The 288,358-nt window shown below is 44.9% G+C and overlaps 1 protein-coding gene, 1 non-coding gene and 1 pseudogene across 2 annotated transcripts; 2 read left to right on the top strand and 1 right to left on the bottom strand.

Moving 5' to 3' along the window:
* Window positions 1–52,091: 52,091 nt before the first annotated feature.
* On the bottom strand, window positions 52,092–252,289 carry CDH20 (cadherin 20). Its single transcript, XM_036244455.1, has 12 exons — window positions 251,896–252,289; window positions 101,927–102,327; window positions 93,014–93,308; window positions 92,378–92,497; window positions 89,593–89,760; window positions 86,542–86,729; window positions 75,927–76,180; window positions 69,612–69,748; window positions 66,081–66,202; window positions 61,829–61,946; window positions 57,500–57,751; window positions 52,092–53,614 (listed from the first exon to the last, which is right to left on the bottom strand). Exons 2-12 carry the CDS (start codon window positions 102,155–102,157, stop codon window positions 53,112–53,114), a joined length of 2,388 nt encoding a protein of 795 aa, XP_036100348.1. The 5' UTR covers window positions 102,158–102,327; window positions 251,896–252,289; the 3' UTR covers window positions 52,092–53,111.
* Window positions 201,826–201,932, top strand: LOC118619519. The gene has a single exon (XR_004957278.1). It is a non-coding gene; the product is annotated as a U6 spliceosomal RNA (small nuclear RNA).
* A 10,964-nt stretch (window positions 252,290–263,253) lies between the features above and the next one.
* Window positions 263,254–264,114, top strand: LOC118619284 (annotated as a pseudogene).
* Window positions 264,115–288,358: the final 24,244 nt, after the last annotated feature.

Genomic DNA, 288,358 nt, shown 5'->3' with positions numbered 1-288,358 from the left:
CACAGAGCTTAAAGTTCAATGAAAGAAAAGGCCTCTAAATTATTTTGATTGGTCATCGTTACCATACATTTTTCGAGGATATGCCCCTGACATTTGTTTATTAATTTATTTATAATTCACATACATACGCTGTATTCCTGCTATATTATATTATAAGATATACATAAAATATTTTAAAAAATTTTTAAGTAGAAAAATAAAAAAATAATTTTTTAAAATATTTTTTTGAGAGAGAGAGGAAGGGAGATAGAAACATCCATGTGTGAGAGAAACATCAATCAGCTGCCCCTGCACTCCCCCCACTGGGGACTGAGCCCCCAACCCAGGCATGTGCCCTGACCAGGAGTCGTACTGGGACCTCTCAATCCACTGAACCATACGGGCTGGGCAAAAAAATAATGTGAAGCCAATTTATATAATTGCTTCCTACACTTTACTCTGGAGACCGCTGCCCAGGGTCAAGTTGTAATAGGAATAAAGCAATGAATTTGGAAGCACTAATTTTAGATCCTGGGGTCTTTCACTTATCCATTGTATTATCTCCTCTGAGTTGCTGAGCTTCAGCAGAATAAAAGACCCACGAATCCCTAGGAAGCTCCAACAGGCTAAGGCTCCTGGCAGATGAATGTACAAAGAATAGTGTGTCTTCCAGTGGAGGGAGGCCGGAAGGGGAAAAGGAAGAGTTGAGAGTTACCAACTATAAGAAGGCGGGGACTTTTATCTTTAAAGGGCCTTACTTAGCATTCAAAGCCAAAGCTGGCCCTTTAGTTATGAGAATTTCACAGTAGCTCCTTGTTGTCACTGGCATTCAGCACTGTGAGAAGAGAAAGTTAAATTTTATTTACTTGCAAATGAATCTAGGCTCCAGTGGATTGAGGATGCAAACCCAGCTTGTGGGCTGGTCACTTAGATGTGAATTAAAACACCTTCCCTGGGGTAAAAGGGTTTCACCCTGAGGACCCCTGGGGGGAGGAAAGGGAAAAAGCCTGCGCCTCCAGAGAGAAGCATCTATTATTATGCTAATGTCCCTGGGCTGGTGTGAGCATCTAGTTCTCCTTGGCGTCATTTTGTCATATTTTGGATGCTTGTGGCTGGATCACAGGGAAGAACCCAGGTAGATTTTTAAGAATAATTTCTCACCCTGGCCAGTTTGGCTCAGAGGTTAGAGTGTCAGCCCACAGACCAAAGAGTCTCAGGTTTGATTCTGGTCAAGGGCACATACCTCGGTTGCAGTTGGGTCCTTGGTCCTGGTCTGGGTCGTGCAGGAGGCAATCAATTGATGTGTCTCTCTCACATCGATGTTTCTCTCTCTCTCTCTCTACTATTCTATCTGAAGATAAATGGAAAAATATCCTCTGGTGAGGATTAAAAAAAAGAGTAATTTCTTTAAAAAAAAAAAAAAAAAGGGTAAAATGGCCCTGGCCAGTGTGCCTCAGTGAGTTGGAGTGTCTTCCTGGACACTGAAAGGTCACGATTCAATGCCTGTCAAGGCACATACCTAGGTTGCGAATTCAGCCCTGGAAGAGAGGCAGCCATCGATGTTTCTCTCTCACCTGTCTCTCTCTCTCTCTTTCACTTCCTCTCTCTTAAAAAAAAAATCAATAAACATATCTTCAGGTGAAGATGAAACAATATTACTCTAAGAAAAGAGATTCCAATCAACAAACTGATTTTCAAGGAAAAAAAGTCATTATTTTCCTCCTCCTTTATTTGAGCATTGCTGTTTTCACTGTAGACTCACTTCATCCCACAAGGGGCAGGACATGCTTTGATTGTGTCTAATGCAAGTCTTGTTAGGAAGAGAAAATAAAACTGGGTACTGAAAAGGTGTCAATACCTTAATGGATGAGAAATGAATAAGTTATTCTGGTGCCGGTACCGGGTCTTATTCATCTAAATGCCCCCTGGAACCACAAGCTCCGTCACTTGTACATGGTAGATGATCCGGAAAGGTTTACTGAGCTGAATTATTGAAGACAGGTGAGTTTGGGGACTAGCTATATGCTCTTAATCTTTTCAGGCAACTGTCAAGGACAACCAGGAGTCTTTCTTGGGAATGTGTATACATTCTTATTTTTAACTGTATTTCTGAAGATTTGTAAATGGTTCTTTATTCAACATGACACAAAATCCAAGAATAGACCTCATTTATCTTCTGCTTTATTTAATTTAGACTTAAGGCAAGCCTACTCAGCTTATTCCATTATTAATCAATAACTTACATAGTCAGAAAAGAGACTTAGATGCTGGGGTGGGAGAGGGCTAGTTCAAACCAGGTAAACTTCGAACATCTTGGCAAGTTCCAGAGTGAATTCTAGAGCCCTGTCTTGAAGCGGTGAAATGACCAGATCAGTGACTGGTTGTTTCTATGTCTCATACCTAGGGTTTCCCCCCATTAAAGTCAGGGCCAGGAAACAACTGTGTTTGCTACAAACCTGGAGACATTGTTGCGATGGCCACACAGAGGTGAAGTATGGAGCGACTGTAAAGTAGGGGGATGAGGATTTAAAGGTAGTGGCTGCTTCTCCACTCAGGATTGATTTTCATTGTTTTTAAAGCAGAAAATAGATGTAAAGATTTCTCAGACAAATATGGTTTCCTGGAAATACGAGTAATTGCTCCCCTCGGCGTTGTCTAGAAATGCAGCGATAGTTGCCTGGGATACATCAGGTGCTGACATTACATTTTCAGCCTGGAGTGCTGGCCTTTATCAGAGCCTCCAAGGATCAGGCGGCTGGGATTGAATAAGGCTGGGAAAGAGCTGACTGCCGAGACCCTCACCTTTGCATAGAAATTCTAGGTCCTCTAATAACGCGGGATGGCCTGCGTGCATTAACATTCCACATGAGACATTTGCTGGCTGGGAGAGACCCAGGCGAGGAAGGGCGGAGGATGACAAGCACAACTTAATTTATTTCTTTGCCGCTTATAAGTTCGTTTGAGCCGTAGAGGATGATGCAGTTTACTTTGAAGATCATTGTTTGTGACGCTATTCCCTACCTTAGACTGTATTCACGCAAATGCATACACAGTTATCAGAAATGAATCCCACGTGTACAGCTAGCTCTGTTTTCCTTGTTGGGCAAGGCACAGAGAAGTCGATTGTGGAGGCAGAAGTGGGGAGTCAGGGCTCCTGTGCAAGGAGGGGTGCGGAGAAAGGGACGGTCCTGAAATACTGAGGGCCAGCAGGAGCTGGGGGCGGACTGCCAAGGGGTGTGGCAGCATGATCAGGTGTGAGGTCAAGCCCAGGTGAGGCCAGCTACTTGGATTTTCATCCCAATGATTTTTGAGCCTGGATGCAGCAAGGGGAGCACAGGCTTCTTTAAGCTTCCCCTTTGGGATTTGGGGTCAGATTTCCAAAACCTCCGTCATATTTATCTCTACACTTGGAATCTATCCTTTGGATTTGCCTGTAGACAAGGTGGGTACCTTGAAAGAGTCTGGAATAATCCATGGCCAAGGTCAGTTTATGTATTTCTGGTAGGGCAACGGATTTATTCTGTTTGTTCTTAGGTAGAGGAGAGAAGGGAAGAAAAGTCCATTTATTGCAGGGCATGTGTGTCAAAAATTGTACTTGGAGCAGGGAGCACTTCCCAAGAGAAGCAAAGCCCAGTGAGAACTTTGTGCATCTCTGGATATCCTGACATTCCTGAAGCCTGTTTTGGAAAGAAGGAGGCAATTACTGAGCTAATGCAGAATCATTAGAGAAAATAATAATAATAATAATAACTAAATTTAACCTGTGCTAATCTGGGCCAGGCACTGATCTAAGATGTTAACTCTTAGGACCGCAGGCCGATGCTCTAACCACTGAACCAAACCGGCCAGGGCTAAGATGTTAACTCTTGACTCTTCTACACAAACGTATAAATTCAGAAGGTGTGACTAGAAACCAAAAGGTCAGATAGTTATTTTTTTTTAATTAGTTTTATCTGGAAATGTGGGAGAATCCTTTTCCAAAAATCTAAAAACTTACAGCTTTCTTAGAAGAGGTCCTGGCAAGGTCCAAATGGCACTCCTCTTTATGAACATCGTAGGACACGGCACTTACTTTATTCACTGATGTAGTGCACCTGCCAAGGTTTCACTGACGTTCCAGAACAGTCACCAGCAAGCCCTTAATCACCACTCACATCCCCTCCAGGTCACGGCGTCCTGCAGGTGGCTGGCTCTGCCTCCTCCTTGTCCTTAACCTACTCTCCTCGCTCTCTACCAAGTGGGACACAGGTTGTCTTTCCTTTTCCACAGGAAAGAATGAAGGGTAAGGGGGTGGAGCAGAAAGGGACAAGACGGAAAAGAAGACTCCAGGTGGGCAAGAGTGGGAGAACCAGAAATCTTCGGCACTGAGCTGAAATCGGCGTGGCCCAGTGCTCACATGTAAGGACAGCCCGCGCCGCGCGCAGGGTGCTTCTGGGGCCTCTGGGAACGAGGTCGATCTGTGTATGTTTCTTATCGCTACTGTAAAAAGTTAGTGCAAACTTAGTGGCTTAAAACAACACGTATTTAATGAAAAAAAATAAAATAAAGGGGGAAAATAAATGAGACTTGGCGGGAGTGTGATACGCTGAGCATTCAGAGCTTGAAGAATCATCTCACTGAATTCTCGCTCGAGTTAGTGGTGACAGAGGCAAGGAAATGAGGCAGGTTTTCAGCAAATGTTAACGGGTCTGCACGGCCTTCGTTGTCCCTGTTCATCGTCTAACTGTAAGGACTGCTAATGGAATATTGTGTCAGAATATCTGAAGGTGTTACTTTCCTGAAAACTGCATTTTGCACCTACAGATGGATCGTTTTCTGAATGAGCAGAGTGGAATGACAGAATATCGATGATTCGAATCTGCAGGTTGACTGTGAGTTTGAAAACTTAACACTCATTGGGGTCATTTGCATGGTCATTATAACATCGAGGCTGGAGACTTTTAGAAGGATACTTTACTCCAATATCAAACCTACCTGAATTATAATTTTCAAAATGAAAATGAGTGGAGAAAAGAAAACTGGTTTTGATTCAAGACATAAGAGAATAACACTATTGTGAATAACAGTTTCTCTATGTGTAGAACAGTTAAGACAGTCCCATGGGGGAAAAAAAAACACAACACAACTTTATTTTTTTACACGTAAGTTCAGAAGTCTGAACTGAGTCCTGTGGAACTAAAGTCAAGGTGTTGGCAGGCTGTTTACTTCTAGAAGCTCCGGGAGAGAACTAGCTCCTGGCCTTTTTCTTCCAGATGCTGCGGTCACTTTAGTCTCTGCGGCCATCCTCACCTGGTCTTCTTCTTCTTCTGTGGTCCAATCTCCCTCTGCCTCCTGCTTATAAGGACACATTATTTTTATTTTATTTTGTTGTTGTTGATCCTCACCAGAGGATATTTTTCCATTGACTTTTAGACAGAGTAAAGGGTGGGGGGAGGCAGAGAAGAGAGAGAAACATCAATGTGAGAGAGGCACATCGATTGGTTGTCTCCTGCATGACTCCAACTGGGGTCTGGGAGAGAACCTGCATTATATTCAGTGCCATGTGTATAATCCAGATAATCTCCCTATCTCAACATCCTTAACTTAATCACATCGGCAAAGACTCTTTTGCCATATGAGGTTACATTGCGAGTGTCTAGGGATTAGGACCTGGACATCTTTGGAGGTCATGGTTCAGCCTGGCATGTTTGGTTAACCCAGACAGCTGATGCGTCATCATGTACAGCTGCTTTAAAATGGGAGGGTCTAGAGTTCTTGGAAGATAGCGGTAGTAATATGCCCTTTCTTTCTAGGGGAAGTGTGATCAATGCTGAGGTCAGCTCCTGAGCTTTCTCCTGCATTGATTTAACTCTGTCTCTGGAGCTACCTGGGCCAAGGGCAACCTTCTTTTATTATGGTCTGAGATGAAAATATGTTTCCAAAGTACTGTTGGGGAGGGAAAACTTTTCCTCTACCATCTTAGGTTTAGTGCTCAAGGGCCTGCGAATTAATCTGACGAAAGAGATTAGCAAGAGAAAAAATAGATTTAATTACCTATGTATGCATGGGAGTTTCCAGAGAAAGGGGACTCAAGGAGACTGAGAATTTGGGACTTATATACCATCTTTTAGGGAATTGGGAAAGGTGGGGGGGCACTTTGGGAGAACAGATGACTTATTGGTGGTGGTGGGGAATAAAGAGCACTTATGGAAAAAACAAATGACTCAGCGCAAAGATAAATGAGCCCTTAGGAGAATATAAGGGAGACGGGATAGTTTTGGGACAAAGGCTTTTTGGGTGTGGTGCCAACTTCTTTCCAAGAAGAGAAGATCGCACTTGCTCCAGGGAGGGGATTTATGACAATCTGTTCTTTTGGGAGGCTCTGCTTTTCGGCAGATAAGAGACTCCAGAAACTTAAATGCCTTCAGCTCAAAATAATTCTTATGCCACAACCGCTCATTCTTGAGCCTTCAGTACCTAGTGATCTGCAGGGTTTGATGCAGCTCAGAGCTGTGCACGTTTGAGTCTTCTGCATGTACCATACATGTGTTCCACAAAGAGAATACACATACTTTGGGGCTGTCCTTGTAGAATAAGAAATTAGGTCACAGAGGAGGAAAACCAGGGCAGAGGACAGACTTTCCAGGGACTGAATGTGTAACCCACTCTGCAATGTTCGAGGAAGACCCGTTGTGGAGAGAATCTGTACCACGCGCATGCGCCGTGGCCCAGGATTCCTTACCTGGATTCCCTTGTGTCTAAATACTCAGGCTGAGTGAGCCCACCAGGGTGCCCTCCGTTTCTTCTCCCTGGTCTGGCGCTTGGGTCTCTGCTAAGCCTCCCTGCTTCGGCTTACACATCTGATCAGCTCTTCTTGTACATCCTACAGGAATTTCGGGGTTAAATTGCCCTCCTCTTTAAAAGTGCATACCCTTGCCCTGGCCAGTTTGCTCAGTGGTTAGAGCATTGGCTCTCTGACCAATGAGTCTTGGGCTTGATTCCGGTCAAGGGCACAGTTAAGGGCACGTACCTCGGTTGCAGTTCATCCCGGCCTTGGTCAAGATCATGCGGGAGGCAACCAATCGATGTGTCTCTCTCTCACGTCGATGTTTCTTGCTCCCTCTCTCTGTCTCTTCCACTCTCTCTGAAGATAAATGGAAAAATATCCTCGAGTGAAGATAAAAAAACTAAACTAAACTGAAAAGGTAAAATTGCATACCCTTAGTTACATAGTTCCCATGTGTAAACCTTATCAATGTAATTTAATAATCTTAGAAAAAGCAACCCAGTTTCTTTGGGAATACCAGAGCAGTGAGTCACCAGAAAGCCTCCCAGGCCCCGGCTCATCATTCACTGGCGTGGCCTTTATCTCTCCCCTGCAGAGGAGCCAGGGTGGCCTTCTGGCAGGACATAAAATGTTGGTGGGTGGCCCCCAAGAGTGCCCAGACTTTGAAGCAGGAAAATGACAGAGCAATGTGGGAGGGGTCCAGGCAAGGGGGCTGCGATGGTCAGGGCCACAGCGACATCAGACGTGAGGACGAGCTCATGCTGCCGACCTCTCCTGCACTTGCACCAGCCACATTCCGCCAGGCAGGCTATTCTCGCTGCCTTTCGCTTTCTGTTCGTCTCTTGAAAGCTCACTCTCGTCACCACCAACGTTTATTGAAACATTCACTCATCAGCTCTTAAAAACCACCCTCTCTCAGTCCCAGACTTCTCAAAAGTATATAATGCCAATCACTTTCTCCTTTTTTGAAACTGCTGATTGTTATGGGTTGGATTGTGTTCCCCCAAAAAGATAAGTGAATCCTAACCCCCAGTACCAGTGAATGTGACCTTATTTAGAAATCAGGTCATTATAGAAGTAATCAAATTAAGGTGAGTTTATTAGGTTGGGTCTTAATCCAATATCACTGGTGTCGTTGTAAGAAAAGAGAGAGAAAAAGGGGGTGAGGGAGGTAGAAGGGGATAAAGGGGGATGATTGGTGATGGAAGGAGACTTGACTTGGAGTGGTGAACACACAATACAATATACAGATGATGTACTATAGAATTGTACACCTGAAACCTATGTAATTTTATTAACCAATGGGACCCCAATAAATATAATAAATTAAAAGGAAAAAGAAAAGAGAGAGCCTGGCTGGTGTGGCTCAGTGGTTGAGCATCAGCCCATGCACCAAGAGGTTACTGGTTTGATTCCCGGTCAGGGCACGTGCTCAGGTTGTGGGCCCAGTCCCCAGTGGGGGGCAGGTAGGAGGCAGTCAATTGATGTTCTCTCTCATCGGTGTTTTTATCTCTCTCTCCCTCTCCCTTCCTCTCTCTCTAAAATCAATAAAGAAAAGAAAAGAAAAGGGAGATACACAGGGAGAAGATGGCCACGTGACAATGGAGGCTGAAGTTGGTGTGATGTAGCTACAAGTCAAGGATTGCAGGCAACCGCCAGACAAGGAAGGATTCTCTCTTAGGCCTTAGAGGAAGCATGTCCCTGCTGACACCTTGATTTTGGACTTATGGCCCCTAGAAGTCTGAAACAATACATCTCTGTTGTTTCAAGTCATCTAGTTCATGACATTTTGTGATGGCAGCCCTAGGACATGAATACACTAATCTTACACATCCTATAACCCTGCAGGGTCCTGGTTCTCTGTCCGCCTCTCTAACAATTTCTCTCTAACTCCTTTTCTGACTCCTCTTCCTCCCCCCGGTCTCTAATGCTAAGTGTTCACTAGGAGTTCGTTCTTCAGTTTGGGGTCTCTATTTATATAGCTGGTCCTCTCACTCATTTCAACACCCGCTGAGAGAATTTCAAATAACCTCTCCTGAGCATGTCTAACAATTTTACTTTCTGTAGCCTATATTCAGCCTGGATTCCTACCACCATCTCGAATTAATTACATCCAACTAAACTAATTTCCGATGACCTCTTCGCTAGTCGCAGGCCACTGGAGTCATTCACCTGGCGTGCTCACCTGCCCATAGCTGTAGCCCTGCTGGTCTAGGCATGTGCATCTGAAGTCTCGTATAGTCTTGTTTGGAGTTTTGTTTTCTTCCCCCTCATCCTTAACTGGTTGCCAGGTCCTATCGATTCTACTTCTTGTCTCACGTCCCTTCTAATTTCTGTCACCAGTCTGACTACTCACCTGGTCCACAGCCCATATCTTCTGTCCTGTCTTATCACTCGCTCCTCTTTCTTGTGCACCGAATGCTATTGCCTTGTCCTAAGGGCACCAAGAGAACAGGAGAGTTTCCAGCCTCTTGGTCAGGGAGCCAGCTGTCTCCAGAGACCAGGGACAAGATAGAGGCTGCAGCCTGCAAAGCATCAAAGAACACGAGGACTCAATGGACGAAAATGACAGCCAAGGATGGAAGGGCACAGGTCGCTCTGGTAACTATTTCCAGCTAAGCCTGGGACCTTGGGTTTGGTCTAATCCATGGACTTGAACCCTCATTTTATCCTTTGCTTCTATGGTATCCCTATCACCCCCCTATCTTGACCTGTGTCTCCTGTCCTGAGCACTGGGGAAATTTTTAAAAACCCTGCCAACAAAAGGCCCGTTTATACTAATATAGAATATACAGACAGAACACAGTTTATGTTTTAGTATGTTTATCAGATTATGTGCACGCAAGGAATCTGTGAGAGACAACCAAGTCTGCACAGAATTTCACACCAATTTATAAAGTAAAGTAGAAGAGGAAGCATCTAAAACTTCTCTTCTCAGCTCCCGACACAAACGAATGGACCTGTGCTAGCCTCCTGTACTCCTCCGGAGAGACTCCTCAGTTCATTTCAGAGGTATGTGTTTGCAGTTCCAAGGGTCAGAAGGCTCGTGACCTTGCACTGTAACGTCGAAAGGTCAGGCCTATTATTGGAACTATTATGTTTTCAAGGAGACACCCCAAGGAGAGGGTTGGGAAGGCAGCTGCCTACCCTCCACTTTCCTAAACCAAAAAAAGTCATCATTTACCCTGACAGCATGAATTCCGGTCTCTTCCGTACACTCTGTTCAACAGAGCGGCAACATTTTCTAACAGCATACCTACAGCTCCACCCCGTCCACGTGAGGGCAACGGCTTACAGCGCAGGGAGGGCCCCCCACCTTCCTGGAGCTGCCCTCGAGCTGGCTGCAAATTAGAAACATGTTGGGAGAAGAAAGAGAGAGAGAGAGAGAGAAGGAAAGAAAGAAGAAAGAAAGAAAGAAAGAAAGAAAGAAAGAAAGAAAGAAAGAAAGAAAGAAAGAAAGAAAGAAAGAAAGAAAGAAAGAAAGAAAGAAATGTTCGGACACCTCCCCCAGATACTCAGATTAATTTGTTTTGTAAAGTCCCCAGAGGACCCTAATGGCAGCCAGGTTGAGACCTGGGCTCTAGCTGAAGGGTTGGTGCCAGGGACTGAGAAGTGCTTCCCGGTCTCCCTGTTGAATAAATCTCTTCTTGTTCAAATCAAAATTCTTCCTCTGGCCACGTCCATCGAGGCCTCTGTTAAAATTCAGACCTGTGGCTGCTTTGAGGCTCACACAGTGGACTCCAGACTGGTAGTCTCTGGCCGGTTCTTAGGGGCCCCTCAGGGCGCTAATAGGAAGTTACTACCAGGAACTAGGAGTCTTTCATTCCGTGAATCCATTTCACGGGAATTTCCTACCTCCGGAAAGCTCAGACATTTCTTTTATTTCCTTTGGTTTCGTGGGGAAGGAAACAGTTTATTTTCCTTCTATCTGTTGAGATAAATCTCTAGGCCCACGATGAAGCCCCTCCGGCCTGCGATGCCACGTCAGCGCAGCGAGACCTAGATAAATGCTCCGCTGGCCCCGAAGCGCAGTATATTCACTGCGCCCGTTCAGCCGGACCTCCTGTTCACCTGACTCAGCTGCCCCATCCCAGTAAGGAGACCGTTAGCAACCAATCAGCTGAAAAGAAACAAATACCTTCCACATTTACCCCATAAAAACCCCGAAGTCTGCCAGCAACTCAGAGCTCACTCCTCCGGTAGCCTTGAGTGTCCTGGCTCGCAGGTCGGAAACCTGGCAATAAACTCAGCTCTTTGCTCTGTTTTACTCAGTGTGCAGAGGTTTGTGTTTCTCTTTTCTTTTTTTAAATTTTTAATGAATTTATTGTAGTTCTATAGCACATCATCTGTATATTGCATTATGTGTTCACCACTCAAGTCAAGTCTCCTTCCATCACCATTTATTCTCCTTTTATATTCTTCTACCTGCTCCCAACGCCCTTTCCCTTTGGTAATCATCCGACTGCTGTCTTGTTATTTTGTTTGTTTGTTTTTGTCTTCTGTTTTGCTTAATCCCTTCACCTTTTTACCCAGCCCCCCAGCCCTCCTTCCCTCTCACAGCTGGGGTTGGGTTTTGACATACCCCTGTCGGTTCTCAACTGGGGCTTTATAGCAGAAGACGGATTAACAAGAGGAAAACAAGCAGAAGTTTATCAACATGTGCTTTATGCAAGTATCCCCTGGGACTACCACAGCCGGGTGACTCAAAGGGGTGGTGAGAACGTGTCCTTTTCAACGTGAGAATGTCCAAACTTGTAGAGAATTTTTATGAGTTTATTTGAGCCAAACAGAGGATACACCTGGAAACAAGATCTCAGCAGTCTGAGAAAACTGCCTTTCAGAATGACAGTTTGCAGTTTCTCCGGAAGATTAAATGAAAGTGAGAGAAAACAAGGTGGGGATTGGATCACAGTATAGTTAACAAGATTATGTGCACTTTTGAGGGTGGTTACACCTCAGAGGGGTCTGAAAAGGAGGATTACTCTGGCATTTCAAAGGTGTGCTAACCCAGATGCACAAGAACATGGACAGGGCTTGCTTATGGCAAAGACAGACAGTTAAGCCGTGACTACCCACCATGACCTGCCCAAGTTAGGAATTTATGATCAGATCACCCTGTGAGGTTACTTTCCCTCACTGGACTTGTCAGTTTTCTCTTTTTTTAAAAAAATCCCCACCTGAGGATATTTTTCTATTTATCTTCAGATAGAGTCAGAGGAAGGAAGAGATGGGGAGAGATAGAGAGAGAAACATCAACGTGAGACACATTGACTGGTTGCCTCTTGCACTACCCCGACCAGGACGGGGGATGAACCGCAACAGAGGTACGTGCCCTTGACTGGAATCGAACCTGGGACTCATTGGTCCATAGGCTGATGCTCTAACCTCTCAGCCAAACTGGCCAGGGCTTGTCAGTTTTATTATAGAGCCACTTTTTTGTCTACAGGTTAAAGTACCAGAAAAGGAAAAGGGGTTTGGGGGCTGCTGGCTGGGGAAAGCAAGGTATAGAAAATGGCCAGGGAAGGATGGTGAACAGGTCAGTTTTGTTATACAGGTTCACGTCAGTGCCTTCTCCTGATGCGTCTTTTGTGCTCAAGGGTCATCCTTCTCTTCCTGATACAAAGATGGAGACGCTCTTACAAATGGAATTTAAAAAAATGTAAATTTCTTTTGCAAAAGTGAAACTTATGTTCTGTCTTCAGAGCTTCTCTTGTGACTGCTGAGTCTTAAATAGTTGACTCCAAATAACCCTTGTACCAGAGGGGCATATTTTAGAGGGGCACCTCTTACAGTTAGCTCTCTGTGTGTATCGAAACAAATTGAGAGAAACATCAACGTGAGACACATTGACTCATTGCCTCTTGCACGACCCCGACCAGGGCGGGGGATGAACCGCAACAGAGGTACGTGCCCTTGACTGGAATTGAACCCGGAACTCATTGGTCCATGGGCTGATGCTCTAACCTCTCAGCCAAACTGGCCAGGGCTTGTCAGTTTTATTATAGAGCCACTTTTTTGTCTACAGGTTAAAGTACCAGAAAAGGAAAAGGGGTTTGGGGGCTGCTGGCTGGGGAAAGCAAGGTATAGAAAATGGCCAGGGAAGGATGGTGAACAGGTCAGTTTTGTTATACAGGTTCACGTCAGTGCCTTCTCCACTGATGCGTCTTTTGTGCTCAAGGGTCATCCTTCTCTTCCTGATACAAAGATGGAGACGCTCTTACAAATGGAATTTTAAAAAAATGTAAATTTCTTTTGCAAAAGTGAAACTTATGTTCTGTCTTCAGAGCTTCTCTTGTGACTGCTGAGTCTTAAATAGTTGACTCCAAATAACCCTTGTACCAGAGGGGCATATTTTGGAGGGGCACCTCTTACAGTTAGCTCTCTGTGTGCATCGAAACAAATTGACTGGTTCCACCAGATACCACCATGTTCTCAGGTATTTAGATCAGAAGGACATCAACAGGACTTGAAGCACAAAGGGAACTGAATTTTTGAAGTGAGCTTGAGTAACACTTGGGGAAAATTTGCCACAATTTGCTGATTTCCCCCCTCTTTTATATAGGCTTAGGTGTGGAATGTCTGCTCAGAAGGTTTGGGGATGTGCCTACCCTTCATCCCCCACAGTACCTCTGCCACTTCAATTTTTTCTTATAATCCTCACCTGAGGACACATTTTTATTGATTTTAGAGAGAGGAAGGGAGACAGAGAAAGAGAGAGAAACATCGATATGAGGGAGAAACACTGATCAGTTGCCTCCCGTACATGCCTGGGCCAGGGATTGAACCTGCAACCTGGGTATGTGTCCTGACTGGGAATCGACCCGCCACCTTTTGGTACACAGGATGACGCTCCAACCAACTGAGCCACACTGGCCAGAGGGACCCCCCCCCCTCGCTTTTTTTTTTTTACCTTTTAAATTGAGATATGTGTGGAGGAAGAAACTTTTCTCTACTGCCAAGCTTCTGTCAGCTGGTCTAATAATCAAATAGACAAATTTACAAGAGAAAAATAACTAAATTTAATGACATACATGCATATGGGAACTCCACATACACGAGACATGCAGAGACCCCAGATACATGGGAGGTTCAGAGACAGAAAAGGAAAATGAGGTCTATATAACATTCTGAACTAAGGATAAAATAAGATGCCTTGAAGCCTTCAAAGGGTCTTTACTGGATGATAAGAAGAACACAGATGTTTAGTAATTTAGAAGTTGGTTCTTCCCTATAGAAAGGTGAAAATAGATTATTTGTGATAATCTCTCTCTTATCTAAAAAAAAATTTTTTTTCTTTATTGATTTTAGAGAGAGAGGAAGGGAGAGGGAGAGAGAGATAGAATCATCAATGAGAGAGAACATTGATTGGCCACCTCCCACATGCCCCCTACTGGGGATCGGGCCCACAACTGGGAATCGAACTGGCGACCTCTCGGTGCATAGGTTGATAACCAACTACTGGGCCACACCAGCCAGGCTGTTATCACATCTCTTATTATGAGCAAGGCCCCTAATTCAAATTCTTCTAGGTAGTTTGGGGGAGGGGAAGAAGTTTCTCTTGGGCCTGTGGTTAAAGTTGTCCTTAGCTCAAAACAATCGGCGAACCCCAGAGGCACATTTTGGGGTGACTCGTTCTGAACCACGACTGACACATAATTTCTTCTTTTGTGGAAACTAATTGCTTAATGCCCAGTCCTTCAGGCTTTAAAACATTTTTTTCTCCTTCAAATATTTGTTTTCAGGCCAAAGCAAGTTGAAGGATATCAGAATATGCCATCCCCCAAATCTCTCTCTTTGGCATTAAGAACCAGTAGTTGCGACAGGGACATCTCTAAAAACAAGGCACAAGTTATTCTTTTGTAAAGAAAAGGTACATTTGTGAAGATGTTTTCATTTGTAAAGGTGTCTCCTCCTGTAATACAGGAGGATTCTTAACAACTCTCATCCAGGGAGAAGGGGCCTACTTAAATCTACACAAGAGACTTAACTACACAACCCTGCTGCCTCACACTTGTACTTGTCATCTTCCCATAACCCACCTTCCCACCCAGAAGCCCAAAGCCCCCTTTCCTTTGTTTAGCCTGAATGGTGTAGAAGGTACAATCCTCTGGCTGCCTGTTGGAGTTTCCTTACTTGGCGAAACTTCCATGGATACACACATAATTAAATCTTTTTTTTTCTCTTGTTAACCTGTCTTTTATTATTTGATTCTGCCATCCTCATATTAATATTAATAATAGAAAGAGAGCAAAGGGGAGGCTAGACATTATAAGCGTGGTCATCTGGGCAGCTTCACCTGGAAGCTACAGCTTCATGCTCCCCAGGGAACCACTGGTCCATGCCCTGCAGATCACTGGGGGAAGGGATCAAACAAGGGGGAGATGGGCACATGGTCTATGGCTGCGCAGACCCCACATGCAAGGGACACAAGCTAAGCTAGCCAGATGCTGCACTGGCCTGGACTTGAATATGGAGCAGAAACTATGGTCAGTGGCCTTTATTCTTGCCCTGCTGAAGACAAGATTGGACTTATTCCATGGTGAGACAGAGATGGGACCTTGGAGGGGATCCCCCTTAATTTCACATCAATAATGCTTTCCATGAAACCCCATCTTCCCATGGGGGCCTCAGAAAATCTTTTCCTCACAGCTCCCCAAGAACTCCACTTCCACTGATAATAATTTGAGGGCCCCAGCCAATGAACTGAGGTAGGTAGAGAGAAAAATAATTTTTGTCTCCCCCGCAAAGCCTCCAAAAGCCTCTTGGTCCGCCAACCTCTCCATCTCTCCCCTTCTGTCTTGCGCACCAGACTGCCAGCAAGTGAACCGAAGGGGAAGAGCAGCTGTGATTTTCCAGTTAAAAAGTTGCTCAGCGTGAGAAGAGGATATGAGGAGGCAGGGAGGGAATCTCTGCCATCAGGAGGCATGAGCGCTCACCTGGCCTTCCGGGGAAATGAAGGGGAAATAATAGGCTGCGCACATTTGCAGCCCCCCAGCCTGGGTGGCACGCCATGGAGTGAGGCGCTCATAAGCCCCTCCAGGGGCCAGCTCAGGTCTGAGAAGCTGGAGGGACTGGCTGGCCTGCCTGATCTTTGGGGGCAGCCTGGGGAAGCCGAAGACGTCAAATCAGGGCCTCAGGCCTTTTGCAGAGTTGCTTTTTCATGACTCTGGAATACACACTCGGTTGCCGATTTAAAAATCTGATTATGTGACATTAAAAACGTCACAGTTATCTCCCCTTGATGGTTTCATTTAGGGTGACTCATATCAGCCTGTGGCATAGATGACAGGAAGCTTTTTTATTCTGGTTTTTGAAATAAAAATAAATACTCTAAACGTACCACCTGCTTATTTCTCACGGGAGTCTAACGGGTTATTTTTTAAATGTAAACTGGATATGTTGCTAATAAGAAGCACCCGTTTTGCCATGTCCCTTGCTAAGGCAAATGGATGCCATATTGTCATTGCTTTCTTTGTTTTTGTCAGAAGGTTTCAGCTTCGGGGTTCTCACCTGAGGGAAAAGGGATGTGTGCACAGGTGCATTTGACACAATTGTTTTGCGAATTCAGATGGGGTGCCTCTGAACCCAGGAAGCTTTCCTGTGTTTTCATTTTGTTGCGGACTGGGAAGACTGTTTTCTAGCCTGGGCATAACCCTGCACTTCCCAATCAAAACCCAAACAGGCAAACACACACATCTTTTCAAAAGTTAAAAACAATAGGAAGGCCAGAAGCAATCTAATTTCAGTAATTTTTTCCATAAATTAATGACCTGTGTTTGTGGCAGCAGACACTTGGACAAGATTGAGCTAACAGATGGGCACAAATAAAAGCCACAGGAAAACTGGGGAGGATGAGAAATGTTACCTGCAGGCCATTTTTATGCCCCTTGTTAATTAACCACCCTGCTCTTTTTACAACAGATAAGCTGATTTTTCGTTTGACTCTGAAGTTCTTTTCATGTCATATTGTTTCCTTCCAGACTTCCTCCCAAATCCCTCCTGTGCTTTTTCCTCTCCCAAATCAGCTTCGATTTTCCATCCTGCGTTCTCTCCCACCTTTCCCGCAGTGAAGGTTTTGCAAGCAAGGGCATTTCCTTCACCTCTGTCAGCTTCCTAACAATTTTCTCCCCGTTAATGTCTAACAACCTTCTAGCCCCAGGGAACACAAATTCCTTTCCTTTTCTATAAATTGTTGTGTCTGTTCCTGATGCCTATCACTGAAAATATAACACGGAGCTATTGATCTCCCACCCCACCTCTTTGCTTCCCCTTGGAAGAGTTTGTACAAATGAATCAGTTGTGCCCTGTATCTTTTAATGGTTTATATTTTCTGAAGTCCAGCTGGCAGGGTCATTTAGTTGAAAGAACATGGGCTTTGGAAACAGCCAGTCCCTGGTTCATATTCTGATTTTGTCTTTTATTAACTAGATGGCCTTGGGTGAGTGTTTAGTCCTCTGAGCCAGCGCCAGTCAGTCCAGGAATGCTTCCTGCCATCGTCGTTTGCTGATGGGTCTCAGGGAAATGTGGTCCATCCATCACTTGCACCTCCTGTCACCTCTCTTGTAGCAGAATGCTTGAGGGGTATGGCCAATCAAGGTGGCTTTGGGTCAGTTACGACTTTACCTTCTGCAGCGTTTATTACCTTCTTTTCTTGCCACAGAGGAAGCATAGTTGCTGAAACCTTTCTGTTTTCAACACGCATTAACTGGGCTCTGTAAAAGGGCTCTTGTCTGGCTAGAGTAGACTGGGTTTGTGGTCACATGGTCCAGCAGGCATCTCGTATACCTCCCCTAGTAGTCATTAAAAAAATTTTTTTTTAAATTATTGATTTGAGGGTGGGGGGAGAGAGAGAGAGAGAGAGATTTGCTCTTCCACTTATTTATGCATTCATTGATTCTTGTATGTGCCCTGCTTGGGAATTGAAGCTGCAACCTTGGGGTATCGGGACGATGCTCTAACCCACTAAGCTACCCAGCCAGGGCTCCCCTGGTATTCTCTCTTTTTTTTTTTTTTTTGGTACGTGCCCCTAGCAGGAACCAAACCCGGGACTCTCTGGTCCACAGGCCGACACTCCAACTGCTGAGCCAAACCGGCCGGGCTCCCCTGGCATCCTCACTCCCTCCTTTTATTGACAGTTCTCAGGGGGCTGTGGGAAAGGCAACAGGCGAAGCAGAGGAGGATGCTGGAGTTCCTTTTTCTGTGCAGCAGGCCAGGAGTGGAGGAAGGTCAAAGAGCTATAATGAAACTCACTGAGAATTTGTGTAATTCCAATCTCAGCCATCTATCACCTCCTCAGAGAAGCCTTCCCTGACTGTGTGATCAAAAGTAATTTCTCCAGTCACTCTCTAATCATTGAAGGGGGTTAGAATGAGCCTCCTCAAAATGTGCCATTTGGGCATGCAGACTATTGATCTGAAGGCAGTTAAGACCCAGCAGACTAAATAAACAAACCAACAAAACACCCAAACTTTTATCCCTCCTTTAATTACCTAAAGACGTCAGATAGGGGACCTGAACTAGAAGAGAACTTTTTACCTGAATGATCTATCTGTCTGGCAGGATAATGATCTAACTACTAAATATCTGCTTTTCTTATCCTCCTATGAATTACTCACCTTCCTTTGAAGCCCCAGGCCCTTAGCCAGTTCCTTAGCTCAGAATCGCATATAAACCTCAACTTGTCCTTGGGTCTCGTTGTCTTTATGGAACCCCAATACCTACATAATTAAATTGGTTTTTCTCCTGTTAATCTGTTTTATGTTAATTTAATTATTAGACCAGCCAGAAGCACCTAGAAGGGTACAGGAAAAATGTTTCCTCCCCAACATCATCCTTCTGCTATATCATCATCACAACACTATCTGAAATTACTTGCTAATTTATGAAGACTCCTTTATGTTTTTGTTTGGGTCTACCACTGAAATAGAAACTGTATGACAGCTGGAAACTTACTTATTTTCTGTTACAGCCCCACTGCTTAGAGCAGTGTTAGACAAAACTAGGCCCTCACTAAATGCCGGTTACATAAATCATTAGGCTGTAGACCTTGCTAACGCTGGAAATCACCCTGGCATCTAGAAATGAATGAATGCAGCAAAATATCTGGTTTCAGCTGGGCTCGGCTCATCTACACTGGTTCATTAACGTGTCTGCAGGTGAAATGGGCCTGGCAGGGCAGGTTTCTTTATTAGATTCCAGCTGCTTCCTAGCTTAGCACAGCGATATACCCAACGGTGACCTGACTCTCCAGGAAGAACCAACCACACAGCAGTGAGAAACAGTGTTAGTCCGTGGAGCGGTAATTGACACAACTGATCATTCCTGCCTTTTCAAATGTGTTTTTAAGCTTGTCTTCTAGAATATTATTCTTTTTTTTTTTTTTTTTTTTTTTTCATCCTCACCCGAGGATATTTTTCCATTTTTTGTACAGATAGAGTGGGAGGGAGAGAGAGAAAGGGAGAGAGAGAGAAACATCGACGTGAAGAGACACATCGAGTGGCTGCCACCCGCACGACCAACCAGGGCCGGGGACAAACTGCAACCGAAGTACGCGCCCTTAGCGGGAACCGAACCCGGGTCTCTCCGGACCGCAGGCCGACGCTCTAACCGCTGAGCCAAACTGGCCAGGGCGTAGAATATTATTCTTTGTTGACTCTTCGCCTACCTTATCATCACTCCATTTCAGTATCCACCGTTCCAAGGTCCTTCCACCTTCATTTTCTAGGTGATTCATCTAGTCACATGGCCTCACATACATTTCTATTTTGACAACCCTCAAATTTATATCTTCAGCCCAGACCTTTGAATCCTACACATGGATTTCTAATGGCCCCTGTGCTATCTCCACCTGGACGTAGAGGTGGATTGATTGACATTCACACCGTTGGCCATGGGACTTCACATTTTGTCTTCCTGCAGAGGCAAGGTCAGCTTTCCTGCCTCCCTGTTGAATCTGAGCTGAGCCATGTCACCTGCTTTACCAATGGAATGAGGCGGAATTCATGATGTGCAAGTCTCAAGCCTACTTCTCAAGAGTGTTTGTTTCCACTTATTATCTCTTGTAATTCTGCCATTTCATGAGAAGTACAAGGCCAGGCTAGCCCTCTGGTCTCAGGAGGAGGCTGAGAGACTTAGATCAGCTTTTCTGCTAAGGGGCCTCAGGAAAGCCAGACTAGAGCAGGTTATTTGTAAACTAGGCCTGTTTACCTGTAGACAGGTAACTTGTAGACAGGTAATGAGATTAGTTGAGTGCAGCCTAAAGCAGTTGACCTTCATTAACCCCCAGCACTATAATAAATAATTACGGCTTTATAAAAGACAATTTTATATTTAATTTGTGTAGTATAAATTTCATATATTTAACGGGTGTAATTCAATGAGTTTTGACTGTGTATACACGAGATCTAAAATACACTTGGCATTGTCAATCTTTTTAATTTTAGCTATTCTGATAGGCAGGTAGGGGTATGTCCTTGTGCTTTTAATTTCATTTCTCTGATGACTAACGATGTTGAATATCTTTTCATGTGCTTATTGGCCTTTTGTTTATCTTCTCTTGTAACTATTCAAATTGTTTGCCTTTTACAAAACTGGGTGATTTGTCTTCACATCTCTGCGTTGTAGGAGTTCCTTATATATTCTACATATGTTATGTGTTAGATATATGTGTAAATATTTTTCTCAGCCCTGGCTGGTTTGGCTAAGCGGTTTGAGTGTCGGCCCATGGACCAGAGAGACCTGGGTTCAGTTCCCGTTAAGGGCATGTACCTTGGCTGCGGTTTGTCCTTCCTGCCCCAGTTGGGGTCATGTGGGTGGCAACCACTTGATGTGTCTCTCTCACATCGATGTTTCTCTCTCTCCTTCTTGCTCTATCTGAAGATAAATGCGAAAATGTTCTCAGGTGAGGAAAAAATAAATTTAAATAAATAAATAAATAAATAAATATTTTTCTCCTATGACCCAGTTTGGTTTCAGAATAGCAAATATTTTTAATTTTGATAAAGTCCAATTTATCAGTTTGCTTTTTTTTTTTTTTTTAATATGGGTCATGCTTTTTGTGTCCTATGAGCTACACGAGTTCTGAGGTGGGTTGAGATTTAGCACTACCTAGCTACAACAGAAGTCTAACAGGTTTCTCAAAACTAGTGTGTCCAAAATTGGACTCCTGATTCTTACCTTTTCATTCTGTCTCAAACCTGTTCCTCCAATAGTTGTCCTCATCTCAAAAAATGCAATCTATTATTCCAGTTTTCAGGCAAAAAATCCCCACAAAAACCCTCTATTTTCCTCTTACTATCCCACTCCATGTACAATCATCAGCAAATAATATTGGAATCCCCTTCCAAATATACCCAGAATCTGACCATCTCTCCCCATCTCCACCACCGTTACACTGGTCTGAGATGTCATCATTTGTGCCCTGGTTTTTCGTAATAGTCTTCTAATTGGCATTGCTGCCCCTGCCCTTGTCCCATCCTGATCTATTCTCAACACAGAAGCCAGAGGGATATTTTTAAAATTTAAGTCCGATCATGTCTGTCATCTGCTCCAAGTCTTTACAAGGATTTCCTAGTAATCAGAGTAAAACTCAAAATCATTATAATAATGCAAAACACCCTATCCAATCTTAACCCCTACCTTTACTCTTTCTGATACCATCCATGACCACTCTCTCTAGCTGTAATACTGCTCCTGCAATTCCTGGCCTTCCTATTCTTCTTTCAATATTGTAGGCAACCACCTGCCTCAGGACCTTTGCATCTGCTTCTATCTATATCTATAATATTTTCCTTCAGTGTATTTGTGCCCACAAATTCCTTCATTTCCTCAAGTCTCTACTCAAATGTCTTGTTGACACCTAGCATTATGTGCCTTATTACTATTTTGGGTTTTTTTTTTGCATAGCACTTCTCACCACATGATTTTTATACATTTGTTTCATATTTGTTTCTCTTCACCTCTTTTCCCTCTACCTTGCCAAACCTTTAGAAGGTATGTTTCATAAAGGCAGGGATGTTACTTTATTATCGTTGGACCTTCAGGGTCTGAAAACTGTAGGCAATTCAAGAGTATAGTGATACTATTCACCTGAAACTAATATAATATTGTATGTCATCTGTAATTGAAAAAATGTATACATATAAAACTGAGTATAGTGATAGACTAGTAACCTGTATAGAGCAAACTACTTAATTTTAAAAATTAAAAATTAATATTGTAATTTTTGGTAAATAGAAACATTCTAAATGTTCTCTATACTTGTAGACTAATATCTTTACAATGTTGATTTTCTGGAACAGTCTAACGTTCAGCATTAGAGTTCGAAAGCACCCATTACAGCTGCTTTTTAGAATGATGTGATAGAACGCTCCAGAATAGGTGTTTGTAACGTAGAATAAAAAATGGCATATGTCATATTAGTAATGAGAAAAATAAAGGCGCAGGTAAAAGAAGAGGGGAAAGTACATCATCATTTTAGAAAGCTGATTTCATAGTAATGGAATAATGAATAATTTGCCATTTTCTTCATGCTCTTTAGAATTTTTCACATTTTCTGTTTATTTGAAAACAAGCTAGTACTTTTCCAGTTCTGGTGGTAACTCTGTCTCTGCTCTTCCATTTAAGAAAGAATTTAATGTTTCCTTTTCAAACCACACGAGTCTCCTATCACCTCGATGGTATGCTTCCCTCTGTTGAGAACGGCTGTAATTAGTCCATTTGAATTCATACGCACCCGAGGAGCGAAGCCGGTGGAAGTTAGCAGCATCCCTCGCAGATACTAACGCTTGGGCTCAGAGGGAGGGACTACACCCCCTTCCGCCGGGCCGCAGTCACTGAGAGCAGGCTAAAACACACACCCGTTTCCCCACCCTACATCCATACCCCTTCTCAGAGGTGTGGGAGGACAAAGGGGCCAGACTGAATATGGATTTTGAGTCATCTTTATTTTCTGGAGAATGTGAGCCCTGCCATTCCTGCCTGGTAGACATGACATGAGATGAAATCTTCCTAGATGATGGTGGGTCTCTTCCATCTTCTGAATCTGTCTGTCCACTGGCCACCATGGCTTTAGTCTGTAAACATGCAAACATCAATGTAAAAATACCAATAAAATTTTAATTCAAAGGTAAAAATATGTTAATCCCTCCAAATTTTAAAAAGATTGTCAAGAATCATGTATGTTCATAGTAGTGTTATTTACAATAGCTCAGATCTGGAAACAGCCCAAGTGTCCATCAGTAGATGAGTGGATGAAAGAGCTGTGGTACATGTACACAAGGGAATACTATGCAGCTGTAAAAATGAAGAATCTTTTACCCTTTGCAACAGCATAGATGAACCTGGAAGCACAAGAGTAATGATGCTGGCAATGTGGATATGCCAACGAGAAGCCTTAAAGTATATGCATGCAGAGGACAAAACATAGTGTATATATGTATGGGGTTTGGTACTACCTGTGGTTTCAAACATCCATGGGGGCCTTAGAACATAAACCCCCACAGATAAGTGAGGACTACCATATTCATAAAATAGCAATGCACGTGCTCATGCTGAACAAATGTGTCCCCAAATCGATAGCTTTTGACAGGAAGTGATATGTGATAAGATGCCAAGAAGAAGGGCGCACAGCCATGATGAGACACGGAGCAGTTATCATGGGAGATGCCACTGTGAAATATTAGCTATAACACCAGGGACAGGAAAAGCAGCTTTAAAGCAAAAATGCATTACAAGTTGTAAATGTGCTCTGAGAATACATCTGTCTTATTTTATATTTATTCCCTTGAAATAATCATTCTTGAATTATGCAAGTTCCACTTATGCAAGGTCTTGTGGGCTGCATCCTTTGTATAAAATGAGACCTCCCCACATTTTTATCATCAGAAATAATCCATCTTAAAAAAAAAAAAGTCAATTTCAGGTTGTCTTTTTAATAGGAAAACTGCATTTTTAGATTATATAACCCATCAGTTTGAATTGCTTAGAAAGTGCTTAGCAAAGCCCCACGTGCAAATAGGTGTAAAGAAAATGTTGTGTGTGTGTGATAAGAATCGGGTAGTTAATGTTTCCAAAGCAGTTTGCTCAGACATGTGAAGAGCTAAATTAATTTCCTTGAAATGTGTATGAAAACACAGTTATTAATCTAATTCAGCTTCTCATTAGTGCAAAACTCACTGGAATGTTACAGTGGAATGGTCAGCTGTCGAGATGATTTATGCCATTTATTATTTTTAAAAGCAGGGATGTTTTGCTTTTTTTTATTTTATTTTTTTTTATTTCCATGTGATAACCTCGGCATAATGAAATCCCATTTCTAGTTTCCACAGTGCAATAAAAACAGGTTTGGCTTTCAAGTTCAGCCGTGTGATTTGTGTGTGTAGTTTCAATTTGTGATGTGTCAGCCAATGAACAGCTGATTTAATAACAGTTAAGAACCTCTGCGTCACAGCAATGACTGAAGTGATATTTCTATAGATCAAAAGTATCGCCTGCTTTTACCAAGGCTATAAATTATTTTGCCACATGGTTGCCAAAATGTGGGGGTTTTTGGATCAATGGCACACACCTCTATAGTCTTCGGAGAGACTGACTTATGCGATCTTAGTCCATCAATCAAATCAGTTTTAATTAAATCTAATGTAACAGACTATTGCCTGATAAAAAGAACACTTAAAAGAAAGTCATAGTAGCCCTGGTCGGTTTGGCCCAGCGGTTAGAGTGTCAGCCTGCGGTCCAGAGAGACCCGGGTTCAGTTCCCGCTAAGGGCACGTACCTTGGTTGCAGTTTGTCCCCTGCCCTGGTTGGGTCGTGCGGGTGGCAACCACTCAATGTGTCCTTTTCACGTGGATGTTTTTCTCTCTCTTCCTCTCTCTCCCTCCCACTCTATCTGAACAAAAAATGGATAAATGTCCTCAAGTGAGGATAAAAAAAATGATAGTAATAATAAAAAGAAAGTCATAGTGCCCTGGCTGGTGTGGCTTAGTTGGTGGGTGTCATGCTATGCACCTGAAGGTTGCCGGTTAGATTCCTGGCCAGGGTACAAGCCTGAGCTGCAGACGTGATGCCCAGTAGGGGGAGTGCGGGAGGCAGCCGATTGATGTTTCTCTCTCACATCAATGCTTCTCTCTCTCTCTCCCCCTTCCTCTCTTTCTAAAAGTTAATAAAATATAATTTTTGAAGACGAAAGTCGCAGTTGAAAGCATGCAGAGCTCGTCTTCCCCACGGGCAGCTGATCCACTGAAGAGAAAGCGCCCCAGCAGCGATCACTGCAGCTGCATTTCTGAGAGCAGCTTCCTCTCTGACCTCCTGCTCGGTTCTTCCCTGTTTAACGTAAGAAGAGAAAGCTGCAGGCTACCACCAGGCACCTGCTCGATCTTTAGTTAGATTTTCGGTGTTTAAAAATCGAGATCACCCCTGGCCGGTTTGGCTCAGCGGTTAGACGGTCGGCCTGCGGTCCAGAGAGACCCGGGTTCGGTTCCCGCTAAGGGCTCGTACCTCGGTTGCAGTTTGTCCCCGGCCCTGGTTGGTCGTGCGGGTGGCAGCCATTCGATGTGTCCCTTTCACGTCGATGTTTCTTTCTCTTTCTCTTCCTCTCTTCCTCTCTCTCTCTCTCTCTCTCTCTCTTCCTCCCACTCCGTCTGAACAAAAAATGGAAAAATGTCTTTGGGTGAGGATTAAAAAAAAAAAAATTGAGATTACTGAGAAACTTCTTCTCTTGCCCTATATTCTTTCATACAACCATGTCTTTTTAGAAATTGCGGTAGAATATATCAAGAACATAGAACTTGGCATTGTAGACATTTTAAAGTGCACAATGTAATGGTGCTAATTGCACTCAGCGTTCATGCAACCATGAACACTAGCTATTTTCAAAACTTGTCATTATCCCAAGCAGAAGCTCTGTGCCATTAAATAATAACTCCTCACTCTCTCCCCTCTACTGTCTGTCTCCATGAATTCGCCTATTCTAGATATTTCATGTCAGTGAAATTGCACAATACAGGGGTGGGCAAAAGTAGGTTTATAGTTGTAATACAAATAAATAACATACTAATTAATAAATAATAACACAAAAATAAACTTTCATGTTTCGTGTACTTATAACTGTAAACCTACTTTTGCCCACCCCTGTATTTGTCCTCCGGGTCTGGCTAATTTTACCTAGCATCACCTTTTCTCTGGACCACAGGCCGACGCTCTAACCGCTGAGCCAAACTGGCCAGGGCTAGCATCACCTTTTCAAGGTCCATCGGTGTCATAGCACGTGTCAGAATGTCCTCCCTTTTTAGGCTCAGTGAGAGTCCATCGTATGTATAGACCACGTGTTGTTTATCCATTCATCTGTGATGGACACCTGGGCTCTTTGCAGCTGCTGGCTGTGCACACACTCATATCTTGACTGCGATGTGCCCTTGGTCTGGAATGCACATCCTTCCCGTGTCCTCTGTGCGTCTTCTGCTTCAGTGTTGCCGCCTAGCAGAAGCCTCGCACTACCCTTGGCAAAGTTAGACCCTGCCTCCACTCTGTCTTTGCTGCCTTTGTACACCTCCCTCTTGGTATGTTTTACACTGCCTTGTCTTTGTGTTTAAAGTCCGTCTCCCTCATTAGAGGACAAGCTCATCAGGGCACTGGTGTCCTCTCTGTGGCCTCACTACCAGCCCTACAGAGAGTGGATGCTAATCAAGGGGTGTGAGTCCAGCCCGTCCGGAGCCGTGTGTTCCTCCTGAGGAAAGACCCCCCTACCCCTGTGAATGACAAATATAGACCAGTGGCCTGTTCTGCACCTCATCCCCATCATTCCCAGGGCTGGCCACACCATGAGGTCTGTGGGGGACTCACTGTGACCGACTCCTGGGTTTTCAGAATTCAGAAGTAGAATTTATAAGGTTAATTTGCAAGAAAGGAAGGAAGAAGAAGAGAAGACATTGATAACATCCTCAAGAATGGCGGTGGGAGGGTGAATGCCGAACATTCGAAGATCCTAGAAGGGCTAGTGTCAGAACAGGACTCGCCCACGGCCTGGGCAGAGTTGGGTCGGTGAAGTGGGGAAGTCGGGGGAACAGAACAGGCTAAGCTGCTGGTGACAGTCTGGTCAGGTATAGAAGGAATGTGGCAGAGGCAGCCGGTTGTCCAGCAGAGTGGTGTGCCCTCCACACAGCAGAGTTGGCGGGAGGTGGCTGCCCAGCCAGGGTCTGCGTTGCCCCGCTCTCTGTGTACCCAAGTAGGACCCCAGGACTAGCTCTCACCGATGGAAGGAGGGTGAGCGTGAGGTGTGCCTTCCCCACCCACTCTCTTTCCCTGTTTACTTGATCAAACAAGAACTTCAGGGTCCAGAGGATGACAGGCTCCTAAGAGAGAAAGAACCCGGTGTCTGGGTCATTCTATGTGGGAGATTTGGGGAGTATAGGCTCAAAGGGGTCAGTCCACTTCTGGAGTCAGGGAAGATGAAGGGCTTGGTCAAGTTCAAGTGTGGGTGCACAGGGAGAGTGGAGGGAGAACTGGAGGGCCACTCAGACTGGAAGGGTCCTGTACCCAGTGCTAATGACAAGTATCAATTTACTCAAGTTTACCCAAGTATATTAGTTATGTAGGGTTGCTGCACAAAGGAACATAGATTGGGTGGCTTAAACAATAGGAATGTTTTTTTGTTGTTGTTTGACAGTTCTGAAGGCTAGAAGTCTAAGATCTAAGTGTCAGCAGTGTTTCTTCTGAGGCCTCTCTTCTCGGCTTTTAGACGCTTGTCTTCTTCCCATGTCTTCACAGGGTCTTCGCTCTGACACGTCTGGGTCCTGATTTGTTCGTTTTATAAGGACTCCTGTCATATTGGATTAGGGTCCGTCCAAATAAGCTTATTTTAATTTAATTTCCACTTTAAAGACTATCTCCAAACATCACTTTCTGGGGTCCTGGGGGGTTAATTCTTTAATATATGAATTTGGGGGTACATAATTCAGCCCACAACACCAGGATGTAGACCTTTAGATTGTTGCAATCATGAAAGTGCAAATCATGTTTTTCTTCAATGAATTTGATATATACTTCAGAGTAATTTATATGCTCAACTGACACATATCATCAACTCACGCCAAAGGCTGAGCAGAGCATCAAACTGGTAGAGAACCGTCGAGAGGCAGGCATTAGGGGGCAGCAGAAGGGGCAAGTGATGCTGGGGAAAAGCCAATGACAAACTTCTACATTTCCATCAGCTTTGCGCTCAGCTGTTAACCCAGGTGAGCGGTGCAGCACCAGGTGTTCTCTGCTCGCCTTCTCTCTCTGTACTCACAATGCAGACTTTCCCTATATTGACCAGTAGAAATACCCATCACAGCCCCCAGCGTTAATAGAACATGTTATTTTGGAAAATGCAGACTTTGGAAGACATCCAAAGATGTGTATAATTTTGTAAAGTTATAGGTTCAAGGGAAACCCAGCCCCCAAACTTGCATATTTTGTTATGATCATAAAAACAAGTTTTATACAAAAGTGCAGCAAATGGCCAGGCCTTGTTTTAGCTCTGACTGTGTCTCTGGAAATGATGCTCTAAAGCAGATTACTGCAGAAGGCAGGGTCGATCTTAAACGACTCGAAGGTGACATTCGTGTTTCAGATGAATTTTGGACCAGACTAAGAACATGTGATTCATGTAAAACTACTACATCTACAAACCTTTATAATCACATAAATGGTAAAATTATGTTCAAGGCCATAAAATACACTTGATTTTAGCCAAAAGGCTGAGAAGTGATAAGGTCATAAAATCGACATGAATGTACAGTGTATGTTGACTATAAAATAGGCACTAATGCATTACAGAACATGACTGTTATGTTAAAAATATAACTTCACTATATCATAAATTTAACTCATTTCTAATATGCTAGCTCTGCTAAATGGATAATTAGCACTAAATTTGTTTGACTTAGAATTCAGAGGTGCCTGTGTGATGTGTTTTGGATAACCTGCTTCTCCAAATCTCTCACTAACACCACTCAGGGCAGGAGGAGCTGACATTCTGTGTCTTTCCAGGGAGGTATCTCAAGCAGTTAACCAAGGAGATATTATTCCTCACAGTTACTCTGAAAGTTGGGTCATTGTTTCCACCACAGCATCTTTACATATTTAAAGACAGACTGTATGGATTGTGTGGATTCTGAGATGAGCTCTCTGTTGAGTCTATTACGCATGTTCCTCTTTGTTGCCTGTCTGTCTGACTTCCAACATCAACTGTCATCCGAGGGTCATTGTGGTCTGCCCCAAACCACACTCACTTTCTACTTCCAGAGCCTCCTCCCCACACTGCGTCTTGCAGACACAGGGGGTGGGGGCGGTGAGAGGAGGGTCCTCCCCTCACCACAGAGCCTGAGGCTGGGAGAGCCACCTCCCTGCCCCTTGACAGCCAGCCCGAGGGACAGGACCAGGCTCTGCAGCTGACCCTCCAAGCCTGGGACTGAATCTGCAGGGGGTCATGCAAAGATGTCGGGTCAGCTGATAAGCAGTGTCCCCCGGTGTTCACCATGTATGTCCCCTCGCCCTGGAGTGTTCAGTACTGGCTGTGCCAGCAGCCCTGTCCTGCTGCCAGCCTTCCTGGGTTCCTGACCTTTGTCCGAGCCCAGTTGCTCAGACATCCTGTGGCGCCTGTATGCTGCCCGGCGTCCTCTCGCGCAGGTTGTGTGGCTGGTTTCTGCGGCTTGGCGCGGTCTGCTGTGCAGGGAGCGTGAGCCTGGTGCAGGCAGTGGCACGTTTGCACGGAGAGCGGTGCAGCTGAGTGGTGTTCAGAGGCTGACATGATTCTCCCGTGTTTCCGTCTCATACAGGGCTGCCGTTCGTGCAGCGGGAACTTTGGGCATGCTTTTCTGGGAGCATCCTTATGTTCTGCTTTATCAGGGGACCTGAGATCCGAGTGAGGAGTGATGACTCTTTCAGGCCAATCTCTCTCTCTCTCTCTCTCTCTCTCTCTCTTTCTTGCTCCCTCCCCCCCTCACTCTCTACTCACTCATTAGGTACTAACTCATTTCCAGGATGCTCTGTCTGCTGGTTCAACTTGGGCATTGGCGCCGACAGATACATGGGTCCCCCTTCTTGCAGGAACATCGAGGCCTGGATGTTGGGATCCCGGGTGCATATCGAGAAGTCTCTCCTTCCCTTTGTTTGCTGAGCTCCTCATCCTGAACCCCTTTTCTCCCTCTGGCATCTGGCCTTAGCTGGGGGACCCCGACTGCAGAACACCGGTTCGAACCTTAGCAAGAGGGGCGGAGGTCTCCGTGTCCTTCCTTCCTGGAGCTCTGTGCTCCGTGTGAACCTCCACCCTCAGCCTGACTGCAGACGGAGAACAGACTGACACTGAAGTCACCAAGGGCCACTCCAGGGACTAATTTTGAACAAAGAGGTCAGCTCCAAAGCTCAAGCTCTGCCAGTGACACCAAGTAGCAGTTTTTTTGGGACAGCGAGGTAAGTGAGGACCTTGACGTGAGCAGTAACTCAGCTTGGGGGTCTTGGTCGCACCTGCCTCACTGCTGGTCATGGGTGGCCCAGGTGGAAAGTGGCAGGTTTTATTTGTCCTTAGAAGTCCTGCACTGAGCACAAAGCATCTGCTAACTCAAGTCTTTTTAGGGGTGTGAATGGTCTATCACCAGGAAATGAGTTCCCTTGGTCATCAAATCTGGAAAGGTCTAGAATCGTGAGGGGTAACCAGGGGCTTCACAGAGCTGAATTCCAGGAACACTCCCATCTATTCCGGAGGTGGTTTCAGATTTGGGTCTACGGTTCTGTCACACTTGGAAATTCCCTAGAGTCGGAACTCTAGAAAACAGAATGCGTCCACGTAGGAACGTATGCTGTGTCATTTCCCAGCGTGGCTGTCAGCTTTTCCTGGGCATTCCCAGCTAACTAAATGCAGATGAGAACATCAGGGCGAATATATAACTAGACTCCAAAGGGAGCTGCATATCCCTGAGGGACATTTCTAACAAGCTGTGGCAGCTTAACAGAAATGCTTTTTTTCTCTCTAGGGAGAAAGAATAATTCTGTTTGGCGACTGAGTGTAGGCACAGCCGCTGAAGCTTGATTTGGGGGCTCCCGGCCTTTACGCTCTGCTTACTTTCTCCAGTGCCCCGTCCTCCCTGAATTCAGAAAACCTGCACTGCTCACAGCAGCATCAGATGATGGTTATGTTTACCTTGGTCCAAATTCCGATCTACGTGTTACCTTTCCAAGGCATTTAAAAACGTGAAACTTACCTCAAGATGTGGACCCCAAAGTGCTGCTTCCTGTAGAAGGAAACCCACAGATCGGTGAGCATGGGAGGAAGGATTTTTTGGTCAGAGGGCAATTCATAGGTGTCACGGACACCATCCCACGTGAGCAGACCCTTGGCCTGAGTCTGAACAAGATTCTGTTTCTGCTTTTAAAGACCCACAGCTGTGTGTGGGTTCCATCCCTGTCGGGTGCATTTTCTGCAAGAAACACTGACCTTGTTCCTCTGCCCGGTTTTTCTCAACTCTGTGAGGACATCCGCTCATCTTTGCCTCTTGATTCTTCAACGTTCTAAGTACGTTTCCACGCAGGGCCCCTTCCTCTGCCTAGAAAGCTCTCCTCCCAGGTACCCATGTGGCTCCCTCACGTCTTCAGATCTCTGCCTCTGCCAGATAGCATCTCCTCACCGGGGCCGGGAATCCAACCTGCAACCCAGGTACGTGCCCTTGCCTGGGAACCAGAGACCCTTCGGTCTGTGGTGCTCTCACCGCTGAGCCAAACCAGCCAGGGCCTCCCTGCTTACCTTTATTTGTGGCCCTTTATTTGCACCTGCCAGTACATTGTACACGTAGTTCTTTAGCACCCATCCGTCTTGCAAGTTAGCTCACCGGGGCAGGGCCTTCTGTTCCTCTCTGACTCTTACGTCAGTGCCTGGACTATACTAAGCGCTCAGTAAACATTTGTTAAAAAGTGGAGGAATTAATGAGTTCAGGTTATTTTTATCAGTTGGACCCATTCTGTTTTTTGTTTTTAATCCTCACCTGAGAATATGTTTTCACTGATTTTTAGAGAGAGAGGAAGGGAGAGAGAGAGAGAGAGAGAGAGAGAGAGAGAGAGAGAGAGAGAGAGAGATCGGTTGCTTCATGCATCCACCCTACTGGGGATTGAACTCACAACCTAGGTATGTGTCCTGACTGGGAATTGAACCCACAGCCTTTTGGTGTACAGGGTGACGCTCCAAACAATTGAGCCACCTGGCCAAGGCCCATTCTTTTCTTTATTTTTCCCCTTCCTCCCTTCCTTGTTTTTCTTCCTAAAATAAGCATTTATTGGGACATTGAAACCCCAGAGAGGAAAAGGTTTGTTCTGGAATGGTTTTCTGTGCACCCACAGTGCTATCTATGAATTCTCACCACCTTCATTCCCAGATGGTGGTCTTTTGTTGCTGGTTCTTTGTATTTTCTTTTCATTGATTTTAGAGAAAGAGGAAGGGAGAGGGAGAGAGAGATAGAAACATTAATGAGAGAAAACATCACCTCCTGCATGCCCCCCACTGGGGATTTGGTCCACCACCTGGGCATGTGCCCTGACCGGTAATCAAACCAGTGACCTCCTGGTGCCGTGGGTCGACGTTCAACCACTGAGCCACACTGGCTGGGTGGGGTCTTTGCATTTTAGAACCTGCTGCTGTCAGTTTATTGATTATGCCACTGCTGTCTCCACCCAGCCTGAAGGACAATAGAGAAGACACTGAGCCCACGAAGAGAGGGGTGGCCTGCGTCTGACTCGCGTTGGTGGCCCGTGTCTGACCCGCCAAAGGTATTTAGTAACTGTCCGTTGAGTGAGTGGATGTGAATGAATAATGGGATGCTGGATAGAAGGCAGCTAGGAAAGGCACCTTCGACTTGGGATGCGTGGAAAAGACAGATGCCTACCAACCCCCTTTGTAAAATGTTATAGGCAAATTTCATTTCTTCTTGCTAATTCAAGATCCTGTTGCTACTGCCCTTATTTAGACAGGAAAGGAAATAAGAACAAATGTACCAAATCACTGTTTTATATCTGATCATTAATTATAATTTATCTAAAACAGAAAGACTTTAATTTAGCTTCAGAATTGCTGTCATTATAGCAAATCAGGAGATGCATTTTAATAATAACTTTACTCCCCCCTCCAAATTTACTACTTTTATAATAAATGATATACATTTATACATTAAAATAAAAAACACACACATATATCCAGTGAAAAGTTAACCCCTCTCCAGCCTTGTGTTCTAGTTTCTGTGTTTCAATTCGTAGAAATAAGTGCATATAACCAGGTTTCTGTTTGGTCCCCTAGTTCATTTCTGTATAAACGCATATTTAGCTATTCTTTTATGCAAGTACAGATGGCAGCGCCTTAGCCGGCGTGGCTCCATTGGTTGAGCTTTGTCCAGTGCACCAGGGGGTTGTCAGTTCAAGGTCAGACACATGCCAGGGTTGTGAGCTCAGTCCCTAGTGAGGGGTTGCAGGGGTGGGGAGGGGATGGCTGATCAATGCTTCTCTCTGATAGAGTCTTCCAGTAGCTCCCCGGGATTTTGTAGACTTTATTGTCTTTATAGTGTACCTTGTTGATGGGAGAGTAATTGTTTTAGAACATCTATCCTGGTCCGTTTAAGAAAGATGGAATGTTGGAAGCTGGGCGTGGCTGTGACCCCATCTTCCAGAGGCCTTGCTTCCAGGCGGCAGGTGCTGCTGGCCCAGGGCCCCCCGCAGGTGCAGCTGGGAGGCGGGGCGGCGCGGGCTGCGTGGGGAGACCAGCGGAGGAGGACAAGCGCCCTCCTGTGGTGGAAAGTGAGAGTGCCCGCAGAGAGAGACGCATCGATCGGATGCTGGAGCAAATGTTTTCGCCCCAAATATCCTTGCCCACAGAGGTAAACAAAGCAAACCCAGCCTCAGCCTCTGCTGCTCTATCACCTTGACTGCACTGTTGTCCGAGGGGACAATGGGGGATGCTGGGAAGGAAAGGAAGAGCTAAGGATTTTTCCTGTTTCAGCTTTGGTACTCTGCCCGCCACCCAATCCCAGTCCCCACTGACACCCCCCCAGTGGCTGACCCAAACCTCCTCTGGGCGCCCTCCCCGCCCCCTTTCTCGCCCGTTTGGCCTCCTTTTCTGTTACAAGTCTGATTTCATTTTGCCTGCGGGTGAAATAGTGGTTCATTTGTCTGCCTTCTCCGCCAGGCTGTATTTCCTAGAGGACGCGGGTCACATCCTAGTTATTGTCTGCATCCTGCGTGGCTTATTCCACACACTGTGTGCTGGAAACAGGCGCGTAGCACACTGAATACCGGAAAGGAACTTCGTGGGCCTCTGGGAAGAGTCTTCTGTAATTGTCTAGTTGCATTTAGGATTGTCCTGACGAGCCCATAGCAGCAGCCTGATTTTAAATGTTGGTGCCACCAATTCCCTCAGTTGTAGATTTTACAAAATGTGCTAGTTCACATGGTTTGAAACATTCCTTTTGTCTTTGAATCAGCTGCGTGAAACAGATGGGGTAGATATTATCGTCTTTTTAAAAAAATTTCAAAGCATACACATATTAATTACAGGTGCTTTGGAGATTGATATCGGATCAATTCATTCATTCAACACACTTCTGTTTTCTGCGAACTATGCAGCAGGTAATTTTTGGAGGCTGGAACTCCAAGATCAAGGTCCCAGCAGACTCAGTGTCTGGTGAGGACCCCCTTCCAGGCTTACAAAAGCATCTTCTTGCTATGACCTCACATAGGAGGAACGTAGATATTACCATTTTTATTTTTAAATCAGGAAACTGTTCAGAAATGTCAAGTGACTTGCCCCAGGTGCCCGGATAGGGAATTGCTCTCACTCTGCTCCTCTTGCCTCTTTGCTCAGAGCTCGGACATCCTTCCATGAAGTCACCTTTCGGGGCTCCTGCCATCTGGGTAAGTAAATGACCTCCACGCACTTGGCCAGGGTCTTCAGTGAGTTGAGATAGTTATTTTCACCCATCAATTTTGGTCCCATCCCCAGCTGGCTGATGACTCACTGAGCAAATCACACCGAGCAAGTCATTAACCTGTACCCCCATCTCAGTGCCTTCATCCTGAAAATGAAGATGACAATAGATGTCGGCCGCCTCGAATGGGGTTGTGAAGATTAATGACACGGTGCAAGGAAGTGCCCTGAGCTCCTGTGATGAAAGACTGAGCAGAAGCAGAGTCTAATTATATTTCTGAACAGTTCCAAAGGAGCCTCTGGGAAGGATGGTTCTTGTTTCTAAATTTAGAGAGGGTGCCTGTGTGGGATGGAGGCTTTCTCTCTGCTGGTACCCCAGCTGCCGCATGCTTCTGCCGGCCTTGCCGGCTCTGCTCTGACCCAGAGCGCTTGGTCTGCCCTCGCCTCCCATCAGCCACGCAGGTGGAGCGCTCCAGGAGCACTGCCTCATCTTCCCCGCTCATGGGAAGGAGCGAGGGTAACCCATTCTGGACAGTCATCAGCTGGGGATCAATTAATTTTAGGGAATTTGGGTCCAGTCCCTAGTCTAAGGGCAGGACTGTGGTATAGATCAACAGGAATGTAAGAAGTCTGCAGGGACCTTCTCGGGAAAGTTTCTCCTCCTGGGTAAGAGGAAGGTCCGGGAGAGCACCCGTCCCATGTCCTCCGCTTCCTGCCTTTGAACGCAGTGTGAGATCTGGTCCTGGAGCCAAAGTTGCCATCTTGCAACTTTGAGAATCGCAGCAACATTGGCCCCGACACCACTGAGCCACTGAGGCAACCCAGGGGCTCTTGTCTGTGAGGAAAAGAAATCTTTGCTTAGGCCACTGTTAGTACACTTTCGTGTAACTCAGGCACTCCTGGCTGGTACGTGGCCTTGTCCACCCCGGTGTGGGTCAGGGGCAGCTGGCAGCCGGGCTCTCTGACCTGGGATGATACTGTCTAGGTTTTGGAACACTGGATCACACACACAACATCTGAGGCTTTGCTTATTTTCTGCCCTATTTGACTTCCTCCTGGTCGCTGCCCCAGCTATTTGTCAGACCCTCCCTCCTGAACACAGCCATATCAGTGCCAGCGCCAGCTCCCGACAGGAGGGAGGTGAGCCTGGCCTCTCTGTTCCCCATTTCTCAGCTTCCTCATCCAGCTTTTCCGAGCCCTCGGTGTCCCTGACTCTCACCCCATCAGTGCCTTCTGTTCCCTTGGGCAAACCCCTGTCTCTCGTGTCCTCCTTCTGCAGAACCCTGGTAGGTGGTGGCTGAGTGTGGTGTCCTCACAGGAGGCACCGGCGTCTCACATAGTGGAGACAATTCTGGGCACAACTCTGGAGGTGCCAGCTGGGTTACTGGTGCCCTCTTACTGCTCTTCCCTGTTCACTCTGTTCTCGACTTACGCACATGTTCCGGTGTCTAGCGCCTTCTTGCTGTTTAACAAGGTCCCATTCTTAATTCTAAGGGACTCAGGTTTCTTTTTATTTTTTTTATTTTTTATCCTCACCTGAGGACATTTTTCCATTTTTTGTTCAGATAGAGCGGGAGGGAGAGAGAAAGAGAAACATCGATGTGAAAGGGACACATTGAGTGGCTGCCACCCGCACAACCAACCAGGGCCGGGACTAACTGCAACTGAGGTACGTGCCCTTAGCGGGAACCGAACCCGGGTCTCTCTGGATCGCAGACCGATGCTCTAACCGCTGAGCCAAACCAGCCAGGGCAAGACTCAGCTCTCTTGTTTCTGAAATGTGGGTGACATTGTTTGTCCCAACAGAAACAAAGGATTGCGTCCTCTGCTGTCTTTGGATCTCTCTGGATCTACATCCTGGGCTCCCCGGGCAATGTCAAAGCGCTCTGGCCCTGTCTCCACAACATTGCTGGACTCTGGTGCTCTGGTCAACGCAGCATGGATACCCGTGCCCTGATGGAGAGAATCCAGCTCCTTTGGGCTATTCGCATCTTTGCAGTTGATCTGTGAGGGAAATGCCAAGAAGTTTGGGACCTTTTCTGGGTCCCAAGGTGGATAGTCAGCTACTTTACCTTTGTGACCAGTCCATCCCTGGAATGAGCACAGACACGTTCATGGTCTAGCTTTCAGTTGACTTTCTCTTGTTCCAGATTTACTGTGATTTGGTGCCCAGAATTTGCCAAGGACTTCAAATTTAACAATTAGTGGTGGAAAGGAAATAAGAAGATGAACTGCTTGTCTTGGAAAATCACAGAACCTTGAAAGCAAATGAGATTGCCTAGCCACTCTCGCAGAAGGGGGCCGCCTTCGTGAGACCTGCAAGAAGCCAGCAGATACTGTGAGGTACTTAAAAGAATGATGAAGCAGCTGAGCTAATTAAAACATCCCCCAAAGCCCTGGCCGGTTTGGCTCAGTGGTTAGATCATCGGCCTGCGGTCCAGAGAGGCCCGGGTTCGGTTCCCGCTAAGGGCATATACCTCGGTTACAGTTTGTCCCCGGCCCTGGTTGGTCATGCGGGTGGCAGCCACTCGATGTGTCCCTTTCACATTGATGTTTCTCTCTCTCCCTCCCACTCTATCTGAATAAAAAATGGAAAAATGTCCTCGGGTGAGGATGAAAAAAAAAAATCCCCAAATATCACAGATTGGGAAGATTAAAGGTGGAAGAGATGTTTCAAGGGCCATTTGTTTGTCTGTAAGGGATATGATTTCAAATGATAAAGTTGACTGTAGAATCTCATAGTTTGAGAGAAGACCTTAAGTTGGCTTTCTCTGAGTATGAGACCGAAATCTGTGTGTTGGCTACATTTCAATACAGTGAATCTTAGTACTGATGAGATTGAAATGTGTTGGTTCTCAGGTCATTAGGACTCCGTTCCAGCCAAAATGAGAAATTGGCTTTGCCTGAAGCTTGGAAAGAAAGTCAAGTGTGCATGGAAGCCAACAGAGAGCGTATCTGTGAGCCAACTCATTAAGATGAATAACAAATGAATAAACATAAATTCTGTTGAGGGATGTGGTACGTGTACACAATCATGGATGACATGGTTATGTGCACATGACATCTCACTTCTTCAGATTAACTTTTGCTTTTGCCTCTGAAGTCTTAGGTTTCTTGCTCTGCCCTCAGTGATTAATGATGCTCTGTTATTTCAAACACTGCAAGCCTGGCTCTGGTGATTGGCTCCTTTGCTTGCCCTGATGTAATCATGGACGGGAATGGCATTAACAAACCATGGAAGAGTTGGCACCCGTCTATGGATGGACTGAATTAGATTGTTGCCAGAGGGACCCAGTTTATTGTTTGGTAATTGGCCATGAAGGGAGCCAACACCAACAGACTTAGTCATTCACTTGTCCTAAATCACTGTTTAGTATGCGACGAGAGGCACAGAAAGAATAGGAGTAATAGCCACTGTTTGTTCTATAGTTTTCTTGGCAAATATTTTAGAGGCCCCGCTGTGGGCCACGCATCATGCTAGGCCTGAGAAGGTGTTGAAAGGTTGAAATAAAAGACAAACAAGACATTGCTTCTTATCTTGATGGTTTTTAAAAATTGATTTCGAGAGAGACATTAATTTGTTGCTCCACTCATTTATGCATTCACTAGTTGACTCTTGTATGTGCCCTGACTGGGGATCAAACTTGCAACCTTGGCATGTCGGATTGATACTCCAACCAAGTGAGCTATGTGGCCGGGGCCTGATGGGGTTTATTTGGCGAAAGAAGAGGTTAAGCCCATATAGCCTGGTTTACTCAACTCAGGAAGAGTCCTGGAAATCACTGAGGTTAAAATGCAGGGATGTGCAGGATCACAAGACTCATCGTGTAAGGGCTCCCAGTGAAGGTGCCACAGGCAGAGGAATGGGGGGAAATGTAGTTCGAAGTCACTGTATGCATTTCCTGGTGCTGCTGCAACAAGGTGCCAAAAACTGGGTGGCGCCCCGGCCAGTTTGGCTCAGCGGTTAGAACATCGGCCTGCGGTCCGGAGAGACCCAGGTTCGGTTCCCGCTAAGGGCACGTACCTCGGTTGCAGTTTGTCCCCGGCCCTGGTTGGGTCGTGTGGGTGGCGACCACTTGATGTGTCCCTTTCACGTCGATGTTTCTCTCTCTCTCTCTCTCCCTCCCAGTCTATCTGAACAAAATATCAAAAAATGTCCTCTGGTGAGGATAAAAGAAAAACAAAAACCGGGTGGCAAGAAACCATCAGGAGTTTATCTTACAGAGTTCTGGAGGCCAGGGGTCCACAGCCGAGGTGTCAGCAGGTGCCTCCACCTTGCGGTTCAGAGGGAATGTCTGTCTCTGCCTCCGCCCCAGCTTCTGGTGTTGCCAGCTTCCTCGGTGTCCCTTGGCTTGCAGCCTCCAGTCTGTCCACTGTCACCACGCGGCCGTAGTGCTGTGTGCCTGTCCATCTCTGGGCGCATTGCTTGTTTATGTCTCTAATCTCGGAATTGTGTGCTGGTAGTTTCTTTTTTAAAAATTTTATTCTCACCCAAGGACATTTTTGCATTTATCTTCAGATAGAGTGGGAGGGAGAGAGGGGGGAAGAGAGAAAGAGAGAAACATCGACACGAGAGAGACACATCGACTGGTTGCCACCGGCAGCACCCCCACTGGGGCCGGGGACAAACTGCAACTGAAGTACACACCCTTAGCGGGAACCAAACCCGGGACTCTCTGGTCTGCAGGCCGACACTCTAACCTGAGCCAGACTGGCCAGGGCATGTGCTGTTAGTTTTGAGGAGAAATGGAAGCAAGTGAATTGATATGTTCAATGAAATCCATTCTTGCTCATGGAAACAACTGGGAACATGCATTTTTGAGGCGGTATCAGTAGTCATGATTCTATTCATGCCAGTTGGTTAGTTTCTCTTCATAAGAGAAGTTAATTTTAGTTGTTGGATTAATCAGGTTCAATTATACTGCGGTAATAAGTAACTCCGAAATCTCACTGGCGTTGGCACTGCAAAGGTTGATGTCTCTGTGGTGTGTCAGCTCTTCTCTCCGTCAGGCTATGAGCCAGCAGAAGGACCCTACTTAACAGTCACTCAGAGACCTAAGCAGACAGGGCTCCATCTTGGCACCCACTTTAAAGATCACTGGAGCGGGGCACAGGGGATGTGGCCGATTCTGCGTTGGCTCCAGGCTGTCACTGGCCAGGTCTCACACAGCAGGGTGGAGAAGAGCAGTCCTACTGTGCGCCTGGGGTGGGGGCCGGCACATTTGCCATCAGCCCTGATGTCTACCACGTTGAGATGCAGATTTCTTCAGCTCCAGGGTTACTCCCCAAGGACCTCACCATTCCTTTTGGAGAGGGAGAATTCCGCCCTGCAGAACGCCACTTGGGCCAAGCCACTGAGTGCAATGCCGAGCCACCTCGCCGAGCACGGCCATGTGTAATCGAGCCGTTTATGAGCAAAGACTTAGAAAGGAAAAGGATATGTGGTCATCCCTTGAATAGTCTTATAATAGCAGTCAATAATTTAGGCTCCCAAGTGTGCTAGTTAATGTAAAGAACATGACAATAATCTATCTACTTCAGCTTGCTGTTTATCTAGTCTATTCATTCAGGCCTTATTGGAAAACGGTGCCAAGGATGATTAAGCAACACAACTGATGTGACTGACCCTCATTTCAATGGTCACTTTTCTCCCATATTGGCAGTTTGGAGTCTAGTGTATCTTTGGCTAAAAGGAGCCTGTAGAGACTTCTGTGCTGTGAGTTCCTATTTCTGCAACCTCAAGTGTCTTTTTTATTCCTTCTTTGAGATAAAATAGGAGGGTCCCCTCATTTCTTTTGCCTCATAGGAGAGTATTTAGTTGGGAGGGAAACAAACCAACTATGAGCCTGGCCAGTGTGGCTCAGTGGTTGAGCATCCACCCATGTACCAAGTGGTTGCCAGTTTGATTCCCAGTCAGGGCACATGCCCAGGTTGTGGGCCGAATCCCCAGTGGGGGGGAATGCAGGAGGCGGCCAATCAATGTTCTCTCTCATCGATGTTTCTCTCTCTCCCTCTCCCTTCCTCTCTCTCTAAAATCAATAAAGAAAAAAAACCAGCCCTGGCCGGTTTGGCTCAGCGGTTAGAGCGTCAGCCTGTGGTCCACAGAGACCCGGGTTGGGTTCCCGCTAAGGGCATGTACCTTGGCTGCAGTTTGTCCCCGGCCTTGGTTGGGTCGTGTGGGTGGCGGCCACTCGATGTGTCCCTTTCACATCGATGTTTCTCTCTCTTCCTCTCTCTCCTTCCCGCTCTATCTGAGTGAAAAATGGAAAAATGTCCTCGGGTGAGGATAAAAAGAAAAAAAAAAAAGAAACAAAACAAAACAAACCACCAAACCAACTACAGTGATGCTAAGGGATGATCCTTATCATTTTATGTTTTAATGGGACCTCAGGATTTACCAATGAACTTAACAATGAGGGTAGCATTGAGATGGAAAGGGAGAAATAGGCATTAGCCTTCCATTTCAAGAACCTCAAACCTCATCTTTTTTTTCCTTCAAAATTAGGGGTTCGCACTAGAGTGATCTCTACTTGCAACATTCATACATCTGTAACAAGAGGACAACTTTGAACCCTGAACAGTCTGCCTTCACAGTAGGAGACAGTGTCACAGAGAGGCCCTCAGAAATGGTGGACTTAATAATTAGAAGGAAGAGCAGGAATCGACCTTCCAAGTTGGATATGTGATTACTCACTTTCCTGCTCTCTGTCACAGTAGGCGCTGTCAGTGTGACTGTGACTGAACACCCTGACGAAGACTTCCCTGCCAAGTCCCATAAATAATCCGCTTGCCCGTGTGCCTGTGGCGTGCAGAGCATATGCTTGGGTCCGTGTGGGAGTCTGGATGTGGTAAGTGGCCTTGAGTTGCCTGAGAATTCGTACCCAGCACGGAAGCATGCCATTGCCCTCCGGAAAGAGCCTCTTGACCGTTTCCTAGGAGACTAAGCTGGGTTAGGAAGGCCCCTGATAATGAGGCCCTGTGCAGTGATTTCGACAAAATCCTTGCATGTGTAGTGAAACGACCATTTCCCGAAAGAATGTTCGACTGGAACTTTGAACATGTGATCACTCGCTCTTTCTCCGACGACTCATGTCCTCACCTGGCCTCGCTCCTCCAGGGCACACGGTGTAGGAGGGACAGAAACAATCGGCGGTTCAGAGGTGTGCAGGGCTCATTGCACGCTCTGATGTCCAGAGAACCAATGGTGTCAACATCACACACGGCTCCGCGTCCTTGTCTGGGTCTGTGCTCGGCTTACGTCTCAGTGTGAAATGGTTTGTGTGCGAGCACCCAGCACAGCGTCTGCATGTAGTAGGCGTGAATAGTCAGCAGTTTCCTCTCCCCTCCCTGCTCGGTCACGCAGCAGCCGTGATGTCAGCCTGGCGCATGCTGATGAGGCCCGTGTCCCCTCTTGGGTGTAATTCATATTCATCCTCAGGTAGTGCCCCTCATTTGAGAATCTCGTCTTGCACCATCATATGGTCCAATAGTCAAAGTCCCAAGCAGTCACTGGCACATATGAAGATGTGAAGTTGATAAAGCTAATCCTGGAGGTGAATGCCAGGTCAGGCAGTGAGCGCCCCTCAGTCGGCCAGTGACGAACAGCAATGAGGGTGAGTGAATTTCACCGCCCCGGGCCTGGCAGGGAAACACAGAGGACTGCACCGGTTCCGGGGCAGCTGGGGAATGCCACGTACAAGGAACAGAAGGAAGCCATGCAGCCTGCTCTTTGAAGGTTAATCCTTCCACGTGGCAGCGCAGCACTGCACCTACGGAAGGGGGGAACCGCGGGCGCCTGCATCGGACGCTGTCCTTTGCTGGGCTGCCTGAGGTCGACCGGCACTCGCTGCTTTTTCAGCAGGCACACACCTTTCTCCGTTCCCTGTACCCTCTGTGCACCGCCCACAGCCCACTGATACGAATGGATGTGTCTCCGCGCAGCCATCTGGTGATTCATTTCTCCCTACCCCCCGCCTGGAGCTGGAGAGCTGCTCACAGGCTGCCAAGTCAGCTGGAGAAGACTGTTGCTGCCTGCGACCTGCCAGACAACGGGGCATCTTCCGAGGCCTGCGTACACTCGAGACACGTGGAATGGCTGAGTCGAAATTAAAAAAAAATAATAATAATAATCATGCATATACACACATGATCGCACAAAATGAACACACTAATTCGTTAGTTAATTAATGAAAACATGTGCTGGATGTGCTGTAGATCCAGGCAAATTGACAGGCACAAAGGATTCATACCTATTTTTTTAATGTGAAATACGTCTTTTAACAGGTGCTATATAAGGCTTGTTTCCAAGGGCTGCCATAGCAAACTATCGCACGCTGGGTGGTTGAAAACACAGACATACATTCTCCCACAGTTCTGGAGGTCTGAAAGCAAGGTGTGGGCAGGGTTCCTTCTGGAGGCTGTGAGGGAGGATTCATCCCATGCTTCTCTCCCAGCTTCTGGTGGGTGCTGGCCACCCTGATGCTCCTTGGCTTACTGATGCCTCCCTCTCGTCTCTGCCTCATTTTCGCGGGATATGCTCCTCTGTGTCTCTGTTTTTGTGTCCAAATTTCTTTTTTTAAAAATCTTTATTGTTGAATGTATTACAGATGTTCCTCATTTTCTCCCCCCATTGACCCCCTCCTCCCCACTTCCACCCCCCTCCTGCCTTTTCCCACACTGTTGTCTGTGTCCATTGGTTATGCATATAAGTTCTTTGGTTTATTTCTTCCCACCCCCCATCCCCCTTCTCTTTGAGGTTTGTCAGTCTAGCAACCAATTTGTGCTTCTTAATCCCTTCACTTTTTTCACCCATTCCCCCAACCCCCCTCCCATCTGGCAACAACAAAATGTTCTCTGTATCTATGAGAATGTTTCTGTTCTGCCTGTTCCTTTTGTTTGTAGATTCCATTGTCGATACATATGTATTCATTGCCATTTTGTTTGTTCATATATCTTATCTTTTTCTTCCAAAAGACCCTTCAACATTTTATATAATAACAGTTTGGTGGTGATGAACTCCTTTAACTTTTTCTTGTCTGGGAAACTCTTTATATGGCCATCGCTTCTAAATGACAGCTTTGCAGGATAGAGTAATCTTGGTTGTAGGTTCTTGCTTTTCATCACTCTGAATATTTCTTGCCATTCCCTTCTGGCCTGCAAAGTTTCTTTTGAGAAATCAGCTGACAGTCTGGCCTGCAAAGTTTCTTTTGAGAAATCAGCTGACAGTCTTATGGGAACTCCCTTGTAGGTAGCTAACTGCTTTTCTCTTGCTGCTTTTAAGATTCTCTCTTTGTCTTGAACCTTTTGCATTTGGATGATGATGTGTCTTGGTGTGGGCCTCTTGGGGTTCATCTTGTTTGGGACTCTCTGTGCTTTCTGGACTTGTAGGTCTGTTTCCTTCACCAACTTAGGGAAGTTTTCTGCCATTATTGTTTCAAATAGGTTTTTGATGTCTTGTTCTCTCTCTTCTCCTTCTGGCACCGCCAGGATGTGAATTTTGGCACACTTGAAGTTGTCCCAGAGGCTCCTTACACTATCCTTATTTTTTTTGGATTCTTTTTTCTTTTTGCTGTTCTGATTGGGTGTTTTTTGCTTCCTTATATTCCAAATTGATGGTTTGCTTCTTGGCTTTACCTACTGTACTATTGAATCTGTGTAAATTCTTCTTCTTTTTTTTAAATCCACACCCGAGGACACTTTTCCATATTTTGTTCAGATAGAGTGGGAGGGAGAGAGAGAGAGAGAGAAACATCAACGTGAAAGGGACACACGACCCAATCAGGGCTGGGGACAAACTGCAACCGAGGTATGTGACCTCAGCGGGAACCAAACTTGGGTCTCTCTGGACTGAAGGCTGACGCTCTAACCGCTGAGCCAAACCGGCCAGGGATGAGTAAATTATTCTTTACTTTAGTTAGTGCCTCCTTCATTTCTGACTGTGCATCCTTCATTTCTGACTGGTCCTTTTTTATGCTCTTGAGGCCCTCACTAAGTTCACTGAGGTTCTCACTAAGTTTATTGAGTATCCTTATAAGCAGTATTTTGGACTCAGCATCTGTTAGGTTGCTTATCTTCATTTCGCTTAGTTCTTTTCCTGGAGATTTTCTCTGTACTTTCATTTGGGACCTGTTTCTTTGTTTCCTCATTTTGTCTGCCTCCCTGTGTTTGTTTCAGTGTATTACTTAACGAGAGGTATGGGGCTAGCTGAGACCAGATGCTGCTTGTTTGAAAGAATTTAGGAAAACCTGAAGCGGGATCCAAAACAGGTCAATCCTATGGTAAAGCAACTGGCAACAGCTTGGGTGGGCCTGAAAGTTGGGTGGGGCGGGGCCTCAGGGAGTCAGCAGGGCGGGGCTACCAGTGTGAGCCAGGTTGCTGGAGTCCCAGATATGGGGGCTGTCTGCAGCCCCAGGGAAGGGCTCACCAAAGGAACAAAGGCCTCTGACAGCAGTTTGTCTCGGAGAAAGCCCCCTCTCCAGCCCTCGCTCCAGTGCCAAACAGCTCAGTTCTTCCCTGTATGTCTCTGGCGCCCCTCGAGCTGCCTCCCCTCCAAGCTTAGAGGGAGAGAGTCCGATAAGTCCGTGCGCGGGCCCTTTAAGGAGCTGCCTGGGGCTCCAGCCGCCTCAGCCTCCCTGAGCCTCAGTTCCCGCTGGTTTTTCCAGCCAGAAGTTATTGGGATTCTCTTCCTGGCACTGGGACCCTGAGTGGGGCGCCTGGTGTGGGACGGGGACCCCTCAGTCCTCAGGGAGGACCTTCCCAGCCGAGGTGTCCTCCTGATTTTTATCCGCCACACGTGGGTGTGGGACCAACCCATCCCCTCCGCCCTCCTACCAGTCTCCTGTGGCTGCTGCTTTAATTTCGTAGTTGTAGGACTTTCATTCAGCTCAATTTCAGGCGGTTTTGAATGATGGCTGTTCCGTAGTGTAGTTGTAACTTTGATGTGGTTGTGGGAGGACGCGATACCGCGTTTACCTACCCGCCATCTGGACCGGAAGTTCCAGGAAGCCCAACCTTCTTATGAAGGCACCAGGCATTGTGTTGGTCATCCTAATCCAGTATGACCTCCTCTCAACTTGATTACATCTGCAAAGACTCTATAGCCAAGTAAGGTCAAAGTCACAGATACTGGGGTTTAGGACTTAATATATATTTTTGGTAGACACAGTTTAACTCTCAACAAGGCTCAAAGGTGATGCAGTTTTAAAAAAATAACCTTTTTCAATAAATGGTACTAGAACAATTGGCTAGCCATATGCCAATAAAATAAAAAAAGGAAAAGATCCTCAATTTATACCTCACAAGCTACAAAAATAAACCCAAAATGGATTATACATCTAAATATAAAACCTAAAACTATAAATGTTTTAGAAGAAAGCATGGAAGAAAATCTTTGTGACCTTGAGTCAGCAAAGATTTCTTAGAAGTGACACAATCGCTGAGAGAACAAATTGATGAATTGTATTTCATCAAAATAAAAAAAATCCTGTCCTCCAAAAGACATTGGTAAAAGAATGAAAAGATAAGCTACAGACTGGGGAAAAATCTTTGCAAAGCATATACCTGATAAAGACCTTGTATCTAGAAATAAAAAGAAAACTCAAACAACTCAATTAAAAATGGGCAAATACATTTGGATCCACCACCAAATAAAATATCTGGATAGCAAATAGTACATGAAAAGATGCTCACCATTATTCGTCATTAGGGTATTACAAACTGAAACCACAGTGAGATATTGTACCATTCCTATTGTAATGACTAAAATGAGAAAACTGAGCATAGCAAGGGTCAGTGAGGAAATGGAACTCTCACACACTGCTAGTGGAAATGTAAAATGGTAAAAAGACTTTGGGGAACAGTTTAGACATTTAGAAAAAACAAGTAAGCACATATACCTACCATATAATTCCAGCTTTTCTACTCATAGGCATTTATCCAAGAGGAGAGAAAATATATGCCCATACAAAGACTCATACACAAATGTTACTAGCAGCTTAACTTGTCTTTTTAAAAAATGTTTTTATTGATTTTAGAGAGAGAGGAAAAAAAGAGGGAGAGAGAGACAGACATCGATGTGAGAGAGAAACATCGAACGGTTACCTCCTGTACACACCCCAACCAGGGACCAGAACCTGTAGGCTGGGTATGTGCCTTGACAGGGAATCAAACTGGTGACTTTTTGGTGCACGGGACAACTCTCCACCCACTGAGCCACACTGGCCAGGGCAGCAGCTTAATTTGTAATAGACAAAAGCTGCAAACAACCCAAATGTCCATCAACATATGAAGTGCTATGGACTGAATTGTGTCTCCTCCAAATTCATATGTTGAAGCTCTAACCCTTAATATGTAGAGTAAGGAAGTAATTAAGCTGAAATGAGGCCATAAGGTTGGGTCTAATCGGATAGGATAGGTGTCAGATTAGAAGAGGTAGCAGAGAACTCACTCGTGCTCTCCACCATGTGCGGACACAACGAGAAGGAGCCATCTGCAAGCCAGCAAGAGTCTCAGCAGACCTGACCCTGCTGGCTCTCTGATCTTGAACTTCTAGCCTCTAGAACTGTGAGCAAATACATTTCTGTTATTCAAAATACCAGTCTATGGTATTTTGTTATGGCTGCCTGAGCAGACTAATAGGTAAATGAATAAACAAATAGCATTATATCAATACAATAGAATACTACTGTTCAACAAAAAGCAACAAACTATTGATACACACAATGACGTGAATAAATCTCAAAATAATGCCTAGCAAAACAAGCCAGGTCTTCCCTACCTCCACAAAACAGTACATGCTGTCTGATTTCATTTATATAGAACTCTAGAAAATGCACACTAATCTATAGAAAGCATATCAGTAGTTGTTTGGAGTTGGGGAGGGGCAGACATGGTTGGGAGGGAGGTATTAAAACGGGGTGCAAGAGCCCTGGCCAGTTTGGCTCAGCGGTTAGAGCGTCGGCCTGTGGTCCAGAGAGACCCTGGTTCGGTTCCCGCTAAGGGCGCGTACCTCGGTTGCAGTTTGTCCCCAGCCCTGGTTGATCATGTGGGTGGCAGCCACTCAGTGTGTCCCTTTCATGTCCATGTTTCTCTCTCTTCTTCTCTCTCCCTCCCACTCTATCTGAACAAAAAATGGAAAAAATGTCCTTGGGTGAGGATAAAATAAATAAATAAAAAGGGGTGCAAGAAAACTTCTGGGGGTGACATACTATCTTGATTGTGGTGATGGTTTCATAGGTGTATACATAAATCAAAACATTAAATTGTATACTTTAAATATGTGAAGTTTATTTATGTTGATTGTACCTCAATAAAAATATTATATGCCTGTTATATGTCAGATATTTTGCTATGTGTTTTCATGAAATAGTCATTTACTTCTGAAAGTAGGGATAAAACTGAATTTCAGAGAAGAATAATATACCTATAAAACTAGAATATATTCCATAGAGAGGAGGAGAGATGGGAGAGAGAAAGAAAATGGTAAGTGGAACCAAAAGTGATTCCTGGAATAGAGGGAGGAGGCATGGTAGAAAAAAGGGAAAGATGATGTGGCTGATTATATTTTCCAGCAATGGGCACACTATTTCTCCTTACAATGTAGCTCTGACACTTTTCCCCTTAAAAGGTGGAGTCTGTATTTCTTCATCTTTATTATGGGGAGGCTTGTGATCACTGTGGAAGTAGTGTCATGTGACTTCAGAAGTCAAAACAGATGATTCAACTTCTGCCTGGTTTCCTTCTGATGTTCACTCTTGGAACTTAGCCCCAGGATGCGAGGAAGCTCAAGCAGCATGAAGGGGTCTTACTGACAGCTCCGTCTGATCTCTTACTTGACAGCCAGTAGCAACCAGTCTGTGGATGAGTCACCTCTAGCCTTTGAGTCACCCCAGCTAAGGTCCTGACTTTAGGGAGCAGAGAGGAGGTGTCACTGATGTATCCTTCCTGAATTCCTGACCCACAGAATCTGTGAGCACAATCCAATGGTTGTCCTTTTACACCAGTAAGTTTGAAATGTCTTTTTATGTAGTAATGATAACAAAACAGGTGATGGGGAGAAAGGGTAAGAAATTAAAACAATAAAACAAAAGCTAGGATCCAGACCTCCAGAAAAATTAGAAGATTTATAGGTAGTTCTAGTGGCTTTTGAGAGAGAGTATTCCCAGAGAAGTGGCCTACGGCTTTTTGGGCAGTAGCTCTTGTCATCATGGGTACTAGGAAGGTGACCACAGTAGCTAAAATATTGAAGTGGAAGAAACTCCCTCATCATCAGCCATCTGATAGTCCTTACAGAACCAAGAGTGTGGCCAATATATGGGGCAGGATTTGCCAGCTTCCTGTCCCAGGAAAAAAAGATTTAAGAAAAATTGTGGCCCAGCTGGTGTGGCTCAGTGGTTGAGAATTGATCTATGCACCAGGAGGTCGCTGGTTCAATTCCTGGTCAGGGCACATGCCCATGTTGTGGGCCAAATTCCCAGTGGGGGGGCATATAGGAGGCAGCCAATCGATGTTCTCTCTCGTCGATGTTTCTATGTCTTTCTCCCTCTCCTTTCCTCTCTCTCTAAAATCAATTTAAAAAAAAGAAAAATGGTGTTTTATGTTACTATAATTAATTACACACATTATAAATTAGTACTTATGACTTTGGCACAACATTAATCCCAAGAGACAGAAATGTCTTATTATTAGACACTTTATTTATTTATTTTTTATCCTCACTTGAGGACTTTTTTTTTTTTTTTTTCATTTATCTTCAGATAGAGAGGGAGGTAGAGAGAGAGAGAAACATTGATGTGAGAGAGACACATCGATTGGTTCCCACCCACAAGACCCCAACAAGGGCAGGGGACAAACTTTAACTGAGGTGCGTGCCCTCAGCGGGAACTGAACCTGGGACTCTCTGGTTCATGGGCCGATGCTCTAACTCCTGAGCCAAAGTGGCTAGGGCTTAGATCACTTTAAAAAGAGTATTCTTTGATCTAATTTTGTCCACTTCTTCTACCAGAACCTTAGAATCACGTAGAAGCTTCCCAAATCCAGATATTTATACATAAAAATATCTTGAAAGCTCTTTAACTCTATTATGGAGATGACAAACAGATCTGAGAATGAGTCCATATGCAAAAATAACTACTTCTAAAGTATATACTATGTTCATGTAGTCCCAGCATCATAAAGAACATACTGTGAATTCTGACATCAAGGTCTGGTTCTGGGTCACTAGAGAACCATTAACAATCCTTAAGCAATGTGCCTGCACTGATTTTGGCTTGTTTGAATTTTGTTTTCAGGATTTATAGATTCTTTCTTATGTGATCCACTCCCATTTGCCTTTGCTAGCTGCCATGTTGGGATAATCTACTTTTTGATTCAGAAAATTTGTTGCTAATTTTTAACTTTGCTGGTGTTTAGTTCAGAATACAGTTTTGGACAGTCTTTTTTTTTTTTTTTCCTGTTAATCCTCACCCAAGGATGTTTTTTCCATTGTTTTTTAGAGAGAGTGGAAGGGAAGGAGAGAGAGGGGGGGAGAAAGAGAGAGGGAAAGACATCTGTGTGAGAGAGACACATTGATTGGTTGCCTCCCACACACGCCCTGACCGGGGCCAAGGATTGAACCTGCAACCCAGGTTCGTGTCCTTCACTGGGAATTGAACCTGTGACCCTTTGGTCCTCGGGATGACGCTCTAACCACTGGGAAAACTGGCCAGGGCTAGACAGAGTCTTAATTGATTTCTACAGATGCTTCTGTTTCCCTCCAACATGTATATTGTAGACTAGCTGCTTTATCTGTTAACAGAGGAATAGCTGAGTAATCTCACAGCTCTCTTGCCCAACCTGATCACACTCCCTGCATCCTGTCTGGTGTGGATGGTGTTTGCTTTTCAGAGAGACAGCGTCTTTAGTAAACTGTGACAGTGGAAAGGGAATTTAAAAACTCATTTGGAGGGAAGAGTCTTTTTCAGCTGAATGGGAACTGAAATGTATCTCCTATTCTCTTTCTCTCACACTTCCTGTATCACGCCATTAAACATCCTCCAGGGGACCGGCAGCTCCAGGAGGTTCTGTTTAATCACTTCATGACCCGTATGATGGGTACCACATTTGCAGGATGTGGGGCATGATAACCTCCTGTGGTTAGGATTACAGCTGTTCCCAGTTTTTAACACATGCAACACAAAGTGAAAGTCACAAAATTATCCCCAGGCTAGAGAAAGAAAGGAAGAATGTTATAGGGGTTAATTTGTCCACATTCAAATAACTTATTTATTTAGACCCTAGTTTGGACTCCAGTTCATGCTTTTGCTTTGCTAAGTTTATTTTTACATCACATCTTACCCTTAAAGATTGAATGTGTGAGAACTGCCTTTCATGAGAGGAAAGGCTTAGTATGCTAAAGTTGAAGATGAGAATTGGCCTGGCTGTTAGTATACAATGTAGAATTGGCCTGGCTGTTAGTATGCTATGTTAAAAGCATAAAGCATGTCCTTCTGGCTCCCAGACCCACATCAACCTTCTTACACATTTCTGCCAAATGGTCCTTTATACTGGAAAAGAGATTTACAACACCACTCTGTGGGCGGGGTGGGCCCAGGTGCAAGTGGGCTGATAATTTAATCTTAATATGTTTGAGAGAGAGGAGAGACTACACACCTGTGTTCTCAAAGGGTGGTCCCTGGATCAGTAGCATCAGCATCACTCATAAACTTGTTAGGAATGCAAATGGCCTCAGATCAGCTGAATTAGAAATTACAGGGTAAGGCCCAGCAAGCTCTTGTCTAACACATGTCCCAGGTGATTCTGACACACATGAAGATTCGAGAACCACTCCTATCACCACGATATGCAGAAAACTGTTTTGTTCACAGTTTGTTCTCAGTTGTAAGGACAATTGTGTAAAATACCTTTCAGTAACAGGATGTCAAAGAAAGAGATCCCTTTTATCATGTATCCATAATGCACTTACTAAGCACTTAGTGTATGTAAAGGACTAGGTTAGCTACTGTGGGGAAAGGGACGATGAATAATACATGGTCCCAGTCTTCTGTGAACTCATCCAGTGTTGATGAGCTGTATATATTTGGTATACATTTGTACATATTTGTTTGTACATATTTGATTTGACAGAACAGAAATATAAGCACAATGACCGGCATCCTAAATGTGGGTGAAATTCACCATTGTATTGTGGATATTCTCAAACCAGCTTTTGCTCTTTTCAGAGATGGGGGAATAGCGTTCATGAAAAGCGTTAATAGTTTGAACCACAGCTGTTCATCTGTCCAGTGGCTGAAACAGAATAGACAGCCTCATACTTCTTTGCCTCAAGAATCAGCCCAGCCCCAAAAACCCGAGGCCAGGACAGGATCACCAAGGCATTTTTCACATTCTCAGCAATTAAACAAATTAGCGATAGACTTTCCCTTCTATTTAACTTTTATTAAAAGAAGCGCTAAGGTACTGAGATGCAGTACATCATATTTATTACCAAAATTATTAACAAATATACAAAACTTATACATGTAATTTTCTTACATCCATTTATTCTCTATAATACCGATTTTTGTTCAAGTAGGTTATCTACAGTATGTAAACATCCCTTGGATTGACTTCACACAGATTAGGAAAGCCCTCTAACCCATGCTTTTATCAGATACTTCTTTTTATTTGGCTTTCATTTGTAGCATCTAATCTTCACATTTGGCACATGGAAGAGACATCTACAGTGCAAACGAGGCAGATTTTCTGGTTTCGTTTTGGACAATTTTGCAGGGGCACAGTGAAAGTGCTGCGAGAACAAGAGCACTCTAACTGGAGTTCGATTAGTTGTTATGCCAACAAGTCCTGGTTCAGCCATTAAACTGGAGCGCCAAGTCAATGCCTCTTCCTTCCCCCACCCCGCCCACCCCCATGCAAGGCCCATTTGCCTTCCCCTTTGTCTCAAAAGGGTTAAAAGAAATTCCATCCATCGCAGGACAAGTAGGTGAATTCCACCGAGTAACATTCTTTGCAGTGTTCTCTTGTGTGTGGGTTGGTTTGTGCGGTTTGATGAGCCAACAGAACTCTTAATTGGAGAATCAAATCGAATAAAAAAAGAATGTGCGAGGAGGACGGTCTGCTCTCCACCGCCACTCTAAGATCGGAGCCTCTTCGCGGTGGAGAAGAGACAGAGGCTCGGCGAAGGACCAAGCCAAGCCTGCCGTGCTCAACCGAGGCCCCCGTGCCTTGACGACAGGGTCCCAGAGGTGATAAGGGAAAAGGATAATTGGAGATTCTGCCCCCTTCTTGTGTTTCTTTCCTCTAGCCAAGTAGTAAAGCTGATCCAGGGAGAACCCTGTTCTCCTGCTCATCCCGCTCCCTCTCCAGCACAGTATTGCTCGCGTGCTTGGCGCGCTGGGTCCACGACACGTGCGCCTCGTACGTCAGGACGCACGTCCGTCACCACAAGGGCGTCCCCTCCGACGCCCCGTAGAGCTCGGCCAACTTCCGGAAGCGGGGCCCCCAGTCTGTCAGGAAGTCAAAGCTCTGCTCCGAGTCCGAGGTGGCCGACTGCAGCGAGCTCAGCGACCCGGCCACCGAGCCGTCCCCCTCGAACATGTAGGTCTGCAGGGAGTCGAAGGGCGGGGCCCACAGGTCCATGTCGGCCTCGTAGAGCTTGGCCAGCACGTAGCTGTGCACGGTGCTGCTCACGGCGCATGTCTGAGGCACGTAGCGCGACAGGCTCTCGATTTCCGGCAGCATGTCCTGCCGCGTCTTGGCGGCGCCGCCCACCTGCGCCTCCCGCGGGTTCCACATGGCGGCGATGTCGAAGGCCTCGGTGTCCTCCTCGCCGCCGCCCTCGTCGTCGTAGCGGACGATGTTCTCGTGGATGTTCTCGTCGTCGTCGATGATGTACGGCTGCTTCCGGTGCCTCCGCATGGACAGGATGAGCAGCACCAGCACTGCGGGGAAACAGGACAGTGAGCGGGAGGCCGCTGCGTGCGCCACGATTCCCCGCGTTCCCGAGCGGTGAGCCCAGGGACAGCCGCGGAACGTTTGCGACCAGGTCTGCGGTGTTAGAGTGGGAGTGCGGGCAGGTGGCGCCCTGCGTTTTCTCCCAGGGGTTCAATCAGAGTTTGCACGTGAAGTCTGTCTGCATCAGCCTGGCGCCTTGCAGTTGCGTGTGGGTGCGTGCACCCAGCCACCCAGTGCATGATCCCGTTAACCAGGCATGGAGCACTGTGCACTCCGTGGAGTATATGCTAAGGATCTGAATCTTCTGATTCTATAAGGATGGATGTCTGTTTCTCTTATTATAGAGAAACATATAGGGAAGTCTTATGTAAGTGGTATCCCACTTTTTAAAAAAAAGTTTTTATTGATTTCAGAGATAGAGGAAGGGAGAGGTAGAGAGAGAGAGAGAAACATCAATGAGAGCGAAACATCAATCAGCTGCTTCCTGTACGCTCCCCACTGGGGATGGAGCTGGAAAACCAGGCATTGTGCCCTGACCAGGCATGGAACAGATGATGTCTTGGTCCATGGGGTGATGCTCAACCAACTGAGCCACACCGACTGGGCCTCCGCTCTCTTGTATTATTAGCAACTTAATGGAATCCTCTGTAAATATCACATATTAATGTATTTGCATATAGACTCATATGCTAAGTGTCAGCCAAAGCCTTGGTCTTTTTATACCTCCTCCAGACAAGAGAGCATAAATGACTGTTGTTGTCTACTAACTCAATTCCTCAGAAAAGCCTTTTATTAGTTGGAGAGGTGGTTGTGATTTTGTGGATCCAGTGATGTTGGTGGAAGTGAGGGAATGAGCAGTGACATTTTATATAATTCATCATGTTATCAAAGAAGCACCACACTGTTAGATGTACACTTGCAGGTTTGGATAAAATTTTATCCCAACAAATATAAATATATATATATATTATATATACATATATAATATATATATTTATTTATTTTCAGGATGTGTTCCCTAAGGTTTAAAGGAGGGAGAGAGAGAATCCCATTGAACTGTTTATCTCTGTGACTGAAAATGTTTTCCAGGAAGTGTTAGCTGTAGAATTGCTATTGATTATTTTTCTCGTGTGCATTGTTACAGCTGGTGGACAGGGACAGCATGCCAACACTGAAAAATAAGGCCCCAGTTTCCCAAGGGGGAAAAAAAGAGTACAGTCATGTGCCCAGTAAGATAATGGATGGGCTTAAAAAAAAACTAATACTAATCCTTTGTGAAATTTGTATGTAGGATGTGCTTTTTGTAAATTGCAATTAATGATGTTAATACCTAATGTTTTCCCAAAGAGCTTGCGTGACAAAAGCACACATCGGAAACAGTTATATACTCATGTATATTTTGTATATATGCAAAAATATGACATGACTACAGGACTGGGGGATTTCAGAGCAGAGGACTAACAGGGCATTTGAGTTTGGGGTGTGATTTGGATGGATGCAGATTGAAGAAATGGGATTCTAAGTGAACATGCTCTTTGTGGGATTCAGTAAATAAACTAAACCTAAAGATTTTTTAGGCACTGTGCTGATTTGTGGGGAAACTGTGTCGAATATGATTACTGCTCTTACAACGTGTGCTTGAAGGAGATTGTGAACACCCATGATTACTGCAAGTCTGGCCGTGATAAGGTTACAGGTGTTGCGAAGAGCATGCAGAGGCAAGGCTGGGTAATTCTTCCTGAAGGTCTGGGAAAACCCTTCGCACAGGTGCCACTGGGATGGTGTTTTGGAAAATGCTAGGAAGCAAAATTAGAAAAGTCTTTGAGTATCTGCTGGAAAGACTTCTGATGGTGGTGAAGAATTAGGCAGTTCATGGAACTGGTCCATCTCTTGAAAAATAAAGATTGCTACATATTTATTTTTTAGGTAATGTGATTTAAACAACAAGCATTGCAAAATCAGATTTTGGGGAAAATGGTCCTAGTTAGCCAACAGGCTTCCCTGACAAGAGGATCAGGGGTCTAGGGATGTTTACTCCTAGCATATAGGGCCTATGAGGTTTTTCTAGGAACTAGATACATACTTGAGATTTGAAATAAAAAAAATTCTGCAAATTAAAATTATGTTTATTCAGTTGTCTATAAAATGAAGTATTACAAATTAATTGCAGTTTAATCTGTTATGAATTACATTTAAGGTGGGACGTGCATTCTTAGAAATAAGACTGCCTGAAACTATGAGGATTTTATGACAGCTCTGCTCAGGTTAGCTCCTAACAAAATATTTATTCTGTACAATTAAAAACACAAGGCATAATGGGTTTGGGAGGCACTATAAATTGCCCCGCACACACCACTTCTAACTTGAGAGCCTCTCCACACCAGATTCTTTAAATCCGTCTTTCTTTAATCATGGCACTTCTACCCTTGGTAGGCCAGGGTGAGCTTAAAATGTAAATATTTTCCTAAGATAGAACTAGGGAGAGCCTGGAAATTTCTCCTCTAAGAGCCAGTTTCATCAAAGGCCTCTTGTAGGTTATCATGTTATGCACTCAAGGACTCCTGATGCCACCTTATGGACTCTTGGGGAATTGCAGGGAAGTTTTATTTGTCATTACTGAAGGACTTAGAAAGGTTACTTATTTATGTACTTCTCCCTTCATGTGGCACTGAACTGAAACAACAGAATTAAACCACATGTTGTATGAAAAACTGTTTTTAGAAGCATATTCCACAGACCTACCTAAAATTCAATGAACTGTTAATGAACATTTTGCAGTTAGACCCTTCTTTTTTTGGTCTGGCTGAGTCTCTTGTTGTCGAGGTAAACCTGGGATCAAGGGGATATGTGGGTGTCTGCACGTCTATTCAAATTTAAATCTGCAGCTTTACTATCTACTGCTCTGCTCTTCTCTAAGCAAAATGTGTATGCTGTGAACTCAGAAAAGTTGGGATATATGTACAGATACTTTCTTGGTTTCAATAACTGGTTTATGTGTTTCATGGCTTGTTTGAATGTGGAGTTAAAAAACAATGGCATGAATGGCCAGGGGAGCTGCGTGGCTGCCTTGCAGTACGGCTTGAGAAGAGGAAGGAAGGATCCTGTGCCCCAATAGTGCTCTCTCACCAGCCTGTCAACACATCTTTTTATGTCACCAGCAGCTATGCTCCTTGTTAGATGGCCACAGTGCCTAGGACGGGAGCCAAAGCACCAAACGGCTTATTTTCCCAGGTAGCCATGTGATTGCACTCAGTTACTTCTTTGAGCTCTCTGTTCAAAGGTCTCTTTATTGGTAGGCCTTCCCTCACCACCCTATGAAATATGGCACCTACCCCATCTCCCGTCCCTCTTCCCTTCTCTGTATGATGCTTACCACTTCCAGGATTGGGGGTGAACATTTAGGAGAGCCGTACCCCTCAGATACAGGAATGCACAGGGTGGGGCCTGGCAGTGTTTCAGGCTTGGCCCTGTCTGTGGCCTTAGGCTATGTGTGATTTAGCTGATACTTATCGGAAATTAAAGGGTTAGAAGAGGTGATCATCATATTCTGTCCAAAGTTGTCATTTTGGTTCTGTGATGTCAGAATGAACTGCTCAGTTCTGAAGTAAGCTCAGTGAGGGCTGCAACATGTCTCTGTTATGAATCCCAGCCCTTAAAATAGTGTCCTGGCCTATAGTAGGTGCTTGGTACATAAATTCCTGGCCCCTAGGAAAGGACTGTCTTCAATTTCCGTATTTTTTTCTCAGCCTTACTCTCCCATGTTTTCAGTAAGCATGGTTTGGAAAGCCAGTTCTGTGCTAGGGCAGTAATTGAGTGTTATCTAAGGAAGCATTTGCCGGACTCCACAGAACGGAAGGGAGCTGCTTACTCACCTAAGAGGACAAAGATGCAGGCCAGGATGGCGATGAGGGCGCCCCGGCTCAGAGTGACTGGGAGCATGTAGGCCTCGGGGCTGCAAGACAGGACATGGCCATTGTCATCGCAGCTGCACACCTGGATAGTCAGCGTGCCCGTGCTGCTGAGCGCCGGCTGCCCGTTGTCCGATATCAGGATGGGCAGGTAGAAGACGCTCTGCTCCTGCTGCCGGAAGCCAGACCTCCGGGTTAGGATGCGGGCAGTGTTATCTGAAGAAGACAGGGATTCCAGGGTTGAAAAGGGGAGATAAATGAGGGAAGAAGAAAGTGGAAGAACCAGCAACTGGGTTGTTCTCTTGGGTTGCGGGAAGGCAGCGTGGGAAGGCGAGAAGGATGTCAAACGCTCCCCGCAGGCCTTCAGCTACCGTGTCGTCTGGGTCAGCATTTGGATGCAGAAACCAAGACTTTCGCTGGCTTCTAGGCAAAACCCTGAGGCCTAGGAGAGAAACTCTTTTTGAGATTATGTCTTACCCTTTGTGACATAAAACGCCCAGGGCGAACTGTCAGACTTCAGCCCTAACTGAAATGTCCCTGGGTAAGCTCCAGAGAAATGAACAATCTCTGGGGACTTGTGGTCCTCAGCAGCTTTTCCCAGGGCGCTGCCTCGTGCCCCCAGGAAGAGTGCTGAGGAGCCCTTGCACGTGGCTGTGGCTTATTTCTGCCACTTTGGCTGGAATCTATGTCTTCTGTTATTTTCTTTTATGCCTCTGAAACTCAGTCACCAACTCCTGTGTTTTCTGAAGAACCTACTCACTTAGCAGAAGCTTATTTGAAATCCCCTAATCGTATGATACACCCTGTTATTTCCCCCTCCGTGATGGTCTAAGTTTAAACAGTTAATGTGAACTTGGTAAAAATTCATTCCTGAACAGCAGTACTCGTTTTTTCCTCCAGTTTGAAAAGGAATTAGCAAACTTATTTGTTGTGTTTCCACAAAGCTAGTGTGTGTATTTTTATTATATTTGCCAAAAGTGATATGTGGGGTTTTTTTTGTTTTCCTTTTAATCTGTGTTTTCAGGTTTCCTTGAGTGGGTTTGAATTGTAAATCAGATATATTTTTGCAGAGCTTAGATTGTTTTCAGCTGAGGGAAAGTGTGAGCGATGTGGTAGGACATACAAGCAGCGACTCTCAAAGCTAATGTCAACGTGGAAGGTCCTCTGGGGTGTTTTATACCTCACAGGGAAGAGGCTAGAACTTCACAAAAAGTCCTGAGAACCTAACCGAAGTAAACATTGTTAATATCAATATCAATATTTCTGGTTCTCATTCCCTTGGACATAATAAAGGATTATAGTTTTCTGCCTTTTGAATTTGGGTGTTTAGATGATGCAAAATGAGCAAAAAGTCATGCATGCCACTTCTAGGCAGAATCATGTAACAGCTGGCATGTGATTCTCTGTGTTTTGCCTTGATGTGGCATTATGAAAGGATGTTGGAGATGGAGATCCAGGTGACTTGGGACTCTGAGCTGCTATCCTTGGTCACCCAGACCCTCAGTTGGCTCCATGTAAGCAAGAAATGAACTCTGGTTGTATTAAGTCATTGAGGTTTTGGTACTGCTTGTTCCTGCAGCATAACCTAACCTATACTGACTAATGTGTTCCCTCCTGATGAACTTTGCCACCTTCTCCCCCTGCTTTTTCATGGTAGCAGCTATTGTTCATTGAGTGCTTGTGTACTTCAGTTTTACAGTGCAACATCTCATTTAACCTTGACAGCAAGTTGATGATAATCTCACCCTTTTACAGTGAGAGAATTTAGAGAGATGATATAATTTGATTAAAGTCACTAACTTAGCAGCAGAGCAGGGATTTGAACTCTGATCTCTCTGACTCCAAATTCACACTCTTTCCATTGTGCTTTGTAAAAGCTTATTCAGTTTATTGACATTAGCTGAAAATTATTCAGTTAATTGAAATCTCTTCCTCCTTTGGCACTGGCTGCCCCTCTGTTTTCTAGCTAAAGATAGTAACTGGTTGCCAACCTGAGGATTATATTGTTGTTTCCACCTGCCACACAACCCGCCCACTTTTCTGTTTTCCAGATTTAATTGCTAAATACTGTTAATTCTGTTTCACAGTTTTATTTTATTTTTTAAAGAAACCAAGTTATTCTGAAACAGAAGTCTGTTTATTTGTCAGTTTAATTGAGTCGGGGTGGTGGGAAAGCCTGCCCTGAGCTGGATGTTGCCGAAGAGTTGTAGCGCGCCTGCTACTCGTCGTATGTTCCTTGCTCTCAGATGGGTTGAGATTTCAAAAAAGATCAGAGCATCACATTACTGTCTGGTTCTGGAAGGGTCTGGGATATAACACCCACTCAGAATATTTGTTGAATATGTCAACTAGGGCTTTGGTAACCCATTTGTAAAAAGGTTTGTTTCCAAGGTGACTATATATATATATATATATATATATATATATTTTTTTTTGTGTGGCTAAAACAGGTCCCAACTTCCAGTCCCAATCTTAATATTTACTCACTGGTTTTGGGACATTTGCTTTCTTTCCTTATATTCCAAATGAGACAGTGAGAATCAGAGGGATTAGTAACTTCCCTTACTAATGATGAAGATCAAATAAAGCAAAGTATGGGAAATGCATTTGAAATTGTAAAGTGCTGTGTACACACAATACTTTTCATAATATTTTGGGGATAAAAAAAAAAGTAAGGCTTTATTTGAGGTAGTGTTCTGTTGTGTTCATGGGAGTTGGGGGCTTGACAGCAGATCTATCATGTCAGATGTTGGTCAGTTTTTAATGAGCCTCAGAAAAGGGTACTGGTGCTGTAAATTGTCACGAGGAGGTTAAGAGTATTCTTTCTATTCTTTCTATCTAACTTCCATCCTGGAAAATCTTTCAAGAGATGAGTCATTTCTTTTAATAGTTATCATGTTTCAGTGGCCCATCTTTTTAAAGGTATTGGCTTAATGAATTGGTGTCCAAAGTTTTCTTTAAGAAATCTGTTGCATTTTGCTGCATGTTGTTTCTGTATTGATTCTGACAAATACCAGAGTGAAGGAATAGAGTGACACAGTTGAAAATTTGAAGAAACAGTGTAATATTATTTTTTTGCCCTAGGGTTTCCACTGTGAAACCAGTCCTGAGGGGGCTGAACCACTTTTTGCAGGAAGGATTCAAGATTTTATCCAATAAATATATCAGGATATCTAATTGTAGTAGCTCTGTTATTAAAATTTATATGATCTTTCCTTCTAGAGTTATAGGGATTTTGTGATGAGATATAGAAAAGGAATAACTTGGAAGAGTGCTTTCCATTTGGAAGAACTCAGGTTTGATATCCTCAACTTTTAATAACAATATCACGTGGAGTGGAATTAGTACTTTAAGTCTCAAATAATTGATGTTTGAGACTAAGACCAGGCGTGCCTGATCATGACTTTCTGTTACCCTTTGTTTAGATTGTTACCAAGTGCCAGTTTATATTTTAGAATTGGAATGAACAGGAGGTGACTGCAGACCTCCATCCTCAAGGTCAGACAGCTAGCTGGTGGCAGAGTTAGTACCAGAAGGGGTTCACTTGACAGACCTAAATTATTTTTTTCACTTGCTTTGACCTTTCTTTGAAAATTATCTGGCTGGCGAACAAAAGTCCCTTATTTTCCCATCTGTGCCCACTGGAGAGGGTGCTGGGTCTGTAAGCCCCGGAGCTGGTCTGATGCTTATTGCAGAAGGTCAGGAACTTCATTCCCACAAAGCTGTAGCGGGCAGCACTTTCTGGAATAGGGAAGCCCCGGATGTGTCTTTCTAAAGTTACAGAGTTGTTTTAGTGCCAAAACTACTCTCTGTGACCCCATGTTTGCCCTCTGCTATCTCTGTTACTTAGCCTTGGCCTCCCTTTTGTTCTGGGAGCTTTTCGCTGTTTCCTTCTTTGATCCTTGCCTAGAAATGTTTCCTCAGGCTTTTCTCTTCACCTAGTTCAGTTTCTGTCACCTTTCACAGATACTTCCCACAGTTACAGAACATATAAACACGGCTGCTATCTGTGGGGACGAAGGAAGGTTTTGCCTGTGTGCCTTGCACGGTGTGTGGGGCAGAGCCAGCGCTCAAATGTATGAGCTGACTGAGTGACAGTTTCAGAATCAGCAGAGGATATTCTTGGTCTTTGATGTTCTGAAAAATAGAGTTTGAAAGACACTGTAAATGAGCATAAACGCCTTCCCTGCTATGCAAGAGCAGATGGATTTTGACACCGTTCGCGTGGTCTAACCCAAAGTATCCAGCCCGAGCTGTAGAAAAGCATCGCTCGCCAGCTCTCCACCTGATTACCTTGGTTGTCCCTTACGGTGAAGTTGGGATTGTTAGCAGCCTCGGGAGCCAAGCTGTAGTGGAAGTGCTGGCCATTGCGTGGGTCATCGTGGTCCACTGCGCTCACTGTCTGGATCAGCTGAGGGAGGGACATGAACTCAGGTGAGTTGGAGAGTTGGGGCCAAAAAAAAAAGCTTCAGGGCCCAGTGACATCCCAAACCCTGAAATCCAATAGCAGATTATTTTACTGAATGAGAAGGATGTCCTGAAACTCACCTGGAAAATCTCCATGCTGTCGCACAACTCAGGATTTCATTTGGGTTTATTGTTGGGCCTGAGTACATCACCACCACAGGGTGAATGTTACCTACATACTTCAGAGGTTTGCACACCAAGGCTAGCCGTTTTTAGGTAGTCTAAGTAGATGTTGAGTAAATAAACTCTGGGGTGCTACAAGGTTCTGCTGGTCTCCCAGGGTTTCACCCTCTCACTCCACTGACTTAACCCCACTTTGGGGTTAGTATTTCAGGGTCAAGTTCTCATCTTTGAGAGGTCCCTATTTAAAAATGACCAACACCTAGAAGGGAAGTAAGTGGACATGTACCGTTGGCTGTGTCAGGTTAACGGGTCACAGGGCAGTCACCCTTTGTTGGTAGGAAGGGGAGCTAGACAGGTGCAGAGCACAAGAACCCCAGGGTGGGATGTATAGAACAGACTAGAGTCAGCAGCAAAGCTCGGGCTGAGGAGAGAGGAGGTGGGTGGCTTCTGCTGGAGGTCTTTGGCCAAAACTTTGCCTTTTCCATGTTGCTTTTCAAAGTAGTAAGTTGCTTCATGGTTACAAAGATCATAGTAGAAAAGCTACTAAGAAAGTGTGAAATACACAACTGAATCATTGGCAGGTGGACTGAGGGGTTTAGAAAAGGTGTTAATGGTGGTCTCCTTCCTGTGTTTGCTTCTCTATCAGCCGGTTACACAGACCCTCCCACCTCTCCGGCCGGCCCTGTAGATGCGATGTCCTGCTGTCTGCGCAGTGCTTCTGCCCGGGTGGAGACCAGGCCAGCCGGGGCCAGCCGGGGCCAGGTGGGCTTGCTTAGTCTTCATTTCTCATCTGTAAATGAAGGGAGGGTTGCTCCCGCGCAGTGTGCTCAGGGTTAAGGACCGGAAGCCCCCGCAAGGAGACTTCTGTGCTGCGCGATCCCCTGTCAGTGAGGGACTCTGCCCCAGCCTTCACCTGTCTGTCTCTCGGGGACTGTCTGTTGCGGAGGCCACCTGCCCCCAGTCACCACAGTCTTCAGGGCACCCCACTTCCAGTGACTGATGCAGGGGTGGAAAGGCCTGGCCATCCCACTTCCACTCGGGGAGACTGGCCCTAGAGCAGCGTGACGTCACTCAAGGCTGTCTGTGGGTCTGCATTGCAGCTGGACCTCTCCTTTTGCCGTCCTGCAAAACTCTTCCCTTCACAGCCATTAGCCCGGGGGCACTCCTTAGTAAGCATCTTATACTAGAACGCCTGTGGCCTCCTGGCGAACCCAACTGGCCTCTGTTGATAAAGAGAGAATGGGGAATGGGGCTGCGATACAGGAGAGGAGTCGGGAGAGCGCGTGGTGACTCCGCTGCTCACACACGAGGGTCACCTACTGCCCCATCCCTGCCAAGACGAAATTTGTGTATTCCCTCTTGCCTGCAGCGCCAAACATGTGAAGATACATGCATGTGTTGGGGCTTGTTAGAAATGGGTGGCATGTAGAATTTGGTAAATGTAGTTGGAAAGTCATTTCAGAACATCTGACCTGTGGGACAGTATGTATATTATGTATTGTGAGGTGGGGGCCTGAGGCACAGGACTGCTTGGTTACAGGGCTTTGAAGAAGGAGCGAGCAAAGACGCTGCCTTGCTGAGTGAGTCAGGAGCATCCTGGCCTGCGCTCCTGCCTCGCTGTCTGGCAGGTCAGACTTCAGACTCGCCCCTCCCCTGGCCATGCGTGTTCTGCGCAGCAGGTTCCATCCTGCCCTCGGACCTCACCAAGCATGTCCTCTGGTTTCTCCACGGGCCTCCTTCATGGCTGCTCGCTAAGGGGAAAACACACATTCCAACTTGGCAGGTGTAGAGCTGACGACAGCGGCCAATAACCCTAACCCAAGGAGGCCGATTCTTTATAAGCCAGGCACACTTGCTGCCTGTGGGCTTTCAAGATCTTTAAAACATGGCCCAGAGCCAAACTCAAAGGGTAAAGATGACAAATAGGACCGTCTTGTGGCTCATGACTTGAATTTTAAGTCGCAGATAAACTGTGCTTCAAAGGACTTTACAGTAGGCCATGCAAAGATGTGTTCAGGGATGTAGGAACGGGAGGCGTGTTTGTGTGCTTGGAAGACGAGAGCAGTTCAGGGGCTGTCGCCCTGCCAGGTGCAGTTTCTCCTCTTCCGAATCTCTTTCCGAAAGGCACTGTTTCGTTTTCGGAGGGAGAGGGGTTTTAATTTCCTGTGTGACTTATCACTCTCTTTATATCATAGATTAAAAATTAGCCTCTTGTCATAATATAAAGTATTACATACTGGTCATATTTATAATATAATCTTATATAATATAAAACAAAACTTTGTACACTTTATTTCTTATAATAAGTAGTCATAATATAAAACAAAGCTTATTAAAATAAAGGTCCAAATCCCCTCATTCAAAACCCATTGACACATAGTAACTATTGCTATTTTTGTATCTTCTCTCTTAATCTTTGTTCACACACAAACAATAATTTTCCATAACTTCAAGCATGTGCATGTCCTTTTTATATCTCCTTTCTTTACTGATAATAACATGGACCATTTCTTATGCCATAAAGTCTTCATTGTAACTTTTATAAGCTGTGTAACATTTCAGGTCTTTCTAGACTAGAAATTCAATAGATGTGGAAATAGAATTATCCTAGACTGTTGAAAAAATTTTAGGGGTGCTATAGGCCATTGACACAGAGTTTCCAGTATCAGTAGATGAGATAACTTAGATCAAAATCACTGCAGGACTCATTTCCCCCTGGGGGTGGGTCACTGTTTGCTCTCAGTTGAATGGTACAGATGTGCTGAGTCTGTCTTTGGTGAGTTCAGGAAGCTCTTGTAAGTTGGGTTGCACAGACATAGTCTCTCTGTGCAGCAAGGTGCTGGAGGTGATGATGCAGGTGAGTGAGAGAAGCGAAAACAAAACTGCATTCCAATTGGAAGGCCCGAGTTGCCAAAGTATGAGTCCTCACCTTACAGACAGGCATGCCACAATCGCCTAACTTTTATCTGAAACTGTCCTGACCCCTTTGCACCCCATCACCAGAATCCACAGGGCCAGAGAATACACTCCAGGGGAACTAGGACTGCTAGGGAACCTGTTGTGTCATAGGTGAAGGAGGAAAGCATATTATAAAGAAGCAGAAGGCAGGAGATGGCCTGTGATCTGAGGTATGGAAGGGCAGGTGGAGGGTGGGCAGCTGCCCTGCACGTACATCAGTGCATGGCCACTCCAGGCAGAGTTTCAGATGTTTCTCAGCTACACCACTTGGAGTCTGATCAACCAAATGTTCTTTTAGGTTTAAAAGCAGACTTATAATAAATACAACTTTTTCCTGAAGGTAACCAAAATAAAGTTATTTCAAATAAGCAGAAATTTGTTCCTTCAGATTAACTTTCTCTCCAAACTTACCTGACACGAGCCTCACTAACCAAATGGGTGTGTTAAGTGAGGGAGGAGAGGGAAGGGTAGTCTAGGTACAAAGCGTTCTGAGAATCTGGCAGGCAGTCCCTACACAAGGGCGCCTATTGCCAGAAGTTAAGAAGGGGCTGTGGGAAGATACACACACACACACACATACACACACATACATACATACATACATACATACATACATACAGTCAGTAACTTTCCCTACAATAAATACCTTTAGGGATTTGTGCTAGACTGAGGAAGAGAGAAGACTTCTTTCTTTGATCTTCATAGCCTCTCATTTCCAGGACCCAGAGCACATGTTCTGTACCGTTCAGTTACAAGGTGGGTAGATAGCTTATTACAGGCTAGCCATGAATCAAACCATCGCCAATGCATTCTTTAGATCATAAAATGTAATGGAGACTCCAAGTAGTCGTCTTAAGAATTAAACTGTAGCCACATGATACACAAAAGTCGGGGACTCTGGAGTCTAAATTTCTTTGATCGCGAGTTTGAGTATCTGTAGCAGTCACCTCCACATTTGGGGAGTTAACCATGGTGCGTGTCTCCCAGGCCATCTTACCTGCCCCGATTTGGCGTTCTCACAGACAAAAGCCTCATAGAACCTGGGGAACTCTGGAGCATTGTCATTCACATCCAAGACTTTCACTGCGACAGAAACACTTCCGACCTGGGAGGGATTGTCTAAAGAGAGCACAAAACAAACCAAAGAGGAGGGTCAGCAGTGCAGGAGGGCGCTCTCTGCTGGGCGGGTATTTCCCTGGCAGCCTGGTGTTTACAGGCGTGGATGTGGTGCGTGGAAACAGCAGCCACAAGCATGGGGTGCATGTGTTCCCAGGACGAGTGTGGCCAGAGCGTGGACAGAAGGAGGTGTGTGTCTGAGACTGTGGTGTCAGGGTGAGAGGAAGGGCCAGACATCAGGGGGAGCAGGTATCACAAAATGAGTCTTAAAAAGAGGTTTGGAACCTCTCACATGGCTCGTACTTCAGGTTCTGGAATTAAAGGAGGCCGGGTCTGTATTCTGAGTTTGGAAATAACCCATTTCTTTCTTTCTTTTCTTTAATCCTTACCTGAGGATATTTTTACATTTATTTTCAGACAGAGCAGGAGGGAGGGATGGGGGCGGGGGGAGAGAGAGTAACATCGATGTGAGAGACACACATTGACTGGCTGCCTTCCGCACGGCCCTGACCAGGGCTGTGGACCGAACCACAACCAAGGTATGTGCTCTTGACTGGAATCGAACTCGCGACTCTTTGCTCCATGGGCCGACGCTCTAACCGCTGAGCCAGACAAGCCAGGTGGAACTAACCCATTTCTGATTGGAGGCATACTACCTGCTTGGCTTTATTCCCGTGAAACAATCTGTTCTTTGAGTTATATTTCAGAAGGTTTCAGTTATTCTCAGGAATGCAAATAAGACTGCACCTTTATTTCTGCTTAGAGGCTAAGGGGATATTACAGGGTCAGACACACATCAAATCCATATCTTTGGGTGGGGCAGGGGAAGTCACTCATCACCACGTGTGGGAAATGCCTTGTGGTCTATCGTTTGCGGGCGTTGCCACGCAGACACACGGCCCCAGCAGTCCCCTCCGGTCTATCTCTGTTTGCGTCACCGTCCCAAGGAGACAAGATAGAAATCGTAAGACACAGAAATTATTCTCAGCAAATAATTTTATTAAATCTCAGAAATAACTTACTCTTCTGGTTCATTTTTTTCTTTCTCAAAAAAACTTGTGTGTTATTGTGTTTCCTCCCTAAATATTTTGATTACTTGGCCAAAAATGCTGACATATTTAAATGTTTTACATTATAACAGTGGAACTTGTTTATAATGAAAATTTCAGAAAAACATGAGGATAAATGTGATCCACAGTCCTATTAGACATGTTCACTGTATGATATATGTACTATTGCATATGTGTCCAGTAATGTGGATACACACACACAGCAGTTAAATGAAATAAAAATGTTAGATTAAACCCTGGCCAGGTTGGCTCAGCGGTTAGAGTGTCAGCCTGTGGGCCAGAGAGGCCGGGTTCGGTTCCCGCTAGCAGCGGTTGGGGGTTGAACGACCCTTTCACAGGGGTCACCTAAGACATAACAGTAGCAAAATCACAGTTATGAAGTTGCAGTGAAAATAATTTTATGGTTGGGGGTCACCACAACATGAGGAACTGTATTAAAGGGTCGCGGCATTAGGAAGGTTGAGAACCACTGCGCTAGGGGCACAGTTTGTCCCTGGCCCTGGTTGGGGTCGTGTGGGTGGCAACCACTCCATGTGTCTCTCTCACATCGATGTTTCTCTCTCTCTCTCTCTCTCTCTTCCTCCCTCTCTCCCTGCCACTTTAGCTGAAGATAAATGCAAAAATGTCCTTGGGTGAGGATTAAAAAAAAAAGTTGGATTCAGAACTTTAATATTTTAGGTCAAGATTATCTTGTGTCATTGAAATATGCTTTGAAAGCATGGGTATTAACATCTACATGGTAGTGTCATTTTATTTTTATTTTTTAATCCTCACCTGAGGATATGTTTTTATTGATTTTAGAGAGAAAGGAAGAAGAGAGTGAGAGAGAGAGAAAGATAAACATTAGTGTGAGAGAAACATCAATTGGTTGCTTCCTGTACACACTCTGACCGGGGATCAAACTCAAAAGCTAGGTATGTGCCCTGACTGGGGATTGAACCTGAAACCTTGTGGTGTATGAGATGGTTTCAAACAACTGAGCCACCAGGCCAGGGCTAGTTTCATTTTACTATATGATTGTACCATTATTTATTTAATCAAACTCCTATTATGAGACATTTAAATAATTTCAATTTAAAAAATACCAGAGTAGACATTTTGGTATATAAATCTTTGTTGATATCTATGATCATTTCTTTAAGATATTTATTAGAAGTAGAATTCTTGAGAAAAAGAGTACAACATGGAGAATCTTAATATGAAAGATTAATTGCCAAACTGCCCTCCTGAATGACTGTACATCTGCCAGTGCATTAGGGTCTGCTGTTTCTCCAAACCTTTACCATCACTAGGTGCTATGAAAAAAAGTGAATGTAGTAGTAAATAATCTAATTTTGTTAAGTTTATGATAAACATGCTATATTAATTTTGTTACTTTTCCATTCCATATTTTAAAAAAATATTTTAATTGAGCCCTGGCCGGTTTGGCTCAGCGGTTAGAGCGTCGGTCTGCGGTCCTGAGAGACTCGGGTTCGGTTCCCGCTAAGGGCACGTACCTCGGTTGCAGTTTGTCCCTGGCCCTGGTTGGTCGTGCGGGTGGCAGCCACTTGATGTGTTCCTTTCACGTCGATGTTTCTCTCTATCTCTCTCTCTGTTCCTCTCTCTCCCTCCCACTCTACCTGAACAAAAAAATGGAAAAATGTCCTCCGGTGAGGATAAAAAAAAAAAAAAAAAAGTTATTGATTTTTTAGAGAGAGAGGAAGGGAGAGAGAGAGAGAGAGAACCATCGATAGGAGAGAGAAACATTGATTGGCTGCCTCCTGCACATCCCCTACCAGGGATAGAGCTCACAACCCGGGCATGTGCCCTGACTGGGAATCAAACCGGGACCTCTCAGTCCATGGGATGACGCTCAATCCACTGAGCCACACAGGCTGGGCTCCATTCCATTTTTAAGTTTATGTTAATAAATCTTCATTTTATTTTAACATGTCTGAAATTCTTATATGCATGTATATATGTAGTAAGAGTCTGTTATAAATGCTTCCTTTCATCCAATAGTATTTTCTACTGTTTGCGTATTCCCGATCTTGTCAGAGATTGAAAGCTTCTTAGATTTATCAGGGACTGTCCCTTTTCCTCATATGAAGTCTAGCTCCTTGGTTTAAGGATGCGGTTTTTTTAACTGCTTTTGCATACTTTTATCTCTAGCACAGGACTAGCTATACAGCAGATGCTTAATGAATATTTGAACTAAGTACATTTACTTGTTTGCATGAACTATGATTTTTGTTTTTTTCTGTAAAGGGTACAAGTCTTATTCCAACAAGCTCTAGAAACTTCTGCTTTCTACAGTGCTTATATTTGTCACTACATAGAGACCAGTTTGTTGTGTTACTTACTCATTTCCATAGCAAGGATAGTGATATTATGCCAAGAAAACTCTTCCCGGTCAAGGGGTCTTGCGGTCATTAGGGCACCTGTTGTAATGTCAATATAGAAGAATCTTCCAGGGTCACTGCTTCTGTCAATGGAATATCTGCAAAAATCACCACAGATTCAACACATCATTTCATTTGGATAAACATACTGCAGCATGTCACATGAGAGAACTGAGTGAGTACCATGTGACACGTGGCTCCACTAGTCCTGAGTTATGGACACTTAGAATACTGAATTTTCTGTTTTATTATGTCCACCCCTCCCTCCCCCAAACCCGTAGAAACCAATAACAAACTGTTACCGCTTTAATTTCCTGATTCATAAAGTGAAGAACATGGTGCTAAACCTTAGGGCAGTTCTAAGCCATTTAAAGATCAATTTTAGCTATTTAAAGCTTAAAACTGCCCAAGGTTTTTTTGGGACACTCTGAATAACAACCCCTATATATCTTTGTTCAAAATGAATTTCATTCAAATAAGTTCTGAAATGCTGAATTCGAACTGGGAAATGTATAGTTTAGTGAGTCTACTCCATAATTAATATCAGCTGTTGAGAAGAAAGTCCTTTGTAAACGTGCTGATGACTGACCTGTGGACAAACACAATAATGTATTTACTCAGGGAAGAGTCTTTATCTATGAAATGTTTTTAACGGGAAGGACCAGGTCTGTCTTGGTTGCTTATTGTAAATAAGCCTGGAATTTATGCATGTATGGGGCACAGCTTGTTGGAAAATGTCATGTGAGCTATGTAATTAATGCGGTATTAAAAAACACACAGATGTTTCATAACCAAAAGGGCTCCTCCTGTTCAGACAGTACACTGAAGAGCAGCATCCATTGCTTACGCCTTTCATGTTCAGTGTGGACCAACATGCATCCTTACGCAGGGAAAGAAGGATATTTACGAGCACTGTGCCTGATGGTTTCAGACCTTTCCAAGGAAAGAGTGCTTGGCTTGTGTTTTGCTGTTGTCTGTATCCTTTGAGTCATCATTTACCTTGATACTGGGAAAGAACTGTAATTCCTGTTGAAAATGATTTGGCAGTCCAACCCTTTGTGTTTGTTATCTCACCTGCGTCATCTTACTTGGTTCCCATCTTGGGAGATTCATTCAGTAAGTGTGGAGGGACTTCTAGGCATCTGTTATGTTTAAAACCCTCCATAAGAGATTGTGATACGTAGCCGTGATTGAGAGCCATCGTTGAGAACCTCATGTGGTCCTTGGGAATGGCCAGTAGTTATAATAGCTGCCATTATTGAATAACAGGCATTTTATAGCTACTTTTTAAATTCTTACAACATCTTTAGGAGGTAGGTATTATCTCAATTATCAGAGGAAACTAAGACTTAGTGAAGTTAAGTCACTTTCAAATAGTTACACAGTTAATGTGCACAAGTAAGATTTGAAAAGTCTCTCTCTCTCTCTCTCTCTCTCTCTCTAATGTATTGGGTTCAAAATTCTATTTAAAGTTGCCAGCAGTAGGGAAGCTGGGAAACTGCAACTTGATAGGAGTAAGCACTTTCTTTAGTGTATTGCTTTTCAGACTACAGGTTAGTTAAATCACTATGGTGGGTTATGACTGATGTTGAAAGAAAATGAAATGAAACCGCATGTATGTATGCCCGACTCTCACATACAGTGAGGGTAAATGTTGATGGTGAAATTTTTGTCTCAATTTTATGTAAACACATACATCTAGTATATGCATGTGTATGTATTGTTTGGTAAAAATCTTTTAGTTCAAATATGTATTTTTTCCTGCAGAGATTCGGGATGGTTGTTCAGAGAATTACAAATTATTATTATTTTTTAATCCTCACCTGAGGATAATTTTCTATTTATCTTCCGATAGGGAGGGAGAGAAAGGGAGAGAGAGAAACATCCACGTGAGAGGGACACATCGACTGATTGTTTCCTGCACGACCCTGACCAGGGCTGTACAGGGACCGCAACTGAGGTACATGCCCTTGGCTGGAATCGAACCTGCGACTCATTGGTCCATGGGCCAATGCTCTGCTGCTGAGCCAAACTGGCCAGGGCCAGAGAATTACAAATTAAAGGGAAAGGTGACCACTAAGGGCTAGAGAAGTTGTAGTCATTTCAGTTGTAACTCTCCAAGAATTGGGAAATTTAAGGAAGCAAATTAGTGTCTCTTTCTGCTTGTGCCTCTATTTAATGAATGTCACTGTAGTCGGGCATTCAGTCTGTACACCTTACTTATATTACTCATTTAACCCTCACAATAACCCTGTAAGATATGTACTCTTATCATCTCCATTTCACAGGTGAGAAGACTGAGGCATGGAGAGGTTAGGTCATTTGTCCAGGGTCTTACAGCTGCGAATCAAGAGTAGGCAATTGGCTTTCAGGTTCCTGCTCCTAACTCCCAGGCCACGCTGCCTTACTGCACATGGAGCGAATGAGATTGTTTACTTTAAGGAGACAAACTTGATCTCTTCTTGAAGATAGATAAGCCATGATAGGAAACAGTTAACTTTTTTTTTTTTTTTGTAATCCTCACCCGAGAACACTTTTGCATTTATCCTCAGATAGAGCAGAAGGGAGAGAGGGAGGAAGAGAGCAAGAGAGAAACATTGAAGTGATAGAGACAGTCAACTGGTTGCCACCCACACGACCTCAACTGGGGCCGGGGATGAACCACAACCGAGGTACGTGCTCTTAGTGGGAACCGAACCCGGGACTCTCTGGTTTGTGGGCCGACGCTCTAACTGCTGAACCAAACTGGCCAGGGCAGAAATAGTTGACTTTTTAATAAGGAACGAACACATGCCTACAAAGTTTATAGCATTTTTTTTTCTAGGTGTAATTAATGATTTAGTTTGAAAGTCTACTGGCTATTTTAAAAGTTGACTTTGTCTTAGAAAAAAAATACTGGCTGGCTCATGACAGACTTTCCTTCCAGCTCCCCATGTGAGTGAAGCCAGCACTCGGCACACAGAGCCGCTCCCCGGGCTGCAGGCAGGCTGCCGAGGGAGAGGGCCTGTGATGACCCGCTTTCTGCACTCAGACTTGCGACGCCATAGCAAAAGTCACAGATGGTGTGGGGGATGGTGACGGCGGTAACCATGTGAAAGAACCATGGCAGTACTGCCGTGACACTCTGAGAGGAAGAAACGCCGTCCCTTTCCAACTCTCCAACCGGCCTGAGTCTAGGTGGGATGGCACCTGTGACTCTGAATGGGACACCGGGCCGGATTTCAGGAGGGGGAGCAAATGAAAGGTGTAGGTCCAGATGGAAAATGAGGAAATTGGGACACACGGGTGAATTATGTATGTGGTTTTTCTTTCTCTAACCATAATATTCTCACCTACTGCGGGCAGAATAGGCACCACAAGCACACACACAACTCCCTTGAGCGGCCAGTAGCTGGCGCTCTTTGGGCTCCCTGCGTTTGTGCTTGGCTCAGGACATCCTGTGAGTTTGGAAGCAGGCTGGAGTCAGGGCATTCCGGGCGGGCTGGCTAATCCACACACACTCTCCAGGATGGCACGGGAGGGCAGGCTGTTGCCACACAGCAGAAGCCGATTTCAGTTGCCAAATGGTTCAGTTTTCCACTTGCCAGAAATTCCTTGAGCATTTACTAAAATGTTAAGAGATCCAAATACTGTGTTTTTTGTGTACATATAACTAGTTTGGGGATTAACTTGTAAATAGTGACTAGTTTATATGCCTGAATGCACCATAAATTTCTTAGAGATTGTAAAAGTCCTAATAGTCTTTAAAAAAGTTAAATGGCTATTTGTTCACAATCTTTAAACTTTAGATAATATGTTGGTTTTTGGGTAATTTAATATGTATTTTCTTTTTAGAACTATAAATCTCATTTATTTGTAATAAAAATGCAGAAGAAAATAACTTTTATAGGAAAAATAAGGATAAGTGAACAATTTGGGGAAAGATAACACAGGAAAGTAATTCCCAAATGGGATAATTAAATGATAGCCAGAAACTTGACTCTGAGGTGCATTTTCCTCCGAGAGTTCAGGACCCTCAATTTTCTGCCAGGGTCCAGGGACCATGCTTTGTTCCTGGAGGACAATACAGAGAGTCAGGGGCCCTATGTCTAGTGACATGAATTCTGCTCCTTCTTCGCCGTCAGTTCTGATAAGTGGAATCTGCTCTGCCCCTGGGCCGGAAGCCTTGTCTCTTGGCTCCAGGCTTGTGGCTAGTGCCTTGTTTGTGCCAGTTTCTCTCTCAGGGCCTTGAGTCCTGCCCCAGAATAAGTCCACTGGACCCGGCTCTGTGCCCGGAGCCTGTTCACTCTTGGCTTTCTTCTGATTGGGGTCTATTGGCATAGACAGGCATTTCGTTGTGGACTTCCATGATGCCAGCCGGGTCGTGCTGGCGGCTGGTGGCTTTCACGGCCCCTGCTGTGAAGCAGCACTTTGTCGCCAGGCGGGTTCCTTCGTTCCATAGGCCTCGTTTAGCTCCCGCAGTACACCTAGGCCTGCTGTTCTCTCTCCTTCCTGAAAGGTCTTCGGATAACAGCTTGAGAGCTGAAAACTCCCATTCTCTCTGGGGTGTGTGCGTGTGTGGATTTCCTGACTGCATTCAGCCTCTCTTGTGTGTCATTTAATAATGTGACTCCTAACAAAACCATACTCCAGTGCCTACCACGTAGGAGTCCAGAGTGAGTCTGGAAAGAACATGTGGAAGTGTCCAGTGAGTGGCCCTTTTAGAAATGAGATCTGAGCTTTTCAAGCTTGTGTTATTTCAAACATTTTTCTCCCACAACATTTTCCTTAAAGTTTTCCCCATGGTATCTTCTTTGATATGACTAGATTAATGAACTGACCAGAAGAGATATATATATATGTGTGTGTGTGTGTGTATGTATATGTATTTGGCTTCTGAAAATAAAAATTTAGAATCAGTTTCATTTATTTTGTGATTGTTTTGGGGATGATATGATTTTACTATCTTCTCCCCATCCTCTTATACATTTAAAAAGCTTAAGGTAGAAGTATCACTCCTATACAGTTGTTATAACTCATAATATAAAGATTAGTTCACGTCTAGAAATCTAATACCAGAATTCAAGCACAATTGTTTTAGCCATTTTAATGTCTGAAAATGTAAACGGTTTACTAATTGGTTAGAGGAAGCAGATTCCTCCGTGTAGTTGTTCTCAGGGGAGAACCATCTTAGTTAAACTGCGAAAGCAGATTTCCGTTACATGCAAAGTAGCACCGGATGAGGGAAGTAGCTGACAGAAAAGGCATTCGATACATTGAGGTGTGTTTAAGATTGTTATCCGCACTAAAGCCTCAGGTCCATTTGTGTGACTTCCAACATTTAACGTGACAGATGGCCTCAAACAGCTTTGGGATCCTGATCGTTGTGCACACTTCAGAGGCTTGGCAGTGCTCTGGGAGGTGGAGGTGTCAGCCCGTCACCAGCTGTTCGCACTTTGGTCCCAGAGTTGATGGTAACTGGCCATAACCGTAAGAGCAGCTCTCCTGCCCCCCCCTGAGGGAGAAGCTTCTTGGCTGGAATTTTTAAGTTCAGACCATGTTTGGAGAGACGGATATGTGGGTTTGCAGGAGAAAGCCCTTCCTGACCAGTCCACATGGCATTGAAGCCGCTGACAGCATGGGTATTTTCTGTCTGTCTTTTCTGTAGTGTATGGAAATACATATCATATATGTGATATTTTTCCCATTTTTAAAAGTAAAAAAGTCAAAGGTTCCTACAAATAAAAGAATGTGCAATGATCACCTTTATATTCATCACTAAGATTCAACAGTTTTTAATGTTTTGACTTCTCTGTATCTGTCTCTGCTTTATCTCAATTAGTGGTTCAACTGGGGGTAATTTTTGCACTTCACTCTGCTCAGGCACATTTGACAGTATCTGGGGACATTTTAAGTTGTTAGAATTCAGGGAGTGCTACTGGCACTTAATAGTTAGAGACCAGAGATGCTGCTAAATATCGTACAATGCACAGGACAGCCCCACAACAAAGAATAATCCATCCCAAAATGTCAATAGGGCTGTGATTGAGAACTAAGAGGTGTGTGTGTGTGTGTGTGTGTGTGTGTGTGTGTTGCTGAACCAGTTGACAATAAGTTGTAGACATAATGATACTTCTAAATAACATGAAAAGGCCATGTTATTTAAACAGAAAAAATTTAAAGAAATAGGAGATTCTCCAGAGATAGAAGAAGCAGAAGGAAAAAGGGCTAGAAAATTTGATGCAGGAGAAGGGAAGATTCCATGCTATAAGGAAAAGGTGAAATCTGGGGAAAAACCTGATTGAGTTGTTGGTCACATCTGGGTCCTTGGCAGAAATGAGCTGTATGGTTGTTCCAATGGCCACATCTTCAGGTACCTCCACAGAGTAAAAGCCAGGTTCAAACACAGGGGGCTCATCCACATCTTCCACACTGATATGCACTGTGGTTGTGTCCTGAAAGGGGCCCAGGTTCAGAAACCGCATCTCTAGGTGAGGATTGGCCCCCTCGACTTTTAAGGTGTAGCTTTTCTTGCTTTCAAAACTCAGGGGCTGAAAAGTAATGGCAGGAAAATTGATTAGCCTGCAGCATGGATGTCAAGGTTCCAGAGGATGACCGACATTGATGGCTGGTGGGTGGATTTCCCAGTTCATTACAATGGTGATAAGGACGTAAGGGGGAAAATCAGTTGCTTAGTTTTTGGCCTCAGTGTCAGTTTCAACAACTTGGATAAAGAAGGTAAGAAGATTCTAGATGCTTCAGAGATAGTGAGGGAAGCCAGTTTGCGGAGTATAAAGCCTTTGTGCTCTGGGCAAGGCTGGTGTGTCTACTGTTTAATCAGCATGGCCACCTTGGCTTTAGAGATGTTTATTCATTTGAAAAGGTGTCATGATAATTAAGAGGGTTCAAGTTGTCTTTCAGAATATCTATACAATTGAGGTCTAGGCTTTTTTGTTTTCTTCCTTAAAAAGAATATTCTTGAGTACAAAGGCAATAGTGATTTTTTTTCCAAGAAACTATCATAAGCACCCTTAACAAGAGTTCTCAGGGCACTGTGTCAGATCAGTGTTTGTGTATTTAGTCTATATCACAGACTGTCTTTTAAAAACATCTCTTAAAAATGGAATCCAATGCCTCATTTCGCAGTTGAAGAAACACACTCAGAGCTCAAAGACTGGACTAAAGTAACTTGGTTACATAGTGTCAGAGTAAAATGTTGGTCTTGATTTTTAAATACCTCATGCAGGGCTCACCACAAAATAAAACTCCATGTCATAAAATCTAATTCTTTTGGTGGCTCCCTTGTTCAATCTAGCCCTACCTTCAGAATGGCAGAATGTGAACTTGAGTGCTCTCTCTTAAGAATAATCCATGTATGTTTCTTTCTTTTCTTTTCTTTTCTTTTTACTGACAGTGTTTAAATGTTTAAGCAACAATCACTTCGAAATATTATCTATAAAAGAAATCATAGAAAGTCAGTGCTATAAAATAATTATAGAGGATAGCAAAGCAGTTATTAAAGCTTAAAAGTCACATGTGAAGTTGGTGATGACTTAAATTTTTGTAGCTAAATATTCACTTATGCTCCCCCCCTCCGAAATATGATGAATTGAGCACATTTCATGTTAGAAGGAGGCATGTGTCCATTTAAGCAACTGCTTTGCTTTTGAGAAACAAACAGTAGTAGTTTTTGTTATTTTCAAATTCTAACAAAAAATTATTGGTTTATTTTATTGCTGATGTTGGGTTACTACTTGTTCTGCATTTACTTAGCATCATATATTGCACGCCTTCTTTCGTAAGTGCACATTCCCATTTGAGCCAAGCAACCTGCCTCCCTAGTTCTTGGTAAAAAAAAAAAAAAAAAGTAAGGTTTTCATTAACAGGGAAGTCTGCCACTCAGATTATGATATATTTGAAGGAATAGCTTTATCCATTTGTTTCCATTATACTTGCTTTCTAAATCTAGGTATTTATCTTCCTGGTAAATTACATTATATTCTCTTAAAATTCTTTCTTTAAATATGGGTAACTCAAAGGGGGCACTGTTGTTTATGTTAGGTTTGAGCTAAGTAAAGTTGTTTTAGCTCTTAATTTTAAGTCATTTTTTCTAACTTGATGTGAATTTTGTATTTGTTTTATAAATTAAGGTGTAATTTACATAAATTAAAATTCATCTTCTTTCTTGTAAAGTTTTGTAGATTTTGACAAAATACATACAGTCATGTTTCCACCACGATAATCAAGATATAGGGGCAGATGGGATGAAAGAAGGTGAAGAGATTAGTCAAAGAACATACATGCATAGCCCATGTTCACAGACAACAATGTGGTGAGGGCCGGGGGTGGGGGGGTCTGGGTGGAGTGAGGTAAAGGGTGGTAAAATGGGGGACATCTGTAATAATGTCAACAATAAAAAAAGATATAGAACAGTTCAGTCACCCACGTCCTCCCCTGCCCTGTGCTCCTTTGTGGTAAACTCCTCCTCACTGACAACCACTGATCTACGCTCTGTCCCTATTGCAAGAATGTCACATGAGTGGAATCATTTGGTATATACTTTTTTGAGTCTGGTTTCTTAGATTTACCATGATGCATTTGAGATTTATCCATGTTGTGTAAATGAGTTGTTTGTTCCTTTTTATTGCCAAGTAGTATTCCATTGTATGGATGTACCACTATTATTTATCCATTCTCCACTAGAAGTACATTTGGGTTGTTTCCAATTTCTGATGGATTTGAATAAAGCCATTGTGAACATTTACATTTACAGACGGGTGTGTGTGTGTGTGTGTGTGTGTGTACATAGGTTTTCATTTCATTTGGGTAAATACCTAAAAGTGGGATTGTAGGATTGTATGGTTAAGTATATTTTTAATTTTATAAGAAACATCCAAACTTTCAAAGTGGCTGTACCATTAGGCATTCCCACCTTGCTCCATCCTTGTCATTATTTGGTTTTATCTGTGCTTTTGATTTTAGCATCTTTTGTGAAGTGGTATCTTGTGGTTTTGATTTGCATTTCACTAATGCCTAATGATGTTGAACATTTTTATAGCTCTTCTGGAAGAGTTCTTTATATAGTCCTTATTCAAGTCCCTTATCAGACATGTGATTTGCAAATATTTTCTTGCAATCTCTGATTTGTCTTTTTAATCTCCTAACAGCATCCTTTAGAGAGCAGAAACTCTTAATTTTGATGAAGTCTTATTTATCACTTTTTCTTTTGTAAATTGGGATTTTGGTATCACATCTAAGAAATATTTGCCTAATCAGGGTCACAAAGATCTTCTCCTATGTTTACTTCTAGAAATTTTATAGTTTTTGATTTTTACACTTAGGTATATGACCCATTTTGAGTTTATTTTTGTGAGGTATAAATCGAAGTTATTTTTTCTTTTTAAAAATATGGATATACAATTGTTCTAGCACCATTTGTTGAATAAATTAAAGTGAGTTTTTAATTATTGGTAAAATTGCTTTTAAAGTAAGTTACCTGATGATCATTACATTATTAAAGATTATTGTCTCCCTCACTTAAATAACTTTATTATTTAAAAGTGAAAGGAAACATTGACCTAAATTCCTAAGCTTTAAATTGCACACAAAAAAATGAGTTTGACTTTTCTCTCTCTCTCACAAAGTTTTTGTACTTGTTCTTTAACATCAAAGAATTGTTTATTTTTATATTCGTAATAGTAAATTAAAGAGTAGTAATGTATGAGAACCCAGGTACCAAATCCAAGAAATATCTTAGAGTTGGAACACACAAAAATGAAGTGACATTATATTCTTGAAAATTGAGTCATGAAAATTATGGCTCAAAATAGTAATGCATGTCCCCCAAGCAGAATTAATTATTTCCTCCTCTGTTACCATGGCACTTCCTCTAATTTCCTTATGGCTCTTCTTATTTTGTATTACAAGTATTTCTTTCTGTGTTGGTTCCTCAAGGGCAAAGGCTATGCCTTAGATTTTTTAAAAACTTATGTTTATTGTTGAATGTATTACAGATGTTCCCCCCTTTTTCCCCATCAACCTCCCTCCTTTCCAATCCAGCCCTGTTCCTGCCTTCCTCACACTATTGTCTGTGTCCATTAGTTATGAATATATCATAGAAGTTCTTTGGTTTATCTCATCCTGCCCTTCCTCCCCCCTTTCCTTTGAGGTTCATCAGTCTAACACCCAATTTGTACTTCTTAATTCCTTCATCTTTTTCACCCCCCCCCCCCCAGCCCTCTCCCATCTGGCAAGCAACAAAAAGTTCTCTGTATTATGAATCTGTTTCTGTTCTGCTTGCTCATATTGTTTGTAGATTTAATTGTTGATAGATAAGTATTAATTGCCATTTTATTGTTCATATCTTTGTTCTTCTCTTTCAGGAAGACCCTTCAACATTTCATATAATACTGGTTTGGTGGTGATGAACTCCTTTAGCTTTATCTTGTCTGGGAATCTCTTGATATGTCCATAGATTCTAAATGATAGCTTTGCAAGATAGAGTAATCTTGGTTGTAGGTCACTGCTTTTCATCACTTTGAATATCTCTTGCCACTCCTTTCTGGCCTGCAAAGTTTCTTTTGAGAAATCAGCTGACAGCCTTATGGGAGCTCCATTGTAGGTAATGAACTGCTTTTCTCTCGCTGCTTTTAAGATTCTCTCTTTGTCTTTAACCTTTGCATTTTGATGATGATGTGTCTTTGTGTGGACCTCTTGGGTTCATCTTGTTTGGGACTTTCTGTGCTTCCTGGACTTATATGTCTGTTTTCTTCACCAAATTAGGGAGTTTTTCTGTCATTATTTTTTCAGATAGGTTTTCAATTTTTTGCTCTCTTCTCCTTCTGGCACCCCTATGATGCAAATATGGGCATGCTTGAAGTTGTCCCAGAGGCTCCTTACACTATCATCATTTTTTGGATTCTTTTTTCTTTTTGCTGTTCTGGTTGGGTGTTTTTGCTTCCTTAAATTCTAAATTGATGGTTTGCTTCTTTGCTTTACCTACTCTACTATTGATTCTCTGTAAATTATTCTTTTTTTTTTATCCTCACCCGAGGACATTTTTCGATATTTTGTTCAGATAGAGTGGGAGGGAGAGAGAGAGAGAGAGACATCGATGTGAAAGGGACACATTGAGTGGTTGCCACCCACACAACCCAACCAGGGCCAAGGACAAACTGCAACTGAGGTACGTGCCCTTAGCAGGAACCGAACCCGGGTCTCTCCAGACCACAGGCCAACGCTCTAACCGTTGAGCCAAACCGGCCAGGGCTGTAAATTATTCTTTATTTCAGTTAGTGCATCCTTCGTTTCTTACTGGTCCTTTTTATGTTGTTAATGTTCTCACTAAGTTCCTTGAAGTTCTTAATTTCCTTGAATTTTTTACTAAGTTCCTTGAGCATCCTTATGACCAGTGATTTGAACTCTGCATCTCATTGATTGTTTATCTCCATTTTGTTTAGTTCTTTTCCTGGAGTTTTGTTCTTTTCTTTCATTTAGGACATGTTTCTTTGTCTCCTCATTTTGGCTACTTCCCTGTGATTGTTTCTATGTGTTAGGTAGAGTTGCTATGTCTCCTAGGCTTCGTGGGGTGGCCTATTTTTGTAGGTGTCCTGTAGGATCCAGTGGCACAGCCTCCCTGATCACCCTAGCTGGGCCCTCGAGGTGCACCCCTCGTGTGGACTGTACACCCTTCTGTTGCAATTGAGTCTTGATTGCTCTCAGCACGTATGATTTAGATTTTTACTCCCCAGTGCCTAGGGAGTGCTTAAAACCCAAAAGGTAGCAAAAAATGTTGTTAGATTGAATAGTGCAAGAAAGTTTTTCTTTTTATTATTATTTTTATCCTCACCCGAGGACATTTTTGAATTTATCTTCAAATACAGGGGGAGGGAGAGAAGGAGGAAGAGAATGAGAAACATTGATGTGAGTGAGACACACCAACTGGGGCCAGGGACAAACTGCAACTGAGGTACATGCTCTTAGTGGGAACCAAACCCAGGACTCTCTGGTCCACGGGCCGACGCTTTAACCACTGAGCCAAATTAGCCAGTGCGCAAACAAGTTTTTCAATGGGAGTATTAAAGACTGGTTGAGTGATAATATGTATTTTTTATGTTACCAAATTTCATTGATTCTAAGGTGTACATTTCTTCCTGTTTTGACATTTTGTAAACAGGGTTGCTTGTCCAGTTGAGGGTACCTTTAGGCCCAGTGGGGCATAGGATGCACTTGTCTGTTTGTGTAAATCAAAATCAAACCTGGTGGAAGCTGTTCACGTTGCATGTACTTCAGTTGAGTTCTGCACAATGTTGGTATACATGTGTTGAACTTTTTTGCGTTCTAAAATGTCTTCAGAAAGATTGCAGTATGATTCAAAATTGAAACAAAAGTTGTATAGACAGAATGTCACAGAAACAAGAGCAGGGAGTAATTATGATTAGTGAAGCAAATATGTATGTGTCTGCAAGAGCTTGTTCAGAAACTAGAAGGACTGAGAGAGCATTGTATCATTGAAATTGGCAAGAGGTTTTTAAAAAGTAGTACATCAACAGTGATGGGTCATGGACATCTTAGGTTTGATGAACTGTAGGAGTTTTGTTCTTTGTGGCCTACTTAAGAGGACAATGGACCCAAAACTATTGTTTATTGTATGCTGGCAGATGGGAGACGTGCCAGCGACTGGACAATGGCATAACAGCATGCTCACAGAATAAAGGATATTCTGAAAAATATATATTTCAAGTATTGAAGAGACTGAAAATCATTTGATTGATTACTTAAAAGCCAAAAGACCCAAGGTACTGGGTAATAATCAGCATGCTTTTATGAAGACCCAATTCTATCAATTCAGCTTAATTTCATTTTTGAAAAAGTATGTGCTTTTTAGATGAATAATAGGCCTTAGGGAAATACATCAAAAGCAGAACTTTGTTTCTATTTTATACAACATTAGCAATGACAGAGGAGGAAGATGGGTGTGGATCAGGCATCTGAGTGGATGTTGCTCCAGACGTATGGCCTGAGCAGTCAGTAGCCTATAAAGCATTTGTGGTGTTTGACTTCTCCGTCTACCCTCTTAGTGACCCCTTTCTTAATTCCGTTTCCTGTCATATCATAAGTCGAGAAGAGAAATACAAAGGACGTTGGCAGAACTAATACCTGTTTTGATTAAACATGGCTATAGTTTTAGTAATGATGATGAAAGCCAGGGTTCTGTTTTGTGAAGTTTCATCTTTTCTCCAGGTAAGGGAGCTGGAGGTTCCTTTCAGATACAAAATTAAAATAGTTAATATTTTTAAATGAATGTCTTGTAATAAGGTAGGCTATATTCTAATAATTTGACATCAGTTAATACTAGTACATTATTTAGAATTATCTTTTATATTATTTTAAGCTACAAATTTGAAATGTATTGGGAATTCCAAAGCCCTTTTCTTTTTTTTTGTTAATCCTCACCCGAAGATATTTTTCCACTAATTTTTAGAGAAAATGGAAGGAAGGGAGGGGGAGAGAGAGAGAAACACTGATGTGAGAGAGGCACATTGATTGGTTGCTTCCCGAATGACCCCAACTGGGGCAAGGCATCGAACCTGCAACCTAGGTTCATGCCCCTGACTGGAAATTGAGTCTGTGACCCTTCGGTCCACAGGCTCTAATGGCTGAGCCAAACTGGCCAGGGCCCAAAGCCCTTTTTCTGATTGCTTAATTTTTAAAGGGAATTTTTGCTTGTAAGAATCCACAATTATTAAAAACTTTGAGCATTTACTTTGTTTACAGTTATGAGTCACGATAAGTGATGTATTATTAACTGTTAACTTGAGTCATACTATGTATTGTTCTTAATCTTATGTCATATGGTAAATTGGTGTTATTTCTACTCATCTTTTATAATTCTAGCATATGTTATTAATTCTCAAAGAATAAGAATAAAATAAGAAACTGCAATACAGGTTTATTTGGTGATTCTGAAGTTAATCTCAGCATTTTGCACTGTTTTGAAGTCATTGTGTGCTGGTTGTAAAGACTTCCGATTGATGGATGCTGGATGTACTTGTTCTTTTGCTGTGTTTGAGTGCACCTTGTATAAAACAGGACAAACATGAACTCATTCCCTCTAAAGAAGCATTAATTCAACTCTATGGAACAACATAGAATAAAATTATTAAACACATTCACTGGTGCCATATTGTAAGTTATGACTTTGTTGCTTTTGTCAAGGTCCTCCCTGTCCCTAATGTCTGTGGTTAACGTTTAGTGTTTTTACAGACACGGAGGCACTGGTCACAGGCGGTCATTGCCCTCTCTGGGAGCAGTTTCTTCATGCCTTCCAGGGCAGCACACTCCCTTAATTGTCCTCCTTCCCCCCTGGTCTCTCCTTCTCAGTCTCCTTGCTTGTCTTTGCTCTTCTCCCTCGCCTCACCATGTGGGGGTGCTGCAGGCTGCATTTCACTGTCTTCTCCCTCTGTGCTCAGTCCCTTGGAATAGCATCCTGTTTTGTTTTCTTTAAGTACCATCTCTCTGCATATAACTCTCAAATTTATATTTCCAGCCCGGGACTCTTCTCCAAAATCCAGACTCCTATAACCAACAGCTACTACACATCTCCCCCCGGGCGTCTAATAGACACTGCAAGTGTAACGTGGTTATAACTGAACCCCCAAATTTGCCACCCAGTACCTCCTTCTCCACTTGTAGACTTCCCATTTCAGTTAATGGCAGCTTTATTCCTCTTGTTACTCAGTTGACTGCTCTCTTTCTTTCAAATGCGAATCCAGGCTGTTAGGAAATCGTCTTGGCTCTACCTTCAAATTATATTCAGATTGTCACTGCTTCTCACCACCTCCAGTCCTGCCGTCCTAGGCCAGGCCACCATCACCTCCCATGTAAGTGGCCTTTCAGTTGGTCTCTCTGTTCCCATCCTTGCCCCTGTGGTTTTTTCTCAACAGAACCTACAGAATAATTTGTTTCTAAAAGAAGTCCAGTCACATCACACATTTGTTCAAGTCCTCCATCTGTTCCCACTTTTCTCAGAGTAAGACCTAGTTTCTTCACATCGGCCTATAAAGTCTTACACAGTCTGGCCCTCTGGTTACTTTTCTGAATATTTTCATTTTCTACTAGTCTTCCCCTCCACTCAGTCTTCTCAACTCCTTGTTCTTGGACCAAACCAGGAAAAATCCTACCTCAAGGCCTTGGCACTGGCTGTCCCCTTTCCATGCCCATTTCCTCATCTCCTGGGCTGCCATGTACAGTTCTCACCAAAAGTCATATTAGGATACCTCCCAGGGTTGTGTTTTGTCAACCAGCCCAACTTGATGCTGTGACTCTGCCCCCTTACATAAGACTTCGCATAAACATCACTCTCTGCGAGGCCAATCCCACCACCCAACTTAAATCCGAAGTCATTTTGGTTCTTCTGATACCACTGTTGTGCTCTTTACCACTCCCCCAGGCACTTACCACTTTCTAATATATTACTTTTTTATTTTATTTTTTTTATCCTCACCCGAGGACATTTTTCCATTTTTTTGTTCAGGTAGAGTGGGAGGGAGAGAGAGGAACAGAGAGAGAGAGAGAAACATTGATGTGAAAGGGACACATCGAGTGGCTGCCACCCGCACAACCGACCAGGGCCGGGGACATACTGCAACAGAGGTACACGCTCTTAGCGGGAACTGAACCCGGGTCTCTCAGGACCGCAGGCCGATGCTCTAACCGCTGAGCCAAACCGGCCAGGGCTCTAATATATTACTTTATCGACTTACTTGCTATTTTATCATCGTCTTCCTCTTTCTAGAATGTAAGCTCCATGAGGGCAGAGATTTTTGGCTATTTTATTTGCTCTACATTAAATGCCTAGAGTAGTAACTGGCCCACAGGTAGACACTCAACAAATATTTGTTGATTAAATAACTTGAGATATCATGGGTTTTTAAATGTATTTAAAGTAGAAGAGAAGGAAGATTAAATCAATGAGTTTTTGCATTAATGTATTTGCTCACATATATATTATTGATGTGTTTCCTCATATATATATTTACTAAGATAATTGAAACTTTGTTTTTTAAAGAAGTTTTATTTTTCACCTTAAGGTACCCATCCATATGTGAGTTATACCACACACCCAAAATATCAGTAGCTTATATTCAGAAAACTTGGTGACTTAACATGTAGCAAAGGAGTTTCAAATGCTAATCTCACTTTGCAGCTATGTTTGATAAAGCTTTTCCAGGTCTAATGAGCATCTGTGGATCTTTAAGTAGCAATTGAAAAATCCCTACATGTTATTTATTTATTTTTTATCCTCACCCAAGGACATTTTTTTTGTTCAGATAGAGTGGGAGGGAGAGAGAGAGAAACATTGATGTGAAAGGGACACATTAAGTGGCTGCCTCCCACATGACCCAACCAGGGCCGGGGACAGACTGCAACCGAGGTATGTGCCCTTAGCGGGAACCGAGCCCAGGTCTCTCTGGACCACAGGCCGATGCTCTAACCACTGAACCAAACTGGCCAGGGCCCTACATGTTATTTATTGATTCATAAATACTGTCACAGTATTTCTATATTGTTATTTATGGCATACTATGGTAAAAAATGAGTTATTCAAGTGCAAATATTGATTAAGTCATTAACATCATTAGGGAATTAAGCTATAACAGTTTTTTAAGTGGCTAAATAGTGAGCTAGGAGAAATGATATATTTGTGATTCACTTTTATCATGACCTTATACCCTCTCTGTAAAATGAGGACACAGCCAGTGTTTACACATAAGAAAAAGGAGCAAGAGTTTTTCAAATGGTAGAAAAGGGTGCTTTTTGTAGGATTTGAAGCACTACATATTAATGGTACAGCAGCCCTTACTAACACGTCATGTACATTCAAAGACTCCATTTAAATGGCTTGAGTTACCTTCTTCACAGTTATGGTGCCGACTTGGAAATTGGGATCTGTGTTAATGTCAAAGGCATCTGCACCATCTCCATCCACGATAGTGTACTTCATCTCTGCGTTGATTCCTTCGTCCAAGTCCTTGGCAAACACTCTCCCCACGGTGGAGCTGATGGGAGCCGATTCCAGCACACTCATCTGATAATGTTCTGTGAAGAAAGGTCAGAACATACAGTCTTGTAAGCTGCCACTATAAAAAATCCCTCCTCAGTATCACGTCATATAAGGCATGCTGTGCTAAACATCTCTGTCCTGGTTCAGCAATTCAAACTTGAGTTTTAAAGACGAAAACCGAGATCCGAAGAGGCTGAGCAAATGGTATGTCATAGACTGTACTGGACGTGTGTAAGGAGGGGCCAAAGCAGCTTGATCGTAATCCTAAGAGTGGCTAGGACAAAAACAAAAATATTTCTTCTCTCAGTGAATCTACCTTCAGAGTGGCAGGAAGTACCTTGCTTTCCAATCTTTCAGTCCTTCCTAATGAACTACTTCCTCAAGTGTTAATTCCTTCTGAGAAAGACAGAAAAACATTGTGGTCATGAAGTGCATATCTGTTCTGTTCACATTTCAAATGCCTGCATTTTCTTTCATGGCCTGGCCAGTGTCCTGAGGATCCATCTCTGACCAGCTGTTCAAGTTTCCTGGTGACCAGTGATCTGTAAAGGAGGAACTGCAGCGGAGAGCAAGCTCCGCCAGCTCCATGTGTTACTGTCCATGTGTCCTTGCATCTGGGACTGCCACCTGAAGGCCTCCTCACGGACAGGCCTCTGATTCCCCCTGTCCTCTTGTTTGAGCATGGAACACCCCCAGAGTCCTCACCTCCGTGAGATACTCAGAGCTTGTAATGTTCTTCTTTTCAGCCTGATACCCTGAATCCACAGTGCAGTTTAGTTTATTTTCATCTCCATGGAGTTGTATCCTTACTAGCTTACCTTCTCGGGGCTCAACTTTTTCATTATTTTGTCAATCATAATGTGACTGACTAACAAAGAAAATCACACAATCACATTGTCAAAAATGGTCTCTTTTATTCTAATATGCATTACAAGCTACAGGAAGCCTGGGATGTGAGGGCTTGATTGATTTCACAAAGATCTGGGGAGGCTGACAGCACCCAGCCAGCTCAGAGCACCCTCCCTGCACAGGAGAAGAAAGGATGCTTGTCTGTTGCCAATATAAGCCAGGATGTTGCTAATGCCTGTACCACGCTGGCAGGCACTTGGATTGCTGATCTCTTCCCAGTCCCTTCCAAAGTTGTTGATGGATTTGACTTTGCTGTTGCAGAACTTTTGGGAAAAACAAGCAAGAATCTGCCTACAATGTTCTCCACACCAGGAAAGCCATGTGTCCTATGTTTAAACAAACATACATACAACCTCTTATCTGGTATTCTGCTTTTTTTTGTTTCATGAAATCTCATGGGGACTTTGTGGATACCAGTTGTAGCTAAATATTTGAGCTCCCTGGCTGTGTTCACATCGATGAACGAGATGGTACACTTGGGCTGGCTGACTCAGGGTAGCCATTCCCCTGGGAGCCAGGCTTGAGTCTGGTTTTACTTCAGCTGTCTTTTCAGCTGGGGTTGTGTCTGCTGCTCTTCCCTTTCCAGCTGCTCCCGTTAGGCACCTGCTGCTCAGCGTCCTGTCTCCATCCCGGGCTCCGTCCCACATCACAGCTTCATGTGTCCACTCCTCTTGAGGACATTTCATCTGATTGTCCTGCTGCCGCTTCATATTCAAATCTGAATTTGTCTTCCTCACTCCCTGACTCTAGTTCCATTGTTATGCGTCCTCTGTTTTTATCAGTAGTACAGTTCTTCTCCCTGTCACCCAGTCACTGTCCCCTTTGACCCTACCCTCCACCTGGTTCCCTTAGCCAAGAAATCAAGAAGCAAAAATCCATGTTTTCTTCTCTGCCTCAGTCCACTCCCGCCATTTCCTTACGTCCTGATTAGTTCAGGGCTGGACCACTGTTGGGGCTCCTCGCTCCCTGCTTCCCGGTACAGCCCCGCCAGCCCCACACGTGGCTCGCTAACTAGACTTTCTTTCATGTGTGTCCCTTGCTCAGAGACTGTTCAGTGACTTCCATTAGACATAATGACACATCTGAAACACTAAAGACAGGTCTGTATTTCATTAAACGTAAAATTATACTTGCCACTTTATTTCCAGGTCTTTATGTATACACTTTTTTCTTACATTAAGGTTTCTACTCGAATGAGCTCTAGGAGAGCAGATTTCATTTGTTTTGTGTTCTGTTCTATATCCCGTACCTAAAATGGTGCCTACAACAAATAGTTTCAAATGAATGAGTGGCTTCCCTCTTCTGGAATATTCTTTCTGCCCATGTAAATGCTTTATATTCTTCAGTCCCCTGTTGAAGTCTCATCCTTTCATGAAGCCTTCATTCATTATGTTTATTGTGAAGGCTTCATTCTGTTCTAACCAAGTGGTTCAGCAAATCCTGCTTCTTGGTTAACTTCTGATGAACATGGAGTACAATATACACTTTCCCAGGGTCCGGGCTTTGGTTTCAAGCATCTTGTGCCCCTCATCCAGTGCCTGCACAGAGCAGGTGCTTCATACCTGCTTGTGAATCGATTGGTAAGGTGGTGAGGTGGGTCACTGCTTTGGTTTAGTTGCCCTGTGTGCATTCTCTGCAGGGGCAGTATCGCCCCCTAGGGGGCAAAAATTGGTTCTTGTTGGGGGAGAGGTGAAAAGAAGCTTAGATATTACAATGGTTTGTGGCTCTCTAAAGTGCAACATTACCCAACAAAATCTTAGTACTTAATGTTTAATGTTATGAAGGGGGGCAGGGCATGGCGATCAGGGAGAGAAGTCTCAAGGAACTCCGAGGGAGGTGCTGCTTAGGGCTGTGGGACCCGGGGAAATGGTTCTGGAGCATTGCGTGGTAGGTGTAGGACAGCAGTCAGGAAAACCGAACTTAAGGAGGAACATCTCTCTAACGGGGACCCCTGGCCGGAGAACCTGCAATCACTGGGTAGATACTCACTCTGGGGAAAGCGGGGCGGGTTATCGTTGACATCCGAGAGGGTGATGTTGACTGTCGTGGTCCCAGACAATCCTCCAAGCTGCCCTCCCATGTCCTTGGCCTGGATAAGCACCTCGTAGTATTCTTTGGCCTCTCGGTCCATGTTCGTGAGTGCCGTCCTAATTACACCTGCAGGATAGGAACGGCTTGGCTTTAAAAACAAAACGTCAAACCCCATTTTTAAGATTGGGTTCTAGGTTTCTCCCTTGTGCATTGTTAATACCTAGAGTTGAACGCAAGTCACCTGTATTTTATTAAACTTGAGGTCAGAATCCCAGCTTCAAAAACGTGCTGTGCTTACGTAAATGGTGAGTAAATGCAGTTTCAGTGCGAAGAGCAGAGGGCTGATTTCCTCAGGCCGCATTACTCAGAGAGAACAGGAGGTGGCAGCAACGGTTCTCTAGCAGGCCTGGGGCTAGCAGGCCTCGGATGTCCTGCTGCCCTGTCTCACTAAGCAGTGGTTCTCAATCTTCCTAATGCCGGGACCCTTTAATACCGTTTCTCATGTGTGGTGACCTCCAACGATAACATTATTTTCGTTGCTACTTCATAACTGTAATTTTGCTACTGTTATGTCTTAGGCGATCCCCGTGAAAGGGTTGTTTGCCCCTCAAAGGGGTCGCGAGCCACAGGTTGAGAACCGTTGCAAGGAAACTGCATGGAGGGCCCAGAAAGCAGAGCTTCCTGTGTTGCAAATCCGTGATTTTAGATCAAGTCTTCTTCAGCCCCTTAGAGCCCTTGTAGAGTGACTGATTCTCCTTAGGGCCCTCACTGCTTTGTCCTGCCTCCGAGATACCTGTAAGCAGGATTGGAATTCTGATTTGATTTTTCTTTTGTTGTATATTCATTCTGTTTTGTTAGGCACTGCTAATGTCTATGCTTCACTGAATCCCATGAGCTAGGCCATGGGCGCTGCCGTGAGTGGTTTGTCTGGGACGTGCACGAGGAGCGAACTCCCCCAGACAGCAGGCAGCAGCGGGCTCATTCCGTTTCGGGAAGCGGGGTCCAAATCAAAATCCAGTGAAATGCGTTTTGATCCTGCCAGGGGTGTGTGGTAATGTTTTATCTGTCTATTTTATTTTTCTATTTTTTAACCCTTCCACTTAGAAAGTTGACCTTTATACACTCTAGGCAAAGATTCAAGACTTGTTTACTGCAAGTTTAGAAGGTGACCCTTGGCTAAATAGATCTTTTCATGCCAAGGCGAGGGCCTGGGACCACAGACCCTCCCCCGTCTGATTCTCATACTGTAAATGCTGCACTTGAGCAACAACATTCTAAAGTAAAATGTGCAGCTCTTTCTTTTTTAAAATGCCCTATGGGCACAGCAATAACTATCTTTTGATGTATTTTTGACCTTAACACTAAAGATACCCTCTGGGAGCTGTCAAAATAATGTAAGGTTCCTCTTAGGACATAAAGGACACGTTCCCCTCGTCCCGCCTGTGCTTTCCTCCCTGTGGGCACCGCATCCCTCCCCCATGTTCGGAGTTGCTCCGGCGACTGTCTTACGGAGTCCCTAACTGCAGTCTGTACGCCTTCCTCCTCCCGATTTACACTCCTTCACTTTCTACTTTTACGATACGACTTTCTGAATGCCTGCTTCCCCTGAGGGCTTCTGGGGGGAAATTCTGTCAGGTTGTTAATAGAAATGCATTTTTTCTCTTTCAAGTACAGAGATGACTTCGAGCAGGCACCATCGGCTTTACCTCTGTGGCTGGAAGTTTCTTTACCCAAGTTCCTTGTTATTACTCTTAGGTCTTCAATTCTCCCGTGTGCAGAGGGGGATACCAATACTCCCCTACATCGCACGCGTTCACAAGCATGTCTGAAGGCTCAAATATGAAAGTATTTTAAGAGGGAAAAAGCCTGACACAAGTGCAAGATAACAAGGACGTAGTCATCGCTCTGCCCAACGCAGAAGTATTAAAGGGATTCCCCACAGATGGAACAGATCCTTGAATCCAAGCTCCAAAGTAAAACTGAAAACAACAATGGAGCCAAGCTTCCATGGATTGTCGTTTTCTGCACCTTGCTCCTTACCCACCCAGTTCTCTCTGCTATGGGCCCTGATAGAGCTTCCCACTCAGCATCTGCCTGTGGGGATGTGGGGGTGTGGGGGCACATCCCCTGCTCTGTGCTCTCTTCCCTGATGGAAACCCGTCTGTGCCAGCATCCATCCATTCCGCCCCTTTGCTCAGTGCAGGCTGGGTCAGAAGAAAGAGTCAGACCACATGTTGGCACATGTCTACAATAGAAGCACCTTTTTAGGTCTCACTTCCCAGTTTCCTTATCTAGTATGTGAAAGGTGACGGACTAGATGATTCCTCTAAGGCTCTTTCCAGTTTCTAATCAGTGATTCTGGTTCTGCGTCGAGCCCGGTTAACCCGTCAGTCCTCCCAGGTCTCTAAGCCTAGAGTTCTCAAGACCAGAACCCCGGGAGTCAGCGAAACCACAGGGTTTCTTGAAGGCCAACGAGGAGGTACTTTTGTGCAGACAGGCCGTTTGCGTGGGCAGGCTGTTTGGCCTCTGCAGTCCTACCCTGTGCACTGTCTGTACATAGCACCACACTGCTCTACCCACAGGGCAGTGCTGGTTTGCTTTCTTCATCTCAGAGCTTGTAATCTTCCCTGGTTAATACAATCCCCGGAGAGCCCCTGGACAGGAGAGTTGGGCCTGTCATAGGAGCAGTTATAAGTTACTAGGGGTAAAGCAAACGCTCCCGACTCGACCGCTGCATCTGTACCTGTTTTGGAGTCCACAGAAAAGTATGGCTGGCCCTGGAGAATGCTGTACACTACCCGGGCACTGCTGCCGTAGGTCGGGTCATCAGCGTCTGTGGCTGTCACCTGGATCACAGAGGTCCCTGAGGAAGAGAGATGGTGGAAAGCTATTCAGGTTGAGTTGATAAGAGCTGGACACAATCCTGAATGGGCAGTCTTAAAGCATTTGCTGGTGTTATATTTGCTTCCTTGGAAGGGTCCCTTTCTAGATCAAGCTTTCATAACTGCTGTCTAGAAAGTAGGGATGGGAATTATGTTTTAAATTCTTAATAACCAGTAAGGACAACATTGCTCTTTTGATTATACCAAAATGCTTCCCCATTGTAAGTCAGACATTATCCATCCATCCATCTATCCATCCATCTTTTGTTTCTTAAGAACTAGAACAGAATAACAACACTGGGATTATTATTACTTTTATTTTTTATTATGGCCAATTTCCGTGTTTAAGCAGTTTCCTGCCTAAGGACTTGGTGGTCACTTTTGGTTCAGTTTTATAATCTGTGAGCTGTTCTGCACTTTCTCTCCTTTTCTGTGTTTAGACAGGAGGACCCTTATAGAGGAATTACTCTACGAGAATCAGTGACTCTCCACCTTACCCACTGGTGACATTTCTGGCACAGTGGCAACATAAGGCCCATCCAGGAACTTGGGCTCATTGTCGTTGATGTCCTGGATTTTGATGATGAACTCTGACTCCGGCTCCATCGGCCTGCCTGTCCGCCGGTCCAGGGCTTGAGCCCTTAGCGTGTACTGAGCCCTCTCCTCTCGGTCGAGCCTCTGAATGGCGTGGATGTCCCCCGTGGTGTCGTCGATGGTGAACACAACGCCTGCGCCTTCTCCCGAGAGGATGTATTTGATGGATCCATCCCCCCTGTCCATGTCTGAATGAAGCTGGGGAAAAGCACCAAAATCTCATTATGGATAATGAATAGGTGTCAGAAATAGATTTTCAGTTTTGGGTCCTCCTTTCAAAAAGAATAATTTTTTTTTTCATTCAAATGTTTTAATTGTCTGTCTACAAAGAACTAATATTCATTGAACATGATTGTATCAAAGAGAAAATACAGGTTGATGAATAAAAGTTTTTCCATATATCATTTAGTATCCTGAACTAACTATTTTCTTAAGTTTCTTTCCCTGGGAAACGTAGAAAATAGGAATGAACTCTGGAAAGCATAGGTCCCAGCATGAGAATAGGAACAAGTCGAACAAGGAGGAACTCATCCTCTCTATTACAAAATGGAGAAGCCCAGACCTTTTTTAAAAATTTTTATCCTCACCTGAGGACATTTTTGCATGTATTTTCAGATTGGGGGGTGGGGGAGAAGAGAGAGAGAGAGAAACATTGATGTGAGAGAGACACGTTGACTGGTTGCCACCCACACGACCCCAACCGGGACCAGGGACGAACTGCAGCTGAGGTTCGTGCCCTTAGCGGGAACTGAACTTGGGCCCCTCTGGTCCGCGGGCTCTAACTGCTGAGCCAAACTAGACCTTTTAAAATAAGTGTTGAAGTTTTGGAGTTTCAAAAATTTTATGACAATTTTAAGTTGGCTGAAAAGCTGATGCAGTGATTGATAGGTAGGCCATGGCGACTGCACTGGACATTGTGTGACGGGGGCGCTTGTGGTGCTCTCGTCCTGTGGCCCCAGCTCTGGAGTCACTCGGTGGGACTGTGAGGTGTGCAGCTGGACGGCGCCTGAGGGTCACTGTTCTGTGCAGCAGTGCGTCTCTCTTCCCAGTGGACCAGACCAGTTCTTGGTCTCATAACTGGATCGCTCAGGTCTTTCAGTGGATGATTGCATGAGGGACATGCTCTTATATGCTCATCCAACTGTATTTCCTCCCAAGTTACTTTGTGATGATTCTTTCTTTTCTTATTCCTTACCCAAGGATTTTTATTTATTTATCATTAGATAGAGTGTGAGGGAGGGAGAGAGACAGAGACAGAGAGAAATATCAACGTGACAGAGACACATCCACTGGTTGCTTCCCCCACGACCCTAGCAGGGCCGGGAACAAACCTCAGCTGAGGTACGTGCCCTTGACCAGAATCGAACCCGAGACTCATTGGTCCGCGGGCCGATGCTCTAACCACTGAGAAAACAGGCCAGGGCTGTGATGATTCTTGAAAGGAGTCCAGGGGCACTATTTTCATATTAATCCTAGAAGTAAATTTCTGCATCTCTAATTACAGACAACGTATGTAGGTGGCAAGAACCCTGGAATTTTATCTTACATAGAATTAATAGTCTCCCTCTAAAGGGGGCAGCAAAAAATTACTTGCAGTTAGTCAGCCACCACTCGCTTTGTTGTTGCTGGAGTCATTAGGACTTTGCATAGTGAGGTGACGAAGTTCATGAGGTTTAGTCTGTAAACCAGACAACCAGTGCTAGGCTTGGGCCAGAGAGGCAAATACCTGCGGCCCGAACGCAGTGCAGTTATAGATTGAGTGTCCTTGACAAATCGTTGTTTGTGACTCTCAGATTTCTCGTATTATACATAAATGTGGAGAACAGTCTGAATGCTTTCTTTGAAGGATCGTTGGGATCATTAGAAATTGATGTATGTAAAGCACCTAACACGATGTTTCCCATAATAAGAACGCTATAAATGGCCCTGATGAACACGATGACATCCGTGCATAGAGAAAGGATGTAATCTGCCCCGCTCTTCCCTGCTCCCTTCCAACCTTGAGGACTGTAGCAGAGGCAGCAGAAACAACCTGTTGGCTTTTTAAAAGGCACAGTCCAGCGGTAAAAGCTGCAGAAGGCCCTCTGACGCATGGCTGGGACAGTGTCACTCTGAGGAGTAAAGGGCGCAGACACCAGGAAGACACCTGAACGTGTCTGCACAGCATCCTCAGACGAGGGTGGGTTTGGAGGGCGTGGCTGGCTTTGGGCTGCTCTCGGGTTGACTCGAGGCAGATCCGGTGGTAATTTTGCTGCCTAGAGGAATTCAGCTGTGTCTTATCTAGGGAAGGGAAATAAGCAGACAAAATTGACCAAATAAATTGCCACGGACATTTTTCTACTGAAAAACTTCTATTTAGAATTTGAAGTGCTCACATTTCCTCATTCCATATCCAGTATTATTGTTTTTCTCAATCCAAATCTTCTGTTTGTGCAGTTAAAAAAGCAGAGTTGTCCTGGCCGGTTTGGCTCCGTGGTTTGAGTGTCGGCCCACAGACCAGAGAGTCGTGGGTTTGATTCTGGTCAAGGGCACGTGCCTTGGTTACAGTTGATCCCTGGTCCTGTTGGGGTCGTGCGGGAGGTGACCAGTTGATGTGTCTCTCTCACATTGATGTTTCTCTCTCTCTCTGTCTCTCTCCCCCCTCCCTCCCACTCTATTTGAAGATGGATGGAAAAATATCCTCAAGTTAGGATTGAAAAAAAAAGCAGAGGTGCCCAGCTTTTATTGTGTAGACTAGAAAGCCGTTTTATTCTGACCTGGCCACAAAGAAAGGAAAATCCTTCCATGTGGAACTGTGTCCCAGGCAGAGGAATGGAGCAGGGAGGAGGAGGACAAGGATCTCGGGAATATTTAAATTAAAAAATATAGACATATGCATGTGCTTACATATATATAAATATACATATCAGTATCAATGTCCATACATATCATTTTCAGGTGTGTGGAATAGGACTTTCATTAGGGTTTACCAGCCATAGAGTACACATTTGGTTGTGAAAATTGCAAAGAGACATTAACAGCTTTTCTAGGTCACTCAGCAAATTGGCACTGTAATAAAAGTGTTTTATATTTATCCCTATTTAATTCAGCTAACACTGACTGAGCACCGGCTCCCTGGAGGAAGGCAGGGAGCTTCCAGAGTGAATCGGCAGCACACTGTTATGTATATCTTGGGAAAACACCCCCCTCCCATCCCCGCAGAGTAAGATGGGTGGATGTTCTACGTAGCCCAGTCATTCCTCGGTCTATAGGGTCTTCAGCCAAAGGAGTGGTGGATGATGGGAAGTACACAGATTAAGAAATATCTTCGCTGACGTAACATTGTAGAAACTAGCGTGAGTTTCAGCCCTTCGCCGTCCCGCATGGCCTCGTGTACACAGTTCCAGGAACGCAGCGTGCTCTGGGTCTGTGCGCAGACAGCCTGCGCAGTACCCCCAGCGGGCTGGGAACCACGGTTTGCGCGCAGACGCGAGCTCTCTGCATATGTCAGTACATCCAGCTTTACCCCGACCCTGCCTGTCCCTGGAACGCCCAGCGGCCATGCCAACTACAGCTGGCAACTGCTGCCAAGCTCCTTCTAAACTAAGCAATGCGCAGGCAGGCTCTCTAAACAGACATCTTCCAGAGCCCAAGGTGACAAGCTAATTCGGGAACAAAAGGTAGGAAAGGTAGGTGAATTCTCGTTAAACAGAAGATGGAGGGGTAAAGGGCCTGGGAGAGTGAGTAGATCGTTCTCTTCTGTGGAGGCAGCTCACCCAGTCCAGGGTACAGGCTTGCCCTGGCTGCTGGGGTGCTGGCCGGACAAGGTGACGGTAGGGATGCACGAGTGTCCTGTGTCCCGGGTCGGGTAATTAGGAGCGGGTGGGCGTGATCCTGAGCACTGGAAGCTGCTGCTCAGCTAAGTAGTCCCAGCGTCAGGAGGCAGGCGGTCTTGGTGGGATTCCTGGTCCCACCATAACCCCATGGCCCTTCTGTGCATCTGTCAGGGCCGAGTCTGACGTCGGGCACATGTGCAGGCAGCCAGAGGAGAGCCTGTTGCTTCGTTGTCAGACTTCGGTGAACCTTTTATCTGGGCTTTTACTGTTACCATTTGTGTAATTTTGGGCAATGACCATGACCTCTGAGCCAAGTTCTGTGGACTAATTATAGAAACGTGGTGAATTATACTTCCCTCCCAGATTGCTATGATTAGATGATCTCTATATGAGTGGACGGACTGACCTGTAGGGCTGTAGTGGCCCAGTACCATGGCAGGTCCCCTTGTCTTTCTGCATTTGGGTGTGTTCAGTTCTGTGCTGGGTTTTCAGTTTGGGGGAGGCATAGGGAAGGCTAGGGGTAGCATCTCAGTTTCTCCCCTTCTCGAAAGTGTCCATGCATGGGTATTTTCTTAAAGTTATTATAGCAGTGGCCATGTATGTGTAGTTGGAAGAAACATAAATTTTATGACTGTGGAGTAGCTGGAAGTCTTGGAATTCTGAGTAGGTGGAAGATGTGTTCATGATGGAAGAGGCTGGTAAGCTGGGCCCTGAGGAATCTGACTGAGTGAACGGAGAGGAGGTGACTGCATGTCTTAGGCAGGGCCGTGGCCTAGACATACATCTGGGGTGGAGACAAATGTATGCGTGTCAGGGCCAGGAAGGACACCAGCTCAGGGGGATCAGGACTAGGTTAGAGAAATCGTAAGGGAGGAGGAGTCATTTTCCGAAAGTCCTTGAACTATGTGCTAAGAGCTCTCCAGTGCTTTTTAATCAGAGGAGCAGGAAGACGGAATGGTGCTTTGAGATAAATGTCCCGAGTCCTGGGGCGAGGATGGGCGGAGCCTCTCTGCAGGGAGGCAGGCCGCGCCTGCTTGGTTAATGTGACCAGGAAGAACAGGACCAGAGCGATGGCAGAGCCGGAGAGGGTGAGGCGAGCCTGGGAGGATGGGCAGGATGTGGTACTGGGCTGGAGAAAGGAGGGAGGCAGAGGGGGAAGTCAAGGAAACACTGCCCCTGTTAGCACCAGTACCGTTCCTGCTACTCCCACTGCTACTGTGTGGGGAGAACTGAGGACACTGGTTTGATCTGGGCGTTTGCCGGGAGAGACGCTGGTAGAAGTGGAGGTGAGAAGCATTGGGACTGATTTGGCACAGGACTGACAGAATTTGGGGGTGGAGAGAATGGGGGGCACGACAAAGTGAAGAATGGTCACAGTCTCTGGTGTAGGAACTAGATGGTGGTGGTGCTAGTATAGAGAAGACTAGGGGAAGAGTTGGTTTTGGGGAAATGAGAAGTTTTTGCTGGACCCACGGGGGACAGTCATGAACGTGGGGCTGTCCGAGATGTAGTCGGTTTGTGAGCCTGAAGCTCAGATGAGTGGCCTGAGCCAAAGACGGAGGTTTGGGATTCATTCGTTCAGGGGTGGAGTTGAAAACCGCAGGGTGGGGTGAACCCCGCGGGAATGAGTGTGGGAAGAGGAGAGTCCAGGGCAGAGCTGATGGGACCGTCAGTGATGGGCAGGTGGAGGGAGAGGACCAGCAGAGGCGAGGGGACTGTGAACGCCGCGAAGCCCTGAGAACACAGTGAGTCCAGAGCTGATGGACCGTCAGTGATGGGGCAGGTGGAGGGAGAGGACCAGCAGAGGCTGAGGGGACTGTGAACGCCGCGAAGCCCTGAGAACACAGTGAGCCCAGAGCTGATGGGACCGTCAGTGATGGGCAGGTGGAGGGAGAGGACCAGCAGAGGCGAGGGGACTGTGAACACCGCGAAGCCCTGAGAACACAGTGAGCCCAGAGCTGATGGACCGTCAGTGATGGGCCGGTGGAGGGAGAGGACCAGCAGAGGCGAGGGGACTGTGAACGCCACGAAGCCCTGAAAACACAGTGAGCCCAGAGCTGATGGACCGTCAGTGATGGGCCGGTGGAGGGAGAGGACCAGCAGAGGCGAGGGGACTGTGAACGCCGCGAAGCCCTGAGAACACAGTGAGCCCAGAGCTGATGGGACCGTCAGTGATGGGCAGGTGGAGGGAGAGGACCAGCAGAGGCTGAGGGGACTGTGAACGCCGCGAAGCCCTGAGAACACAGTGAGCCCAGAGCTGATGGGACCGTCAGTGATGGGCAGGTGGAGGGAGAGGACCAGCAGAGGCGAGGGGACTGTGAACGCCGCGAAGCCCTGAGAACACAGTGAGCCCAGAGCTGATGGGACCGTCAGTGATGGGCAGGTGGAGGGAGAGGACCAGCAGAGGCTGAGGGGACTGTGAACGCCGCGAAGCCCTGAGAACACAGTGAGCCCAGAGCTGATGGGACCGTCAGTGATGGGCAGGTGGAGGGAGAGGACCAGCAGAGGCGAGGGGACTGTGAACACCGCGAAGCCCTGAGAACACAGTGAGCCCAGAGCTGATGGACCGTCAGTGATGGGCCGGTGGAGGGAGAGGACCAGCAGAGGCGAGGGGACTGTGAACGCCGCGAAGCCCTGAAAACACAGTGAGCCCAGAGCTGATGGACCGTCAGTGATGGGCCGGTGGAGGGAGAGGACCAGCAGAGGCGAGGGGACTGTGAACGCCACGAAGCCCTGAGAACACAGTGAGCCCAGAGCTGATGGGACCGTCAGTGATGGGGCAGGTGGAGGGAGAGGACCAGCAGAGGCTGAGGGGACTGTGAATGCTGCAAAGTCCTGAAAACACAGTGAGCCCAGAGCTGATGGGACCGTCAGTGATGGGGCAGGTGGAGGGAGAGGACCAGCAGAGGCGAGGGGACTGTGAACGCCGCGAAGCCCTGAGAACACAGTGAGCCCAGAGCTGATGGGACCGTCAGTGATGGGGCAGGTGGAGGGAGAGGACCAGCAGAGGCTGAGGGGACTGTGAACGCCACGAAGTCCTGAAAACACAGTGAGCCCAGAGCTGATGGACCGTCAGTGATGGGCCGGTGGAGGGAGAGGACCAGCAGAGGCGAGGGGACTGTGAACGCCGCGAAGCCCTGAGAACACAGTGAGCCCAGAGCTGATGGACCGTCAGTGATGGGGCAGGTGGAGGGAGAGGATCAGCAGAGGTGAGGGGACTGTGAACACCGCGAAGCCCTGAGAACACAGTGAGCCCAGAGCTGATGGACCGTCAGTGATGGGGCAGGTGGAGGGAGAGGACCAGCAGAGGCCGAGGGGACTGTGAACGCCACGAAGTCCTGAGAACACAGTGAGCCCAGAGCTGATGGACCGTCAGTGATGGGGCAGGTGGAGGGAGAGGACCAGCAGAGGCGAGGGGACTGTGAACGCCGCGAAGTCCTGAAAGCGTAGTGAGCCCAGAGCTGATGGACCGTCAGTGATGGGGCAGGTGGAGGGGGAGGACCAGCAGAGGCGAGGGGACTGTGAACGCCGCGAAGTCCTGAGAACACAGTGAGCCCAGAGCTGATGGACCGTCAGTGATGGGGCAGGTGGAGGGAGAGGACCAGCAGAGGCGAGGGGACTGTGAACGCCGCGAAGTCCTGAGAACACAGTGAGCCCAGAGCTGATGGACCGTCAGTGATGGGCAGGTGGAGGGAGAGGACCAGCAGAGGCGAGGGGACTGTGAACGCCGCGAAGCCCTGAAAACACAGTGAGCCCAGAGGGAGGCAAAGAAGTGGCAAAGGCGGCTGCTTTGCGGTTCCGTAAATGAAACCACTGGCTTGGTAGTGGGAGGTCCTTAGGAGCATGGGGAACACAGCCTCAGTGCAGTGGTGGGCACAGAAAACAGACAACTGGGTTAAGAAGTGGGTGGGCCCAGCCGGTGTGGCTCAGTGGTTGAGCGTTGACCCAGGCACCAAGAGGTCGCCGGTTCGATTCCCAGTCAGGGCACGTGCCCAGGTTGTGGGCCAAATCCCCAGGAGGTAGCCAGTCGATGTTCTCACTCAGCGATGTTTCTCTCTCTCTCTCCCTCTCTTTAAAATCAATAAAGAAGAAAAAAAGAAGTGGGTGGGAGTTGAGGAAAGAGTTTATATAGACAACTCTTGCAAAGTGGTAGTTCTTTCATGTCCCCCACCGGACACTTGGAGACAGAGGGGCTAATGGTGCTCAGTGATCTGTCCAAAGTGACCCTGGAAGTGTCGGCAGAGCAGGGTTTTGAACCCACATATGTTAGACTCTGAAACCCATATTCTTAGCTTTTGTGCTAAACAAGGGTTTAAGTTATCATTCGAATGAATTATTTATTTTCTAATTAGTTTCTTGTTTCCCATTTTCTCTCACTTGGTTGCTTTTATAATATGGTCTCTGATTAACAATCAAATAATATAAACATAGGATAAAGCCTGGATTAAAAATAAAAAGATAGCTATATCAAGGGAGTTCAAGTATAAAGTGTGTAAATATATTCATTGATTGACTCCAGCTCTCCTCGAGGGTAGAGCACATGCTGCGGTCTTCTGAAATGAAGAATGCATTACCCCCCACCCCATTAAACTTAGGCCTCAGGCAACACTTGTGCAAATACTTTGGAGAAAAAAAGAAAAAGGCAAAAGCCTCTGTTTCTCCTTTGCATTCCGTTTCTTTATCCCATCCTGCCATCCCGAGACTGCAGCTTCCTCTTGGGACTTGAAGGGCTCTTGCAGGGGCCCGGGCTTGCCGTCTAAAACCTAACTCCTCATTCTTCTCCCTGCACCCCTGCTCAGAACAGAAGCATGAACAAGGAGGGAGATCTTTCCTTTCTCACTGGTTATCTGACAAAGCAAAAATGAGACTCAGCTAGCTGCCAAGACCCACACCACTGGTTAGACTTTCTCTCAGGCCTCAGACACAGGCTAGGGGAGCTCCTGTATCCAGGTCATGTCAGTTTCAGGATCCTGGTCATTTACAGTCTCTGGCAGTTCTTACCTTGCCGACATACAAAGGGTCGCTTCCAGTGTACTCTTCCAGAACAAAAAACTGGTTCCAAACCCAGCTCCTCTTTGTGCGGGAGTGGGGCTGTGGCTTGTCCGACAGGAGTGCTTCTGATTTGCCTGGCGGTGGCGGTGGTGTGCTCGAGAGAACGCTGGTGGGAAGGTCCAGCAGCCCCCAGAAGCACAAGGACAGGCTGAGTCCCAGCCAGCTCTTTGCACTGCTCATCCTACCGGAAGTCCAGGTGGGATCGCGGTTCAGAAAGTAGGTACAGGGCGGAAGCCACAGGAACGAGAGTGTTTCCAAAAAATAAAAATAAAAAAATAATACAGTTTATTGGATACTTATACTTCCCAAATGAGATCCCAATTCAGGTCAATCTGCTTGAAGTTGACTTCCTGTCAAGTTAAGGAAAACACAGTGTAATGATGTCAGATTCTTTTCTGTGGGCTTGTAGCAAGTTTTCAAGTAATGTCAGTACTGTTTTCTGCTCAACAAATGAAAGAGTCATAACATGTTATTGCTGTAGAAATATTTGAGTAATAAATAATATTTTGATAAAAAGAACAGTTTTTCTTGTTATAATCAATCCCAAACCTTTGGATATGGATTTTAGTGGGAATAAAACTAGTGAATAAATTTCTTCTCTCTGGTAGTTTAGCTGGAGGTTTGTGCTATATTATTGATTGGCTTGAATTAATAGTGTGTACTTTGAAATATTTATAATCAGCCTTGTAAACCTTTAGAAATGGCATCCATTTCCAAAATATACAGCTGATAACTAATATTTTTATTAATCCAACTTCTTTTCTTAGCTCATTAAAAACTAAAATCAAAATCATGCCTGGCCGGTGTGGTTCACTGGTTGAGCGTCGACTCATGCATCGAGAGGTTGCCTGTTCGATTCCCTGTCAGGGCACATGCCCAGGTTGTGGGCCCAATGCCCAGTGGGGGGCATGCAGGAGGCGGCCAGTTGATGTTCTCTCTCATCGATGTCTCTATTTCTCTCGCCTCCCTTCCTCTCTCTCTAAAGTCAATAAAGAAAAAATATTTTAAAAGACACTTAAAAGTAAAATCTTTTTTTTGCCACTTACATTTATCTTGTGCGCACCCCATGTTATTGATAATATTAGGAATTTTGGGCTTCATTTATAAGCTGCCGTGGGTCACTTCGGGCTTGAGTCATTCTCTGAGCTCAAGTGGAATCCGAGTTCACACCCGACTGCTTGGGCTCTGAGCTCTGAGAGGAGCTGCTGATGTGACCTTCCTGGGCTCTGAATGGTCAGTTAACCATTGTGTCTTTCCCAGGAGACTCCAGGGGCTGTTGGTCACTCTCGTAGCTGCGGCAGCTGAGTCTAGCCTAGAGAATGTCCCCCTCCGATCTGAAGGACTCATTTAGGCAAAAGGATGTTGACTGCTGCCCTGGGACACCTCTGTATCAGTCAAACTTCTTTTGAACTGTGAAGTCAGGTTACTGGCGACCTCAGGCCTGTGCTGTGACCTCATCAGCCTTTTCTTCAACTGGGCTGAATGAGGTGGCATCACACTTCAGCCAGTCTGTCAAAACAACCACAAGGTCGTCTGTGGGCTCAATGTTTTCAGTGTCGTGAGGATCTGCAGGGGTATCTGGGGATTTCAGACCCTTGCAACTACATGACGCTCCGTTTCTACAGGGGGTTTTAAAAGGAGGCAGTCACCGCTTGCCACCTGTCAGCACCAGGACTCGCTTTAGCTTTCCTTCCAGTGGTTCACTGTGAGCACGGACGGAGGGCTGAAGGAGACCTTATAGTCGCTCCATACGACACGCCGTTCGTTTCCGGGCAGGAAACCCCTTCACCGAGAGCTGACAGAGGAAACGTTTCTGCAGCGAGTGGGAGGCTGTGCCACTCATAGCGCAAGCTCTGGAGGCGATTGATTGTTCAGCGGAAGCAAGCCGCGTGGGCCTTACGTCGGGTGCTGGGTTTGGTGATAAAGGACAGTGGCATGCCAGAGGTGGGTTGCCAGGTATAAGTGGTCCTCTCTCTTCGGGCCAGTAGACAGAAACCCAGCTCATGTAGGGGACACATTCTGGAAAAAGGAACCTTAACCCAGGAGATGAATTAATGACAACGATCAGTGGCAAGCAGCTATGCTGTTTTAGGGACCTAAAAGATAGACTAAAGGACATTGCAAAAAAAAAAATAAAAAAGCTGTTGCCAGAATACTGTGATTGGTGACCATGAAGGGAATATTCCATTTGTTGTGAGACGGAAACCTATCTGTCATTTCCCTGAAGAGAAGAGCACTAGACTGAGAGTCAGTCACTTTAGCTCCTGGTTCTGGCTTCATTACGTCTGACTCGTTTACCTTGATGAACCTCTGGTACTCATCTGTTCTCCTCCGACGTGCCTCCCAGGACCACCGCAAGGATCTTTTGGGACAATGCAGGCGAAAGTGCACTGGAAATGACTAAGGTGCCCACTGGCATTTGAACAGTTACATAACGACCTAGGTCCTGTGTAAAAATGATGAAGCTAAACCTAAAACATATTTCTTGGACCAGAGTTCTGGAAGGGCTTCATGTATATACATTATTTCACAGACTTCTCCACCCGTGATACGTTCTACTGGGTAGTGGCTTCTGGCCCAGCCTCATTCTGTTTACAGACCTTGATTTTTCATATGAGGAAACTTAGTGAAGGACTGGCTGTTAGAAGACTATAGAATAGAGAGAATCCTTTTTTTGGGGGGATTGCATTCATTAGTGATAGAACTCAGAGTATATACTCTAATATATTTTCTATAATGTCTGTGTTTCAGATGTGCACGTTTTGTGTAAGAATTATTTTCGACTATTTTTCGGCCTAGTCTTAGCATCTTGCTTTGGATTTGAAATGCACAGGTGTATATGTGTGGGAGGGGTGTGCAGATGTCCCGATCTTGCTTCCACTGGCTAAATTTTATGGATGGAATAAGATTTGAAGAAATTTTGAGGGGTTTTAAGTACTGTCCCTTTTATTTTCCCGTCGCTTACAAAGGGACATGCCTTCTTGCCAATTAAAACCACCATCTTTACGTACAGGTGTCATCTGAAGAGCTCAAGGGAAAAAAATGCGATCTTTTGAATCTTTATGATGAGTATTTTGTAGGTGGGTTGGGCCCCTCAGCTTTCATCTTTCTCCTGACCGCCCCATCCTCCCACCCGCCCGCGCATAACCCTCGTGGGCTGCCCTGCACTGGGCACTGTCCGCGCCATCCTCCCACACGCCGGCCCACAGCCCTCGTGGGCTGCCCTGCACTGGGCACTGTCCGCCCCATCCTCCTACCCGCCGGCGCATAACCCTCGTGGGCTGCCCTGCACTGGGCACTGTCCGCCCCATCCTCCTACCCGCCGGCGCACAGCCCTCGTGGGCTGCCCTGCACTGGGACTGTCCGCTCCATCCTCCTACACGCCGGCCCACAGCCCTCGTGGGCTGCCCTGCACTGGGACTGTCCGCCCCATCCTCCTACACGCCCGCGCATACCCCCCGTGGGCTGCCCTGCACTGGGCACTGCCCGCCCCATCCTCCCACACGCCGGCCCACAGCCCTCGTGGGCTGCCCTGCACTGGGCACTGCCCGCCCCATCCTCCCACACGCCGGCCCACAGCCCTCGTGGGCTGCCCTGCACTGGGCACTGCCCGCCCCATCCTCCCACACGCCGGCGCACAGCCCTCGTGGGCTGCCCTGCACTGCGCACTACCCGCCCCATCCTCCCACACACGCCGGCCCACAGCCCTCCTGGGCCGCCCTGCACTGGGACTGTCCGCCCCATCCTCCCACACGCCAGCGCACAACCCTCGTGGGCTGCCCTGCACTGGGCACTGTCCGCCCCATCCTCCTACACGCCGGCCCACAGCCCTCGTGGCTGCCCTGCACTGGGCACTGCCCGCCCCATCCTCCCACACGCCGGCGCATAACCCTCGTGGGCTGCCCTGCACTGGGCACTGCCCGCCCCATCCTCCCACATGCCCGCGCATAACCCTCGTGGGCTGCCCTGCACTGGGCACTGCCCGCCCCATCCTCCCACACGCCCGCGCACAGCCCTCGTGGGCTGCCCTGCACTGGGCACTGTCCGCCCCATCCTCCTACACGCCAGCTCACAGCCCTCGTGGGCTGCCCTGCACTGGGCACTGTCCGCCCCATCCTCCCACACGCCCGCGCACAGCCCTCGTGGGCTGCCCTGCACTGGGCACTGCCCGTCCCATCCTCCCACACGCCCGCGCACAGCCCTCATGGACTGCCCTGCACTGGGCACTGTCCGCCCCATCCTCCTACACGCCAGCTCACAGCCCTCGTGGGCTGCCCTGCACTGGGCACTGTCCGCCCCATCCTCCCACACGCCAGCTCACAGCCCTCGTGGGCTGCCCTGCACTGGGCACTGTCCGCCCCATCCTCCTACACGCCAGCTCACAGCCCTCGTGGGCTGCCCTGCACTGGGCACTGTCCGCTCCATCCTCCCACACGCCGGCCCACAGCCCTCGTGGGCTGCCCTGCACTGGGCACTGCCCGCCCCATCCTCCCACACGCCGGCCCACAGCCCTCGTGGGCTGCCCTGCACTGCGCACTGTCCGCCCCATCCTCCCACACGCCGGCCCACAGCCCTCGTGGGCTGCCCTGCACTGGGCACTGTCCGCCCCATCCTCCCACACGCCGGCCCACAGCCCTCCTGGGCTGCCCTGCACTGGGACTGTCCGCTCCATCCTCCTACCCGCCGGCCCACAGCCCTCGTGGGCTGCCCTGCACTGCGCACTGTCTGCCCCATCCTCCCACACGCCGGCCCACAGCCCTCGTGGGCTGCCCTGCACTGCGCACTGTCCGCCCCATCCTCCCACACGCCGGCCCACAGCCCTCGTGGGCTGCCCTGCACTGGGCACTGCCCGCCCCATCCTCCCACACGCCGGCCCACAGCCCTCGTGGGCTGCCCTGCACTGCGCACTGTCCGCCCCATCCTCCCACACGCCGGCCCACAGCCCTCGTGGGCTGCCCTGCACTGGGCACTGTCCGCCCCATCCTCCCACCCGCCGGCCCACAGCCCTCCTGGGCTGCCCTGCACTGGGACTGTCCGCCCCATCCTCCCACACGCCCGCGCATACCCCTCGTGGGCTGCCCTGCACTGGGCACTGCCCGCCCCATCCTCCCACACGCCGGCCCACAGCCCTCGTGGGCTGCCCTGCACTGCGCACTGTCCGCCCCATCCTCCCACACGCCGGCCCACAGCCCTCGTGGGCTGCCCTGCACTGGGCACTGCCCGCCCCATCCTCCCACACGCCGGCGCACAGCCCTCGTGGGCTGCCCTGCACTGCGCACTGTCCGCCCCATCCTCCCACACGCCGGCCCACAGCCCTCCTGGGCTGCCCTGCACTGGGCACTGTCCGCCCCATCCTCCCACACGCCGGCGCATAACCCTCGTGGGCTGCTCTGCACTGGGCACTGCCCGCCCCATCCTCCCACACGCCCGCGCACAACCCTCGTGGGCTGCCCTGCACTGGGCACTGCCCGCCCCATCCTCCCACACGCCCGCGCACAACCCTCGTGGGCTGCCCTGCATTGGGCACTGTCCGCCCCATCCTCCCACACGCCGGCCCACAGCCCTCGTGGGCTGCCCTGCACTGCGCACTGTCCGCCCCATCCTCCCACACGCCGGCGCATAACCCTCGTGGGCTGCCCTGCACTGGGCACTGCCCGCCCCATCCTCCCACACGCCCGCGCACAACCCTCGTGGGCTGCCCTGCACTGGGCACTGTCCGCCCCATCCTCCCACACGCCCGCGCACAACCCTCGTGGGCTGCCCTGCACTGGGCACTGCCCGCCCCATCCTCCCACACGCCCGCGCACAACCCTCGTGGGCTGCCCTGCACTGGGCACTGTCCGCCCCATCCTCCCACACGCCGGCCCACAGCCCTCGTGGGCTGCCCTGCACTGCGCACTGTCCGCCCCATCCTCCCACACGCCGGCGCATAACCCTCGTGGGCTGCCCTGCACTGGGCACTGCCCGCCCCATCCTCCCACACGCCCGCGCACAACCCTCGTGGGCTGCCCTGCACTGGGCACTGTCCGCCCCATCCTCCCACACGCCGGCCCACAGCCCTCGTGGGCTGCCCTGCACTGCGCACTGTCCGCCCCATCCTCCCACACGCCGGCCCACAGCCCTCGTGGGCTGCCCTGCACTGCGCACTGTCCGCCCCATCCTCCCACACGCCGGCGCATAACCCTCGTGGGCTGCCCTGCACTGGGCACTGTCCGCCCCATCCTCCCACACGCCGGCCCACAACCCTCGTGGGCTGCCCTGCACTGGGCACTGTCCGCCCCATCCTCCCACACGCCGGCCCACAACCCTCGTGGGCTGCCCTGCACTGGGCACTGTCCGCCCCATCCTCCCACACGCCGGCCCACAGCCCTCGTGGGCTGCCCTGCACTGGGCACTGTCCGCCCCACCCTCCCACACGCCGGCCCACAGCCCTGTGCTCTTCCTTCTAAGTGGCCTCTGGATGTTCGGGGCTGGAGCTCTTGGGTTCCTGTGGAAGCTCTGGTGGCCCATGTGCCCCTCTCCTGTCCCCTTTCACAAACCTGAAGCAGCAGAGCCCGCGCGCCTGTAAACTCTGAGCTAGAGAACTCGATAGCTCCAGCGGACGGGGCACACTTCATTCCCGCTTTCTCATGGTGGAGGGCAATGGAAAACACTTTCTCCCTAACTGTCAGAAAGTAGTCCGGGTTACACAGTAGGTACATCACCCTTTTCACAATTAGAGCTGTTTTTTTTTTTTTTTAATTAATTAATTTGTTTTTGTTACAGATGTTTCTCCTTTTCCCCCCACTGATTCCCCCCTTCCCCTCCCTCCCTGCCCTGTCCCCAGCTTTGTTGTCCATGTCCACTGTTCATGCATACATGCATATAAGTTCTGTGGTTTATCTCTCTCCCCCACCCCCTCTTCAGGGGATTGTCAGTCTGTACCCCACTTCCACGTCTCTGGGACTACCCCCTTCCTCAGACTGTTATGTTCATTATATTCCACAAATAAGTGAGATCGTGTGATATTTGCCACTAATCATCAGAGAGATGCAAATGAAAACAACAATGAGGTATCACCTCACACCTGTCAGAATGGCCGCCATCAACAAATCATCAAACAACAAATGGATAAAAAAGCAGTGGTACATATACACAATGGAGTACTATGCAGCTGTAAGAAAGAAAGATTTTTTTCCTTTGAGATTACATGGAGGGACCTGGAAAGTATTATCCTAAGCGAAACAAGCCAAGCAGAGAAAGACAAATATCACAAGAGCTGTTTTTATACAAGTGAAGGGAAAATCATTTCTATCCGAAATACTAACCAGTTGGCAGTTATTATAAATAATGTGGTTGACATATTCGTGTTTTCCCCTGCAGGATAAGAATAGCGATGATGTTTGAACTAATTTCTGTTGTTCTTATAAAAGAAGAGGCTGATACATGTATGTTTGCGCACATAGATCTGCTTTTGAGAACCACACAAGCCGCACGAAGAGCGCATTAGTGGAAATTGACTTCTGTGTTAAATGAGTCTTTTACAAGTTTCCCCCCATCCTGCCTGAAGAAAGCAAATAGCTTGGTAATGAACACAGTAGGAAGAAATTAAAGTTGTACATAAAGCGTGCTCTCAGTGAATTGTTTATTTTGTTACTTGAATTCATTGTGATATTTAAAGTTGGGGGAAGGGATGGTAACTGCTTTCTTATTGAAATGCACTGGGCTTTTATTGTCTCCCTCTGATTTCTTTCTGCACTATTCCAGTTTTCCTGAGCTTCTCATGGTTAATGGAAGTGCTACTCAGTAAACTCGAATGACATCTGTACAGAAGCAGAAAACCAGTTGCCTCTGCTCGTGACTCCCTATGCAGGGGTGGGTGTTAATTTACTGAGATGGCCTCCTGCCTTTTTACAAGTGAAGACAGACAGTGGTGTCATGGTTTTAGGCAGCTAAACTTCTTAAGCTATCATTTTTACTTATAGAAAGAGCTTCAAAAATGCACTTAAAAAGAAAACTTTGTGGAGATTCTAGATATACAATGGAATGTGACAGTGCACCATGAGGTGCATCAGCATTAAATCCGAACACAACTCAATGTCCCAACGGTACCCTACCTCGCCATCAAGGGTCTCTCTTGAGATATACAAACGAACACATCTACTTAGGAGCCAAAATTCTTCAATCTAGAGTATAGAACCCACAGAGAACAAAACAGGTGGAGTGAAAAAATGTGTATGGTGATGGTATCTTTGAACGCGGACAGTTCACAGACAGTACGATTTCCGTTACGGAGATCCTTAAAGAAAGCCTTTTCAGTGCTTTTGTAAACAAACTCCCAGCATCCCTGGATCTGGATGTGTATGTCTGTGCTCCTGACCGATGTTTCCACTGGGGATCTGTTTTGGAAAGGGTTGCAGTATAGTTTTGTATACTGAAAGACGAGACAGTTCTCTTATGTACAGTCTGTTTCATTTACTGCAGAGTTCCCATGATCATGAGGAAATGCTTCATCCCTCCTTTGTGGCGGTCAACTCAACAGTCTACTCAAAGCCAACTATCTACGGAGGTGACCAACGCTCAACAGAGCCAGAAGAGGTTGTCCAGGTACTAGATTTCCTATATTTGAGTTATGCTCTCTTTTCCTCCACATCTTACCTGCCTTGTGACTTTGCCCCTGTTCCCAAAGTTAACATTTCTGAGAAGGGATAGATCTTAAAATCAGTGTTCACATTTAATGTGGTCATATTTCTTTCCCCCACCCCTCAAAGAAGCTGTAAATAAATTGATGGTGTGACTGGAATTGAGGAATTATGGTATTACCTTCTTTTTTAATTGAACAGGAAGACAAAGAATACTTCATTTCCCTGGAGGTTTTTTTTTTGATAAGTTGGCCATCACTCTTGCTCATTCTAACTTTGACTATTTGCATTTCTGTGAATTCTCAGTTTCTCGAAAATGGTGGAAATCCTGAGCCTGAAGGCTCAGCTCTTCAGTGTTCCTTGAAACTTGTATCAGTCTCTGAAATCTTTCCTTTCTCACCACTCATTCTTTCGCTCTCCGATTGCTCTCCACAACCAAACTGGTGTAGGAGAGGGAGTGCTGTTTCTGAGGTTCAGAAATGGACTGTGGGGTTGATGTGGTTAGAGGGAGGTATAGAGGTGTTCAGTTAAAGAGTTTAGGAAACATCTGGTTTTGTATGTGCATGTCCATGTGTGGGGAGAGGAGTAGAACAGAAAACATGGAAGAAGCTTGAATTATGTAATTATAAAAGCTGGCTTTGAAAAACTTGATCAGTCCCATATAAAACCTGCTTTGTGTGTCCTGTATGTATGCTGACCCTCTAGCTATAAATTCTGTAACTCAGGTCACAAATAAAGGAATTTCCACTTTAGAAATCCCTTCTCTAGAGTTCATGCCCAATTCCTCTATTCCTCTCTGTTCTTCATTCTCATTGTAACCAGTTCTTCCAATTGGGGGCGCCCTGTCTTTCTTTCCATACCCTCCCAGGATGGGAGATAGGTTCTCGCTGGTTCTTTCACACACACTTAGCATCTAGTAAATGTTTTAATCCTACAGGAGTCAGGAAATCTTTGACTTACTATACCCTTCCTTCTGTTTTACTTCTCATCAAAGCTAATGAAGCTGCAGCTCAGTCCATGGGCGATTTCTATGACCACAGTTACACAGCAGTGTTCACCTTTGATTTTGCAGAGTTGTCTCACACGCTCACTCATTTTCAGTCTCAAAGTGACATTTACATGACATTTGTAATTGCATTAAATTTTGTTTCATTTACAAAAAGCATTTCTTTTTAATGTGAATTTTTTGGCTAAATATTTTCTTTGATAAGAACTTGCAAATGATTGCTACTCAGTGTTTTCTCTGACACCTTTGCCTTTGTACAGAACTTTAGGAGGGCAGGACAATTCTGTTTCCTTCCCTGGACAATAAAGATTAATCCATAGGAAGAAGAGTTTGGGGTAAACATTTGCTATCTAAAATTAAGACTTAATTTATTAATTTGATAAATATTTGAGTATCAACTGTGTTTAATTAAAGAATGGTTTATGAAGCCAAACAAAACTGAGTTTTCGTTTTAGACCTACCGCTTCTTATCTGTGCAGTCTTGAGCAAGAGACTTAAACTGTTTCAGTCTCAGTTTGTCATCTAGGTAATTATAAACTCTCACTGGTGATTGTCAGAAATAAATGAGAAAATATCTGTGAGGCTCTTAGCACACTGTTTGGCAGCTGGTGAAGGCCCTGTGTTAGAAAAATTAGTAGGTGCTTAATAAATGTTAGTTCCCTTTCTCTCCTTCAAGTTTACAGTTTAGGTGGGGAGATGCTACCAGGAATACTAGTAGTAGCAATAGGAGTAGGCATAGGCGCAATGCCATTACTTAGCAGTGGTGATAGTGTAGCAGCAGTAGGAGGCATAGAAGTAATCATAGCAGAAGCGATAGCATGGAGTGCTTACTCTGTGCCAGGCAGTGTTAACTAATTTACATTTACTTTGTCATTTAATCTTTATAAGAATTCCATGAAAAGATACCCATTTCCCATTTTACAAAGAAACAAACTAAGTTTCTTTGTATGCTGGCATGGCTCCTCCTAGCTCTCATGAGAGCTGATTTGTACATCTCTTCCCAACTCTTTGAAATCAGTGGTGGTGTGAGTATTTACACCACAGCTATTGGCAAAGGCTACATAACAAGGAAATGGATGGACTGTTACTCTTTTTCAATGACTCTGCAATGTGTGCTTTGTACATGACTGACTGTAACATGGATCTGTGTATGATAACGGCCATAAGACCCCTAAAAACAAATTCTAGATCAGGTCAGAAGAGAGACAAATGATTTATATCAGGGAGGAAAAGGTTCAAGGTAGCATCTGAACTAGACTTTGATGGATAGTAAGGAAGGGATTTCAAGTGAAAAAAAAAAAGCAAGTACAAAGGTGCAGATATAGGATGCAAGGGGCCTGTCTGGGAGACGGAGGTTCATTCAGGAGAGGAAGGAGAGATGCAGGCCAGAACCACCAGGAGCTTTGAATATTGTTTTGAACATATTTTAGTTGCTCATAGTGAGCAAGTTAAGGTTTTTGAGCTTGCAAACACACGTGAGTAAATCTCTTTTCAGTCCTGTTGCTGGAGGGAAGGAGAGGGGGTGGGAGAATCAGCTGAGAGCCAGAGGAAACTGGTCAGGAGAAGGTCCCCTCGGGTCCCAGGGGTGGGAGAGATTGGCGAGGTGTCTGCACTCTGGTGGGGGCAGAGCCTCCAACGTTGCAAACAGAATAGGTTTGAAGGGAAGTGGGTGTGGGCCAGTGAGGGGTGAAACAGTGATGAAAACATTTCTGTGCTTGGGTTATGGCAGGAAGCTGGGAGGAGGCATTTGTTAGAGGCAAGGTAATAAATTTGGTTTTAGACTTGGGAATAAAAAATTATTTCTTCTAACAAAAATAATTACTAAAAAAAATTCTTTCTGCTCTGGCTGATTATTAGAAGAGATGAGGCAAGAACTTTCCTTCTCTTTTTAGTCCAAAACTTCAAAGGAGCTTCGGGTACCAGGAATGTGAGTTCCCGCCTCGCCCTAGAGCCATTCTTCCTGCTCCTGAGCGCACACCTGGGTGCTGGCCCGGTGGTGCTGGCCGCTGGGCTGGCCGCTGGGCTGGCGTGGCCGAACTGATGTAGAACCCGCTGGCTGGGAGCTTTTTGACCCAGAAGTTGTTCCTTCCACCCCAATCTCACATGGGAGTCATGGGCATTCATTAACTTTTAAAAAACATTCTATAAAAGTGTTGAATATTATAGATAGAAAAACTGAAAAGAGAATGTTACATGCTCAAGGTCACATAACTCTTTGTGCCTGTCAAGATGAGTGCCCCTTTTTTAAAATCATTGCCACCCACCCTTCAGTTGGAGAAACAGAGAATTTAGGTACTTCACAGTTATCAGAAAGTGGAAAATCTACTCTAGAACTACCTCAGAATGAACTAACACAGTGAGCTATGTTATGTTAGAGTTTGCTGATCCTAGACCGATACCATGTATCTGCAGATCCCAGTTATCTTTGTAGAAGGTAATTATAGAAGACATTGTCTATAAGCCAGAGACTCAGTATTCTCTTCTCGATACCATTGTCTGTTGATCTCCCCAACAGAGCATGCGCAGCCGTATGCTTATGACAGGAGTGGTTTTAGCTCTGTGGACTGCAGCAGCGACTCCCTCCAGTTACATCATAGTAATACAGCCACGGGCAGAGATTGGGTACACGTCTGCATTTTTCTGGACTAATTTTATTCCCTGATGGCTCTTCAGTAGTGTTCTCTAGCTCAGGAAGTGGAGGCACCTTTCAAACCAGTGTGTGAGGTGATCTTAATTTGGTCCCTTAACAGAACCCTCCTGCCCCTCCGCTGAGGTTTAGACCAGTTAGCCTCTGGTAGAAATATTGAAGGATCATAGGGGACATCACTTCCAGTGTGACCCCTGATTGTGTTCTCTGCGGGGTCTCTTGCTCTGCTTCCTCTAGCCGGGGAGTGAATGGCACCTCAGGCCATCAGCGCTGAAAACAGACATCAGTGCACGCTGCCTCCTTCTGCTCCCCAAGCCCCACTCATGTCTGGCTACTTAAACCTCAGATTCTACCAATTATACCTTCTAAGCCTTCCTCAAATCTCTCTTTTCCTCTTATTCCTCCTGCCATTACCGCGGTTCCAATCTTAATTTCTAAGTTCACGGCTGCAGCAGTTCCTCACTTGTGTCCCTCTTCCAGCCTGTTCTGTCAGCCAGAGGGGTCTTATCAGGCCATTCACCTGCTAGAAGGTCTTTAAGGGCTCCTCCTTTCTTTACTGATAAAATCTAAACTCCTTGACAAGACACTTAAGGCCCTATGGGATCTGGCTCCTACTTACCCTTCTGTCCTATCTGCTCCCCTCACATTTTTGGCCCATCGGAATAAACCACAGAAGCTGTGTTTTAACACCTTTGTGCTTCCTTTCAAACTTGAACGCTTTCCCAGGCTCTTCTTTGCATCTTTCCCAGGAAGCACTTGTTAGTTACCAGGCTGGCTTCTGTGCCTCAGGCCACTCTGTCCTTTAGGCCAGCATAGCCCATATGGTCTGCTTTCCCCACCGGCCTGTGGATTCTCTCAGGCAGTGACTGTCGCCTCTGTGTCTTCAGAATTAGCACCGTCTCGGCACCAAGCAAGAATTTAATAAAGGTTGGAATAGAATCAAATGAAGTAAAAAGTGAACAGTGACTCAGCGGTATAATTTCTCATGCTGAGAGAATTGTGGCACTTGTGTGGCAATGTTAACAGAGTAGGAGTCTGAGGAACCCCCATGGGACTGGGATCCTCACCAGAGCTTTGTCAGTGCTGGGGAGTGAGTCTGGAAGTTGGGAGCAGGTACAGAGGAGTTTATAGAGCCCTAGAGAAGAAACCTACAGTGGCCAAGGAAAGGAATCTTTAAGGCTACTGGAAAAAAGTCAAGCGGCAGCTTAATAATGACACCTGCATTTAAAAAAATTTCCTCCTCACTGAAGATGGGCATGTCCTAGGAATTAGGAGCAGAGGCATGGCCTCACTCAGTAGCAGAAGAGATTCAAACAAGGACGGATTTCCAACAGTGAGTTGATAAACGGGGACAGGTTGCTTATGGAGATTAAGAAGCCTCCTGTCCTTTTGTGGGCAAGGGATGAAGTTCCAGCAGGAGACGGACTGGGGGGAAGGAAGTTTCCCTGCTGACTGCAGGGTAAGTCTGCCAAAGGTGGGGGATGGAACCAGAGGGGCTTTCGGGCTTTTAAAAATCCTGCAAATCAACGGTATTTTCAAATGCCGCCTGTACATCACAGTACGCATTTGCAACATCTCACTCATTTTTGCCTGGGAAAAATGTTGAATTTACCAGCATACAGTGAAAAGACTTAGTGGTCTCACTCTGCAGTGCAATCAGTTGATGATGATGCTTGGTTCTAGCTATTTCTGCTTTTACTTGCTGTAAAGTATTGGGGGGAAAAAAAGAAAAAATTCTAAATGACCGGCTGATTGATCTCAGGTAACACTTGTGGCAAGACAGGATCGTTAGCTCTGCTGTGTGGGAGATGTGCGTCTCCCTTGCCTCCCGCTTCCTGGTATTTAAATGCCATCTAGCAGTGCCACGGAGCTGCTCAAATGTTACCAGTGGAAATGCATTAGCAGTTAGACTTCCTCTGGATTTCTTTTCTCTGTCAGTGAAGGAATTGGGCTTCTTTGGAATGGAAAATGCTCTTATGTACTGTTTGCAAAATTTAATCTATTATTTCTTTCTCCTATAATCCCTTTCATCTTTCCTGTACAGTAAAGATTCATGAAAAGAAACCCATATAAATTCTACAAGTTTTTGTTCTTATACTGTAGAGCTATGAAGAGTTTAACAGGAACCAGACTACCTACTTTAATCCATATTCAGGAAAAAAGATTTTGCAAGTGTTTCTCTTCAAAGTACTAAAAGTAAATGAAGGTTAAAGAAGGAGACTAAAAAGCCTTATTAATGGGAAATACATTCTGATAACTCAAACTGATTCTTATCTTAATAGTCAATTTAAATAATGGAATTGGTTAATAGCATCAAATTAGGATTAAAGAAAGGGATAAAATCTATTTCCACAAGTTGTTTCAAAACAAGACGTTCACTGGCTGATGCCATATTATATCATTCTGATTAGACTGTACCTAATAAAGCATGCCCTACAATAAAATCCTGCTGGGAGATGTGTTTAATCAGATGCCTTTGATATTATTTGAACGAAAACTACTTTGGATTCAAAAGAATCAAAAAGAAGAATCTTGAGCTCCTGCGATCAATCTTATTCACTGTGGCTGTGAGGGCCCTGCGCACCCCATCCCCATCTACTCCCCAATGTGAGCACACCCCAGTACTTGGGACTTCAGATGTGTCTGTTCAGAAGCCATGGACAGTAATTTGTTTTGTTGAGTAACCATGTACCACACCGACTGTTCATGTCTAACCTTATTATAAATCAAGTCAAGGTGAAGATTTTCTGTTGGCAGGAGTTTTAAGGGAAACTGGTGACTACAATTAACAGCCACCCAATAACAAATTAAAATCACTATCTTAGCTGACTTTGTTCGGCTCCCACAGGAACTAAGCCAATGCAGTCATTTCCCAAGACAGTCTGTCACTGACCAATAGTAAACCAAATTTTGTGAATATATGTCATAGAATAACAGTTGGCATGAAAAGTTTGGTAACTTACTGTTCTCCTCCTTCCACAGAGTGCACTGTTTGCATTTTCCTGAGCGTGTCACTTTAGTCGTGGAGTTCACCGCACGCTGCCAGCTCCCCCTGTATGTCAGAACAACTTAACGTGGTCCTCCCGCTGCCAGTCAGACTGGTCTTTGAATGACAGTCAGCTCCAAAAGAGGCCGTTGGATGTGGGGCATTTAGTCCAGTAACTTTGGGTGGGGAAGTCTGCACCTGCCTAAGGCTCTGCCCATGCCACAGGGTCAGAGTGCCTCTCTGGGGGAGGAGACCAGCCCGCCACCAAGTCGCTGATGCAGCCTAAAGCTACTTGGGAAGGAGTGAGAACAAAAGACATCACTATGTTAGGTGATTGGCGGCAAATGATGTCTGGGAGTGGGAGGGAGCCTGGTACACAAGAAGGGGGGCTGGCAGTTGCCCTTGTCTAGAAGGGAAAAGGACAAAGAATGCTGTCCCTGGACATCTGAGGCCCTGGGGGATTTCTTAACAGAATCAAACAGCAAAGGACTATTAGCATTGATGTACAGTAAGATCTCAAGTTCTTTGGACATGTTGGCGGTACAGGCAGTTGAAAATATCTAGCGGCAAATACATAACAGCTACTTATGTATTTCAGAAACAAAAGTAGTGGGGAGGCTAACACATTGCACGCCTTTTTCACTTACCATTGCTTAGTGTTTCCAGTAAGTAAATGCTGTATCTCAGCTGAGCTGCTCTTTCACATTATTGTTAATTAAATAATACTCCCTAAGAAATCTGTCATTACCGGCAGCCAGGAATGGGTTTGTTGAGTTTGCCTGAGGCTGTTAATGCTCCAACAAATGGGATCTTAATTGCCATAAGAAGTAATTTCATTGGGGGTTGTAGTTCACTTTTCCCAATAATTTTATAGTATATGTCTTAAAGTTCCTTTTGTTTTTATGTCTGGAGTTCCATAAGTCTAGAGGGATCATTGTCTAATGATTCACCTATTGAATTAGCCATTCTCTGTAATGGGGAAAAAATTCATGTTGTTTTCAAATCTGTACTCCCCACCCCCATGTCCATTATGACTAAAAGGAAGCAACTAATAACAGATTTAAAAATTAACTTAATATTCCCGTTTATTTCATTCCTTATCTTTTGAAATAAGCAAATTTTGCTGGGAGAAAGGATTTCTGGTATGTCTTGGACGTGACTCTGACATTACTTTCTAGTTAACTATTTTCCTGGTAGACAGGAGTGCTGGACAGGTAGAACGGTTATCATTAGGTACAGTTGAAAGGGGGGAGATGAAGGCGTTCAGCCTCAGAGAGGAACATATGCCATGACCTAGAATTCAAAATGACCTTTTCTTCAAACATTTTCCTTCTGTTCATGAGCAGAGAATAAGGACAAATATTAAGAAAAAGTCACCTTTTTTCAGGCTATAAAAGCTCCATATGCCATTTCAAAAAGAAGTGTTATTTCAGCCTTTTCTTAAATGACCTCTTTTTCATCATAATGTAATTTATTTTTTCAGCTTTTGACTAGTACTTTGATTTTTTAATAAAGTTACATACTTATTTCAGAGGAATTACACTTTAGAATGCATCTTGGTGGTATTTTTATCCTTACAGTTTCCTTCGGTTGAATTAATGTGTAGCTCTATGTTAGTGAAGAGGGGGGTTAGCGGAGGGGAGGAGAGAGAGAGAGAGAGAGAGAGACTGACTGGCTCATATTATCCAATCTTCTAGCTTAACTTTCTTCAGTTTCACATTTCAGTGCCATTATAGTAACCTTTTAACCTTTATCTGTAATAAAGGCATAATTTAGCTGGATACTAGTAAAATGTGTATATCTACATTTTTACCAGCGATTTACTGTTCTGTGGTCAAAATACTTTCCTTTCTTCTTCTTCACCAAGTTCACATCTTGTTGTCTGCTGTCAATTGATAATCTTTCATGCTCCCCCCCAGTTCTTGTCTCTCTCGTTTCCCCATTAAGCTGTGAATGGGCAGGCATCACGGCCAGTATGTCTACACATGGCTGAATACACTTGGAGAAAGGCTGGGTCTCCTTTTGTCTGAACCCTGGATGGCTGCTTGTCATTCCGCACCAGTGGGCAGGGCCTCCCTCACACTAGGAACTTTGCAATAATTGCCAGAACAAATTGAGCTCAGGCTTATCGGTTCCTTTCCTTTTTCAGTTGGAAAATGGAGGGAATGGGAGAACAAGGCCATTTTTGACCAGTGACAATACAGCGTAGAAATAGATTGGCTATAGCCAGTGCCCACTCGCGTTGCAGACAACAGTCACGGGGCATGTTGTGTACAGGGAGGATGAGATGTGATCCCACAGTCCCAGGGTAACCCAGCCTTGTTTTCCCCACGCCTCCCGCGTGCCTCAGTGTTCATGATCAACCTGCACACACAGCCGTCAGCAGGGGGTTCGCGGGGCTTGTGCACTGCCGGCTGCAGGGGCGAGCACTCTGGCACTGGTGGTTTTTATGTCTAGTGAAGACCAGCAGAGGCAGCATTCAAACTGTTTTCACCAGGGAGCAGTGAGAAAAATGGACTTTGACAAGAAAGCCGAATACTAGGGAAAGAAACTCATTTAAAAATTGATTACGTGTTTTCCTTTCCTAATTTTTCATATCAGAATCTCTGTGAATCATTGACACACTTTATATATGATATCAGCAGTGTATCTAGATCTCTTTCTGTGTTTGGTGTTTATTTGTGTGTGTGTGTGTGTGTATGTGTGTGTGACTACGTGTTTTTATTTATGAATTCCACATGTGTGTAGATAGCTGGAAACGAACGTATACACATGTAAATATAAAAGCAGAGGTGATTTTCTCTTTTCCGTATATATTTTCATACTCCATAGGTTGATTTTATTTTATTTTTTTTTGTCCTCACCTGAGGATATTTTTCCATTTTTTGTACAGATAGAGTGGGAGGGAGAGAGAGAAAGGGAGAGAGAGAGAAACATCGATGTGAAGGGACACATCGAGTGGCTGCCACCCGCACAACCAACCAGGGCTGGGGACAAACTGCAACCGAAGTACGTGCCCTTAGCGGGAACCGAACCCGGGTCTCTCTGGACTTCAGGCCGACGCTCCAACCGCTGAGCCAAACCGGCCAGGGAAAGCCTATATATTTTTAATAATGCCACTTAAAGAAACATTTGTGTGTGTGTTTGTGTGTGAATTCTCATTCAATGTGTTCAGCTTTGCTCAGCTGCTTCCAAGTCACTAGCGTAGACAAGGCCCCATAGCCAACTGAATGGTTTCCATCTGCCCTCTGCTGTGCTTCGAAGTAACTGGCCAGACCAACGGTTTTTTGCTTTTGTTCGGCTTTCCCCCCCCCCACCCCCTGATCTGAAGCAGAGGCTGATGTGACACACACATGGCATTTCCTTCTGAAAACTGGATTCTGAAACTGGCTTCTCTTTCCGGAGCCCAGTGCCGTGGCAGCTCCTTCCCGGTTCGGTGACATTGTGAAGGTTTACACGCAAAGCTCCCGATGTGGAGCAGTCGCCACATTAGACTTGCGATTTCAGGGGTGTTTGGTTTTTGGTGGTCATGAAGACCTGTATTGTAGTGCGATGGCTGGAAATGGTTTCTCTTGACCAGAAAGGGCTGACGAAAAGGGGGGAACAAATGAATAATAAAGAACACATTTGCCAGTCTTTTATTAGCAGCTTTAAAGGAGACACGGCAAAATGTGAAGTCATGCAAATATGGCTTCTTGAAGAACTTAATTAGCGTCACCCACAAGCTATAGTTTACAATGAATGGCCACTAGGGCCCCCAGAGGTCATGGCCACGGCCAGCTCACTGCTGCTGAAGTGCTGCTTTACGGTAAGGCCAGTCCCTTGACACAATGTATGAGGTCTGGATTACAGCACCTTATCTAAGCCAGTTGCACTGTAGTGACTGGAAGACTTAATGTAGCCAGCAGAGAGAAAAACAATGCACCAGAGCAGTGGTCCTCAACCTTCCTGATGCCGCGGCCCTTTAATACAGTTCCTCAGGTTGTGGTGACCTCCAGCCATAAAGTTATTTTTGTTGCTACTTCATAACTGTAATTTTGCTACTGTTATGTCTTAGGCGACCCCTGTGAAAGGGTCATTCGACCCCCAGAGGGGTTGCGACCCACAGGTTGAGAACCGCTGCCCTAGAGGAATAGTCTAGCAGAGAGAGACCACATTCGCTTGTGCTCAAAATGAGAGGTAAGGAAAAGAACATTCTTAGAAGAGAGTTACCAGTGCTCTTTAATACTCTGCCCTCTCCCTCCCCAAACGTGTGAGCACACTCAGGTGCACACACACACGCGCACGCACACACACACACACTCCTACACCTGCACACAGAAATGAAAAGAGATTTTCCTCATTCATGGCCTCCTGAGCCGAGCTGGATGTCTTGAATCTTTAGGGGGGTGTAAGGAAAAAGAGCTGTTTTAGGGTGAAATAAACATTTGTGAGTCCCGGCTACCAAGATTGTCATGACTGTTCCGATGCAGTAAAAGGCGAGTGGTGGAATTGCGGCTGCTGTCGCAGACATGGTTGAGGCACACTGACTCAGCAGTGCCGACCACCACCGAGGAGGGCTGCACACCTCCTACAGAGCAGATTGTCCAGCAGAGGCAGCCTTGTGCGCCGTACGGCTGCATTACTTGGGTCCAAATCGCTGCTCCACCATCTCCAGGCTGTGTGCACTGGGCAAGCACTTAGCCTCGCTGTGCCCCCTTCCACGTCTGCAGGATGGAGCTGGTAGCAGCTTGTCCATAAATCTCTGCCTCCATCAGTGTGTGTGAAGTCTGGTGACTGGGCCTTGGCGCGCTCAGGGCCTGTCAATACTGGCTGTTGGTGCTGGTGAGAGAACACCAGGGCCATGGGACCAGGCAGAATCAGGTTTAGATTCTACTTCTGTGGGGTTTTGTTTTGTGCAAATTATTTCATTTTTTTAAAGCCTTCACCCAGGGTTATGTTTTTGTTGATTTGAGAGAGAGAGAGAAGAGGAGAGAGAAACATTGATGTAAGAGCAAAACATCGGTCGGTTGCCTTCTGAACTCACCCTGACCGGGGATCGAACCCCTAGCCTTTTGGTGTACAGGACAGTGCTCCAGCTAGCTGAGTCACCCTGCCAGGGCAAATTATTTAGTCTCTTTGAGGCTCAGAGGGTTTTTCCAATCCTCAGAGTTGCAGGGTTGCTCTAAGGATGAACTCATCTCATGTATGCAACATGCAAAGCATAGTGTGTGGAAGGAACATAATAGGTTCCCAGGAAAAAGTGAACACCTTCTGAAAGTAGGGAGACCGGTGTCCTATGGTACAAACTTTAATGTTTACCTTTTCTCATCATTGTTTGGATCTCTTCCTTTCTTTTTGTGGGGGCAATAGTTCTTTTCAACCTGGGATCTCACATCAGTTATTGGTCAGCTGTGGTGATTTGCCTAAAGCTATTCAAGTTGCAAACCTATATTTGGTGGAGAGTAGGAAGTGGGAAGGAAAATTCTACCTGGATACTATTTTTGACATACTTTAGGAAGAAAACAGATCGAGACATGCTTCTTAATTCTGATTGTGTGGAAATTGTCAGATTCTCAAGAGGAGGGAAAGGAAAATAATGCCGCAAGGGTCTCTCCAAATATAGAAGGGATATGAAATGTTTTCCTAATAAAATAATTTGCACATGATTCTGATGATAGACTCTGACTGAGGATATCTTAGCAATATGTCTCCCTGGTGTCCAACTCACCATTATGTATGATCCTCTTACTAGAAACTGTCCCACATGCAGCATATTCTGCCTGTGTGTGAGCTGTCCCCTCGCCCCAAAGGATGGGTCCCTCCAGCCTTGTTTGTAACAAAGGACTCTGCCCCTTGCCAAGGCCAAAGCTTTTTGGAACAGGGTTGACACTTGAGTGAAGCTGCGTGGGCCAGGCAGATTTTGCTTCCTGGGAATGTGGGCTTGGAGCGCCGCCCTGCAGGGCACCCAGAGGAAGTCAGGCAGAGAAGAGAGACACAGGAGGCCAGGGGAAGAGAGAAGGCTCTTCTCCCAGTTCCTGTCCTTTGGGAAGCTGGGCTGAACCTTCCACCCTCGGATTCTGTGTGCTACCTCCCTAACTGTGCGCCGTCTCCCCCTTTTCCTTAAAAGCAGCTGGAGAGAAGTTTGGTTCCCTCAGACCAAAACGTTCCTGGCCGGAGTTCTCTCTGTTTCCTGGAAAACTGGCCTCAAGTTGTGGATCCAGAGAAAAAGGTTCAAGATTTTCATCGAGTTATCCTCTCTCCTGACCGCCACATGGTTTCAAACACTTTTATCAAGCAAGTGAACTGCCGAAGGTAGAGTCATAACAAGAACAGCCCTGGAAGAGATGGTGATGCCATCCTGGGTTGCACGCTCTGCAGCTTTGCATGACAGGGACATCACGCACGCAGAGAGTTATGCCTGCTCACGCTTAAGGGATGAGCTGTGACTCAGCATTTACGTGAAGTAGTAGCTTTCTGTGGTCAATGTTAGAAAATAAGTTTGAACACTTATGAGGTAACCAAGATAGAATTCTGTATTTTTTGTAAAAAGGTGGGTAGAGAATCACTCTCAGAATTATTATCTATTGTAAATCTTATATTTGTATTTGGGTGGTTGGGGAGAGATAAACCACAGAACTTATATGCATGTATGCATGAGCATTGGACATGGACAACAAAGCTGAGGACAGGGCAGGGAGGGTGGGGGAGGGGAGAATCAGTGGGGGGAAAAAGGAGAAACATCTGTAACAAAAATAAATTAATTAATAATAAAAAAAAAGAATAATGGGTTATTTCAAAAAGTGGAAAGTTGTTTTCTTCTCCTAAGGACTATGCCTTCATTTAGCTCTATGTTGTTTAGGTGATGAGTATACTTGCTTCCCAGGGCAGATGCCCATATCTGGGTGGCTTAGGGGTTAGGGTAGGGGTGATGTAGAGGTAGAGTTAGAATGAGGATAGTTTTATTGACTGTGCTCACAAATATCCCCTTCCTTCTGTTTTCTGGATGCTTTGATGCATTATTCTGTTCAACCTTCATGTTTCATTTCAATGCTAATTTGTAAAATGAGCTATTAAAATTCACCTGATTTGATAACAAAATTCTAAACCATTTCTGTTTTCTGAAAGTTAAGAATACTTTTATTTCTAAAATATGAAAGTTTAAAAATATTCTTTAGATTTAGAAATATCAACCCATTCTTGCAAACCGGGTAACTCTAGCCAACTCCAGGATTCTTATTGCTATTTCAGCTATTTCTTTAGTGTGATGGGAAATATGTATGTTACTAGTGAAGGGTTCATACAGGTAGCAGATGGGAACGGCGCCATTCTCTGTAAGAAATGGCAGCTGTAACAAGAGACGCAGAGCTGTGGTTGACGGACAGGGACTGGAGGGTGGCTAGAGGGACTGGGTCCGTGCCGTTGTCGCCTTTTAGACCTGCTTTTAGGCAGTTGGGGGAGTGCTCACGGGTGCCAGTGCCTGCTGGCAGGAACCCTACTTTTGCATTAAAAAACTTAAAAAAATATGGGGGGATGTTCTTGGGCAACCAGGCCAAGTAGTTTATTCCCGGCGAGCTCTGTGATGAGCATGTTTAAAATGCTCTGTAGGGTTTACGTGGGAGTTGACGTTATTTGTTGTCACGAGGCATTTTGAAGCCATTGATTCTACTTACAGATATTGTCATTTCCCACAGTTAGTTATGAGTCAAGATTAGTGTTACATCATGATAGACACTTCTGAGGATTTAAAAAAATATGTTCAGTAGCTCTGTAGAGTTTTTTGGTAAGAATACTTCCTATCTAGACCATAACGGAGGGTTCTAACTGGTTTCACCACAGCCTCAACTTCAACTTGAGCTCTGTGGTGGTCCATTGCTGTCTGCTTTCAGCTGTGAGAGGTCTGGCTGTTTTCCACTCTGATGCTGAAGTTCCGTCCTCGTCCCCCGTATTGACAAGTGGGCGTGGTTGCTTTCCTGCGGCATCAGGTCCCAGCTTGCCCCAGCCAGTGTGCAGGGCAGGGACCCTGTGCGAAGACGGGCTGGACAACACTGCCAGCTCCCAGAGCAGGCTCTGCCTGGCTGGAGTTCCCAGACCGCCAGGTTCAGCAGCATACTCATCAGAGCTTCCAGAAACGATGGAGGGGTATTCCTGGGGGTGGCCGGCCTTCTAGCAGTGGAAGAAGAGGGTGGGAGGGAGTGTCGTGTGCAGGAGAGAGGGAGGGGGGTGGGGGGTGGGGAGCACCAGGGTTGAGGGGTGTGGCTCGGTTGGACAGCAGGCACAGTGAGGAAAGGGAGATTCCACAGCTGCAGGGAGAGGCTGAACTTTTCTTTTTTACCGTTAGAACACTAACCTGTTCTTCCCTTAGATGTTCCCTGGCATTTTTTCCAGAAGTTAGGAACAGATGACCATGCTGCATAAGCAGAACTCTGAGCTTACATCAAGCATACAGTGCTGTTATCAATAAAATTTAAAACAAAATTACCATAGTGGTGCATCTTTAATGACGCACACACTGCTCACTGTGCTCTATGGCAATGACGGCCAGCGAATCGCATAAACAGCGGAGCTGGCTTACTTTAATGGGGAAGGCAAGTGATATTGATTGAATCCCTAATATCTGCTGGGCTCGTGCTGCGTGCTTAACATATGTTACTCATTTAATTCGTAGCCAGACAAGGCATTTCCAGGGGCCCGTGTGGGTGGAGGGAGAAGTTCACCGCCAGGCCCTCCAGCAGACCCAGGGCTGCTGACTCTTTGGCAGGGGCTCACAGTTCCCCGCGGAGCGGGGCCTCTGCCCTCGGCCCGCTTTGGAGTTTGGGCGTCCTGGGCCCCGGAATCTTAGCCTCAGACGGAACAAGGAGGACACAGCTCTTTCCTCCACGTCTGCTCCTGCCTTCACGTTGCTCTGAGGGCTGGGAGCCCCCCATCCTGACTGCGGCCTTCAGCTGGGTTCTGAGGACCAGGAGTAGGAGTCCAGGCAGCTTCTCCTGGGAGTCTGAGCAGTGTGGGTGGGGAGCTGCTGTGGCCCCGCCCGGCAGAGGGAGAGGAGGAAGGCCAAGTGGGGTGCCCCGCGGGAGGCCCCTCCACGCCCACAACCTCTCACCCCTTCCAACAGGGTCGTTCACAGGGCCTGGCATTTTGCTGTTTGGAGTATGACTTTTTCATCTTTTGGGATTAGGGAATTCTTTGAAACTCATAACAGTCTACTCCGCTCCCCAGAAAAATGTACCAGTATTTACACTTCAAGTGAAGATTACTTGAATTAGAGGTTCACACAACCTGCCATTGAAAACCTCTGGGAGAAAGGGGAGGGTAGGCGAGGAGAGGAGGACTCGTTTCTGTAGTGGGTTCTTTATTCATTCGCTCCCCCGAGACCTCACAGCGGCAGGAGCTGGGGGGGGAGGCAGTCTGGTGGTAAGGGGTGTTTTGCAATAGGAGATCCTGGGGGGGAAGGGAGGTGCGACTGGGGAAGACAGTAGGGCATTCAGGTTGCAGGTGGTCCATGGACAGTGGCATGGTATCACCCAGGGCCAGATCCCCCTCCGCCAGACACGCGGAATCAGAATCTGCACTTTCACAAGGTCCCACATTCAAGTTTGAGAGGCACGGGTGTGTACGGAGGCTGCTGGGGTAGGAGCGGGGAGCTGGGGTTGGGATGAGAGGCAGTCAGCCACCGAGGGGACGCTGCTGAGAGGGTCCTGTGAAGGTGCCCACGAGGGCCTCCAAGGGGGAGAGAAGGGGCCCGGCAGGAGGAGGGCAGAGACAGGGGCCCTTGAAGTGCGCTCGGGGGAAGCTGGGAATATTGTAAGTCTGGGAAGAAAGTGATGTATTGGAACACAGGCACAGAAGTGTAACAACAAAAAGAAGTTGTTTATTACAATGTTAAATTATGAATGGTACATAACTTACTAGTGTGAATTATGTTTCAACTGGTATCAAAGAATTGTCTTTTCAAATTATTTATGATATTTATGGAGTACATGACTTTAGACAGACTTCTATCTCTGCCCCTTGATGAATCTCTTGAAATTATAACTTTGTTTCCTTAAATCCTCTGCCACCCTGTCAGACGACTTACTTGAACATCTGGAGGATCTTAAGTTACTAGCTCCTGTTACTGCAGCCGTTACTGACACACCCTAGATTTCTTCTTTTCTGAGAGAACCTGTATCAGGTACTGGTTGCACATGTTACATTAGCAACATTGCTTGCCTTTTAACGATTTGTTTGTTTTGTTAAGGCAACTGAAAAGAAACGATCATTTTTGGAGCAGAGAGAAGAAAATAATACTCTTATTTTGGTAAGGTTATAGGCTGTACTGCGTCGCTGAGAAAATGCGAGGCCCACGTGATGGGTTGAGTTGTGCCCTCTCTAAAAGATGTGTCGAAGTCCTGATCCCTGGTACATGTGAATGTGGCCTTATTTGGAAATAGAGTCTTTATAGATATTATCAACTTAAGATCAGGCTATTATGGTGGGCCCTTAATTCAGTAAGACAGATGTTCTTATAAGAAGAGCAGACAGAGACACAGAGGGATAGTGGTCACGAGAAGATAGAGGTTGGAGCAATGCTGCTGCCAAGCCTAGGAACTCCTGGGACAACCAGAAGCTGGAAGAGACAACGAAGGACCCCCTCTAGTGGCTTGGAGGGAGCATGGCCCTGCCAAAGCCTTGATTTTGAACTTAACAGCTTCCAGAACTGAGAGACAATACATTTTTGTTGTTTTAAGCCACCCAGTTTATGGTACTTTGTTATGTCAGCCCAGGAAATGAATATACCATGCTTAACTCCTTTTCTGTATTAGTAATCATTTTGATCCAATTTTGAATGAGTTCATTAGTTTTGTATACTCCTATTTGAGATGGGATAGTCATTAAAGAAACTGAAGCATTTTCTCAAAACTAAATTTAAATCCCTTATTGTATAGACCACTTGTATAATTTTTATGTAATCTATATATGCTATGGTTCAAATTTACCTTTTTATAAAATGCCAAAGTTTCTATTTTTCTTTTAAAATTAAAACACTCATTTGTATTATCTTAATGAAAAAATATAACAATGTCATACAGTTGTTTAATACTTACCACCTGAGATATTATAAATAAGATTTTGACTAAAAAATATTGAAAGATGTACTTCTGAATCAATAAGTTATTTGAAAACAAATGAAAAAGTTGTTACATATTGTCTGATGTGAGCATTGCTGGTGTCTAGTCTACTTATGGAAAAAATGGCAAACACACGAGGAAAGTACAAATGGCGAAGGAAAACGGAAACAGCAAAATAGCTTATGCAACAAATACACCATATGGTGAAGGGATGTCAAAAATCTCAAATTTATTTTGAGACCAGAGTCGGTCTGACTGCAAGTGACCTTCAGGAAAGGATGACGGAGCTGTCCACATCACGCTCATGGGTGTCTGTCTGGAGTGTGAGGCCCAGCACTGTGCTGAACTCCCAGAGAGCAGCTGATTCTGAGACTCCGTTAGCTGCTCAGTTAGCTGGGTAAGCGCATCCTTTGCAGTGGTGGCTGCCTGTTTATGTTATGACCTCCTGTACTGCATGCAGTTTCTGTGACTGGCTCATCCCCTTAAATTAGATGTGTTTTGGATCCTACTATACCTCCCACTTTTTGTCATTTGCCTGCGTGAAATTTAGCATGTTTTGCACAGCAAAGGAGACCATCAACAAAATGAAAGATGGCCCACTGAATGAGAGAACGTATTTGCCAATGATCCATCTGAGAAGGAGTTAATATCCAAAATTTATAAAGAACTCATGCAACTCAACACCAAAAAACAAACAGTCCAATTAAAAAATAGACAAAGGACCTGAATAGACAGTTCTCCAAAGAGGACATACAGATGGCCAGTAGACATATGAAAAGATGCTCAATGTCACTAATCATCAGAGAGATGCAAATTAAAACCACAATAAAATATCATCTCACACTTGTCAGAATGGCTATCATCAACAAATCAACAAACAAATGTTGGCGAGGATGTGGAGAAAAGGGAACCCTCGTGTACTGTTGGTGGGAATGTGGCTTGGTACAGTCACTGTGGAAAACAGTGTAAATGTTTCTCAGAAAATTAAAAATGGAACTGCCAGTAATTCCACTTCCGGTTATATATCCGAAGAAACCCAAAACACAAATTTGAAAGACTATATATACCCCTATGTTCATCACAGCAGCATTTACAATAACCAAGCAATAGAAGTAACCCAAGTGCCTATCAATAGATGAGTGGATAAAAAAATCATGGTATGTATATACAATGCAATATTACTCGGCCATAAAAAGAATGAAATCTTACTATTTGTGACTGTGTGGATGGACCTAGAGGGTATTATGCTAAGTGAAAAAAGTCAGAGAAAGACAAATACCATATGATTTCACTTATATGTAGACTCTAATGAACAATATAAACGAACAAATAAAACAGAAAGAGACTCATAGATACAGAGAACAGACTGATGGTTGCCAGAAGGGAGGGCATTGGGTGGGACTGGGTGAAACAGGTGAAGGGATTGAGAAGTACAGCTTGGTAGTTACAGAATAGCCATGGGATGTAAATACATCCTAGGGAATATAGTCAGTAGTATTGTAATAACTGTATGGTGCCAGATGGGCACTGGAAATATCAGGGAGAAGACTCTGTCAAGTACACAATTGTCTGACTAGTATGCTATACACTTGAAACGTATACAAAATAATATTGAACGTAAACTTGAATCGAAATATTAAACATAGAAATTTAGCACGAAGTATGTTGTTTTGAATGCATCTCCAGGAAGACGAGCCACAGTGGGCCCAGAGGAGCTGATTCCGAGACGGCTCTGAGAGGTGGATGTCACTGCAGAATTATAGCAAGTTCACTTGTGTTTATTTTCTTCTAAACTTGTTGACTTTAAAATGCCTTTGTACTTTCCAGCTCAAAATTCTAATCGCTTTCAGTGAGCTCGGTCCCTATGCAAAACTTGCTTCCCGCCTGCCAAATTGAAAACATCTGGATGGAATACTGAATTTAGGTCATTTTTTTTTATGTGTCCTTCTCTAGAAGAAAATAAATCAATTCCCATAACATCATGCAGAAAGAAAGGTAAAATAATTCCAACAAGAGCTTTTCATTTCAACAGTTGGTTGGAATTAAGTGTGTGATACTTCCCTCTTCCCTATCTCTGTCTCCCAGCCACCAGATCTCAATGGTTGACTTGAATTTTTAAGGAGTTACAGCTTTTATCTTTATGTCTATTGCACCATTCTTTGCCAAGAGGAATGACTAGTATTTCTAGTTAGTTCTGAGGTTGGTCAAGGTGGACTTTCCCATCTTCCCAGTGGAGGCTCTGGGCCAGGTATAGACAGAGCTTCTCAGATTTGGAAGTGCATGGGAATCCTCTGAGGGTCTTTTTAAAAAAAATTTTTAATTTCCATTATTAATTTTAGAGAGAGAGGAAGGGAGAGGGGGAGAGAGATAGAAACATTGATGAGAGAGAACATCAGTTGGCTGCCTCCTACATGCCCCGCACTGGGAATCGGGCCCACAACCTGGGCATGTGTCCCGACAGGGAACCGAACCAGAGACTTCATGGTGCATGGGTCAGTGCTCAACCATTGAGCCACACCAGCTGGACTGAGGGTCTTTTTGCGTGCAGATTTTATCAGGTCAGCCCTGGGGTGGGGCCTGAGCCTTTGCTGTTTGTGTAAACACCTGCTGTTTGGTGAAGCACATCTAGAGTAGAAGTGTTGTCCCCCTTGGGGTGTATCTAGCTTTAGGCTCATTTTCTTGGGCCAGTCTCTCCTGACACCTGACCATTTCTGGGCTTGGTATGTTGAGCGCATTTAGGATTTAGCTGTGAGCAGCGTCTCCCGCACATGGCTTGGCCCCACGGCTAAGCCCACTCAGGGCACTAACCAGAGTTTAGAAGTCGGCGCACTCAGAAACTTGCCTTACAGAGAAAACACTTTTAATTGAGTAGTGAGGGAAAACAAAGAAGGATGTGTATCTACATTGAATTTATATTTTATCATCATAGAATTCAGAGGGTAGTTTTACCAGAGGTAATAGAGTTTCATTAGTTCTTACTTAGCACTAAGGTAAGCAATAGTTAGAATGATAGCAGATTAAGGCATATTTAATTTTCAGCGTTCCAGGTGCTCTAAATAAAATAAATTATAATAATATGACCAAAGCTATTATATCCACTGCAGCTCTTAAGACAGATAGATATAATGTTCCACTTAGGAGCTATCATGGTACAATTAACTAGATGGTATTAAAAAAAGTTTCTTAAAACACTTAAAGTTGTAAAGCTATTCAGAAATAGATCTGTGCGTCTCAAGTAAATACAAACAAGGAAGGACTGGAGTCATTTAGTGGATAATAAAAGAAATCAACAAGCCCCATTCTAGCTCCCTGTGGATGAGATTTAAAGCAACAAATCTATGCTACTTTGTGCAGTTAACATAAAATATACTTAAATTTAGAAGATTTACTCCGCCATCACCATGCCACACAACAAACACAAATCCTGGGTTAATGTGCTTTTATCAATTCACAAACCATTGCAGGGTGATGGCTGTTCTCAGATGCTTATGCACAATCTCCTTTCAAGTTAAGTTTCTGCATATGAGCCCTTTAGCTTCTGTTCAGACCCTGATGGAATCATAGGTTCCACATATCATGAGCCTTTCAGCTCGACTCCAGCCCAGCAGGATGCTCTGCTGATGGATGTGGAGTCAAAGAGGTTTGCGGAGAACAATCTCTTGCCTATGGCCTGGCAGAGCTCAGCCCGGCTGCTTTGCTGTGGTGGCCTCATGTGGGAAGAGATGCTCTCCAAGATGTCTCTTTGACGGGCGACTTCCCTGGCTCCCTCCTCCTTAAATATTGCAGGAATGAGACTAATACATTAGGATTGAGGGCTAGCTAAATCATTACCAACTTTGGGTGTTTTTGGAAATGGATATTTAGAATATTCCACTGTTCCCTTAACTAGGCAAAACCCTATTCTGAGAGAGAGTAAATAGGTGACCTATTGGTCCAATATTATGATCACAGTAAGCTAAGAGAGGACGGAGGGGCAATAGAGAAGGAGAAGGCAACCAGATTGAGGGTCACATACCAGCCGAAAGGCCGACAAGAGGAAAGAGACAGCCGTGCCCAGCCAGTGTGGCTCAGTGGTTGAGCGACGACCCCTTGCACCAAGAGGCGGTGGGTTCGATTCCTGGTCAGGGCACATGCCCAGGTTGTGGGCCTGATCCCCAGTGGGGGGCATGCAGGAGGCTACCAGGTGATGTTCTATCTTTTCAATGTTTCTATCTCTTTCTCTCGCTCTCCTGCCTCTCTCTCTAAAATTCAATAAAAAAAAATATTTGAAAAAGAGAGAGAGACAGACGTGGAGAGGGGTGCAGGGAGGCTGAGGGAAGAACAACCGAAGGACATGCTGTTGTGCTTGTTTCAACACTGGGCTGTGCTCTCTGTGTGTTTTCCTTAAAACAAGGTAGAAGGAAAGTCTGATTTCTTTGCACATAAAGAGTCAGCTAAGGACCCAAGTTGTTCATTAGAGATTCTGCGTTTTAAAAACAGATGCAAACTACAGAGGAGGTTTTGGCAGGGGCAGTGGAGGCCCCAGGCCTGACTGAATGGGACGGGGGAGGGGCAGAGGCCGCCTCAGCTTCCCCTGGTTTCAGTGTTTGTTTGACTCTGGAGAGCACTAAGATCTCGCCACATGTGCTATGTGTTCTATATTCTGTGTCTTAGTGACAGCTCCAGGACAGGAAAAACCCAGACCATGCCCCTCCCAGCGTATCTGATCTCTGCAGCAGTTCTGTGACGTAGGCGGGACAGGCATTAGTGCTGATGTCCTCTAGTGTCATGGCAGATGCAGAAACTAAGACTGGGCACTGGATTGCTTGGGGACGATCACCCAGCTAGGAAGGACAAGTATAACTAGTATGCACAGCGACTGAACATGGAGTGCTCTGCCACTATGATACTTTGGGCAAACGTTTTAACCTTTCTTTGCCTCACTTTCCTCATCTGTAAAATGGGGAGGATTATAAGAGGACCTGACTTTCAAAGTTATCAGCATTAAATAAGATAGTACAACAGGCACTGAGAATTTTGTTTGTCAAAATTCTTAAGTGCTGAATAAAGGCTAGGTATTTTTCTTTTAATCTTCACCCAAGGATATATTTTTTAAAATTGATTTTAGTAAAGAAGGGGGGGGGAGAGAGAGAGAGAGAGAGAGAGAGAGAGAGAGAGAGAGAGAGAGAGAGAGAGAGAGAGAAACATTGTTTGGCTGCCTCTCATATGTACCCTGACTGGGAATGGAACCTGCAGCCTTTTTTTTTTTTTTTTTGGTGTACAGAACGATGCTCCAGCCAACTGAGCCACCAGCCAGGGCAAGGCTAGTTATTTTTATTGTAATTATTAATGAAGACTCAGACATTCAGACCTGGCATTCTGGATTCATAGCCACAGCTCCTATCAACAAACGGCGGTGCAGCAGCCGCTGAGGCATCAGTGTTAATGAGAGGTCGCAGACTCAGGGAATGCTTCAAAGCCCAGACTGCCGCTCTGCACTGGAAGAAAGACTAGGGTTCCAGGCAGAGCAAGGGTCCGTTTAGAATTTCGGATTGGAAGTAGCTCTTCTGGAAATGACTTCATTAATCAAGGGGTCTTTTTTTTGGTAAAGATAATCTGTTTCTGGAGGAGGACAGAAGAAACCCAAATGAATTTCATTAAAAGGAAAAAAAAGACGAAATGGAACCAGCATTCTCTGGAGCTCAGAGGGGTCTGCATTATTCAGGGCGAACCTTTTCTTTCTGTGTTCTCCTTCACGTTGACCCCAAACCAGCCCGCTGATGGAGTTGGGTGTTCTGAAAGGAGACGGATCTGGGTGGCCTGTGGGTGACACTGAGGAGAATTATGAAAAAGGATCTGCGCCTTACTAAGTTTCTCCACTAATCTAGACTCACCAGCTGAGAGGTCATGATGGTTCTTTTCCTTCTAGAGAGAAAAGAAGGAAGTAATTAGCCACTAGAAGATAACAGCTTTCCTGAAAGATTATCAGGGAACTCAGAGTCACAGAGATCAAACAAAGAATGTTTATCACGTGTCCTCTTTCTCAGACTCACTCCAAAACCTGTCCTACCCCCCTAGCAACCAAAACAACGAAAATCAAATACACTTCTAAATTGTAAAAATAAAATAAAGATAGTCTGTTTCCATTGCAAAGTGTTTCCCTGCAAACCTAGGTTCTTGTAGCTAAAACTGTCTTTTTCTCAAGACCTCTTATTCCAAACTTTTTATTTATTTTTTTGTTAATCCTCACCTGAGGATATTTTTCCATTGATTTTTTTTTTTAAAGTAGAGTGAGGGAGATAATGAGAAACACTGATGTGAAAGAGACCCGTGGATTGGTTGCCTCCCGACTGGGGCCAAGGATCAAACCTGCAACCCAAGTACATGCCCTTGAGTGGAATCGAACCTGCAACCTTTGGTCTGCAGGCTGATGCTCTAACTGCTAAGCCAAACCTGCCAGGGCTCATTCCAAACTTTAAAAAATAGTTATGTAATTATATAGTTCTGTGTAACCATGAATAGCTTTTATTTTTTCAACATCAAAGCAGCTCTATTACAATAGATTAGAAATCTTTAAGCATTGGAAGAGATTTGGTTCGCAGATCTTAACTACCAAAGACCAGAAGTGCGCCGCCTAGTGGTATTACCCTCAAACAACAAATAAAGACAAGTATAAGTCTTGCAGAATTTCAGAGAGGTATGTACCAAATCCTCTGCAGAGCATAGAATACCAGGTCACCTTTTATATTTGATAACCTGAAAGAAGAAAAGAAAAAATTTGAGCCAAATACCATCAGGTGTACTAAAGTTTATTATCTGACAGCCAACTGGATTCCACGCCCACTTGGAGCAAATAAAAGGAATGGGGCCACCCAAATTATAGGCTAGAAGATTGAGGTTAGTAATTTACAGTGGAATGGGGCCACTATAAGCTGCAGGCGTATTCAGCGACAGGGTTGTAGGAGTTCAATTTTTAGAATTCTGGAGGGTAAATTCTGTAGTGAAGAAGGGTGCAGAATTTAAACTTCTATGCCTCTGTTAAAACAGACTTTGGAGCCCTGGCCGGTTTGGTTCAGCGGTTAGAGCGTTGGCCTGCGGTCTGGAGAGACCCGGGTTCGGTTCCCACTTAGGGCATGTACCTCGGTTGCAGTTTGTCCCCGGCCCTGGTCGGTTGTGCGGGTGGCAGCCACTCGATGTGTTCCTTTCACATCGATGTTTCTCTCTCTCTCTGTTCCTCTCTCTCCCTCCCACTCTACCTGAACAAAAAATGGAAAAATGTCCTCAGGTGAGGATAAAACAAAACAAAACAAAACAGACTTTGGTGATTTATTAAAACCCTTTCTAAAAGAAATGTCCATCATGGAGATGATGTTAACTGTACAACTTATGTAACAATATTAATTTCAGATAAAATTAAAGGGTCATCTTTTATATGCCATGTAGCACAGAATATATGGTTTTTCTTTGTGGTACATTATATTATTTTGCTTCCTTGTTTAAGTCAAGTTCTCATAATCTCTTTACAGTCTCACATTTAGCAAATAATTGTATGCTTGTACAGTTTCTTAGAAGATGATAATGTGGCCAAAAGAATATTATTAAAAGAATAATATGACCTCATATTATTCTGGTTTCAGAATTAGCCATATTAAAGAAACCCATTTTGAGCATACATTACTCAAAAACTCTGTCATCTTAAGATTATTTGAGTATACAGTCGGCCCTCGTTTATCGCGATTAATCAGTTCCAGACTCTACCGCGACAAATGAATTTCCGCAAAGTAGGTTCTTTATTTATACACAGTCGTCCCTCCCACTTCACACCTCCACTTTTGAGGCTTCACTCTGTCGTGGTTTTTAAAAACTGTGTGCACATGTTCACATCGAAAAAGAAGAGCTGACCTCTTCCCCCCCAAGCAATTTCATGAATGATTTCATAACCTTTATCTTGTCCTATTAAAACGTTTACCCATCAGTCGTACTTTTTAATTAACTTAAACTACAGACCTTATTTAGATTTCCTGAGTTTTCCCACTGATGTGTGGTGTCTATTCCAGGATTCAGTTCAGGATTCCCTCGTTGCATTTAATTATCCTGTTCTCTAGTCTGCTTTCATCTGTGACCCTTTCCCGAGCCTCCCTTGCTTTGCATGATATTGACACTTGGAAGAGTACTGGTGAGGTCTTTTGTAGAAGGCCTATCTGTTTGGGTGATTTTTTTTTCAAGATTATTTGAGGCGGTGTGTAATAAAAGCACAGATAACATATGAGATCCGGCAGTGATGGTTATTTGGATATAACGTGATTGGCAAATGGCCCTGATGTCAAGGGGGTAGCTGAAGGGCAGGCATTTTTTTCTTTTGAGGAGATGAGGTAGGAAGTGACTCTTCCTTTTTCATAAAACTTTCTCACTTCAGTGTATAGTGCCTGTTTTCTTTGCAATAATTATTCTCTTTACTACGTGTTGAATAAGTGTAAACATGTTTTTCTTTCTCTCCATTACACATACAGGTACTGGAAGGCTGACAGGAAGTACTGTTTTGCATTAAATTTGCAATTCACAACTCCACATTTTATGTATGTAACAGAACTTTTAGGTTTTCCACTTATTCTGTTAAGATGGGGTTTTATTATAGTCACCAAAATAAAAGACATAAGCCAACAGAGTGGGAGAAAGATTTTGCAATGCACATATCTAGACAAAGGACTAGTATCTAGAAGACATAAATACCTCTCAAAACAGAAGACTACAAAAAGACTACAGTTGAATTAGAACATGGGAAAAAGACATGAAGACATTTCACCAAAGAAGTACAGAGATGGCAAATAAGCACGTAACAAATGTTCAACATCATTAGCTGTTAGAGAAATGCAAATTAAAACTAAAACCGGCCCTGGCCGGTTTGGCTCAGGGTTAGAGCGTCGGCCTGCGGTCCGGAGAGACCCGGGTTCGGTTCCCGCTAAGGGCATGTACCTTGGTTGCAGTTTGTCCCCGGCCCTGGTTGGTCGTGTGGGTGGCAACCACTCGATGTGTCCCTTCACGTCGATGTTTCTCACTCTCTCTCCCTTCCTCTCTCTCCCTCCCATTCTATCTGTACAAAAAATGGAAAAAATATCCTCGGGTGAGGATAAAAAAAAACAACAAAAAAAACTAAAACCGCCAGTTTGGCTCAGCGGTTAGAGCGTTGGCACTCAGACCAAAGGGTCGTGGGTTTAATTCTGGTCAAGGGTATGTACCTTGTTTACGGTTTGGTCCCTGGCCCTGGTTGGGGTCGTGCAGGAGACAACCAGTTGATGTGTCCCTCTCACATGGATGTTTCTTTCTCTTTCTCCCTCCCACTCTATCTGAAGATAAATACAATATTCTCAGGCAAGGATAAAATAAATAATAAAAGAATGAAGCTGTCAGTCAATGTTTATTCTTATGGAAATATATCCATAGTACATTTAAAGAACAAAATCAGCAGGTTTTTGGAGTGTGTATAGTATTTTGAAAAAACAATTATGTTGCCTGGCCGGTGTGGCTCAGTGGTTGAGCATTGACCCATGCAAGGGGGTTGGGGGGTAGGAAGAAATAAACCAAAGAATCTATATGTATATATGCACAACCAATGGACATAGACAACAGTGTGGGGAAAGGCAGGAGGGGGCGGGCGTGGACATGCATCAAGAGGTTGCTGGTTTGATTCCTGGTCAGGGCACATGTCCAGGTTGTGGGCCTGATCCCCAGTGAGGGGCGTGCAGGAGGCAGCCAGTTGCTGTTCTCTCTTATCGATGTTTTTATTTCTCCCTCTCCCTTCCTCTCTCTCTAAAATTAATGAAGAAAAAATATTTTTTGAAGAAAGAAAAAAATTATTATACATGCTCATATATATGTGGAGAAAGTCAGAAAAATATGCACAAGTTATTAACAGAAGCAAACCTATTGTGAGTAAATGGTTTTGTAACGAACATATATTTCCTCTAAAATTAGAAATAACAATAAAGCTCTTTCAATTAAAAATGGCTGTGGCAAATTTTTTTTATCTTATAGATGAAACATGTTCTAGAAAAAGGGCTTTAGACTGGGAACTGAAAGTCTTGTTTTGAGTTCATACCATTCTCTCTACTTGAGTGTCTATTTTGAAAACTTCTAAAATAAAATGTAAACATTAAAAAAAAGGGGAGGTGTTGAATTTTATCCTGATTTCTCTCTATAACCTAGATTGAGATAATTTTCTACTCTGAGCCTTATTTTCCTTACCTGAGAGGCAGGATAGACTGTTTTAATCTATGCTTTGCACTTACTGTGACTTTAAACCAATTACTTAAATGTTCTGTTCAGTTTCCTGTGCGGGAGACGATGGTAATAAAGACATTGATGGTGATAGTAACTACCTGATAGAATTGTTGTACTACACGAATGAAAATAAATCACTGGTATTTAACAGGTTTTGATTATAATTCTTATGTGCAAAATGGGATGCTGGTGATGATGTTGATGATGAAGAAGAGTAGGAGGTGGAGGAGGATGCTGAAATAAGCCTTGAAGGTTTGTAGTGGGGTTTAAATACTTGACACCTAGTGAGTATTTACCAAATGATAGTTGTTACACTGGAAGTAATAAACACCATCCCCACCCCCAGAAGTTATTTTCAAGAGAATAGCCAACATTATTTATCTTAGGTCACATCTAGAAAATAGGTAACAGAAGATTGAATGCAAGACTCTTGATTTTGATTCGTTGAAGAAAATAATCCTTCTCTGTTCAGTTATCCAATATATTTTCCCATTTCAAAATCAGACTGTCATATTAAGCAACAGAAATATCTCTATATTTTATTTCCAGAAATCTCTGTTGGATCATTATAATTTTTTATTATTCTGTGACCGCAAAACAATTTGCACCGCCTTACTTGGTAATCTCTGTAAATGGAGGCGATACAGTTATACTGTTTTAATCATTTAAAGTGCCATGTTCCCTACCACCTGTGCATTTGTACAGTGTATTATTCCATGTGCTCAGCCATCGGATGTCAGTGCACTGCCTGGTCTCTTAATACAGAGCCATTGAACATGTGCACATCAGAAAATGACGTATATGTTGATGGTATATTTTAATTTAACACATACCAGCAGGGGAAGTCTGAATGATAGATCATATTTAGTGACAAATAAGGGAAGAACTCACTGCTTAGGAGTGTTCAAGTCACAGGCGAGTAGCGAAAGGTTTTCCTTCCCTGACAGAATAAATTTATCTCCTTAAAAGTCACCTTTCTGCTTTCTGCTTGTCATCAGGAGGGCTGCATTCTGTATTTCAGTTTTATGTGGACAAGACATTAATTTCAAGTGAAAGACATTGTTCTGTGCTGGAATTAAATGAGGTCGTTCTTGGTTTGAGTGGTAAAGGGGGTGCAGGCTCGTGTGGCTTTAATGAGAAAAGTGCTGTGTGAACATGGTCCTCTTGGATCTTTGGCACCGAAAGCGAAATATAAATGGGGCAGTGGACTTGACAGCCATCGCTAGGTCTCCAAGGACCTGGAATCGGGGTGCACAACTGGTATCATCAGAAAGGGCATGTGGCATAAGAATACATCAGTCCTTTCTCAGAGAGGAGATTGATATGACCACCTAGAATCGATCGTAGGTAGAGGGACCCAGAGAGCATTAACTTCTGCCGAGAAGGAGACCGCAGAGGTCACCTCGTTTAAACAAAGTTTAATCCTCAGCAGTAATGTCTATCCATTTCTTAAATATCCCCAGAAAGAGAGATTTAGCCACTCCTCTTGATACATAAATGTCATCAAATTGGCAGGAAAGAGGGAAAGCCGGTCATTAGAACAGGATGAATATTTCAGGCAACCTTAACTCGTTCCAAATCTGAGAGAAAATAAATGAAGTTTTGCTCAAACAAGACCAAGAAGACCCATTCTGCTCTATTCAGGGAAAGTTCAGGGGATTGGAGAGGAGCAGCAGCTAATTATAATCAAACAGGCCTCGTTCTCACTCCGGCAGCAGCCGCTTCCTGAAAGGGAGGTTCACGTTCACCCTCACTTTCTGTCCACTCTGCGACCTGGTGACCGCTGGCTTTGCCTTTCCCAAGGAATTGAAGTGGCTTTGAAAGGTGCCCAGGTGTTCTTGCCCGGTCCATGGACACTTTTCAGGCTTATGTTATTTGAGCCTCCTGTTGTATTTGCGAGAGGAGGAAGGTTCTGACAAGTGTACTGGAATGCACGGTCTCCTGTTGTCCCTGTTGGTAGGGTGAGGGCTGGGCTTTATAGCTGCCCCTCTAAACCAAGGGAAGTTGAATTGGCCTAAACACATCCCTACTTTTCTTTTCCGTTTTTGTTGTTGTTGTTTGCTATTTAGTAACTATCAGGCCAAACATTGTAGTCTCTGCTTTACATATATGACCTGGTTTAATGCCCCACAATGTCGGCAGGAGGGAGGTAGCTTCACCTCCCTTTTACGGATGGGAAAACTGAAGTTCACAGTGGTCGGTGCTTGCGCAGGGTGTGTAGCTGGTGAGCAGCAGAGCCCGGAATTAAACCAGCACTGAGCCCTCCTCGGGCAGAGGAGCGGAGGCCGGCTGAGTGCTCCGGGCTGCTCCGGGCGCGGGTCCGGTGGCCGGGAGGGAGGGCAGGTTGGGGGACAGGGTGTTCTTGGGGCGAGCCGAATGGCAGTGAAAGAGCAGCCTGTGTGTGTGAGATGTGTAAAATGCCTGTGAGACGGGCCGTGGCGGGAACACTAACTAAAATCATGATGTGAACTTAGAACGAAACTTCTCTTCCCGAAGGGAAATTGTGGGTTTAGCTCATTACATTTATAATGACTAATTAAATGGCTGTTCACCCCGTAGGTCATGGTCTTTGCTCACTTTTTTTTTTTTTTTTGCTGTATACTCAACCCGCAATACAAAGGCAATTAATGAATATTTATGGATGCTCCAAACCCCTTTCGTCTTGAAATTCTCTGACATCGGTGAAACTGCCCTCTCCGCTCTCTCCTTCCGAGTCCCTGGCCGCCCCCCCCGCAGTCCGTGTGCGCCGCTTTCTCCGACCTCCAGGACTTTCCCAGGAGCGTGCCCTGGACATGCGGGTCAGTCTCCCTCCCGGTGCTTTAGGGGCTATAAACTCCGCCCAGGGGCACTAGCTATCATGTATCTGTTGCCTTTAAAATCTCTAGTTCAGTTTGAATTTCTCTGCCGAGCACCGTAACTGTGTCCAGCTGTTCCCTAGTCAAGTCCACTTCGGAGTCCACAGGCACCTCAAGTTCAGTGAATCTAAGGGGGAACACACTAAGCCCCATTTTCAAATACTTGTGTCTCTCTGTCTGCCTCTATTCTTATTCCAAAGGGAAGGTCTGGAGCTTCCACCGGATAATTTAGAAATACCATGGCCAGGACAAGTTTAGGACTACTGTGGACGCTTCCTGAGATAAGACTCTTCCCCCTAAGGCATGATGCCGGTCGGCTGGGGAGGTGACTCTGCCGGCTCCCAGACACTGGCCTTTGCAGGGGTTCTCAGCTCACTCTCGTGCCCCGTGCTGAGGGCGGTCCCCGTGCACACACGTGGCAGCCGCGTGGCCTGCTCTACTTCACCGGACGCTGCCCCCAGTTCTGCCTGGGGACTGGCTTTCCTGTCTGTGGGCTCCTGTTAAGCTGGAGTGAGCTGAGGCAAGGACAGACATTTCCCGGGTACAAAAGAGGGAAAAGCTTGAAGAAAGACGAGGCAATCATACTGAGTAGTGCAGAAACCAGAGGAAAACGCCTTGGGGTCATTGGTAACTGCTTAGTAAACGACTTGGGAGGCCTTGGGGAAGGCAGGCTGCAGGGCATGAGCACAGTAGATAAGGAAGGGGCTGTGGAGGAGGCCGCCAGGCAGGGCCGGGACCTGAAAACAAGGTCTACCGAACAGCTCCTGGCCGAGCTGTGCCCAGGTCGCAGACCAATGGGGCTGCCAGAGGGCAGCAGTGAGTTCCTGACTGTTGTTTTCATGAGCAGAGCAGAGCATGGAGGTGAAGTGAGTGAGTGGTTGTGGGACAGTGTGTGTGTGATTTTAAAACGTGTACACATTCTTTGATATTTTCCCCGTAAGAGGTGTGATCTAATACACCTCCCCTCAAATAAAGGCAGGCCTTAGTGATTGGCTTCTAACACACAGAATGCCGTGGAAAGGATGCTGTTGGGCTTCTGATACCAGGTCCTGCGAGGTGATACAACCTCTGGCGGGCTCTTGTGGGATGCTTGCTTGGGAACCCAGCTACTCTGTTTTGAGGAAGAACAGACCATGTGGAGAGACCCACTTGGAGAGGCACTGAGGTAGGTCCATGACCTTCAGTCTGTGCTGAGCTCCCGGCCATATCCAGCACTGATTTGTTAGTCCAGGCTGTGAACCACATGGGGGCAGATCCCAAGCCTCTGATTGGACCAGCCCTGCTGATGCCACATGGATGGGAAGGAGCCTTCCCTGCCAAGCCCTGCTCAGATTGCAGATTTGAGAGAAAAATACATGATTACTATTGTTTTAAGCCATTAAATCTGGGTGGTTTGTGTGCAGCAATAGAAAACTGGAATGGAGTTCCAGCAAAGTAATCAACAGAGATGTTTCTGTCTGTTGCTGTGGTCTCTCCAAAGAGCAATAATATTGGACTTTGTGTAATCTGTGTTCAAATCTTTGACCACCCATGTGACTTGGAACAGGTTACTTAACATTTCTGAGCTTCATTTTTTAAAATATGTTTTTATTGATTTTTTAGGGGAGGTGGGAGAGAGAGAGAGAGAGAGAGAAACATTTTGCACACCCCCTACTGGGGATCAAGCCCACAACCCAGGCATGTGCCCTGTCAGGGAATCAAACTGGGACCTCTCTGTCCATGGGATGACACTCAATCCACTGAGCCACACTGGCTGGGCTCATTTTTTTTTGTCTTTGAAGGGGAACTGATATGGATTAGTGTGTGATTTAGAAATGCTCGGTATAAAGCCAGTGGTTGTTATGTAGCAGTCATTTAAAGAATGCTAGCTATTCTTTTTATTGGTAGGGAAGCTCAGGTTTTGGCATCAGGCTCCATTGCGAACTAGCTGTGGCTTTGGGCAGGTTCTGCAACTTCTCTGAATCATGCATTCTGCTTGTGTAAATGGAGGATGAAACCTACCTTGCAGGGACGTCACAAATTAGAAACAGTGTCTGCCAAGCAGATTAGTAACAGCACAGAGACTGGCACGTGGTAGGCACACAACAAATAGTAGGTACAAATATGATAATTAGTACGATGGCCCTGAATGTATTGTGGCCGTTGGCGGGAGGAGAGCAGACTGGGAAACTCTGAGATGAGCACCGAAGCCTTTGAAGCGAGCGGAAGAGAGTCCTGGCGGAAGGTGGCAGTGAAGTTTTCGGGAGGATGATGTCAGCAATTGATGTAAGTTTCAAAAGAGGAAACTTTTGAATGATGAGTAAAATAAAGACTCAGAAGAAGGATTTTGAGCAAACTTCTTCTGCTAACACGGAGACTGGAAGAAATACTGAGACTTTCTTCTGCTAACACTGAGATTGGAGGAAATAGGCTAAGGAGATTAGAAAAAGAATGAGTTTCTAAATATTAGAAAAGGCCACAAAACTCCAACATAATGGATGTGAAATTATGAGCGAACAAGGAAGGTCAAGAGACTGAAAGTAAAGTAATATGACTAGTGAGCAGGATGAGTTTTAGGCATTTTAGTAAAGAAGAGGGAGAACCTGCCCATCATCCCACAGACAACTCACGGTCATAGCTCTGCTCCCCGCTCTAACATTAGCTATACACGAGGCTTGCGTAGGACTTGACGTCATCCACTGGTCCTCTACCTTTGGGCTGAGTCTCTCTTGAACTTCCTCAGACAGGAAATCTGTTCTTTCCTTAAAAGACTATCAGTCAGTAATTTATTAATTCAGTGTCCGGGAACCCTCATCCCAGACTCTTTCCATATCTACCATCTTCAGTCTCTTTTATAAGCACCTTGGCCTTCATCGTTTCCCATACTATATTTAATAGTCATTGAATATATATATTTTTTGTCCTGGAAATAAAAACAAGGTATATTCAACAGTTCCCCAGAAAGATATATGTCAGCCTCTGAAAACATTTAAGAAATTGTTTTATCTATCTAATTAGTATGATGCCTGCACCTTGTTGCATATAGCTTTGCTATAATACCATTCATTCTCCTCATATTTACATAGTATCTGATATATACTAAATGCTGGTATAGACCCTTTATCCTCTTGGAGCTTGTAAAATAGATGACGGGGGCTGGGAGGAGGTGGCAGTGATGAGGAGGTACACAATAAACAAGTACACAAGTCCTACTGGAAAGACCATCTATGACATGCAATATATCTTGATCAGCTACAAGCCCAAACTCCTATGTGCCTGAGAGAGTGCAGGTAGATGTTGGGCATGTTAAGAAAGGGGAAAGCAATTGGCCTGGATGGCTGACCTACCGCTCACATTGTACTCTCAGATCCACTGGAGTTCAGGCAGGTCCCGCTCCCCTGGCTTGGTCTTGAGCTATCCACAGGCAACTTCCCAGACCCTGCTGGAGTTCTGCTCTCTTCTTTCCCCTTTCCATCCTTCACAGGGTACTGCTCTTCAAGGGGTCAAGGTGGTGGTCCATTCACATCTCTGAGAGAGGACCATGAAGAAGGTCCCTGAAAGTTTTGAGAGTAGTGCTACCCCAAATGCCAACCACAGTGAGGTGAGGAGCCTGTGCCCTGCTCCTCATATGTGCTATAAATAAAAGATCACCATGAAAAGATGTCAGCTGAACTAAATGCTGCTCTTAGTGATACACCGATTTACATTCTAGTTGGCTCCCTATCTTGTTGCAGATTGGGGGCAAATAGTTTGTGCACAGGTGCTGATCTGTGGGCCACACTGAGTAGCACTGTTCTGCAGGGTTGATTGCTAACTGGGTCTCCATGTTGCTGCGTCCAGACCGCAGATATGTTTTCATTGGCCTGCACACTGTTGTCAACATATTAAAATGGAAAGGTTTCACATGAAATTTCACTTTTCCAACAACTCTTTTTTGTTGTTGTTGATTCTCACCTGAGGGTATTTTTTCATTGATTTTTAGAGAGAGTGTAAGGAAGGGAGGGAGAGAGAGAGAAACATTGATGTGAGAGAGACACATCGATCAGCTGCCTCCTGCAGGGGCTGGGGATTGAACTTGCAACCCAGGTAAGTGCCCTTGACTGGGAATCAAACCCACGACCCTTCGGTCTGGGGCCAACACTGAGCCAAACCAGTCAGAGCTCCAACAACTCTTAATCATGCATTTGTTTTGTGTCCCTTCAACATCTGATGTCTTGTGGTTCCTCATTCCTACATGGCAACATCAGATGGGATTGAGAAGTGACTCTACTTTTTATATAGGGCATGCACCTTCAAGGATCCCAAGGGACCCTTTTGGCCCAGTTTATTTATGTTGCCTGCTGGCCCCTAGAGGTATTTGATTCCATAGCCTCTAAGAATCATGGGGGTCACTGAGAGCAAGCGTGATTGGATCACAGCCGCAGTAGGGAAAAGGACTGGGTTGGGGTATGATTAAGAATGCTCCTCTTCTGCCCTGGCCAGTTTGGCTCAGCGGTTAGAGCGTTGGCCTGCGGTCTGGAGAGACCTGGGTTTGGTTCCCGCTAAGGGCGCGTACCTCGATTGCAGATTGTCCCCGGCCCTGGTTGGGTCGTGGGGGTGGAAGCCACTTGATGTGTCTCTTTCACGTCGATGTTTCTTTCTCTCTCTCTCCCTCCCACTCTATCTGAACAAATTATCAAAAATGTCCTCAGGTGAGGATAAAAATAAAATAAAATAAATAATGCTCCTCTTCTTCCTTTATTCTTCCATCCATATCCATTCCTGGAGTCTTCTCTCATACTGTCTTATCATAAAAGCATTCAAAACTCATTGCGCTGAAGCTACTGGGGATGAGACTGGAGAGGAGGGCGCAGGGAAGGGTAATGTGAGTGTGCTCTCAGGCACAGCAAAGGCACAGTTCCAGTCTGTCAGGCACCGTTTTCCCAGGAAGCTGGGGAGCCATTAGATCTATAGACCTGAGGGCAAATCAGTGAGGGGTACGAGGGGGTCTCAGAGGGCCAGCCCTGCCTACCACCGCTAACTGCTTAGGATGAATGACTATTAACCTTCCCCAGAGAGGAGGTTATATCAAAGTACTGCTTTAGCAAGTGCCTTTTGGTTTTCTAATGGCTCAACGATCTTCTTGTTACAAAGATTCTCATTTCACTGCTCCCGCTAATCCTTACAAATTCCACAAAGTGGTGTCTGTTCTGACTTCTCTGAGAGCACACGAGAGTCTCTAGTTTTCGTCTGATTTCTTCACGCCACTTTTCCATTGGTTTAAAGCCTTGAGTATATTTTCCGGTGCCGTATGAAGTATGTAATTGAAGTTGAACATTATAAGTGAGTATTTTTGCTGCCTAAGACTTGATTTTGGGAAACCCTCATTTAGCCAGATTTTGGAAGAGTTCTGGAAAACCAACAGGTGCGCTGCCTGGCACCTCCCCATGATCAGCACCCTGATTAGCACTGTGCTTGGAGTTCTCTGAGTTTAGTTTATATTTTCTTTGTTTTTATTTATTTATTTACTTGCTATAAAATATGGTAAGATTTTATGGCTCCTGACTGAGAGGAATGGGAGAGGAAGTGGGTGCTGAGATCATCCTTTCTTCAGTCTAAAGGCGACTGAATTTAGAGTTTCAAGCAGGGCAGGTGGGTGGGAGGACGTGGAAACAGGGCAGCATGTACGCTCTGCACAGACAGGAACCCTGACAGGAGGGCGCTTGGCAGAGAATGTGGAATCCTGTGCAAGACAGACTTTAAAAATCACATTAGAATCAATCTGGTTCTTACACTTTGGGGAACGTAAGGATATAAATGAAAAATAAAGCACTTCCATTAAATGTAAAACACTGTACAGTATCAACAGAATAAAGGAATGTGGAAAGGACACACTTTGGATGAAGGAGTAATCCGAGTTGAGTCCTATCAGATACTTAAAGGAAGAAGGCTTTGAGAAACGGATGAGGTCTCATTGCTAGCAGCATGACTGGATGTTATGGGCACAAAACCACTCAGTGTTTCTTTGCCTCACCATCTTCAGTGTAATTTTACTGAACACCTTCTGTGTGCAAAGGTTATGTTTATCGTGTATTTGGTTCTCCTAATAAAAACAGACAGTGTCTAGATCAGCTCCAGCCCTAATCGTCCCCTAGGTTCTGCCTTTCCCTGTATCCGCACTCTCTGCAATGTGACTGTGGCTCCACCCACCGAGCGGCGCTTCCTCCACTCTGGATCTGGGTGGTCCCTGTGACCTGAGTTGGTCAGTGGAGTGCAGCAAAAGTGACTGCCCTAAGCAGAACTTGAAAGCCTAGCCCTCATGATGCCTTGCATGCTCCAGGGCACTGCTGAGTACGCCCATCTGTCCCAACAGTGCTGGGCTAGTTGAAGAGTCTAGCTAAGATCAGATGTTCCCAGCTGGCTTGAAGCTGACCACAGATGCAGGAGTAAGTTTCATGGGACCGAGCTGAGCCCAGAACTGTCTAGCTGATTTTAGTCGGTGGTGTTTTAAGCCATAAGTTTGTGTTGTGTGTTACACAGCACGACTGTGGTCATAGAGAACTGACGCAGAGAGAGCATATGAGTCAGATTTGGCTGCCATAAAGCTGTATAACAAACAACTCCCAACTCTGAGTGGTTTATAATGTTTATTTTTCTTTTTTCTTTCCCTCATCTATTTGCTTGGCTGCTTCAGGCTGAGGGGAGGGTTTAGGACTGTCCCATGTGTCTCTCATTCTGGGATCCGGGGCTCCCCATGGCATGGTTTTCTCACGACAGAAGACAGAACAACATAAGAATCAAGCTAAATTCTGTAAGCAGATTTAGTCTTTGTTCACATCATGCCCCGGACGTTCTGTTGGGTGAAGGAAGTCACAGGGGCTAGCCTGAAGTCCGTGTAGCAACGCACAGTTTACCGACGGTACCGGAGGCCCTGCAGAGCCGTAGCCAAGGGCGTGATGCTCCCATTACAGGGAGGAAGTGAGGAACTGGGAGCAATCATTGACCACAGGCAAAGCTATTCAGAAGGCGAAATAGAGAAACTATTTTCTGAAATACTTGATGCAACTCATTAATGCAATAAAGAATTTGCCCCAGGAAAAGCCGTAACAGACTATTAAAGACCTGTAGCAATTAATATGCTGGTATGACTGTGGAGTGTTTTTTTTCTTGAAACATGTTACTCGGAATAGGAATATGCTGAAAATGTTGTCACTTTTTTTCCTCTTTGTGTTCCACCACATTGGGGTATTATGCAATATTTCTCTCTCTCTTGGTTTTACAGTTCTCTTTCTCTTGATTTTATAACTTTACCCGCTTTTACTGAGGTTTTCTTTGGCTTATAGTATTGTTAAAACAGGGAACTATCTTCTACTAAGAAATGGTGGAGTAAGCAAAAAGTCATCAATGCAAGTGTAGGCTAACATGCAGTCTAATTATAAAGTGTTATTAAATTTGAAGTGTAAAATGAGTGGAAACAATTAAGCAAGAGAATAAATTCATTTTATTATAGAAATATAGGACTCTACTTTCACATGACAGGCTGCACGGAAAAGTTTTCTGAACACCTTATTGTAGCTGGTAGGACACACTCTTCTGTGGTTGACCGTTAACATTGCTTCTTTCAGTGATTGAACACTGTCACTTTATTAGTGAGGTAGTATCATCTTCTTTGTTAAAAATGAATATATCCCAGCATCTCAATATATACAGTTATTTGTCAGAAAAACTGATTGGAAGTAACATTGGAAAAAAAAAAAGAAGTTCTCTACCTGTTTGTGGTGGTTTTGCCCTATGGACTTGTCCTTCAAAGGTGACCTCTGTCTGCCTGTCCGCCTGTCTTCCTATGTGGAATGTGTTGGGCCATGTGCTTGGGAGCGAGTCAGAGCTCCCTCCAGAATTCCTTTCCACCTTCTCTGTATTCTTGGAATCCACCCCTCTCTTGTTCCTGCCACCAGCCACACACCTGAACACGGATAATGCCAGGGAAGGCCTTTGTGAGGCCCATGTCAGAGAGGTCGAGGGGAAAGAGCGCAAGAGATACAGACAAAAACCACAGCAAAGCACAGGGAGCTCATGTGGGGACCAGCACCAAGGGAGGGTGGAAACAGAGACATAAGCAGGTGTCTTCCAACAGAGAGGAAAGTCCCCAGATGCCACTGCTCTCACTTCCTGGCTTCAGAATATTTGTTCTTGGTCATCTACACACTTCACGCTGCTGCCCAAGCCCTCTGTGCTTGGTCGGCACATCTGTGCCAAGTAAAAGCGATTTGGGCAATTCTACCTTGAGATTCTCTGTTCATCCAACCCAACCTGAAAACACAGTGCGGATAAAATGAATAGAGACTTCACTGAGGGGGAAAAAGAGCTGTAGACATAAATTCTACAGTGAACGTTTTTGTGGAGTCAAAGAATGCCAGAGCTCGAAAGGAACCTCGGCACTATGCTGCCCAGAGTCTCATTTTGTAGATGAAACTAATGTCCAGAGAAGGAATGTGACTTGCTCAAGGTCATGTGAATCCCAGTGCCAATATCTGAACCAGGCTCCTGGTCCCTGGGCTAGTGCTGTGGATCCAGAACTTTCTTTCTGTGTGCCCCTTTGAACCATTTAACCGTGATTTCTAAAGAAGAAATCGGGGAAATGTCACAGTCACTTTTGGCGGCATCTGCAAGGTTAACGGATCTTTTCAGCATGCAGTGTGCCTGTTCAGCCCCTCATGTAACAGTATCTAATAATGTCTGTTGTAAGTTCTGTGTATTGCACAGTAAGCACACAGGGCCAATGACACTTTGTGCATCCTCATGAGGAGTGAAGTTGCAAGGGCCGTGAGTGGCCTGATGGCAGAGGGTGACGAGCTGCTCCACTGCGGGAGCTGCGGGCGGCGCACAGGGGTTCCTCCTGAGGGGCCCAGGGAGCCACCGGCCGACGGGGCTGAACGTGTTTTTTTCTGGTCAGAGGACGGTGGTAGCAATGGATGTTTACTGCTTGCTTCCGCAAACTGAGTGTTCATAGTAACCGGCGAACACTAAGTACAGGACACCGTGCTAAGTACTTTTAATTCATGGCTTATTTATTCTTTCCTATTTGTTCATTTTTCATTCATTTAGCCATTATCTATTGAGTGCTTATTATGTGCCAGGCCCTGCTCTGTTTCTTTTTTATTCCTCACAGTAACCTTAGGGTGTAGGTACATACCTTTTTCTTCACTTACAGTAAAGGAAGGCAGACTTAGAGGTGAAGTAAAATGTCTCTAAGTCATGCAGTTTTGTAGTGTGTAAGTCAGGATTTAAACCCACAGGCTGAGCTTTGAACTCCTAGGTATACAGCCTTCCCTGCCGTTAGACAGTCTCTAGATGTGCCACAGAACAGGAAAAGCCTGATTGTAATCTGCTTAGCCAAGGCTGGTCATGGGTGTGAATAGAGTTAGTAGGTATCTGTGTGGTACCATCTGTAACTCTGGAGAGAATCACACGTCCCACGGAGTTCCCACTCATTGCCATAGTGCCTGCACCCACAGATAGACACGCTTTCTTCTAGGTTATGACAGTCTGACTTCCGAGTGTAAATACAACATCTGTCCCCAGATCCCCGGTTCAGACTTTCTACTGAACGTAGAGCTGCATGTTCAGAACCTTTCTGGATGTTTCCTGGGCATCTCAAATTAAAGGTGTCTGAAACTGAACTTAGTCACTGGGGAATGCAAATCGAACCACAGTGAGACGGAGAGCGGCCCTTCATACCCACGAGGATGGCTAGAATAGAAAGAGAGTAAGTGTCGGTGAGAGTAGGGCGAAGGTGGACCCTTCAGGCAGCATTGGTGGGAATGGACAATGGTGCAGCCACTTTGGAAAACAGCAGGGCATTTCCTCAAAAGGTCACACGTAGAGTTGTCATGTCACCCAGGAATCCCACCTGAAGGTGGTTGTGCACCTGCGTTCAGCACCGTGCCGCCCTTCCCCCATGTGAATTGTCTTGGGGGGGACAGTGGCATTTTCCTCTCTGCCAAGGAGAACCCAGGCAGGACGAACCATGTGGGGACCCGGGAGAAATGGGCACACTGAAAGGAGGGAAGGGTGTGGGGTAATGGGAGGGACTGAGGGCCTCCTGCCTGTGCCTGTGGCTTTGTGCGCGGTGGGCCTGTGAGTACTGGAAGTATAAGTAGTGCAGTTGCCCCTCGCCACTTCGCCAGCCTGCGACTTTCGTGGCTTCACTCTATCACGGTTTTTTCAAATTTACTCATTAAAAAGTTGATCGAGACAGTGAAAATGATACAGTGCACGCTTGGTTGCCTGAGTCAATTATACACTCCTGTATTACAATTAAAATTAAAATTACTGTGTGTGTGGACTCTAGGCGTACGTGTTCGAGCACCCCAGGAATCCCTCAACGCCAGGTGCAACCGCTCGACCACTCCTTGTGTGCGGGCAATAACTATTTTCCAAAAAATCAGGTGTGGTGAAACCAAGCCAATCAGAGCGTGCTGGTCACTGATTGGCTATCCTGCCTTCTTCCTTTCCTGGCCACTGATTGGCTCAGCCTCATGCAAGTTCATTTCTCTCACACACGCTTCTACATCACTACACATCGGAAGCATCTTTGCTCTTGTAAGTGTTTGTGATTTCTGATAACTTTGATCTAAGCCCCACGATGGCTCCTAAACATGCTGCTTCTTCTAAGCCTTCTGACGATGAAACTAAGCACCAGAGGAAGATGCTTACCACCCAGGAGAAGGTGAAACTCTTGGATGTGATCAAGGATGGCAAGAAAATCGTGGAGGTTGCCCATTACGACTTGAATGAGTCTACCGTTCGCTCCATCCGTAAAGATGAAAAGAACATCCGTGCAACGGCTACTGTCTCTTTCACAAGGAGGCAAAGCGCGTCGTGACAAGTCGTGATAAGTTCATAGTGAAAACGGAGCCTGCCCTAGCCGTTTGGATCAGCGACAGCTGCAAGGAAAACACTCCGTTGGATTCGCTGGTCATCTGGGAGAAGTCGAGGCAGCTCTATCAGCGCTTTACGGAGGACGAACCTCAACCAGGACCCTCTTCTGCCACGTTCATGGATTTCACGGTGAGCAAGGGTTGGTTCGAGAAGTTCCAGAAGAGGTATCATCTGAAGAGTGTTGTTCTCCCCGGAGAAGCTGCCTCTGCTGACCAGCCTGCAGCAGAGGACTCCGTGAATAACACGTTCCAGAAGATTCTTGAGGAGGGCGAGTATCATCCAGAACCGGTGTCCTTAACTGACGAGGATCTGGTGGAGATGACTAAGTCTGCGAGTGAGGAGCAGGAAGAGCAGCCGGGGTCCTGGGGGTCAGGAGGGGGAAGTTGGCCTCACACTTGAGCGTCTCTCTCGCAAGTCGTGAGAACCATTAAGGTGGTACAGGACATGAGTGGCGAATGGGACCCACAAATGATGTGTGCATCGCGGTTCCGGAGTGCACTTGATGGAGCCATAGGACCCTGCAAAGCCTCCTCACGCATATGCAAAGACAGCGCCAGCAACGCCTATCACGATGTCCTTCAGCCGCGCACCAGACACCCACCGCCTGCTCCCAGTGCTCCTTCAGCGGAAGAGGACGACGCACCTGCTGAGATACTGCACCACCTGCAGACTCTCCTGCTGAGGCCGTGCCCGCAGAGGAGCAGTAACCTTGCTCTTCTTTGCTGTGCAGGACATCTCTCCATCTTCACCGCTTCATCATCGACCAAGTTGCACTATTTTCATAAGTTAGTGGTTGTGTGTGAGAACCCTGTGTGTGTGTAATTAAATGTACAGTAATAATAATATGATATTTGTAGCATCTAATATGTCTTATTTTCTCTTATTTTGTCTAATATATTGGGTAATAGGAGTGTTGTGGTGATTAAAGGGTGTTATTTCATGTCTAGAGGGCTCTAATGTTAAAAAACGTATTTAGAAGGTCGTAAACAGGTTTCTATGCTCTAACTGCAAAAATACTCGATTTATAAATAAAGAATCCTACTTCGTGGAAATTCATTTCTCGTGGTAGAGTCTGGAACCGATTAACCACGATAAATGAGGGCCGACTGTATAACGTAGCAGGCAGAATGTCAGCGTAGTTCTAGGTCACGGAAGTAGTAAATGAAGCCAGCCATGAACCCAGCTAGGTGATTCGAATAGTTACCTTTCCTCTGCCAGTCCCTCCGTTTCCTGATCTGTAATACTTCTAGGGATTGTGAAGATATAATGAGACTGTATATAAATTTGTAATATGGTGAAAATGCTTTGTTATTTTAACTTTTATTATTATTATTTATTTTTCTTTCTTTTTTTTTTTTATCCTCACCTGAGGACATTTTTCCGTTTTTTGTTCAGATGGAGTGGGAAAGAGAGAGAAACATCGACTTGAAAGGGACACATCGAGTGGCTGCCACCCTCACAACCCAACCAGGGCTGGGGACAAACTGCAACCGAGGTACATGCCCTTAGCGGGAACTGAACCCGGGTCTCTCCGGACCACAGGCTGACGCTCTAACCGCTGAGCCAAACCGGCCAGGGCAGCTTTTATTATTTCTAACTGTTTATTATTTCACCTTTTAGACCTATCCCCAGACACTATCCCAGTAGAGCGGTAAACATGGGAATCCTGTGTGTGCCCCTCAGTGCTTGTCTTGGATACCTGGCAGAAGGTACAGTGATACCTCGGTTCTCGAACGCCTCGGATTTCGACCAAATCGGTATTCGACCAGGAGATTCGAGAAACTTTTGTCCTGGAATCCGAACAAATATTTGGAACTCGAACTTCCGAGATGAGCCGAGTTGAGCCGAATGGCGTTCATTCGGCCCAGCGCGCCTTGCTTGCGGCATCAGTGTGAGTGCAGAGAGAGTCACGCTTTGTGGAGAGAGTCACGCTTTACACTGAATTTAACCCTTAGACATACTGTACACTTTTATTTCTTGTTGAGACTTATGTTTTTCTACATATTATATACAAATTAGGCCAGTAAATAGGCATTTTCTGGGGCTTGGAACGAATTAATCCAGTTTCCATTATTTCCTATTGGGTTTCATTGCTTCGGTTCTCGAACAATTTGGTTCTCGACCGTCCTCCTGGAACGAATTATGTTCGAGAACCGAGGTATCACTGTATTCTGAAAGGACTGTGAGACTGGAATACATTTAATTCCTATTCCCCTTGTCGGTCAAAGTGACCACCTACACCCTGATTCTAATTTGTGTTATATTAAAGCTTTTCATCAGTCTTAGCTCAGTAGTTAATGAGCTGCAGGAGGGGAATTTGGGGACAAATGAAGACTTAGAAGGAGGGTCTGAATCGGGGCGCCTTGGCTGGGCCCTGTGACCGCTCACAGAAGGCTGCAGGACAGGTACCGTGGTGGGGGGAGGTGGTGACGGCGGGGCTTTTGTGCCAGTCTCTCTCTGCCAGCTGTTAGCTGTGTGGCCTCTCGCTAGGTGATGTAACCTCTCCAGTGCTCTGTTCCCCGGTCTGTAAGAGTCAGGTCATCATCACAGGGTCAGGTCCCGCACAGGTGTCTGAGGTCAACATGTAAAACACTTATCACGGTGGCAGGGGCTTAGTAAGCCCTTAATTAATGTGCTTTATGCTTAAGGATACTTTGAAGACACTCTCACATACCCGGTAAACCAAACAGAGTTTCACACCACATTTACAGCAGTGTGCCTTCAGGTCAGCGCAACAGGTATTTCTTGTTGCCCGGCCTGCCAGGAACGGTGCTGGCTGTCCCTGCTGGGGGCTTCCACTAGATGAAAAAGACCAGTTAACTGACCAGAAGATTTATATCATCAAGGCTCCTTTACTTGATTCCTACACATCACCTTTTTTTTTTTTAAATATAGAATGCTGCATGAAAATAGATTCAGAAGCATACAGGTCACTTATGAGAAATACGCTCTCTCATAGTGGGAAGGGCTGTTAATGCTACTCTGCTGGAGCCCTAGAAGAATATGCATGCATGTGTGTGGCCACAGATAATGAGCCCTCCTGGACTTCTGTCCAGGGAAGATCTCGCTCAGTACCAAGGAACTCAGTACTTTCTCTTTGTGTTGCATTGATCCTAACCCTGAATTTGTTTCCAAGGTTCTGTTTTCCAAAAGTACACAGAAATTACACTTTCTGTGCTGTTCTCTGGTTTCTTATTTCTCGATTATGAAAGCCCGTACAAGCCGGACTCTTGCTCTTGAACAACACAAACAACAGCAGCAATGATAGCAAACAAAACGGAGTCCCCCAGATAACAGCAAACCCCCAAGAGGCAGTTGCTCAAATAAAATTGCGAAAACACCACCTTTAATTCATACTTTGGTGATCAATACTCTATTTAGCTAAAGTTGTTCCCTGGAGCTCATTAGGCCTCCTGCTCAGCCCCAGCCTCCGAGGGTGCATCTGGTTTGAGGAGTGGCTGCTCCCCAGAACAGGGGGCTGCCAAAGACATCATTGGCCCCGCCTTCTACTAGGAGTGGCCCTATTTTCACGTGTGAGGCTGAAATAAGAGTAGTGATGATTTGTAGGGAAATAAATGACAATCCCCAGGAGTTTCTAAAGTAGGGGTAATATATGATACTCATTAATTATTTTTAAGCATATGTTCCTTTTTCTCATTATATTTTAAAATAATACAGTACAATGGAATAAATATAAAAAATGATAGTGCAGCTCTATATTTAATTACAAAGAGTTCTACATTTTGTTGAGGAAGACATGAGGCACCAACCTGGGAATGCCGGTGTGATCCCAGGTTTGACAAAAGATGTATTATTAATAATACCTACCATCTGTTGAGCACCTGTTCCGTTCTGGCACTGTGCCACAATACACCATAATAAAATGATGTATTATTGTAATAACGCATATATAGTTTCTCCCTATTTTACAGATGTGAAACTGAGGCTTATAGAGGTCAAGCAACTTCTTCAAGGTCACACAGCCATATGTGTGGGATCCAGGAAGCTCTTGACTCCAAGAGTGTTCCACACCCTGGGACACTGCCCCTGTCAGATTCAGGGGCAGGTGCAGAAACACGCCAACTACTGTTATCCTTGGATAGTGAAACCTTTTTTTTCTAGTTTGTCTCTATTGTCTATTTTTCTTTAGTAAATTATTTGCATAATAAGTGAAGGGGGGAAATAGATTGAACCATTAAATAACTTCCCCTTACCAAAGCAGAAGAAGGAGGTGGAGAGGGAAATAAGAGAAGAAGGACAGGAAGCTAAGAGGAGGAAGGGAGAAAAAGGAGAGGGAAGGGAAAGAGGAAAGGAAAGGAAGAAGCAAGGAAGGAAGGGAGGAAGAAGGGGGAGGAAGTAGGCTGTCTGCCTGTGCGGGCTGTAAGGTCGTGTCTCTGCACAGCTCTGTGCCATCAAGCCTCCTTGGTGGTGGCACTGAACGCAGTGCAGCCCAGAGGACAGGAGCAGGGGAAAGTGTCCTTCAGACCACAGGGCTTGGGAAAGGCACCGCCACACTGTCAGAACACTGCGTTCTTCCCAACCACGGCAACTTGAGTATTGCGTACTGGACTGAGTTGTCATTTATATTGAAGTCCTTTATCCTCTACAAAGTGTAGTCATTTGGCAAAATGTTTTGAGGTTTTTGGCAGAGGACTGTTAGGTATAAAAAAGCTTTCCCTGTTTGGTTGCCAGGGCAGGGGAAAGGGACAGAGCAGGACAAGCGGCCGGAGTGGAGGTGCGGTCTGTGGGAGAAACAGCGTGAGGCCGCGATGGGCCGCCCACGCACTTGAGCTGTCTCAAGGACAGCAGACGTAAACTGGGGCGTCCTTGCAAACTGGGCAGTGTGATCGCCCGCAGAAGCCAATGAAGTCAGAAGAATAAAGAAGCTACAAAAACCACAGAAAGGACACACATATGAAATACAGACTTTTAAACAGTCCAGCCTGATAAGTTATCACATAAATTTAAATGAAAACAACTAACATGTTTCCTTTCATTTCTCAAAATTGCAAAACCATTTAAAAAAATAATAGAGTTGCCAGGTATTGAATTCTTATATATGTCAGGAATTTTCTAGGGCTTAAAACCTTCCATGATGATTTTATTTTAGAGTAGTTTTAGATGTACAGAAAAGTTGCAGAAATATTACAGAGTGTTGCCATGTATGCTCAGTTGTCTCTCATATTTACTATGATGAATTTGTCAAGACTAGTGAACCAATGTTGATACGTTTCTGTTAACTGAAGTCCATATTTCATTGGGGTTTCCTTCATTCTTACTAATTTTTTTTTTCTGTTTTAGGATTGCATGGAGGCTATCATTACATTTAGTCATCATGTCTCTTTAGTTTCTAAGGCTTCATTGTTTTTGATGACCCTGGCAATTTTGTCAAGCTATTTTGTAGAAAGTCCTTTACTTCCTGTTTGTCTGATGTCTCCCTCGTGGTTAGACAGGGGTTGTGGGTCTTGTGGGAAGACCACAGAGGTAAAGTACCATTCTCATCACATCATGCCCAGGAGACGTACTATCAACATGGCTTCTTATCCGTGTTGCTGTAACCATGGTCACCTGGTAGTGCCGTCAGGTTTCTCCCGTCTCCATGCTGTGCTCTTTGGAAGGAAGTTACTCTGCAGCCCCATGTACGGAATGGGGAGTTAGGTGCCACCTCCTTGAGGGTGGAGCAGCTATGGAAATTATTTGGAATTCTTCTGCACAGAGAGTTGTCTTTCCTAGCTCATTTTTTTCTTTCTTTAATCCATCTAGATCAGTGTGGACTTACGGATGTTTATTTTACACTTTGGGCTAGAATCCTATATTATGTTATTCATTTTGTTGTTCAAATTGTTCCAGCTTTGGCCATTGGGGACTCTTTCTTTCTTTTTTTTTTTTTTTTATCCTCACCCGAGGACATTTTTCCATTTTTTGTACAGATAGAGTGGGAGGGAGAGAGAGGAAGGGAGAAAGAGGGAAACATCGATGTGAAAGGGACACATCGAGTGGCTGCCACCCGCACGACCAACCAGGGCCGGGGACAAACTGCAACCGAGGTACATGCCCCTAGCGGGAACCGAACCCGGGTCTCTCCGGACCGCAGGCGGACGCTCTAACCGCTGAGCCAAACTGGCCAGGGCTGGGGACTCTTTCTGGTTGGTTTCTGTGACCCTCTGATGTGCCCGCATCATTTGTTTTTGAGTACTTGCTTACTTTCTGGCACTATAAGATGCTCCAGGCTCATCTTGCTTATTTAATGCCCAAATCCCCAAATTAGCCTTTTTTTTTTTTTTTTTTAAGGAACCCAGGGTTCTTTCACTGGAGGATGGTATTAGATCCGGGCCCTAGGTATGCTCATTGCTCCTGGGTTGTTGTTACTTCTAGGCCCTCCTAGGGGACAGAGTTAGAAATACCTGTGTATATGCTAACTCATGTACACCTATGGGTCCAGAATTATTTCTCTGTCTGTACCGCTCTGTATCCATATTAATCTAAACGTGAGTTCATATTATTTCTCTGATTCTTATCCAGTACCGCATGGTTCATTCTAGCATCTCACCTTGCTCAGCTGTAACTTCTCATTACAGCAGTGAGACTCTTCCACCACCCGCCACCCATTTTCTTAGGCTCAGTTTTGGTGAGATTGCTGGAAAATCGGCGCTATTGCATGACTGGTACAACCTCTGTGGAAGGAAATTAGGTCAAATGTGTCAAGAGCCGTCAAAGCATTAGCTAGACTGGTCAAAGAGTATCCTCTCCAATCAAGAGGGCCGAGGGCATGGACAGTTAGGAGCAGGTCCCCACGTGGGAGGAGGGTGACGGACCTGGGAGGCAGGGCCTGGACTCAGACTAAACCTGGGCATTTTCATTCTCCCCTGTACTTAGTGAGAGCTAACGTTCCGATCAAATCTTGCCTCGGGACCTGTTACTGATGGTAATGGGGAAACAAAACATTTGATGATGGGTGAATACAGCAAATTCAGCTAATGAGACATATTTTCTTGACATTTTCCAAAGAGATTTGTTCATGGTTTACCACTGAAATCAACTGACTGGTTGTTGTTGAGAACCCCTTTTATTACCACCACTATTCAAAAGAGAAAAGGAAAAGAAAGGAAAAAGAGATACGATCCTATTCCCAGAGAGTTTACAATCTAGATATTGTGAGATTTATCCTGTAAGCATGACTGATCTGCAAAACAACTTAGGCATTTTCCTAAAAAAAAAAAGAAGGAAGGAAGGGGGGGAGGGGGGGAAGGGGAGGGAGGGGAGGGGAGGGGAGGGGAGGGGAGGGGAGGGGAGGGGAGGGGAGAGGATACCTAAAGGTAAGGGGGCAATAACTGGGCGCCGAATATTCTGCTGTCCTTACTGAGCCCTTCTAGGAGCCCTGTGCTGTTAGGACGCCTGTGTCACCTCTGAAGTTACAGCTTCCTCCCAGTTACAATAGGATATGTGACTCCAGATATAGGGTCTGCAGTGTAAGGATTCTGCAGGTTTTCATTAAAAGTCACCTCAAGTACAACATCTGTTGACATTAAGAGTGAGCAGGGTGACCGTAATTCCAAACAGGCAGTGAGGAGGGTGCACCATCATTGTCCACCTGAGAAGGAAGTAATGAAGAATTACTCCTCTAAGAATTACTCTTCAAGCTCCTCTCTGCTCTTGAGTTGACAGGCATGCAGCTAAGTCGGAAAGACTTGCCAGGCGACTCAAGCGGTGGAACTCCTTCTTGCTAGAGATGACAATGGGGGACCCAGGTGTGCCGTAGGCAGGAGGGAAGAGTGCTCTGCTCTGCAAGGTGGTTTGGGGAAGATTAGTCAAATTTGTAGGAAAAGTTAAAACATTTCAATGAAGTTGTGGCTGCACTTGAAAAACAGGGTTTCCCTTCGGGGCAGAAGTCACAGGAGATGTTGAGTTGGCTTGCTATTTATTCAAACAACAAACATAATAACTGTGACTATCTGGAGATTATAAACAGAAAGGGCAGAAGACACAAAAAATATCTTATTCAAAAGCCAAGTTTTAGGTAGGTTAGAACAATTGAGAGGAAATACAAATCTAAGAAACTGTGGACGGTATCCTGCAAAATTCCCAAATGTAGTCACAGAATCAATACCCAGTGCAGTGCTCTGTGTTTGGGAGGCAAACAATGGAGAACCAAGTCAAAAGATGTGTTTATTAGCATTACAAAAATTCAACACATTATGATTTTCCAAAAGATGTTACTTCTTTGTGCCTGCACATGGCAACAGACCACAGATTTGTGATTCTCTGCCTCCCAGAGCCTTGGCTGAAACTCCCGTCACCATGAGGAAGTTCCCCCTGAACAGTCTCTACTGCTGCCTGAGCTACCGGGTGTGGTGTTGTGGAGGCTGATTGAAGCTGGGAGTCACTGTGGTGCAGACAATTGGTGGTCATCAAAAATGCAGGGAAGGGGAGGGATCAATTTGTTGAGCCATAGGCATATTCTTGAACAGGTGTTCTAGTCTAAGCCTGGATCAGGTGTGTCTGCAGGACTGGTGCGTGTGCCCATTATGGGTCCGTTTTACTGGAAAGAACTAAGGGAAATGGGATGATTGTACCTCAGGGAGAGGTGAGATGCATGTCTCAGAGAGCCATGGGCTAGTGTCTGAGAGGTGCGGTGGTTCTATGTAGAGTTCATCAGTGCGCCCAACCCCAGGCTGTGAATCGAGACCTGAGTTCTGTACGAGGGAAATGACGAGCACAATAGAAGAGCAGATAGAACATAGGAGATGAGATACTGAGATGAAAGGCATCAGCATTGATGGGGCTCTTCAACCGGTGGGAAAGGGAGCCCTTGGCCCTGTAGCAAGACCCTGATTATCAGGGGCAGGAGACTAGTGACGTCAGTGGCTGGGCTGTCATTACCTATATGCAGTGCAGGGGATGTCACCACAGCGAACCAGATGGAAATAGGAAGAAAATAGGCATCAAGAGGATTGGTTATGGAGTACACATGAGACATCTTCTGGACCACCCTGACCTCTTTGGTAGTTACGTTAAGGCGAGAGGGCGGAGTCCGATGAATGCCCTTTCACTGTACCGGACACTCCATTCTCAGGAGTGTCCAGGAAAGTGAAACCTTTCACCTGACACCTCCCCACCCTGAATCCAGATGGTAAAAGGATGGCTTGGGAAACAGGCTTATTCCTTTTGTTCCTTGAAAGGAGCTGCAGGAGAGAGGGAAGAACATCTCTCTGCTTGCTCGTAGAGCCTTACATGCCATCACCTGCGGCAGTCCTGCAGCATCTCCGGCATGTTTTTGTCCTTCCTCCTAGAGTCTGAGTTTGTGCAGGAGACTGTCTCTTGATCCTTCTGTCCTTGACACCAGGTACAACACCAGAAATAAAGCCGGTGCTCAGCAGCGCTTGCAGAGTAGAAGACAGCTACCTAAAGTGGGCACTAGGGTGAGTGCTCTATTTAGCTCTAATTTTAACGTCTATTGGAATCAAGTTTCCATAGGGAATGGGGAGACCTGGGCAGCTTTTCAAAATTTGCCCTTCTGAACCACAGAGCTGGAGTTTGGAGCTCATTAGTTCAGTACTGCACACAGCGTGGTCGATGGAGCAGGTGCTGGTCTGTGAATTGGTGATTATTGGTCTGTGATAAGCAGACAGAAAGAGAGAGCATTGAGCAACCTTTCTAGTGATTTGACATTGCAGGAACATCCAATCCTGTGCTCATTTTTCTAGCACTTCCTACTTGTGACAGTCTTCCCACTGCATTGGCTTATGAAGGGCTGAAAATGAAAGAAACAAAAAAGTGTGTCTGTCCATGTCAACAACAGTACATGACACACATGAAGTTCAGTTCTCTGCCTTTTTAGACAGGAGGTGTGGCATCACGGTGGAGTACACGGGTCCTGGAGCTAGGCTGCCCAATGGGAATCCTGGCTCCTCCACTTTGTCGGTGCGTGACTGTGCAAATCACTTAGTCTCGGTTCCTCAGTTTTCTCTTCTGTGCAGTGGGTTATGAGGAAGCCATAGTGCTTAGCACCTGCCTCAGGACAGACTGCGTGGACACACATAGAGCAGTTAGCATCGGGCCTGCCACACAGTGAATGTGATGCAGTTGTTGACCATTATTATTTTTCCAGATGAAAAATAGACTCAGAGAAGTGACGAGCATTGCTTGAGGTTAGATAATTACTCAAAGGAGAATCTGGATCCCCACACGTCTCAACAGATTATTCTATTTCCTGTCTCCATCCCAAATCACCTTCTACCGACAAGAAGAATATTCCCTGAATTCTGGCGTGCTCTCTTCTCACTGGGCTCTGACTGCTAATTTGCTCTGTGCCCCCTTCACACTGTTTATTCTTAAAACATGTTTCAGTTATTCAGGTCCCTGCCTACCTGACCAGAGAGCAAACCATTACCCTTCCAAGTACAGGGGCTCTAATTTCCCTGCTGGAGTCATCACAGAGATGACCAGGGCCAGGAGGTGTCCCGATGGAGCGCGCAGAGGATGCGCCCCAGGAACACGGCAGCAGAGGGAGCAGCGAGTGCAGGTGCTTGAGAAATGTCGACGGCTCTCCTGCAAAGCGGGCGCATCCCAGGCCGGCTGTCCTGCAAAGCGGGCGCATCCCAGGCCGGCTGTCCTGCAAAGCGGGCGCGTCCCAGGCCGGCTCTCCTGCAAAGCGGGCGCGTCCCAGGCCGGCTCTCCTGCAAAGCGGGCGCGTCCCAGGCCGGCTCTCCTGCAAAGCGGGCGCGTCCCAGGCCGGCTCTCCTGCAAAGCGGGCGCGTCCCAGGCCGGCTGTCCTGCAAAGCGGGCACATCCCAGGCCGGCTCTCCTGCAAAGCGGGCGCATCCCAGGCCGGCTCTCCTGCAAAGCGGGCGCGTCCCAGGCCGGCTCTCCTGCAAAGCGGGCGCGTCCCAGGCCGGCTCTCCTGCAAAGCGGGCGCGTCCCAGGCCGGCTCTCCTGCAAAGCAGGTGCATCCCAGGCCGGCTCTCCTGCAAAGCGGGCGCGTCCCAGGCCGGCTCTCCTGCAAAGCGGGCGCGTCCCAGACTGTGTGCAGGCCAGGCCATTAAGCCAGGCCCTGTGGGACAAGGATATCGACGCGTCAGGGAAAGGACGGGGAGACAGGGGCAAGATGCTTTCATTCCACTCGGCTTGTGCCCATGAGAAGGAGCCCATTTATCTATGAGACAGGAGTTCAAGTCTTACTTCTGTTTGGTCAACAAACAAACCAAGAAAATAAATGCAGAAAACTGCTCCCTTCCCTGTGTGCTAGGCCTGTTACATTTCTCCAGATTTTGAGAAGATAAAGAACACCATTTTCTTCATGCAATTGTTCTCCTACCCCAAAACTTGGAAAAAATCATTTTCAAACCTTTTGTGAATTTTATGTCCTAGGACATCTTGTACACCATATTGTATTTCTTACAAAACGTGATTTAGTGAGGGCTTAAATCTGTGTGCTGGGCCCTTTGCTAAGAGCTGATTATGTCAACTTGTTTCATCCTCAAGTCACCCTGGGAAGTAGGTCCCTTTGTCCCCATTTTACATTGAGCACAGACGATGTGGTGAGGGCGGAGTGAGTGCGCTCCAGGCAGGTGTTTGCTGGGGTCACCTGCTCACCACCACCTGCGGGCAGCAAGGGAGGTGCAGGGTGCCACTGAGCCTCGGCCCTCAGCTGTCCCCCACGCCTTCTTCCTTGTCCTGTCTCCCTTCACGCTTCTCACCTGGTTGTGTAGGACCATGCTTTCTGTTTGATGGGGTAATGAGTGGGTGGGCACTGGAGTTCCCGCCACTGTCTGTCCTCTGCTGGAGAACACACCTGAATACTGAAGTTGGGGAGGGGTTGCAAATACGACCCTACAGTCTGACGTAAGCCCCTCCAGGACTTTGGCTTTCCCCTCAGAAATACAACTGTCGTTCTGTCTTGCATTTTCAGTAAGGTGTTTTCAAGAGGGAGGGAGAGAGAGGAAGAGGGAAAGAGAAAGGGGCTGTTGAGTAATGGGAGATATTTCAGAAGTTCTGGAATAAAATTATTAACCCTACCATGGAGTCACCTTTTCATTGTTTGTTAAAAAATTGGGGTGAGAATATTGAGGAATTACCCGAAATGGTTTGCAGTCAAGGGACAGATTCTTGTATCACTTCTTTTACTGTTGGAAAGCAAAAGTTTTGAAGGAAGAAGAGTAAGTATAGGCAGACCTCATTTTGGTGTGTGTTGCTTTATTGTGCTTCAACATGTTGCATTTTTTCTTTTACAAAGTGAAGGCAAGACCCTTCACCAGCAAAAAGATTATGACTCGCTTTATTGCAATATTCATTTTATTGCGGTGGTCTGGGATTGAACCTGTAATATCCCTGAGGTATGCCTATATGGGATTTAAAATTATATAAGCAAAACGTAGCTTCTTGTATCAGGTTGGATTCCAGCATATTTCCAGAAGCTACCTCAAAGCAAATGTCAAAAAACATGCATTCTGGGAAGTGTTTTTTTTTTTTCCCCCCACAGACTATATTGACTAATCTTATTACTATTTTTTATTTTTTTATTTTTTTATCCTCACCCGAGGACATTTTTCCATTTTTTGTTCAGGTAGAGTGGGAGGGAGAGAGAGGAACAGAGAGAGAGAGAGAAACATCGATGTGAAAGGGACACATCGAGTGGCTGCCACCCGCATGACTGACCAGAGCCGGGGACAAACTGCAACCGAGGTACATGCCCTTAGCGGGAACCGAACCCGGGTCTCTCAGGACCGCAGGCCAACGCTTTAACCGCTGAGCCAAACCGGCCAGGGCATATTGACTAATCTTAAATCAATACTATTTGACATTAAAAAAATTAGTACGTCCAAAAGTATAGATGAACGAGATCTCAGAAGAGTAAAGGTAATCACTGTGTATTTGCTTCCATACTGTGACAAGTATTGTATTGATTGGGAAGGGCATCTTCTCCATCCTAGACCATATTCAGTCTAATTTAGACATGAACAGTAATCATTTGTAATACTGCCATGTTGTTCAGTGCCCAGAGAGAGATTTTTAAATTTAGTAAATGCTGCACGAGCCGGCAGACGAGTCTTGTCTGGCCCACCCCTTGTGCCCATGGCAGACCCTGCATTTCCTCAAGCTTGCTTTGGAGGCAGTGCTGGAGATGGTGGTGTCCACCGACTCTGGCCATAGGGTATAGGAAGACGAGGCTAAAGAGGGATGCCCGCCAGGGAACAGGAGGAAGACAAAGTCGGAAAAAATCACAGACTTTTAAATGATTAGAATATCTGAGAATGAGATCATTACTTCTGTACGTATGTTACACCCTTTAATTTGGACACTTTTAGGAAGCAAAAGACACTTCAGATGGAAAGAATTGACTCTTGCATTTGGAAGTGAAACATAGGCAACCCATTTTCTGGCATTTGGAAGTGAAATATAGACAATGTATATTAAGAAAAAGAATTTGTAGAACTTGAGATTTATAGAATTAGATGACAAAGCCTTGAATCTAGGGATTTTTTTGGAGAGACGGACAGGTAGGAGCAGGGACTGGGGAGTCTTAAGCGCATAATAATTAGACAGCAGCTCTTACTGGCTAGATGCTATAATCAAGCATAGACCTATTAAGTTAAAAAAGTTTCTAGAGAGAATCGGTGTGGACTCAGGAGATCCTCAAACCTGTGATGCATCATCTTCGGTGGAGTCAGGGTAGCGGGAAGACAGGGCCTTGGCCCTGGTGGATGAAGCAGAGATCACTGACATAGGTCATGGGTGTAAGCCGCAGAGTCCTGGACTCTCCACACCACGGGCGAGTCCTCAGTCATACTCAGAGAAGAGCGCGATGAAAGGAGAGCCAGGCGGTGCCCCTGCCACGCTACGTGCCCCGATGGAGTCTGCCCGGGCAGAACGGACAGGGACTCCTTCCAAGACTGTCCCCCATGAGCTCCGAATACCTCCTACCTCTGCTCCACTGATGCTGATCTGAGCCTGTCGACACTCCTTAGGTCTGCTCTTGTCCCTATTTCTCCCGGTGGACGAAGCCATTGATGCCCTCCATGCTTGGAGTTTTAGTTTGAACTAAAACTGCCTGGTTACTAAGCTTTTTCTTACTTGCATGTTTTCCAAAGTAAAAACATGATTGTCAGTTTCATAATTTTGCTGAAGATGGACCCGGTGACCATTGTGTGTAGTGGTTGATGTTGACTGTGGTGTTGCATAAAAGGAAATAATAGGAAGCAGTGTAACTAAAGGAGAATCAGCAAGTTAACCCTGAGTTACCAAATTAACGACTGTATTTTTCCCTTTCTTTTTTTCCTGTTACTTCAGGGAAGGTTAACTTGTCTAGAAAAAGGGAAAGAAGAATTGGATGTTTTAAATTTACAGGAACTATTTCCTCCTTTGCTAAAGACTCAGGACAATAAATAAGAAAAAATAATAGAAAAACACATTACTCTCTGTGCAAAAGAGAATTCCCATCTGAATGTAGTCAAAAGCAAAATATTATAATCGTTGGAACATATTTTCCCTACTGTTTCATAGAGTAAGTTTATGTTAGATAGATGGGTCATGGGCAGTTTTACTTATAAATTACAGACCCTTTCACATTTATTAGTTCTATTTATAAAATATGACCATTTATATAAACATATCTTTAGAATATACTCATATATTTGATATATAGAAATACAAATGTGTATATATTTGATGTATTTATATAAATGGAACATTTAACAAATACATATTATTATTCTTTATGATGTGTGCTATGAATAATTTCAATTAAATCTCATGTAATCAAAAGCTCACAGTGTGATGATCTTTTTCAGAATCCTGGCTCGCTGCTGAGTAATAATATTTCTCTGAGATGTAAAAATAGTTTGAGTTTCTTTAAAATGTAATTTGCAGTTATAACTATGTAGTTTTCTCCTAATAACAGCTTCTCTAAAAAACGCAGAGCAAGAGTCAACAGAAATGCTTGGCTAACTAGAAAGCAACAGAAATATTCTCATTAATTTGGCTATTTATTTTTTTTTTACTGTAGAAACATTTTTTTTTCCAGTAAAATACTAAATTCCGATTGAACAGATAATATCAAGACAGAGGAGGATGAGATGGAGAGACAGAAAGAGAATTTGAAAAGCCATAAAGTAGCTTATGAAGAACTAGGAGTTTTCGTTCGGACTGGTAGCTGTCACTTGCTTTTCCTGCAGCTGTATCAGACGTGCTCAAAGAATATTCTTGAAAGAGAAATGAAATATATGTTTAATTATGTCTTTAAGCTTATGTAGGAAATCACTTTTCTGTCCCATGGAGCTGAAGAACTACTCATGTTAATTTAACATTGCACTTCACAAATTTTATTATATTACCATCCTGATTAAGGCCATGAATGCGTGGACTTAAAACCATATTAATCTCAAATCAATATGCTTCTTTTGATATTTTAGATATTAAGCACAGTAAGCGTTGCAGTGTGAAGATTTTTAAAAAGCGGCTGGAGAATGAGATCACTTTATGATATGGACTCTACTGAAATCAGAATTTATGACTGTTCAAATGAAAACTATTTTTTTCTCATCGACACTAAACAAACCAAACTCAGTTTTCCCAGGGGAACTGTTAATTCTGTGTTCCCATGTGCCTCTTTGAAGAAGCAGCACTCTGATCGTTTGCATTTGTGAGAGACCCGTAAATCCAGGAACGGAGGATGGCTATGGACAGCATGATGAAACAGTGAAGCATTTCAGCTCGGTTGCTACAGACTCGGAGATTGAGCTCCTGGACTTCCCTTTTGAGATGTGCAAGTAGGATTTAAGCCAAACTGGCCAGGGCTCAGTAGAGGTTTGTGAACACTCCGCAGGGATCGGGGGATGACTTAGAGCCAGGCTGAGCACGGCTGTTCCTCCTCAGACCGCACGCTGCGCCAGGGGGTGCCATTCTGTCCCGTGCACCCGCGGTCCCAGCGCTAGGACAGCACCTCACACCTGGATCACACGCACTAATCTTTTGAAAGAAGAAACAAACACATCAGGGCAATGAAAACTATTTTGATGTTTTGGTTTCTCATTGGTAGACTGTGGGATACTATGCATCAAGTATCTCTGGGTTTCAGTAAGATATCGATCAGTTGGTACAAGACATCTTTCTGGGGAAGACAGTGCGTGTTAGGTCTCAGCTTAGTTACTTCAGAGCCTGTCCCACAGTGGTCGCTCAAAAAATATTTGTTGAAAAAAATAAAAGCCTCTGGAAAGAAGCTGTATGGCATATTGTTACCCTCTACTTAATACTTTTCCGTTGAGGAGAACAAAGACGTTCATAAATTAGATGACGTTACACTTAGAGTTCACAGAGAGCTCAGTGGGCTGATGGAACAGACAGAGAGTAAACAGGTGCAGTGTTAAAGAAGAATGCAGATGCTCAGTACCTTGGTTCAAAAGCATAAAAAGTATAGGCTGACGAAGATGTGATTTCCCAGTAGTTAAAAATACAATGTATATCAGAGTAGTGATACAGTTCATTGCAAACTCGATGTGAATTAACAACAATGTGATGTGGCTACGAAGACCTATCTGATTTGGGGCTGTATCAGTAAATGATTAACCTTGGTTCTGTGGCTCACGGAACCTCTGACATCGTATGCATTGTGTGTATGTGTACTTTTATTCTTTTTAGGGGAAAGCGTTTATACTTTTTATTAGATTCTTAATGAGAACAGTGATTCACAAAATATTAAGACCTACCAGTTCAAAAGAAGATGATAGATAACACTCCTATTTTGTACACAGGCCAGGTCAAAGTACAGTTGTACCACTATAATCAGTTCTTGGAAATACATTTCGAGAGTGACAGTGACAAATTGAAGCATCTCCAGGAGGCAAGCTGGAGTAGTGACAGGTCTGCAGACCACGACCTGTAAAAGCAGGATTGAAGAAACTGCAGGGCCAGGCTGGGAATCAAACATTTTAGAGATATTGCATATGACTTCAAAAAAATAAATGTTTCGGATTGGGAAAAGATACAAATACTGATGGTATCTAGTACTGGTGAGAATGTGAGGAAATGGAAATTATAATCTGTTAGTGGGTGTGAAATGTTACGTAGCAATTTGGGATGATTGATTTTTTTTTGAAATGTACATTTGTAGGTAATTTAGAGAAATCTTACACATAAATTCAAATGCACAAAGGTACATATACTAAGATATATACAAGGGTATGTAATCTGGCAGATTTATTAATTGCCCCAAATTGGGAATATCCTAAGGGTTTATCATAGTTAGGTTATATCTTTGCTACCATTATAAAATGCCATGCAGCAGTTACAACAAAAGAGGCAGATCTATAGGTTTGACATGCAAAATACCATCAAAACTTATTAAGTGATAAAAAATCTTGTTGCATGTAGTATGTGTGTATCATAATTTATGGAAAAATCCCACAAAATAATATAGCTCGTTCCCTATGTGCACCAAGAAATAAAGATCCGGAATAATTCATAGCGAGCTGATAGCAATGGTTCCCTCTGTAGGATTTAGGGAAGGTCAAGGGGATCTTTTTTGTGTAAATTGCAATTTTTACATAAAAATTGATTCAAGTTGTTTTTGAATAAGTGAAAGTTATAAGTAAATAAAAGTGAGTAAATAAAATGTTGACGTTTTCTACATGGAAAAAATTGTTAAATTCCTTTTTCTATATAGTTCCAGAAAGGAAACAGGCTAAATTGTATTAGAATGTTTATCTTATTTCTATTTAAGGAAGAACGTCCAAGTATTAAAAATGTTTTAAAAAGGAATTGGTGGCCAATTATTGGCTCCCTCCTCTTTGAAAGGGTTACTTAAATACTAGCTTCCAAAGATATTTTTAAAAAAATCATCATATTCAATGGGAAATACTATTTCTAAAAGAATTTTCAGTTTTGTGAGTTTATGACTCTATGGCTAGCAGTGTCTAACTGCACTTTTATTTTTTTATTTTTTATCCTCACCCGAGGACATTTTTCCATTTTTTGTTCAGGTAGAGCGGGAGGGAGAGAGATGAACAGAGAGAGAGAGAGAAACATCGATGTGAAAGGGACACATCGAGTGGCTTCCACCCACACAACCGACCAGGGCCGGGGACAAACTGCAACCGAGGTACGCGCCCCTAGCGGGAACCGAACCCGGGTCTCTCAGGACCACAGGCCGACGCTCTAACCGCTGAGCCAAACCGGCCAGGGCTCTAAGTGCACTTTTAGGTATAAGTTTTACAATTCTAAGTTAGAATGTCTTGACTTAGCCAGCCTGTCGTCTCTCTCCATCATCAGTTTACCTCTATAATCTTAAATTCTTTCATGGTTCTCCACTCTAGTCCAAACATTCCCAAATAGCAAACACATTTCTTTGGTAAGAAAGAAGGAAGTAATGGATATTGGGTAGGTAACTGATACTTTATGCCACAACTACCCAAAACAGATGGTAGCCACAACACATATGAGAAAAACAAAACGATATAATTGCACTATAGATACATGTTGATAATTGAGGTTTGAAGCCCAAGAGCTTCTCTTGCTTGGTTAAAAAGGGAAACTAGCAAGAAAAAAAAGTTAATTATTTTCTCTTTGACCCCAATTAAAAGCATTGAAAAAGGAAAGAGTTATTCCCCCATGATCTGATCATTCAGTGATTCAGTATTATTAAATGTCATATTTATGTAGCACTTAAAATCACCTCCTAAATGACCAGTGGTGTGCCTCCCACACTCTGGGAAAGGTTTATAAATAATTTACAGAAGAAAAAAGACAAAATAAAAATTTTAAATAAATTTAAAAAATTAAAAATAATCCTCACATCCCTTCTCTGGCAATCATGTATGTTAATCAAATTGAAACTCAAATTGCCCTCAATAGCATGTTTTCATTAATGATTGGTCTCATTCTTACTCATGCCTTTATTTTGGATGTTCTACATGTTATTGGACAGAATTGTTATTCTGTAAATATAGTCCTATATGAATATGCTCATATAAGAATAGATATATCAGGACATAGAATCATAGAGATACAACACATAGAACCCTAAATCACTCATTTTGACACTTGTATACGGTGATCCCATATCGATTTGAGCATACTATATTATATTTTAAATTAGTCTCTCATGTATCTATGTATAAATAATATATAATTAAGCTGGCAAATGATTAAGTGTTGGAATTCCTGTAATTCTTTTGGAGTTACTGTTTTGTACAATGTGAGCTCACAGGAGGCCCCTATGTATGTGGCTGAGATGAAGTGATCATTCCAAGTAGCTTCCTTTGTGCTTCTCCAGTTTCTGAGTCAGGCTGCATGTAGCAAGATTCTGAGCTCTTCTTGCATTTGGATACTCAGTATCCAAGGCCCACTGGAGTCCAAGCTTTGCATCTGTTCCTTACTTGTCTGGTTTCCCACTGATTTAATTTCATCCCGCACTATCCATATTACCATCCATGCCTACATCTAATAGTATTTTAGTTTCAGGAATGTGATGGAGGGGCCATCAAGTCCACAAATAACACATTTATAAGAATTCAAATAGAGGTAATTTTGATTAAGACCAGGAGGCAAGAGAACACAGAGCAGAATGAGAGATAAAACCATGTCCCCATCAAAATTAAGTTTCTCTTGATCTGCTGAGGTTTATTATGAGCAAATTTCCTGATAAACTAATTTTCTTAAGCATACTGCATTCTACTAAGATGTGTGGAGTTTCCATAATGAACTCTGACACAGGAAAAGTATTCTATGTGATCCCTTTGAAATTTCTTTCTATTTGTATGCTTGATGTTACTGTCACATTTCTAAGTAGACTGGTTTTTCCTAGGAAACCGAAATGCTTTTGTACTCTGTTCATTGCACAAATTTTTCTGAAATTAAGAAAAAGCGTTTCCACCACCAGGGGCCTTTCAGAACACCTACCAGGGGTATAAAAATTTATTGTGGTGCATTGTATTGGAGTCCACAGAACTGTGTGTTTTCACCCTGGTGTGATGTCAGAACAATACAAGGCATCTTTCACTGTGCCAAGTCACTGGAATAAAAGACCCATTCACAGAGAAGCCCTGGGATGGTCCCAGTGTTTAGGAGTTTCTATGCGGCCACGCAAGCTTATAACTTTAATTTTTCCTACAATGCATTATATTCTCTTCCCATGGCAGCCGAGCTTTCATATTGAAAAGTGAATATTTTTATATGCAGCAGCTGAAATACACATTCATTCTTTAGTTAAAAAAATAAAATGATAGATGTGCTTTGTAGAATGATGGTGTCCCAAGGCCGGGCTGCACATGTCATTCGCACTGCTTTCTGAAGGCCCCGCTGTTGGATCCACAGCAGTGTGAGGTCTTCGTAGGCCCCACCACACAAATCTCCCCACCCCCAATAAGGGAGTAAAAGAAGTATGGATGGTATTATGGATGCTTTGGAGGGGAAATTAAAGCATTTTTTATTTAGATGTATAAAATAAACTTCAAGCATTCACTTTAGGTGTTGGGGTTTGGGAAGAAAGAAGATGAAGCATTCTGCCTTAGTCCAGGAATTCTCCTCCCTCTCCCAACTCTTCGTTTTGTTGTTCTTGTTAGATTTGTATTTCCCTAACTATCAAAACTGGTTGTTGTCACTGAAGAAACTGGAAAATACAAATCAAAAGACTAAATTAAATTACGTTGGAACACCCTTTCATACCCCACCCAGAGATGATTTTAAGGAGAAAGGAAGGGAGAGGGAGAGAGAGATAGAAACATGGATAAGAGAGAACATCAATTGGCTGCCTCCTGCACGCCCCCCACTGGGGATCCGGCCCACAACCTGGGCATGTGTCCTGATCGGGAATCGAACCGGCGAGCTCTTAGTGCCTGGGTCGATGCTCAACCACTGAGCCACACTGGCCGGGCTAACCCTTTGTTTTTTATATACCTGGCAAATGTGTTTTTTCAGTCCATCCTTTATCTTTTAGTTTTACTTATGTGTTTTGCCATACAAATATTTTTAATTGTAGTCCAGATTTTAGCCATTCCCTTTTAGAGTCCTAGGCTTTATGGCTCAGCCAAGAAAGGCCTTCTACTCTCAAAGGTCATAATATAATTTTCTACCTTCTCTCCCAGGGCTTTTCTGTTCAGATGTTTAATCTATTTGAAATTAGTTTTCTCTTAATGGAATGGGAAAGGGGTCTAACTTGATTCTTTTCCCAAACAACATCCAGTTGTCTCCAACCATTTCTTTCAAATACCATCTTCTGCCACACATTTCAAATAGCAAATTAATATACCACATGGTCATATCTCTTTCAGTCTCTTCCTATATTCCATTTCTTATTTGGATACTAGACTGTTTTAATTATTATAGCGGTATAATTTGTCTTGCATCTGGATCGAAGAAAAAGACACCACTCCCTTCCTAAATGCAGTTCTGGGTCTAGTTTTGTGCCTGGTTGGAAGGTTCCAGGAAGGTTCTACCAGTCGACACCGTCACTGGTGTACACGCAGACGCCTACTGTGCGTTACCTTACGGATACTTGTACAAATGTATTTCATAGACTTGATATATATTTAAGTTTCCTACTCATAAGTGAAAAATAGTCTCTGGTAAACTTTATTGCACATATTTTTGATTACTGGCAAAGTGGGACTCTTTCAGACATTCACTTTTGCAATTATTTTAAAATATTTTCAGTTTCATGTGCGCCTGTTAGGAGATATGTATGTTTCGGAAACAGCTCATGCCTTCGCTAAGGAGAACACAGTGCTCCAGGGGCAGGACGGTTCTAAACCAGGAACTAAGGGATTCCTACCACCAGGAGCCCAGGATAGTAGTAACCAACCTTTATTCAGCTCTGTTCTAGGAGCTTCATTTTCCTTAGCCTATGAAGTGCCCTCAGCACCACTGTGAGGGAGGCATTAGTCAACCTCTACTCTCTAATGAAAAACAGGGGCTTGAGATACACGCCTCGCCCAAGTCCACAAAGGTGGCTGGACCGGGCTGTGAATCCACACAGTGTGCCTTCTGAGTCCAAATGCTTCCACCAGGGGTCTCCTGAGTCTGCCGTGCTTCCCCCAGGACAGCCGTGGACAGACGCTGGAGGGTCATCACTAGGGTCGGGGCAGCAGACAGAAACAGTTGCCTGCTCCTTTAAAAGTCAGGCTCTTAGCCACAGCAGTCTCGAGAAGGAACAAAGTTGGAGGTGTCTGTCATGATACCTGATATTAAACTATACCACAAGGCCATAGTAATCAAAACACCCTGGCACTGGCATAAAAACAGACACATAGATCAGTGTTATAGAACCGAGAGCCCAGAAGTAAACCCACACTGTGTGGTCAGTTACTATGTGACAGAGGAGGCGAGAACATGCAATGGGGTAAAGACAGTCTATGAAGTAAATGGTGTTGGGAAAATTGGACAGATATGTGCAAAAAAAGAAACTGGGCAACCTTCTTACACCATACACAAGAATAAACTCAAAATGGGTTAGAGGCCAATGTATGACATAAAACTAGAAGAAAACATAGGCGATAAAATCTCTGACATTTCTCTTAGAAGTATTTTTTTCTGATACATCTTGAGTGAGGGAAGCAAAAGAAAATAAACAAATGGGACCAAATGTTGTACCCTTCAAGCCTGGAAAGGTGGAGGGGAGGAGGGTGTCCCAGAAGCACTGGGGGCCCCACTTCTCCACTGGGAGAAGCGTGAGGGACACTTGCATTGTTTTTGACAACAAAATCACGTATCAGTGAAAACATTTCTAAGCAACCATTTCAAAATGCGTTGAAGCCATTTCCAGTCTCCCCAAAATGGCATCCTTACCTGGAAATGGGCAGGTCGTAGTCCCCCCCCCCCCCAAGAAATGCGGAGTACTATTCGACTGCCTTACGTGATTTAATTGTGCTCACGTTTCAGCTGTAATGTGGCAGATGAGCTGACGCTAGAAATACAAAGGTCAGTTCTGTCATTTTTCTTATTGGTGTCATCTTTTATCTGCACTTGTCAATTTTGTGAAGTTTATTTAAAACTAGATACGTTCTTCTGGAGCAATATGGCTACTTAAATAAAAAACAGATGATGGTTTTATTTTCTTCTACAACTGGCTCAGTTAGAAGGACCAACAGGTTCAGCTAGGGTTCTAGTTATCCCTTTATTCTTACTGGTTTGCTAGCCAAGGTTTAGGAGTAATTTAGGGGGCATGTGGTGGGAATGAAAATGAATCCAAAACCAAACCATAATGAGAAACAAGTCTTACATGTGCAGGCTGTACTCAGTAAACAGGTGTAGACTTGGACTGAAAATGTCTGTAGCTGCTTTTATGAGGAATTGTATTAGAGTCATGTATTGATCATTGTAACATTGATCCATGCCCTCTGCTCATTTGCAGGGAGCTGGATTTATAAGATGACATTTTAGAGGAGGTTAGAACTACAGGTCATCTTGCCTGGACCCCTTAGTCTCCCTGAGTTCTATCTGAACAAATGGCATACCCAACAGTTACATAAGTTAAAGTCCTCTGCCCTTCACGTCTTACATGCAGATCTCAAATCCTGTCAATTCCATCTCAAAAATACACCATAACTCCCACTATTTTTCCCCATCTTTGCCGTCACTGTCTTCAGTCTCTTATCTCTCATCTGACTTTTTCATTAGTCTCTTAACTGACCTCATCACTTCTATCCTTCCCCCACCCCATCAGTTTATTCACTCAGTAGCTTAAATGATGTTTTTAAAATATTACAATTTTTAAATTTTGAAATAATTTTACACCTATAGAGAAGTTGCAAAAATAGTGCAGAGTTCTCATGCGTCCTTCACTCAGCTTCCCCTACTGTTAACATCTTACATAACCAGTTATGGAAGCCAGGAAACTAGCATCGATGTAATATTATTAATAAGGTAACAGACCTTATTCAGTTTTCACCAGTTTTCCCTCTCATCCTTCTGGTCTAGTATCCAACCCAGGATCCAGTCTCTCTCTCTCTCTTTTTTAGAATCTTCACCCAAGGACATTTTTGTATTTTTCTTCAGATAGAGAGGGAGGAAGAGAAAGAGACACACATCGACTGGCTGCCACCCACATGACCCAACTGGGGCTGGGGACAAACTGCAACTGAAGTACGTGCCCTTAGCGGGAACCAAACCCGGGTCTCTCTGGTCCGCGGGCTCACGCTCTAACCGCTGAGCCAAACTGGCCAGGGCCCAGGATCCAATCTCTTTTAGTCTCCTGTAATTTATGGTGGGTCCTCAGTCTTTGTTTTTTTTTTTTTTTATGACCTTGAAAAACACTGGTCAGTTCTTTCGTAGAATGCCCCTCAGCGTAGGTTTGCCATTTTTTACAGGTAGATTGAGGTTGTGCGTTTTTGGCAAGAGTGATCACAAAGCGATGCCGTGTCTGTCTCAATGCACCATGTCAGGCTCTTACGAGAGATGTACATCGCATCATGCCACCAACCTTCAGTGGGCTTCTGTTTCCCAGAGCAGAGTACAATCTCCTCTGAGACCCTGCGGAGTCTAGTTTTCTGTGTGCTTCATTCGTGCCTCTTGTAAGGGCAAATGTGAAGGAAGGCAGGGTTAATTTCCCTGTTAAAAAGTAGGGAAGAGACTTCCTCCCGCTTCCTGTTCTTAGAGCATTTACTGTAAAAAACTTGAAAGTTATCTCTGTCTCTTTGAAATGTCTGTAAATCTTGCTAAAGCCAAATAGACTCTTGTTAGCTTTAGGACCCAGGGACGCCTTTCTCAAGGACCAGGAACCATCCCTTGGAGGAAGAGAGGGCCCCTGTCTCCTGCTCTGTGGGGTGGCGGGGGTGGGGTGGCTCACTGTGGGGGGCGCTCTAAGTTACAAAACTACTTCTGTCGTAAAGAGAAGTTTATTTTTCTTTTGGATAAAGCCAATTAGCTACCACAGATGGTCACCCCGACTACTAAGTACATTTAGGCGAAACTGTGTGTGACAAATGGTTCTGTCACGTCGTCTTAGTTGACTTGTTTTCCTTGAGAGCAGGGTTGAATCTGCTTGGCTGTGTAAAGGGCAAGATGTCTTGGGTCAGGCTCCCTAATCTCTCAGCGGGTGGCCTGCAATGAGCACCGGCTGGCTTAATGCTTATTCAATAATACAATTGTTTTCCTTCTCTCCTGTGTTTGTGGACAGGTTTTCTGGATTGGGATAAGATTTTGTTCTTAATTTTATTTCCCCAAAGTTCTACTCCATAGATTCACTACAGCTTTCTTTCAAGTCTTGAAAAACACCAAACTGTGACTTGCAGTAACTAACCTCAGCCCGAAATCCTCCAACTCCCTTCACTTCTTGGCAGAAGAGGTTCCCTCCATTCTTTAAGACTGAGCTAGGTAGTCTCCCCGAAGAGGCCTTCTCGACGGTCTCGCCTAAGGAAGCCGCCCTTTCCAGAGACTCTACCACATCAGCCTGTTTGTATCGTGCAGAGTGCTTAACACAGTCTGTGATTATTGTATTTATTGGTCTGTTAACTTTTTAATAGTGTGTTTCCTCCATCAGAGTGCAGATGCCAGGAGGGAGAGACTCCTCCAGCCCCCAACTCCTGTTTGGTTCTCAGCTGAAGCCCCCGAGCCTAGAGCAGTGGCTGGAACCTCACAGGTGCTCAGCAAGTGTTTATGGGATGAGGGATGAATACGCCAGACACCATCAGCCAGTTCAGGTAGTTACATAAAAAATACACACACACACACACACAAGTATATATACATACACACATACATACATACACACACACACCTGCTCTTATCACATTTTTTTCAACTCGTCAAAGCCTTAAACTAGTTTTAGTAGTGTTTATATTTAATGAACATATAAGATAATTATATGGAGGAAGCAGTACATGAATGCAGTACACGAGTATACCTTTATACTTGAATCAAAATAGGTCCAAATACTTGATTTTCCAAATAGGAAAATCTGCAGTGTTTTTTTTTTTTTTTTTAAACACTCAGATATTTGAGGAAACCTTTCAGGTTAATTCTGGATACAGTGGGGGCCATTTGAATTGTGATCATTTAGCCAGTCTAGGAGTCTACATATCCTCACCCAGGAGGCCTCAAGGGTTATGCGGATATTCAAAGGAAGGCCGAAAACTGTTTCTCAAACTTGAGAACGAGTTGGAGGGCTTATTAGCCTAGGTTGCTGGGTCCTACCCTCCAGGTTTCTGATTTGGTAGGTCTGGGGAGGGGCCCAAGAACTTGCAGGTCCAGCAGCTTTCCAGGTGCTGCTGTTGCTGCTGGCTCAGCCTCTGCACTTTGAGACTCTGCTCTAAAGTGTCTCAGGACTGGAAGAAGCTGATGGAGTAGTTTATAGCAATGTTTTGGGAGTGGACGATGCCTTCTTTCTAAAATTAAACAAACCTTACAATTTTTTTTCTAAATTGCCAAGAAAAGGGTCTCTCTTTTGCATGCTCCCGTCTCAGACCCCCATGTCTATATTTGGCTCTTATTTATTGACATGTATCAGTTACACACATCATTCATTTCATCTGCATAATCATGTGCATAGATAAATGATTGCCCAGCTGGTTTGGCTCACTGATTAGAGCATCTACCTGAGGATCAAAGAGTTGCGGGTTTGATTCCTGCTCAAGGGCATGTACCTTGGTTGTGGGTTCGATCCCGGCCTTGTCGGGGTCCTGCAGAGGCAAACAATTGACGTGTCTCTCTCATATCAATATTTCTCTCTCTCTCTCCCACAATATCTTAAAAAAAAAAAAAATCAATGGAACAATATCCTCCGGTAAGGATTAAAATAAATAAATAAATAAATAAATAAATAAATAAATAAATAAATATGATTATCTCCATTTTATTCAGGAAGAATTTAGGTATTCAGGTGGTTTGATTACTGCCCGGGGTGACCCTTGGTCAGCGATGAAGCTGCAGTTTCAGTAGGGCTGTCTGGCTCCAGGACTGGGCGTCTTGTCAGCTCTACTGCTTCTTAGCCTGAGAAAATTCAAACCAATTTTAAGGCTAATTGGTTGACACCTGGGGTGTTTTAAGGCTAAGGTGGAAATTACTCATTAGCTTGAGGTGAGCCTGATCGGACATGGAAGGTTGGTTAAGATGCAAAGTCTCTACGTGAATTAGCGCAACTAGGTGCGTCCTTACCCAGGGAAGATGGTGCACCTGCTCAGTAGGGGTGGGAGCATTGTAGTTCACTCTGGCAGGCACTCATTTTTATTTATTTATTTTTATCCTCACCTGAGGTCATTTTTGTTCAGATAGAGCGGGAGGGAGGGAGAGGAAGAGACAGAGAGAGAAACATCGATGTGAAGGGACACATCGAGTGGCTGCCACCCTCACGACCAACCAGGGCCGGGGACAAACTGCAACTGAGGTACGCGCCCTTAGCGGGAACTGAACCCGGGTCTCTCTGTACCGCAGGCCAACGCTCCAACCGCTGAGCCAAACCGGCCAGGGCGGCACTCATTTTTAATATCATTTTCTATATGCATCTGAGTGATTTTTCTAAGTTGTAAAAACAAATTGATTTTTTTTTTGACTGATGGTCTACATGATTCAATGAATTCTCTGTCAAGAGACACTGGGACCAAGGAGGTTCTTCTTAACATCCCAGGAATGCGTGGATCACCATGAAAACCTCTGAAAAACTAATAACAAGAAGCAAGTGACTGAGTTCATAATTGTTTTCCTTTCTCTAAGCCAAAATTGATGGCCCGCAGAAAGGCAATGCTATGCACCACACAAGGACACTGTATATAAGGTCTCGATATTTCACACTTGTATTGCACCATTCATCCTGGGGTCATAAAACTGGTCGTTAAAATTTATACCATATTAGTCTGATTAACACCAAGATTGGTAAAAACAAAGGACTGGGGAGAAATATTTATTTCACAAGGGTAGGGACTTGAACACACAGAAAGCTGCGTAAATCTGCAGATGTTCCAATTAGATTCAGCTCAGCTGCTTCAGGATGCAGGATAACATGGATTTACTCTGCCAACAACTAAGAACAACTTTTCTGATGCAAAACATGTTCCACTTTCAATATTGAAACATAAAATACCCCAGCCCCAGGGATAGATTCTTTCCACATCAATTTCTTCATTGGCTCAGATTCCTCCATCACATACGTTACTTCTTTATTGTAAGACATAAACAGGATTTGCTAAATGGTGCACTGATGGTACTCTTCCCAGGCCATAGTACCTGGAATCCTATTTTCTGTTAATAGATCACTAGACTGCTGTCAAGCAAGTTACTCATATGGTGCTTAATTCACAGTCAGGGAGCAGTTTAGGCCATGAGAAAATCTGGCTCATAAATAGGATAACATTAAGGAATCAAGGGATGTAGTTCATGGGTATTTTTGTCAGTTGATTTCCGTTTTTTTTTCTTTTTTTTCTTGAATATATGTCGTTTTTTAGTCTCAGAAAGTTAGTTATTCCTGTGTGCCGGCACATAAACCTATGTCTTCCTGCGTTTAGCAGTACTTCAGCAAATCCTATCAGAGCATTTGTTGAGGCCGATAGCCAAGGTGAGGCCTGACCCGTCCTCCAGCGTGAGGATCCTGCTCCATCCCCAGAGGCGTGGGGATCCCATTGGTGTCTGCTTTCCAAAGTTCCTGCAACACCGGAAGCTTTGTACTTCCTAGAACTGGGCTGTCAGATCCAGCCAGATGTTTCGATATCACTGGTTCAGCTCTTGGAAGGCAAGGTGAGGGAGAATGTTCCTTTTCAAAGGATATCAAGTGGAAATGTGGGAGAGGCCATGTCTAGAACCTCATGTTCCATCGACTGCCCCGTAGACAAAGCAACCTTGGGTCACTATTCTCTCACTTACATTTGATAAGCCAACCTCTTCTCCTTAATTAAAATACTGGCAGGCATTCTTCCTGTGAATATATGCCAAGGGTCTGTTATAATCTTCTTGCTTTAAGATTTCCCATTTTGAATAAGGAAAGAATAATTTTATAAGCCCTTCTGAAGGAGAGGCTCTGTAAATGACAATTTTATCTCCTTCATAATCTTTTTGGATCCCTGCAGATTTGTGTGAAACAAAAAAAAAATACATTGCCCAAGCATGCTGTTTTAATTTATTAATTAAAAAATACAATAGCATGTAAGGCATATGTAAGAAATTGATTTGAAATAGATGTTATTGTGGCATAAGCATTAGTTTGCAACACTAGGAAAAATGAACATAGAAAATCAACGTTATTTATAAACTTAAAAGCTCCCTATTACTGTGGACTCTGAGTCAGGAATATTATGTAGACCCATGTCCCTGCATTTACATTTAACCCTTGGTTGTCCAGTATCTCAGTGACATTACCTTATTTCCCTGTGATCCTAAACATAAACTGATAATAATAATAAACAAACTGATGACTGATGTTAAAAATTAAAACCAAAACTGAAATAGAACTTGTCACTGATGTAAAAAACCAAACAATGCTTATAACATAAAAGGAACCCAATAAATGTCAATTTCCTTGGCCCATCCTAAGGGCCCCCTTCTCATTTCTTGGGCATTTTCTTTTCTCCTTTCTCTTCTGTCAAAGGGTAGGTTGGCAATAAAAAGGAGATGGAGTTGGAATGAACGTATTAGAATGCCTGGCAGCACAACATAAATGGAAATATTGGTAGATGAGTTTCAACGTGGGTAAAACGAGCACAAGAATAATGGCCTCTTCTGGTTCCAGGGCGGCTTTCTCTGCATGGACAGCTGCGTGGGAGGCGGAGTCTGCTCTGCGGAGCTGGGAGTACTCCAGGAGAGCCAGCTTCTCAGGGGTGATCCGACGTTCTCAGCCACGGCCATGTCCAAATGGCAGCCACTTCCTCTGGTCAGCAGGGCTTCCAAATTGTGCTAATAACCTTTAGTCTTCATCTACCCAGTTCATAGTGAATGTCACTGGGACATCAAAGACCGAGCCCAGGTCATCCCTTGAGTCTCAGTTCCCAGATTTCTTCACCCTGCTAGGTTTCTGTTGGGACACTGTCCTAGCTGAAAACACGATTTTTCTTATACTGTGTGCTCCGAAGTAAATAACTTGCTCTTTACCCACTATCATTTGATACCTCTAGACAAGAAATCTTGGAAAACAGCCTTGTAGGAGGAGAGAAGTAGCGGATGTGTTCCCGTTGCTTGTTTTGAGTGAAAGGAAATACATTGTGGAAGCAAGATTTCCTTCAAATCCAGGTTTCCACAGTCCTCTGTGTCCCTTCGGTCACTTCACTTGCATATAATCTGGGTTATGTGGCACATATCAGAGAGGAGAATCTGGCTTTTGCTTTTAACTCTCTCACAAGTTAAATGACGAAAAGCAGGAATTTTTAGATTATTAGCTCACTGGCCATACTCCCCGCCCCCATGTTAAACAGCATCTACTTCACTTTGTACTGTCTAGATGTGACACTGTCGACAGAGTCCATGCTTATTAGCAGGCTGGAGCGGTCCCTGGACCTTCTCTGCTGGGTAGTGTGATGTCACGCTTGCCCTCTGCTGATAGAATCTGGAGAGGCTGCGACCACAGGTCAGGAGAGGGACTTACAACAGGAAGCAGCCCTGTTGTCCCCTCACTTGGTAACAGCCTCACAGTACAGCAACACATGCAGCTCCCAGGATAAAAGCAGGTGTTTTGCTTTAATTAAGACCAACAAAGACTTTTCTGTTCTCAATAGGCTTATATTTTTAGACTCTAAGGTAAGGAGGCAGAGCACATTATCCCATTCTGTGCATAAAAATAAAGATTCAGCATGAACTGCGTAATTAAGAACTGAAAGGGGGAAAATGCAATTCAATTAAAACTGACAGAATAATGCACGGAATCAATGGCTTTATTTGGTGTTTAATGATGATACTGTTTTCATTTCATTATACATGAGTCATAACCAGCTTTGCCTTAGTTTAATTGTATTCCTCACAGAGTAAACCAAAGTATGCAATTTGCAGGAGACTCAATTTAAACAAGGCTTATTTAAGATTATCATAAATTGATCTTTGAGACTGAAACCAAATTCTTTCCATTCCAATATATCAGTTTATTGGACTGAAGAACAATTTTAGGCAGGGATCGAGAGGCATCGGTGGGGAGATGAAGAGCAGTGTGCAAGGGAGAAAGCCTGATTTCCATCAAAATAAATAATGATAGTAAGCATGTTTTCCAGTGGAGAAAATGATATGGCAATATATTTTTGATCCAGTGAGCTGAACAAAACACGATGAAATTCTAGGCGGGAGAGAAAATGCGAGATTGAGCTGCCTGTGCGAAATGAATCAAGGTATTGGCCCCGAATCAAGTGTAACAGGGAGATAGCATTTCTATATGTGGCCCTATATCCATAGAGATTTTAAAATTGGGACAGGGACCCAAGAAGGCAGAAAAGAAGTGAGTGTTAAAAGTTAGGCTACTTGAGTATGTCCCGGAGTTTAGTGGGCAACGGAGACATTTTGCTCTTTGGCACATCAGGCACGGAAGGCTTCTCGGCTGTGCTGCTCAGTAGGGCTCCTCCCATTGCCAGGGCTCCGTGAAGCCAGCTGAGGACCTCACCCGAAGTAACAGTGAACACTGAAAGACGACAGGGTCAGGATCTGACAGGTTGGTCATAGCAAAACGTGTCTATCCGATGTCTGTATTCCATCAGTTGTGTGGATAAAAGTTTCACATTTCCCATGCTTGACTAAATTCTAAGTGTACTGTCTAAACACCCAAATTAATGGATTCTCTCTGACCCGTGGCAGCCCTGCCCCCCTCAGGAGTTGTGAATGGGTCAGGTCTGGGGAAACAGTACTTTCTTCCCCCTCATCAGGGAGTCTCGGGGACCATCCTGTCCCTGATGAGCATAGGCCACCCAGATTATCCTTATTATGTAGGCTGGATCTTCCCATACTAAGCACAGGCTTCTAACTCACTTCCGTTTTCTAGTATCAGAATGACCTTCGTTCGGATCGGGTAGTGCTTGGCAAGCTCCCCGTGCCAGGGCTTCTTAGTGATCTGGACGAGATAGGGGGGAGCAGACAAGAGTGTGCATGCAGGAGCCTTAGGCCCACGAAGCAAGTGATAGGACAGTGCCCGCACTTTGTAGACACGGCAGATAATCTTAAATGCATACGAATGACTTATCTGTGAGGCTCACTTTGGTATCATCTTACATACTTCTGCTTTTTCTTTCCTTTTTTTGGGGGGGGGGTTGTTTTTGAACATTGAAAAAAATGTCAACATGCAGACTGGCCAAAAGGTTTACAAATACTTTCATGGACTAACTGTTGAGTCAAATACTTGACTGAAATTTTGATCTACATAACCAGGTGTATAGGTAAAGGGTACCTATAGATACATTAATGTTATACATATAAAACTAATTTTAAGGAGATCAGAATTAAATTTCTATTGCTCTCTTTAAGTCCTAGGTTCATTGGCAAAATTACACAGTTTTCACAGGATGAATAAAAACCAGAGCTATCATTTGTAAAGTAGGTGAAACTGGGAAACTACAATAAATAAGACATGTCCCATGTTTCTTTTGTATACTGGGACAAACATTGACCCATTTAGACTTTCTCATTCCTTACAGCTAAAAACAGCACTATTCAGTTGCTAGACAGCTACACAGGCTTAGTGATGAAGTTAGTTGCTATGGAACAATAAACTATGCTGCCCTTTGTAGGAGTCAAGCAAATGACCTTGAATCTTAGTGGACTGTGGTTCAGCTGGCACAGCAAGTGAGTCACAGATGTAAGACTGTATATATGTTTGAACTTGAAGTATATATATTCATCTTTTTATTATTTTATTAATATCCACATTCAGTAAATTCGTTTTGAGCACCTCAGATGATTTAGGCATTGTTACGAGTCCTGGGTACTTTGTCTAATAAGCACTTGACAGCACTTATTATATGGTCACACCACTAGTAAGTTGGCAAAGCTGAGATTAGAACCCAGCCAGGCTAGCTCTAAAATCCATGCTCTTATCCCCAAGGCAGATACAGTCTCTGCTTTCCTGGAATTTACCCGCCATGGGGGATATGGACAACCACCAGGTAAGCAAAGGAGAAACAAGAACTGGTGAGCTGTGGTAGGACTACGAAGGAAACGAAGGGGGATGGGAGGTAATGTGTGGAAGCATAGGGTGGTCAGGGAAGGCTTCGTGGAGGAGGTGACATGTAAACTGAGGCAGGAAGGGTAAGAAGGAGCCAGCCCAGTGGAGGACTGAGAGAGTTCCAGGCCAGAGGAAGGCAGGTCAGGTGCTTAAGGAGCTCAGCAGGGACCAGGGGGCTAGAGCAGAAATTACGTGCTGTTGCTTCAGGAGGGGGGTGAGCTAGAACAGGACTCCAGACAATACCCAGAAGACACTGTAAGAGACAGAGAAAACTACTCCCAGATGAGAACAATGTTTCTTGGGTGATGGGGAGCTTGGATGGGGATGGGAAAGTGAATGGAAGGGAAGAAGGTGGGCAGGGATGTCCGTGGATCCCAGAGATAGTCTTAGGGAAGTGACCTAGAAACTCAAAGATGCTGAATTCAGGGGCAATCTGCTCCCTATGTTCTGGGCCGACATAAAGAGCGTTCTGGTGGGGTCTCAGGAAAGAACCCGAGAGTGGAGGTCGGGCTTGGATGGTGCCTGTTTATCTCTTGAAACAGACATCCACTGTCGGGATCAATGACTATAACCAGGGGCTGGATTGGGAACAGCAGACAGAGTCAGCCGCTCATGCCGGTTATGTGGGAGTTAACTGTCAGGCCTGTTACCACATTTAAAGGGAACAGCCTTGCCGTCAGATGGATAACTAACAGAAGGGAGGGAAGATTTAAAAGGTGAAGCCTATTGTACCGATTTAAGTGGTCTTATAACCTTCTCTAGCATGTTCCCCTGGTTGAGGACCTGCACGGAGGGAAAGAACGCAGAGGCAAATGCAGACAGGAGGGGTTGATGGATACGGAGAATGGCATCCGTGGACCGGAAGTCGTGGGCAGTGGCAGGGTTTTTCGATGAGAGCACTAATACAAGTAAACAGAACAGACTGGAGGATGTGGTGGGAGGGTGGGTCTGTTTGATTTCAGAGTTTGGAGGTGGTTCATGTTTCAAAGTTGATGAGGCTGGAATGTGATCGGGGCATGCAGGTGACGTAAATGAGGTACTCGTCGGCGGTAAGGAGATAAGGAACTACAAGTCCAGAGTTGGGATGTGTCATCCACGGGAATGTAGAAGGCACCGAGAAAGAAGACAGTCATTAGGTGGGGACAAGATGGCAACTCAGACCTGAAACGGGTATAACTAGCTAATATTTATTCGGTGCTTACCAAGTGCCTGGCGCTGTTCTAAGAGCTTCTGTATGTGGTCCATGCTCCCATCCTATAGGTGAAGAAAATGGGGCCCACCAAGACCGATCAACTTGCCGCAGCAGCGTTGCCAGTGTGTCAGAGCTGGTGCTGACCAGGCAGTCGGGCCCCGGCACCCCACTTCTAACCAGTATTCTTTGCTGTATCAGTGCATGGCGCAGTGACGGCAGGGACCAGGAGGCCGTGGGTGTAGTGTGGCCCTTGGAGAAGCAGGAGGGTTTGTAGGGGGAAAGGGAGAAATAGTCATGGACAACTCGCTTTCCTGGCCTTGATGCGCGGGGGCTACGAATCACAGACTGCTTCCGTGTAAGGCCATTGCAGGTCCCAGACAGCGTGTCCTCCTGGGGAGCACAGGCTTCCCGTAAGTCAAGGAGGTGGAAGGAGCATTCTAAGGAAAGGTAAAGCATCTTGGAGCCTCCAGGCCCGTGGGAAGGTGGATGGACAGGTAAGGTGAAGGGGTGGTGAGATGCACACAGTATGCAGGTGAGGGTGTTGGTGACAATGACCAGGTGATCTTGGGCTTCTGGGAGCAGCTGGTGTAAACACCGGTGGAGGCCCCGAGAGGTTTGTTTCCCTAACAGCCAGTGAGGGTACTGGTTTGCTAGGCGGCCCTAACAAAGAACCATAAACTGAATGGCTCAACCAACAGAAATGTGTTGTCTCGTCGTTCTGGAGCCGAGAAATTTAGGATCAGGGTGTTGGCAAAATTGGTTCCTTCGAGGGCTGTCAGGGAGAATCTGTTCCAGTCCCCCCCCCCCCCCCAAGCTTCTGGTGTTTTGTTAGCAATCGTTGCTGTTTCTTGGTGCATAGAAGCATCACCTTGATATCTGTCTTCATCTTCACATAGTGTTCTGGGTGTGTGTGTGTGTACAAATTTCCCTCGTTTTATAAGTATACCAGTCATATTGGATTAGAGCCCAACTTATTCCAAAAGGACCTCAGCAACCCTATTTTCAAGTAAGTTCATGTTCTGAGGTACTTGGACTTAGAACTTCAACATGTGAATTTTGGGGTACAGGATTCAACCCATAGAAGTGGGTGTCAGGAGCACTGCTCACTCCTGACCACTCCCACTCAATTTAACATCTGTCCTGAACATCTGGGCATTTAAGATACTTTACTCTGTCTAGTGGGGAATATACAGATGGATGAAACAGAATCCCTACTTGAAGGACCTGGAGTTGGAGGAGAAGAGAGAGTGTGAAAAACTCAGGTAACTAAAACACAGTTTGGATCTGATAAATGCTGAGAGATACAAGCAGACTGTTATGTACATTTAAAGAATATTTGAAAAGGGGAGTGGGACCTTGGAGCTAATTTGGCTTTTTAAAAATTATACAGGTAAGGAATCTCATTTCCAGAGATGTCAAATGATCTGCTGTAAGTCTACCAACTGTGAGTCTGCTCCTTCAATTACACTGTATGGAAACACACTTGCAGACCTATTTTCTGCTGTGTCAAATGTTTGAAATGTATTCTTTTAAAAATTACTTTTATATAAATGGTCAGGAAAAAGATTACATGAGTGGAAAATAATGTTTAAGCGAAGTTATAGACATTTATATCTAGAACAAAGTGACTGAACTGTTGACTAAATATTGACTTTAAATCTTCAAACACCCACTATCCGCAGGGGCCAATCTGCCTATAGTTGCATACGATTTAATTCTGATGCCAGAATACACAGTATTTCTTGACTCCTGTACTTAAGCCTCCTTGAACCACTAATGTGCCTTGCCCTTAACGCCTTTCGTGTTCCCACGTGGATGGGATAACCTCACTGGACAGATGGCTGGCTCTCCACACTGGCCCGGGTTCCTGAGCACACTGACAGATTAACAGTGCTCACTGCCACTGCAGGTCCAAGTTTTAGAAATCCAGTGTTGAACTGGGATTCATGGAACAAAACTTGATAACCGTGGGGGGCAAAATGTGTGTCTTGAGTTTCAGAGGTCATGAGGGGCGGATTTGGTGGGCACTTCAGTGTGCGGTGTGGAAAGCCTGGAAAAAGAGAGAGGAGATGAAGAGGAAATTAGTCTCCCTATTTTGGGTTTATAGTGACATTTCCCCAAGAAAGTGAAACTATCTTAGGGCCATAGAGAGAGCGAGAAGTAGAAGTCGTGAATCATCGATTTAACGTAGACTTTTTGATTTACTGTATGCAAATGGAAAGCAGAGCTGGCTTTGTTACTGACGACGTTTATGAAATCAGGGCTCTGGCTCAGAGATGGTCTGATCCCTGGCATCAGAATGTGACCCTGCCCTGGAAGTGAATCTGCCACCGTGTCTGCCGCAGTGAGGAACAATAACCCGACAATGCACCGCTGGTCCTCTGATTGGAAAGGATGAATAGCAGAAAGAGTACCTTACTACTTCCTTTTAAGAGACTGTTTTTTTAGAGCCGTTTTAAGTTCACAGCGATATTGATCAGAAGGGTCAGTGATTTCTATATAGCCCTGCCCCCACCCATGCACAGCCTCCCCCACTATCCCTAACAAGAGTGGTGTATTTGTTGTAATTGATGAATCTACTTTGACACATAATTATCAACCAAAGTTCATAGTTTAAGTTAACCTTCACTCTTAGTTTTGTCCATGTAGGGACAGATATATAATGGCAAATGGCTATTGTTATGGTACCATACAGAGTGCTTTCGCTGCTGTAAAAAGCCCCTGGACCTCCCTGTCTATCCCTCCCTCCTCCTGACTCTTGACAACCTCTGGTCTCTTTACTGTCTCCATAATTTTGCCTTTTTCAAAATGTCACGTAGGTAGTTAGAATCAGATAGTATGTAGCCTTTTCAGACGGGCTTCTTTTCACTTAGTAATATGCATTTAAGTTTCATTAATGTCTTTTTATGTCTTGACAGCACATTTCTTTCTAGCGCCGAATAATATTGCATTATCCGGATGTACTACAGTTTGTTTATCCATTCACCCGCTGAAGGGCATCATGGTTGCTTCCAAGTTTTGGCGATTCTGAGTAAATCTATTGTAAACATCTGTGTGCAGGTTTCTGTGTGGACCAAAGTTTTCAACTCTTTTGGTAAATACCAAGGAAGGCAAATGATAGGAGTATATTTAGTATGTAAGAAACCACCAAACTGTCTTCCAAAGTGGCTGAACCATTTTGCATTCTTACAAGCAGTGAAAGAGTTCTGTTGCTCCATAGCCTTGTGAGCATTTGGTGGTGTCAGTGTTTTGGATTTTGGCCATTCTAATAGGTGTGTAGTGATCTCGTTGTTGTTTTAATTTGTGTTTCCCTAATGACATATGCGATGAGATGAAAACATTTTTTTATATGCTTATTTGCTTTCTGTGAATCATTCTTGGTGGGGTGTCTGTGCTGAGCGCTGAAGGGTGCAGAGGCACCAACAGGCATAGTGTGCAGATGGAGGTGAGGGTGTGCAAGAAGGTTCCAGACAGGGAGCAAGTGCAAGGGACCAGGGTTGGAATGGTCGGGGGGCACTAAGAACTGAGAGGAGGCTCCTGTGGTTGGGGTACCTACAACATGCAGGAGAGCACTGGAGGACTAGCAGGGACCGGGCCAGGTAGTAAACTTCCAGTGAGGAGTAAGGTAAGCAGACCTAGCACACTCACACTATCACGCAGGTGGAAATTCCACAGGAGGAAGGGCCCATGGGAACCGGGGGGCCAAGAAGGAGAGGATGTTAGCTTGTGCCGGAATAATGATGAAGGTGAAAGATATGATTGATTTAAGAAATATTTAGGAGGTAGAATAATTTTGTAATCTGCTTTTCCCATTTGACATATAGTGGATACCCTCCTATAATTCAAAAATGTAGGTCTATATAATTAGGTCTCCATAGTTCCTTGTAGAGATCGATTATGACATATTCAATAATCTCCTATTGATGGACTTTTTTTTTTTTCAATTATAAATGACTCTGCAAAGAATACCCTCTATCTATTAATTGTTTGGCTATTCCCTTAATGGATATTTTACATTCGATGCCAAACTGACTCCCAGGAACTTGGTATCAGTTTATTTTCTCATAATAGAGCATAAGAATTCTGTTCCCCGTCCCTTGCCAATTCAGTATATTGCCAGTACTTTTAATTTTAGCTGGCTAAAGTAATATGTAAAATAAATTTAATATTTTAACTTGTATTATTTTGATTACTAATGAGATTGGCTATCTTTTCATATGTTTACTGATCATTTATATCCATTCTTATGGGAATTATCTATTTTCTTTTCCCATTTATATATTGGGATGTTCTCTGTTGATTTAACATCACTCTTTTGTAACCCTTTATAATATGTATGATACAGAAAGTTCAGTATCTTGTCTTTTGTTTGCCTTTTAATCTCATTACAGGGTTTGCTGGTTTCTTTTGTTTGTTCTCACCATGTATATCTGTTTCACTTTTAAGTAGTTGAGTCTGTCATTAGTCATTGTTTTTCTTTTTGATTCCAGCTTTGTTGATATACTTAAAAGGCCTTTCTCATCCCCAAGGCTATAAAATCTTTTCCAGTACTTTATTTTATATAATGAATTTATGTGGAATTTGGTATGAAGAGTGAGGGTTACTTATTGATTTAGCAAGAACCTAGGAAGTTGTCCCAAGACCTTTGATTGATTAACTACTCGTTCCCTCCCTGACTTGAAATTCTATTTTTTCTAGTTACAAAATCCTCAAATATATTTGAGCTCAATTCTGGGCTTGGTATCCTGTTTCTGATCTCTTACCCTATGCCAGATTGACGCTGTTTTAATTGCTGTTATTTTGCAACACAGTTTTTATATCTGGTAGTGCAATTTTGCCTACATTCTACTTCTTTGTCAAATTTTCTAGTTATTTAAAAATATTTATTCTCCAAAATAGATTTTATAATTATTTTGCCAAGTTATACAAAAATATCCTATTGAGATTTTGATAGGGATTAAATTACAGTGATAGAGGAACTTCACTCTAGCATTATGGGTCATTATGATTTTTTTTCCTAAATAGTGGTTGAAATAATTTAATTTGGGATTCAATAAAATTTAGCATTTATTGTGATCCATCCTTCAAAAATATATGAGAAACTGGCAAGCTATATGTTACTCACTAAACCATTCTATGGTTCTGGATGATTTATTCATATAGCAAATATTAAATGAGTTAGCCATATGGTAGGTGCTGTTCCGGGTGCTGGGGTACAGCAGTGGATGGACAGAACCCCTTGCTCACATGCTAGAGGGGAGAGACAATGGAACTGGCCTTCTACCACACATGTGGCTTGGGTCAAGGGCGGGAAGGCCACAGTGGCTGTAGACATCTCTTTCCAAAAATACTTGCTTTGAGATGAAGAGAGTAGATGGCAGTTGGTCATGGGGCAAAGAAGGTTTCAGCTTTTTTTTCAATATGGGAGACGCTAGAGCATGGTTCTGTGTTGCAGAATGACTGCCAGAAAGGCAGACAGTAAATATACAGAGGAGGAAGGAGGTGCCTGCAGGTTCAGTTCCGTGAAGGTGAGAGTAGGTGGCATGTGTCTCACAAGTGGAGCGTTAGCTTTCGATAGAAGGAACAAATGAGCAAGAGGAAATCCAGTGAGAGTGGGCCCAGATTAGTGTTTATTTCCCTACTGACATTAAAGAGGTGCTTTTGGGTGGGCAGTGATTAATTACATTTACAGTACTCTGCCTATTATTCATGGATTCCAGCAAAAAGTGCAATCTTGGATTCTATTGTTAAGCTTGGATGTCTTAACTTCTTTGTTTGAAACTGACTTTTATACAACATTGAAACCAGTGCTTAGGACATTGTCTGGCCACAGATCTGACCCTTAATATTTACTGAATAAATACACAAATTAGTGAATGAACCACAATTGTATATCGCTGAGCAGAATTGTCATACTGTGCAGGGGATGACATACCTGTATGAACTGGTCTTTAGCATGTCAGTACGTAACATTTATTTAAGTCTCCATGTGGTGTAACAGAAGGGGCACTGGGCTTAGAATCAGAGGGCTTGCATTTAACTGTCTGCCTACCCACTTTATAGCTACTTTACGCTGGGAAAGTTATTTAGCTTATTTTTTTTTTATTGTAAAATGAGGCAGTTGGACCCAATCAGTGGTTTTCAATTCTTTTAAACCATTAGGCATTTTCTTTTAATGGAAGCTTTTCTGGAGCCCATGTGTAAAGCAGATCATCTGGGACTCCTCAGGTGAAAGTGGGGGTGGAGCCAGGGCACCCTGCCCCTCGGCAGCAGTACCCCTCAGCCTGTTTCCCCCTCATCTTGTTAGGGGCCCCCAAGTGGGGCTACTGGGAGTGAAGTTTAGAAACCAGTAAGATTAGTTCTAAAGTCTTTACAGTTGCATAACTGATGCCATGCAGCTTCTGCTGTGATTTTAATAACCCTGTGAAGTAAGGAACATATAGTACTGCTGGGTCTGCTTCACGGATGGGGATCTGAGGCTCAGAATTCCTCGTCTGCTGTAGTCTCATGGCTAGCAAATGGAGTAACTGGGATTGAAGCTCAGGCTTCTGTCCCTTGTCGGGCAGGCCCTTTGTCGCTATCAGTTGACTTCCCCCAGCTGGCTTTATGCTGATTCACTGGAGTCTGTGGGTCAGTCATCTGAACTGACTTCTGCTAGAAACTGCCACTGTGTACTTACTAGAGTGCACATTTTCACGTGTCATAGAACCACTAAAACAGATTTTCCCGAATACGGCTCCACACCGGAATTTGCTGAAGTACAGAACCTTTCATCAAATTGCTAAGAAATAAAGAGCTGCGAGGAACCATTGTAATTTCTCAACAGAAATCCCTAAAATTCAAATCAAATGAGTTGACCAAACACTGAACTCTGTTTAATTTTGAAATCACTTTCATGTTTTAGACAATCTCCACACGGAGAGAGAAAGCATATTGCCTGTTTACTGCAGAGCACACTGAAATAAGGTTGCACATCGAACCCCAATGCATACTGAGGAATTACAAGTTCATCCGGATTAAATACTGGGTTAGAAGATGGGGCAGCTGGTAAGGCCACAGGAGATAAAGGCTATTCAACAAAAATAAAAAGAAGAAAAACCACACACACACACACACACAAATAAGGGCTGTTACCTCAGATTAACTGCCCTTCCTCTGTCTAGCATGTTCTACGAGTTCTCCTGCTGACTCCTTTCTCTTCTTGATCAGGTAAAAGCATACTCATCCTCCAGAGCCCCTTTCATAAACTGTTTCTCCGGGAGGCTCACTCAGCCTCATGGCTTCTCTTCCTTCCTGGAGAAAATCAATCTCCATCCTCCCCCAGGGGCTCCCCAAGAACTTTGCACCATGACTGTAGCAGCTTTATGTGGTCACATAGCTAGTTGTTAACTCTGTCCTCCTTGCCCGGTTTTAATTTCTGCAACAGCAGAGAATATTACACATTATAAAGTAATATACGCAGTAAATGAAAACTTAGGGAAATGCAGAGAAGTTAAAATGAGATTATCATTCATTGATCCATTGTCCTAATACAGTCAAAGTTTAGAGTCTGAAATAATTCATTCTAATGTCTCCTAGTGGACGAATCAATGTTGAGTTTAGTTAGGAAGACATTGCTGATGCTAGAAGGCATGTGACAGTTTTATCTTGACGCTGAAGAATGTGTTGCTTACACTTTGAGCACAAACCTTGGCAGTTATTTACATGGGGTTCCCTGCGTCTTTGGCAGGACTCGCAGTCTGTGCTGAGCCAGACTCCAGAACAGCGGGAGAGGCGTGCCTGCCGTGGGGACCACTCTGATGGCCCCTGGCACCCTTGACTCCAGCGAACACCAGCAAGGTGACGGGGGTAGTTTCCTTTGTAGAAGTTGAGCAGAAGTGTGGATGAAACAGATCACTCATACTGGAGCTTCTTGATGACAAAAATTGAGATAGTCTGACGTGTTTCACCTACAGGAGACCATTAGTTGAGACCCTCTTGTTTTCCTTACATCCTTAAAAGAATGTAAAGGTTACGCAGGTTTCCTGTAGAGGCTTTGGAAAATGCAACAGTGTATGAAGGTGTACGTCAAAATCAGCTGTATACCTGCGACACATGAATAATTACTGTCAGCCTTGGATGTATTGAACTTTCACTCTTTTTCTATTAGTACATAGATATGTAATAGGGATCATTAAATATATAGTCTATCCTTTTTTTCATTTAGCTTTAGATATCTATATCTTGATAGAGATAATTTTTAAGTTAAGTGAATTTTGTAACACTTCAGAAGTTAGCTTAATAGTCTGTCATAAGGATGAGCTAAATTAATATAACCATTCCTCTATTGTTAGTAGTTAGGCTGGTTCCAATTTTTTCAAATTTAGATATAACGTTTCAAAGGATATCTTTTTATATAAATTGTTGTCCAAATTTCTGATTATTCCCTTAGGATAAATATATAATATAGACAGCATTTGAACAAAGGTATGAAATATCTAAGAACTTTATACAGTATTTAGCGATACATTTCTGTCCAGAGAAGTTAGAGATGTTGCCATTTTACAAGTAATTATTCCAGTACGTTATGTTTAAAAAATATTGAGTATCACTTTAAAAAAAAATGGCGGCGGAGTGAATGGAGCTACACAGACCGTCTCCCAGGACCAAACTGGATTCACAACGAAAATAAAGGCAAATCTTCAGGAAGGGGCAACCGAAAGACACCTTGGAGGACCACATAACCAGGGACACCGACTCAATCCTGGTAGGCTTGCGAGGACGCGAGAGGGAGCCGGAGCCCACGGGCCGCAGCGGCCTGGGCGGGGACCGGGGGACTCGGCGGGAAGTTGCTGCTGCCGCCTCGGCTGCGACCCGGCCTGAGTCCTGAGAACTCGGCGTGCTAAGCCCTCGGCTGGTGCCGCATGAACAGGCTGGGACCAGGGGTCTCGGCGGGACGCTGCTACCGAGGCTGAGTCCCACGAACTCTGCGTGCTAAGCCCTCGGCTGGTGCCGCATGGACTCGCGGGGACCAGGGGACTCTGCTGGAAGGTGCTGCCACCCCGGCAGTGTCCCGCTACTGTGGCTCAGTCCTGGGGCTTCTGCTGAGTGCAAAACCCTCAGCTGGTGGCACAGCTGCGGCTGCCCTTGGCTGGGAGCAGCGCCCTCGGGTTAAAAGTCCCAGGCGGCTCCACGACGCAGAGTCTAGACAGAGGCTAAACTGGCAGCAGCCACTCACCTTGGGCTCCGGCTCGGGGAAGGCAGGCTGGACTGGAACTGTGTGGGGACACTCGGGTTTTGGAGGATGCTAAGAACTTTCGCTGAGTGCAGCCACACAGGACTGTGGTCATTTTACTCCTTCCCAGGGCCCTGGGGAGAGGCGGCAGCCACTCCCTCAGAGATTCAACCCCACCTGGTGACCATTGAAATGCTAATTGAGGCCCATTAACAACCAGCAGCTGCCCCAACCTTGGGAAATCCTCTTACACTGAGCACCTGAGGGAGTTTTTCAGGCAACTCAGAAACCAAGGTTTTTCAGGTGACCTCTACTAATAGCCTCTAGGCACAAAAAAGCTAGAGGATAACTACCATTCCCTGGGCTAGCAACTCTAACCAGAAAAGCTAAGACTTGACGGTGGTGTTTAAAGTGGGTCCTCCCTGGCTCATCCAAACCCAGGAGAGGGAACCACAAACAGCAGAACACCAACACCCACAGGGAAAATTTGGCAGACTCCAAAGCCCACTGTGATAGCCAGAATGGTGAAAAAGAGAAACAAAAGCCAAATGAAAGAACAAGAGAGCTCTACGGAAGATGAGATAAATGAGGTGCAGTTAAGCAAGTTAACAGAACTAGGATTCAGAGCCATGATGTTGAGGAAGCTCATGTGTAAGGATATGAGCACCATGAGTAAAGACATAGAACTGTTGAAAATCAACCAGTTGGAAATTAAAAACCAACAGGAAGAAATGAAGAATGACATATCAGAAATGAAAAGGTCTAAAAAGCAGAGTAGGGGAAGCTGAGGATTGGATCAGTGAATTAGAAGACAGGCTAGAAAAAATCAACCAATCAGAAAACCAAAAGGAAAAAACGATTAAAAAACAGGAAGACAGCTTAAGAGAACTGTGGGACAACTGGAAACGGAATATTATTCGCATCATAGGAGTCCCTGAAGAAGAAGAAAATGAGCAAGGGTTAGAGAATATATTCAAAGAAATAGTGACAGAAAACTTCCTTAATTTGGTGAAGGAAGAAGGCATTCAAGTTCAAAAAGCACAGAGAGCCCCAAGTAAGAAGAACCCAAACAGGCCCACACCAAGACACATAATAATCAAACTGCCAAAAATTAAAGACAAAGTAAGAATCCTAAAAGCAGCAAGAGATAAGCAACAGGTTACCTACAAAGGAAACCCCATAAGCCTCTCAGCTGACTTCTCACAAGAAACACTACAGGCCAGAAGGGAATGACATGAAGTAATCAAGGTCATGAAAAACAAGGATCTGAATCCAAGACTACTCTACCCAGCAAGGCTATCATTCAAAATAGAAGGTCAAATAAAGAGTTTCCCAGACAAAAAAAGGCTAAGGGAATACATTAGCACCAAACCAGCACTGCAAGAAATGTTAAAAGGACTGCTGTAATTACCAGGAGAAATGGGAAGAAAAATAGAACCATACTAAACAAAAATGACAATAAATAAGTACATATCAATAATCACCTTAAATGTAAATGGACTGAATGCTCCCATAAAAAGACACAGAGTAGCTGATTGGATAAGAAAGCATGACTCATCTATATGTTGTTTACAAGAGACCCACCTCACAACAAAAGACTCACATAGATCGAAAGTGAAGGGATGGAAAAAAATCTTCCAAGCAAACAGAAAAAACAAAATCTGGGGTAGCAATACTCATATCTGATAAAATAGATTTCAGAATGAAGGCCATAATTAGAGACAAAGAAGGCCACTACATAATATTGAAAGGATCTATCCAACAGGAAGATATAACCTTGATAAAAATATTTGCACCCAATATAGGAGCACCAAAATATATTTAAAAACTTCTGGAGGACTTCAAAGGAGAAATCGATAGCAATACAATCATAGCAGGGGACTTTAACACCCCGCTGACATCACTGGATAGATCCCCTAGACAAAAAATTAGCAAGGAAACAGAGACTCTAAATGAAGCACTAGACCAAATGGATTTAATAGATATCTACAGAGAACTACTCCCTAAAACTACAGAATTCACATTCTTCTCAAGTGCACATGGGACATTCTCAAAGATAGACCACATGTTAGGGCACAAACTAAGTCTCTACAAGTTCAATTAGATTGAAATCATATCAAGTATCTTCTCAGATCACAATGGCATGAAACTAGAAATCAATTGCAAAAGAACATACAAAGATATTTGAACACATGGAAGCTAAATAGCATGTTATTAAACAATGAATGGGTCACCGAGGAGATCAAGGAAGAAATCAAAAACTTCCTGGAAACCAATGAAAATGAAGACACAACAACACAAAATCTATGGGATGCAGCGAAAGCAGTTCTGAGAGGGAAGTCCATAGCACTACAGGCCTACCTCAAAAAAGAAGAAAAATCTCTAATAGACTATGTAACCTCACAACTTAAAGAACTAGAGAGCAAACAAAAAGAAAACCCCAGAGCAAGTAGAAGGAAGGAAATAGTAAAGATTAGAGCAGAAATAAATGACATAGAGACAAAAAAACAAAACAAAACAAAACAAAACACAAACCAATTCAAAGGATCAATAAAACAAAGAGCTGGTTTTTCAAAAAGATAAACAAGATTGATGGACCCTTAGCTAGACTCACCAAAAAACAAAGAGAGAGAACTCAAATACACAAAATCAGAAATGAAAGAGGAGAGATAACAACTGACACCACAGAAATACAAAAGACCGTTAACAACTACTATGAACAATTATATGGCAACAAATTCGACAATCTAAGGGAAATGGGCAAATTTCTAGAAACACATAGTCTCCCAAAACTGGATCACGAAGAGATAGAAAACTTGAACAGACCAATAACAACAGAAGAAATTGAAGATGTAATCAAGACTCTCCCAGCAAACAAAAGCCCAGGTCCAGATGGCTTCACGGGGGAGTTTTACCAAACATTCAAAGAAGAACTAATGCCCATTCTCCTCAAACTATTTCAAAAAATTCAAGAAGAAAGAACACTTCCAAACTCGTTTTATGAAGCCAGCATAATTCTAATTCCAAAACCAGAGAAAAACACAACAAAGAAAGAAAACTACAGGCCAATATCCCTGATGAACATAGATACCAAAATCCTAAACAAAATACTAGCAAATCGGATCCAGCAATACACCAAAAAAATTATCCACCATGACCAAGTGGGATTCGTCCCAGGGATGCAAGGCTGGTACAATATTTGCAAATCCATAAATGTGATACACCACATAAATAAAATGAAGAATAAAAACCACATGATAATATTAATAGATGCTGAAAAAGCTTTCGACAAAATCCAGCATCCATTTCTGATAAAAACGCTCAGCAGTGTGGGAATAGAGGGATCATATCTAGACATAATAAAGGCCATATATGAAAGACCTACAGCCAACATCATACTCAATGGGCAAAAACTAAAAGCATTTCCCTTAAGAACAGGAACAAGGCAAGGATGCCCACTTTCACCACTCCTATTTAACATAGTACTGGAAGTCTTAGCCACAGCAATCAGACAGGAAGAAAAAATGGATCCAAATTGGAAAGGAGGAAGTGAAATTGTCATTATTTGCAGATGACATGATACTATACATAGAAAACCCCAAAGACTCCATCAAAAGTTTACTAGACTTAATAAATGAATTTGGCAAAGTAACAGGATACAAAATTAAAGTCAAGAAATCGATGGCATTCTTATACACCAATGATGAACTCACAGAAAGAGGAACTAAGAAAACAATCCCATTTACCATTGCGGCAAAAAAATTAAGATACCTAGGAATAAACTTAACCAAAGAAATAAAGGACCTATTTGCAGAAAACTACAGGTCATTGAAAAAAGAAATAGAGGAAGAAATAAAAAAGTGGAAGCACATACACTGTTCATGGATTGGGAGAATTAACATCATTAAAATGTCTATATAACCCAAACCAATCTATAGATTCAAGCTATCCCCATCAAAATACCAACGGCATACTTCACAGAATTACAACAATTACTTCAAAAGTTTATATGGAACCAAAAAAGGCCTTGAATAGCCACAGCAATCTTGAAAAGGAAGAACAAAGTTGGAGGGATCACATTACCAGATGTCAGGTTATACTGTACTACAAAGCCACTGTAATCAAAACAGTCTGGTACTGGCATAAGAACAAGCATATAGACCAGTGGAACAGAACAGAGAACCCAGAAATGGACCCAAGGCAATATGCTCAATTAATATTTGACAAAGGTGGCAAGAGCATACAGTGGAGTAAGGACAGCCTCTTTAATAAATGGTGTTGGGAAAATTGGACAGCTACTTGCAGAAAAATGAAACTAGACAATCAACTTACACCCTATATGAGAATAAACTCAAAATGGATAAAAGACTTAAATGTAACTCATGAATCCATAAAAATCCTAGAAGAGACTGTAGGCAACAAAATTTCAGACATCATATGCAGCAGAATTTTTACTGACACATCACCTAAGGCAATAGAAACAAAGGAGAAAATGAACACATGGGACTACATCAAACTCAAAAGGTTCTGCACAGCGAAAGATACAATCATCAAAATGGAAAGGCTACCCACTGTATGGGAGATTATAATTGCCAATGATATATCAGATAAGGGGTTAATTTCCAATACATATAGATAGGGTGCTCATACAACTCCACAAAAGGAAGACAAATAATCCAATTAAAAATGGGCAGAGGAACTAAATAGACACCTCTCCAAACAGGACATACAAATGGCTAAGAAATATATGAAGAAATCCTCATCATCACTAATCATCAGAGAGATGCAAATTAAAACAACAATGAGGTATCACCTCACACCTGTCAGAATGGCCGCCATCAACAAATCATCAAACAACAAGTGTTGGTGAGGGTGTGGAGAAAAGGGGACTGTAGTGCACTGCTGGTGGGAATGCAGACTGGTGCAGCCACTATGGAAGACACTATGGTGTTACCTCAAAAAATTAAAAATTGAACTTCCATTTGACCCAGTGATCCCACTTCTAGGAATATACCCTAAGAAGCCTAAAACACCAATCAGAAAGAACATATGTATCCCCATGTTTGTAGCAGCACTATTTACAATAGCTAAGATCTGGAAACAGCCCAAGTGTCCATCAGTAGACGAATGGATGAAAACGCTGTGGTACATATACACAATGGAGTACTACGCAGCTGTAAGAAAGAAAGATCTCTTATCCTTTGTGACTACATGGAGGGATCTGGAAAGTATCATCCTAAGTGAAACAAGCCAAACAGAGAAAGACAAGTTTCATATGATCTCACTTATTTGTGGAATATAATGAACATAACAGTCTGAGGAATGGGGTAGTCCCAGAGACGTGGAAGTGGGGTACAGACTGACAATTCCCTAAAGAGGGAGGTGGTGGGGGAGAGATAAACCACAGAACTTATATGCATGTGTGCATGAACAGTGGACATGGACAACAAACTGGGGAAAGGGCACGGAGGGAGGGGGAGGGGGGAATCAGTGGGGGAAAAAGGAGAAACATCTGTAACAAAAATTAATAATAAAAAAATATTGAGTATTATATTTAAAATATTTGCTATTCTAAGAAATTAAAAAATTATACTAGTAAAGTTGATATTTGTTTTTGCATACATAGCTACTTGTGTTTCCTCTTTTTAATGTCTTTTATGTGGGGTCTTAATGTTCTTAAGTATCGCTTTTTTGTTTGCCCATAATATGATATTGCCTGTTGGATTAAGGTAAATATAATCCATCAGATTAGGACTATTGCCTTATAGTCTGTTTTTACTAGGAGTGTAAGTAGTATACTAGGAGAAATTAAAGTCCAAATTTAGATATAAGGTCTTTGGCAAATCCTTCAGTGTCCCTAAGCCTTAAGTTTTAAGTGGAGTTGTATGATGCCATTTTCTGGAATTGGCTGATGAGATAAATGGTTAAAGAGATGCTGTATCTAAACCATGACACAGGGGCTGGCACATAGTAGACGAATCAGCGTTAGCTTTTATCTTTACTATTCTTAGGGAAAGGTAGGAATTTTAAGAAACCTCTTTTTAGTGCTCACTTTGGCAGCCCATATACTAAAATTGAAACGATACAGAGAAGATTAGCATGGCCCCTGCGCAAGGATGACACGCAGATTCGTGAAGCATTTCATATTTTTTCGATTCCTGGTCAGGACACATGCCCAGTTTGTGGGCCCTATCCCCAATGGGGGGTGTGCAGCAGGCGGCCAATCAATGTTCTCTCATCAATGTTTCTCTCTCTCTCTCTCTTCCTCTCTCTCTAAAAAGCAATAAAAATATTTAAAAAAAAAAAAAGAAAGAAACCTCTTTTTAGTATCTGCTGGGCAAATTATATCCAATGTATTGTTTGTCTAGTAATAGATGCTTATACCGGTGGGAAAAGGTACTTGGCTGCTGTGGCATGTTCTCATATGTGCTCTCAATGCCATTTACTTCTAGCTATTTTTTAAAGGGTAAATATTCATGTGGATCTTTCAATAATCCTTCAGCTAGAACTCCTGATTTAAGCAATAGATTATTTGGAGTTAAGCCATAAATGCTGGGAGAACCCTAAGGATTCTGGAAGAAAATAAAATCAGTGTCTTAGTGTGCTTTATTTATCATATATTCATTTAGCGCTCACAACTGCAGTTTGAGGACACTGTCAGGCAGTCTTCCTGGCCAAGGCCTAGCCACCCTTTTGTTTAGATTTTCTGAGAGATTTGGGGAGCCAGTCCATGAGAAAAGATGGTATGCATGAGAGGACACACTGACTCTTGGCAAAGGGCTAGAGTTTCTTCCCACCTTCGGGAAATCTATTGCAAAGACTTATTGTCACAATTAGACTGAATTAGGACCATTAATCAGGACAACTCTTATTTTCTTTCTCCCAATGAGATACGACGACAAAATTGTGAATGATAACGATAAATGATTTTAACCTGCCTTTGAACGGGAAATTGAGTGAAGCATTTTCTAAATGATTTACTATTTTAAACAGTCTCTAAGGTAAAGATACCTACTGGCCCGAGACAGTGTGCTGACAGAGATGTAGTGGGCAGTTTTGACCCATTCTTGATAAAAATGCAAGGACCCCTGGCCCTGCCTCTCTCAGCTAAGGGACTAGAACAAGAGACTCGTCCTGTGGTTTCTTTCCAGAAGCGAGAAGAGGTCCGTCGGCGACAGATTAGTGTGTGAAGGAGGGAAATCTGGTTCCGAGACCTGGCGGTCTCTCAACGGCAAGGCTGGATCTTTCCATCACTTAGAATCACCTGCATCGAGTCCAGGTCTTTCTTACTGGGAACTGCCTCCTGGGCTGAGCCCTCCCATGGCCCGTGGTCCTACTCAGAGACTCCTTTCAACAGAGCCGGCCTTTCTCCCTGTCTTTCTCTTCAATTTCGAAGGCACAGGGGGAAAAGGCTTCTTTTAACGTACTGGAAACAGCATCTACTTAAACATTCTGCACCTGGACGCGGCCTCTCATGTTCCCGTCCTCTCTGTGGCTTTCCAGATACGGACTTCGAATGCCAGACTTTCCGCCATGAGCACCAGACCTTTAAAAGAATGTCACGTTTTGGATCGAATGAATTCTCAAAAGTATTGCTACTTCTCTTTAAAAGCAGAGGGCACAGGGTTAAATATTCAACGACCCAGACGCTCCCTCAGCACTTTGAGGCGCTGTGCTGTGCTCTGTGGTCACTCGAGCTGTTTACTGCTACACTGTGACACACGCAGTGACTGTCCTCGTTTTACAGAGAGGACACTGAGCACCGAGAGGTCGAGGAACTTGTCCGAGACCGAAACCAGCTGGCCGGAGAGCTGGGTTCAGGCCCATGTGGCAGGGTTCAGGGGGTGTGCCCTCACCCGCCACCTGATGCTCCCTGGACCCTCATGGTGGGTCTCTCCGGGCTTGTCAAGACTCTCTGCCCTGCCTGTGTGCATTTTGAGTTCTTACATCTGTATATCAAGGTGTCTCCTCAAGCTTCCCTGCTGTTATCTCCTATTTTTCTTCGATTTTATTCTTCCTGCCTTTTCACTTGCTGCTGTTCATGGGGTTTGGCCTTGGGACATCAGAATAAGACAGTTTATTAGAGTTGTGCCCTGTCTCCGAGTATGAACCTAGGGTGCTCTCTGATGGGAAAAGTGGATGATCATTAGGATGTGAATCTGTGGAGTTTTTAAAAATTCAATGTATGATATTGGTTAATAAAATTATAAAGATTTCAAGTGTAAATATCTATGATACATCATCTGCATGTTGCATTGTGCTTACCACCCAATGTCACATCTCCTTCCTTCACCATAAACTTGACCCCCTTTACCCTTTATGAACTACCTCCACCCCCATTCCTCTCTGGTAACCACCAGACTGTTGTCTATGGCTGTTAGTTTTTGTTTGTTTGTTCAATTGTTGTTTTCAATTTAATGGTTTTGGATAAGGAAGAAAATCCAGGATTTTGTAAGTGCCTCGTAGTAAGGGCAACAATAACAGCAATTATTTGCTGAGACACTATGGTCATTGTATACCAGATGCTTAACCTCGGTTACCTCATTAAAGCCTGTCAGCTCTCGAAGTGGGGACTGTCCTCCCCATGTCAATAGGGGGAGGGAGCAGGGCGCTGAGAGGTTGAGAGGTTTGAGCAGTTTTCACTGAGCTGGTGAGCTGAGCTCGGGGCCGGGAATTCCTGGCTCCAAGGCCCTTTTCTCATTCTGCTCCTTGGCCCGAGGCATTACTCTAGATTCTTCAGCAAACATTATTTCTTTTTAAATAATCTTCTTACTGTTAGCGCTAGTACTGTGGTGTACTTAGAAGTGTTTGATGTGTGGACTTAGGGAACAAAATGGTCTGAGGCTTTATATGAGGAACAGCTTAAGACATTCGTAAAGGGTCGTTTTAAACGTTATTCAGTGATATTTATAATTTTAATAGCAGTGAAATGATGGGTTGAAGAGAGATGTGTCTGGAGTCCCGAAGTCCAACGAGACATCGCTGCGGTGGGGCGTTAGGCCTTGCTGAGGGCAAGGGAAGGCAGTGGTGAGCACAGCCCGACGCAGAGGGACATGTGGCACACGGAGTGAACAGAAGTTACGACCGGAGTGGGAGATGGTGAGGAAAGAAGGGTCGAGAATGATTCTGGCCCTGGCCGTTTTGGCTCAGCGGTTAGAACGTCGGCCTGCGGTCCGGAGAGACCCGGGTTCGGTTCCCGCTAAGGGCATGTACTTCGGTTGCAGTTTGTCCCTGGCCCTGGTTGGTCGTGCGGGTGGCAGCCACTCAATGTGTCCCTTCACGTCGATGTTTCTGTCTCTCTCTCCCTTCCTCTCTCTCCCTCCCACTCTATCTGTACAAAAAATGGAAAAATATCCTCGGGTGAGGATTAAAAAAAAAAAAAAAAAAGAATGATTCTGAAGTTTCTAGTTTATTTGAATTGGTGAAAGATATTATGCTCTGAGATGTGGAATATAAAAGATGGAATGACTTTTGAGGGGGACGATGAGTTTTGTTTTAAACATTTGGGTGTGATGAACTTGAGGGACAGCGGGAAGAAATGCTCAGCAGACACCTGGAAATGCAGAGGGTATGTGATCAGATTATACTGAAGCTAATGGAGAGTCCACAGGTTCCCGAGGAGCAGCTTGAACGGTATTTTTGGTGGAGGTGGACTGTCATGTGTATCAAATGATTTTTGGGTTGTCTCTCCAACATGCAGTCTTCCCTTTGCCATTCTTGAAATCGTTCAGATTTTCCTCTAGAGAACTCTTTTCTCAGCTGAGCAGTTCTAAGGGGATTAACCCACCCCCCTCAATAAGTAAGCACGGAGGACTTAAGATCATTATCACATCCATCTTCTGACTCCTCAGAAGTGATTTTATTAGCCAGGATGCTTTGGGCTGCAAGTAATAAAGGTGTCATAAAAAACGGGAGGTTATTCGCCCCTCCCCCAACAAGATTTCGGGAGGAAGGCAGCTCCGAGGTTTTCCCCATGGCTCAACAAGTCCTTCTGTGGAGCAGCCTGTCTACAGGTCTCTTGTCTCCAAGATGATTGCCACAGCTCCAGACATCACTTTCTTATGTAACAACACAAGAGAAGGGTAGAGGGAGTAGAGATGTCCACCGAAATTTCCCTATTATTAAAGAGGAAAATCTTTCCCACAGGCCTCCGGGAGACTTCTCTAAATGTTCTGTTGAACAGAATTGCCCATATCCTAAGCCAGTCACTAGAAAAAGTTGTAGCATTACCATGATTGACTTGGTTCAATTACGGTTCGTTATTTATACTGAGGAACTGGCTCACTGCCCTGAGCCCACTGCTGCTTCATACTTAACAAAATCAAGATCCTGTTATCAAGGAGGAAGGGGTCACAGTTACTGGCTGGACGACAGAGAGTCTGTTGCATGGGGCATGCGGCTCAGTGAGACATGAGCAGATCTTTGCAGGGACATCCTGCCACCTCCTTGCTCGTCTAAGACACCTACAAACACCGTCTTTCTGCAGACCGCGTGATGTGTGGCTCTGATTCTAGAACTCTGCAGCGCGTGCTGCGGCCCTGGGGAGCGTGCCCCGGGACAGCGACAGCGCAAGAGCAGGGCGCAGGCGTGTTAGTCACCGTGAAATGGCAGGAGCCTTGATGAAACGGGGTGCTTCTAGATCGAACCCCACTAAAGCTGGCATAGCCCAGCGTGTCCAGTCATAAAAGAAAAGCCATTCTCTGTTTCTCCTGGACCCACATTAGACTGGATTGTCTATTTTATGTCATATAAATAGTTTTCATAGTAAGAGGGTTGGGAATTTGGACAGCGCCTCCCTACTCCTGTCTTCAGGAGGAGTCCTAACCTTATTTTCAGTTAAATGACATGGATCACGATGGGCGAATTTCGAATATGCTTTTCATCTTTGTAGCAGGTAACTGTATTCACTCCAGACAACTAGAGTGACATCTCTCCACTTGAACAAGGCAATGAGGACGAGACAGAAGTATGGCTGTAGGGACATCACTTTGACGTTCTGTAACAAGTAGAAATAAGCAGACCCCCTCCAAAATCCTCTACATTTATGAATAGAGCAACACTATTTTTCACTTTCTTCTCTGCCCAAATGGCTCCTGCAGACAGTACTTAAAGTAAGATTGCCCTGTCAGAGATTAAATGAGGCATTCCCAGCACCTACTTTTAAATCGTTCCGCCTAAAATATAACGCCTTACCCGTGAACAAATGTCAGTGTGTCTCTTAACCTCCTGTTTCAGCTCCAGGTAATTGTGAATGGCTGGTAACTTGGTGGTATTTTACTTTCTTCATTTAAAGAGTAATTTAGCTTACAATAAACAAATAGGTAAGCAAAAAGTGCTTTAAGCCTGCTTCTTCAAAATGAGCAATGCCCCTGTCCTCTGGGGCTGTCAGATTTATGTCCTTAGATGAACAATAATCACATTAATAACTTTAAGGGCTAATTAGCATTTTATCGTAAACACATTGTTCATCACACTAAGGGGAGGGATGGCTGTGTCCTTCCTGCAGAGTAATTGCTTTTCACAATCAGAACCCATTTATCTTACTTTAGCAATACGTGCTGCTAACTGACCAAGAATATACTTCCGCTGCTCCCCCCGAGCCCGAGTCTTGTTCACTCACAGCAACAATGGCAGAAATTCACACAGTGAAATATGAAATCACTTCAGTTTTTACTTGTGTGAACAAAAACAAAAAAAAAAGCAACCAATTCCTGGCCATTTATCCCTCAGCCACTTCCCTTTTCCCTCTGCTTTTCCTTCTTAATTTTGCTGAAGTACCTCTAACATACGTTTAGTTTGAGACCCACTCCCCAGTCTCCTCCATCCCAGGGCAGGGCCGGAAATGGCCATGGTTACTCCTCTTGCGAACCAAGGCCTGGAAATACACTTTGATTTCACTTCAGATTTTGCAAGTTCAAAGCTAACTGTGGATAAATCCAAGAAGAGTTTTTATCAGGATATTGACCTTCTCCCCAGAAGCCCCCTTGAGGGGTTTTCTCCACCTGCAGCCATGTCCAGTACTTCCCTTAACAGCAACTCCAAATCGACAGTCTTGTCAGAAGAAATGATCTAAAATAAGCATCCACTTGTATGCCTGCCTCCTAATCCTGACGAGGATGCTTAGCCTGTGTGAACCCAGAGCCCGCAGTCCTGGGAGGCACTTTGCTCACCGCCTCAGCCCAACAGATGGAGAGCAGATACGAGGCTTAGCGTCTGACTGGGATGGTCACGACATTAAAATCCGAATGAAATCATCGAAGGCCTGCCCGCCTGCCTTCTCCCCGTTGGCAGCCCCTCTCAGTGACCATAGTTATCTCATTTAAGCAAAAACCTGCTCTCTGTGCAGATCACATCAGAATGCTCGCCACAATCATCAATGTACATACAAAGACACTGGCAGAGGGAGACCAATCTCAAGTTCAGTTTTACAGGCTAGGTTTCCCCTCGGATATTTTCTTAGCTACTTAATTCACACCAAAACCTGGATATCTTTGGAAGTCACACTGGGAATTATCTTACAGTAGTGAAACTATCAGTTAATGACAGACAGTCTATCTTTTTGATCCTAAAGAATATTTTGGAGGTCTTTCCTTACTCTTATTAAGTTGTACTGTGAGCTTGAGTTCTATAAAGAGAAAAGTTGCCAAGTTTGTATCTTAAAACCCGAAAACCAATGCAATACCATGAACAAGTTTTTATATTAATGCTTTAAGGTTTAGTATCTTTCATGAAGCCATTAAAATTTCCACATTACAGTTTCCCAAAGAGCCTTGACAAAAATTTTAAGGGAGCATAATGATGCTTCAAGTCTGCTAAAATTATATATTCCCAGCACAAATTAAGTAGAAATTGCTTGTAGGCTTATCTGATCAGTTAAAATAGCCAGTTGGAATAAAAGAAACCCACTCTAGTGCTGTAATTATCTGAATTGATTGTGTTACGCTATTTGAGTCATTATCATTTTTATACATCATTTCAAGAGACACAGATAGCCTAAAAGCCTGCAAATTATTTTATAAAGAAAAAAACCAATTGTGGATGTTATTCTTAAATTTTTATTCTGTCATATTTATATAGCTATCTCAGAAAGTCTTTAATGCTATGAGAAAACTACTGAGAGGAAGAAAAAAGGCCACCATCCAAATCATCACAAGATCTTCTTAAACTGCTATGTTCTCTCTCTATTTGCAGTACATATTCTATTCCTGGTAAGTAGCCCCAAGTGTGGTGGTTCTCTTAAAATATATCCCCAGTCACACCTAAGGTGAAGCGCCAAATGCCAGTTCTTTAGAAGGAAAAAAAAAAGCATAACTATCTTCCCTCTTATTTTATTTTTTATTTTTATTTTTGGGCCATACTTGATCTAATTCAGAACTTTTACTAAAGAGAATAAGGACAGTCATCAGCCATGATGTTAATTTTATGTGTAAAGTTGACTGGACTACAAGGTGCCTTATTTTTGGTTCAGCATTATTCCAGGTGTGTCTCGAGGTGTTTCTGGATGAGATTAACATTTGAATCAGTAGGTTGAATAAAGCCAATGGCTACCGCAGTGTGGGGTGGCATCCAGTCCAGTGAGGGCTGAACAGAAGAAAAAGACTGAGTTAGGGGAGTTCACACTCTCTGCCAAGATTGCCTTTGAGCTGGGATATTGGTCTTCTGCTTTCAGACTGGAACTTAGACTGGAACTCTCACCATTGATTCTTCCAGATTTCCATTTGCCAACTAAGAGTTTTAGGACCTTTCAGTCTCCACGATCACGTTAGGTAATTCATTCTCTCTCTCTCTCTCTCTCTCTCTCTCTCTCTCTCTCTCTCTCTCTCCTTTCTCTGGAGAACCCTGACTAACACATCAGCTAACCAAAGTCAATGTAATTTTGAAAATGAAGCTATTTCATAATCCTAATGTGTAAGATTTAATTTTGAATGCTCATAAAAGTATTTAATCTGATCCTGATAGAATAAACCAATGACGAGTAATCTACTTAGCTTTATAGTCTTTACTTTTTAAAATTTTATTTTTATTGTTGACAGTACTACAGATTTTCTTCCTTTATCCCCCATCGTCCTCCTCCACCCCACGTTCTAGTAGCCCTTGGAGACCTGTAAATAAGGTGGGGGCATCAAAGGAATAGATGCCTAGATTCCTACATAGACATCCTCAATTGGTCCAAATTGGCAGAAAGTACAAATTTGTCTTGTTAGGGCAGACCCTTCCTTAAAGTAAGACCTCACATTTCCAAAATGTGAAGGTAAGTAACCCATTATTTGTTGGGACTTGGACTCAATCTAATTAAAACATACTAGCCTAATAATTTGCGCAGATCTCTGGGGTGAAGAGTAACATAGATCCAACACATAATTTCTTCCCTCAAGATATAGACCCACAATGTAAAAACAAGTGAACGGCAGTACTGGGGAACCATAATAAAGTGCTCAGATAAGCACCTACCAGTTCTCTCTTAGTGTTGTTCTCTTGGTCCACTGGAAAGGTTTTTATCTGGGCACATGACTGCCCTGTTGGAGACCACATTTCCCACACTCCTTTGCAGCTAGATGAGCAGTGAGGCTCGGTCCTCTCCAGTGAAAGGTAAAGGGTACTCCAAACACCACTTCTGGAAATAGTTGTTGAGAAGGAAATTACTTGCTTCAGAAGAAAATCCTACACCTCCAAGGGGCTATTGGAGATATGTATGTATGCCTAACTTCCTTTACTCATAGGAAAGCTATCTACAGAATAACTGTTACCAGTCAAGTTCAAGGCTAAGGCTTTTAGCACGTTTATTTTCTCTTCTTATTCTCATTCTCTCTGTCTCTCACACATGCAGTGTAGGTGTTTTAATAATAATGAGTTTGAATAGTAATAACAAATCCAATAAGGGGCCCTTTTTTTTTTTTTTTTAAATGAAAGATTAGGTTGGAAAACTTCTGTTTTCAAGAGTATCAACACCTAAGTCTTTGCATTTGTGTTTCATAATTAGTGCTAGAAATCGGTGTCCTGGACAATACGAAGAATACTACTGGTAGTTTGAGGAAAAGTGACTTTCTGATGGAAAAATAATAGATGAAGATATTTTATATCCAGATGTAAACCTAAAGCCAGAAAAATGTTATGTAAAAATTCAACATAGCTAGATAGCCACAGTTCTTTTTCTTTAGAATGGAATTGGTTGGTTTATTAAAATGCTATCTTAAGAGAGCTGAGTTGTACTGCCTTGACTCTTTTATACATTTAATAGGGAAATCGGGATAAATAACAAATTGCTATGTATAGATCTATGCATTTCTTTGATGTGTGAACGGGCTCTGCTGAAACAGTCTTGGAGGTGAGCTGATTTCACACCTTATGACTGGCCCACAGAGAATGGTGGTGGCCCTACTCTGTTTTAAGGAAGGAGGGCACATGTCGCTGTGCTGCTGTGAGCTTTCTTTTAAAAATTTTGCAAGCTAGAAATGCATTTCAGAAGTTCATTAAATGAAAAAAAATCCCATCAATGTATGATCTTTGGCATTCAGGTCAATAGCTGAATATATATTTATGTGCATCTTATGGCTCCTGTACAGCGAAGTGAGTCATATCCAGTAGATGCATCTCTTAAGTCCACAGGTAATTAACCCCTTCTTACTCTGGGTCTGCTTTGAGGCAAGATTGCTTTTCCCGTTGAGCAAAGAGAGTTTACAGAGTTAAAGGAGATATTTATTAGTTTGACCAATTTATTACTTCACTTATATGTATTTATAAATATTTGTTAATAAATTATACACTATCTTCTCTGGCCAGTTTTCTCAGTGGTTAGAGCACTGGCCTGCAGACCAATGGGTTGCGGGTTCAATTCTGGTCAAGGGCACGTACCTCAGTTGTGGTTCAGTCCCCGGCCCTGGTCCCAGTCATGCAGGAGGAAATCAGTTGATGTATTTCTCACATCCACATTTCTCTCTCTTTCTCTCCCTCCTCCCTCCCACTCTATCTGAAGATAAATGGAAAAATATCCTCGAGTGAGAATTAAAAAAAAAAATTATACACTATCCTATACTATGGGTTTAGTCATTCTCATCTAATATTTTTGTTGTCTTTAAAAGTCCACATTAAAATAACCTCGCTAAGTAATGCTAAAGACACCTAAATTGAGTGGAAAAAAAACAATAATATAATAAGATGTACCGAGAATGGCTAGACCAGGAGAGTATACCCTCTATAGGATGCATATGGCCACGTCCTCAGTTGTGTTTGCTCTGTGTCGACAGGTCCCTAGTGACTGCAGGCTGAACCTGGAGGACATATTAGCCTTTAACAGGTAACTAGAAGCCCAGGTATTAAGTCCACAGGAATCTCAAAGCCCTGAAAATATTCAGAAATAGTTTAAACTGAATTTTTTTGTGTGGGTTTACAAAAGTGTGAGTAGATAAATTTGTGTAAAATGCTAATTGATCCCTTCTTAGTATTTTGAAAAAACAAAACAAAACATAAGCAGAATATAAAAATGCTTCTCACCAACAAGGTGTTCAATTTTGTGAAATACTAGTATACACGAATGTGCTTCTATATACTGTGTTTTTTGTTTGTTTGTTTGTTTTCTTTTGGTAAATAGTAATACTTGTAGTTACAGTTTCTGTTCCAAGGACTAGACCTGAAGTTTTTTTTGTGTTTGTTTTAGATTGAAAAATTTCCTTTTAAAGAGTCACAGGAATTTCCCCACATTTGGAACAGACCTTCCTTTTATTCTTGGAGGACCCACTCTGGTGGATATCACTAGTTGTGCAGATATAAAGCAAATACCTAACCTTTACTCTCAGGGTATGTTGACAAGATAATTCAGTAAAGGTGCTTCACACTGAAGTGTTAAATAATGGAGATGAGCTGTATGACCCGGGAAAAATTTACCCCTCTGGACACTCCATCTCTAACTTTAAATACAGATGCCCTGCGCTTGAAAATTATGATCTGATCTAGGTATGATTATAAGTTAAGACAGGACTCAGAGAGAAGAGCACACCTGATTTTCTTGTCCCTTCTGTTAGAGAAAAGCTTGTGGCAGAGAGGAGAGACAGGTGAGATGTTTGGGACATTGCACTGACAGACTGGGCCTTTTGTGGTTGGGGCCGTGCTGCCACATCAGTCCCTGGTCTTTGAGGACACGGTTTCCCGTGAGGAGAATGGATGTCTGGAGAGCAGGCGAATCTCCCCAGACATGGAGTAAACCGTGAAGTGGGTCTTGGATTGAGAAGGGCGACTTTCTGCACTTCTGATGGGGCCTCAGCTGGTCCCAGATACCAAGGCAAGGAGGTGGGTGGTGATTTCCTAGAAATGGGTGGCTCTGGTTTCAGCAGTTGGGGTGATGGGCTTTAAAAGTAGCCATTCTAGTAGCAGTTGTCAATTATGTTTTGTGTTGCATTTTTGTCTGTCTTAATATATCTATTAAGGCTTGGGCTCATACTCTCGAATGCTTTGGAAAGAGCAGTCAGGAGAGTAGGCAATAACTTCGTCACGGTGGGAGCAATCTCCATGGGGAAGGCACATCTGCTCAGCAGAAGTCCCCACAGAACTGACCAGGGAGCTCTCGAGGGCAGTGACCTGAGGAATCAGCAAAATCTGATGTGAACTAATTTCTGGCAGTTAGGTGAAGGCCTCTCATGAAATACTACATATAAAATTAATCTTCTTGAGTCAGGAATATATGGGTTTTATGTACGATAAAAGCCATTTCTGTTGCAGAGAATTAAAACATAAAACAACAAAACCAAATAGAAAATACTAAAACCCCAAAGCAGAGTTCAGCTGAGTTGGGGCAAGATGAAAAAGAAAAGACCAATCAAAATCCTGCCTTAGAATGTCCTGTCAGTGACGAGGCACCGAAATGTGGATTCGGTTGTGCGTTCACGGCAGAGCTGAGGACACAGAGCTCGATGTATTTGGGGGATGCTGCAGCTTAGGTAAGGCGTCAGCAGACTTTCTCTGCAAAGGGTCAGGTAGTAGGTACCTTAGGCTTCGTGGGCCTGTCACTCTGTCACAATAGCTCACTCACTCACTCTGTGGTTGTAGCACAAAAGCTGTCAGAGACAAGCCATAAATGAAGGAGTGTAGCTGAGTTACAATAAAATGTTATTTATGAACACGGAATTTCAATTTCATATAATTTTAATGTCACAGAATATTCTTCTTCTTTTATTTTCTCCCAACCCCTTAAAAATGCAAGAATCTTTCTTAAGCCCATGGCCGGATAAAAACAAGAAGCCAGTCCTGCATTAGAGCTTCTTCTTGGGCTAAATATTGTCCATTAGGGGACATGTGAGAAATTTTAGGAGACTTTTTTTTTTTGTTTTCTAGTGAAGTCTTTTTTGAGCATGTATGTATTAAAATATATGCTATTTTATTACAAAATAGTTTACTAATGAGGCATTATCAAATAAGAAATGAATTGAACATTTGAATGGATCAATGGACAGAAAATGTTTTAGTGTGGGTATTCTGCGCAACAAGGCAAAGCCAAGTCTAGGGCACTGGAGATTGGGGGAAAAGAGAACTTGAAAATTTCTAGAGAGCTAGGAAACACAGAGGGAAATTAATAGTGCAATACCCGTTATTTCAGATTTTAAAATCAGCAATACATCTTTGTTATTATCTGTATGTAGTGTGGACTACTCATACACACACGACACACGCACAAATATTTAGTGAGTGAAAAGTATGCAGGCTTTTATAGATTCTTTCCAGCTTATTTTTCTACAGTCATATTTTCTCAACTTGTAATTTTACTCCCACGGGGATTTTTTTAAGAATATGACCTTCCTGTTCGAAGAGGCAGTGACTGCAATTGAAATATTGTTCTTGAAGTCAGTGTACTTCTGAATAATCAAGCTAGTCACAGGTAGCATTCTGCTACTGGGACCATCTGTGAGACATGCCGACTCGCAGTGATGCGTATTCCTGTTTGGTAATGAAAGAAGGGATACCGCTTGGAAAACGTAGGACAGTCATCATATTTGTCACCAATTTAGCTGTAGGATATAAAAAGTCATTGCTTTCTAGCTCTTAATGAGCTGTTTGCTGTTGGCCATTTATTAGCCTTTCCTGAGATTAAGCCCTGTGGGCAGCTGTCAGTCATTAGTGTGCAATGACACATAGGGCATGGGTATTTTTGGAAATAAAATACCTAATTTTTCTCTTTAGTTCTATTAAAAAGAGTTTTTTTTCTTATATCCAAGGAAAGGTGTATTTTATATCCGTACATATAGATGGATTACAAAATACGTGTGACCTCATTTCCCTGAGTCTAGCATTCTCGATCAGTAAATGCCATGTTCCCTCACTATGGAGAGCAGCCCAAAGAGGTTACAGTGATCACTATACAACACCTGTAACAAGGCGGGCATCGTTGCATTATTACCAGTTACTTTTTTTTCAGTAGGAAACAAAAACCCAAAACAAGCCAAGCAGCACTAATGAAGAAATAGTGCTCCGTGGCCCCGGTCACAGTGGAAGGGCCTTGATTAATGAAACGTGCGCAAATACAGCACGTTAATTGCAGGCTACTAATTCCTTTTTTTTTTTCTTTTTTTTTTAATCTAGAAAACATAAATGCAATAAAAGACAATCTCTCTTTTTTAATGACTATTTCTTGTTCTTAAAATGCATTCTTAATCCAGAAGATCTGATCTGAGATCATAGCCCTGTCAGGGGTGGAGGGAGGTAGAAGAGGGTGAAGAGGTGACGAAGGAGACCTGACTTTGGGTGGTGAACACACAGAACAACATACAGATGGTGTATTATACAACGGTATACTCAAAACCTGCATAATCTTGTTAACCAATGTCACCCAATAAATTCAATGAAAAATTTAAAAAAGAGTTGTATTAAAAGAGTGTTTTTGTCATTTAATAGATTTTATTACCCATCAATACCTATTGCTGGAGCTACCTGCTTTGTCTAATTTTTTTTCTAGTTGGAGAAAATTCTACTGTTACTTTAAAAGAATGTTCTGATTATGGTTTTCAAAAATTGATCTGTCATTGAATGATCATACTTTTCAAAAAAGATACTTTTGATGTTGATTTACTATTAGAGCAGCCAATATTGCAAAGAAAAAGTTGATACTGGAAAAGTAGTATGGTGATCATATAACATCAATTATGAAAATTATCCAACATTCAGTAGGGATTAAATTTACCTGGACCTAAAGCATAGTTGTACCCACTTTTAAATAATCTGAATCAATAACTAAATCAAGAACACCTGAAATCTATTTTGGAAAAGGACACGCCAGGAAGCAAGGAACCTATGAACTTTGGAACATCTTGTAAACAAGAGACACTCTGCTCAAGATGAGAGACTTTGTGGTGTTTTATTTCCTTAACACAAAGGATTTACTAAGAAAACTGAGTGGGAAAAACAACAGATCACATACCCCATGGAGTTTTAACTGTCTTGTTGAGAGCAAAAGTCCTGTGTAATAAAAATTCACAAATAAGATAACTCTTGGAAATGAGAATTTAAACATGGGCTACAAATCCCTTTTAAAATATATCCCCTAAAACTACTAGGCCCAGCATATAATCATTAACACATAAGCTGAATATTTTCAAGCAAATACTTAAATTGAATGTATATTATGCATAGAGTTATATACACCCATTAAAAGTATGTCCTGTAAGTGAAGAGATCGGAAATCTGTGTATTTTCTTCTAATTCGGGGAGGCAGCATGGAGTAGAACGTGAGCTTTGCAGCCTGAGTTCACATTCCAGGGCTGCCCCGCAAGGTGTTTGAACTTGGGTGAGTCATATGGATTCTCTGAGCCTCAGTTTCCACAGTTGAAAATACCATCTACCTACCGTGTAGCATTGTCGTTGGACATACCTGTCTCTCTGTCACGCACAGTAGACCCCATAACAGGTGGTGCTGCTTTGCTTTTTTCCTCACGCTCTTCTGTTTGAACCCTAACCCCAAATTACAGTTTCTATAGAACATTTTTTATATTCTATTTGTGTTTTATAACTTATTTTCAGTACAATTATTATTTATTAGAAATTAGGTTTTTAAGTTATTAATTGTGAGGCACAGCTATTCTATGAGATGAATAGAATAGAAAAAATGGGACTTACAGAATTTCCAACTGGTTTGGAATTTATTTTTTTCTGAAAAACAACTAGTTCCTATTTTATTTTTTCCAGATGGCTTTCTGTAAATTCCGCATCTTCATTATAAATTTTACCTCCTTTTTGTCATTTGAGAAAATGTTTTTCTTCTTCCCTGGAAGAAGGATCTTGGAAGTAATACTTATTAAATAGTGCACTTATACATTAAAAGCAATTTATTATTAAGAGATATATGTGATATAAATTTAACAATTTTTTAATGTATAGTATCAACATAAAACATAGTCTTCTAGGACTTTTGGCTATGTCCACACATTTAAATTTTTAATTGTTTTAAAAAATATTATATATATTACAGTGATCTTTATAATTGCTAGAATTTTTTATTTAACCCTAAAATGTATTTTCCCCTTATTTACATTTACCAGTTGCTTTACCCCTCACTGCAATAGAAGTTCTTTTTAATAGTCACCATTTATCAATTATTTAAAATAAAATCAACATATAGCAAGTAGTTCAGATTTCCTAATAAACACTTGATATTAAATAAAAGAGAAAGTGAGTATGATCTGCCGAATAACGGCCCCCTCCCCCGAAGACATCCACAGCCTTCTCCCCAGAACTTGTGAACTTGTGAATGTTACAATGCAAAGTGGGAATTAAGGAGGCAGATGGGGTTCCGGTTGTTAATCAGCTGACCTTAAGCAGGGTGTCCTGGATTATTCAGGCAGGCCCAGGGCTGAATTGTTTGAACTGTGCCCCCCCCCCTCCATTCATTCATTGAAATCCTAACCTCCATTACTTCAGTATGCAACCTTATTTGGAAATAAGGCCTTTGCAGAAGTAACCAAGTCAAAATAAGGTTATTAAAATGGGCCCTAGTCGAATTTGACGAGTATCTTCATACAAGAGGAGAACTGGACACACACAGGTACAGAGGGAGGACGATGTGGACACAGGAAGAAGTTGGGCAGCCCCAGGCTGAGGACACAGGTACAGAGGGAGGACCATGTGGACACAGGGAGAAGGTGGGCAGCCCCAGGCTGAGGACACAGGTACAGAGGGAGGACCATGTGGACACAGGGAGAAGTTGGGCAGCCCCAGGCTGAGGACACAGGTACAGAGGGAGGACGATGTGGACACAGGGAGAAGGCCGGCAGCCCCAGGCTGAGGACACAGGTACAGAGGGAGGACCATGTGGACACAGGGAGAAGGCCAGCAGCCCCAGGCTGAGGACACAGGTACAGAGGGAGGACCATGTGGACACAGGGAGAAGGCCGGCAGCCCCAGGCTGAGGACACAGGTACAGAGGGAGGACGATGTGGACACAGGGAGAAGGCCGGCAGCCCCAGGCTGAGGACACAGGTACAGAGGGAGGACCATGTGGACACAGGGAGAAGGTGGGCAGCCCCAGGCTGAGAACACAGGTACAGAGGGAGGACCATGTGGACACAGGGAGAAGGCTGGCAGCCCCAGGCTGAGGACACAGAGGTACAGAGGGAGGATGATGTGGACACAGGGAGAAGGTGGGCAGCCCCAGGCTGAGAACACAGGTACAGAGGGAGGACCATGTGGACACACGGAGAAGGCCAGCAGCCCCAGGCTGAGCAGAGAGGCCTGGACAGACCCCCCCCAGCCCTCAGAAGGAGTGGGCTCTGCCAATGCCCTGATCTGGGACCCTTGGCCTGCAGAGCCGAGACCATACATTTCTGTTGTTTAGCCCCCGGGCTGTTACGGTAGCCCCAGGACACTCACACAGGCTCTGTTCGTGTGACCCAGGGAGGCAGAAGAGTCACCAAGTGATTCAGTGTGAGAAGGACTAGTCCTGCCCTTGCTGACTTTGAAGGTGGAGGGGCCATGAGGCCAAGGACTCAGGCAGCCTCCGGCAACGGGAAAAGGCCGGGAAAGATTCTCCCCCAGAGCTTCCGAAAGGCGCGGGTGCAGCTCTGCTGACACCTTGATTTGGGGCCAGCGAGACCCATTCTGGGCTTCTGGAAGTTAGTCGATGCGGGTTGTTTCAAGCCGCTAAGTAGTGATTTGTTACAGCAGCAGTAGAAAGCGCAGACAGCAAGCGAGTTTAATTTCTCTCAGGTATGAAATCTGATTTCCTGGGGGCTCTGCTTCGCCTCCTTTTGTTCTGGTTTTATCTCTTGAGGGCTCGAAGCTTTTGGGCTAATTTTTCCCTGTCTGCTACTTCAGAGAACATGTAAAACATTTTTAAAAGGAACTTGTCATGCTGCCTCTCTCCTCACTTTCTTAGGAATTGCAAACTCTTTTAGGATCTTTCTTGCTTACATCACAGGAGATGTTGAAAAAATGTGCCCTTTCTGAAAAGGCTAGAGAAGCCCTTGCTACTAGGGCTCACAACAGACCCATTTCCTTTCCTCTGTTCTTCTCTGAAACTGCAATCCTGGATATTACTCTTAAATCACACACGGAGGGCCCCTAGTATACTAAGAATTGGGGATTGACTTTGCCTTCTTGACTCCTGAAATATTCATTCTGTATTCCCACAAGGCTCCTCTGGAGTTGCAGGTTTTTTCATAGTAATTTAACATTGCGTAAAGTAACAGTTCATAGATAAGTTTTAGGTAAAATACAATCGTGCCAGAAGCGATTCTGTGATACTCTCTCTGCTTTCTCACTGTCAGAAATGAAATTAGAAACAGGAATTATGAAAAGTTGTGTGTGTGCAACAATTTACAAATCTCCAAGTAGCATTCACATTTTTCTAAAATAAGCTGTGTAACAAATGTTTTAAAATTATAATTAAGGCATGCCTAAATAGATGCTGTTTACTTGTTATAGACTATTTTCACATTTAAAATTAGGAAATACAAATTCCGTTGTTTTTGTACTTATACCAGCTGCTAGTCTTTAAAAATATCAAGTACCACCCTGGCCGGTTTGGCTCAGTGGTTAGAGCGTCGGCCTGCGGTCCAGAGGGACCCGGGTTCGGTTCCTGCTAAGGGCACGTACCTCGGTTGAGTTTGTCCCCGGCCCTGGTTGGCTTGTGCGGGTGGCAGCCACTCGATGTGTCCCTTTCACATTGATGTTTCTCTCTCTCTCTCTCCCTCCCACTCTATCTGAACAAAAAATGGAAAAATGTCCTCGGGTGAGGATGAAAAGAATAAAATAAATAAAAATAAAAAATACAATCAACAGCCTCGTCTCTCTGATTCATTTTGAGAACCAAAAGTACATTTAAAAAGGGGTGGTTGTGGTTCTGAGCTGCAGGAGAGGGTTCACAAATTCTTTCATTAAAGTTTGTTTTTACTCACTGGACCTTTCTGCCCCTGGGGATGTCACTGGAAATCCGTTACGATGCCAGGGTATCTGGGGGAAAAAGCGTGGTGGTCCAGTTCCAAGCAGATTAGAAATAGCTAACACTGGGAATAGGAACTGAAAAACCCGTAACACACGGGACCAGGTAATCCAGAGGCAAACAGTCCTGCAGTCCTGAGCAGGACCTGAGGAATCTCGGTGTTCCTGTCCAGCCCAGAGGCAGGTGTCAGCGGTGGCGCCTGCCCCTCCATGGACGGGGCCTCCTTGAAGGCACTGCAGTGGTCATGGACGGCCACTGCCCATTCATCCCACAGAGGTCATCGATCACCTACCCCATGCGAGCAAAGGCGACCGACACACCTGCCACTCCTGAGCAGTTAAGTTCGATCTACTAGGGCAGAGTGCAAGGAAGTAATTTCTAGACAGGAAGTTACGTGCCCTAAAAGTGGAGACAGAATGCTCTGGAAGCACAGGCTTTTCCTAGTTAAGAAAATACAATTTCTGCCCAAATTGAAATAATAAATATAGTGTGGATGCTTCAAGTTAAAGATACAAAACCTCAGCTCTCGCTTAGCTATGTAGAATGGCTCATTCCTCAGACATCCCTGTAGCCACAGATTTAGATGTTTTGTTTTTATTTGATTTGGTTTTGCTAGTAGTTAACATGTCCCAAAGTAAGATTAAAGAAGTTTAAATTCATTTAAATGAATCACGGAAATGCTCCTTGTTCAGTTGGACTGAGGCTCGGTTCTAAGCCGCTCCCACGCCGTCCCCCGCAGTAGGGCTGTGCTGCAGGCCACTGGCTTTACCAGCATGTGCTCTCCTGCTGCCTCTTAAAACCCAACAATACGAAGCATCACTCGGGGGAGCACTGTCCATCTCATTTCATTTAGGTCATGAAGTCACACACCATCACAGGCCGAATCCTCCTCTGTAAGCTGTCATCAACTTGGACGTAGTAAAAGGCCGTTACTACCATCCGGCGGGATGAATTCCCTGACTCTTGTTTTAAGTAAAATAAAATAAAATTTTATAGACCGTCTTCATAAAGCCACAGTAAGTCATTCTCTCTGTGACGTGCAGCACAAGCCCAGAAAATAAGCATCACTTGAAGCCACACGAATATTCAAAATGTACACTCTTTCATCCAAAGAACACAATGAGTTCAAATGTGCTAAAGCCTTTTCATTTCCTAATTAAAGCCATACCAAATGCATTCAAGGGATGCTGTGTTCTCATTTTCCCCGATGTCTCATATTCAACTTAGACTTAGTTCTTATTCTTGAGAAATTCTCTCCTTCCCTCACCCCATAAATGAGCTAGAATGGAAAGGATGATATGAAGGCACGCTGTTACATTATTATTTGATGGAGGGGACAGTTCCTCAGTAGAGAATTTTGGGGCCCCATAAAAAGTACTCTGCCCGATAAATTCACACTCAGCCTTCTCTACGCGTCCTGCACCGGGCGCCATCCTACAGCTATTTCTGCTGACTTTCATCCCGAATGACTCTTGGGATGACTTTAGTATGTTGTTGTTGTTTTTATCACCCAAGCTAGACTGCAAACTCCCTAAAGACAGGGCCAAATATCTTCTTTATGTTTTCTCCGCAATTCAAGCTCAGATCCCGGCATGTTCGGGGAACAGGATAAACACTCACTCGTTAATTCATCATAAAACGGTGCATCTGCTGTTCTTCATTTCTGCCCTTGGATCATGGAGATAGCAAGAACAGGACATAGAACTTCTCCAGGGCATTTAAATCGTCACCGTCTCTTGTCTTAAAGGCTTTGTCTTCTGTGAAGTTTACGGAACTGTGATTTTGCTCCTAAAGCACTTTCATCATTGGCCAAAAGTGATAACATGTTTGAGAAGTGGAATAAATGAATTATAATGCACGTGTAGCATACATAGGTCTACTGGAGCAGAACTACTCTGTAATGTGACCACATGACTCTACTGGAAGTCGCTGCCTCCCTGGCACTCATGCCCTCCTCCTCTGCTGATCTGCACAGCACAGGTTTCATTTACTTACTTTTTTATTTATTATCTGCCTGTCCATCCCCACTAAAATGTAAGCTGAAAGATGCTGGCATTTTGGTTTGTATCATCAACACTGAGGATAGCCCTCTGTGCCCAGTAGGCACACAGTAAGTGTGTGTTGAATAAATTAATAAAAGAGGCAGTGTTTACAAATGGAAAGTTCACTGGGCCCTGAGACGTAACGCCTATTTAGTCTTGGCCCTGTCGATAAATAGCACTTAGATTTTTAGGTCTCTGTTTTTCCCTTCTGTGTAATAGGAGAAGAGATGTGTATGTTCTGGGTCCTTAATGTCTCTGCTGACATTAATGTGATCCATAAACAGAACAGAATTTTTTAACACCAGATTGAACCATGCCCTAAAAATTTTTTTAAACATTTCTTTCTAATATTGGTAGATTTTCTGAAACTTCATTTTTAAGTGATGATTTTGAGTTGTGGTGGGAGAAAAGAAACCTTTCTTGGAGTAAGGGGCTATGAGTCCTGGTCCTTGGTCTGCCTCCAACTTTCTGTGTGACTTTGGGGTAATTCATTACCCTCTCTGGAGACGAATTTCTTCTTCTATAATATAGAGATTAATAATCAGCATGGTTGCTGTCAAGAGAATGCTACCAAGGGAATGTTAGGAAAACATAGTCTGTGTAACTGTAAATTAATATTGTAATTCTTCTTATTATAGTTCTGAGGATTATCTTAGATCAGGACATTGAACCACTTATGCTGACAGATTGGCTGGTTTCATTTTCTAATATATTGTGCTCTGATGCTTACATAAAATACAGGAAACAAAATGAAAAATATTAAACACAGAAGCCCAAATTTAAAATTTGTCTTTAGATTTAATAGACAAAATATGTCTCTGTCAACTTGCTCTAAATGTTTATGGACATTTACAATTTCTGTACCTCGCTGGTCATGGACTGGCACTAGCTGGCACTAAAGGGACCTCTGATGTTTGATTACTGTGGCCAGTGAGTGACTGATCAGACAGATATATATTTAAAAATTATTATTCTCTGTTATTAGCTCAACAATTGTTAGCTTTTCCCTGTGTACTTAGATCAGTGATTTTCAACCTTCTTTATTTCATAGCACATATAAACTAGTTTAAAAAATCTGCCACACACCAAAATATGTACTATATTTTTTTGCTGATCTGACAAAAAAAATAGGTATGCGTTTGATTCAGTCACACTGGATGGCTATTGTGGTGTTGGCTGTTGTCATTTTTTAATTTGACAATCTAAGGAAAAGAGGTCAGGCCCCTGACTAAGTAGTCAGGTGTTATGTGTTTTGAAAATTCTGTGGCAAACTGGTTGAAAATTACTGACTTGGATGATAAAATTCATACATAAAAATCAGATAAAGTGAACTTATAGGAAAAAATAGAAAAAAAACTGTTGGAAAAAAAAAGGCACTGTAAAATATTCTAGAAAGACATTTTTCTCTCTTGTTTTAAAATTTCATTCAAGTGCACAGCACTGCCAACGCTGGATCTGTTAAATGTGGTGTGAGGGTGTCTGTGAATGCTCCTGGTCACCTCCTCCCCCAGCTCCTTCTTCTAGACCCTCTCCTAGCTCCTCTCCCAGCTCCTCTCCCAGCTCCTCTCCCAGCTCCTTCTCCCAGCTCCTCTCCCAGCTCCTCTCCCAGCTCCTCTCCCAGCTCCTTACCCAGCTCCTTACCCAGCTTCTTCTCCCAGACCCTCTCCCAGCTCCTCTCCCAGCTCCTCCCCCAGCTCCTTCTTCTAGACCCTCTCCCAGCTCCTCTCCCAGCTCCTCTCCCAGCTCCTTCCCCAGCTCCTTCTCCCAGACCCTCTCCCAGACCCTCTCCCAGACCCTCTCCCAGCTCCTCTCCCAGCTCCTTCCCCAGCTCCTTCTCCCAGCTCCTCTCCCAGCTCCTCCCCCAGCTCCTCCCCCAGCTCCTCCCCCAGCTCCTTCTCCTAGACCCTCTCCCAGCTCCGCCCCCAGCTCCGCCCCCAGCTCCTCTCCCAGCTCCTCCCCCAGCTCCTCTCCCAGCTCCTCCCCCAGCTCCTCTCCCAGCTCCTCCCCCAGCTCCTCCCCCAGCTCCTCTCCCAGCTCCTCCCCCAGCTCCTCCCCCAGCTCCTCCCCCAGCTCCTCCCCCAGCTCCTCTCCAGCTGCTTCTCCTTCTCCTTCTCCTACACCCTCCCAGCTCTTTCTCCTTCTCCTAGACCCTCTCCCAGCTCCTTCTCCTTCTCCTAGACCCTCTCCCAGCTCCTTCTCCTTCTCCTAGACCCTCTCCCAGCTCCTTCTCCTTCTCCTACACCCTCCCAGCTCCTTCTCCTTCTCCTAGACCCTCTCCCAGCTCTTTCTCCTTCTCCTAGACCCTCTTCCAGCTCCTTCTCCTTCTCCTAGACCCTCTCCCAGCTCCTCTCCCAGCTGCTTCTCCTTCTCCTAGACCCTCTCCCAGCTCCTTCTCCTTCTCCTAGACCCTCTCCCAGCTGCTTCTCCTTCTCCCAGCTCCTCTCCCAGCTCCTCCTCCCAGCTCCTCCTCCCAGCTCCTCTCTCAGCTCAGTCTCCCAGCTTTTGCTACTATCATGCTTCTAGCTGAGGGGAAAGGTAACTACGAAGCCATGGGGAAAACTGAGAGGACATTTCTTTTGCAGACTAATTGAATCACATGTAGTCACCATACGGAGCTTGTTATTGACATTCAGAGAAACAGCCTGTCTGAATGATAATCAAATTAATCGTCCATCTTAATGATATAGTGCCAAGGACGCAGGCTGAGATTTATGTGCTTGGAAGTTCTGAGGCAGAAATCATGGTAGTTTCTACATTGCCAACACGAGTGTGGAAAATATAGTATGATTTCTGCAAACTGCAGCAGACACATACGAGAACGTTTTGAGTGCAGAAAAACATTCATGGTTTTGATGGCAACTCGTCTCTCCCTGCGCCCATCCCCGGGACAGGCAGGACGGGGAAAGTGTTGGACCCTTTGCCTGCTGTGCTGTGGCCTCTCTGCTCCTTCTCCCGCAGTTCCCACCTTCCTCACCAGGTACCTTCTTCATTGTCCCACGGTCGCCTCCCTTCGGAGGCCTGACTCTGTGCCACCAGGCGGAGCATGTAGGGCACCTGTCTCCACGGCACGTGGCACAGCCTAGCTGCTCAGTAAACCTCAGCCCAGCCCTCCGCAGCCCCCTGCCCTGCGGGGCTCCATCCTACCCTGGGCACTGGGGCCGGGGCCCTGGTGCATCGTTCTGGAGGCCGAGCGCTTCCAACAGGCTTTGTTTCTTTTAGGTCCCTTTCCCTCTGATAACGCTAGTGACTGACACGCTTCATTTATGCATGCATACATGTGTGCCTTTTCTTCCTTTTTTCCATTCAGCAATCTAAGATCTATCATCACCAATTTTGGAGAATGGCTTAATTTTTAAAGCATAAGCCACACCCCTCCCTTTTGCCCATTTAAATAGTCTGGGACACTTTCACTTTCTCAAAGTGTAGCCCACAGATCTCCTATGTCGAAGTCACCCGAGGAGCTTGCTAAATGACGGTCCCCAGTTCCACAGCCCACCTACCGAGTACCCAGTCTGGGTTTAGCCCTCCTTTACCTTCATGTCACCGTGATTTACTGTGCTGCCACCTTTATTCGGGGAAAGTAGAGTGAAAAGAAAAAAATGTTGCATTTTCTACAAGCTCTCCGTGATTCTTGGACACCCTAAAATTTGACAGCCACTCTTTCTTTGGGATGTTGCTAACAATTATTCTGTAATGGACTGGAAGAGGTCATCTTGCTCAAGGGACAGTTGCCTGTGTTTGTTGCCTGGCTGCGCACAGGGATGGAGCCAGGGCACGACGCTAAACCCAGGGCATTGACCGGGCAGCCTCGCACCCCCTCTGCAGTCAGGGCTGTCCGAGCAATAGCTACAGTGATGGATGATGCATGACTACCAGTGACTAGAACTTGGCCAGAAAGATCAATGCTGGTTCACCTATGGGCAGCGGTCTTTGTTTTCACACACGTTTAACTCTCCTTTCTCAATGTATCTAAATGCTCTTTCTCTGTAGAAAGAAACCCCAGCAATGGGACAACTTGATCATTTTTTAAAATATACCCTGCCTCCGGCCTCTCAAGAAGGACATATCCTGGTTTAGCACCGTGTTTACTTCTCTCTACCCAGATACTGCATGCTCCCCACCCGTGTTCAGTGAAGTTAGAAAAGAAAAGGAATTCTTAGAAGATTGGTCATGAGAAGGTTCTCATTTATGTCCACGGGGGAAAGGGAAAAGGGTTTCTAAACTTGGTACATTTTTTTTTCTTCCCTTCCTCCCTCCCCCACCCTCCCCGGTCTCTGAGCTTTGTGTCCTTGTAGCGGGACACATGAATATAAAAGAAAAAAATCTATGCCCTCCCCCCCCCCAAATGTCAGTGGAAGCTTTGAGCATAATGAGTGTTACATCTTCGGGACAAGGAAAATCCAGTCCCTCTCTTCTGCTTCGCAGACCGTGTCATGGGGGAAGCAAAAGGAGGAGAGTAGGAAGGTTTGAATCAGAAACTCAGATGGTCAAATGTATGTGTATCCAGAGGCTTAGTATGTGTCGAACAGTAGAATGTAAACATTTAATGTTTTAATTGTTTATTTACTTCACAAGGGATCTAGAGATGTTTGTCAGGAATTATTTAATGTATGTTCTTGGACTTTAGGAGAGAAAAGGGAGCAAGACAAATTTTGAATAGCAGGCCCTAGAATACAGAAAATGTGAAAAAATTGTTCATGGCACAAATATTTACAATAACGAAAGGCACAGGGCTTATAAATGAGGGGGAGTGAAAAGTCCAATGCATTTGCCAAACAATTGGAAATAATTTCCTCAAATACAGTTGATGCCCAAGGAAATCATGCTTACAAAAGTCAACTAAGCAATATGGGCTTTTAAGAAGGCATGAAATGTAATGAAAACTTCAAATAGAACCAAGCAATATTGTGCTATTACTCATTCAGAGTCAAAGACGAACAAGAATGCAGTGAAGAGAAGGGTTAAACATTCAGGCTAGGTCAGGAAAACCACTGATCCATTCATTAAGCCAGAATCGAACTGTTAACTCAGCACCTACCCTGTGCTCGGCGCTGTTAGGGCAGTGGACATAGTGGAGAGAAGAAAGGGAAACCTCATTATTGTGAGGTTATATTCTAATGCAGGTAATGTACATAAGCAAACACACGAAACTATTTCAAATATGAAGAAAATAAAGTAATAACAACAAAAATGAAACCAAAGAAAAGCTAGAGAGAGACTGGAGACAGGACGGGGACTCTCTCTGCGGTGGATCAGATACAGCTGTCTGTAGGAGCTGACAGTCCAATGATGTGAAGGCATGATCCATGCAGCTCTCTGAAGTTCAGGCAGAGGGAACCATACGAGTTGAGATCAAGAGAGAGGATGAGGACGGGGTGTTTGGGGAACAGAGGGGCTAGGATGGCTGGAGCGTGGAGCATGGAGTGAAGAGGTTAGGAAATGAAGTAACAAAAAGAAGCACAACATTTGACTTGCTACCATAGCCTGCTGCATCTTCTTCAACAATAAGATGACGACTACTGAGTGGAGATTCCGGGGAAACAACTGTTTTCCTGATTAAAGTCATAGACAGCGGACATGCAGTACTTGCATCCTTGGCTGTTTCTCTTCCTGTTGCCTGGAATATAGACGCAGTGCCTGGAGCTAGAGCAGCCATTTTATAACTAGGAGACAAAAGCCAGATGCTGAGGATGGCGGAGCAGGAGGCCAGAAAGCATTTGGTTCCTTAGTGACTGTGTTGAGCAGCTGTACCAGCCCTCAACCTCTCCAGCGGTTCTCAACCTGTGGGTCACAACCCCTTTGGGGGTTGAACGACCCTTTCACAGGGGTCTCCTAAGACATAACTACCAAATTACAGTTATGAAGTAGCAACGAAAATAATTTTATGGTTGGTGGTCACCACAACATGAGGAACTATATTAAACGGTCGCGGCATTAGGAAGGTTGAGAACCACTGCTAGACTATAACATGGGGGAAAAAAATTAAACCTTTTACTTACTTAAGGGTAAAGTGCTAAATCTCTTGGGTATTCATAGCATCACTATTTATAATTGTCCATCAACAGAGAGTAGACAAAAAAGCAATGGTACATATACACAATGGAATACTATGCAGCTGTAAGAAAGAAAGATCTCTTATCCTTTGAGACGACATGGAGGGACCTGGAGAGTCATACGCTAAGTGAAATAAGCCCGTCAGAGAAAGACAAGTATCACATTGATCTCGCTTATTTGTGGAATCTAATGAACAAAATAAGGTGATGAACAAAATAGACCCAGAGACATAGAAGTAGGGTTCAGACTGACAAACCTCAGAGGAAGGGGCAGGGAGAGGGAAGATATAAACCAAAGAACTTACGCATGTAAGTATAACCAATGGACACAGACAACAATACTGGGGGTGTGGGGCGGGAATGGGAGGAGGGTGTCAATGGGGGGAAAAGGAGAAACATCTGTAACAAAAATAAACTAATTAAATTAAAAATATTAAAATAAATAAATAAATCTCTTGGGTGTTCAAGTGTTACATTTAAGCTATTTTTAGCTGGGTTTCTAATGCATGCAGCTGAAAGTGTTGTGGTCAGGGACCAGATCATGTAGAGTTTATTTGCCACAGTAAAGATTTTGCATTTCATTCTAATTGTAACAGGAAGTCTTTAGAGGGTTTTAAGCTAAAGAGTGATATAATCTAGTTTATTCTTGGCGAGTGGTCTGTCTGCTGTATTTAAAATAGACAGCAGAGAGGCAAGATGGAAGCAGAGAGCACAGTTAAAGGCCATTGCAAGAGATGATGTTCTTGCCGTTCATTTTACTACAAGTATTTTGGTCTAGTTCTGCCTTCACAAATTAGATGTTGCAACAGTATTAATAGCTGGGCTGTTTGACAAGTTCCTGTGTGTCTGGGGGTGTAGGCTGAGGAGCTACTCTTTGTAGTAAGTACTTCAAGGACTCGCCCCCAGTGCAGGGATACTTGTGTGTTGCCTTTTCGCTTGCAGATGTTTAAATGATGAGAGTTAATTAGTGGTTATGTACTCTGTCTCCCTGCCTGATCTGCCTTAGCCTCACCATTGTAAATCTCCCTCTACCTTGTTTTTCTCTCTGTTTTGTTTCTCTTGCTAGGGATCATTAAAACATTAGCCAGAGCTGTCACCAAACTAATTGAAGGCCACCTGCCTTAAGGATCATCCTAATGAAAAACAAGGGACTTGGAAAATTGATCAGATTGGGTTTCTTAACTGCCTGTGATTTGCTATTAGCTTGGGAATTAAAATAAGGACCAGAATCAAATAACATATATTCAACCCACAAATTTCAGATTAGAAAGTTGTTCCCTAGGCTGCAGAGGAAAATAAATACTTTTCTTAGGAGACAATATAATCTTCATTTTAGTGTCATTAATACAAGTCAACAGAAGTTATATGTTGTTGAAGAGATAATATTTCACTTATAAATACCTAATTACAAACATCTGATATCAAGTATAAGGAAAAAGAATCTATATGAGAAAAACATAAAAAAATAAGAAGACATAATGGAATAACGTTATATAATGTCCTAAAAATGTCTTATAAGTAGAAAAGATGCATTGTATGCAATTACTATACATTATAGAGATCCAAAAGATAAATGACAAATCCTAAAATAGTTTAATTATAAATGAGAAGTACATTTTCAATGGATAAAAGAAGGCTTAAGTATCTCCTCCTAAACTTATCTGTAGCAGTACAGAACTTTAAAGCTAGAGAACTCTTGGGTTCCCGTCTGTCCATGTAGGTTTTCAGGAGTGGGGCCACTGCTTACCCTGCCAAGGTCGTTCTGGGGCCAAGAATTGTTTCTTGAATGAATGAAGAAACAAGTACAGAGATTAAGAAGGATTTGACCAAGCTCCAGGGCTAGTTGGAAGTAGAGCCCAAACTTGGTTCTTTCCCTTAGTTTCAGTTTAATATTATTCTTTCATCTCTTCAGTCTTATGCTCTGACCTTTATCTGACGTTTAGCAACACTAATTAATGGGACTTTTTGTCTAATTTTTACTCAAATTTATTCATATATCTCTCTATAAAATCCATGAAAACAGACTTCCACATAAATCTTTATTTTACTTTTATGTGGGGTTGGCAGTGCAATATCATCTTTTTCATTTTTAAAGCATCCACACTTGTTTTTGTCTTTACTTTAAAAAAATGAACAAAAAAACAGGGTACATGTTCTGTGGATTAGGATTTTATCAAGATTTTGTTGGCCCAGTTGCCATAGATTTAAGGTAAGTGATAGTTAATGATTACCGTAAGCTTTAGATTTCCTCCAAATTGACACTTTCACAAATAAAGTAATATATGTTGAATAACTTCCCAAGCAAAATTGCCACATATGTTCATTCCTTTTGTTTGAATCCTAAAATGTTGCCTCAAAGCATCATATACAAGGCAGTTTTTTGTTGTTGTTGTTTTTTGTGAGTCTCTGGTGTCCTTATATAACAAGAAAGATGCTCTATTCAAATTTTGTAAATTTATTTATTCTGCTCACATTTATCTAAAGCATTTTTAAATTGTATTTCCATTTGTATTGTATTTTCTTCTTTTATGAAGAAAATCTGTGTTGGTTTCATTATTGAATGCTGAAAACAGAGAGATGATTTGAACTTCAGGTATTTATGTCTCACGAGAGCCTCATGAATTAAATGGAATAATATGGCCCCAGACTAGATCAACTTTAATCAACATATTAACGGACTTTTGACGAGCTCAGCCGTAATGCTATATTGATGAGGCAGTACTTCTGGATGTGAAAAAATTCAGTCCCAGTTAGTGTCTGTGGCTCAGCGTTTTTTTTCTTTACAGCCTCCTGTTTCACTCTGAAAAGTATCCTTGATTGGATGACAGATCATATAGCCACCCTATGTACAGACAACATTTTAACAACAACTAATGTGATGCAAACCTAGGATAGGACAGTTCAACACATGCTAGAATTAAACCTAAAAGATCTTAATAAGCTGGAGAGATGGGATAAAGCAGAAAACCATAAATGTATTAGATGGGGTTGAACTGGGGGAAATGACCTTTAGATCCCCCAGGTATATCTCTAAGTGCAGTACGAGGGAAGTGTAGCTTACAGCTGTTCATTCAAAGAGAGCTGGGGACTTGGATTGGCCAAAGGCATGCATGCTCTTTGGCAACAGCGCGATGTGGCTAATCACACAGCGAGGAAGCGAGCACTTCTGTTGTTGGGACAGTGTCCAGACCTGTGCTCGCCACAGAACGGTCCTCAGTGATAGAAACGTTCCACGTCTTGCTGTCCATCCACATGCTAGTCACATGTGGCGAATGAGCACTGGAAATGTGGCTCGTGAGACTGAGGAACTGAAGGCTGAATTTTATTTAACATGCACTGATGTGAGTTTAAAACTGAATAGCCACGTGTCACAAGTGGTAACCATAATGGACAGTGTGGGCTGAGACCAAGGGAGTCTGTGGGGGCTGGGTTGGCAAACTTGGGGAATCATGGTCAAAAGGCATTTGATAGATTGTGTGCATTTAGTTCAACTGCACAAAATGTCAGTGAGCATTTAACTATGTGCACAGCACTGTGGTAGGCACTATGGGTTTATTCCAAAGCAAGTGAGGCTGTCTGAGCAGTTACAGATTTCAGTGTCCTATGAAACCAGCAGGAACACAAGTGCTGGTGTTGCAACAGAAAGTCTGCTGTATAGGAAGCAAGGGGATGCAGCGGTGAATACCACACTGTATAGGAGGCGAGGGGATGCAGCAGTGAATACCACGCTGTATAGGAGGCGAGGGGATGCAGCGGTGAATACCACGCTGCGTAGGAGGCGAGGGGATGCAGCGGTGAATACCACGCTGTGTAGGAGGCGAGGGGATGCAGCGGTGAATACCACGCTGTATAGGAGGCGAGGGAATGCAGCAGTGAATACCACGCTGTAGAGGAAGCGAGGAGATGCAGCGGTGAATACCACGCTGTGTAGGAGGCGAGGGGATGCAGCGGTGAATACCACGCTGTATAGGAGGCGAGGGGATGCGGCAGTGAACACCACGCTGTATAGGAGGCGAGGGGATGCGGCGGTGAATACCACGCTGCATAGGAGGCGAGGGGATGCGGCAGTGAACACCACGCTGCATAGGAGGCGAGGGGATGCGGCAGTGAACACCACGCTGCATAGGAGGCGAGGGGATGCGGCGGTGAACACCACGCTGTATAGGAGGCGAGGGGATGCGGCGGTGAATACCACGCTGTATGGGAGGCGAGGGGATGCGGCAGTGAACACCACGCTGTATGGGAGGCGAGGGGATGCAGCAGTGAACACCACGCTGCATAGGAGGCGAGGGGATGCGGCGGTGAATACCACGCTGTATAGGAGGCGAGGGGATGCGGCAGTGAACACCACGCTGTATGGGAGGCGAGGGGATGCGGCAGTGAACACCACGCTGTGTAGGAGGCGAGGGGATGCGGCAGTGAACACCACGCTGTGTAGGAGGCGAGGGGATGCGGCAGTGAACACCACGCTGTGTAGGAGGCGAGGGGATGCGGCAGTGAACACCACGCTGTGTAGGAGGCGAGGGGATGCGGCAGTGAACACCACGCTGTATAGGAGGCGAGGGGATGCGGCAGTGAACACCACGCTGTATGGGAGGCGAGGGGATGCGGCAGTGAATACCACGCTGTATAGGAGGCGAGGGGATGCGGCAGTGAATACCACGCTGTGTAGGAGGCGAGGGGATGCGGCAGTGAACACCACGCTGTATGGGAGGCGAGGGGATGCAGCAGTGAATACCACGCTGTATGGGAGGTGAGGGGATGCAGCAGTGAATACCACGCTGTATAGGAGGCGAGGGGATGCGGCAGTGAATACCACGCTGTGTAGGAGGCGAGGGGATGCGGCAGTGAATACCACGCTGTATGGGAGGTGAGGGGATGCAGCAGTGAATACCACGCTGTATAGGAGGCGAGGGGATGCGGCAGTGAACACCACGCTGTATGGGAGGCGAGGGGATGCGGCAGTGAACACCACGCTGTATGGGAGGCGAGGGGATGCAGCAGTGAATACCACGCTGTATGGGAGGTGAGGGGATGCAGCAGTGAATACCACGCTGTATAGGAGGCGAGGGGATGCGGCAGTGAATACCACGCTGTGTAGGAGGCGAGGGGATGCAGCAGTGAATACCACGCTGTATAGGAGGCGAGGGCATGCAGCAGTGAATACCACGCTGTGTAGGAGGCGAGGGGATGCAGCAGTGAATACCACGCTGTATGGAAGCGAGGGGATGCAGCAGTGAATACCACGCTGCATAGGAGGCGAGGGGATGCGGCGGTGAATACCACGCTGTATGGAAGCGAGGGGATGCAGCAGTGAATACCACGCTGCATAGGAGGCGAGGGGATGCAGCAGTGAATACCACGCTCTATAGGAGGCGAGAGGATGCAGCAGTGAATACCACGCTGTGCACTTGAGAGATCTGGTGAAAGAGGTGGGCGCTGAAGGGTAGTCGGACCTAGGGAGACAGAGGCCAGACAGAAAAGGCCCAGGGTCGGAAAGGAGTGAGAATGGAGGATGTGCTGGTGTGTACTGTCCCAGGGGTGCTGTGGGAGGGCGTGTGCTGGGAGCAGATGATGGAGCAACTCATGCCGCTCTGAAACCTTGGGGCTTTGTTCTCTAGAAACTAAATAAAGTTTTCTAAGTTGGAAGTTGACATATCAGACCCTTCTTTTGTAGGGGCGCACGCCATGGAGCGATGGGAGTGAGGGAGCGAGGTGGAGGGGAACGACGGGCAGCGGATGGGGGTTACGGGCGGAGGCTGCCCGGGAGGCCACGCCGCCTTTCCTCATGTATCTGAAGAGTTGTTCAGACAAAAGGAATGATCATTATTTCATGTAGCACTAGAGGATCAAAATAGGATTGCAAATATATGAAGTCAGATTTGGATCAATAAAATGAGGAGGTTTCAATAACGAGAGCTCCCATAAATGGAACAGACGCCGTGTAAAATGCTGAGCGAGCCTGAGCATCTTAGGGCTCTGTGCTGGGAGGCCACAGGGAAGAGTCCGGCTGGCCTCCAGGTTTCGAGATTTCAGAAGGGGGGCCGGCGGTGCTGCTCACCTTCAGTTTCTTCACGTCAGATTATTCACTGCCTCCAAATATCATCTAGTATCACACATTTAAGATGAAAACGAATAAAGGTCATTGCAACACCACTTGCCCCCCCAAAACAGGAAGAACACAACTTTAAAATAAAGACTGGCCCATTCTCAAGACAGTGGTCACTCTGATTTCACCCCTCTCCCTCGCCCCCCACCCCACGATGTGTGCTGTGTGTCTCTGAGAACGTCACCCCCTCTTCTCCTCTGTCGCCTGGCCAATACTAATAAACAATAATTAGTGTTTGTTTAGCTGTGGGAGGCAGCTAAGTGGTCCTGCAGCCCAGGTAATTATTATTTCTTGAACTTAGCCTGGGAAAACCATCAACATTGAATCAGTATTATGATAAACCCCCGGGAATTTGACAGAACAGTTACAGAAACGGGATGGTGGTCTAGGTACCGAATGGTGTAATAATTAGGACGAGTGTCCTTTGTAAAGCCTCCAGAAACAGAAAGAGAGAAACGCCCGCCACAAATAGTTACCAGAGGGGAACAGCTCGAGGAGCTTCGCCGATGCATATTTTATCACAGCACTCTCGCCACGTGTGATCTGAAGTTCTGAGTGCTTCCCCGGGGACCACATTTCTGGTATAGACGATCAAGAATTCCTTTTATGCTCCTCTCAACCCTGCCACAGCTCAGATTGAAATGAGCATCTTTTACAATGAAATGCCAGTGACTGTCAGACAGACTTGACAGCCGGACAGAGGGGCCTGTTTATCCAGCTCGTCGTCACGTCCTCAGTTCATTATGCTGTATTAAAACGTGTACGGTAAGTTCCTGAAAGAAGAGACATTGAGTTTTTGCGTCGATTATCATTTGAACGGAGGCGTCAAGAAGCTGTTGTCCAATAGGGGTGGGGTGTTGAAGGTCACAGATAAAAAATCACCCTAATAAGCATCTACAATGATTTATTTTCTCAAAACATGCTTTTCTAAGGTGGCCTTTCCTTACGTGTGTTTGAAACGCTGCTTTCCATTGTGAAGCCCTTTTGAGGGACTGGTACTGAGCACACACTGAGCACCTGCTATGCTGCAGGGGCTCTGCAGGGGGCTCTGCCTGCTATTTCATGGCAGGGGAGTCATGACATCGATCTCGTGACATAGGAGATAGGAGCGCATTTCATGGAAGGGCATCAAGTTACGTGGCCAGAGTCACACAGTACAAATACCAGAGCTCTCCTCCTTCCTCCTCTCCCCTCCTCTTCTCCCTCTCTTTGTTCTCTCCCTCCCTCCTCTCTCTCTCTCCTCCCTGTCCCTGTCCCTTTTCCTCTTCCTCTCCCCCCCCTCCCCATGTACACAAAGAAGAAATCACGTGAGAGCACACTGAGAAGGAGGCCGTATAAAGCCAAAGGCAGAGCCTCACTAGGAACCAGTGCTGTTAGCACCTTGACCTCGGACGTCCAGTCTCCAGAACTGGGGGAAAAGAAATTCCCGTTGCTTCAGCCACCAGTCTGTGCTCCTTGTCAGGTCAGCCCTCGCAGACTGAGACACCCCCTTTGTCCTGGTCCTCTCTAGTCGTCCATTTACGTCTTCGGCTTACGTTAGCTTGGGAAGGTGTCCATTAAATGACATCGTGGCGAGCTACAAGGTGAGGTTGACCAAGTTACCCAATTTCGATGTTGTTTATTCCTCTTCTGTCACATGCAGGTGCCGTTAGGAGCTTGTGTAGTGGTTTGGCCTGAGTCGGGGTGTTGGTGCATTTGGTTTTCAGCCTTGGTTTGGAGAGATACTGTTTGAATGAGTCTGTTCTGGTTCTCAGTGCAGAACCTCTACGAGCTGAGTCTCTACACGCCCATGGAGAGATAACTGTCACTGTATGTGTGGGAGCGTCTCCGAAAGGTGCATGCTAACGGCAGTGACAAGGGCACACTTCCCTCCGTGGCAGACACAGTGGAGTCGCCATGGAATCTGGGGGAAACATTCTAAATTAGCCCATTTCCGGGATGCCTCACATTCACGCAGCTCACCCTGGGAAGGCACATTCAGAGAATGGCTGTGTTTTAGGTTCAACCTATTTCAACAGTATTTCAAACTGTTAACATTAACAAATTTCTCTAGTTTTCCCCAGGACCTAAATCCACCCATTCATTTTGGATTTGGGTTGGGTTTGTTAGGACAAGGCCAATGGTGAAGGTCATAGGTCATACAGAAAGGGAGCTTGTAATGATGCTAACCTTTAATTTTGCCATGTAAGAGTATTCACGGCCTCTGACATATCACCCAGTACCGTCACATTTAAGATGAAAAGGTGGAAGGGCACCTGGTGCCCGGACCCCAGGGGTGAGACGTGGTCAGCTGTCCTGGTGCTGCAGTGTTCCTCCGGGCTGCTCACAGGACATCCATTCAGCACCTGCAGGCGGCACCCTGTAAAGCAGAGCCTGTGTGCCGCTCACAAGTACATCTCCTGTCTACAGCGCATCACAAAGCTACGTGTAGGTTCCAAGAAGTAAACTTAAGATGTACTTGTTCATATATTTAAAAAGCTGGAAATCTTTTCCCTTTTCCACCCAGCCTGCCTCCCTGCCTCCTGCTCCCCGTCCTCACTCCCTTTTCCTCTGCTGGCTCTTGGTTGTGCTCCCTGGCCCCTGGTCTGCACCGTTGCAGCCCGCCTTCCCGACACGGCAGGGCCATCTGGAGTTATTTTTCTCTGGCGGTGTCGATCAGACAACCTGCTGCTGGGATGTGAACTGAGAACATTCCAGCACCGGGCTGGCACAGTGGAATGTTTTGGGGGTGTCATAAAGCACCAGGCCTTTGGCACTGATGAGCCCCTGCCATTCAGGGAGGGGACTCTGTCGTAGAGAAGAGGCAGACCCCGTGTCTGTTCTGAAGAAGTTATGACTCAGTCAGTGAGCAGGGGGAGAAAATAGGCACCTGTCACCCGTGAAAACACCCTCGAACTTGGTGCACAAGTGTGATCGAGTCCAGGGGAGAACAACAGAGACTTGGGGGTGAGCAGAGAAATCTGTGGCCAGTCGTTTGAGGTCTCGCACAGGAAGAGAAGTTTGGGGCCACCTCGGGGGCCGGGTGGGGAAGGATCAGAGATAGTTCAAAAGAAATGTGGTTTCCTCCAGACGTGGGGGCGACTCGAGCAAGGCTGTGGCAGGAGCAGCTCCGAGGAGGGAGAGTAAGGAAAGTAACTTTTTCATTTCTTGACATGGAAAGTCATAGTTTTATTTAAAAACATTTGTTGAGACCTGAAATGTTCCCGTGGACCAAAGAAATAATATGTTGACTATGGCACTGAAAACATGAAATCGCACATTTAAAACTTTGCAAAGTGAACACCCTGGGTCATCTCTATTGCTGTGTAGTCATCAACTAATGAATTTATATTGGGTTCCTTAAACGTACAGAACACTGGAGGGAGGACAGTGGTAATAATTGGCCAAAAAGACACCATGATTTTTTTTTTTTTTTTGTCCTCACCCGAGGACATTTTTCCGAGGACATTTTTCCATTTTTTGTTCAGATAGAGTGGGAGGGAGAGAGAGGAAGAGAGAGAGAGAGAGAGAAACATCGACGTGAAAGGGACACATCGAGTGGCTGCCACCCGCACGACCCAACCAGGGCCGGGGACAAACTGCAACTGAGGCACATGCCCTTAGCGGGAACCGAACCCGGGTCTCTCTGGACCGCAGGCTGACGCTCTAACCGCGGAGCCAAACCGGCCAGGGCAAAGACACCATGAATTTTAAGAAAACATTAGCAACATGTCCATCTGAAAAGGAAGAAGAGTGTTTTGTCTATGAATTTCTAAGTCTCTGAAGAGCTACAGAGGGAGTTTCCCCTTCGAAATTATATTGAGACAACTCTCGATTATCCTGGAGGGAGGAGAGGGGGAGAGAAGAGATAAGACGTAATGTGGCTGCTCCGAGGGAAATCGTTATTTCACGTTTATTGACAGCATCTCATCTCCTTAATTACAGCCTGTTGACAGCTATTCACTTTGCATGCACAGAATCCTTTTGAAACAGTTCATATTCCAGTTTGCCTTGGGACCAGACAAATGTTGAAGAGAGATGGCATTTTTGTTTTTGAGTTTTGGTAGTGGTGAACAGTCTGGGAACTGTTACCCGGGGTGGTGTTACGGGGCAAAAGCTTCCTGGGTCAACCTCAGCACCACCCCTCCCCCGTGTGTTTCACAGAATCACAGAGCCCTAGGGGAACCGAGTACCAGAGACTACAGCTGGCAGGGCTGGGGGCATGGGAGGAGGGGTCAATGGGGAAAAAAGGAGAAACATTTGTAACAAAAATAAATTAATTAAAAAAAAGAAATTTAAATAAATAAAAGTTCTCACAGTAAAAAAAAAAAAAAAAGAGTACAGCTGATAAACCATCAGGTTATCTGGTGTCCCCAGCAGAAAGTAAGCCCAGCTTTGGGCTGCTGAGTATGGCCAGCACCTCGGGACAGGTTGAGAGGAGCAAAGCTAAAGAGAGAAGGGGTCAAGAGAAGTCGTCAAGGTTGGGCATCTAGACTTCACTTAGGAGACGTCCTTATCTTTTTAAAAATTGAAATGCTGCACCCCTGGCTTACCTGTATTCCTGTCAAAGTGCAAAAGCACCTCCCTCCTAGGCTCTCAGTGGTTTTGGATCATTTGCAGTTTCACATAATCCGGACCTCTTCTGTTCTCTCAATTAGCATAGCTAACGATCACAGAATTAAACTTTGCAATTAACCTCATATCCACCTACACGTTTTTTTTTTGTTTGTTTGTTTTTGCCAAGCCTCAAAGAGAAATGTGTGTGTCAAACTTGCATTTTATTTTGTATTTCTTGAAAAATTCTACTTACACTCATGAATAAAGAATACTTGTCAGAAGCTATGCTTTTCAATTTTTTAAAAAACAGTTTTTCCTGGACTCCTTCCATAAATTGTTTATTGTTCAATATGGCTGTGACTTTTCAATGCAGTTACTTATTTTTGATGCCTTCAGTTTGGCTTAAATATTTCTTTTACCCAGCACCAAAAGTATGAAAGGTTTCCTTTTAACTCAAAGACGCAAGATGTATCATTGGTATCTTTCATGGGACATAAATAATGGTGGGGTTGGGATGGGGAGGGGAAGGTAACAGATCTCTTCGCTTAAAGGCTGCAGATCATAATGAAATGAACCGTGAATAATGACATATTTCCTCTCCCCCCTTCCAGTAAATAAGGCCTCCGTGCTCATTTGCTTTCTCGTCTGCACTGCACTTACTCACCCCCCAGTTATTCAGATCCCTTAGCCAGTGGCTTCTAAAGATGGCATGACAAGGCCAGCGACACTTTTCAGAACCTGAACGAGGGTAGAGATTGATGTCACATGGCTTTTGACACACTGACGCAGGAGTTTGGAAGTTTGGGAGTCAAGGTACTGCAGCTGTTTCTTTCTCAGGTCAGTTTTTTTTTTGTTTTTGGTACGTGCCCCTAGTGGGAACTGAACCCAGGACTCTCTGGTCCTCAGGCCGCCGCTCCAACTGCTAAGCCAAACCAGCCAGGGCTCAGGGCTCAGGTCAGTTCTTAATCAGCTCTGTCCGAATCCCCCAGTAACCTGTCAGATCCCACGTTCTGGGTGGCTCCCGCGTGACTGAAGGTGTGCTCTCCTGGTCTCCACTCTGTGCTGCTTGGAGTTGGAGAGAGGTTTCCCATTTAGAAGATGGCTTGGTTTTTGATTTAGACTCTTTCCCACCACAAAGTAAACCGAGAACACTCTTTTTATAAAGGTTTCCCTGTGGAATAATGTAAAAACAGGAACTCCAGGAATAAAACATCAGCGCACGGATCCCCACTCCTCGTCCTGAAGCCATGGAAACGTCCTTCAGGACACGGTGCGACATGGCAGGATGGCACCCCGAGTGAATGTCACGGTAAGACCTGGCCCTGGGCATCCACAGATACAGAACAGGCTGTCTGGCAAAACAGCTGTCCCGCAGAGGGCTACGTGAGATGCCATTTTAAGTCCCATTAAGTGTCTGGGCCCCTCCTACGCCCTGGTGCTTTGCGGGAGTGAGGAAGAGACGCAAGGCCCTCAGTGGGTGAAGTGCACTGAGCTCCCGGGTAGACTGGGTTCAGAGAGCAAGGGCCGAACCGGTTTCAAGCTGACTGTTGTCTGGAACGGTGGGCAGGAGGCAGCACTGCCCGAGAACAGGAAGTCACCCGATGAAACCGGCCAAGTGACAGTTGTCGTCAGCCAGAGTCACAGACGGGCTGAGTCCAGTGCTCTCTATGGCTTAGAGCTGCTCATGGGTTTTCTGGCACCGAAGCAATAGGGGCAGAGAAAATACTTTTGGAAATCAGTTTGGTTTCATGAAATAAAACCAAAGATAAATCATAAAAGAGAAGATAACACAACAGAACCATCCTGATTAGAAGAGAGCACATCTCTAATGATAGAATGAATTGTCTAAAAAAGTGACCATGAGAACTTCCTGAATTTATGGCAATGACAACGATCCATCTTGTTTCACGCTGGTGCTTTTGGTCTGGAGGCCTGGGCTCGAGTTCCTTCATTCACAGAGTAAATGTCATTATCATTCTTTCTTCTGTAGACCTAGGAAAACACACACACCTCTCACACCCCCACTTTGTTCATTTACTTAAAGTCAACTCAAAGTAATTTGCCTGGTTGGGAGGGAGCAATATCATGGAAATAGAAAACCACAAATAATTTTTCAAATGATGTGCTTTAAATCATCATCTGGAAGATGTTTTGGGTATTTGTGGTTAAACAGCTGTATGTCTCAAACTCCAGAAATTGCCCACATTCCAAACAGCAGAGTGGACCCCTGTTGGGAGGATGAGGCCGTGACCAGTAGTCATTATGAAACAGACTTAGTAACTTTGGACTGACCCGTGTTCAAGTAGCAAGGCTGGAGTTACTAGCCGTGTGACCTTGGACAGGTCATTTAACTTCTCTGTGACCGAGTTTCCTCAGTTACAAAATGGCGATACCAGTTCCTGTTTCATGGGGGTTTTCTCAGGAGTAGGTGGGATGAGGCTGGGGAAGTACTTACACGGTGCTTGGCACATAGCAGGTGTTTCTTACTCTTAGCAAGTGGCACGTGGTAAGATTCCCTCTCCTGCTTATTCTCTTTACCCCTATGATTCCGAATGTGTGGATTAGAGAAAACACAGATCATGCTTTTGTTAGCAGGACTTCACAGAGTAGTTTACAAGGTCCATAGTAGCCTACAAGAAAGTGGCTAGAAAGCACCCTAGAGAACCTCTGGTACTTCCCCCTTCTGTTTGGGCTCAGCCTCCCATAGGCCAGTCACCTGCATGTTCCCCCGAAGACTGAGAGCTCACTGCTCCCCAGGGGAGCCTGCTCCAGTGCAGGACAGTTCATCCTTACGAAGCTCATTATTGCGCCGGGATAAAGGGCGCTGCTCCGTCTGCAGCTTCCTTCCAGGGGTCCTGGTTAGCTCTCCACGGCAATGGAGACTTAATTTAACTTCTGTTTCATGACGATATTCCAGGTACTTGAAGATGACTATCATGGTCGCTCTAAGTCTGTTCTGTGTCAAGTCTGCCGTTTTGAACACCTGCGACCCTTTCTCTATCTGGCATGTTCCTTGAGCCCCTCATGGCCAGTGGCTATTTTCTGCAGACAGGACTCTGGCAGAGCACGGTGAGTGGACAGAACGAGGCACCGCAGGTGCGCCCTGACCAGGACGGAGCACGGCCGGAACCGACGCATCCCCGGAAAGTGGCTCTCAGGAGGTCGGGGTCTCAGTCCCAGCTCTGCCTCCCCTTGGCCTGCCCCCCCCCCCCCGCCGTGTGTTGTCCTCCCCGGCATCTGCCCCTGTTACATTTCATCTGGTCACACTCGGCTCATCCTAGCAGCTTTTCATCCTATTTCCTCGTCCAGTGTGCTGCCTGTTCCTTCTGGTTTCACCACATTTATAACTATGATTGGCAGACCGTCATGTGTGCATCCATACTACTAATTAAGCAAAATGTAATAATGTCAAGGCCAAACAGAGGCCTGCAGCAGCATTCATGAGTTCCCCTCCTTGGCCTCCTGGGACCTGGAGCCCAGTGGACAGTCTATTAATTGGCATTTGGGACCTGTAGTTAAATGATTTTTTTTTCCAGCCATTGTACCAGTCTTCATCGGTACAAATATATAATCACAGAAATCTCTTAATCACCCAGTTTGGGCCCCAGAGGAAACAAGTTTAACAGGAAAAGATCAGATATTAATGAAGACATGTTAATTTAGTTATTTTTTTCCCCCAAAGTTATGTGTAATCTATTTTTTTTATAAATCATCTATAATGTGGCTGACATAACTATGAGAATGATCTATATTATTTGAAAAAATGGATGACCTACCCTTAAATTGAAAATGTGTGCTTTAATAAGCAATACGTGGAGGTTAAACTTGACTCTACGACAGTAGTTCTTGATAAGGGGTAATTTTGGTCCCCAGAGGACATGTGACAATGTCTGGAGACATTTCGGTGACTGAGAGGATGCTACTGGCATCAGCAGGTGGAGACCGGGGATACTGCTGAACACCCTACAATGCAGAGAGCTGTTCCTTCTCACCCTTCCAGTAGAGAACAGAGAATGATCCTGGCCAAACCGCCGGTGGGGCCTACTTAGGAAACTGCTCTCCGGGAGGCAATGTGACTGCCTGGTTAGGGCTACAGATGTGGGACCTGGACAGTCCTGGGTTTGAAATCTGTCCATGGTGACCACTTAACCCTGTGCTTCGGTTTCCGCACCTGCGAAATCAAGATGAGAACGCTGACTTCACAGAGAGGCCCAGTGAGGTCGTGCCCATGCATCACCCAGCACAGTGCCTGGCACGGAGGCAGGGCTGAATAAACGGTGCTCCATTTGCTTGGTCTCTGAATGCTACACATTTCAGTTGACACAAGCAAACTATATAGGTGTATCCAAAGAAACGGCCAGCAGTTCTGTATCATGAAGAAATCTGTTATTTTCCTGTGTTTGAGGAGCACCCCTCAGCAGTTTGAGCTCCAAGTGTTCACCAGCTCCATGAGTCAGATGATGGCCTCTGTGCTTAGCTGCCTGCGTATTCCACTGACGTGCTGACCTGCCAAATGGATTAATTTTTTAACGACTACTTGAGGATTTTGTTTCCAAATGCAAGTGTGCCTCACATTTTTAGACTGAAATAAACGTTTCCAATGTTATGGAAATGAGAATATAGGCTAAGGGTAAAGCTAAATATAACTGTCACATTTCAAAACTATAATGTTAATGAAGAGGCACTTTAATTGCTAGATACTGTTTGCTTTCAATACAATTTGTAGTGATAATAATGCAAGCACATGAAGTGATACATGATAGTTATTTATAAGATGAGCATCCTTGGGAGTTCTTGCCCGTTTGTGCAAAGTATGGGCACAGATTTAGATGTATTTGATGTCCAAAGAAAGCTTACAAGACACATGCTCTCAAGTGTGGCTTCTTTCATTGACATAATGATGGTGCCTTGCAGATCATACAAAGCCCTGGGTGCAGGATATCAAGAGATTTGAGAGTGATATTGGGCCTTGTATTGTTTTTTTTTACCAGAAAGCCCATAAGGGATGTCTGTGGGCATGTACTGTGGGTGGGCACAGAGATGGCTATCATGTCTACTTGGTTTTTCGACCTCACCTTAAAAGGTGGTAAGTAGGTGATACTGCCCATTCTCAAAGTCTAGTAAAAAAGATTTGCATGAAAAAAGATCTTAGATGCAAAAATTTGCATATTTACTTCCATCTGTTTTGATACTCTTAGCAGAATGCTAATAATCCTTCAAATTAAAAAAAAAATGTATTTGGTTGCTTTTAGAAATTCTTTAGCTAGTTTCTAATTAAATTGCTAAATGAAATTACTTCTGTTGGTTTAAAAATAAATTATGGTAAGTTCATTGATTATTCAGAATATCTAGAAGTTAACCCAAATTAGGAGTTGATAAAGGTTCAATGATAATGACTGGATGAAATGAAACAGAGTGAAAATGAATATGATATAAAATGTACATTGTCCCTTCAGGAAAACATTATATATAATAACTTGAGCCACAGATCTCTTTTTTACCTTAAAATTTTATTACACAATATTTTATGTACAGTATACAAAGTAATAAATGTAATATAATATATATGTAAATTGTGAGAAATACTAAAATATAAATACACAGAGGCTGGAACATTAATATCTGGGCTCTCCTCACGATTTCTACTTCCCACTGCTCTCCTGAGTTTTGTGTTCCCCTTTATTGCAAACAAAGCATCTCACCACATGTAGCTGTGTTCCCAAACAACTTGTTTAGTTCTGTTTGCTTCTGAGCTTTAGGGAGACGGCATCATCCCGATGTGCTGTTTCTTTTCACTGCTGTTTCTAACATTCACCAGTTCATCCATGTTGTTGCCTGTAGCTGAAGTTCATTCCTTTTTACTACTATTCTTATATTCCATTTGGCGAACATACCACAATTTATTTATCCATAGTCTGGCGGGTGAACATTTTGTTGTTCCTTGTTTCCAGGTGTTTCCATAATAGGCTTGTTACTATAGAGGAGAAATGTACCGGTAAGAATCTGCAGTGCTCCTTTGTCAAATCGACATAAATAGTCGATTGATTTGTTAGTGTCCCTTTGAGCTTTTTCTGTTTCATCACTGCCGTGTATGCACGTAAAGAAACTTAGATGCAGGAGGAGTAAACGACTCGCTCGGGTTCTGCCTCACTGCCGCTGCCTCCACTACTGTTAACTTTGCGGACCCGTTAGGTTCTGTCTTGGTTCTTCTTGTCTGCGTAGAGAAGAGCCCCTTCTATTCTGACACCAGAACTAGAAAGATATTCACTTTGATCTCGCCAAACTTATGATCCAGCAGGCAGTGTATCACAGTGAAAATAATATAAGCTTAAGGGGCAGAAAGTTAGGGTTTCAGAATACCGCCATCGGCACTTGGGCAGGGGTATGGCTCTCTGACTGTGTCAGGTCAGACGGGAAGAGTCCAGTCTTCAGGCCCATTTAGCCACAGGTTTTTATAAATGCATCCAAAATACGTATACTCAGGTGCACACTTAAAATGTCTATCCAGCCCAGCCGGTGTGGCTCAGTGGTTGAGCGTCAGCCCATACACCAAGAGGCTGCAGGTTCAATTCCCGGGCGGGGCACATGCCCATGTTGTGGGCCCGATCCCCAGGGGGGGCGTGCAGGAGGCGGCCAGTCGATGTTCTTTCTCATTGATGTTTCTTTCTCTCTCCCCCTGTCCCTTCCTCTCTCTCTCAAATCAATAAAGAAATAATAAAGAAATAAAAGATCTATCCATCAGTTTGCATAAGCTACTATTTAATAAACTGTGTTTTAATTTATTGCTGGAAAATGGAAACCAAAGTTTGGTTCCATCCAAAAACATCAGCCAGAGAACCAGAACCCTGCACCGCCCATCCTTCCATGCTACTTGACCACAGCCTTAACTTTAATCCCAGTAAACTATTCTCTGGGTCCAAGGGGTAATTGAATCTTCATGCTAAGACTCTGGCCTGGTTTTCTCGTGACTACTAGCTCCCAACTATGCCAATAAATTACACTATGTACTGTTCTCTAAGACCACCTTGTTCGTTCCACTAAGGTCCGACCTAAAAGAAAGAAAAAATCAGGCTGATGATCTGCCTATAGCAGTGGTTCTCAACCTTCCTAATGTGGCCCCTTCAGCACAGTTCCCCATGTTGTGGTGACCCCCCACCATAAAAATATTTTCGTTGCTACTTCATAACTGTAATTTTGGTACTGTTATGAATCGCCGTCGGAAATATGTGTTTTCCGATGGTCTTAGGTGAGCCCTGTGAAAGGGTCATTCAACCCCCAAAGGGGTGCGACCCACAGGCTGAGAACCACTGGCCTGAAGACATTTTAGTTTCTTATGGGCCCCTGCTTTTTATTTTTGGTGGAAGACTCACAGCTTGTTTTAGTTACACATCCGCTGCAGGAGCAGATAGGTGTAAGTGTATTGGCCACAGGTAATTTCAGCGTGCCGTGTCAGGGATAGATTCCTGTCTTCCTGCCAGATGTTGAAGACAGTGCTGCAGTCACGTGGCTGGGCTTGACCAGTTCGCCACATGTCAAACAAACTTCTGTGACAACCAGATGTAGCCATTGCCATGGGACGAAATTATTTTATTTATTACCCTTTGATTAGTTGAAGCACTAGAGAACCTGTAGCCATTGAGTCACAATTGGTCTGACACTCAGTATTTGAAAGGTGGAATCCATGTGATTACTTGTGAATAATAACCGTCTGAGGAAGTATCATCTTTATTAGGAAGTGTTTCTGTGTATTTTTAACCACTTGTGTGTGCATAAACACACTCAATGTTTAGGCAAAACTGAAAAAAAAAGGAAAGGCTTTGAAGTTTTCCTATTTTCTTACCTCCCTCATGCCCACACCAGACAATTGCCAATAATTATTACTGTTGGTCACAGGCATGTCTTGCCAGTGTAGAGAAAGAATTTAAAGTAACAAAGACCACTTAGGTACTCGACTTAAAATATAAATTCATCTAACTTGAAAATTTCATTGATATAATTTAATTTTCCTTATAAAAAAATCAAATCAATACATATTTATTGAGAATCTCCTATGTGTTAGAATCCAGCAAGGAGCTATAAAACTATAAAGAAATATCTCTTCCATATAAGATACCTCTTTACTCTTAACATGGTCATGACATTAGTCAGAATAAAGTCTAAACTTTTGATTAGATTGCGAAACACTCTTATAAGTAGCAACAATACCCCATTTCAGGCAGTGCTGGGCATATCTTTGACATTTGTACTTTTTGTGGTATTTTGCACAACCATCTCTTACTGTTTGGGGAGAAAAAAGAATGGTACCATTATAACTTTCTTTAGCATATTTTTAAAAAGATTCACAGTTTATAGCATTCCTTAGTCCTTTAGTGTAGTTATTCACTGATGTATTTCCATACCAAATGTGCTCTCTTTTATGATTCCTTAAGCTTAAAAAATATTGCATATACCTTGAGGAGAACTGAATCATTTCTGTTTCGCATTGCACTTGAGCAATGCTTTGAGTTCTAAAATTAATTTAATCCATATGTAATTAGGAACTGAACTAGACAGTCTTGGTTAGCAGGAGACTGGCAGATTATTCTGAAAATCTAGCAAACCATGAATAGCAATTAAATGAGAAAAGGCTAAATTTCTCTTGAAAATGGGTTGTTGCCATAACTTAATGCAGCAATATGATTTTCTATTTTTAATTGCTGTAGACAATTTTGTAAAGTAGAATTTTGCCTTCTGAAAGCTTGATAGTTCCATAATTTTGTACCACTTATGCTTTTCAACAGTTTAGTATTTTGCCCTTGCCATCCCTTTTGATTCACAATGAATAAAAGGAACTAAAGGTTAGTAAAGAAAGTCTTGCACCTCTAAAACACATGGAGAGAAAATGAATATCTTGGAGAAACTACGCATTTCTTTTTATGAGACTTGATGACTTATGTAATTTATTATGCTTTTAAAAAACAACACAGTGCTTTTATTCCCAGAACAACTGCACTTAACATTGACACTAAAAGGTGTTCTTTTTTTCATTGAAAACTTTGCTCCATAGTCCATGTCAATATTGGGATTCTGGGAGGCTTTGAACATGCTAAATACATGATTCTTCCATCCCCTCCCCATGGGCCATGTGCTTAATGCTCTCTATAGTCCCTTACTCATTTCTTCATCTGCACAAGTCATTTCAGAAGGAATTTATGACAGTACCATCTTTTAGGCAATAACAATAAGTCACAGTCTACTGCGAACTATAACTGGAGATGCTCAGCTGCTTAAAAATCACCTTTATTACTCAAAATACATTTTGTTTTGTCTCTCAATTAGTATGAAAATACAGAGGAGGCTGTTTCTTCAATTAAATATGAAAGATTAATCACTAGGCAATTTGTTTCACAATGGAATATAATTAAATGTCAAAAATGGAGTATTTACTTCTTAACCCCTAGATGCCTGGAGAAAAAAGTCGGGGAAGTGCAAAAATCTAGGGCTGTTTGCGTATATTTTGATTGAGGTGACACTAAGGTTTGTGCCTAACTGAAATCTATTAATACAGGAATCACTTAAGTCATTCATTCCTACTGTAGTTCCCCAGCTGCTTTTAGAAGATGGGAGATTCTGTCCACCTCCAGAGTTGACCCTGGAGGGGGAAGGCAGCCATGGGTCTCCGCTCTCCAGTGCTGCAGTGTTCTGGAAGTAGAGAGGTGCTTTGGAAAACTACCAGGATTTTCCAAGGCACCATCAAAGTGAAACAAGTGGAGATAGAAGTGATGTGTTACTTTTCTGCTTTTCCCTTGCTCCTCTTTGCTCTGCTCTGCGCTCCTATTGCAACCACCAGATCAGAATGAACAATTAACCGTCTAATTATTCCAGTCACAGCAGCCCACAATGAAATCTTTATTCCGTGTTTACAGCGATCTTTGGCAGAGGCTGTCTTGCTGTTTCTAAACTAAGAAGAACTGCCCTTTGGCTCCTCTCGGCATCAGCTGCCTTGGGTGCAGCCTTGGATGCCAATAATCAGACTTCTTTTTCTTCCAAAGTGGACATTTTTTTTTTAAGGGTGAAAAGACCTATTCTCATCACCCCCCATATATTCTGGCTGATTTATGTTCTAGCCACTGCAGCTCTTCCTTCCGTATCTCTTTACATTTTTCCTCTGTCCATAGAACACCACCAGGCGAACCCCCATTCTAAGTCTGAAACTGGAAAAAATGCTTAACCAGACAGTGCTCACTACTATGAAGGAAAGAAAAACACAACTGCTGGCTGATGGGTAGAGGGAAGTCAAGGAAATCCCCCCTGCTTTTTCTAAACCGCTAATTTTCTAACTCAAAAGGCATTCAATAACTTCTCCACCAGGGGAAAACATTCACTTTTCAGTAGCTCTCTTGATTACTTCGAACTATTTACTTAAATTCACCAACAGCTGCGCATCTTTGGGAAGCTTCGGAGGCTGAGGAATGTTTACAAATATCCGAGGGGCTGAGAGGGTACCTCCGAATCTCGTGGACATGGCAAGGGAGAACGGTTGCAGCGCCCAGACAGGGATGGGGAGTTCACACCAGTCCAAAGACTAGATGAAGACAGTGCCTCTACCAGGGGGAGAGGGAAAAACACCTTGGTTGGCTCTCCTGAACCATCTGAGGGAGCCCCCTCCCCGGATCTGAGAGCAGACAGTAGTCAGTGTGGGGTCTCATTGCTCAACCATTTCTTCCAAAAGAACGTTCTCCTGCTTTGCAGGGATGATGGCATCTTTGTTCCCATACCAGTCTCCAAACCCTCTGTGACCGTTCCCCTAACAACCCTATGGTCCCGCCTCTCAGCCCCCAGCACTTACGACTTTCTCATTGCCTTTCCTGTGAGAACTGGGTCATAAAATTTTACAGGGGAGAAAGGTAGAAGGGGGCGGTTCAGTAGTATAAACACTGATTAAATTCCCAGGCAACTCGCCCCAAATGAAAGATAATTTTTCTACAAGTATGCACAAGCATGTCAAGAATGCTAAGTCATTTTTATGTTTATACTTTTCCATTTTAATTTTACACTGCCACATGGCACACATGCTAAAAATGTATCTATCTCCTTAACCCGCAGTGTAGCAAACTTTTCACAAAGCATTACAAACGCCTATTTTATAGACCACCTTTTCCAGGAGGCCCAAAGCATTTTGGGGCTACAAAATCCGATCATCTCACGACAACTATCCCAGTACAGAGGCGAGGCTATCAGTGCACTGGCGAATGGGGAAAACCGGTCCTGGCAAGGAAAGGTCACGCCAAAGTCAGTGGCCACAGCCCACACAGACCCTGAGAGCTTGCTCTCCACTCTCCTTTCTCTGGCAGCAGGGATGTGGCCAGCAAAGCGGGGTGCCCTCTGTCCCATGATGCTTTCCCTCTGACACTCTGCCCTCCCACGCTCTTGCCCTATTTACTGAGTCATCAGCTGGCCAAGCCTGTGCCATGGAGGAGCTCTGACCAGGGCCCAAGCCAAGCAGAGGCCAGCACAGGTGCCCTGGTGGCTGCCTCCAGTGTGGGGGTCTGAAGCCTGCCCCCGCCGAGTGACATGCCCAGTGAGACTGCAAGGCTCACACTCAGAGAAACATTCATTTCCAGGTTGTGTTGCGCATGAGAGGAAAAAGCTGGGTCAGACGTGGGGTTCAAGACTGGCAAAGCCTTCAGGATTCATCAGCCAGAAGAGGCTGAGGGAGGTAGTGGGATAAAAATAGTTTCATCCGCGGCCTCCAAGCAGGCACATCACACAGTTGCACTTTTTGTTGTTTTTACTGTTCTTGGGGAGATCCTGTTCCTTAGCCGGGTGCCTGACACCACCACATCTCCGAGGGGTACTTTCTTTTGCTAGAGCGATGCGCCAGAAACTAGAGGGTGTCAGTGGACATTTTGTTGGGGGAGGGGTAGACTCAGTTTCCAGGCGACCTATAACAGTCTGAAGACAAAACCCTTTCTGTCATTCGTGCCACTAACACCACCAAAAGCATTAATGATAGTGATAGTAATGGCAATAATAACGAAACAGTAAACTCTGAGTCTACCAGGCGACCAACCCACTCCCCACTGCTCCGATTCCAGTCCTCCTCCTGCCTGCCCGCCTCCGGGGGGAAGGCTCTGCCCCCCAGGATCCAGCCCGGTGGATAGCCAGGCAGAGGCTCGCCTCAGCCCAAGTCCAGCCCACAGCCTCTCCTGTTGCTAAGGGCCGGCTGGGACTCCGGGGTAGCGTATCCTTCACAAATCTGCAACTTTCACCAGATGACCCCCCTGCTCCCGGTTCTCCCCCATCCCCAGGACAACTGCAGCGCGCCAAGCCCAAACAGCCCGAGTGCAATCCAGCAATTCAGAGCGTTCCCTGGGAGTGTGGGGCCCCGAGACAGGAAATCCGGGGTCAGCGCTGTCCGGCAGGTGGTGGGGACACAAGTCACCACCACATTCTTCTTCCACGGCCGAGCTCGCGTGAGGGCGCAGCGCTAGGCGCGGACGGGAGCCGGACTCGCAGGCGCCCGCGCCTCCGCGCAGCCTGGGCCCCGGTGCCCTTTCCCGGCGCGCATCCCTGCGTTAGGGCGCAGCTGGCCCTCTTCCACCGGCAGCCAGAGGGAGGCGCCGCCGCCCGCGGGGCAAGCGGGAGCGAAGCCGGGCCAAGCGCCCTCCCTGGGCACACTCTTGATACCCAGGCTCCATCCCCGTGCGCGCTGCCCCGGCGGCCAGCCCCGCTGTACCCCAGCTTTTTTCTACCGGAGAGCCGCTCCCCAGGCCAGACAGCCCCTTCACATCCCCTTCCCCCAAAGTCCGAGGAAGTCTAACTCCCAGGGCCCGCAGGATCTCCGCGGCGGCGGGTATTTGCGGGCACAGTGCGTGGCAGAGTGGACCACGCGCAGCGCCGGGCGCCTTCCCTGGGAGCGGCTTCCAGCACCCGGAGCCCGGGCACAGACGCGCGGCGGCCCGAGCTCTCCGCTTTACCTGGCACGGCGGGCGGCTCTCCGGGGACGTTCGGTCCACACTCCTCCGGGGCGGGCGTCCAGCTCACATCGCTGCCAGCCCCACCGGGCTGCCGGCGTCCCGCTGGGTCCCGTCGCCCCTGCTCACAGCGCTGCCCCTGCCCCCCATCCCCCTTCCCCTTCTGTCAAAAGTGCCACAGCTTTTCTGCCTCCGGATCTTTTGCAAAGTGTCCGTGCGGTCACCAGGAGTTGGGTAGCGATGCCAGGGAGCTTACCCCGCCGATGCCCTGCCCCGCCCTCCTGCGGCCCCGCGGGGCCCGACCAGGGAGAAGAGCTGCTTTGTCGCGGTCACCGGCCCCTGAGCGCTGCGCGTTGTGCGCTCCCAGCCCCTCGTGCCTTCCCTAGGCTGAGTGGCTGCCGCCTGCCTGTGCCTCGGGTCCTCATTCCCCTGCTCATGAATATTCTGACAGAGGCTAATGCCGGTGAAAATTGAATTAGCCAATTGGTGCCAGGAATGTGCGCTCCTTCCTTCCGAGGAGCGGTCTGGAACACCACCAGATGAAAGCAATTAGCGTCAGGTTGGCACCCTGTGGTTTAGACCAGCGAGGGGCAAAATGGGTTAATTCTTTAAATGCAGTTTAGAAACCACATTTAAATGTTTAAACTCCTCTATTGGCTGAGAGAGTAGGGAACTGTTAAGAGGGAGAGAGAGGGAAGGCTGTAGGCAGACTTGGGGGGCGGGGTGGCCTGTGTATACCCAAACTCCCCTGAAGTTGAAGTGACTTAATCTGCATAGATTCTGGATTCTGGAAGAAGCAGTTGATGAGAACAGAAAAAAAATAGACAAACAGGACCAGAAAGGAGGTGGATAACCTTGACCTTGAGGATGTCGAGGACTCTAATGAATCTTCAAGAGGAGGGGTTAGGAGAGATCACAGAGGGAGAAGAACAACTCAGTCACTGGTCTACTTTTAAGAATTTCCCCAAATGTTCAGATTTCCTTCCTTTATCGTCATAACAAAATCATAGAGTTTTAGGCTTTGGGTGAAATAGGGTTGGAGCAGAGGTGTCTGAAAGGTCAGAAGTTTCAGAGGAGGGAGCTGAGACGCCTTGGTGAAAAGAATTTCCCAGTTTACACAGCAACTATGACAGGACCATTCTAGAGGGAATGCCAACTCCAGTCCAACCTTCAACATCCTGGGATCAAACAGACAAGGTCGACAGGAGGGACGATCTCTCTCTTGTCCTGCCTCCTGCCCTGTGATGACAAGTTCTTCGGTTATTGATTACAATTTGGCTTTAGCCAGGGGACAGAGAGGGACTCTGCCCAGTTCTGCATCAATACCTCCCTCTATAATCTTCACGTGTGGTGCTTTTAGTATTTCTTCTCCCATCACTGATTTTCTAAATACAGAAAGTTATTTTGATCGAATTGCTTGATTATTAAAAGATCTACTTGTGCTTGTGATCAAATGATCTATGTGGATTAAACAACTGATAAAACTATGTGTAAGTAACTGATAAAATTCCCAAATTTGTGCCAATAGAAATACACATCCTGGTTAAGGTGATTGTGCCATATTTTAATATGTCTCAGAAAGGCCTAGAATTGCAACTCACAGTTATAATAGTAATTATTAATATTAGAGCAGCTGATGCTTATTGAAAATTTGTTGTGTGACAGACAAGCATTATTACATGCATTAGCCGTCTCATTTACTCTTTCCAACTACTACTATATTCAAATATTATTTCCCCACTTTAATAGATGAGGAAGGCGAGGCTCAGCAACACAGAAGTGTGTCTGTGTCACCTAGCTCGTAAGTGGTGGAGATGAACTTTGACCCAAACCAGCCTAATCAATATGCCAGAGCCTTCAGGTCACCAGCAGCCTATACAGCCCTCTTATCTAAAAAGAAAACCAGTTCCTTAATGTTTTGTTGAAGTGACTTGCCCTTGATCATTAGTTTTTCTTATTGCAATTTAGAGGGGGAAAATATTTTGGGGGGGCGGGGTGGTATGGTGTGATTAATTTTATGTGTCACCTTGTTTGAGCCACAAGGTGCCTGCATGTTTGATCAGTCACTGTCCTGGGTGTTTCTGTGAAGGTGTTTCTGAATGAAACTAACATTTAAATGGGCAGACTGGGTAAAGCAGATTGCCCTTCCCAGTGTGACGGCCTCATCCAATCAGCTGAAGGCCTGAGTAGAACAAAAAGGTCAACCCTGCCCTGAGTAAGAGAATTCCTGATGTCCTGGAACTGGGACTTGTCGGTTTCAATAACTGCAGAGCCAGTTTCTTATTCTCTCTCTGTTAGTTCCGTTTCTCTGGAGAGCCCTCATACAGATGGATACATTCAATAAGGACTACTATTTGTGAATTTCCTTTGAAGGTCTGGATATTTTCGTCTCCCAGCACAGTGTCTGATTGCTACATAGTATATAATAAATATATATTTTTACTTAAGATCTTCCAGACCTATTATCCTATTATTAATAAGTGAGGATCAATCATATATATGTAAAATATATATGAATTATGTAGAGGAGATATCATCAAAACTTTTTTTTGTTAATCCTCACCCAAGGATATTTTGTTAATCCTCACCCAAGGATATTTTTTCATTAATTTTTTATAAGATACAGTGGAAGGGAGGGAAGGAGAAAGAGAGGAGAACATTGATGTGAGAGATACACACAGAGAGACTGGCTGCCTCCTGCATGACCTCCGACTAGGCTGGGGATTGAATTTGCAACCCTTGATCGGAAATCGAACCCACAACCCTTCAGTTCATGGGCCGATACTCTAACTGCTGAGCCAAACCAGGCAGGGCTAAATGAAATTTTATCTTTGAAGAACTAAAAAGTGGATTAAAATAGGTTGGCTTAAAGCAAGATCTATAGATATTATATGAGGGGAGAAATTTTAGTATTAAAATCTCAGGGGTAAAAATTGTCGGATCAGGTCTCCAAATTCAACAGTAGTTGAGTACCTACTAAATGCACGGCACATTGCTATTCGAGTATTTTCTATTGAAGTTCACAGTTCAGTCACTTAAAACAGTTGCCACATTTTACTCTCTGAAACTTTGGGTAGTTTAAAACCCTTTGTAAAAAAAAAGCATATACTGTTTTATCCCTGTATTAAATATTTAAGATGTTCCTCATCACGATTCCTCCCTTACAGTGCTCTGTTGGATACTTCTCTTCAGGAGAGTACCCTCGTAGGAGTTAGAGGCTACATTTCACAGCCGAGTCTTCAGATGTTGGAATGTTTCTATATATGAATATGTTAACGTGATTTTAGGGCCATAAAATGATGTCAGGACAAGTGCTTCCTGTATGTGCCCCAGAGTTGCAGTGGGCAAGGTCGGGGGAGGACCACCAGAGTCGGAGGTGGGATGCTGGCCCTGGGTAGGGGTCTGGGGCAGTCTTGGACAAGCCAGGTCACCTTTGGAGTGAACCAACTGCCAGCCATCTTTGGAGTGAACCAGGTTAGCGCTTCTGCACAGTGCAAATAATAATACCATATTTATTGGGTGCTTTGCTACTTACACATTGCTCTCCCGCGAGCTCTCTCATTCCATCCTCCCAGTAACCCTGTGAATTCAGCATTGTTATCCATATTTAATGGATGAGGAATGTCAGGCTCACATAGATTTAGTAACATGCAGAGCTTCTCCTAGGAACAGGTAGAATAGGAACTTTAATTCAATGACAAAGTCACCTTCTCAGTGAAGACATCTTTGATACCTCCCTCTATCTGCACCTCCCAACATACACTTCTTTTTCCAGTAGAAATACAGTGCCCTCCTTTGTGCCCCCTGGGACTTCTAAGATGCATAAATAATAATTGGAATACAATGTGTCGTCTCTACCACTAAACAAAAGCAACCCGAAGCTGGGAACCTGTCTCAATCATTTTTGTATTCCCAAATTTAGGTTAGTGGGGGTGCTCAGAAGACCCACCAACACCAGTTCTGCACAGTTCCAAAAATGTGTCCCATTGGCTGGACTGGGCATTAGGATTAAATAAAATATTTGGCAGGCACTTTAGAAATTTAAGAACACCATGTAATGATATTATTATTTTCACTGTTCAAAAGTAGAGTTAGAAATAAATATAGTAATTTTAGCCTTGATTTCTGACTGATAAATTCTGTGGGGGAGAAAGCAGTTTGATAATTTTGGTTAGCTACTGTTATTTAGGACCTGGATGGATAACATTTGCTTAAAGAATCATCATCTGGTTCATAGTGATGCTAAACTGGCCCATTAAGCAAGCAAGAAGGTATTAGATTAAGGAAATGAATGAATGTGTGTGTGTGCGCATGTGTGTGATCTTTCTGAAGTTTAAGATTGTTTTCTGTGAATGAGCAGCACCAGCTGCTAGTGTAGCTGTGTTTCTCTAAGGATGGGGTCTGCTCTTCTACGGGATGATCTTCGTTAAGAGCTCCCAAGGTCACAGAAGGAAAGGCAGAGCCGGAACTCCTGACCCCGGTTCAAAGCTATTTTCACTACCTCACACTGACCCTGATTGGCAGCCACTGCCCATGCAGTGTGGTTTATGGTTTTACAATTGAGATGAGTGATAAGCAGCTCAATACCTCCTTGTAATTAGTCTCCTGAGTCAGCTAATACCCTTGTAATGCAATTTCGTGATCTGTATTCAGTATTATTCATTCAAGATATTTTTGGATTTGTAATGATCATTATTTAGTAGAACTGATGACAAAGACACACTAAAAATACTTTGTGGCTCCATAGTGTGTCTTTACCATGAATATTCATAATGGAACAGTTGTTTTGGTTAAAAATACACACACACACAGACACACACACACACACACATTCACAAAGTTGGGAATTCCTGTTAGTCTGTGGGTTCTTCGTTTTCTATAGCATTGACGTCCAGGTCAGAGGAGGCTTCTATATAGATTCCCGGAAGGCCCTTTGCCGCTACGGTACCTTACTTTTGTTTTTGTGTAACATACGCGTTCACTACATCCTTTGAATTTACGGGTTAACCAGTGACTTCCAGCCATTCTCAGAAGAAGCTGGTTCCCTCACTGTTGCTGCCTGTCAACTCCTGTCTGTTTCACTGTGTTTGTGAATATGGTACAGACAGATGCACCCACCACCATCACCCCCAAGGAGAAGGAGCCGTAGAAGCCTTCAGTGCTTGTGACAACGTTCTGCAAGTTGACACGGCCGATCCAGTCAGTGGGATCTGACGCACTTGAACACAGTGTCCTTGCTACAGGCAAGGTGCCATGCTGGTTACTGTCGACGCTTCACAGGGAAATGAAACCAGCGACTGCTCTCACGAAGTTTACAGTCTGGGAGACGGGCCTTCATACTGAGCAGTCAAGGATCTGAGGCAGAGAAGGAAGGTTTCTGTGAAAGGGTCAAAGATGAAGCGCCGTGGGAGCCCTGAGGAGGGAGATTGTTTTCCCAGGAGAAGGGACAGGAGAGTGCTCTGGGGAGGCAGTGACGGTGGGTACGGATTCTGAAGAATGGGTAGTATTCGGATACTGGCAAACGGTGGGGTGGCCATCAGTGGTCGGAGGTAGACCTGGGGAAGCACAGCATGTCTCTGAGCGGCGTGACTGCCCTCAGCCCACGCACACATGGCACTGAAAGAAGGTAAAACTAGAAAGGAAGCCGGAGCCAGAGGCCTCGCATGCCAAGTGGAGAAATGTAGGTGTTACCCTGTAGGCAACGAGGAAGGGGTTGCTTTGGAGCTGGAAGTGACACATCGCAGCTGTGTTTATATTTGACTGTGGAATGCTTCAGAGATGGGAGACTGCAGGGGTGGGACCAGCTGGGAGACCCAGGAGCTGAGGCAAGATGTGCTAATGGCCTGAACCGGGAACGAGGCCGCAGGACCTGAGAGGAGAGCAGAGGCAGAGAAGTATGTGTGCGTCACTATCACACGGAATTAATGTTTTTTGCTGCTTGTCTTGCATGCTCCTGTCTCGACAACTCTGTCTCCCTCCCTCTATCTCACACACACACACATACATATGAATGGATGCACACATGAAGGTACACACAGGCACGTACCCCACACATGCACATATGACATGCACACATGCAAGTATGCATGCATGCATATACGTGTACCCACCTGCATATACACACAATGCTTAGCATGGTGCAAGGCATATTGTTGGCACTAGGTAATTATTTGCTGAATGCGATAAAAAACAATTGATACGGGGCAACAGAGAAAATGAGGAATTGCAAAATATTGATCCCGGCTAGTGTTGGATTTGGCTAGCAAACTGCAGAAATTCTCCCGGGTCCCTTACTAATTGGCTTTGGGAAAGAAGAACATGTCTAGAGTCGAAGATGACTTCTAATTATAGAAATGCCCGAGAAGATGGAACTATCTGGTGACTGTGATGGTGGGCACAGCAGGAAAACATCATGGCTAGAATATATCTTCTCTCTGAGGTCTGGAAAAAACTTTTCGTGTGAACTTCAGGACATTTTATCAAGGTTTCCTTTGAACCATTTAGAAGGTGGGTGGCCGAATGATGGTCTCTCAAAGATGTCTCTCCTGATCTCCAGAACCTGGGACTGTGTTAGGTTAGCAGCAAAGGGGAGTCCAGGGTGCTGATCGGCTGACATCCTTATAGGGGGATGGCCTTGGGTTATCGGGGAGGGCCAATATAGTCAAAAAGTGGGTCCTTAAAAGTGGGAAAGAGAAGAGACAGAGGCAGAGCTGTGATGTGTGGGTTCAACTGGACATTATTGGCTTTGAAGATGGCGGAGGGACCACGAGCCACGGAAGGAGAGGAGCCTCTAGAAGCGGGAAAAGGCAGGACCCATGTCAGACCTCTGACCTCCAGAATGAAAAGATAACAAATTGGTGCTATTTTAAGTCACTGAATTTGTGGCCATTTGTTGTAGCAGCCATAGAAAGCTGACGCAGAGGGACAGCCAGCAAGCCTGCTCTTTGGGATTCATTATGATATATTAGGGTACATAACGCCCCAGACTCCACAAGCTATGGTTGTGTGATGTCCTACATTCAACTCTAGAAATATGTTTATTATAAGATTTCAACTCTTGGTCTGAACATAGTGCACAGGACAGCTTTAGTAGTGTGAAGGCGGGGTGTGTGTTCCTTGGTTATGTCATCCTGGGTGCAGTGAGGAGGCCGATGATTTTAAATTAATCTCCCTGTGCGATGCCTCAGATGGCACTCCTGGGTTGGACACTCTGTCTCAAGAACTGTGGAGCACAGCACGAACGCACACAAATCACAACGTGTGTGTATAGCCTTGCTTGAGTCGCCCGATTTGTGCTTGACTGAAACAAAACAGTCATTTTAAAATTTTCATTTTTATAGTTCTCTCCCAAGCGTCATGTCTGTGGAAGAGTGTTTAATTCACTTATTTTTACTTTTACCACTGTGATTTGTGTCACAGGTGTCATGTGAGATGATTCAATCATTCAAACAGGATAGTAATAATAATGTGAAGTGTGTGGCTTTACATACAAACGTAAGGTGTCAGTAACTGAGTAGGAATTTCTGTGTTTTAGCAGCACACAGATTTGGCCTGTTATTTCATTTTGAGGCCCTATCAAAGACTAGAGTAAATGGCAGGAAAATGTTTGAAGTACATTCACTGTTGGGCTCCATGTCCGCCCAGCATGACACACAAGCATGCTGATCACCCCTTATTCACAACAGAGCCTTTACAAGCCGGGCCACGGGCACGCTATTTCCAAATACACTAATTCCTAAAATTAGCATGGCCTATAAATTAATTTTTGAACATGAGCCTCTGGTAAGTCCTCACATACAGATAGAATTTCTGGGACTTTTGATATTCAACGACACCGAATGGTAAGAGAACACAGAGCAGCCTAAAAATAAAGTATAAAATAGGATGACTAATTTTATGTGGAGAGGTTTCACAGATGAAGGAGCCTCAATTTGCAAGTCCCTTTGTAAGTAAAAACTATCTGTTATTCTTGGCATTATTCTGAAATCTTATGGCAATAAACAATTGCAAGAAACAGCTCTAAATATGCTTATTGATAACCTATTAAAGGCATACTTGCAGATGATTTAAATTAGAGCATTGGTGCTGTATAACACTGGAAAATCAATAACCACTAATTGCACATTTTTCTCTCATTGAAAAAGAGAAGAAAAGGAAGGCAGTAGAGTCTCGTGACTGAGGAGACTACCCCTGAAAACTCAATGTCTGAGCTTGAATCTTGGCTCAGCTACTTGCCAGCGACCTTGAGCACATTATCGAATCTTGTTGTGCCTGCATTTTCTCATCTGTAAAGTGGGTATGAATAGTACAACCTACGTCATAGGATTCTTATGAGGATTAAATTAGGTAATCTGTGACGACTGTATAACGCCGTCTGGCACGTAGTAAGCGTGCATTCAAGACTAGCCACTGTTATTCATAAAAGGGTTATGAATATCCATGTGTTTCTACGCTTTTTAATATCATCTTTGTCAAGAAAGAAGAGTGGAATTTTTGCCAATATTGTTTGTACCCTTATTAAAATAATAAAGTCACAGACTCTTTGAATATAAAGGATCTTAAAGATGGTTAAATCCAGCCCTCTCGTTTTATTATTGGGAAAACTGAGGTTTAGAGAGTCAAAGGAATTTACCCAAGGTCACACCACTTTTTCTTCTCCGTGTACTTATAGGGTATTTCCCCTGTTCGTGTGATTTTTGTGAACCAAATCTGACTTATAGAACCACTTAGTCTGATTCTTGCCCTTGCCGGGCGGGGCAAGCTTTGCCGTGGGAGACAGAGGGGACAAGGACAGAAGAATGGCAACGGAAATGTTTTCCACATGAGGGTGGTGGGCACTGAGCCATCCCACTGAGATCTGTAGAAAGGGCCCCTTTTTTTGTAATAGAGAAAGCAGTGGGGTTGTGAATTTATCTGTGTGTATGCATCTAATGGACTTCAGGAAAGCTCACTTTTTTTGCTTGCTGCTTCTCATCTTAATCTGACATCTGATCAGACCACTCCAGGGCGGTCCGGAGCTCCACACACATTTAGCTGTGAGAGATGCACCAGCAAGAGGTTGCAGATGTCACTTCAGTTACAAAGGTGGCCCCAGAAGAGGCAGAGACAGTTAGGGCAAAGGGTGGGTTGGAGTCTTCAAACCTCTTGGGGTTATAAACTGCATGAGCACCCAGCTGTGGAACAGAGAACTTTGGATGTGACTTTTCAGCCTGGTTAGAGTTCATTACAGTGGGGACTTGGAAGAGGTTTAAGAGAATGAGGAGGAGGAAGGAGGGGAATGATTGTAACTCCAGTGGCTGCTTTGTCTCTTTGGCCTGTCATGCGGTTCATAGGCAGGAGGGAGAGGAATACACAGAGAAGTAAAGGGCATCTATCCAGACAGGCTTTGAAAGAGCAAGGGCACCATAAACACGTCAAGAGCACAGTTGTTGGGAGGATTCTTTTTACAAGGGACAGGGACAGCTGTCCAACCAGGGATTATATGGCTGGCACCTGACTCTCTGTTCATTAGGATATACCCAAGGGAAATATTTTTTTACTACCCCAGATTCTTCCCAGTAAGACGTTTGATGTGAGCTTTAGATCAATAGAGAAAATGGATTTATTTTGGTGATTTTATAGAAGTAAAGGGTATGGGAGTCTTAGAAGAAATTTGTTGAGCTTTTACTTAGCATGTTTAAGACTAAAAATTCTCACCATTGTTTCTGAAAATAAAACTGGGTTTGAACAATTGGAGCTACTTCTAGGATGGTGATTTTGGGAAAAGAGAAAGACATATTTGGTGACATAGAAGTATACCCCTGGGAGATGGAGTTAAGCCACATTCCAGGAATTTTACACCCACGGAACAAAGAAGGCCTACAGTTTGCATATGACAGAGCTGATGATGTTGATGACACCAACCATAATAACTAGCGCTTATTATGGGCCAGGGACTGTACCTAGCATTTGCATACATTATTTCATTTAAATTGCATCACCACAATTTAAGGTGGCTACTATTATTATCCCACAGATGAGGACAGTGAGGCTTAGGGAGGGTAACTAATTTTAGCAGAGTCCAAAGACAAATGGCTTATAGGTGTAGTTTAAGAAATGATTCCAGTAAATAGGCTGTTAGCGAAGTCTTTCAGGTGTGGACAAGGGCACAGCAGTGATCTCTTCATGTCCTAGTGCGGAGTCTGTGTGCGGGGGAGGGCATACCACACAGTTTTCGGAGCAAGTCCAGAAGGGAACAGCAGACAGAGCTGGTGCCATCTGCCCTTACCGGTGCACGGGCGCCACCTGGAGACGGCAGGTGAGATATATGAGAGGCTACAGAAAACAGGAGGGAAAAATACAGGGTTGGTGGGGGGGGAGTGGTGAAGGGCAGCAAACACTGAGGAGAGCCAGAAAAGCCACCAACAGCATTGCGTGGGGAAGCTCCCGCTGAACAAGTGGGCTGAGAGTGGATTGTCCCAGGAAGGAGAGTTCCACAGTGGGGGGAAGGGAAGGAGGGCCCGTCGGCCGTCATGAACTGGAGAGGCCGAAAGGAGGAAAAGGGTTCATCTGTAGAATGTGGGACCCTAATCCCAGAGGTGAGAATAGAGGGCAAGAGCTAGAGGGTATGTGGCAGGGTAAACAGGAGAAGAGGGGTGAAGCCTTGGGACCTGAGAAACGTCACGTTTGCTGGTTACACGGTCTGTAAGGCAAGGAGCCGGGTCTGTCGGCAGCCAGTGAGCCGGGCCCTGGAGGCAGCCTCCAGGGACAGCACCAGGCACAGGCATGGAAGAAGGGCAGGGTTCAGTACTGGCTTTCTTGCAGAGCAAGAACTTAGATGTGCGGTTTTGTAGCGCTTGTCAGTAGGGCTAAGTTGATGAGTGGTACATCTCCGCTCCTCCTTCAATACTTCACTTCTTCTTTTAGGACCTATGTCACTTCCTACTGGTGGAGAGCACTGGATCTGCCTCCAGATGGCACGGGCCTCTTTGGATGCTGTTGTTTCTTTGCACTTAGCTCCACAGTACATGTTGAAACGCTTAGTGTGGACAGTGGGTCACTTCATGCGGCCCAGATGCCTAGTACGGTACCTACCAGGCAGAGATAGTAAATACGTTTCTTTTTGAAAAATGTTTCCTAACATCTGAATAGATACTGTTTTTTTTTCTTTTAGTTTTTAGTAATAGCCAAATTAATTTGTAGAATCTGGAAAATTTACTTAAGATCTTTGATGGAGAAATAAATTCACTTTAGAGTACATTGAGATAAAAGGACATAAGTCCAAAACCTCTATTTAAAAGATCATGGAAAGGTGCAACACATCTTAATTAAGCCAGAGAGAGAAACCTTTCCTCTCCCCCCATCTTCCTCAGAAAACCAAATATGGCATCTTCCACGAGGAGCTTGTTTTCTGACCATAGCAGATATGTCGAATCTTTTCGGAGGTTTCTCAACAATTCCGCGGAGCACCAGTGCATACAGGAATTCCTGGATGAGAAGCGGCCAGGCATAGTAGCAAGGATTGGAGACAAAAAATCAGAAATTAAGATTCTACGCTTTGGCGGAGATGCAGGTGAAATTGATCTTCAGATTCTCTGTAAGGTGCAGGCTCAATACCCAGGAATTCATATCAACAATGAAGTTGTTGGACCAAGTGCCGAACAAATTGCAAGTATAAAGAATCTGTAGCCAAGTCATCAAACCTCAAGAACACAAAGTTTGCTTGGCATGAGGAGACATCATCTGAATATCAAAATAGAATAATGGAGAAAAAAGAACTTCAGAAGTGAGACTTTATTCATATGATTCAGATGCTGTATTATGTAAAAGCCATCCCAGTTACCCTGAAAATTTTCCATAGTCTCTTAGCTACCCTTGCTAAGATTCTTCTTCTTCTTGTGTCAGGAAAGAGTGGGTGGGGCAAGTTATGGAAAAAGTACAGACCCCGCTTACCCCAGGATGATCTCTGCCAGTAAGTATGTCGCACTGACTGTTCTCACTCAGAGGCTGGGCAAGTTAGGGATTACGCATGAGTGCCGTGACCATGGACACACCTGGCTTGTACTGACGGCACTGAGGTGGAGACCTGCTTTGGGATTCTCTGACCTGCAATGTCAGTACAACAGCACCCCAGATTGCAAAGCAGACGTTGTGAGAGATCTGCAGGAGCCCAAATTCAGTGTGAAGGAGGAAGGAAAGGTCCTTTTTAATAACGGTCTGAGTTCCATAGTGGTTGAGACATAAATGTCAGTCATGGGAGTCTACTCAAAAATGATATCTTAAGCAGTGTTGGCCATTTCTGTATTAAAATTACAAATACATCTCATAAATAGAACATTGTTTCTTATATGTAAAATCTAGAAAATTCCAAGATGCTCTTGGACTTCCATGTACAATCACATTTGATGTTGCTTATCCCATCCCTTCCCCAGGTAAAGAGACCATATGCAGGCTAAATACCACCTAAGCTGGAAAAATGAGGCAACCAAGTTTCACCGGCTTATTGACAATAAAATCCTTTTCATTGGTTGATTGTACTGGGATTTCCTAGACACCAAAAAGGTATGTACTATGGATTCTTTAAATACTAGTGAAGAATATGCTTATTGATACTTCGGGGAAAAAAGTAAGAGAGGGAATACTTACAAAACAAGATGAGACCAAAGGCTTTCAAAGAAGAAATTTATTTGTATAGGAAAATAATAAAGGAATTAGAGCATGAATGGCAGAAATCAAAAAACAAAGGAAGAACTTATACATAGGATAAGTTGATGGATAAGGAAAGTAAGTCAAACAATGGCAAATCCATCTGATTTGCAAGAAGAAAAGGGGGTGCTGACTGCAAAGGAAATCAAGTAGATTGAATGATGCTGAAAGACAGAATGAGAAGAGAGAAGTGCTCTTAAGAACTATTGCCAGAGCAGAAGAGCTACACCCGAGATTGAAGGATGTGAAGAAATGACAGGAGAAAGACCGAGGAAGTAAAACAGTTAGTGGCAAAGAAACCATCACCCCCTAGTGCTCCGCGAGCGAGGGCCACCGGGCCTTGTCGTCCCGACTCAGGCTTCTCGAGAGGCACCTGCTCTGAGGACTCTCATCCCACTGTTTCCACTGGTCAACCCTGACAGTCCCGGGGGATGGTGTGAGCACCAAGAGAGAGTGATCTAAGGGGCTGAGTGTGTAAAGGGGTGTGTGTGTGTGTGTGTGTGTGTTGTGAAGAAGCCAGTTAGTTTCCTGCCATTGAAACAGTCCTACAAAGAACATCATTGGTCGTACCTTTTGAAACGTTACTTACTCGCAGCTCGGGAGTGAGCCGTGTAATCAGGTTCTTAGAGATGCAAACAAGTCTCACTTAGATGGCTGCTGTCTGCATCTTAAAGCCCGAGTGAACAAGTGTTCGAAGTACTTCATGGCACATGGGAAAGAAGAGAGAGGACCAGTCGAGAAAGGAGGAGAAAGGCGGGTACTAAAACTTGATTTCATTGACATTTCAAATGCCGATGGCAGAATTAGCGGGAAGATTCTGTCTCCCGGGAGGCTCGGTGATGCCCTAGAGCACGAAGCGGGTTTCTCAGCACTTTTCCAGGTCCCTATCGGCAGAAGACGGACGACTGATGTTAGTCTTGGGGGAGAAACAAGGAACGGTGCCAACGGAGGGACTTTTATTAGGTTTACACAGAGAACAACCTTTGGGTCGAACAAACAGTTTCTTTTCTTTGAGATCGCTGAATGCTGTGGGTGCAGCCAAGTTACTGTACTGTATGAAGAGCCTACATAGAAGTGGAAGGTGTCCATTGTTGCTCGCAGTGGTGGAGAAGAAAAGGTGCAGGAGTGAGAGGCGTCATAGCCCTTGTCATAGTGTGGATTCTAGAATTTTTTTTATTTTTTATTTTAGGGGAATAAACCAGGGAGGTACCAGTCATCTCCGTTAAGGCCCGCAGATTGTAAAGGAGGAAAAGAAATAGCCGGTAGCCTAAATCCCACATTAACATATGCAGTGTCCCGCTGGTAACAGGAAGGAAGCGAGCCAGTATTTGAAATGTAAGAATTATGCCGGGAAAATCGATTGTGTCATTTCCAAACAAAGGGAAACCTCTTGAAAATGTAAGAAAATGGAAAACACTGAACGTGCATTTAATGAGGGCGAGGACAACGAGAGTTTGGGCGAGTGGTTTGGAGTGACCACGGAGGCAGAGCGAGGTGAAATGGAAATTAAAATGTAGGAAAAACACATGTGGGACACCCACAGGCCATCATCAGGGAACGCAGGTTAAATTCTGTTTGTTGAACTTTTTATGTGAGCCCTGTGGAAAACCTGGTCCAATCCGATGGCACCGTTGCCACAGGCTCTGAGAAGGGTGGGTGCGGTGGGCTCGTAGGATTGCCTGTGAGCAGAGTGGAGGTGGCGACGGGGTCGAGCCCCTGGTCTCCCTGCCTGGAGGAGGGCAATGTCTGCAGGGGCACAGCTGTCTGGACAGCAGGAGACAGGAGGCTGGGCCAGAGGGAGATGATCGGAGGGGAGAGAAAGGCCGGGTTTCTTACAGGGAGAACCAGCAAAGTTCCACAAATAAAGTGTCAAAGAAGGTTTGTACTTATAAAACAGAAATTGAGGGATTTCGAGCGAGAACATTCCCATCATCCTTAAAAAGCTTCGGTCAGCACCGTGCACGCTGGGGCTCACACAGGCGCCTGCAGGGAGCCAGGGGGCATTCCGGGACGGTCCCCTTGGCCCAGACGTGTCGGGAGGGAGTGACGACACTTTTCATCTCCCCAAATATTATGCAGCAACATAGCTTTGGAGTCAGGCAGACAAGATCATCAGGGAAAGAAGAGGCAAGTGGCAGTACCCAAAGAAGGTTCTTTTTCAGGAGAAAGAGCAGACACAAGATTGGAGGTGATGTCTCTTCAGTCTGATAGCGCTTCAGCGCGGAGACCGCATGGTCTGCGAGACCCCAAGGTACTAGTACGGTGGATAAAACGGAAAAACAGAGATTCAGCAAGTGATGATTTAAATAAAATGGACTATGAGCACATTGAGTTTGTAAGAAGTTGCTATAGCATATTTCTAGAAGTACCATTTTGGGAAAACATACATCTATAACTTGTCTATGAATTATTTTTATAATTTATTCAGTGCTAGGAAATAAAGGGAGGCATTTAAATAAAAAAAACCTATAAACAGAGGGAATCCTTTAATATTTGGAATTAATAGGGTTCCAGTCATCCTGTAGAGATCTCCGCACGATAACATTTCTGTGATTAGAGATACTTGAAAGTAAGATTTTCTAACCGCGATTTTAATTAGGCTTCTCTGAAGGCTCGGGCGTGCTCTGGGTGGCCAGAGGTGCGGGCTGCCGTGCTGGAGACTGGAGGGACTGTCGAAGTCAGATATAAACAGGAAAAAATGAGGGGCCATTTCTGTAACTCACACTGTATCTGTGTCAAACCAAAATAACAAACAACAACAAAATCCTGTCCGCCAGTCATTTCATTTCTATGGGACCCAGTCTGTGGTTGACTAATTTCTTCTTCCCATCAGAACTGACCACACCTGTAAGTACCATAGAGAGAATCGTTCTGTCGTCCCTGGGAAATGTGCTGTAGTGGTTGGATTGTGCCAAAAAGCACTAGAAGCTGGCCTCTAATTAACATAGTGACTAAATAGGCGTAGAAAGCACACGCCGGGCTGCAGCTTGGACAGCTGCTACAGCGGTGAGCAGTCCAAACGAGAGCAGCACCGGCCTCGGGTACTGCGACACAAGTCACGGGCTGCGTTTGTGACTTCTGGTAAGTGCAAGGGACAGCTAGACAGCCTGCTCCACCAGGGCGAGCAGCATGTCACGAAGCCAGCACTTCTGTCCACGCCTGCAGAGCTCCAGCCAGCAGGACGTAGGGCGACGAGCTGGCCGGAAGGGGCCTGGGCGGCTTACCCTGAGCCGGTTGTGGGCTGCGGCTCCCAGCTGGTGGACTGCTGAGTCAGGCTTCGGCGGGAAGCGCCCGCTCAGCATGCCAGGGCATTGTGTGCCATCCTGGGGATGTGAACTCCAGTGTCAGTGCCTCCCTCACCTTTGTGTGATTGACAGGCCAGGAGCCTCGGGCCCAGTCTCACCCAAACCAAGCCCTGCTCTGCAGATTTTCTGTCACCGTCGGGTGCCTGTTTCGATTGCACTTGGTCACTTAGATTGCTCTTCCCGGAACAGGCCAGATTCTGTTTACTTATTTTTATAAAAGAGAAAATAGAAGTAAAGAAAGAGAAACTGGAAGAAAAATAGTCTGAGATGAATTCAACGTTGAAATGCACAGATGGTAGCAATAACTACAGAGCGCCACAGAAATCAAGTTTTCATATAATTCCTCAAAAAAAAAAAAAAATCATTCAAAATCCTCTTGTGTACCTCTTCAGGACATAGGGTTTGGGGCCTTCAGACAAGAGAGTGACCGACCTTTGAAAATAAAGGGTTTCTGCGAGAGGGGGAGGAGAAACAGCAAATGAGTATGATTAAAATATGAGTTAATAGTTTTTACTCTGTCACCTTGAAATATTGCCCGTTGGTGCCCTGTCTGGCTGGGGAAGCAGAGGAAGGGATGAGCGCCCAGCACCGCCTGTCCTCCGTCGCTCGCGTTCTCTCTCAGAGAGCTGGGCAGGGGTTTTTCATTAAATGCATCATTTACAGCTCGCTGCAGTGGTTCCGCGAAGTCAATACCCATCCTTAACAGAAAACAAAGAGTGAAGCTTGTGAAAGAAAAGGTGAGACAGAACCTGAGCCCAGCAACTGCCAGGAGCCCTGGGCGGACATCCCAGCCAGCCCAGGCTCCCTGCCAGCCACTCTGGCGACGGGCAGAGGGGGTGTGTCCGCATAACGGCCGCCTTCAGGTGGGGCTGGGCGTCGGGGCAGAGCAGAAACACTGGGCCCCTAGGTTTGGGAGGAACCTAACAGACCAACTGGGTTATGCGCATTATATTTTAAGTCTCAAAGTAACAGGAAATACTTTGCTGCAAGGGAGTAACATGACCCTAAATGGCCACCCTCTTCCCAGCAACCCTAAGTCCCACTGAAAGGAGAAACAGAACGAAGGTCCCTTCTCAGGGATCCTTGGGGCATCAGGCGACGAACTTTTGTGATGGTTCAGGCTGACGTTTGATGAGAGAAGTTGCCTTAACCGGTCACAGGTCTCTGAAATGATGCCATGTCCACATTAGTAACTTGGGAGGTAATTCACTTATATCACAAGCAATTTCTGAACCCATACGATGTGTCCGATACTGTGTGAGATAAGAGAGATAAAAATGAATGAGTAAAGGAAACCTAGAGTGAGCTCGCCAGCTGTCATAAGTCTAAAACCATAGAAGGCCCTTGTCAAGAATTCCTCACAGATACCTGTACAAAGGTAAATGTATTTCTGTTGACAAGGACTTAGTTATTTTAGTGACATAGGAAATTTAATTCATGAAAAAAATCTCTGTGTTAATACAGGCAAAATCTCACTTGGGATTATTATTATTTTGCTTTATATAGACTCGTCTGTATATAAAAATAAAACCAATAGTATGCTTCTATAAAAAATTAGCATTTTTAATGTTTTAAATTTACTGTATTATTAATGTAGCAGGCCACAAAAGTTAGTCATATATATGTTCAGGGAGATTTATCTTGACGGAGATCTTCATGGAAATTTGTCCGTGGATCTTGAGTAAATTTCTACTTTTTTAGTCTTACCAATTTTTGTTTCCTTTGGCTGCTTCAGAATCTGTGCTTGCGAGGGAGTTCTGCATATGTGTCTGAGAAGAAACACTTCCTAGGGTACTTACATTTTTAGAGTAGCCCCTCCTCCCCTTTTTTTTCAGTGGCTTTCGGTGGTTTACAAACAGTGTGAATGAACAAACCCACCGGGTGTTTGTGGAGAGAGCCAGGATCTCAGGAGAGCATTATTTTAGAGTAAAAATTCCACACCAGCACAGACTTGACTTTTCCGACAGGTCTCCAGCCCCAGCAGCCGTGGTGTGAGCGGATCTGTCTGTCGGAGAAACTGGGGCTACAGTGCCGGTGGTGATCCCTGCGGGTGCACTCTGGTCAGCAGCCCGTCGGATCTGAAATAAAACACGGAGGGTTAGGATTTACAGGGGGATCTGGCTGCTGGCTGCCTTTTGCCCCTTAGTTTGCTTCTTTGTACTCCCTTGTGTTCCGGGCCTCAGTCATGGTTACAGCAACCAGCTTTGAGCTGGCGAGCATGCCAACTTGGCATGACCCAACCCCACTGGAATGTCCGCACTTGCCGAAGCGGAGCCAGATGTGTTTCATAAAAGGAATTTCCCATTTGGACACAGATTTTTTTAGAGTGTTAATTTCTCCTTCTGTTTTCTCTAATTTTTTGGTTACAAGTCTATAATTTTTTTTTTTTTTTTATCCTCACCCGAGGACATTTTTCATTTTTTGTTCAGATAGAGGGTGAGGGAGAGAGAGAAACATTGACGTGAAAGGGACACATTGAGTGGCACAACCAACCAGGGCCGGGGACAAACCACAACCGAGGTATGTGCCCTTCGTGGGAACCGAACCCGGGTCTCTCTGGACCGTAGGTGGATGCTCTAACCACCGAACCACCGGCCAGGGCAGCAGTCTATAATTTTTACCTGCTCCTGCAGCCCTTGGTGGAAGAAGGGGATGAGACTGACTGAAGGGGGGAGCAGGGCGAGAGGAAGCAGCCACATTGCTTCGCGGAAGTGGGGACCGTGTCAGGGCGATGTCATTCGTGGAGCTGCCTAAACAATTGTCTGATGTCTGCCGAGGCTCAGTGTAGATTTTAGATTTTGTTTGTTTGTGTCATTTGGCTTAAAACATCCAAAGCAGAATTTTATTCCTGTCTTTCTTCAATGTGAAATGCTCCAATCCACAGAAACAGAGAACCGCTCTGCTGTCACTAAATTATGTATTTCTCATTTGGAAAACTTCCTAAGTTGACTATAGATAAATTAACTCAAGTTGTGAGTAAATGAAGACATTTTTTTTTTGTTGATGTTCTCAAGATACCTATTTTGTTTCAGGGTTTTAGGGACTATTTCTCAGGTAAAAATTTCACATCTAAAACATTTTATTCACCTAAATTAATTTTAGCTTTTCAAGTTAGCCATTTTAGTCACAATAACACTGTGGACTTTTCCTGCATTATTAGACCCGAGGCCTCCTTCACACACGCGGAGTTTAGAATGTGAAAACGGCACACAAGTAACAGTAACAAGGACAAGAAGGTCAGTGTGGATTTATAACAGGGACTTAATACATGTCTGTCAAATAAATTGATACATGATAATGACTGACATTTTCAGGTGTTAAAAACATGACAGACACTGTGCTAAATATCTCTTTTTTTTCTTCCTTGATTTTAGAGAGGGAGAGGGGGAGAGAGAGAGAAACATCAATGAGAGAACATTGACTTGCTGCCTCTTGCATGCCCCCCACTGGGGGTCGGGGTCCAACCTGGGCATGTGCCCTGACCGGGAATCGAACAGGCGACCTTTTGGTGAATGGGTCGACGCTCAACCACTGAGCTGCACTGACTGGGCTGTGCTAAATATCTTTTAAGGACAAGTCTGTCGCTGTGTGATTCACATATCTACAATCACCCATTAAAGGGTACAACGCAGAGGTTTTTTGGTGTAGTTACAGATAGGTGCGATCATCATCACAGTCAATTTTAGAACATTCTTGTCATTGGAAAAGAAACCTCACACTGTTCAGCAATACCTTCCTCTTCCTTCATCCCCAGCGTCAGCCCTGAGCATCCTCCAGCCTGCTTTCTGCCTCGTGGATTCCTGTGTTCTGGACTGTCACACGAATGGAATCATGGGGTGTGTGGTCTTGGTGACTGGTGTCTTTCACTTAGCACAATGTGTCCAAGACTCATCTAGATTGTAGCAGTATCAGTACGTTCTTGGCGCTGTCCTACACAGTGAATTCCCACAACAGCCTTCCGAGGTGCGTCCTGTCGTATCTCCATTTGACATATGAACAGAATAAGCATCACAATAATTAGGTGACTTGCCCAAGGTCACCCAGCCAGTAACTTTCCAGAACCAGCATTCTTAGCCGTTCCTCCGTTGGTGAGAAGCTTTTCAGTCTTGGCAGTTTGAGACTTTGATGTCTTTGCAGAGACTGATGCAGAAAGGGGTCGTGGGAGTCCCTGCTGTCATGTCTTGGGAGAGAGAGCAGGGCCATAATGGGTCCCTGGGTGCTGGCTGAGCCTTCATTCAGGAAATGTGAAATATGTTCCCGGTGCCCTTTGGAGCACAGGCTACTGGGAGGAGAAGGAAAATGAATAGGTACTAACACAGTGGTAGGTTTCTCCTCAGGTTTAAGGCCGAGAATTTCCCTGGGGGATTGGAAGTAAACACACTTCGGGGCCAGAGTCCTGCTTTGCAGTCAAGGCGACGTGGAGGGAAATGGTTCCCGTGGGCTCAGGGGGGACCTCTCCCCATGCCTGCCCCAAAGTCTGGTCTCACCGGTGCCTTCTGTTCCTGTCGCCTCACCTGCCAACACGAAGCATGTTAGCTTTTGTAAATCTCCCTCAGATTTCTCTCTCGTGCTTTTTCCTTTTATTCATTTGTCTGATTTAAACCTCATTCCCCTTGCGTGAGAATACTAGGTTAGACAGCGGTGTCCGGTGCTCATTTGCACGGCTCTGTGAAGACGTGGCAGTGCCTGGCCAGTGCTACGTGTCTGAGCAAACGAGCCCGTGATCAAGGTGGCCAGAGCAGTCCTGGGAGGAGGGCCACGTGGGCGGGCTCAGAGGGGCGGGGTCAGTCTCCTACTCAGTCTTACACTCTGGTGGCGGCGGCGTGGGGAGGTGTCTCTGCTCCTGTCACACTGCCTTCAGAGAAAACCAGTGGCCACCAGACCAGTGTTGTGGTCCACGGACAAGGCCATGTTCTGTGGACTGTCACAGAGCTCCAGATTTCCATGTGACACGTGTATATGTCAAGTGACTCTTGAAAGCGAAGACGCATTTGAGATCCTACCCACACCAACTAGTCCGTTCTCGGTGTAAAGGACTGACCGGGCATTTGATGAATTCAGCACAGGCCCGCTGGGCATCTCCCACGTGCGGGCACCTGCTACGTGCCAGCACCGTCCCAGCTGGGACACGTCGGTGGCTGATGACCCTGTTCTGTGGCGCTGCTCTCCCAGTGCTTTATATCGTGGACTTTTTTTTGTATTCTGGTGGGTGTGTAGTTTTTAGGCATTTCCTTGATAATCAGAATCTCCATCAGAGGGAAAGTCGAGCAGGTTAAAAAAGTTGACTTCCTCGCCCTGGCCGGTTTGGCTCAGCGGTTAGAGCGTCCGCCTGCAGTCTGGAGAGGCCCGGGTTCGGTTCCCGCTAAGGGCACGTACCTCGGTTGCAGTTTGTCCCCGGCCCTGGTTGGTCGTGTGGGTGGCAGCCACTCAATGTGTCCCTTTCATGTCGATGTTTCTCTCTCTCTCCCTCCCGCTCTATCTGAACAAAAATAGGAAAATGTCCTTGGGTGAGGATAAAAAAAGTTGACTTCCTTTAGTGAGTTCAATTCCGAGACAGAAGTTCTATCGCGTCGTGGTTTCACCCAGTGGACAGTGTGCTGTTTACATCCTGCTCAGCTTGCGGTGATCCACGCGGGTCTGCGTCCCGATGGCCGAGCCTTCGCTTTCGGAGCCGCTCCAGCCGGTCTCGTATCCGCCTTGCATCCACTGGCAGAAAGAACCGGGAGACGTCCTCAGCTCAGCCGGGGCAGGGCGTGCTGGGAGCCCTGTCCTTCGTCCTCAGCCCAGCCGGGGCAGGGGCGTGCCGGGAGCCCTGTCCTTCGTCCTCAGCTCAGCCGGGGCAGGGGCGTGCCGGGAGCCCTGTCCTTCGTCCTCAGCTCAGCCGGGCAGGGCGTGCTGGGAGCCCCGTCCTTCGTCCTCAGCTCAGCCGGGGCAGGGCGTGCCGGGAGCCCTGTCCTTCGTCCTCAGCTCAGCCGGGCAGGGCGTGCTGGGAGCCCCGTCCTTCGTCCTCAGCTCAGCCGGGGCAGGGCGTGCCGGGAGCCCTGTCCTTCGTCCTCAGCTCAGCCGGGGCAGGGCGTGCTGGGAGCCCCGTCCTTCGTCCTCAGCTCAGCCGGGGCAGGGCGTGCCGGGAGCCCTGTCCTTCGTCCTCAGCTCAGCCGGGGCAGGGCGTGCCGGGAGCCCTGTCCTTCGTCCTCAGCTCAGCCGGGGCAGGGCGTGCTGGGAGCCCTGTTCCTCGTCCTCAGCTCAGCCGGGGCAGGGCGTGCCGGGAGCCCTGTCCTTCGTCCTCAGCTCAGCCGGGGCAGGGCGTGCTGGGAGCCCCGTCCTTCGTCCTCAGCTCAGCCGGGGCAGGGCGTGCTGGGAGCCCTGTCCTTCGTCCTCAGCTCAGCCGGGCAGGGCGTGCTGGGAGCCCTGTCCTTCGTCCTCAGCTCAGCCGGGGCAGGGCGTGCTGGGAGCCCTGTCCTTCGTCCTCAGCTCAGCCGGGGCAGGGGCGTGCTGGGAGCCCTGTCCTTCGTCCTCAGCTCAGCCGGGGCAGGGCGTGCCGGGAGCCCTGTCCTTCGTCCTCAGCTCAGCCGGGCAGGGCGTGCCGGGAGCCCTGTCCTTCGTCCTCAGCTCAGCCGGGCAGGGCGTGCTGGGAGCCCTGTCCTTCGTCCTCAGCTCAGCCGGGCAGGGCGTGCTGGGAGCCCTGTCCTTCGGGAGCTCGGTCCAGACACGCTGGGACCGCTTACCTCTGGCCGTCACAGTGCAGCCCACGCCACCTCCATGACCTCAGCAGCAGGCTGGCAGCGCGACTTGATCATTTCAGTTTTCCATCTCTTCTCTTTGACTTGATGTGTGTTCTGTGTGGTGTATCAGCACAATCTCATCCACCCCAGCCTCCTTTAGGCTAATAAATCTCAGTCACAAATTGATCTCGCACCAAATGAAAGAAGGAAGATCACAACGGGACAAGCTAACGGCCCGTCTGTCAGTACCCGCGGGCCACGCCATGGGGTCCAGGCTCCTCGGCCGGTGCCCGACTGTGAACACGGGGCTCTGCTTTCACGCCTCTGACTATCACGATTCCGTGGGGACAGTGTGACCTCTGGGTCGTTGCTTACTCGACCAAAGAAGTCCTCAGGGTCCCAGCCACATTGGTGAGATTCGTTCACACAGTTTAAATGGTGACCATGATCCTCACTGAACATGGTTAATATATTGGTTAATATCAGTCTTTCCTATCTAATGTAAGAAGTGGATGCGTTTCTGTCGCTAGGATGGAACTGTCCCTGCAGACGCCCAGAGGACACAGTCCACGCCCGTGTGGCAGTGGTATCCCCTCGTGCTCCCTTGAGTGGGGAACTGTCTGCTGGAAAACGTCTCCGGGCAAGAGCCTGCACCATGACGTGTAAAGAGACAAAAGTCCTGCTTCGCAGCCACGGCGAGCCACTGAGTGTCGGGGAAGAGAAAGCTAGGCTCTGGACGGCTTCTTCCCCCTCAGCGTCCGAAGCAGAGGCCGGTGTGAGGAGACAGATGCGAACGAGGACATTAAAATACACATTTCGTCAAACGTGAGTGAGCTCTGTGGAGAATTCTGCTGTATAAGTGGGGTACGGATGTCATCGTAACCAAGGACTCATGGCTACCTTTTAAATAAACCTCAAAGCAGAGTCACCAAGGTGTAACTATTACTTGTAACAAACACATCTATGCTTTAAAAGTTCTGAAGTGGGTTTTGTCACAGTGGACTAAGATGTTTGTCACTCAAAGGAAAATAAGCTTTGAATGCATTTTTTAAATTACTGGAGAAATCTGGAAAGTAATTAAAATTATATGATATTTGAGGGACCAAACTCAGGTTTCTTAAAAACCTTTGAAGTCACTAATTAGAAATGAAAATCATTCAAATATAAACACACGGTGTTTTCTTTCTTTTTTGGTTCAGTACATGAGACCATCAGATTAAATTCTCTGTTTCAAATACTGCATTCGGGGTTAGCACCTGCAATTAAATTTTCTGCCATTTATTTCTTCAGTTCTCCCATTAATTGTGAAAGATAATTCAGAAGGAACCCAAAGGAGACGGGGTACTGCTGTCAGCCAGCCATTGATGTAGTTGCAGAATGTTCTTGCTCATTTTTGCATGCCTTTGTCCTCTCTCTCTCTCTCGACGTGAAACTAAGGCAGACAGTGACAACCAGTTCTTTGTTGTGGCTCCTTGGGTCTCTTCTTGACACCTGACAAAGACTGAGACTCAAGATTTTTAGACATTTCAAGGAACAAAATAACAATAGTGTGACACAGGGCCAAAGAACACTTGAGAAAAACAACATTGCAAAATAGGACGAGTCCAGGATCAAAACGTAAGCAGCGATGGCTGCCAGAGCGGCCCCGTCCCCAGGCGCAGGGCTGACCCACTGGCTTCCATCCCAGGGTGCTGACCCTGGAGTTCCACAGGATTTGATTTGATTTTGTTGTCCTTTATTTCTTATTGGTTCTTTTCCTTTCAAAACTGGAATTTGAGGTCTGAAATAACCAATCATCCAGGGATTTCTTTGAACAAAGCCAGACTTTCATTCTTACTGCCGCTCTAGGGTCATGGACCAGGTACCAGATGAAGAGTTTCCTCGACCCAGAGAAACTCCAGAAGGGCCTTGGGTTTCTCCAGGTCCCCCTCCTGCCCACGTGTCTTGATAATTCAATGCAACAAGGATACAGAAAACTTTTCTATGATGTTCATGTCAACCCCTTATCATTGTTCATTTAGGTTATTTCAGATTGTTAACTGATACATAGAGAAAGTCTGCAGTGAATACCTTTTTATATAAATATTTTTGCATTTTTAGGTTTCTTTCAGATTAATTTCTATAACTAACTAGCAAAGTGAATAAAGGGAACAGATATGTTTTACTTTTATACATTCTGCCAAAATCCCCTGCAGAAATCTGTAGACATTTACTCTTTAAGCAGTAATAAAAGTCTCTTTAATACTTATTGTTCTGAAAAAAACCAAAACACCCCTAAAATTTTAATAGAAAGAAGAAAGTGAAACAGAGAGCTAGAAGAATACCTTTTTGGTTGAACGAAATTTGTAAAAGCCAAAGGCCAAAGGAACTCATTTTTTTTATGACATTTTCAAGAATTCCTCTGTAAAATAATTTTTTTAAAAAAATTCATTTTGATTTATTTTTCATACTTCTTTCTCAGCCTCTCCTTTGCCGTGGGGCATCCTTTAGGGCGTTTTCTCTATCGGAAACGGCTGCTCTCGACAGTTTTGCGCTGTTGGTGAAAACGTTGGGTCAAGGGCAGTGCTTAGCTCCAGCTCCAGACTCCCCTGCGCAGAGTTGGACAGATGCGCTCACGGCCCGTGCTCTTGGACGGGGAGTATCGTCCATCGGTTTAGGAATATCCTGAGTACTGCATGTGTTCAGGTTGAAGCCTGGAGGTCCTTCTTCAGCTGCTTCTGTTTTCTGTTCACGACGATGCCCGGTTTCGCTCAGGCCCCAAATCTCAACTCCCTTTGACGATCGTCGTGTCCACTGGCAGCGGCGCGGCCGAAGCCGGCGTCTCTTGTCTGGACCACCACGGCAGCCTGATCATGGGCCTGTGCCTCACTCTTGCCTATGGTCCGTTCTCTGCACGAAGGCCCGGGGGGTCTGTGTAAAGCCCAAATGAGGTCACATCGCTTCTTAATCCTCTGCTGAATTTCCATGGCCATTGGAATACAATCCCATCTCTTTCCGTTGACTTAGGAGGACCTCCCAGATCGGGCCCTTGTCTGATGCTGACCTCCTCTCCTGTGGTCCTCCCCGTCCTTGCCCAGCGAAGCCAGCTCATTCTCTCTCCTCCGCCGAGCCCGTTCCTGTCTTCCAGTCCTTGGCTTGCAGGTCTTTCTCCATGAACACTTCTCTCCTGGATCCTCATCGGGAAGATCCTTCTTCCGCTCAGCGCTCAGCGCTCAGCTCAGGTGTCCCTCCTTTAAAGGCCTCCTCAGACTAGACAACCTTGTTAAAATAGCACCTGCCACTCACCCCCCTCTCTGCCATTTGCATCTTGTTTTCAGAGCATGCATCAGGAGCTGAAATGATATGACTTATTTCTCAGCTTATGTGCCTGTTTCACAGTCCCCAGAGGAACGTGAGCTCTCTGATGCAGATACTTGTTTGCTGTCCTCGCCAGTACCTGGAACAGTCTCGAAAACAGACTTGACACTCATGAATATTTATCGAATGAGTTGTTGTTGAAACCTCCCCCTCTCATATCCAGTTGGTTTTCCTGTTCTATTGATTTTTTCTTCCTAAATATTTCTTGCATCTCTCTATTTTTCATTGTCCTCCATTTCAGTCTATGCTCTATGTCTCCAGGCCCAGGCCACTGGATGAGCCTCTGAACTGGCCTCCCCATATTCCTTTGCCTCTCCCTCCAGTTCATCGAGGACACTTCTTCAGAGAGTGCTTTGGTCATGTGATTTTCAGGTTTAAAACCTTCAGTGGATTTCTGTAGCCTGAAGGCACCCAGGGAGTCATCTCTATATCTTCTTTTATGGTGGCTGCACAGTGTGCATGTATCACTATTGTTAACAGACTTGCTTTTCTCTGAATTAGCACGTGATCTAGGACCCCATTTTCCCAGACTCAGAGTCTCCCCCCAGGGGTGGGGAACGTCTGGCCAGCGGGCTGTGTAAGGTTTGTGAAATCAATACCTGCTAACATGACACAGCTCACCAAATTAGCCCGACCAAATATGACAAACTAATTTTTAAGTCGATAATTTTGTGTGGCACGCAGATGGTGTTATAAATAGCCAAGTTGTCTTTGGTAGAAAAAAGGATCCCCACCCCTGCAGCCCATACATGAATATTCAGAGAGGAAGACCTTTTCCATTTGCTGGGTTGTGAAGCTGGAGAAGTTTGAGTCTTGGGAAGGCCCAGACCTCGGCTTGGTGGTGATAACCCATCTGCAATGAGACAGAAAAACAACAGCAGAGAGAAGAAATCAGAAGGGATTGCAGGAATGGGAGGAGTGAGGAGAGAAGAGAGAAAAAGAAATGATAATTCAATTTGAGTGCTTAGGTCCAGCTGGATCTGAATTTAGTTCTACCCTTGACTTATCACTTGGAGGAGCCAATACATTCCTACTTTTGAGTAACCTACTTTGGGTTTCTGTCACTTTCAGGCAGGATTTCTGATTAATATGACTTGGCTGTCAGACCCTCCTACGATCTGATCAAATCTTATTCTCACCCTCACCTCTTTCTTTTATTCTCCACTGTTCTCAGCACAGTGATGTTGATTCATACTTTTACGCCTCTGACTTTTACTCCTTTTACCACGTCTGGGATGGCTCTTCTTTCTTCTTGTTTAAGTCCCGTCTGTTCTTTGAAGCTCAGATGAACGTTCCCTTCTCCATGAAGTCTCAGAGAAGACTCAGGGGCCTGTTCCTTCTCTAAAACCCACGAGTATACTTGTTTGTGGCATTTATTTGAAAGTAACCATACAACATCTTATGAGATTGCTATTATTAATCTTTCTGTTGCAGATTAGGATGTCAAAAATGCAACTGCCTGAGGGGTCATGTATTTGCTGTACATTTGTGTGTGCCTTGGGCCTGGATCATATGACAAAGAGTAGTGACATGGTGAATAGAAAAGTGTATACCCTGCCTAATGGCATTCTGGTTTAAAAACTGTAGACAGTGTGTTGACCAAATGAGGCGTGCAGGTTGGATATGATCCCTGGTAGTAAGTTTGCAACCTCTCATTTATTTGTAAATGTCTACCTTTTTATGTCTTATTTGTTCAAACATATTTTAAGGACATTAAAGCCAGGGACCTTGTATTGACACATCCTTCCTCTCCTGCAGTGCCTGCAACACAATAGCTACTCGATATGTAGCCATTGGTGGGTTGACATGGTGGCTGTGCTATCAGGTTTACTAATTGTGTTACTTCCCTCACCATCCCTTCACCCCCAGCTCTTAATCGGACATTCGTGTTTTAGAGAGGAGGCATCAAGGTTGGGTATTTTGTCTTTATTCTCCTCTAAGGGATCATCAATGTCACATTCCTTAGAAACATCATTTTGGGAAAGAGATTAAAAAAATTTTTTAAGAGGACAACATTTTTTTTTCAAGTTCACAATATGTTTTTCCTGCCCACATGATCAATCAGTCATCACATTTTAGAAGCTATGTATTCCAATCTTTCTCCCACTTCAGAAATACTGTTTACACCCTCACAGATGGCTTCTGTTTAAGTATTTCCAGGGATTGGAAGCCCCATCCCTTGTTGAGAAAGCCCGTTTCCTTGTACAGCAGCTCTAATTAGAAAATCCTTTCTCATAGTGAGACAGAATTGACCCCTTAAACTTATTGTTTTAATTCTGTCTCACACATGCACAGCATCTGCTTGTTGTGAGCGTGCACAGGTATTCAAAAAGACAAGTGAAAAGAGGTGATACAAGCCTAACCTTCTCTATGCTTTGACTTCTCTTGACCTCTTAAGATACCCGCGTAGGATATGGGAAAGATGGACTTGGCCACAGTGACTTGTAATTATGCAGTGCCTGGGTTGAAGAGGCACTTTCGGAACATCGAGTTGTGTGACGCTCGTAACTGCAGGCCACTTGTACTTAAACCACCACTGCCTCAGGTGTTCCAAAGGGAGGTAACTTCTACAACCCTAGCCTCCCACCAGGAGTGGCAGTACTGAGCTCAGGTCGTCAGAATTCTCGCTTCCTTTTGATTCTTCCTTCTTTGCAAACAAACACTCAACCAGAAGCCCAGGAGGCAGCACTGTATGTCTCAGAAGGATCTCCTATTCAGTCTTTTTTTTTTTTGGTTCTGCTTTGATTGAGATAGAAACAGATTGAGATTTTCATAAAAGCCCATTTTTTCCTAATTTTCAGTAGCCCTAAATGCTCTCTGTATTTAATCAAGACCCATCTAGTCTTTGGAGGTAATTTAATAATTGGCATAATAAACAATTATATGATAGGCTGTGATATGGGATGATATGATATAATACTTATTATTATTGTTTTTTATCCTCACCCGAGGGCATTTTTCTATTTTTCTTTGTTCAGATAGAGTGGGAGGGAGAGGAAGAGAGAAAGAGAGAGAAACATTGATGTGAAAGAAACACATCGAGTGGCTGCCTCCCGCACAACCCAACCAGGGCCGGGGACAAACTGCAATCAGGGTACGTGCCCTTAGCGGGAACCAAACCTGGGTGTCTCTGGACCAAAGGTCGATGCTCTAACTGCTGAGCCAAACCGGCCAGGGCTAATACTACTTTTAAATTTTATTTAACCAAACCTTTTGACTTACGCATTATTCTGTGTTACAATGTGGGGAGTTGGTACCAAAATGCTGGGCTGCCCAGTAAACTTTCTCTAAATGTCTGGCTTGAGCTGAGAGACTTGTGAAACCCCAGTGACAAATTGGGGTCCTTATTCCCATAGTCAACTTCTGATGAAAGGGTCACCGTCATTTCTACATGGATGATGTATAAAATGCCTGTTACCGGTTTTCCCTGACAAACAAAATGCAGAACTGAGCGGTGGCCTTAGAACTGACTTGACTCCTGTTCACCCTGGGAGTTGCTCACCCACGTATCCCGGCCGTGCTCAGCAGAGATGGCACCTGTCCCGGTCCCCCAGAGGCAGCGACAATCTGCCACTTACCGCGGATCTGGCTCAGATGTTAAACCGGTGATGCCTACATGCACTCAGGAGGGTAGGAAAAGGTTTGCTACTCAGACTGAGGCTTTCTGGGGTGAGCAGGGCAGGCCCACCAGCCGGTGGGAGACAGGAGGGAAGAGATTGGCTTGGACTTCATTGTGGCTGGGGTGGAGGGGCGTGACGGTTCCCTCCATGGTTGCTGGTACCAAAGGAGGGAGCACTGGGCTTTCTTGCCAGGCTGTCCAGGCGTGGAGCAGAGGGAGAGGGACTGGTGGAGCCTGAAAGCTGTCAGCAGCCAAATATCAAACATGGAGTAGCCTGGACTACAGCCTACGCTGGCTTTTAGGGAAAACAGGCTCTTCTGGGAAGACCACTGTATCCTGGATGAAGGGCTCGCGGCCTCCCACTGACCGCCGCCCCTTTGCTGCGCCCTAGCCTCTCTCCCCTGCGGGCTCCTGCCTGTGCCTCCGCCTCAGCAGAAACGTAATGGTCCAGCTTAAACTTTTAGCTCAGACTCTTGCTTCTCTTACTAAATTTGGATTCCTGCTTATATATATTCATGTTTGAACAAATATGTTTGTACTAGACACACGTGTGTATAGACTAGAGAGAATTCAATTTGCTTTTCTCCCTCCGGGTGAGGAGTGTGTATTGACTCTGTGACCTCCCGGCAGCACACTGTCAATGATGAATGATCAGGACATCTCCCTCCGGCAGGGAGCTGAGAGAGGGCAGGTGCCCTTCCCGCCTCCTCTGCCTTTACATCACCTGCACGGGCATCTCTAAGGCCAGGTCCTCAGTGATGCCATTTTGAAATCGGAGGTTAGTGCAATGGAGTCGTTGCAGGGACCGTCATGCGATTGAAAAGAGCATCCTTCACACTAAGTGTGCTCCTTGCAGACAGAGATCAGAACCAAGTGCTTTCTGCACTTGCAAAATGCAGAAGCCATAAAGGGCCATCGACGGAGAATTTGCCTGGGAAAGGGACGATCTGATCCTAGATTTTCAGTAGGTCTGTGTTTTTGGTTGCAGATGGGTTGTCTTGCACTATTGTTTGTACTTGCTTAATTTCAGGTTTCTCATCTTTCTCACGAAAGGAATTGTGGTTAGATGTTGGGCACAGAAGCTACTTCTCACTCATTCCTGACATTCCTAAAAAGTATTAAAAATAGAAAAATTTTGTTGAGACAGATTCTACCAAGTGATTAAAGACATTTGAAAGGAAAGCTTAGTGCAATCTTACTAATGATTTGAAAATATTGAAATTAGAATCTGTCAGGTGCCAGGTGCCGAGAGAAGACAGCGAGTCACACAATGAGGCAAAGCCTGGGAGAAAATCCACTCCGTTCAACTCATTCATGCAAGTTAGGGTATCTGTGGGGCTCAGACAGGGGGTGTAGTCCGGAGTGCCCACTTCAGGAGTACCCAACACACCCTGCTTTGCCTCAGGCTTCAAGGCAAGCCCTCGGCTGGCTGCTGTTGTTCTTTTCACAGAGACTATGTGCCAACATTGTCACCTTGTCAGTGTAAACACAAAATGTGAGGGCTGCCCCGGGGTGTCCGACAGCACACTTGTACCATGACATTCTAACAGCACCCGTGTGTTTTTACTTAACACTGGTCTAAAGCTTTCTGCTGAGGAAGCCTGAAATTTCTCTTTTCAATCATCTTTCAAGCACCCCAGTGAAAGAGGTTGGTGCTCCTGGAATGATCTCGCACCCTGGGACACAGAAGCAGAGGGGGGTCACTGACCTTGAACCAGATTAGGATGTTTTAATATAACGACGAGAACTAAAAGCTCTGGGGTTTCCAGTCCACCGTGTTGTCAGCTGGGTTACGCTCCTCCAAGCCTCATTGTTTGTGTGAACTCAAGAGAATGGCTGAGTCCCCGAAAGGTTCGTCTGCTTGGGAAGCAAAGCAGAGACCGTGGAGTCAGCGCCGTCTCGTGAGAGCGCCCTTGGCCGATGCCGGCTGCAGCCTGGCCCCTCGCTCCTGCCTGCTGTTTCTCCACGTACAATGTGAGGAGCGCCTCCTACAGGAAGCCTACCAGAATCTTCCCGGTGTTTCAGAGAAGAAGAAACCTGAAACATCTATGGAAGGTCTTTGTTTTGACAGCTCAAAGTGTTGGATTTGGGAGCTGGAGAAACAAGAAAGAAATTCTTCAAGCCAGGAGGCAGCCCGAAAGAAAGCTGATAGCAGAGGTGATGATAAAGCCCCGAAGGGGACTTGCGGTGCAGACCTTGGTGTGATTAGAGCGGCAGGCAAATCTGGACCTGATCACGCAAGCGCTTTGCAGGCCGTAGACGGGAGCTGGACGCTTTGTTAGGAAATCAGGCGTCCGTGTAGGACATTTGTTGCTGTTTGGCACAAAGCCGTGACCAAACCAAAAGAATTCAGATGTTTTCGGTGACAGCGGATGCGGGACAACTTTCATAGCATACATTCTGTCATGTGGCACAGTTTGTGAATTTTCTCCAACAAGTGACAGTCAACAGAGTGTGTCTGTGTTTGTGGGTTTCATCTGTAACAATAAAAGACCCAGGTTCCATGAAGGGTACGACTCACAGCGGATCCGCATTCAGAGTAGGAAGATGTTTCAGGAGAACCAATGACAGCAGGGTTGGTCACGAGGAGATTCAAACTCGTGGGACATAATTTAGAAAACACGAATTGGAGGTTTGTGTTGTTTGTTGCAAGGGTTAGAAAGTAGTCATAAAGAGATTTTCAGGAAGCCATAAGGCAGCCTAAAGACTTGTAGATGAGGTGAAATTTTTTTTTTTTTAAATCCTCACCCGAGGATATTTTTTCATTTATCTTCACATAGAGTGTGAGGGAGAGAGAGAGAGAAAGAGAAAGAAACATCGATGCCAGAGAGACACATCGATTGGCTGCCTCCCACACAACCCCGACCAGGGCCCGGGACCGAACCACTGCCAAGGTATGTGCCCTAGACCAGAGTCTCGGGTTCGAGACTGGTTTGTGGGCTGAGGCTTTAAACCTCTGAGCCAAACCGGCCAGGGTGAAGTTGTTTTTGTATTCCCTTTCAAGATTCTTTTCTATTTAAACAAATAAATGGATGCATTTTTATTCCACATCGAAGAAGTCTGGACAAAGCATTTCAGGTCTAGCAGAGTGGACCCATGCTCCTTGGTCAGCAGAGAACCTTCTCCTGCATGTGCGACCTCTCTCTTGTCTTCAGTTATCTACCCTTCCGACCCATCCTCAGACTCAGCCACATTCTGCCTCCTCCGTGCAGCATTCCCTGATTACTCCCTGGGCTGGGGGACCCCAAGGCCACTCTGCAGCTTCATGCTTCGCTAGGCGGACTCACAGGGATCAGAGGACGCTGATGTGGTCACACTGTGGTTACAGTTTGTTACGTGAAAGGCTGCAGATTGAAAGAAGCGGAGGGAAAGGCACCTGGACAGTCTGGAAGGAACCGGGCGTGAGTTATCAGGTGGCCTCCCCAGGAGAACCAGGCGGCTGTGCTGGTCCCCAGAAATGAGTGACAACGCGTGGAGTGGGAACCAGGGGAAGCTCATCGCAGCGCCGGTGTCCAGAGTTGTATTGGTGTTTAGTCACAGGCATGACAGACCTCAGCTACTCTGACTCCCGTCCCCTAAGGCAGAGGGCGTGCGCCACACCTTGCACTGTTAGCGCAAACCAGCTGATCAGACTGGTACCGGCGGCCCGAGGCTTTGGGTGTACAAAAGCAGTCCTGTCAGGGAGGATATTTCAAGGGCTCAGAGCGCATGTCCCAGAAGCTACAAGGACCAATCCTGAAGCAGTATTTTTGGGGAATGTGCAGGGTTTGAACAACCCAGGCCTGTTGAGGTATCTCTTTCCTACAAAGCCCCCACCCCTGGCCCTCGGCCTAGGCCCTCTTCCTAAGATGAAGGTATTTTTCGGAGTACATGGCAGTAACACACCTAACACTTGTAGGACCCGTGTGGGTGGGGATAAACTTAGATAGACCACCGGTCCATCTTGCAGTTGTGTTATTTGCATTTTCATATATTTGTACTCATTTGATGACTTTCTGACCCCTTTGATCTGTTGTTATTAGTTCCTTGTGATAAACTTGTGTAGAACTGTTTAGCATAGAAATTACCTGATGTTTAGCTAAATCCAGTTTTTTCCGCAGGCCAGTCATTTTCCTTCAGCGTTATATCCTGAAGAGGCTTTAACTCCAGCTTCCTATACATTTGATCGTCAATATGAGGATTAGTGTGTAATTTATTTACATAAGGCAGGTGACTCTTACCAGTAACGCCGGTGCTATGCCACTTTGCAGTCTAGTCGGGTACAATTCTGTTTCATTACAGAACAATTCAGTAAGAATTACAAAGGTATTTACCCTGTCTTCCAACAAGATTGCTCCTTGCCCATATATCAGATATTATGGACAAGAAGCATTAAAACTGAGCATGGTTTGGTTATTTCTGGGGTCCCTGTTAGGGGGGACAAAGCCGGTTACCTTGCCCTTGTCGAAGCCAAACTCAACTGCTCACTGTGGAGAGGACACAAGTGTTACTCAGAACAGTTCCCATCCCTGCTAACTGTACCACAGGATACATCTTATTCTGATCTGTTTTGGGGGTGACAGCAGTCAGTGTGCATGTAGGTAACTTACAGTTGCCCCAGAGAACTTCCCTGGGTTTGGAGATCCTTAAGATCCCGTAGGTGTACCCCTCAAGCCTGAGCCACTGGATGGAGGGACATTGCCCATGGCTTCTCCAGCCTCAGTCTGTACTGACAGTCAGGAGGCGCTGGGGGGTCGGGGCGTGAGCCCTTACTCAGTGCTGGGTCCTAGTCGGCCCAGCGTTATTTGTCAAGTCAGACTGAGTCACTTTGCCGAAGTTTCATCTTTCCAGGCCGATCCCTGTCTTCCTCCTGGAAGAGAATTTCCTCAAGTCTTCTTACTCTGGTGAATACACCCTTTTCTTCTGGATGCTGATCCTTACTCAAGGTGAACTCGGCTTGGCCCGTGATGTCTGACTGGCACCTGTGCCCTCTAGAACACTTTCTGTCGGTGGGCCAGTGTTTAACCCACCATGCATGTTGTTGCCCCTGTGTACGAACGGCTGGAGTGCTGTTAGGGTACATGTATTGTACCCCAAAATGTTGCGTCTCTCCTACGAGGGCTAGGTGAGCGGTCTTTACACCCAGAGGGGATGTAGTTTGAGTAAGCCGAAGGCCCTCCTAGCCTTCCTCGTCTCAGAGTTGGGCTGCTCTCCAGGGGAACTTGCTCTCACTGTGTGAAGCCTCCTGCTTTATTCTCAGCAGAAATCCACTGCTTTTTTCTATTCTGTTTAATAGCTTTCCACCCACAAAAATGAGAGTAATATGTACTTTCTCACCGCACAGTGTCACATGTCAGCTGCTGTATTTTCTCTATTACAGCCAGAGGCCTGGCCAGGCATCGGGTCATCAAGGTTCACGGCTGCACAGTGGTCAGGAGTTGCACCCTGTGTGGTTACCAGAAATTCCTTCCCAAGTAGTCCCCTTTCTGGTATATGTAACCTGAAAAATAAGTCAAAATACATTGGCACAGTACTTAAGTCCCCACAGTCATCAGTAATTTGTCCAGCTCATCATCACAACATTGCATGACCAACTGTCTCCCAGAGTGACGTCGCTCAGGCTTATAGGCTGCCATCAGACCTTGTCAGATTCCTAAAGCAAGGGGGTCTTGGCAGACATGTGACTTCATTCTGGTAGAATTGTGCTCAGACAGCATCATTCTCTTGCTCTGAACCTCTCTCAAGGCACCTGTGTAACATTCAGTTTCCTTTGTTACGTGATCCATTTATACTTACTCCTTTATCGTCAGCTACTGTTTTGTTTTTCTCCCTCCACATTTGTCACTGATTTTTTTTTTTAGAGAGAGAGGAAGGGAGAGAGAGAGAGAAACATCAATGTGAGAGAGAGACATGGATCTGCGGCCCCCTGCGCGCCCCCTACTGGTGATCAAGCCTGCAACCTGGGCATGTACCCTGACCAGGAATTGAACAGGGACTTCTCAGTCAATGGGACAACACTCAGTCCACTGAGCCACACTGGCTGGGCTACATTTGTCATTGATTTTTAACCTAACCGTTTCTGCCTTTGGAAGGAGCGTTGGGCTCAGCACTGTACTTACTGGTCCACGTGGCCCTCAGGAATACAGTCTAGCGAGTGCCTCCTTTAGTCCATTCTCGTCCATGTAGGGTAGGGGTACATGTGCATAGAACTAGGGAATATCTCTGCCAGTAGGCAGCACAGCCCCCTTCACCGCCCACACCGGGGATTCCAGGTGGGACAGGGACACTGGAAGTTATTTGTATGGGTACACACTGTCTCCCCCATGGTTGGTGCTCAATCAAAGCTTCCCAAAGGATGGATTGATTGACTACGGGACTGTCTGAATGTCTGGACAACTGATAGAAAGTGGCTTTATTTTGCTTTCACCCGTCTAAGGAGTTCTCTACCTCTTGTCTTGATCACATCGCAGGCAGACTATATAGCGTGTTGTCCCTTTTCTGTGATTGTGACGCTTTCAAATATTAAAAAAAATCCAGCTTAAGTAAGAGATTATTTGCCACATGTAATTGACAGAATCTCTTCTCTCTGAGTGGGGAGAAGGTGCACTCTATGATGTTCCATCCCTCGCCCTAGCTGCCATTGCTTTCCTGACGTTTGGAGAGGAAGGGGCTGACGCATCGCCTACGTGGGCTGCGGTTTTCTGGGGCTGGTGCCTCAGGTGGTAGGCTCTCTTGGCACTTACGGGGCAAGGTCATTTGTTAGGTAATTTGGAAGTCCTTTCAAAGACCACCACAGTGCA

Source organism: Molossus molossus, unplaced genomic scaffold, assembly GCF_014108415.1.
Source record: "Molossus molossus isolate mMolMol1 unplaced genomic scaffold, mMolMol1.p scaffold_m16_p_6, whole genome shotgun sequence".
NCBI classification, from domain to species: domain Eukaryota; kingdom Metazoa; phylum Chordata; class Mammalia; order Chiroptera; family Molossidae; genus Molossus; species Molossus molossus.
Note: the sequence above shows the minus strand (reverse complement) of the source record. Positions and strands in the feature narration are given on the sequence as shown.

Coding starts and splice junctions, on each gene's coding strand:
- CDH20 (XM_036244455.1), bottom strand. CDS start 102,157: ATGAGCAGTGCAAAGAGCTGGCTGGGACTCAGCCTGTCCTTGTGCTTC. Junction 89,761..92,377: donor TTCTGTGGACTCCAAAACAG/GTACAGATGCAG, acceptor CCTATCCTGCAG/GTGTAATTAGGACGGCACTC. Junction 61,947..66,080: donor AGAACGCCAAATCGGGGCAG/GTAAGATGGCCT, acceptor TCCCTCCCTCAG/CTGATCCAGACAGTGAGCGC.